This window comes from Macaca mulatta, chromosome 4 (genome assembly GCF_049350105.2).
Source record: "Macaca mulatta isolate MMU2019108-1 chromosome 4, T2T-MMU8v2.0, whole genome shotgun sequence".
NCBI lineage: Eukaryota > Metazoa > Chordata > Mammalia > Primates > Cercopithecidae > Macaca > Macaca mulatta.
The window spans coordinates 16,111,062-16,330,435 of NC_133409.1; the positions used below are offsets into that span (position 1 = coordinate 16,111,062).

General features: G+C 41.2%; 1 protein-coding gene, 1 long non-coding RNA gene and 2 pseudogenes across 2 annotated transcripts; 2 read left to right on the forward strand and 2 right to left on the reverse strand.

Annotated features, from left to right (window-relative positions):
• Nucleotides 1-17,283: 17,283 nt before the first annotated feature.
• Nucleotides 17,284-18,006, reverse strand: LOC696256 (glutathione S-transferase Mu 2 pseudogene; annotated as a pseudogene).
• Nucleotides 18,007-60,331: 42,325 nt separating this feature from the next.
• On the forward strand, nucleotides 60,332-199,008 carry SLC16A10 (solute carrier family 16 member 10). Its single transcript, NM_001260620.1, is given in 6 exon segments — nucleotides 60,332-60,761; nucleotides 147,359-147,503; nucleotides 151,958-152,411; nucleotides 181,879-182,022; nucleotides 194,301-194,529; nucleotides 197,600-199,008. Coding segments are annotated over 6 exon segments (1,548 nt in total). The 5' UTR covers nucleotides 60,332-60,418; the 3' UTR covers nucleotides 197,833-199,008.
• LOC114677799 (U6 spliceosomal RNA) lies at nucleotides 63,853-63,965 on the reverse strand (annotated as a pseudogene).
• On the forward strand, nucleotides 96,397-98,459 carry LOC144340266 (uncharacterized). The gene is made up of 3 exons (XR_013416170.1): nucleotides 96,397-96,505; nucleotides 97,042-97,115; nucleotides 98,327-98,459. It is a non-coding gene; the product is annotated as an uncharacterized LOC144340266 (long non-coding RNA).
• Nucleotides 199,009-219,374: the final 20,366 nt, after the last annotated feature.

Consider the following 219,374-nt stretch of genomic DNA (forward strand, 5'->3'; position numbering starts at 1 on the left):
GGAATTGGAGTCCTGACCTCAAGTGATCCACCCACCTCGGTCTCCCAAAATGCTGGGATTACAGGTGTGTGCCACCGCACCCAGCTCAGAAAGTTTTTAAATATAGCATAAATACATTTTGTTTATTAGAAATCAGGTGTCACTGTTGCATAGGCTGGGGTGCAGTGGTGCAGTCATAGCTCACTCCAGCATCAGACTCTGGGTTCAAGCCATCCTCTCGCTTTAGCCTCCCAAGTACTTGGGACCACAGGCAGATGCCACCACAGCTGGGCTAGTTTGTTTGTTTTTTTTTGTAGAGACGATGTTTCACTATGTTGCCCAGGCTGGTCTTGAACTCCTGACCTCATGGAATCCTCCCACTGCAGCTTTCCAGAGAATTGAGATCACAGGCGTGAGCCACAGTGCCCAGCCCATAAATGCATTTTATTTCTGTTCTTGTTTTTCCATTAAACTTCTGTCCTTCCTTCCCCAACCCATCTCATCCCCACCCCCATTCCTCTCACCCATGCTCAAGGAATCAGAAAGTGGGTTCCAAACACGGAGAAAACTCTGGCTCTGGTTTCATACAAGCTGGAGCTTGTATGAAAGAAGGCAGATAAGGGAGAAATGGCAAAGTATGTAGAACTCAGCAGTTAGGGCATTTGCCAAGCAAAGATCAAAGCCCCTGAGCTGTAAGTGCTTTCCTGGATTGAGATTGATTCCTCAAACTGAAAACCAGCCTTCTGAGGGCTCAGACAGACGCAGAGTGGCAGATGTTGGCTCTGTGAGGCATGCCCTCCGACCCAGCTGGAACTCAGGACTGCACAGGCACCATCTGTGGACACTAGATCATCGAGTAGGAGGAGGAACCTGCAACCAGAGTTAGAGCCAAGCTAAAGTCGAGCTTGTGTTCTGGTAACTCCCTCTGTCCCTCTCACTCACTGGTTGAGTTCTGAAGGAGGTTCCTGAAAGGCAAAGCACAGCCTATTTAATTTCTGCATTTGAAATAGATTTTGAAGATTCACATCAGCTTGAGCAAACAGTTTATTTTCCCACTCTCCGACCTGATTTCCCCAGAGTCACTTATCTGACAAAGCAAATAGTATAGTGACTTGACTGATTAGAGACATCAGTTTAGATGACACCACCTGCATTAGCCCCTCCAGCTCAGCCTTTCAGAGGCCGCTCTGGGTTTATGGCACTGGGAGAGCATGAGAATTCTTTACTGTCCCCATGAGGCCCCATTTCATCCATCTGGCTCCTCACTCAAAGCTAGTCAATGCCACAAATATGTTTTGAATTTTACTCCCAGCACCTTCCTCCGTGAAGGGACACCTTGGGGAAGGATTAGACAGAATCTTGAAAAATCAAAGCTCAAGTGGCATGAGAGCTCCTCAAAAGCAGCATCACCATACGGGCAGCAGAGTATGTGGGAGTGGCAGACAGGGCAGTGTTGTGGGAAACTGTGTGGCGTTAAATGAAACCAACCCAACCCTCGCCTGCTACTCTTGAGAGCTCAGCTGAGATTTAAACGGACAATGAAAAGTTACAGTGCATAAAACCATGGGCAGCATCAATTAGTAATACGGTTTTCTAAGAAGAGTGAAAATGTTTGCAGACTAAAGAAATGCAAAGGACAATCAATGTGGCTTTGTTTTGTGGTAGTAGTAGTAGCAGTATGACAAAGAATTTTAAAAGGGGACTTGATAAGGCAACTGGCATAATACCGGCTAATGAAATTCCCATGTTATCTCCATTCTTAGAAAATGAGAGGAGTGGCCATCTTGATTGAGAAGTGGGGCTCCAGAAAGTACTTCTATCCTAACCTCAAGGTGGGTGAAGTATGGCATGGAAAGCACCAGGCTGCTTGAAATAACTTTGAGTCTGCATTCCAAACGTGCACATCCAGTTAATCTTGAAGGAACTATGGGGATGTAGAATGAGGCAGAGAACTGGTGACACATATCTTCTGGTTTTGACTCTGGCAAAATTATAAGAAAAATCATTAGGTATGTGCCTCATGAGCTCTTACTTAGAATTGGAAATAGTCATTGTAGGAGCCAGCCTGGGTTCCCTGAGAGCTAAGAGTGTTAACCTATTTCGTTTTTTAAAACAGGTACTTTCCTGGTAGATAGAGCATTGAAGTCAAAATTGTAGAGACTAATCTCTAAATTTGTTTTACTTGGGAGAAAGAATTGTAACCATAATAAATTTGTTGCCTGAGGCACACAGCAAGTCAATACGCTGGGACACCAGGTTGCAACAGAGAAAGAAGAATCGTAGAAATTTGAACCAGGAAGTCGGGCATGATGGCTTACACCTGTAATCACAGCACTTTGGGAGGCCAAGGCGGACAGATCACTTAAGCTCAGGAATTCAAGAACAGCCTGGCCAGCATGGCGAAATCCCATCTCTACTAAAAATACGAAAACTGGGCATGGTAGTACAAGCTTTTTTTTTTTTTTTTTTTTTTTGAGACGGAGTCTCGCTCTGCCGCCCAGGCTGGAGTGCAGTGGCCGGATCTCAGCTCACTGCAGGCTCCGCCTCCCGGGTTCACGCAATTCTCCTGCCTCAGCCTCCCCAGTAGCTGGGACTACAGGCGCCCGCCACCTCGCCCGGCTAGTTTTTTGTATTTTTTAACAAGCTTTTTATTGCAGCTACTCAGGAGGCTGAGGCAGGAGAATCGCTCGAACTCAGGAGGCGGAGGTTACAGTGAGCTGAGATCATGCCACTGCACTCCAGCCTGGGCGACAGAGTGAGACACTGTCTCAAGAAAAAAAAAAAGAAAAAGAAAAGCAAAATTTGAACAAAGAGATGGGAAGAAACCTCAGATACAACTCTGAGGAATTTGAGGTTAGGATTTTTTAGGGTTTTAGAGATTGTTAATTGATCAAAGAGTGCAGAGTGAAGTCGTAGGACAGGGAGATGAAGAAACTATCCTCACGCTGATCCCCTTCCTCTGGTGGGATCTTCAAACTCGTTGGCATCAGCTGTTTTGTTGGAATTCGGAGTCTGAAAAACATCTGTTTGTTTTTGTTTTTTGAGATATGGACTTGCTCTGTCATCCAGTGTGATTATAGCTCACTGCAACCTTGAACTCTTTGGGTTCAAGCAGTCCTCCAAACTCAGCCTCCCAAATAGCTAGAACTACAGGTGCGCACCACCAGGGCCAGCTAATTTTTAAATATTTTTGTAGGTAGATATGGGGTCTCGCTATGTTCCTCAAGCAGGTTGAACTCTGCCTCAAGCAGTCCTCCCATCTCGGCCTCCCAAAGTGCTGGGATTTCAGGTTTTGCCACCACACCTAGCCCTGAAAAACATTTTAAGTGATCCTTAAACAAAAGTGTTATGACCTAATGTTCAGAGACCCTGTAGGAACAATAGGAATGCAAGTCAATTCTTAGTCTTACGATCCTGATGTCAGAAATCCTGCCCATCATACAGTGGGGATGCAGATGGTCAGTATCTAGTGCTATGTGACTTAGCAACAAGGAAGTGGGCCAAAGGGCAGCCTGATTCATGCTAAATTATAACTACATTTCTGGCCAGAACCTGACATGCAACTCTTGTCAACCCTGTGGGGGCGGTTTCAGAATATTAAGTTCGGGCACACATGCAGACTGGGTGGTCTTCGGAATGTCTGAAGAACAAAGAAAAGGCCAGAGGTTTTATTAAAAAGCAGAAATGTTATGTATTGCTCTTTGAGAAAGTTCATTTGCCCTAGTATGGGTTTGGGGAGCTGGGAGCTCTGATTGGTGAGCAACAGCAGAGGGCAAAATTAGTCCTAGAATTGTAGCAAGTTACCTCAGAAGCTATAGATAAAACTGGTTTCAGCTTACAACAAGCAGTTTCAGCAGCCAGGCTTGCAAAAACTCTATTCTTGGAGCAATGCTTTGTACCCTGAGTGCTTTTTCCTCCTGGCTTCTCGACTCTGTTTTAGTTGGATCTGAAGAGAATGACCCAATTCTTATGGACCAACTTTCACAGGGCAATAACCATTCACTCCACATTTATCAAGCATTATGTTTCAGGCATTGGGAATAACACCTGACACTGTATATGTTTACAATTTCTTTTCTTTTTCTTTCTTCTCTTTCTTCTCTTTCTCTCTTTCTTTCTTTCTCTTTCTTTCTTTCTCTCTCTCTTTTTTTTTTTTTTTTGATGGAGTCCCGCTCTGTCACCCCAGGGTGGAGTGCAGTGGCGCGGTTTTGGCTCACTGCAAGCTCCGCCTCCCAGGTTCACGCCATTCTCCTGCCTCAGCCTCCTGAGTAGCTGGGACTACAGGCACCCACCACCACACCTGGCTAATTTTTGTATTTTTAGTAGAGACGAGGTTTTGCCATGTTGGCCAGGCTGGTCTGGAACTCCTGACCTCAGGTGATCCGCCTGCCTTGGTCTCACAAAGTGCTGGGATTACAGGGGTGAGCCACCACGCCAGGCCAAGCATTTTCTTTCAAATACAAGGAATATTTTTTCTAATTTAAAACAAACAAACACTTTTTTCTGATCATCAAAGGGAAAGTTGCAAAGATGAAAATAAAAGTCACTTGTAATCTCACCAGCCAGAGATACCATCATTAACATTTTGCTGTATTTCTTACCACTTAAAAAAATACATAGTTTTAAGCTGGGTGTGGTGCTGCGCATGTGGTCCCAGTGTAACTGCCCAACGGGTTCACTTTGCCGGCTGCCTAGACAGAGCCAACTTACCAAGACAGGGGAATTGCAATGGAGAAAGAGTAATTCATGCAGAGCTGGCTGTGTGGGAGAAGAGAGTTTTATTATTACCCAAATCAGCCTCCCTGATAATATGGTGGGTAGGGGCTTGGGAAGTGGGGAGTGCTGACTGGTCAGGTTGGAGATGGACTCATAGGGGACAGAAGTGAATTTTTCTTGCTCTCTCTGTTCCTGGGTGGGATGGCAGAACTAGCTGACCCAGATTACTGTCTGGGTGGTGTCAGCTGATCCATCGAGTTCAGGGTCTGCAAAATAGCTCTGATCTTTAGTTTTACAATGGTGATGTTATCCCCAGGAGCAATTTGGGGAGGTTCAGACTCTTGGAGCCAAAGGCTGCATCACCCCTAAACTGTGATTTCTAATCTTCTAGCTAATTTGTTAGTCCTACAAAGGTAGACTGGTTCCCAGGCAAGAAGGGGGTCTTTTTGGAAAAGAGCTATTACCAATTTTGTTTTAGAGTCAAACCATAAACTGAATTCCTTCCCAAAGTTAGTTCGGCCTATGCCCAGGGATGAACAAGGACAGCTTAAAGGTTAGACGCAAGATGGAGCCATTTAGGTCTGATTTCTTTCACTGTCATAATTTCCTCAGTTATAATTTTTGCAAAGGGGGTTTCGCCAGATACTCAGGAGACTGAAGCAGGAGAGTCCCTTAAGTCCAGGTGGCCTTAGTATGCTATAATCATGCCTGTGAATAGCCACTGTACTCCAGCCTGAGTAACATAGCAAGACCCTGTCTCTAAAAAATTAAAAATAGGACCAGGCATGGAGGCTCACACATGTAATTTGAGGAGTATTGCTTGCGGCCAGAAGCTCAAGACTAGCCTGGGCAACATATCAAGATCCTGTCTCTACAAAAAATTTAAAAACTTAGCCAGGCATAGTGATGCATGCCTATAGTCTTAGCTACTCTGGGGACTGAGGCAGGAGGATCATTTGAGCCCAGGAGTCTGAGGCTGCAGTGAGCTATGGTTTGCCACTGCACTCCAGCCTAGGTGATAGAGCAAGACACTGTCTCTAAAAAATATTTAAAATATATATCTTTTAAAAACCCCAAATTTAAAAATAAAACTATGGTGTCGGGCACGGTGGCTCACTCCTGTAATCCCAGTGCTTTGCGAGGCCGAGGTGGGCAAATCACTTGAGGCCAGGAGTTTAAGACCAGCCTGGCCAACATGGCAAAACCCCATCTCTACTAAAAATACAAAAATTAGCCAGGAATGGTGACACGCGCCTGTAGTCCCAGCTACTCAGGAGGCTGAGCCAGGAGAATAGCTTGAACCCTGGAGGCAAAAGTTGCAGTGAGTCTAGATCATGCCACTGTACTCCAGCCTGGGCAACAGAGAGTGAGACTCTGTCACAAAAATAAATAAATAAATAAATAAATAAATAAAATACATAAAATAAAACTGTGGTCTTATTCTGAGTTCTGCTTTTTTATTTTTAAATACATATATAGCTAAAACCTACATGTATGGAAGTGTTCATATGAGCAAAACATGACAAATTTTTACCAAGTGAACACACTTGCTTAATCATTATCCAGATCAAGAAATAGAAGTATCCTAAGTGAATTAATGTCAAGGAACAGAAAACCAAATATCACACATTCTCACTTGTAAGTAGGAGCTAGACAATGGGTACTCATGGACATAAAGATGGCAACAGTAGATAGTGGGGACCGACTACTAGTGGGGAGGGAGCAAGGAGGCCAAGGGTTCAGAAACTGTTGGGTCCTGTGCTCAATACCTAAGTGATGGGATCAGTCATACCCCAAACCTCAGCATCATGCAGTATACCCAGGTAACAAACCTGCACATGTACCCCCTTTATCTAAGTTGGAAAAGAAAAAGAAATAGAAATGTTGTAAAGACCCACAGAAGTCCCCTTGTACCTGCTCCCATCATTAGCCCTTGTCCAAGGGTTCACAACTAGGTGCCCTGCTCTTTATTTTTTTTTAAGACAGATTCTCACTCTCGCCCAGGCTGGAGTACAGTGGCAAGATCACTGCACACTGCAGCCTCAACCTCCCAGGCTTAGGTGATCCTCCCACCTCAGCATTCCTAGTAGCTGGGACTACAGGCACATGCCACTGCCCGGCTAATTTTTTACAACAGAAGTCTTGCCAGGTTGCCCAGGCTGATCTTGAACTCCTGGGCTCAAGCAATCTTCCCGCCTCAGCCTCCCAAAGTGCTGGGATTACAGGTGTGAGCCATTGCGCCTGGCCTGCCCTGCTCTTTAAAATAAATGTTATATGTAAGCAGTTTCTTGTGTCACTAGTTATTTTTTAAACACTATTTTTGATGGCTCTGTAATATTTGATTATGTGGATATGTTATTTATTTTAGTCATTCTAGTGTTGGACATTAATGGCATTTCCTATTGACATTATTATAAATAATATAATAAGCACAATTTTTTTTTCTTTCTTTTTTTTTTTTTTGAGATGGAGTCTTACTGTGTCACCCAGGCTAGAGTGCAGTGGCACCCAGGCTAGAGTGCAGTGATCTCAGCTCACTGCAACCTCCGTCTCCCGGGTTCAAGCAATTCTCCTGTCTCAGCCTCCCAAGTAGCTGGGATTACAGGTGCCTGCCACCATGCCCGGGTAATTTGTGTATTTTTAGTAGAGGCGGGGTTTCACCATGTTGGCCAGGCTGGTCTCGAACTCTTGACCTCATGATCCGCTCACCTTGGCCTCCCAAAGTGCTGGGATTATAGGTGTGAGCCACCGTGCCTGGCTGATAAGCACAATCTTTTTTTGAAAGTATTTTCACATGATATTTTCAGTTGATATTTAAAATATTCCATAAACTGAATAGTGCAGGTGGTATTTGTATAAAATTTCCAGTCGAGAAAGCAGAGGCTTGGATTAAGTAATCTTGTCCAATGTTACACAACTTAAAGAGGTAAATCTGGACCTAGAACTCAAGCCTTCTAATTCCTAATCTAGTGGATTCTCAGCAAGATGTCTTAAGTGTCACACAGTATTCTTGTCAATCACATGGAGAAATGATGTAACTAGTCAGCACCCAGGCCAATTCATAGCAATTTAAACAACTACACCCAAAGAGTATTGATGAACGATGACTACATCTATAGCATCCAGAAAGCAGATCTTTATTGACCAGCCTCAGGGCTGCTATTGACCTTTGTCTCTTTAAACGGTGTTATCTTCCACTTTCATGAAGACAAAAAAAGACACAAAGAAAAGTTCAGAACCTGGGGGAAAAATATACAGGTAGTTAGGATAAAGGAGACTGTTCTACAGTTGGGAAATGCCCCTGGAGAAACCCAATGTCAGACATCAGTGTAGGCCTGCTTCCGAAATGTCCCCCTAAATTTAAGCTGCACTGACAGAAGTTGATCCTTCAGGCTGATTAAAATCATTTATATGAGATTTTTTGAAGTCTAAACACAAGAAATCCTGATTCAAATGTACAGTAATAAAAAAGTAGATGTAACTGGAACCCAACATCCTCTAACCTGTTCATATCCATAATATTGGCTCCATTTCTGGGCACCACCCTTGGAGAAATTGAGCTACCCGGTAATGGCGAATGTAACAAAAAATCTCCAAATCCTGTCAGATTAGGCACGGATGATTTGCCTGAAGAAAAAAAGTATTTACTGAACAAAATTTGATTCCATCAACTTAACTGGAGTATAATTTACATAAAATTAATAAAATTATTTATTTTTAAAATAGAGACACGGTCTTACTATGTTGCCCATGCTGGTCTCGAACTGCTGGGCTCAAGTAATCCTCCTACATCAGCCTCCCAAAGTGCTGAGATTACAGGTGTGAGCCACTGTGCCTGGCCTAATTTATGTACAATTAAATGCACCTGTTTAAAGTGTACGATTTGGTGAGTTTTGTCATTTGTGAATACCTATGAAAACACTGCCACAATCAAGAGGCAAAATATTTTCCTCCCATCCAAAAAATTCATATTTGTTTTTTTCCCTCCATTCCATATGCTGGGCAACCGCTGATCTGATTTTTGTCTCTAGAAATTAATTTATGTTTAATGGAATTTTGTATAAATGGAATGAAAGAGAAGAACTCTTGTGACTCGCTTCTTTCACTCAGCATGAATATTGTGAAGTTCATACATGTTGCTACATGTATCTGTAGTTGGTTGCTGTAGGTAGTAGTCCATAATATGGATTTCTTACAGATTTTTAATAGATTCATCTGTTTATGGACACTTGGGTTGCTTTTACTTTTTGGCTGTTACGAAAAAAGATGCCATGAATATTCGTGCTACAGGTCTTTGTATGGTCAAGTGATTTCATTGCTTTGGGGTAGTACCTAGGAATAGAATGCCTGGATCACATAAGGAATTGAATGAACAAGAGACATGTTCCCAGTCCCCAGAAGGCTCACTTTCTAGTGGAAGAAAAGAGGTGGTAAAACATATAAACAAATAGAATACATTCAGAAAGTGATAAGTGACATAAGAACAATATAAGAGGCCAGGCACAGTGGCTCATGCCTGTAATCCCAACACGTTGGGAGGCCGAGGTGGGCGGATCACCTGAGGTCAGGAGTTCGAGACCAGCCTGGCCAACATGGAGAAACCCCGTCTCTACTAAAAGTACAAAAATTAGCCGGGCATGGTGGCAGGCGTCTGTAATCCCAGCTTCTCAGGAGGCTGAGGCAGGAAGATCACTTGAACCTGGGAGGCAGAGGTTGCAGTGAGCTGAGCCCGTGCCACTGTACTCCAACCTGGGCGACAAGAGCAACACTCCATCTCAAAAATAAAATAAAATAAAATAAAAATAGACAGAGAGTGACTCAAGAGGGCCTACTTTAACAAGAATGACAAGGGAAGAGCTCTCAGTAAAGGCAACACACGGACTGAACTGAGTCCTGAATGTCAAGTTATTAGTATGTGAAAATTTGGGAGAGCACATTTCAGAACTGTCAATGTCAAGTCCTTGAGGAAGCAAAGTATTTGACTTAAGGATGTAATAGTTTTCACCACACATTTGATGGAAAACCAAGTGGAAAAGGAATTACACTTATTTTAAGAACTTTAGAGGCATATTTATGACTCATGAGTGAAAGTGAGATGGAGAAAGTTTTCAGTTCAGTCTCACCTTTTTGTGGGTAGAGCTACTCATGACTGAAATGAGTTGCCTGGGGAGGCAGTGAGGCTTCCGTGATCGGACATAGATAAGAGAGGCACTAGAGACAGGATGATGGCTGAAGGCAGGCGACGAGGCCAGGTGCACTCCCCAGCTGAGATTCTGTGATTTGGGGACATCTGGGGATAGGAAAATGACCTGGTTTTAAGTATTTTTTGTTGTTGAGGCTTCATTTTCTTTTTTCCTTTTTTTTTAAAAAAGATGTTTTCTACTAATATAAATAAGAACTACAACTAAATGGACCTGGAACCAAACCTACGATTTTGAGCTCTCAAAATGAATTATTGAGCAAATATAAATCTAGCCTAGAAACCAACTGTTGTAATTTTGAATGAATTTATAAGGCAACTGATTAAAAAACAAAATACATTTTTTTTCTACTATCTATTTTTAACAATAAGCACTTGGAACACATTCAAGTTTTTTGGCCAGGCACAGTGGCTCATGCCTGTAATCCCAGCAATTTGGGAGGCTAAGGCGGGCCGATCATCTACGTCGGGAGTTCAAGACAGCCTGACCAACATGGTGAAAGCCTGTCTCTACTAAAAATGCAAAAATTAACTGGGTATGGTGGGACACACCTGTAATCCCAGCTACTCGGAAGGCTGCGGCAAGAGAACCGCTTGAACCCAGGAGGCAGAGATTGCAGTGAGCCAAGATCGCACCACTGCACTCCAGCCTGGGCGACAGAGTGAGAGTCCATCTCGAGGGGGAGAAAAAGAAAAAAACAAAACAAAACATTCAAGTGTTTCTTAAAAGGTTGAGAAAAGAAGAATGTGAGACCAGACGCAGTGGCTCACGCCTGTAATCCCAGCACTTTGGGAGGCTGAGGCGGGCAGATCACAAGGTTAGGAGTTCAAGACCAGTCTGGCCAACATGGTGTGAAACCTCGTCTCTACTAAAAACAAAAAAAATTAGCTGGTCGTGGTGGCACATGCCTGTAATCCCAGCTACTCAGGAGGCTAAGGTAGGAGAATTGCTTGAACCTGGGAGGCAGGGGTTACAGTGACCCGAGATTACGCCACTGCACCACTGCAGCCTGGGCAATACAGTGAGATTCCATCTTAAAAAAGAAGAAAAAGAAAAGAAGAATGTACTATCTCTTTCAGTCAAATAACACTGTCTATAGTTAGTGTATAAGAAAGTGTGAGAAAATGTTTTTTTGTTTGTTATTTTGAGATGGGCGTCTTACTCTGTTGTCCAGGCTGGAGTGCAGTGGCTTGATTACCGCAGACTTGACCTCCTGGGCTCAGTCAATCCTCCCATCTCAGTCTCTCAAATAGCTGGGACTACAGGCACGTGCCACCACACCCAGCTATGTTGCTCAGGCTGGTCTCAAATTTGTGGGTTCGAGTGCTCTGCCCACCTCGACATTGTAAAGTGCTAGGATTACAGGCATGAGGCACCATGCCTGGCTGGGGAAATGTTAATAATAAAAATAGGGGAAGCTGAGCACAGTGGTGCGAGCCTGGTAGTCTCATCTACTTGAGAAACTGAGACAGGAGGATCACTTGAACCCAGGAGTTTGAGTCCAGCCTGGGCAACAGAGCAAGACCCCCATCTCTAAAAAGAAGAAGGGGTGATAATCCTTCATCATGTACATAAATCTGCCCATTTACCAATAATAACACCAGCCTGGACAACACAGTGAGACCCTATCTCTACCAATAAATAAGTAAATAAATAAGAAAGAGAGAAAATGAAAAAAGAAGAAGGAAGGAAGGGAATGAAGGGAAGGAAGGGAGGAATGAAGGAAGAAAGGCAGGCAGACAAGCCGGGCATGGTGGCTCACGCCTATAATCCCAGCTACTTGAGAGGTGGGAGGATTGCATGAGCCCAGCAGTTCGAGACTAGCCTGGGTGACCTAGCGAGACCTCTTCTCTAATAAATAAATAAAGTAATTAAAATAACAATTACATTTTCTTAATAAAATTAAATGATATGTACCAAGGTATTAATCTAGATAAAAGATGTGACAACACCATTGGAATATGTATTAGAAGACTAAATATACCTGATTTTATAAATGCTTACTTATCCTAATTATTGTGCAAACTTAAGAACAATAATGGAAGAAAAGAAAGGGGAAAAGGCCGGGCATGGTGGCTCATGCCTGTAATCCCAGCACTCTGGGAGGCCAAGGCAGGCAGATCACCGTAGGTCAGGAGTTTGAGACTGGCCTGGCCAACATGGTGAAACCCCGTCTCTACTAAAAATACAAAAATTAGTCAGGCATGGTGGCAGGCGCCTGAAAGGCGAATCGTGGTAGGCTGAGGAAAGAGAATCGTTTGAACTCGGGAGGCAGAGGTTGCAGTGAGCCGAGATCATGCCATTGCACTCCAGCCTGGGGTACAAGAGTGAGACTTATCTCAGAAAAAAAAAAAAAAAAAAAAAAAGGAAGGGGAAGAAGAGGAGGAAAAGAAAGAAAAGAAGAGTTGCAAAAGACAAAATTACAACAAATAACAAATTTAACTTAAAAACGTAATTGGCTTTTATTTGTAATTCTAGAACTGAGCAACACCTCATACTATAAAATACAATGAGGCTGGGTGTGGTGGCTCATGCCTGTAATCCCAGCACTTTGGGAGGCCAAGGCGGGCGGATCACCTGAGGTCAGAAGTTCGAGACCAGCCTGGCCAACATGGCAAAACCCCATCTCTACTAAAAATACAAAAGTTAGCTGGGGGTGGTGGCATGTGGTTGTAATCCCAGCTACTCGGGAGGCTGAGGCACAAGAGTCATTTGAGCCCAGGGGGCGGAGGTTGCAGTGAGCTGAGATCGCACCACTGCACTACAGCCTGGGTGATAGAGCAAGGCTCGGTCTCAAAAAAAAAAACAAAAAAAAAAGTACAATGAATGTTCTAATCAGAGGAGGTTGGCTTTATAGACAGAAAAAGGTTGAGAAACGCCAAAACAGAAAACAAAAACTTGATAGATTGTTTCAAAGTTGCTTTCCTTGTAAAGGCTAGAAAGGGGACTTCTTTATCATACTGGCTGAAATTGCTTGTTTAGGGATTTAGCTATTGTCTCTCACCTGATTTCTCAGAAGGTCAGATAAACAACTTAGTTTCAGTTTGGCGATGTGGAACTTTAGCGTGACTGACTCCATTTTGGTTTGATCTGTTGGACCTAGAGCAGGAGTTCAGTCCAAACCAGTGGCCTCCTATAATTTTTTTTTTTTTTAAACGATTTCACCCTTTGGGTCAGGCTGTCACGTAGATGAGAGTGCAACCAAAACTTAGGCCATTCACACTGCTCTCAGTTACCATCATTCTGCGTTTCTGGTCTTGATGTGCCATTCTTAGGTTGTGGTGTCCTCATGATCACATACTTCTTTGAGTTTTTGTTATTCTAGCTGAAGAGAGGTCATCCAATGTTCAATGGATGGCTACGTGTAGGTATTTAAAACCTTTGAGAGAATATAGCACACCAGGAAGACCACTATTATGACTATCAGGAGGATAATACCAGCAGTTTGGTGTAAGCTCCTTAGCCAGGATCCCATGAACCAAACCAACTAAAATTGAATAAATCAAAGAAGGAGTCAGATGAGGAGTCCACTTGTTTTACCCAAGCGACTGTTCATTTTTTGTAACCGAGTCTCTGCAATACCCAATGCTTCTACCCATGGACAACAAGTGTTATCAACTGCACAGACTCCTCCTATACAGCTATAGGAAATCTGGCATCCTATGACTGGGTTATACTAAAGCAGGGAGTGAGAACAAGTGGATCTAGAAGTGTAACTTTATAAAAGGGACCGCTAGTACAATTTGAACAACAGTTATGTACATTAGAGATGTTGCTAAACTTACCCACTAGATGGACTAAAGAAGCTCTTAGGTTCTGTAAAGATTTGGGTTTCACATGACAGTTCATCAGATTGCCTGCAGGAGCCGCTGACTGTGCCAAGCGAAAAAGATGGGCAAAAAAGAAAAAAAAAACAAGTTCAGAGGAGCAAGAGTCTTATGATAGGCAGTCTTGTGCTGACACCTTGGGGAAAGCTGTTTACAGCATGAAGTTGTCAACTTCTTTCCCTGGTTTGCGGTTTGAATGTCTCTGGTTATGGTATCAGGCGTTTTGGTGAACTCTGTGTGGCCCGCACATCAGGAATGACACTTGTCCCTTGAAATTTACATCGAGTTGTCCGGTTTCAGCTTAGAGGGCTTTGGGAACAGAGCCGTTCTTCTTAGTTGGAGAGTTGTAGCCAGATATTGGAGGAAAAGAGAATTCTAGAATCTAGTCCAGTCTACAGGAAGATAAGAAAAACTTGAAAACGATGAGCAGAGCTACAACCCAATAGCAGGTGTACCATAGCTTTTCTTCAGAAACAGTTTTTCTCTCTACAGTTACTCCTCCCATTTCTACCAAAAATAATCAGAATAAGACAAATGGGTTTACAAAATAAGGGTAGTCTCATCAAAGTTGGCCGGGTTATTTACATAAGAGCAGCAAGAATAGTGATTGACCACATAGACTGTTTTTAAGTTTGCTTTGCTGGAACTGTTTTTTGTTTGTTTGTTTGTTTGTTTTGAGACAGAGTTTCACTTTTGTTGCCCAGGCTGGATTGCAATGGTGCAATCTCAGTTCACTGCAACCTCCGCCTCCCAGGTTCAAGTGATTCTCCTGCCTCAGTCTCCTGAGTAGCTAGGATTACAGGCATGCACCACCACACCCGGCTAATTTTGTATTTTTAGTAGAGATGGGGTTTGTCCATGTTGGTCAGGCTGGTATTGAACCCTCAACCTCAGGTGATCCTCCTGCCTCGGTCTCCCAAAGTGCTGGGATTACAGGAGTGAGCCACTGTACCCAGCCTGTGGGAACTTTTTTCTCTTTTTCTATAGCATTTACTGCTGCAAAGCTTTGCTGGAACTTTTGGTAAGAACTCTCAGAATGGACATTTAAAACTTCTTTAGGTTAGGAAGCCAAATCAAGGCATACTTTAGACTTAGCCTCCAGTACCTATAGATTCATTCTATATATCTTCTCATATATGATATCCCAGTCACAGCTTCAGTGATACAACTAGAATCTGCCTAAAGATGGATCCTCCAAAATAACTCAATTGTCATCAATCCTCTCACTAGGGAGTTGCAACCAGGGGAATTTTATTTAACAAGAGGGAGAAGGAAAAATGGAAGGAGAAAATCATATTCACTGCCATGAGAAACCTACTGCTTTCATCCTTCCATGATCTCCCTCAGTTCTGGAGAAGCCGGGTAAGAGTACAGGCGTATTTTTAGTACTATATAACTTTGTGGCATACTAACTCAACAAAGCACTTCTTTAATTGCCAAATTCTTTTCTTTATTTTATTTTATTTTTTGAGATGGAGTCTTGCTCTGTTGTCCAGGCTGGAGTACAGTGGCATGATCTTGGCTCACTGTTCTGGGTTCTAGCGATTCTCAGGCCTCGGCCTCCCAAAGTGCTGGGATTATAGGCATGAGCCACCACGCCCGGCCGAGGGTTGCAGTTTCTCCACATCATCACCAGTGCTTGCTATTTTCCATTTTTTCCCCATATAACACAAGTCCACTTATGTATATTTCCCATTTTTATTATAGTTATCTTAATGGATGTAAAGTGGTATCTCATATGGTTTTGGTTTGCATTTATCAGATGATTAATGTTGTTGAGCATTGGAATATTTTCACTTTCTTGATGATGTACTTTGAAGGACTAAAGTTTTAGTTTTAATAAAGTCTAATTTACACATTTTTTCTTTTGTTTTACTTGTGCTTTTGGTGTCATATCTAAGAAACTATTGCCTAGTCCAAGGTCATAAAGACTCACTCCTGACTTTTCTTTGAAGAGTTTTAGAGTTTTAACTCTTAGATTTAAGTCTTTGATCCATTTTGAATTCATTTTTGTATCTGGTGTGAGTCACAGGGTCCATCTTCATCCTTTGCATATGGATATCCAGTGTCTTGGCACCACTTTTTGAAAAGACTGTTCTTTCCTCATTCAATGGTTGTGTGCTCTTGTCAAAAATTGATTGACAGTAAATGTGAGGCTTTATTTCTGGACTTTCAATTCTGTTCTGTTGATCAATATGTCTGTCCTTATGCCAGTACCACTCTGTCTTGATTGCTATAGGTTTGTAGTGAGTTTTAGAATTGGGAAATGTAAATTCTACAGCTTTGTTCTTTTTAAAAACCTGTTTTGACCATTCTGAGTTTCTTAAATTTCCATATGAGCTTTAGGATTAGCGTGCCAATTTTTGCAAAGAAATCAGCCAAGGTTTTTGTTAGGGACAGTATTGAATTTTAGTTCAATTTGAAGAGTTTTTCCATCTTAACAATGTTAAGTGTTCTGTCCTATGAACATAGATTATCTTTTCATTTATTAAAATCTTCAATTTCTTTCAATGATGTTTTGTAGGTTTCAGTGTACAAGTTCTGTACTTCTTTTGTTAAAGTTATTTCTGTGTAGTTTTTCTTTTTGATGCTATTATAAACAGAATTTTCTTTATTTCATTGTCTGTTTGCTTATTGCAACTATAAAGAAATACAATTTCTGTTTGTATATTAATCTTGTATTCTGCAACCATGCTGAACTTGTTTGTTAGTTCAAACAGTTTTTTAGTGGATTCATTAGAATTTTCTATATGCGAAATCACATCATCAACTAATAGGATACTTCTATTTCTTCCTTTCCAAGCTGGGTGCCTTTTATTTCTTATTCTTGCCTAATTGCCTTGGCTAGAACCTCCTTCACAATGTTGAATAGAAGCCGGGAGAGCAGACGTCTTTGTCCTGTTCTTCATTTTGTCTTGATGCTTCATCTGAAAAAGAATCAGTTCTTTTACCATTAAATATGCTCTTACCTGTGGGTTTTTTGTAGAAGCCCTATATTAAGTTGAAGAAATTCTCATCTATTCCTATTTTGTTGAGTGTTTTTTTCATCATGAAAGGGTGTTAAATTTTGTCAAGTGCTTTTTCTGCATCTATTGAAATGATCCTGTGGATTTTGACATTTATTCTGTGTGTGTGTGTGTGTGTGTGTGTCTGTGTGTGTGTGTGTGTGTGTGTGTGTCTGTGTGTTTTAGGTTTTACTTGGATCAGGTAGGCTTAAGGCAGGGGCCATGCTGCAGGAGAAGGGCCTGTAAACCAGTCAATGCTGCTCTTTCATGCAGCCCTAGGACCTCAGGGCTGAGCTAGCTCCACAGGCGAGGGGCCAGTGAGGCCCCTCAAAGCAGACACAACCACTAACAGGAGGGAAGGTCAGGCTGGCTTTAGTGCAGGGAAGGGTAGTGTTGGGAGGGAGACGTTCATAAAGGAAAATGGGTAGCTGAGGCTTTAAAGGGCTTGGATGGGACAGGGGTTTAGGGGAAGTGAAGAGGGCCAATAAAGTCTTGGGGGTAAAGAAGGGAATAAACAGGAGAAAAGAACAAGAAGGCAGGGGCTGGGGTGTGGAGTCCAGCTGCTCTACACAGTCTGGGCAGCAGGTTGAGTATGGGCAGCTCACTGCCACCTCCTGGCCTTCAAGGCACTACTTGTTGCCCCAGACAGCCATCTTTGTGAACACAGGTCTTGGGAGGAAGCGGCTGGATTTCGTGTAGGCAGAGATCTCCAAGCCCTCAAATCGGGAGATGAAGTCCTTCAGGTTTGGGAAAGCATCCAAGCACTTGGGCTCAAATACTTGGTTTCTCTCAAGGACATCATAAGCAATGAAATCCACAAGGGCGATCTTGTCCCCAAGAAACCATGGCTGCTTCCCCAGAAACTGTGAGTAGAATTTCAGCATTGCAGGGAGTGCCTCCAGGTATTCTGGCTTCAGTTTCTCAGAACCTGCGTTGTAGCAGAGTCTGGCCAGCTGCATTTGGTTGTCCATAAGCTGGTTCTCCAAACTGTCTTCCCAAATCTTCTCCCTTTCTGTCTCCCCACACAGGTTGTGCTTGTAGGCAATGCAGCCCAGGATGGCCTTGCTCTGGGTTATCTTGTGAGCCCCATCAGTCAAGTAGGGCACATTGGGAAAGTCCAGGCCTAGCTCAACTTTTTCATTCAACCACTGGCTTCTGTCAGAGTCAGGAGCACCCCCCCATCGTGTGCTTCTTTTCCTCATAGCTTGAGTCTGTGTATTGCTGGAGCAGGCAGATGGTGTGGGTCAGCCCTCAGATGTCCCAGTACCCCTGTGTCATGGGCCTGGTGCTGGTCGGTGCAGACAGGCCCATTTACTCTATTGATGTGGTATGTTACATCAATTGACTTTTGGATGTTAAAACAATCTTGCATTCCTGGGATAAATTCCACTTGATCGTGGTGTATAATCCATTTTACATATTGCCAAATTCTACTTGCTAATTGTTTTGAGGATTTTGCATCTTATTGGTAAGATATATTAGTCCATAGCTTTCTTGTGGTGTCTTTGGTTTGGGTATCAGGGCAATACCAGTTTCATAGAATGAGTTGGGAAATGTTCCCTTCTCTTCTATATTTTGGAAGAGTTTGTGAAGAATTTATATCATTTATTTATCTTTTAAAAATTGTGGTAAAATACACTAATATGAAAATTTCTATCTTAACCATTTTTAAGTTTACAATTTAGTAGTGATAAGTATATTCACATTGTTGTTGCAACCAGCTTCTAGAACTTTTTTTTTTTTTGAGGCGGAGTCTAACTCTTGTCACCCAGGCTGGAGTGCAATGGCGTGATCTCGGCTCACCGCAGTCTCCGCCTCCCGGGTCCCAGCAATTCTTCTGCCTCAGCCTCCCGAGCAGCTGGGATTACAGGCATGCTCCACCACACCTGGCTAATTTTGTATTTTTAGTAGAGATGGGGTTTCACCATGTTGGTCACGCTGGTCTTGAACTCCTGACCTCAGGTGATTCACCTGCCTTGGCCTCCCAAAGTGCTGGGATTACAAGTGTGAGCCACTGCACCTGGCCCAGAACTTTTTTATCTTGCAAAATGGAAACTCCATACCTATTAAACAACCTCCCATTTCCCCTTCTCCCAGCTCCCAGTAACCACTGTTCTATTTTCTGTTTCTATAGTTTAAAAAAAATTTTTGAGACAGCATCTCACTATGTTGCCCAATCAAGAGTGCAGTGGTTATTCTCAGGCACAATCATAGTGCACTACAGCTTCAAACTCATGGGCTCAAGCAGTCCTTCTGTCTTAGCCTCCCAAGTACCTGAGACTTTAGATGCATACCTGGCTTTGTTCCTATGATTCTGACTGCTCTTATGTACCTCGTATAAGTGGAATTATAGAGTATTTTTCTTTGTGTGATTGGTTTATTTCACATTAGCATAATGCCCTCAAGGATCATTCATGTTATACCATGCATCAGAATTTTCCTCCTTTTTAAGGCGGAGTAATATTCCATTGTAGGTATACACCACATTTTGTATATCCATTCATCTTTCAATGAACACTTTGGCTGCTTCCATCTTTTGACTATTCTGAATATTGTTGCTATGAACAAGAAATATAATATATCTTTGAGACCATGCTTTCCATTCTTTTGGATATATATCCAGAAGTAGATATTCCAGATTATATGGTAATTCTATTTTTAATTTTGAGGAATTGCATGCTATAATACTATCACAGAATAACACCATAGTGGTATTATTTCTTTTTTAAATGCTTGGTATACTTCACCAGTGAAGCTGAGACTTTTCTTTTATTATTAATTCAGCCTGGTTAGTTGTTATAAGTATACTCAGATTTTCCATTCTTTCTTGAATCAGGTTTGATAGTTTGTGTCTTTCCAGAAATGTGTTCATTTCATCTAAATTATACTGTGTAATGTGTTGGCATGCAGTTTTTCATAGTGTTCCCTTATAATTTATTATTATTATTATTATTATTATTATTGAGACAGAGTCTCTCTCTGTTGCCCAGGCTGGAGTGCAGTGGTGCAATCTTGGCTAACTGCAACCTCTGCCTCCCGGGTTCAAGTGATTCTCCTGCCAACGGGCTCCTGAGCAGCTGGGATTACAGGTGTGCACCACCACGCCCGGCTGATTTTATACTTTTAGTAGAGACAGGGTTTCACCATGTTGGTCAGGCTGGTCTTGAACTATTGACCTCAGGTGATCTGCCCACCTCGGCCTCCCAAAGTGCTGGGATTACAGGTGTGAGCCACTGCGCCTGGCTGCCTTACAATTTTTATTTCTGTGAGATTAGTAGTAATAAGCCCTCTTTCAATTCTGGATTTGGTAATTGAGTCTTTTTTTCTTGGTCAGTCTTGCTAAGGTTTTGTCCATTTTGTTGGTATTTTTAAAGAATCAACTTTTGCTTTCGTTGATTTTTCTCTGTCGTTTTTCTATTCTCTGTTCATTAATATCTGCACTAAGCCTTATTATTTCCTTCCTTCTGCTTGCTTTGGGTTTAGATTGTTCTTCTTTGCCTCTTTGTCCTTTTGGCAGTGGGTCTTCTTTTCTTTACTCTTGTTAGAGTGGACTAGAGAGATGGCAGAGATAAATGCATGTAAAACAGAAGTCCTCTCGAGAATCCATTCACTAACGAACTGTTCCTTTGAATCAAAACATTGTTGCCTCTGGGTGACCTTTAAAAAAATGATATGGAGCTGGGCACGGTGGCTCACGCCTGTAATCCCAACACTTTGGGAGGCCAAGGCAGGTGATTCACCTGAGGTCAGGAGTTCAAGACCAGCCTGGCCAACACGGTGAAACCCTATCTCTACTAAAAATACAAAAATTAGCCAGGCATGGTGGCATGCACCTGTAATCCCAGCTACTTGGGAGGCTGAAGCAGGAGAATTGCTTGAACCTGGGAGGCGGAGGCTGCAGGGAGCCAAAACCACGCCATTGCACTCCAACCTGGGCAACAAGAGTGAAACTCTGTCTCAAAGAAGAAAAAAAAAAAAAAAAAAAAGACATGGAAAATTGCCACCAGTGTTTTCTACATTAGTGTGAGTTAATTCCTCAGATACTTTGTTAAATCCCAGTGTGATAGGTAAAAGCTGCCTAGTAGAAATAGAAAGTTTAAAAACAGGGCAAAGGGAAGAGTAACTTTTCCTGTTTTCTGACTGCTGAATGGTCAGGAAAAGTTGCCAAACAGGAGACTGACTTGTTTAAAATTTGGGAACTTGCTGAAGTAGGGGATTGGGAGAGGGAAGGAAAACATAAGAGGGAAGATGAGGAAGCTAAAAAAGGAAAAGAACAGTTTTTCTCGCATTTACTCCTTAATCAGCACAAAGTTAAGACATTTCCACCCACTGATTTGATTCCTTTCTGTGTTTTATATCACGCCATTTGTATTTTGTCAGCTATTTACTATTTTAAGAGTGAAAAACTTTCAGAATCTATGAGACATATAAATCTGAGACTTTAGAATCTGAATTTTCAAACATAGAAAAACTAGAAAGTGAATATTTACATTACAAACATATTTCTTCCTATTGCAAACAAAATTCAGTATAAGGATCTCTAAAATAGTTGATATCTTTAGATATTACATGATTCACTTTCCAAAAATAGTTTGCAGACAGCCTTCGAGGAACACAACGGACTTTTAAAATAAGGCACACATTTCCCTAGCAAGCAGATGCAGAAAAAAAGAAATAAAGAAAATAAGGCCCATTTATGATAATAAAGTGAGAAAAACAGGAAAACTAATATTTGGATTTATTTTAGAGGCAAAAGTCCTGATCTAATTCTTGAGACAGTTAGTCAATTCCATCCATGTTTTATTCACTTATTTGAAACATGCAAACATAGTATTTTTGTTCCCCTTAAATATGTTCAAAGGCCTAGAAACTTTCAGGGAAGAAACCACAAAAAACTTTTAAAGTAGATTTTAGGCCAGGCGCAGTGGCTTACGCCTGTAATCCCAGCGCTTTGGGAGGCCGAGGTGGGTGGATTGCTTGAGGTCAGGAGTTTGAGACCAGCCTGGCCAACATGGAGACAGGTCTCTACTAAAAATACAAAAATTAGTTGGACATGGTGGCACATGCCTGCAGCCCAAGCTACTCGGGAGGCTGAGGCAAGAGAATCGCTTGAACCCAGGAGATGGAAGTTGCAGTGAGCCAAGATCTTGCCATTGTACTTGTGCCTGGATGACAAAGCAAGACTCTGTCTCAAAAATAAATAAATAAAATAGATTTTATTAATAGAAGTTAATACCCTTGTTATATCCTTATTTTGGATTAGTCTGTTGTCTTTTGCATAAACTTAGACGTTTTGAAATAACATTTCATTGTTCCAACAGTCTGGCAGGCATGGACTTTTTAAAAAAATTTTAATTAAAAAAATTCTTTTTGAGACAAGAGTTTCACTCTCTCACCCAGGCTGGAGTACAGTAGCATGATCTCGGCTCACTGAAACCTCTGCCTCCTGGGTTCAAATGTTTCTCCTGCCTCAGTCTCCTGAGTAGCTGGGATTACATGGCTGCACCATCATGCCCAGCTAATTTTTGTAATTTTAGTAGAGATGGGGTTTCACCATGTTGGCCAGGCTGGTCTCGAACTCCTGGCCTCAAGTGATCCACTCACCTTGGCCTCCCAAAGTGCTGGGATTGCAGGCATGAGCCACCATGCCCAGCTTGGACATGGACTTTTAATCAAGAAGGTATTTATGGCCAGGCAAGCCAGGGCAATCGCTGCTCTGAGTCCTCAGGTTTCATCTTAGATGTGGAGACAATGACAGACTCTTTTCTCTCCTGGCTTGATATTAGAAACGTGGAGCAGATTTCAATTTCCATTTGGTAATCCTCTGTTGAACAATTCAACATTTGTGATACATGGTGGTTGGAATTACCTTCCTCTCCACAAAACTTTGCAAACAGCTCGGTTTATCACGTTTTAGATTTTGCTGTTGAATTATGACAAAGGGAACAGGTAAGGGTTTGAATGCCTTTGGATGTCTTCATGTAATGAGCTAGTGGAGTTTGGAGTGGATGTACTGTAGCCGAGTGAAGGTGATAGAATTCTGACGTATTATGTATGAGTAACAAATTATTTTCAACCTTCTCCCTCACCAGGCCATAACTGGAACCACTAATAAGCAAAGTTCTTGGCAGATCATCAAGGTGTTAAATGGTTTAGAGGAAGCAGAGGTGTGGTACCCCTGGCCCCATGGACATATATGTGGGTGATGATTGCGCCCAATTACTACCCATCCCCCATCTAGAAAAGCCAGGCTTGCTCTTTCTCCTTTCATTCAACACATAGTTAAAAATAAATTTAAGGCCCAGAACGGTGGCTCACACTTGTAATCCCAGCACTTTGGGAGGCCAAGGAGGGTGGATCACGAGGTCAGGAGTTCGAGACTAGCCTGACCAACATGGAGAACCCCTGTCTCTACTAAAAAAAAAAAAAAAAAAAAAAAAAAATTAGCTGGGCATGGTGGCGCATGCCTGTAATCCCAGCTACTCAGGAGGCTGGGGCAGGAGAATCACTTGAACCTGGGAGGCGGAGATTGCAGTGAGCCGAGATAGTGCCACTGCACTGCAGACTGGGCAACAAGAGCGAAACTCCGTCTCAAAAAATAAAATAAAATAAAATAAAATAAAATAAATAAATTTAAATGGCCATGTCTGGGCACGGTGGCCCATGCCTGTAATCCCAGCACTTTGGGAGGCCAAGGCAGGCAGATCACTTGAGGTCAGGAGTTCAAGACCAGCCTGGCCAACATGGTGAAACCCCGTCTCTACTAAAAATACAAAAATTAGCTAGGTGTGATGGCATGTGGCTGTAATCCCAGCTACTCAGCAGGCTGAGGCAGGAGAATCGCTTGAACCCAAGAGGCAGAGGCTGCAGTGAGCCAAGATTGTGCCACTGCACTCCAGCCTGGGTGACAGAGCGAGACTCGGTCTCAAAAAAAAAAAAAAGAAAATTAGCCAGGCATGGTGTTGTGCACCTATAGTCCCATCTACTCAGGGGGCTGAGATGGGAGGATCACTTGAGCCCAGGTGGTCGAGGCTGCAGTGACCCATGAGTGCACAACCACACTCAGCCTGGGCAACAGTGAGACCCTGTCTAAATACATAAATAAATAATAAATTTAAGCAACAGAAAATACCGGATGACACACATTGCATTCCCTCAGAAATTATTTTTGAAGGTCTAGAATGTGCTAGGCCACTGGGACAGAGCAGCGAATAAGGCAGGCATGTTTCTGCCCTCATGGGAGTTTAAGGTCTACTATTGGAAAGACAAACAAAAGACTTGACAAAAGTAAACAAAATTATTACAAATCACGATAAAAGTCTATAAAGAAACAAACCATGGCCAGAGATAGAATATCAGGTAGAGGGAGACACTTCTGTTCCACAGGGTGGTCAGGAAGGTACTGAAGAAATGATATGTCAGCTGAAACCTGTGGGATAAGAAGGAGCCAGTCACTTAAAAAGCAGGGGGCACACAGCTCTAGTTAGAAGGAACAGTGCACTCAAAGCTCCAGAGCCTGGAACGGGGCTGATCTTCTAGAAACTAGAGAAGACCAGTGTGGGTGGAGGGCCATGAGCAAAGGAGAATGGCAAAAGAGTGAACCCTAGGTTAGCGGGGATCCAGATCACACCCAGCTCTCTTAAGCAACTGTGTTAGTCGGCTGGGGCTACCATAACAAAATACCACAGGCTGGGTGGCTTAAACAATAGAAATTTATTTTATTTATTTTCTCACAGCTGGAGGCTGGAGGTCCAAGATCAAGGTATTGGCAGGTTTGGTTTCTTCTAAGGTCTCTCTCCTTGGCTTACAGATGGCCACCTTCTCTCAGTGTCTCCATGTTACTGTTGGAGGGTATCCAGATTCTTGGCATTTTGAACAGAGAATTGGACAAAATGGACAAACAAAGCAAGGAAAGAATGAAGCAATAAAAACTGAGATTTACTGCAAACAAAAGTACACTCCACAGGGTAGGAGCAGGCCAAGCACAGGGACTCAAGAGCCCAGCTACAGAATTTTCTGGGGTTTAAATATCCTCTAGAAGTTTTCCATTGGCCACTTGGTGTACACCCCATGCAAATGAAGTAGTGGCCCACAATCAGTAAAGTGAAGTTACAAAGGTTACACCCTTTGCAAACCTCTGACTGGTTGTGGAAAGCAGCCACTCAGAGACTAAAATGAAGTTACAAAGTTACACTTCTATGCAAAGGAAGACATGGCCTGCAATCAGTCTGAATGGTTGTGGTAAGCAACCAATCAGAAGCTGAAGTGAAGTTACAAGTCACACTCCTATGCAAACATCTGATCAGTTGCAGAAAGCAACCAATCAGAGGTACTTTCAATATTCCATCTGCCACGCATTGGATGGGCAGTTTGCAAAGTGAGTAGTCTCCAGTTCTTTTATTACTTAGGTGTGGAAAGTGGAGGTCTTCCTTTTGATTTAGTTATAAGAAGTCGGCATGAATTGGCCTTGGGTTCCCTGCCTCCAGACCCTATTCTCCTGCCTTATCCACATGGTCTTTTCCCTGTACCTGCACATCCCTGGTATTTCTCTGTATGTCCTAATCTCCTCTTTTTATAGGGATCCAGTCGATTGGATTAGGGCCCACCCTAAAGACTCTCATTTAGCTTAATTACTTCCTTGAAGGCCCCATATGCAATAATAGTCACATTCTAAGGGACGGAGAGTTAAGGTTTCAACATATGAATTTTTTTTTGTGGGGTTGGGGGACACAATTCAGTCCACAGAGCAAATTTAAGGATTTCATTTTTATTTATTATTATTATTATTATAAAGACAAGGTCTCACTAAGTCGCCCAGGCTGGTCTCGAACTCCTGGCCTCAAATGATCCTCCCATCTCAGCCTCCCAAAGTGCTGGGATTACAGGCATGTGCCACTACACCTGGCCAATTTTTTTTTTTTAATTTTTAAATTTTTATTTTTACTTAAAAAATGTTTTTCTGAGTTATTTCACTTAGGATAACTTTAAGGATTTCAAATTTACTCTTAAAAGCAGTGGAAAACCATTTAAGGGTTTGAAGCAGAGACTATATTGAAGGGGATGTGGCAGACACTTCCAGCTATCAATTCTTTTTTAAAATTTTATTTTAATTTTTAATTTTTTGAGACTGAGTCTCGCTCCTTCACCCAGGCTGGAGTTGGTGGTACAATCTCAGCTCACTGCAACCTCCACCTCCTGAATTCAAGTGATTCTCCTGCCTCAGCTTCCTGAATAGCTGGGACTACAGGCCCACGCCACCACATGTGGCTAATTTTTGTATTTTTAGCAGAGATAGAGTTTCAGCTGTTGGCCAGGCTGGTCTTGAACTCCTGACCTCAGGTGATCCATCCGTCTTGGACTCCCAAAGTGCTGGGATTACAGGTGTGAGCCATCATACCCTGCCTAGATATCAATTCTTTACTAACGAAACTCTGATTTTGTTGAAGGCAGCAATGTATTCAGCCAAAAATGCAAATTGACTTATTTCCTTGCCACAGGGATGGCCAATGATAGTATAAGTGGTTAATGAGATATAATTGGAAGTCTACTGAGAGGACTTTAGTAGTCTCAGTGATGGCTATTGTTTTACTGATAAAAGGTATGTGCCTTTGTCCTATACCCTTTCTCATTTTTCCTGCCTGGGAAAAGGATACAATGCCTAGAGGTGCAGCAGCCATCTTGCAACCATGAGGGTGAAAGTTTCATGCCTATATACACATATATCTGTATATATATACACATATATCTATGTGTGTGTGTCTGTGTATATATATATGTACACAGCAGGCAGATATAGGAGCTTGGTCTTCAGATGACACTCTTGAGCAGCCATATAAGTTCTAGTCTGTCCACATCCAGACTTTTTGTTACATAAGAAAAATAAATCTACTTGTTTCAACCACTGAGGTAGGGATTCCTGTTACAGCTGAGCAGACTCCTGGCTGATATGGAGGGCTGGAGTGGAAGAGGGACTAACAGTTTGGAGGCCTTTTCATTGGTCCATAGCAGAGATGAGAAAGACCTAGACAAATGCTGGCAGTTAACTCAGAGCAAAGTAGAGGAATTCCCGATATAAAATGCATTGCCTGAGCAGCCTCGACATGGATACCAAGAATTTCCCCTCACTTATTCAGGGCCATTGAGTCCACCTTGCTTTAATAAGCCTTATCTTAAAGTCCTGTAGCATGTGCAGCCTCAATAAACTTTTTTTTTTTTTTTTTAAACAATCTTGCTCTGTCACCTAGGCTGGAGTGCAGTGGTATGATCTTGGCTCACTGCAACATCACCTCCCAGGTTCAAGCGATTCTCATGCTCAGCCTCCCAAGTAGCTGGGATTACAGGTGTGCACCACCACGCCCAGCTAATTTCCGTATTTTTAGTAGGGACAGGGTTTCGCCACCTTGGCCAGACTAATTTCAAACTCCTGACCTCAAGTGATTTGCCTGCCTCTGCCTCCTGATTTCAAACTCCTGACCTCAAGTGATTTGCCTGCCTCTGCCTCCCAAAGTACTGCTATTATAGGCGAGCCACCGTGCCCAGCCTCAATAAACATTTTTGGAGCACCTCCTCTGTGCTACATCCTGTACTTTTGAGGGATTTATTTCCAGGTTTCTCAAATTTACATTGGTGACTCCTTACTGTGATATCAGTTGTTTTCAAACTTTGTGTCTGTAAACCACAATAAAAAATGAATTTCAGGCCGGGTGCGGTGGCTCAAGCCTGTAATTCCAGCACTTTGGGAGGCCGAGATGGGCGGATCATGAGGTCAGGAGATCGAGACCATCCTGGCTAACTCAGTGAAACCCCGTCTCTACCAAAAAAATACAAAAAACTAGCCGGGCGAGGTGGCGGGCACCTGTAGTCCCAGCTACTCGGGAGGCTGAGGCAGGAGAATGGCGTAAACCCGGGAGGCGGAGCTTGCAGTGAGCTGAGATCCAGCCACTGCACTCCAGCCTGGGTGACAGAGCGAGACTCCGTCTCAAAAAAAAAAAAAAAAAAATTTCGTATCATGACTGGAACACATGTAACTTGATAAAAAACTGAAAAACAAAGGTTTCACAAAACAATATCCAAATTATGTACTGTCTATGTTAATATTTTCCGTTCTATTCTACTCCATTAAAAAAACTTCTGGTCACATCCCCTGTCCACCAAACTGGCTTTTATTATCCACTGATGAGTCAAGACCCATAGTTCAAAAGTCAATATGTGTTATTCTTTTGGCAATCTTTCTTTATCACCCAGTGACAGCTCTTGTATAGTTGACTTAAAAACATTTTTTGTGGGTACATAGTAGGTGTGTATATTTATGGGGTACATGAGACGTTTTGATACAGGCATGCAATGGGGAATAATCACATCATGGAGAATGGGCTATCTATCCCCTCAAGCAGTTATCTTTGTATCACAAACAATCCAATTACACTTTTAGTTATTTTAAAATGTACAATTGGCTGGGTGCGGTGGCTCACACCTGTAATCCCAGCACTTTGGGAGGCCAAGGCAGGTGGATCACCTGAGGTCAGGAGTTCGAGACTAGCCTGGCCACCATGGCAAAACCCCGTCTCTACTAAAAAATACAAAAATTAACTGGGCGTGATGGTGGATGCCTATAATCTCAGCTACTTGGGAGACTGAGGCAGGAGAATCGGAGAATCGCTTGAACCTGGGAGGTAGAGGTTGCAGTGAGCTGAGATTGCACAACTACACTCCAGCCTGAGTGACAAAGTGAGACTCCATCTCAAAAAGAAGGAAAAAAAATCTATAAGTTATTATTGACTGTAGTCCTCTGTTGTGCTATCAAATAGTAGGTCTTATTCATTCTATTTTTTTTTTTTTGTACTCATTAACCCTCCCTGTCTAGTTGATTTTTCGTGCCAATGTCTCATCTTACCTCCTGGATCATGAGCCCCTGCCTTGCTCATCTCTGTATCCATAGTGCCTGGCCCTGTGCGTGGCATATAGGAGATTGTATGTTCCTTGAAACGCAGAGCCATACAATGTGGCTCTTAGGGTCTCCTCAACACGGTAAACATGAGAAACGCACCCTTTCCATTTGTCTGGGGTCAAGCAGGGAGTGGAGATGGTTCTTAGTAGTTTAGGCAAATAGGAAAAGTTTGTCCCCAACAAATACTTCAGGCTGCCATCCACATTTCTCTTCAACAAATCCTCCTCTTTATAGGACTCTTAGTATTAACATTATTATGTCAAATCTTAGATTTTTAGTGCCTTTCTGAGTATTCAACACATGGGCTAGTTGATCCGATTTAAGGTAACACACACCTTAAAACGCTAGAGGATTGAGCTAGGGCAGAAGACTGTTTCGCTAACTAGGAAATTTCTAGAAGCCCAGGAGGAAAAGGCCATGGCAAGGTGATGGTAGGGCGATGGGGGAGGGGGATGTTTACTGGCTCTGGTCACAACATCCTTGGATCAGCCCGTCTACATTTGAGGCACTGGAGAGATAGAAGGCTGGGGAGATGGGGGGGCAGTTTTCTAGAGCAACTGGACTTGCACAAGCCAGCATGCAGGAGACAGAAAGCAAAAGCAACATATTTCTGGAGCGAAGTTCATTCTTCAGTCTTGTTTTCTCTGGACATGCTGCCTCCATTTATTAACAAGATCTATTTCTGCCTCTCGAGCATCCCCACACTGTGGGCAAGAGACAGGAATCTCAGGTAGGTGGGTCACTTGCTTCCTGTCATTTTGGCTCAAGGGAGGATCTGGATGCCTCTGGGAGAGCCACTATTTGTTGTTGCAAAGAAATTGCTATTCTAATAAAAGCTTTCCAAATTGCCTGCTTTAATTAGGCAATCTGGAACAGGCTCCAGGGTACACTGTTAGGTGAAAAAAATAAGGTGCAGAGAGTGTGCATAGTCTGCTGCCACTAGGGGGAGAAGGAGGAAGAATACGTATTTGTAAATTCATTTTGCACATATACAAAATATCTCTGGAAGTACACACGACAGACCAGAACTGTTTGATGAGAGGATTGAGCAAGTCCTCTCGCTGGCTTGTGCAAGTCCAGTTGCTCTAGAAAACTGCCCCCCATCTCCCCAGCCTTCCATCTCTCCAATGCCTCAAATGCAGATGGGCTGATCCAAGGATGTTGTGACCACAGCCAATAAGCATTCCCCACCCCCACCGCCCTACCATCACCTTGCCATGGCCTTTTCCTCCTGGGCTTCCAGAAATTTCCTAGTTAGCGAAACAGTCTTCTGCCCTAGCTCAATCCTCTGTTTGATGAGAGCTGGGTGGTTGGAAGACAGGGATGGGAACGTGGGGAGACATCTTTCTTGTGAACAGCCGGCCCTCCGTATCTGCCGAGTGTACTACACCATTTTATATCAGGGACTTGAGCATCTACAGGTTTTTGGTATCCTCAGGGGATCCTGGAACCAATCCCCTGTGAATGGGGAGGGACAGCTCTGCATTTGGAACTTTTTTACCATATATATTATAATCTAGTCAAATAAATTATTTCATAACAAATATAACAGAATACATTATTTCATAACAAATGTAACAAAAATAATTAATGTAGTTCCTAAAAGTAATATTTGTGAGACATATATAATAACATAGCTTATAGTATCTTTTTTGTTTTTTGAGACAGAGTTTCTTGTTGCGCAGGTTGGAATGCAATGGCGCGCTCTTGGCTCACCGCAACCTCTGCCTCCCGGATTCAAGCAATTCTCCTGCCTCAGCCTCCCTAGTAGCTGGGATTACAGACATGTGCCACCATGCCTGGCTAATTTTGTATTTTTAGTAGAGATGGGGTTTCTCCATGTTGGTTAGGCTGGTCTCGAACTCCCGACCTCAGGTGATCCCCCCACCTCAGCCTTCCAAAGTGCTGGGATACAGGGGTGAGCCACTGCGCCCAGCCTTCTGTCAGTCTTAAGATCTCTATTTTAATGTTAATGGTGATCAGTTGTGTGTAAACTTTGAAAGGAAGAGTGTATAATGAGGCATGCTCAGCAACCCCTTCCCATCATGGCCTGGACTAGCTATTTGGGTTTCTTTGGAAGACCCTTGGCTGAGAGGGAAGGTCCATTCAGTCTGTTGGGAGACTTGGAATTTTAATTTTAGTTTACAGTATCCTCGTTGTTAAGTGACACATGACTGTATTTTTTTCTTCCCAGGTTGCAGCAACTGAGCTGCCCAGAGGCAGACTAACCTACTCACATGGTCTTTACTCTCCTTGTCAGGGAAAGGGCTAGATTTGGACTAGAAGCCAGGTATGGTGGAGCAGTCCCACCTACAATCCCAGCTATTCAGGAGGGTGAGGCAGGAGGACTGTTTGAGCCTAGGACTTCCAGATCAGCCTTGGCAGCACAGCCAGACCCCATCTCTAAAGAAATAAGATAAAAAAGATCTGGACTAGAGATGAAGCTGCAAGGCAGTGGGCAGAGTCAAACAAAGGAGGAAGGATTTCAGTTGCCTCCATCTGGGGCCTTTTCTCCACCTTCCCCACAGCTGTCTGTGTGCTGTGGAAGAGTCAGGTGAGCCTGTCTGCATACACCTCCTCCTCGAAGCTTTCTCATCTACTGTGCTCTCACGGCTTGGATCACCTCCCATTCTAAGTTCTCTCTAGTTGGTAGCTCATAAGTTCACACCTAGCTCCTTGTCCTTTTTTTTTTTTTTTTTTTTGAGAATGAGTCTCATTCTATTGCCCAGGCTGTAGTGCAGTGGTGCCATCTTGGCTCACTGCAACCTCCGCCTCCCGGGTTCAAGCGATTCTCCTGTCTCAGCCTCCTGAGTAGCTGGGATTACAGGTGCCCGCCACCACATCTGGCTAATTTTTGTATTTTTAGTGGAGATGGGGTTTTGCCGTGTTGGTCAGGCTGGTCTCGAACTCCTGCCCTCAGGTGATCCACCTGCCTTGGCCTCCCAAAGTGCTGGGATTACAGGCATGAGCCACCTCACCCGGCTGGTAGGGTCCATTTCGATTCTCCATCTGTAGGTGTGTCCCCATCTGTGCTAAATGTCCCTAGCCTCTACCTCTTGTTTTAAAGTCCCCTACCTCCTGGGTGTCTTCTGGAGAACAACCAGTACATTAAACAGGTTTGAAGTAAGCATGTGTTTCCCCTGCCAAGCCTGCTGCCTACCCTGTACTCCCCATCTCTGTTAATAGCACTACCACCCACCCAGTCCCCCGGCAGGATCTTGGCGTTCACCTTGACTCTCTCCTCTCCCTCGACCCCTCTCTCCCTCCCACTGTTCTGCCAGTTCTCACCTTCTCTCCATACCCTCCGCCTATCATTCTTTACCTTTCAGTCTCCCAGCCTTTAGTAGAATCTGTCGTTTACAAATAAAAATCTGATCCAGCAGCTCTCCTACTTAAGGACTCTCAGCTCTCCTCCTTAACAATTCCATTCATGTGAAAAAATCCAAATTTCTTTTGCGGTAGAAGAGAGTGTTTATAATATATTCCCAGCTTGTCTCTCTGGCTGCATTCTCTAACACAGCCTAAATTAGACCAGCCTTCCGCTTCTTAATGTCCTCCAAACAAAATCTGTTCTTTACCACTGGGTACTTTGTACAACTCTGTACTTTTGAACAGTGCTGTTTTTCATACTTAGTGATCTCCTACTCACCTTTTCAAGGTTACCTCAATGGTTTGAGAGGCAGTCTCTTTCCCCTTGTCTCTCAATCAGCAGATCTGGGCTGTGTGGATGATGGTATGCATGATAAAACAGCTAAACCTTTGATTTGATTCTGTTCTTAATTTTCATCCCACTCAACTCTACTCTTTGTAAAGGTTTAATAAATAAGCATGAATTCTTTCCTGGCATTAGGCTGCAATTGGAGCCAGAGGATTATATTACAGCTAAGAAGTGTCTGAACAAACAGGGGATGGGGGTCAAAATTGTGCTGGAAGGAAAAATGCCTTTCGGGCTCTTGGAGATTTGCTGCCCCTGATCCTCTGGCTTTGATCTCCAGGACTCCATTACAACAAGGTATTAGCTTTAACCAGCCTGTTGTTTCTGTGCCAGGAATGTAGGCCAAGGGGTTGTACTTAGAAAAAAAGTGAGACCTTGTCTCTACAAAAAAATATTAAAAATTAGCCAAGGATCGTGGTGCGTGACTGTAGTCCTAGCTACTCAGGAGGCTGAGGTGAGAGGATCGCTTAAGCCCAGGAGTTGGAGGCTGCAGTGAGCTGTGATGGCGCTTCTGCACTCCATCCTGGGGGAAAGAGGAAGGCCCTGTTTCCTAAAAAACAGCAACAAAAAACAAGCAACAATGAATTGCGGTCAGACTCAGACACAACACAACACTAGAAGACAGGTCCTTCTCCAGTAAGGACAAGAAGTAGAAGCATCAGGGGATGGATGTCCAATTTTCCATGTTGTGATTATTACGCATTGCATGCCTGTACCAAAATATCTCATGTACCCCATAAATATATATACCTACTGTGTACCCACAAAAATTAAAATTAAAAAAATTAAGAAAGAAGTAGGAGGAGCCATGGCTGTGATCTAGAAGCAGGAGAGGAGGTACCCTCGACCTTGACTGTGGTTAATCAACTTCTCTGGAGCTGCAGACCCTGCTGATTAGAGGAGACCCAGGCCCAGGACTTCCTGTGGGCAACTGCTATCGTCACACCTCCACAGGATGATCATCATGTGGGCTGAGTAGGGACAGGTGAAGGATGGGAGCTATCACCTGAGAAATTGACAACACAAGTGTGGCAAAGGGCATTGTTGGGATGAGATGCCCAGTTTCTAAGCACTCCCTGCCCCCTCCCCTCCCCACATGCACATGCATGCACACACATGCACGTTCACACACACAAAGACATGGTCACAGACATGCACCCCTTCCTTTTAGCCTTCTTCCAATCCTGTTTCATTGTCTGTTTCAGATTCAGGTAGATGATTATAATATCCAAGTTTATGATGCAGAGACATGGTTCAATGTGCTATATCAGAGATGGGAGCAGAAAAAAAAAGAGTAGTATTTACCTTTTTGAGGACAAGATAGCCCTCCAGCAGCGAAAATACAGTGACATTCAAAGAACATGCCTCCTTCTGACCTAGCGAAAATTAACCTCCTCTTTTTCAGTCCTAAATTTGCAAAGTTACTGGATTAGTCCGTTTTCATGCTGCTGATAAAGACATACCCAAGACTGGGAAGAAAAAGAGTTTTAATTGGACTTACAGTTCCACATGGCTGAGGAGGCCTCAGAATCATGGTGGGAGGCAAAAAGCATTTCTTACACGGTGGTGGCAAGAGAAAATGAGGAAGAAGCAAAAACGTAAACCCCTGATAAACCCGTCAGATCTCGGGAGACTTACTCACTATCACGAGAATAACACGAGAAAGACTGCCCCCTGTGATTCAGTTACCTCCTCGTGGGCCCCTCCCACAAGACGTGGGCATTCTGGGAGATGCAATTCAAGTTGATATTTGGATGGGGACATAGCCAAACCATATCAATCATCATCTCTTACCACCTCCATTTCCTCACCACAAACTCACTCATCACTCCACAGGATGGCTCCCTCCTCCAGTCCTTCTCCAGGAAGACAACAAGACTCCTGAATCTTCTCAGACCACATCATCTCCCTTGGGGGAATGGCACTGCCATTCCCAGAACCAGGAAATCAGGAGGAATGTGGTCTCTCAGGCAGCAGCTGTGAATGGAGTCATCTTTGCCTCTTTTATACACGTCCCCTCCCCCACCAGCTCAGCATCTGATGAGTTGCCAAGTCCCACCAAGTCCACCCCGTAGGATCTCTCTAGCATCTGCTGACATCTTCACCCTCACAGCAATCACAAAGCATCAGCCAGACTGAGCAGACTGCCCGCCATCAACCCCAACTCTCCAACAACCATCTTCTTCATATCTGTGTGAGCTTCCCAAGGTTGCTATAACAAAATACCACAGGGTAGCCTTAAACTGCAGAAATTGGCCGGGTACCATGACTCAACTGTAATCCCAGCACTTTGGGAGGCCAAGGCCGGTAGATTGCCTGAGGTCAGGAGTTCGAGACCAGCATGGTCAACATGGTGAAACCCAATCTCTACTTTAAAAAGTACAAAAGTAGCTGGGCATGGTGGCCGCACCTGTAATCTCAGCTACTCGGGAGGCTGAGGCTTGAACCCAGGAGGTAGAGGTTGCAGTGAGCTGAGATCACGCCATTGCACTCCAGCCTGGGCAACAAGAGTGAAATCTGTCTCAAAACAACAATAACAAAAATTAACCGGGCATGGTGACATGCACCTGTAGTCCCTGCTACTTGTCAGGCTGAGGTGGGAGGATGGCTGGTGTCCAGGAGGTGGAGGTTGCAGTGAGCTGAGATTGTGCCACTGCACTCTAGCCTGGACAGCAGAGCCAAACCACGTCTCAATAAATAAATAAATATTTTTTAAAATGCAGAAATTTATTCTCTCCCAGTTCTGGAGTCTAGGAGTTCTTTTTTTTATTTTTTATTTTTTACTATGATACTTTAAGTTCTGGGGTACATGTGCACAATGTGCAGGTTTGTTACATAGGTATATATGTGCCATGTTGGTTTGCTGCACCCCTCAACTCATCATTTACATTAGGTATTTCTCCTAATGTTATCCCTCCCCCAGCCTCCCATCTGCTGAAAGTCCCTGGTGTGTGATGTTCCCCTGCCTGTGTCCATATGTTCTCATTGTTCAGCTCCCACATATGAGTGAGAATGTACGGTGTTTGGTTTTCTCTTCTTGAGTTACTTTGCTGAGAATGATGATTTCCAGTTTCATCCATGTCCCTGCAAAGGACATGAACTTATCCTCTTTTATGGCTGCATAGTATTCCATGGTGTAGATGTGACACATTTTCTTTATCCAGTCTATCATTGATAGACATTTGGGTTGGTTCCAAGACTTTGCTATTGTGAATAGTGCTGCAATAAACATACGTGTGCATGTGTCTTTATAGTAGAATGATTTATAATCCTTTGGGTATATACCCAGTAATGGGATTGCTGGGTCAAATGATATTTCTAGTTCTGGATCCTCGAGGAATTGCCGCACTGTCTTCCACAGTGGTTAAACTAATTTACACTCCCACCAACAGTGTAAAAGTGTTCCTATTTCTCCACATCCTCTCCAGCACCTGTTGTTTCCTGACTTTTTAATGATTGACATTCTAACTGGCATGAGATGGTATCTCGTGGTTTTGATCTTCATTTCTCTGATGACCAGTGATAATGAATATTTTTTCATAAGTTTGTTGGCTGCATAAATGTCTTCTTTTGAGAAGTGCCTGTTCGTATCCTTTGCCCATATTTTGATTTTTTTTTTTTTTTGTAAATGTATTTAAGTTCTTTGTAGATTCTGGAGATTGGTCCTTTGTCAGATGGATAGATTGCAAAAATTTTCTCCCATTCTGTAGGTTGCCTGTTCACTCTGATGATAGTTTCTTTTGCTGTGCAGAAGCTCTTTAGTTTAATTAGATCCCATTTGTCTATTTTGGCTTCTGTTGCCATTGCTTTTGGTGTTTTGGTCTTGAAGTCTTTGCCCATGCCTGTGTCCTGAATGGTATTGCCTAGGTTTTCTTCTAGGGTTTTCATGGTGTTAGGTCTTACGTTTAAGTCTTTAATCCATCTTGAGTTAATTTTTGTATAAGGTGTAAGGAAGGGATCCAGTTTCAGCTTTCTGCATATGGCTAGCCAGTTTTCCCAGCACCATTTATTAAATAGGAAATCCTTTCCCCATTACTTGTTGTCAGGTTTGTCAAAGATCAGATGGTTGTAGATATGTGGTGTTATTTCTGAGGCCTCTGTTCTGTTTCATTGGTCTATATCTCTGTTTTGGTAAAAGTACCGTGCTGTTTTGGTTACTGTAGCATTGTAGTATAGTTTGAAGTCAGGTAGCATGATGCCTCCAGCTTTGTTCTTTTGGCTTAGGATTGTTTTGGCAATGCAGGCTCTTTTTTGGTTCCATGTGAAACGTAAAGTAGTTTTTTCTAATTCTGTGAAGAAAGTCTTTGGTAGCTTGATGGGGATAGCACTGAATCTATAAACTACCTTGAACAGTATGGCCATTTTCATATTGATTTTTCCTATCCATGAGCATGTAATGTTCTTCCATTTGTTTGTATCCTCTTTTATTTCGTTGAGCAGTGGTTTGTAGTTCTCCTTGAAGAGATCCTTCACATCCCTTGTAAGTTGGATTCCTAGGTATTTTATTCTCTTTGAAGCAATTGTGAATGGGAGTTCACTCATGATTTGTCTCTCTGTTTGTTATTGGTGTATAGGAATGTTTGTGGTTTTCACACATTGATTTTGTATCCTGAGACTTTGCTGAAGCTGCTTATCAGCTTAAGGAGATTTTAGGCTGAGACTATGGGGTTTTCTAAATGTACAATCGTGTCATCTGCAAACAGGTACAATTTAACTTCCTCTTTTCCTAACTGAATACCCTTTATTTCTTTCTCTTGCCTGATTGCCCTGGCCAGAACTTCCAACACTATGTTGAATATGAGTGGTGAGAGAGAGCATCCTTGTCTTGTGTCGGTTTTCTTTTTTTTTTTTTTTTTTTTTTTTTTTTGAGACGGAGTCTTGCTCTGTAGCCCGGGCTGGAGTGCAGTGGCCGGATCTCAGCTCACTGCAAGCTCCGCCTCCCGGGTTTAGGCCATTCTCCTGCCTCAGCCTCCGGAGTAGCTGGGACTACAGGCGCCCGCCACCTCGCCCGGCTAGTTTTTTGTATTTTTAGTAGAGACGGGGTTTCACGGTGTTAGCCAGGATGGTCTCGATCTCCTGACCTCGTGATCCGCCCGTCTCGGCCTCCCAAAGTGCTGGGATTACAGGCTTGAGCCACCGCGCCCGGCCCTGTGTCGGTTTTCAAAGGGAATGCTTCCAGCTTTTTCCCATTCAGTATGATATTGGCTGTGGGTTTGTCAAAAATAGCTCTTTTTATTTTGAGATATGTTCCATCAATACCTAGTTTATTGAGAGTTTTTAGCATGAAGGGCTGTTGAGTTTCATTGAAGGTCTTTTCTGCATCTATTGAGATAATCATGTGGTTTTTGTCATTGGTTCTGTTTATGTGATGGATTACATTTATTGATTTGTGTGTGTTGAACCAGCCTTGCATCCCAGGGGTGAAGCCGACTTGATCGTGGTGGATAAGCTTTTTGGAGTCTAGGAATTCTAAATGAAGCTGTTGGCAGGGATGGTTCCTTCCGGAGGCCCTGAGGAAGAACCTGTTCCCTGCCTCTCTCCCAGCTGCTGGTGGTTCCTGGCAACACTTGGTATTCCTTGGTTCGCAGATGCATCACCCTCAACTCTGGCTCCATCTTTCCATGGCACCCTCCTGTGTGTGTGCATATCTCTGTGTTTCTGATTTCTTCTAAGGATACCAGTCATTGGATTTAGAGCCCATCCCAGACTAGAGTGACCTCATCTTACCTAATTACATCTTCAAAGACCCTATTTTCAAATAAGGTCACATTCTGAGGTTCCGGGTGAACATGAGCTTTTGGGGACACTCTTCAATCTAATACAGTGTCTTTCCAGCTATCACCTTCTCACTCCTCTCACATGTTCTCCTTCCCTCTTGGGGACCTGAAGTCTGACTGCCTCCTTACTTTGTTGGTCCTCTGATGACTTTAGACATTCTCTTTTTTTTCTTTTCTTGAGATAGGGTCTCATCCTGTCACCCAGGTTAGAGTGTAGTGGCATGATCTTGGCTCACTGCAACCTCCACCTCCCGGGCTCACAAATCCTTCCATCCCAGCCTCCCAAGGACCTGAGACCACAGGTGTGCACCTACTGATCCTGGCTAATGTTTTTGTATTTTTTTTTGTAGAGACAGGGTTTTGCCATGTTGCCCAGGCTGGTCTTGAACTCCTGGACTCAAGCAAAGCCCCCTCCCTTGGCCTCCCAGAATGCTGGGATTACAGGCGTGAGCCACCGCACCTGGCCGGACACTCCTATCTAGCCTTGATTTCACACAGCTGATGACCTGAACCTTATCATCTCTTCCTCCGACTTCTTATCCTCTGTCTGCAACCTGTCTCCCTCCATGAGGATGCATAGGCTTCTGTCTGAAAGAAACCACACTGCTGTGTGGACTAGGATCACAACAAAACCTCTGTTCTCTCCAGTCGCACCTGAGCTCCCCATGCCCATCAGTGGTCTTCAGTGAGGCTTGGAAAGTTTCCCTGCTCTCCCCAAGCCCCACCCGACGGAACCTCGTGACTCTCAGGAATCGATTCCTTACTTCATGGAAAAAATTGAGCTGCAGAGTTTCAAGGATCTGAACAACCTGCTCCTCCTTCCTTTTCACGTCCACTTAGAACTAAACACACTCCTCTTTCCCACATTGCAGGACAAGCTGTCCCTCTGCACAGGCCAGCTCAGCACCATAGCCCCTTGGGGAGCTGCCCCCTGGGCCTTCAGCCCTCTCTTCTTTCTAGCTAATGCCATCTTGCTCTCTCTTTCTTTTCAAGCTAAGCTGCTTGGAAAATAGTCGCTGATTTTTATGCCCTCCCTTCCCATTTACTCGGAAGCCACCTGCTTCCTGTAGCCTCCCCAGCCCCCTCAATGGGGTGCAGTCAGTCTTCCCTCTCTCCCCCACCTAAGTCCCAGTGCTCTGTTTGTCCTCCCCAGGTACCTGTACTGTTTGGTGTCATCGTATCTAATGTGCCAGATCCATAGCAGGGCAAGGGCAGGGCCTCTGTCCTTGCACATTGTCACAGACATTCTATAAATATAGTTTAAAGACTCCAAAGTCGGCTGCTCCTGGGCCACACTCTGTTCCAGCAGGCCCAGCTTCAGTGTCTTGTTTTCACCCATGGAGCTGAATGAATGAAGTGGGCCATAAGGGCTGAGAGGGACAGCACCTTCATAGAACAAGTCAACAGACCCCAGGCTCCCAGATCTCCTCCCAGTGGATGCTGTGGGCGCTGTCAGTAAGTTGCCGCTGGTGACAATTTGGGCAGGGAAAGGGGGAAGGGGTCTGAGAGAACAGCTCTCCCAGTGGTGCCAAGTCTCCTTACTTCCCCTCTGACCTGAGGCTTGCATATGTACAAGACAGTGCGTGAGTCTGTGAACTTTGCTTCATGTGTGGCTTTATGGAACCAATCTTTGCCAGACCATATGTATCTTCTCCTGTACCTCCAAGGCACAGTGGTGTGTAGGCTCCTCTCCTCCACGTCCAAGTCTCCTTTGTTATTCTCTGGGGCACACTTGCAATCTGGCAGGCTCTAAGCTAGTTGCTTTGCATACCACTTCATCCAGTCCTTATAACCGCCCAATCACTTAGGTACTATTTCTCCCCTGACCCTTTTTTTTGGAGACAGAGTCTCACTCTGTTGGCCAGGCTTGAGTGCAGTGGTGCAATCTTGGCTCAAGTCTCTGTCTCTTGGGCTCAAACATTCTCCCGCCTCAGCCTCCTGAGTAACTGAGATTACAGGCACATACCACCACGCCCAGCTAATTTTTTGTTTTTTTAGTAGAAACGGGGTTTCACCATGTTGGCCAGGCTGGTCTTGAACTCCTGACCTCAGGAGATCCGCCCACCTTGGCCTCCCAAAGTGCTGGGATTACAGGTGTGAGACACCATGCCCGGCCAAGCCTGTCTTTCTTTCTTTCTTTCTTTCTTTTTTCTTTCTTTCTTCTTCTTCTTCTTATTTTTTGAGACGGAGTCTTGCTCTGTCACTAGGCTGGAGTGTAGTGGCGGGATCTTGGCTCACTGCAACCTCTGCCCCCTGGGTTCAAGCGATTCTCCTGCCTCAGCCTCCCGAGTAGCTGGGATTACAGGTGCGTGCCACCACGCCCGGCTAATTTTTGTATTTTTAGTAGATACAAGGTTTCAACATGTTGGCCAGGATGGTCTCAATCTCTGGACCTCATGATCCACCCACCTCAGCCTCTCAAAGTGCTGGGATTACAGGCATGAGCCACCGTGCCTGGCCAAGCCTGTCTTTCGTTCTCCAGCAAGATCAACCTTGATCTTAATTTTCACCTGATCTCATGCATCGTGGTTCTGGGGCGTGTTCACCAGGTGTGTTGCGCCCATGACACAATTCTCCCTCTCCCTGTGCGGCTCACCCACTAGCTATCCCAACATATGTGAGGGTGTCAGTGGAGAAGGAGTGATTAAAAAGGTGGCACCATAAAGCAGCAACTCAAAATACTAAGAAAATTTTTAAGAGGGGATAACAGGTATGAGCTCTTACTAGATTCCATCTAACTTGACTAACGACAAGGACTGGGGCTGTGCTCCAGCTGTTTTCATATCTCTAGTGCCCATAATTATGTGCTGAGTGAAGGAGTACACTTTTATTCCTGATCAAAATCTGCAAGCTCCTTTATCTGCCTTGGCGGTGAAAGATGTTGCAGCAGCAGTGGGTGCAGATCCTCATCTTGACTCTCCTCCCACTGCCTTATCGGAATGTCATCTCAAATAGGAACAACCTGTAGGTGCGCCGGCATAGGGAAGTCTTTGAATTCTCTTGTCAGAAGACCTGAAGATGGTTTTGGCAACCTTGCTAAAGAAAGGTTTTTGTGAAGATTTAATGTGATCATGTAGGTAAAACCTGGCACAACTTTATCATAAAAGAAGTGTTTAGTAAAGTAACAGACATATTGACCTAGCTAATCCTCTAAAGTGGCATCCAAATAAACGAGGCTAAGGGGGCGGCCAATAACTTTTGTGCCACTTAGGAGGCCATTGGACCTTGATGTTGCTCATGTCACTGTATGTGGCACAGAGAAAAACACATCAGAACCTGAAAATCTATTTTTCCTGTGGCTCTCCTCGTGCTCAGAATCATACTCAGCTGCCTCCTCTGACCTTAGGATCTCTACCATCTGGCTCCTGCCTTCATTTCGGATCTCCTCTCAAACCCCCTCCCTCTGTAGTCTCTTGGGTGGGGGAACAGCCCAGCCCCTTTCACCTCAGGCTCTTTGCATGTGCTGTTCCTGCTCATCCTTCAGTCTCAGCTGAAGTGTTGTCTCCTTCCCTGAGCACCTAGCAGAATCCCTATCTGTCATTTATAAACAAAACAAAACAAAACAAAACAAAACAACCCACTGCATCCCCAAGAGTGCCCAACAAGCAAGCTCAATAGATAGCTGTTGGATGAGTGCACCAAGAAACTGGACCACTGCCTGCGTAGGCAGGAAAGGAGGGCCTTGTTTTTTTTTTGAAGTCTTATCTGTGCTTGGGGTTGTTTTAAAAATTTGTGGTGATTTGGAAGGTACTGTTTATTTATTTATTTTTTTTTTTGAGGCAGAGTCTCGCTCTGTCGCCCAGGCTGGAGTGCAGTGGTGTGATCTCTGCTCACTGCAAGCTCCGCCTCCCGGGTTCACGCCATTCTCGTGCCTCAGCCTCCCGAGTAGCTGGGACTATAGGCGCCCACCACCACGCCCGGCTAATTTTTTGTATTTTTAGTAGAGATGGAGTTTCACCGTGTGAGCCAGGATGGTTTCGATCTCCTGACCTCATGATCTGCCCACCTCGGCCTCCCAAAGTGCTGGGATTACAAGCATGAGCCACCGCACCCAGCCGGTACTGTTTATTTATTTATTTAAGACAGAGCCTCACTCTTTTGTTCAGGCTGGAGTGCAATGGCTCAGTCTCTGCTCACCTCAACCTCTGCCACCGGGGTTCATAACAATTCTCATGCCTCAGCCACCTGAGTAGCTGAGATTACAGGCATGAGCCACAACACCCAACTAATTTTTGTATTTTTAGCACAGATGAGGTTTCGCCATTTTGCCCAGGCTAGTCTTGAACTCCTGGCCTCAAGTGATCTACCCCCCCCTTGACCTCCTAAAGTGCTGGGATTACAGGCTTGAGCCACTGTGCCTGGCCTGATTATCTTTTTAATAAAAGGGAAAAGAGGAAAAGAGCATTCTGTTTGCAAAGTTAGTAGAGTATTGCTTGAAATATTTTTAGCAATCTCTGGATGCCATCCATTCTCTGATTCTGCCTGTTGATCTCATCCTGAGTACTAAATGCGCATCAGCTTGGCTTATGGTTTCCACCACTGTTTTCTAGATTTCTTGGCTTGTTGCTTTCTTGATTTCTAAGTTAACAAGGGAAGTCTTGTTACACAGCTTTTAAAAATCCCAATTAAAATTATTCTGCAACAGTAGTAATAGGAGTGATACAGTTTGTATCATGGTCCATAAAGTGTTGGTTGGTTTCAAAAAGAGGCCAGAATGGGAATGGGGCTGAGACAGTGTGACCCCTCACCCAGAGATCATTAGCCTCCGGAACAGCCTCAGCAAAGAAGCAGAGGCAGCAGCAAGTCTAGGGACTTGCGCGGAGCTGGGGTGCTGCCTCTGGGCATCATTAGGAGGTGTTGCTCTACAGGGGAGAAAGAAATGAGTAGGAAGCACAAAGTGTTTCCAGGGTAAAAAAGAGTTGCAGAGAAAAGTAATTGTTTGATCATCCTATGAAAACTAATAGCATAGACTAGGGATATGAGGCTTTTTGTATTCACTCATTCATTCATTCTATTCTCCATTTATTCATTCATTCAACAAATGAGCATTAAGCAGGCACCAAACTAAGTCCCAGATGATGCAAGGATGAATGGGGTCTCGGTTCTTGACTTTGAATAGCTCACATTACATTGCCAAACGATATGGTGTTTGTAAAAGTGGCTTGTAAACGGCACAACACTACAATGTGTTGGTTATTCTTCCAACATGTTAATATGTTGGCTGGCATGGAACAGGTGCTCAAATATGACTGTGGAATGAATAAGGAGCAGGAAGTGATAGGCACTGAGACAACACAGGCACTAAACAAGTTACAGTATGTGAGAACTGGAGACAGTCTGGGTTTAAAACTAAAAAGGGATCTGTGTGATTCAGTACAGCACTAAACAGGGCTCCTTGATTATTTCAGGGACTGGTAACTTCATGTTCTAAACCTTACTTTTTTCATAACCATGTGACTGTGGTGACTGAATCTTTCTATGGTTGAGCAAAGGACTACAACCATATCATCAGACCCCCTCCTTTGATATACGTTGTGAATTGAGCTCCATCCTAAAGTTTAAGAAAGGAGCTGGAGTTAGAAAAATGCACAATTGCCTCTCAACGGTAAATCTCTTCAAATCCACAGTAAGAAATGAGACAGATTAAACTGTTGAACAAATGTTTCCTTTTCTGTGTAGGAATGTGGTCATCACAAAAGAGAACTACTGGTTAAATTATAACCTTACGCTGGTGCTTACGTGAGCTTCTGTCTTTCTCCTGTTGACCTTCAGGAAGCTACAATGATGATTAGTATCTAATCTAGAAATTAATTACCTTGTCTAGTTTTGAGACTTACTAGTTTCAAGAGACTGACAATCATTGTGCCAAATTTGCTCCCTCAAATTCTTATATCATAAAAAGTGGCCATTATTGGATATATATATATCTCTATAATAAATAGAAAGTTTTCAAAGATTGACTATAAAAGCCCATATCACTCTTAATTTGTGCCAGGTCAGGGAAGAAAGCCCAGACTTAAATGTGGCCAGAAACCACAGTGCAGAAAGATTTAACAGTCCTCCCCACATTTCAGAATGAGTTAGTTGGAAAGGAGTCAAAATTTAATCTTAAAATCTCACAAATGCTTTATGACTACAATTACTGCTCAAAGCTATCAGGTGGTGTAGACATGTATTACTATTGTAGAAACTGAGTAGTACATCTAGGTTTTCCAACAGAAAGATTCCTTTGAGACTAAACTCATCATAAATGGTAAGGGCCTTTCTTTCTCTTTCTCTCTCTCTCTCTCCTTCCTTCCTTCCTTCCTTTTTTTTTTTTTTTTTTTGTCTTGCTCTATTGCCCAGGCTGGAATGCAGTGGCATGATCTTGGCTTACTATGACCTCTGTCTCCAGGTTCCAGCAATTTTCCTGCCTCAGCCTCCTGAGTAGCTGAGATTACAGGTGCACACCACCATGCCCAGCTAATTTTTGTATTTTTAGTAGAGACAGAGTTTCGCCATGTTGACCAGGCTGGTCTCGAACTCCTGGCCTCCAATGATCCATACACCGTGGCCTCCCAAAGTTCTAGGATTACAGGCGTGAGCCACTGTGCCAGCCAGGATCTATTTTTTTATTAAAATAATTAAATACATTTCATTATATGATAAATAGAAATTGGAAAAGACAACAGATTCTCCCTTGGAGCCTCCAAAAGGAACCAGCCCTGCTAACATCTTAATTTTAGCCCAATAAGACTGACTTCAGACTGCTGACCTTCAAATCTGTAAGAGAATCAATGTGTGCTATTTTAAGCCAGTACATTGTGGGCATTTGTTACAGCAGTAACAGGAAACCAATACAATCTTCATTTCAAAATAGTTCCCAATATGGCCGCTGCAGTGGCTCACATCTGTAATCCCAGCACTTTGGGAGACCAGGGCAGGAGGATTGCTTGAGCAAAGGAGTTCAAGCAGCCAGCCTGGGCAACATAATGAGACCTCGTCTGTTAAAAAAAAAAAAAAAAAAAAAAAAAAAAAAACCACTTAAAATAAATTTTTAATATATTATTTTTTATTAGACTATTGGACGTCTGGAAGGTGTGTGGGCAGTAGAAGATGAAATCCTTTTGTCTCCGTGGGTGGCGGTGTTCAAATATTTTCCACTTTGGTATTTTAAAAGCTTTGTAATGTGTTGTGTTTATTTTATTCATCTGTTTTTGTCTCCCTTTATCAAGCTCTCTGGCTACATAGCCCATCATATTTTTTCTACTCCTATTTAAGAAACTGTCTCATGAAGAGCTGTCTGAGTCAGGGAAGAGTCAAAATCGAAGCTTCTATTTGTGCCTTTTGTCACAAACCTCCCACACTTGTTCCATTCTTCCTTCACACTCCAAGTCTTTTAGTCTTTCTTTTTTCTCAAGTTGTCTCCTTCCTCTTGTACCTCCTTTTCTGTCCCTCTGGTTCACTTAATTCCACTTAATTGATGACTGTTTTCTTCTCCTCTTTTGCTCTGGAGCTCTCTCTCGCCTGTCATATTCTTGAGTTTGCACCTGATCTTGTTCAAGAGTCCAGACCCTTTGCCTACTTCACCCTCCAGAATTTCTCAGCCAGTGGTTGAATCTCAATCAGAGGCATCAGAAGTTCTCAGAGTTTGAAAGGGTTTCAAAGATTAGTCTACCCACTCACATTTGAAGTTTCCCCTCCTGCCTGACATATTTGATAAATAAATAAATTCCTTCTTTCCACAAGTTGTTTTTTTATTTATTTTTATTTTATTTTTTTGAGATAGGGTTTTGGTCCGTTGCCCAGGCTGGAGTGAAGTGGCACAATCATAGCTCTCTGCAGCCTCGAACTCCTGGGCTCAAGTGATCCTCCTGCCCCAGCCTCCCAAAGCATTGGGATTACAGGTGTGAACCATCGCACCCTGTCTGTGTCTGTTTTGTCCTACCTGTTTGTCAGGCCTACGCTCAGCCTTTGCCTGAGATCCCCAGGATGGCAGGTCACTCCTTTATGAGGCAGTCTACCCTGACTTTGGACAGCTCTGATGGAGAAGGAGTTCTTCCTTCTGCTGAGATAGCAATCTTTTTCCTTCTAACTCTGATCCATGGGTTTAATTCTATCCCTTACGTCGCTTGTAACAATACCATTTCCTTATCCCCCTGCCAGTCCTCCAATATTTGAAGATAATCTTCACATCCCCTACTGAGTTTTCCTCTACTCCAGGCTTAATATCTCTAGTCTTTTGAACTATTTCACAAATGATGTGTTTTAGCTTTGTAGTTACCCTCTTCTGATTTTTTTTTTTTTTTTGGTCCCTGCTTCACTTAGAGTGATGTGCAGGGCTGACTGAATACACCAGAGCAGAGGGTCACCATTACTGCTCATTACGCCAGTGCTGTCTAATAGAACTTTTGGTGATGAGGAAAATGTTCTGTATCTGTGCTGTCCAATCATAACCACCAGCTGCCTGTGGTTATTGGGCATTTGAAATATGGCTAATGAGAATGAAGACCTGAACGTCTAATTTTACTTTAATTATTTTAAATTTAAATAGCTGCATATGGCCAGTGGTGATCACATTGGGAAGCACAATTCTAGATGTTATATTTGTAATAATGTAGTTTAATTTTGCATGGTTTTGGAGTAGCTGTAGATTCATCTTGAGTTTACTTCTCTGAAAACTCTTGTTTACTGATGCTAAGCCAATTTGTTGTCACTTGTCATATAGGTACAATTGTCATATAATTGGAGAAACCCATTTTGTGTTTCTCCCTGGCTAGCATGTTAAAATGGCATGTTTTCCACCATTCTTGATTCTGACTTGTGACCATCTATGTATTCTGAGTCTAGCTCAGTACTCTCTTCTCATTGTACTTCTTGGTTTCCTGATTCTGACCCTGAAGTCTGGAATCCAGATTCTGAGCTGATATCCTTCAGGTCTTCCGCTTGTTCTTACATTATATATGCCACTTATTTATTCTATATGTTTATATGGAGCACCTTTCAAGTTCCAGGCAGGAACTGTGCTGGAGTCAGAGCCAAGAGAGGTAAGACACAGTATCTCCACCAGTACTAGCTGATCTCCCGTTCTAATCTGCCAGTGTAGGGGTTTTGGCTCCTGTCCTAGACTTTGTATCTCAACTTCAATATCTTGATCTTAAGTCTTATTGTTTGAGGGTAGGTGGGGAAGAAGTAGGAAGACAGGTGGGAAGGAGAAAGGGGAATTGAGAGAAATGTTGTGGAATTCTAAGGAAAAACAGATCGAACTCCCTAGAACAACAGTATATATTTTTCTTACTGAGAGAGAGAAAAAAAAAAAAAAAAACCCTCCCAATCATACATTTTTCATGGCTAGCAGTCAACTTGCCTGTCTACTCTAACCATTTTCTTTTCTTTTATGTATCCACAGCCTTCTACCTCATGTTCAAAAATATGGCCTGTGGAAACACAGCCAACAAAAAGATATTCTTGATTTTGTTTTTGTATTTGTTTTCCTGATTCCTTTAAATAACCAGGACCAGGCAATGACGGTTTCTGTATATTCTGTATGTAACATACTGCCAATCTCAAAAGGAGTTTATCATTTGAAAAATACACACCCTTTACCCCTCATCTAAGCCAGGAGGAAGGGAGCGAGGAAGGAGTAGGATGGTCTTAGGATGAGAAGGTTGAGGAAGCCATTTGCCTGAGGGCAAATAGGTGACGCTTTGCTTCTCTGAAATCCATCACACTAGTTCCGGGATCGGGGTTGTCACACTTCCAGATAGCTACCCAGTTGGCCCAAATGGCGCTTGACCAACCAGGGTTAGTCATGGACCAGTTATCTGCAGGATTCTCCCCACATCCCATTTCTCCCCATGGAAAGGAACTATCTTTTATCTTAATTTTCAGAGGCCAAGCTTCAGGTGATCTTTCTCACGGGTTGGCTAACTAATTGGAAGAAAAAAATCCCCATCAACATAAGATCTGAGGAGAAGAAGACCCCTACATTCCCCATAGGGTGCTCTTTTCTGCGGTCACTAGTATGTGAAGCCATAGCAATGGGGGCAGGTCAGGGCAGGTGAGAAGAAGGGAAGGCTCATCTAACCTCCTCTCTTTTAAAATAGAAATAGGAAATATTAGTTCTCTACACGTGGACAGGAGAAGGTATAGGGGCCACTGAAGCAAGGCCATGCTGAGGCTCTGGAAGCCTGGGGTCTTGTTGCTGTCATGCTGTAGACATCCGTGTATTCAGGGAATAGTCAAATGTCCGTCATTTCATTTTTCCCAGCCTCAGTTTCTTCATTTGTAAAATGGGAGCATTAGACTGAATCAATGTTCTTCAAACCTCAAAGCACAATCTATTAGTAGGTGGTGGAATCAATTTAGAGTTTTTATCAACAGTTTTTTAAAAACGAAACAAAACAGATCAGAATATGCTGTCTTGTACTTAGTAATGTAAACATTGTTTACTTAGACTGTTGTTCCAATTGTGTGTGTTTGTGTGTGTGTACTGGGTAATGACATCCGACGTGTTTCTAACTATGAGTTACAGTAAAAACCCAGGAATCCGTGATTCTTGAGGTTCCTTCCACATGGTGTTTTAGGTTTCCCTGTCACTGCAGAAGGCTCTCTTTGGAGATTCACCTCCACTGTGATTTGGAAGAACAAGTTTCCATGACGCCATCCCACACTCTCCTCCCAAGTAGACAGTCTTTGTATGGAGCTGTGCCATGCAGAGCCCCTCAGAAGGTGAGCAGAGGAGGCGATGAGGTGTAACTGCGAGCCATGTTGTTAATGCGGACCCCCTGACATTTACATACACTGATATAGTTTCTTGGCACGGCGTAGGCCCTTCAGTTTTACTATGATGCTTTAGAAGAGTTTCTTGTCTTAAGCAGGAGGTCAGACAAAATACTAAAATCCCTCCTCTGGAGGTAATATTGTATGAGTCCATGAATACATTTCAAGAGCTATTTATAACTAAGGACATCATTTTCAGTAATTGCAACAACAGCAGCACGTTCACAGTGAGGCATGTGTCACAGACAACTTCTGGTCATTTTTCTGCTTCATTTCCTCAATAGTCCTGAGGCCTGAGGTCAGAAGCTTGTGAGGGGTTGAGTCACAACTTGCTCAAATCTTCTTCCTCCAAAATCCTTTTAACTTCTGCTATACACAAGGAAACCGATTATTTTCACCAAATGTAAATTATTAAACATGATTTTTTGGCCAGGCACAGTGCTCACCCCTGTAATCCCAGCAATGTAGGAGGCCAAGGCAGGAAGTCTCCTTGAGGCCAGGAGTTTGAGACCAGCCTGAGCAACATAGCAAGACCCTGTCTCTACAGAAAAAGTTTTAAACGTAGCTAGTGCATGCCTGTAGTCACAGCTACTTGGGAGACTGAGCTGGGAGGATCGCTTGAGCCCAGGAGTGCGAGGTTACAGTGAGCTATGATTGCACCACTGCACTCCAGCTTGGGTGATGGAGTGAGACACTGTCTCTATTTAAAGAATTTTTTAAACATGCTTTTTCTTCTTCTGACAGTAAATTTAATTCTATTCAGTACGTTTCAACAAACATTAGGAGGAAGGGTCTGCGCTGAAGGCAGATCTCTGTTGAGCAGCTGTGTTTTGCGGACACAGCATGGGGAGCCACAGGCCACAAATAGGACATATTCCCAAAGCTTGAGACCTGGTTAGGCAATGTTGCTGTATGCAAAGGAAGCTGTTTAAATATCTAAACCACAGTTGTCATTCCAGAATATTTTCAAAGACAATGTGGCTCACGCCTGTAATCCCAGCACTTTGAGAGGCTGAGGCGAAACCCCATCTCTACTAAAAATACAAAAGTTAGCCAGGCGTAGTGACAGGCGCCAGTAGTCCCAGCTATTTGGGAGGCTGAGGCAGGAAAACTGCTTGAACCCAGGAGGCGGAGGTTGCAGTGAGCCGAGATCATGCCATTGCACTCCAGCCTGGGTAACAGAGTGAGACTCCTTCTCAAAAAAAAAAAAAAAAAGGGTTTCTTCCAACCTCACTAATGGTACTAAAGCATATCTAAGATAAACTACAGCATGACTGAGGTGATGCTATCATAATAGAATGATGGCATATGGGGTGGAGCAATTGGGGTTAGATGCCCAGGAATTGTTGTAGGTCCCTAAGCACAAGAGACCTAGCCTCTTGAGTCCAAGCTAGCGACTGGACCACAGTCACACAGATGTGAAGTGACAGAAGCTCATTTGATTCCAAATGCTGGCTGGGCATGGTGGTTCACCCTGTAATCCCAACACTTTGGGAAGTCAAGGCAGGTGGATTGCTTGAGGCCAGGAATTCAAGACCAGCCTGGCCAACATGGCGAAACTTTGTCTCTACCAAAAATTACAAAAATTAGCCAGGTGTGATGGTGGGCACCTGTAATCCCAGCTACTCAGGAGGCTGAGGTGGAAGAATCACTTGAACCCTGGAGGCAGAGGTTGCAGTTGCAGTGAGCTGAGATTGTGCCATTGCACTCTAGCCTGGGCAACGAAGTGAGACTCTGTCTCAAAAAAAAAAAAAAAAAAAAAATGCCAGGCACAGTGGTTCATGCCTGTAATCCTAGCATTTTGGGAGGCTGAGGCAAGTAGATCACCTGAGGTCAGGAGTTCAACACCAGTCTCACCAATATGGTGAAACCCTGTCTCTACTAAAAACAAAACAAAACAAAACATTAGCCAGATGTGGTGGTGTGCACCTATAGTTCCAGCTACTCAGGAGACTGAGGCAGGAAAATCGCTTGAACTCAACCAGGAGGCGGAGGTTGCAGTGAGCTGAGATTGCGCCATTGCCCTCCAGCCTGGGAAAAAGAGTGAGAGTCTGTCTCAAAACACTGACCCTCCACCAAAAAATAAAGAAAAACCCAAGTGCTTTTGCCATTATATATGTTTTCTATAGTGGACTTGGGGAGACATCAGGGTAGCATAGCTTGATGGCATTTTCTCTAAATATTATTAAATCTTTTTAACGTGGTTCTGAATCCCCTAAGAGCCTTTTTATAGTAACAGGTTTTGTCACACAGAGTTTTCCCCCTTGGAAAATAAGGCACTATGCAACCCGTAAGAATTCTCAAGTTGGCCTGACAGCACATGAAATTACATTTAAAAAAGATATTGCACGTTCTCAATCCATTTTAGTGTAAATTTGCTTTCACTAAATCGTTCTCTAGAGGCTAAATGGTTCTGGTGAGGGGAGATAATTGGATTCTGGAACACAAAGAGCTGAAGACCAGACTCTGGGCCCATATGACACCCACAAGGGTGAAGTGTCCTGGGGGGCCTGAGGGGTGTCCTGGGAGCCTTGGGCTGCTCTCTGCTCTGTCCTATAGACATACCCCAGCACAAGGCTGGAGAAATCTGATAGAACAATTAACAGCATAAAAACCGATGCACATTGTTTTGCTTTTGAACACACTTGAGATAAAAACCAAAATGTTTGAGGACAGAAGTTGTCACATTAAAAAAATGAAATGGTGCTGGGCATGGTGGCTCACGCCTGTAATCCCAGCACTTTGGGAGGCTGAGGTGAGTGGATCACCTGAGGTCAGGAGTTCAAGACCAGCCTGACCAACGTGGAGAAACTCTGTCTCTACTAAAAATACAAAGTTAGCCAGGCATGGTGGCACATGCCTGTAATCCCAACTACTCGGAAGGCTGAGGCAGGAGAATCGCTTGAACCCAGGAGGTGGAGGTTGCAGTGAGCTGAGATCGTGCCATTGCACTTCAGCCTGGGCAGCAAGAGTGAAACTCCATCTCAAAAAATAAAAATAAAAATAAAGTAAAGAAATGGTGAAGTTATTTTCCATCAGAAGTATAAAATAGGTTGGGTATTTGTTACTGCATAAAAATAAAAATTAAAAAAGTATATTCATTTAAGATGTAGGATTTAGATGTAACATAAACTGTAAAATGAGAAAAAAATAAATTAAAAAAAAATTTCAATAGGTTTTGGAGAACTTGTGGTTTTTGGTTACATGGATAAGTTCTTTAGTTTGATTTCTGAGATTTTGGTGCAGTGTATCCAAGCAGTGTACACTGTACCCGGTGGGTAGTCTTTTATCCCTCACCCTCCTCCCACCCTTCCCCGGAGTCCCACAAGTCCATTATATCATTCTTATGCCTTTGAGACCTCATAGCTTAGCTCCCAGAGAAAAACTTTTTAAGGCTGTGTTATTTTAACCTAGGAGAACTGGCTTTACTGTCAAATGCCAGATGAAAAGAAAAATTATCATTTAATGATAATTGAAGCTCTATATTTAAATTTACCCAGATTTCTCAAAAATATAATACACTACAGTGGTAGGATCAGATAACTATATAAAAACTTAATTGCTTTTTACTGCATTAGCAGTAACCAATTAGAAGTTCTTACAGAAAAACATTCATTCCCCAAAGCAGTGACAGCAGCATCGGCAGCATGCAAATGAAATGCCTGACATAATCCTAACAAGAAATGCATGGGATCTACATGGAGAAATATTAATAAATATCACTCAGTAAAAGCCAATTTCTCTGTTAGAAAATGTGAAGAACGACCACCAAGAAACAATTTATAAAAAAGAAAATACAGATGGTCAATAAATATGATCTTTCGCACTGATACCCAAAGATTTGAAAAAGAAACTAACAATGAAATTTCATCTTTCTTCTAAATTGGCAAAGATTTAAAAATAATTATATTATTCAAGATTTCCTGCTGGGTTCAGTGACTCATGTCTGTAATCCCAGCACTTTGGGAGGCCGAGGTGGGCAGATTGCTTGAGTTGAGGAGTTCAAGACCAGCCTGGGCAACATGGTGAGACCTCATCTCTACTAAAAATAAATTAAAAAAAAAAAAAAGAAGAAGAAGAAGCCAGGCATGGTGGTGTGCACCTGTGGTCCCAGCTACTTGGGAGGCTGAGGTGGGAGAATAGCTTGAGCCCAGGGGGAAGAGGTTACGGTGAGTTGAGATTGCGCCACTACACTCCAGACTGAACAACACAGTGAGACCCCGTCTCAAAAAAAAAAAAAAAATTCCTGGAGTACACTAACATGAGCATTTTGATACAGTACTTGTGGTAGTATGAATTAATAAAGTTCTTTAAAATTTAGCAGTGTATTAGGTGCCTTAAAATATTGCTTTTCACTAGTAATCTCCCATCTAGAACTTTATTCTAGGAACTTATTTGAGATACAAAGATTTGTGTGTAAAGATGTTTATTGCAGTATTATTTATTATAGTGGAAAACCTGAAATAATATATATGTACAATGATAGGGATGTGACTAAATAAATTATGGTCCATCTCCACAGTAGAATGCTTTATAGCCATTTGTACCCTGCTTTTGAAGAATATTTGATAACACGGGGAAATTATTTATGATGTGATAAGTGAAAAAAATGCAGGATACAAAACTGTGCTTTATTATGTGTACTGTGTTAGTTTTTGTTTTTAAGAGACAGAGTCTCACTCTGTCACCCATGCTGGAGTGCAGCGGTATGATCATGGCTCACTGCAGCTTTGACCTCCTAGGCTCAAGTGATTCTCTTGCCTCAGGCTTCCAAGTAGCTGGGTGTACAGGCATGCACCACCATGTCCAGCTAATTTTTGTTTATGTTGCATTCGTTTCATTGGGCTGCCAAAATGAAATACCACAGACCTAGGGGCTCAAACAAGAGAAGTTGTTTGGTTTTTTAGAGATAGGGGGTCTCAAAATGTTGCCCAGACGGGAGTGTGGTGTCTATTCACAGGTGTGGTCATAGCACACTGCAGCCTCAAACTCCTGGGCTCAAATGATCATCTTGCCTCAGCCTCCTGAGTAGCTGGGACTACAGGCACGTGGCCCTACGCCAGGCTCAAACAACAGAAATGTATTTTCTCACACTTCTGGAGTCCAGAAGTCCAAGATCAAGGTATCAGCAGCAGGTGTGATTTCTCCCGAGGCCATTCTCCTTGGCTTGCAGATGGCTGTCCTCTTCCTTCCCGTGTCCTCACATGGCCTTTCCCTGCTCACTCTCTAGGTTCCAATCTCCCCTTCTGATGTGGACTCCAGTCATGTTGGATTTGGGTCCACCCTAATGACCCATTTTAATTTAATTAGCTCTTTGAAGGTGCTACCTCCAAGTATAGTCACATTCTGAGGTACTGGGGATTAGGGCTTCAACGTATGAATTTTGGGGGGGATACAATTAAGTCCGTAAAACTATGATTCTCATTTTGTTTTAAAATGCATAGAAACAAAGACTATAAGGAAATACAGTAGACCTGTGGCTTTTGAGCAATTCTGAAGGTTCATAATATATAATAATTGGTGGGTATGTTTGCTGATGTATAGATTTGAGACATAAGAACCTCTCAAGAAGGCCTGTGGCTAAACCCCTATATATAAGTGACTCTAGTTGTCCTCTGGGCATCCTAATCTTATCAGGCTTCTTCATGTGTCACTCATCATCTTGAATGCAGCAGTTTGAACTAAGGATCAAAAGAGTTGCTTAATTTTTTTGGTGATACTACACCATTTTTACAGGAAAAATACAAAACAAATATGGTATCTCTCATACATGCATAATTAATAACAAATATTAAGGTTAAAATGGGTTATTTGAGTGGTTCTACTATATATATATATATATATTTATTTATTTATTTTATTTTTATTTTTATTTTTTTTTTGAGACAGAGTCTCGCTCTGTTGCCCAGGCTGGAGTGCAGTGGCACCATCTTGGCTCACTGCAACCTCTGCCTCCTGGGTTCAAGTGATTCTCATGCCTCAGCCTCCCAAGTAGCTGGGATTATAGCTGTGCGCCACCACACCCAGATAATTTTTGTATTTTTTGTAGAGATAGTGTTTCAACATGTTGGCCAGGCTGGTCTTAAACTTCTGGTCTCAAGTTATCCACCTGCTTTGGTCTCCCAAAGTCCTGGGATTACAGGGGTGAGCCACCATGCCTGGGCTATAGTAAATGATTTAAACTTTATTGTTTTTATGACATTTGCTATAACAAGCATATAGTACTTTTTTTTTTTTTTTTTTTTTTTTTTTTTTTTTATCTGTAGAGGTAGGGTCTCACCATGTTGCCTAGGTTGGTCTAGAACTCCTGGGCTCAAGTAATCCTCCCACCTTGGCCTCCCAAAAGTGCTAGGATTACAGGTGTGAAACACTATGCCTGGCCTGTATTCCGTTTTGTTTTTTTTTTTTTCTTTTGAGATAGAGTTTTGTTCTTGTTGCCCAGGCTGGAATACAATGGCACGATCTCGGCTCTCTGAAACCTCCACTTCCCAGATTTAGGTGATTCTCCTGCCACAGCTTCCTGAGTAGCTGGGACTACAGGCATGCACCACAACCCCTGGCTAATTTTTGCATTTTTAGTAGAGACAGGGTTTCTCCATGTTGGCCAGGCTGATCTTGAACTCCTGACCTCAGGTGATCCACCCACCCGGCCTGTCAAAGTATTGGGATTACACCCATGAGCCACTGCAGCCGGCTTTTTTATTTATTTATTTATTTTAGACTGAGTTTCGCGCTTGTTGCCCAGGCTGGAGTGCAAAGGCACAGTCTTGGCTCACTGTGACCTCTGCCTCCTGGGTTCAAGGATTCCCCTGACTCAGCCTCCCAAGTAGCTGGGATTACAAGCATGAGCCACCATGCCTGGCTAATTTTTTTGTATTTTTAGTAGAGATGGGGTTTCACCATGTTGGCCAGGCTGGTCTCAAACTCCTGACCTCAAATAATCTGCCTACCTCAGCCTCCCAAAGTGCTGGGATTACAGACGTGAGCCGCCTTGCCCAGCTCTTTATTACTTCTATAACTAAAAAAAGAAACACATGATTTAAACATATTTAAAAGTTTTCTTCTGAAAATATAGGATCTTCTCAATTTTGCACTTTGTGGTTCTTTATTTTTGAATTCTATTCAATTTGGTTCAACAAATATTTGTTGTGCACTTACACTACTTGGTCCTGTGGTTCAAAGATTTGTGAAAGACTATCTGACCTGTCTGAAAATTCCTACACTAGCCAAGGAGATTGAAGAGATGGGAATTGAAGAGTCTATTGACCATAAAAACTGCTATAAATAAAATATGGCAGCCTAGAGGAAGGATCAATAAAATCTTCAGAGAAGTGAATTCCATTTTAGAGTTGAGCCTTGAAGATTGAGATTTCACCACTCAGAAAAGGGGAGAGAAGGTCATTTCAGAAGCAGGGTCTGCAGGGAGGAATAGAGGTGTTTATACTTGTTCCTGAAATGAGGAGCAGGCCTTAAGCCTGCAGAACAGAGTTTGGGCAGGTAGAGGATGAATTGGTGCAGGCAGAATTTGTTGGCAGCAAAACTAATTAGTAGGTCATTATGATGGTCCTTGAGAAATGATAAGGAATCGTTAAGGAACCAGCAGCAAAAATGGAGAGTAGGGAACCAGTCAAAAGACCTTCTGGAGCTAGAGTTGACAGGATTGTATTTGAGGGAATCAGGGGAGAGGTATATCAGGAAGGGGACCCAGGTTTTAGCTTGGATTTGGGAGGATTAGGGGTAACACCAAAGGAGAATCAGGTTGAGGGGATTTCTGAAAGAGAGGTAAAAAAGTGGAGATGAGAGAGTTAATTCATTCTCATTTTTAAAGTGTACTTTTTGGCCCTATGTGGTGGCTCAAGCCTGTAATCTCAGCACTGTGGGCTCCATTCAATGCAGTGAGCCAAGATTGGGCCACTGCACTTCAGCCTAGGTGACAGAGCGAGACTCCGTCTCAAAAATAAAATAAAATAAGACAAAATAAAAATAAATAAATAAGACTGTCCTAAATAGGAGAGGTTGGTCTTTTGAAATAGAATAAGGAATCAAGTGGATTATTTGATTTAATAAATAAGTTTAACATAAACTAGAGATGAAAAGGCCTACATAAAGTATTGTTGGCATTTAGATTTAATGAGCAATTATACCTTTTTAAATTTTATAAATCTTTTTGTCTGATCTCAAAGCACTTAATAAATAGGAACTCATTAAAAACATACCATCACTGAGCTGAGTGTGGTGGCTCATGCCTGTAATCCCAGCACTTTGGGAGGCCGAGGTGGGTGGATCATGAGGTCAAGAGATACAGACCATCCTGGCCAACATGGTGAAACCCCGTCTCTACTAAAAATACAAAAATTAGATGGGCATGGTGGTATACACCTGTAGTCCCAGCTACTCGGGAGCCTGAGGCAGGAGAATTGCTTGAACCTGGGAGGTGGAAGTTGCACTGAGCTGAGATTGGGCCACTGTACTCTAGCCTGGTGACTCTAGCCGTCTCAGGAAAAAAAAAAATACCATCGCTATGATGTAGTTATAAGTAAACAGGTTCATATTTTCAGATGGAGAAGATGAGGTCAATCCAATAATACAATGTGAGTTATTGATTAGTGTGGACATAGAAACAGAAGGTAGTTTTCCTGGACACCTAAAACTCTGCTCCATTCAATAGCCTATTGGTTAGAAGTAAACACTCTTTTTTTTAAAGAGATGGAATCTTGTGTTACTTGAAGCCAGGAATTTGAGACCAGCTTGGTTGCTGGTCTCAGCAGTGTTGCTCAGGCTGGTCTCTAACTCCTGGCCTTAAGTAATCCTCCCACCTGAGCCTCCCAAAGTGCTGGAATTATAGGCTTGAGCCACCACACCTTGCCTCATTTGTTACAATTAATGACCCAATGTTGATACATTATTCTTAACTAAAGCCCACACTTTGTCCATATTTCCTTAGTTTTAATCTAATGTCCTTTTTCTGTTCCAGCATCCATCCAGGATATCACAATACATTTAGTTATCATGTCTGTTAGGCTTTTTTTTTTTTTTTTTTTTTTTTTTGGAGTTGGAGTCTCACTGTCACCCAGGCTGGGGTACAGTGGCACGATCTCAGCTCACTGCAACCTCTGCCTTCTGGGTTCAAGTGATTCTCCTGCCTCAGCCACCTGAGTAGTTGGAATTACAGGCCCACGCAACTATGCCTGGCTAATTTTTGTATTTTTGGTAGAGATGTGGTTTTGCCATATTGGCCAGGCTAGTTTCAAACTCCTGACCTCAAGTGATCTGCCCGCCTCGGCCTCCCAAAGTGCTGGGATTACCGGCATGAGCCACGGCGCCCAGCCCTCTTACACTCTTTTTGACTGTGACAGTTTCTCAGACTTTCCTTGTTTTTGATGACCTTTACAATAATGAAAAGTACTTAATGGGTATTTTGTAGACTGCCCTTGATTGGGATTTGTCTAATGTTTTTCTGATGGTTAGCCAGGGATTATGGGTTTTGGCAGGAAGACCACAGAGGTAAAGTACCATTTTCATCACATCATATCGGGGATACATTAGCATCTGGTTGAGGTACTGTATGCCATTTTTTGCACCCTAAAGTTACTTCTTCCCCCCACCCCCTCTTTCCATCCTATACTCTTTGGAAGAAAGTTACTATGCATACCCACACTTAAAGAGTAAACCATTGTATTTCACCTCCATGAGGGAGGAGTATGTTCATAAAGTATTTATATTTCCTGCAGGAGAGATTTGTCTATTCTCTCCTCATTATTTATTTAATCATTTACTTACATCAGTATTGACTCATGGATAATTCTTACATATGTGTGTGTTTGTGTGCATGCAAATATATAATCAATGTGCTTTCTTTGCCCAATAATATGTTGTGGACAACTTTCAAACTCAATAAATACAGATGACCTTCAGAACTTTTAGAAGTTATAAAGTAAGTATTTAATCAGTCCTCTACTGATTAAATAAAGGTACATCATACTTCCGAATTTTCCTTATTTCCAACAATACTGGGGTAACATCTTCATACATTCATTTTTGTGCACTTATGTGCCTATTCCTGAGTTTACTATTTTGCCCCCATTTCTAAGGCAGATTACACTTGACCTGTGTTCCCCATTCCACAACCAAGCACGCCTTGCTTTCCTTAGTTTATGCTATCTTCTCTACCTGGAATGCTCTTTTTCCTTGACCTACTGAAGTCGTATGTATGAATCAGGGCTTCGGCCAAAGGCTGCTTGCTGTAGAGGCTCTTCTACAGTGTTCTGGAGAGAATTTTAAGGGACTATCTCACCTCTCTCTTTTGTACATGTATTATAACACATCATCTGAGCCTCCTAGTCTCTCCCAGGACTCTCTTTCCTACCAGTTTATGAACCGATAGAGGCAGAATGTGATCGATCGCACTCATCCGTGTACTCTACCACAGAGGTGGGCACATCAAGTAACTAGCATATTCTGACTTTGATTGAAGCGAAGAATCCGAATAACAGAAATTAAGAAGCATCCTCAATATTGCATAGCAGGTTACTCTTCCTTCCTTTTACGTAGGATGGCACTCCATGCTTCAGGGAGACAGAGGAGTTGAATACAGGTTTTAGTTTTTGTTTAAAGTGAAAACGACTGTGATGTACTTGAAAAGTAATGCTTTCTAGCTGTCTGTTAAAAATATTAGTTGGTTGAAGATTTTGGAATTGCAGTGCAATGAAGACTGAAAATAAGCATCTTCGGTGTGCCAAATATTCATAAGGAAATTGTATACGAATGCAAGAGAATGGAACTGAAGTAATAAAATAAGGCCTCTGATCCTTCAGACGACTTCTTTAAGAAGCCAGGTGGCATAAAGAATCTTACATACTATAATTAGTACTGAGAGGTGAATGCCAAAACATAACACAAACACAATCGAGACAATGTTACTGTGACTGCGACGCTGTGTCGGTGAGTTGAGGCTAGAGTATTGCTCTCCTGAAGGCCCACCGAGCCCGCACCTAAGAGACGCGCCCCTTCTGCCCATGCTTTGAGGCGGGGTGACCCACACATCTGTGCCCCTCTCTGAGCGGGAGGAGGCCCCGTCGCAGACGCGCGCGCAGACGGCGTCTGCAGCAGGCACCTGGGGCCGCGCGCCGCGGGGCGCCCCGCCTCCGCTCTCCGAGGCCCAATCATCGGGAGGCTGTGGGGGCACGTCCCGCTCCCGGCCACGCCCCCAACCGGCGGGGTGGGGGGTGCTTTTAAGAACCGGCGACTGGCCGTGGGCTCAGTCGGGGGTGCGGGGCTGTGACCCGGAGGCTTCGGTGGCGATCCTCGAGGCGTTCGCGCGCGCCAGCTGTCCTCGCGGCCGCCTGCGCGCTGCCCGCCCGCCCGCCAGGGGCTCCGCCGCCCTCGCCTCGGCCTCGTTAGCCCGCCAGGAGTCCCGCAGCTCCTCCGGGAGCCCGCTGGTAACTCGCGTCCCTAGCGCTCCTCCGGCGCCTGAGGGGGCCGCCTCGGGCCATGGTGCTCTCCCAGGAGGAGCCGGACTCCGCGCGGGGCACAAGCGAGGCGCAGCCGCTCGGCCCCGCGCCCACGGGGGTCGCTCCGCCGCCCGGCCCGGGACCCTCGGACAGCCCCGAGGCTGCTGTCGAGAAGGTGGAGGTGGAGCTGGCGGGGCCGGCGGACGCGGAGCCCCATGAGCCTCCTGAGCCCCCCGAGGGCGGCTGGGGCTGGCTGGTGATGCTGGCGGCCATGTGGTGCAACGGGTCGGTGTTCGGCATCCAGAACGCTTGCGGGGTGCTCTTCGTGTCCATGCTGAAAACCTTCGGCTCCAAAGACGATGACAAGATGGTCTTTAAGACAGGTGAGGCGCGGCGCCCGCCAAGACCAGCCTGGGGGACCCGCATGGGGCCCCCGAGCGCATCCCGCGTGTGGGCTGTGTCTGCCTCCGAGTGTGCATGTCGGTGGGTCCTCGTGCCAGAGGGTGCGAGCGTGGGGGGGGGTCTGTCGAGTTGCAGACAGAGCCTGCCGCTTCTGGGGCCTCGGGGTGCCTGTCTTTATGTGGAATCCAGCTGCAGAGCTGTGTGTTTGCAAGCAGGTTGCAGAACTTACTTGCCGAGATCGTCCTCCTTTCCCCTCGGCAGAGTAGACACTAACAGTCCACAGGAATCCTTCCTTTTAATGTTTGAAAACAAACAGAACCCCAGAACCTTCAACCCCACACATCGCCCTGTCATTTTTGTGGTCTCTTTCGTGACTATGCCAGTTGTGTAGTTCTTCATCTGCCTTCCTGGGCCGCAGAGGGGTGTGCGTATGTTGGCGGGGCGGGGGGTGGAGTTTGGAGGAATGAAAGAGATTTGTACGAAGGTCACTGGAGTTCCGAAGGGGGCCCTGCAAGAGTCAGGGTTCCGTGCCTTCCCGCCCCCCCCCACCCTTTTTTTGCCCTCTGGGCTAAATGTAGAAAACACGGGACAGCCGGATTAGGGACTGGGATGAGGAAGGTGAGGGGTTGCTTCTTCCCTCCTCCTGTTGTGTTTTTTGACATTTTTTTAACCATATAGTAAATTAGATACAAATGGTGCAGATTCAGCATTTTCTCCCTGTAGAGCATTATTATGACTTTTTGGCTGATTAGGCAAAAAACAAGTCTAAGACCTTCTGCATGACACTTTAACATAAATTATTTCACTTTATCCTGCAAGGTGAGCATGGTCAATCCCATTTAGATGAGAAAACTGTAGCTCAGTGAAAGTGTCTTGGTGGGTAGTAGAATGGCAATAAAACACATATCAACTGACTTCAAGGGCTAAGTGATTTCCATTACTGAATCAACCTCCCTCCCCATCATTTGGGGCAACTTTATATGATTAATAGTCTTTTTTTTTTTTTAACCTTGATTTTCTATTATTTTTAGAGCGAATATTCCTTAGGTCTTTAAGTATGCATATAAGAAATGGGCAAGACTGTAATAAATTCTAAGACAAAAGTAATGCTGGGTTATGTTGAGAGTTTTAAAACCATATATAAATACTATTATACTATTTGCATCATTCTGCAACTTACTTTTCTTCCATTCCGCATCATGTTTGTGACTTATCTACATAATACCTCAGTGTGAACTGATAACTCAAATTCTTTCCATTTTAACTTACATGGTTTGCATTGTTTGACTGTATTATACTCTATGCATTCTCCCTTTGATAGGCATTTAGATTGTTTCCAAACTCATTCTAAACAATGCTGCAATGAATATGCCTGTATACTGTCTCTTTATGCATGTGAATACGGTCCATATTTAACCTGGAATTTCTGTTCTTTAAATAGCTATTGAAACTGCTGTGGTATGCAGGTCAATGGGCTAGGTACAAAAAGTGTTAAAAATGTAGTAACATGTACTTAACCATTTAAGGAAGGTAATCATGGTAAAGTTTAGCAGGGGAGATATGCATATATAATAGTAAACAAAAGTAGTTTGGTGTCTTTTCTATGTGAGTATTGGGTGTCAGAGAGAAAAGCCCCAAAAAAGGCAGAATTGACAGAGTTAACATTTAAAGACTAGTTCCAACATTTACCATATTCCTGCCTGGGATTACAGATTTTTAATGCCGTCAAGACAACAGCAGTCGTTTGTTTATCATCATTTTTGCAAGTTCAGTTAAGTAGATCCTTTGGTGTCTGTGGGTGTTTTTTGTTTTTTTGTTTTTTTTTGAGAGAGGGTGAGCAATTGCCAGAGAGAGACCATAGCTTTGCCAGGGATCAGAATTTTGCAGTGTCAAAGTCTCTACCTACTACTTGTCCCCAAAGTTCCAATTGGCTACAATATCCCAATACTGGGTAGCTGAAAGTGAGGGAAGGAACCTAGTTTTTCTTTTGCACTCTGTGAAACTTTGTGTTTACCATTTTGATGAATATCTTCTTTTTATTCAGTTCAGTCTTTGACAATTCTTATAGTCTTGTTTGTGTATGCGTGGTTATATATCATACAATCAGTTGTACAGGTGTGCTAGTTAAATGTGTGAAGATCTTTGTGCTTCTCTGCCTGACTGCTGTATATCTACATCTGGTTGTGCCATTGCACAAGGGTGCCAAACTAAGTGGGGACTGAAAACCAGCCTGGGCTCTGGGTGCCCTTTGTCTGATTCCTACAGAAGGGCCCTCTGCACTTGTAATGGTCCTGTATAACACAGCATCTAGATTGAACAATGGCCATTACTTGGGTGCTAGGTAATACATATATGACTGATAGATGTTAAGGGCTGAGGAAGAAAACATTTAAACTTAGTGCTGAAAAAATGATTACAAGATAGTCTTTAAGCCAGTTATTGTTGAGATCTCTCTCTCTTCCCCTGTCCCCTACCCCTTTCTCTTTCCCTCAGTGCACAGACACACACAAAGGTGTTTCATAAAGTCCCTCATCTACCACAGGCACTATTTGAGAATATCTGCTTTGAAGTTTGATTGTTCACGCTTTTTCACTTTGATATTCGAATGCTGAGTCATCTGTGATCAAGCATATGCAAGCTTCAAATACATGCCAAGAAATATCTGGAATTTGTTTAAGCCTTTTATTTTTCAAAGTTTTGGTCTATTTCCTATTACCGTACTCATGATTGATAATGCTGGTGTTAGAGTACAGCTAGTTCTGTCTCCTTGTTTCCATTACCTTCTTTACAGCAAGTGATTAGCCTAAGGATATACAGGGAGGTGGTGGTGGAATGGAATCTAGGTCTCCAAATGATGGTGCACATTTCTTCAGTACTTTCCTGTGGCTAAGCACTTTAAATGCGTTCCTATTTAAACCTTACTACAATTCTCTGATAGACTTTGTTAATATCTTCCTTTTCAGATTTGAGAACTCAGGCTTACAGAGTTTAAGTAAGAAGTGGAGCCAGAATTCAACCCCAGGCTTATCTGACTCTAAGAGCTAGGATTTTTATTTTATTTATTTATTTATTTAAAATACGGAATACTCCATGAATTTGCATGTCATCCTTGTGCAGGGGTCACGCTAATCTTCTCTGTGTCATTCCAATTTTAGTAAATTGTTGTTCAAAGTGCTGCTGAAGCAAGCACCAGGAGTTGGGTTTTAATCATTCAACATATTGCATTGACTAGATAACATTCTGCAAATACGATGTTCTTTATGTTGTTGATTAATTTAAGTGTTAGTGATTGGTTGAGTGCTCTATCACACATTCTGGGATTAGAAAGAAGGGTCCTTGTTTCTTGGTCTTACTTTGTGGTGAATAAACAATTGCAAATTATTAATATCTTGAACTATGTTTCTGAAGTGTAGAGAGACTTCCATAGAGGAACAAGACACTTCCATGTGCTGTTCAAGCAAAAGTCTGGGGTTTCCTTTGGAGAACCATTCTCTTTTAGATTGATCCACAGCAGGACAATGTTTCTAGGCAGAACTGAGGAGGAGCCTTTCTTAGGCTCACTTCTCTTCAGGGGTCTGTTAACTCTTCCCACGCAATGGATAATGTACCCGAAATTTCTCAGGAAAGGGCCTGAAGAAGTTCATTCACACTAAGTATAAGTGAGTTTACACATCTTACTGTTAATTCTCTTTCTACAGATGTTTACCAAGTTATCTAACACGCTCTGTTTTGGGCTCTGTCCTGGGCACTGGAGATAATGACTGAGAGAGGAAATGTCAGCTGTTTCCAAGTAGCTTAGGATCTGTTGTGGGATACAAATTAATAACAGACCAGAAGTAATAGAATATTTCCCTGAAGGATTTTCAATATAACAGGACTCAATTTTATTATAAAATGCTGAAATTCTAAGGTCATTTCAACAGGTGGTGGGGGTGGGGAAGGCATTTGATGCCTCTTTCTCTATGGTTATAAATCTCACTTGGTGAAATTAAGACTTTGGAAAGGGGAAGTAAGCTGACTCCAAGTTGGGCAGTACAACTATTGAAAAATGCTGACGGCATCACAGTCCCATTATGGTGCCCAGCAAGCTGCCGATGACATGGCACTCAGAGGAGTGTCTCACATCCTGCTGTGTCTGAGGGAGCAAGCTGAACTTGAGTTGTCTCTTTTTTTTTTTTTTTTTTTTTGAGACAGACTCTCGCTCTGTTGCCCAGGCTGGGGTACGGTGGCGCCATCTCGGCTCACTGCAACCACAGCCTCCCGGATTCAAGCAATTCTTCTGCCTCAGCCTTCTGAGTAGCTGGGACTACAGGTGCGTGTCACCACACCTGGCTAATTTTTGTACTTTTAGTAGAGACGGGGTTTCACCACATCGGTCAGGCTGGTCTCAAACTCCTGACATCGTAATCTGCCTGCCTCGGCCTCCCAAAGTGCTGGGATTACAGGCATGAGTTGTCTCTTTTTACTTGAATTTTTACCTGTTCACATGTGCATGCTTCTTGCTTAGGTAAGAGGAATCAAATGCTTTGGGGAAGAATAAAAGGAAATACAATTAAGTGGAACATTGTTTTTCCTTAGAAAGTGTAATTTTGGGCTGGGCGCAGTGGCTCACGTCTGTAATCCCAGCACTTTGGGAGGCCGAGGCAGATGGATCACCTGAGGTCAGGAGTTCGAGACCAGCCTGGTCAACATGGTGAAACCCCGTTTCTACTAAAAATACAAAAAATTGGCTGGGCATGGTGGCGGATGCCTGTAATCCCAGCTACTCAGGAGGCTGAGGCAGGAGAATCGCTTGAACCTGGGAGGCAGAGGTTGTAGTGAGCTGAGATGGCGCCACTGTACTCCAGCCTGGGCAATAAGAGCGAAACTCCATCTCAAAAAAAAGAAAAGGAAAAAAGAAAATGCAACTTTGTTTTAACTCTGCTAGATACTGGAAAACCCATGGAACTAATGAAGAGCCTAGGGTTTTTTGTTTGTTTTGTTTTGAGATTGTGCCATTTCACTCCTGCCTGGGTATCAGGAGAGAAACTCTGTCTCCAAATAATAAATAAATAAAAAAGTGTAAATCAAAACATCAGCAATTCAGTAGTTTGAAAGTAGATTATCAAAAAGGTCCTGAAAGGGAGGCTTTTTGGCTGTAATCTTTAATGCAACTCTACACTCCCTGTATGGAGACGGAGTCTCCTATTTCTTTTTAGGTAGTTACAATCGCAAAGTAGGATTTTCAGTAGCATTTAGGGATGAATGAATCTTGCGGCATCTCTCCCTGTATCTTGCTAACCCCTCTGAAGCTTCAAGTCAGTTAGTGCTTCCTCAGAAGTTGTTCCCTCCCCACCATGTTTTCACATTTGCAGTTATACTGATATCCACATCGTACAGTTGTATATGACACCTAGATTATAGGAAATTTTGGCTATCGTTCAGAAGTTAACTGCTATGTTTTGCCTTTATGTTAAAGAGATATTGTTTTGTTTGGTAGGAAAAGTGGCCTGCATAGCTAGCCATTTCTGTATCTTAGAAAAGTTTTTAGTAACAGTGTTTTGTTGAGCTAGTTACAGTGAACAAATAATCTGGTTCATGGTCTTACACATCTTTCAATACAAGAAAAATACCTGATTGTTATTTACACTGGAAGAGAGGTAGAAAAGCTAAGAGAACTCACTTATGGCAATAAACCAATCTAAACTACCTGCTAAAATAAGTGAGAAGTTTATAAAAATGGTTCTAGAATTTTGGAATAATAGTGAGTATGATGTGGGCATTTCATACTTCATTTCCAGAATGTTTCTGGATTCAGTGCAAGACTGAATAGCGTATATAGTGAATTCTAATTAAATACAACAATATGAGGTTCCTGTGGTGTTTTTTCATGGAATTTTATCAATAAAATTAACTGCTGAAGGAACCCAATTAGCCAAAATGAAAAGCATAACAAATTTTTTCAGGAGTGATTTTGAGGTGTCTTTTAGAATAAATTGTACTCTGCTCTTGATGTGATTTGCTACATCTTTTTGTCACAGTTCCTTGAGGCTCAGTCCCTGGCTATGTACTTGCTTCACTTTCCTACCTTCTTCCATCCACTGTCTTGGGGCTGTTATTTTCAAATCTCATCTCTGTGTTCAAGACCCTTATTTACTATTTCTGGACAGTTCCATTTGAGTGCACAGGTATATCATACTAAACTAACGTGAACTTATTTTTCAGCCACTCCATACAACCTTTCCTTACTACCAAAAATGACAGCCCATTTGTCAGCATTCTTCTGAATCCATATTCCTCCTTCTCAATTCTCAGTACATGATACCTCTGGTTGTTTAACTCAGAAATCTGGAATGTATCTTAACTTCTTATTTCTCTTCCTTCCTTACCTGTTTTGTTAATCAGAGTTTTTTTGTGTTTACCTTCTTAATGCCTCATAAATCAGTTCCCCTTTTCTTTCACTGCTGTGTCTTAATTCATGCCTTCAATTACTTTTTATTTTATTTTTTGAGATAGGGTCTCACTGTGTTCCCCAGGCTGGAGTGCAGTGGTGTGATCATAGCTCACTGCAGCCTCACTTTTAGGCTCAAGCAGTCCTCCTATCTCAGCTTCTTGAGTAGCTGCAACACCAGGCACGTGCCACCATGCCCGGCTAATTAAAAACATTTTTTTTGTGTGGAGATGGCATCTTGCTATTTTGCTCAGGCTTGTCTTAAACTCCTGGCCTCAAGTGACCCTCTTGCCTCAGCCTCCCAAAGTATTGGGACTAACAGGCGTGAACTACTGTGCCTGGCCACCTTCATTACTATTGGCTACAATTAGTCATAACCCCTTAACAGGATTGCTTGTCCTCAGTTGTACATCTGGGTGATTTTTCTAAAAGGCTGGACCATATGATTTTTCTGTTTAAATGCCCAGTGACACTCATTACTTTTAGGAAAACGTCAAACTCCCTACTCTGAAGGCGTGCAAGTTCTGGTCCTTGCCTGGCACTCTAGCCTTGCCCCTGCCTCTCTCCCTTATTGGTTTTTGTGTTCTAGCCAACCTGTAGGTGTTATACTGGCCCAAATTTGTCTTGCTGCTTTTTGCCTCTGTGCCTTTGTGTGTGCCACTCCTGTTTTCAGTGCGATGGTTGGTCCTTGTGAGATTCTGATGAAAGGGTTGGCCATTTTATTCTTTTGTCACAATCCTGGGACACAAATAGTTATTTTATGCAATTGTTACGTATTTGATGCTCTTGGAATATTGGGGGTAGCTACATTTTGGAGTTTTGAGAATGAATTCAAATAAGTTACAAATTATGTTTAAAGTGGTAGACAGAGAACCTGATTTCAACCTATTCTAATAAAGCAGTCCGTGAAAGCCATTTTAAAGATGATCTGTATTTGTTAAAGTGGCAATTTTTATATTCCCTGATATGGTTTGGCTGTATTCCCACCTAAATCTCATCTTGAATTGTAGCTCCCATAATCCACACGTCATGGGAGGGAGGTAATTACCCAGTGGGAGGTAATTGAATCATGGGGGCAGGTTTTCCTGTGCTGTTCTTGTGATGGTTAATAAGTCTCATGAGATCTGATGGTTTATAAAGGGCAGTTCCTCTGCACACTTTCTGTTGCCTGTTGCCATGTAAGACATACCTTTGCTCCTCTTTCACCTTCCACCATGATTGTGAGGCCTCCCTAGCCATGTGGAACTGAGTCCATTAAACCTCTTTTTCTTTATAAATTACCCAGCCTCAGATATTTCTTCATAACAGTATGAAAATGGAGTAATACATTCCGTTACCATAAAGAAAAGGCTTTCATGTACATTATTTTTTAGAGTAGCCTTGTGGTATGTCATTACCTCCATGCATAGATAAGAAAGTTGCAACTTGCACAGTATTAGGATTGATATCAGTATTTACTTTCATTAAGTTGAACTTAAGAGCAGCTTTTTGGCTGGAAAAAGATTGTACTTGTGTCAAAGTTGTCCTGAAAGTAAAATCCTACCCCTGTCCCCAACCAGAAACTATTTACTACATATTTACTTGCATGTTCTTTAGAATATTCTCTCAATAGTGTCTCCTACTTAAGTCATTAGAAATGCTGTGATGTCATTTTTGGAAAAGAATTCCAGAGTTATCACCACCTAGCTAGAAACTGGTCTTACATTCAAATTAAACAAGCAAACCTTAACAAAAACAAGCTAAACCCTAAACATAACTTGAACAGTCCGCTCACCACAGTTCTGAGCACCTGCCTTGCCTGGTGCCACCCACGCAGGGACTGTGGATGTTTTTATTGGCAGAGATTCAGAACAGGAAACTCCAGCACACCTGGGAACTGCGCAGACCCACCACATGAGAGAGATAGCCTATCAATGGCTGGAGGAATGGAGGAAAGCAGTGCTTTCAAACGTACATGCCAAATGTGTGTGATCATACCTCTTTGTTAATGTGCCTTCTTTAACAGCAAGAGTAACTCCTCACCTTGCATATAGGAACTAAAAAAAAGTCGACGAAGAAATGGCTTGCCTTATTCTCAAGGAAGAAGTCTTTTTTCATTTCACTAATTTTTAATCATGGGCATAAGTATGAAATACATATTAGAAATACTGTATATGGACCAAAGCAATGTTTCCTTTGTGGACCAAAGCAGTGTTTCTTTTTTCTTTCTTTTCTTTTCTTTTTTTTTTTTTTAAGAGACAAGGTCTTGTTCTGTTGCTCAGTGATGTGCTGAGGCATTTGAAAACAGCTTGGGCAATATAGGGAAACCCCACCTCTACAAAAAAATTTTTAAAAATTAGCCAGGTATGGTGGTATGTGCTTGTAATCCTAGTTATTCAGGAGGCTGGGGCAGGAGTACAATTTTTTTTCTAGCCAAAAATCTGCTCTTAAGTTCAACTTAATGAAAGTAAATACTGATATCAATCCTAATACTGTGCAAGTTACAACTTTCTTATCTATACATGGAGGTAATGACATACCACAAGGCTACTCTAAAAAATAATGTACATGAAAGCCTTTTCTTTCTGGAGTGCAGTCAGTGATGTGATCATGGCTCACCATAACCTCAACCTCTTAGGCTCAAGGAATCCTCCTGCCCCAGCCTCCTGAATAGCTGGGATTACAGGCATATACCACCACACCTGGCTAATTTTTAAAAATTTTTTTGTAGAGGCGGGCTCTCCCTATATTGCCCAAGCTGGTTTTGAATGCCTGAGCTCAAGTGATCCTCCAACCTCAGGCTCCCAAAGTGTTGGGAATACAGGCTTGAGCCATTGTGCCTGGCCCCAAAACAGTGTTTGTAACTCCCTTTGTCCCCTCTTGATAAACTAAAAATCTCACGGTACTTCAGAATTTTGTTGCACACATCCAACTGTAGTTTGCCTTTCCTTGTGAGTGGCAGAAGACAGTGTCATACTCTATATCCATCAGCCAAAATTTTGTCAAGCTTTACTTTTATTTTTAAAATTTTTATTTGTTTTGTTTTTTTTTTTTTTTTGAGATGGAGTCTTGCTCTGTCTCCCAGGCTGTAGTGCAGTGGCGTGATCTCGACTCACTGTAAGCTCCGCTGCCTGGGTTCAAGCGATTTTTGTGCCCCAGCCTCTAGAGTAGCTGGGACTACAGGCGCGTGCCACCACACCTGGCTAATTTTTTTGTATTTTTAGTAGAGATGGGCTTTCACCATGTTGGTCAGGCTGATCTCAAACTCCTAACCTCAGGTGATCCACCTGCCTCGGCCTCCCAAAGTGCTGGGATTACAGGCATGAGCCACCATGCCCGGTCAAGCTTTACTTTTAGTTATGTTATGGATATAATTAGAATTATTTTCTTGTTCTTTAAATACAGAATTATAATATTGAATGTGTGCTTTTAAAAAATTAGTAAATGTACCCCTCCAGAACTTCTGATCTATGCCTCTTAGTGAGTGAGGGGAGCTGTGCTGCTTTTCTCCTCCAGTGCCCCCACTTAAGAATTACTCACTAAGGAGTTTTAAATTCAATTAAAGGTATGCTTTAGATAGTGAAGTCTAATGAAAGGTCAATGATTACATTAATGGATGAAAGTCCGTTGTACCTAGGGAAAGGTACATTGGTCTGCAGTTTAGCCAGTACCTAGTTTTTGCTAAAGAGTAAATTGCAGCTGGGCGGGGTGGCTCTTGCCTGTAATCCCAGCACTTTGAATACCCTAGATGGAGGCCGGGTGCCGTGGCTCATGCCTGTAATCTTAGCACTTTGGGAAGCCGAGGTGGGTGGATCACTTGAGGTCCGGAGTTAGAGACCAGCCTGACCAACATGGAGAAACCCTGTCTCTACTAAAAATACAAAATTAGCTGGGCGTGGTGGCGCATGCCTGTAATCTCAGCTACCTGGGAAGCTGAGGCAGGAGAACTGCTTGAATCTGGGAGGTGGAGGTTGTGGTGAGCCAAGATCGTGCCGTTGCACTTCAACCTGGGCAACAAGAGTGAAATTCCATCTCACAATAAAACACAAAACCCTAGGTGGAGGGATCGCTTGAGTCCAGGAGTTCAAGAACAGCCTGGGCAACATGGTGAGACCCCGTCTCTACTTTTAATTAAAATAAAATTAACATTAAAAAGTGTAGTAAAACTTTTAAAAAGAGTAAATTGTATCAGCAATGTTCTGCCTGTGCTCAGAAAGTCAAAATTTATATTCGTGTTGCATTTAGATTGGATGCAAGACCAATTTTGAGATGTGTTTTAATATTATAAAAATAGAAAACTGCCTATTCGTTAAATGGTGATATTTATTGACTTTTCTGTGTAGATAAGTATTAATGTCAAGTCAAGTAGGTTAGTCTGGAGACTGTTTTTATTAATAAAAACCTTTTCATCTTACTAATTACCCTTTTTATTAGTTTTGCCTTTATGTTGCAACTTCAAATGGCAGTATCTCAAAGGATTTACATTTGTCAATGGTTGTTTAAACAATGACATTCCACAAAGTTAATTGATGTTGTAGTGTGAATGGGGTAAGAAGTTGTCATTGTTGTCCTGTAGTAATGTAGCACTCAAACTTTGACAGGAGGACCCCTAACCATGTAGTTATTGACCTAAGTACTCGTCCCCTAAAAGTAAGTTTTTTTTTTAATGATAAATATATGGAGTTTTAGTTGTAGGTGTTATGTTTTGTCTCCTTCTAGTCAGAGAAAAATGTTACTTGTGGAATAGGCTCAAACTGAAAAAAGGACCTGATTTTTAATAAGATCAGATCCTTTGGCCGTATTTTGATGTTGGTTCAAAACAAAGATTTAATATCGGATGCACAATTGTTAAGAGCTCTGTAATGTAGTAGTAACACCTGAGCCTCAGCCAGTGACTACACATTTTTTGTTCATTTTTTACAGGGGCAGGGCAGGGGAGCTGGTGAGGCATAAAGAAGGGTCAGAGGAGATAATAGACTTATATTTGTATTTTTATGCATAATTATATAGGAAACATTAAATCTAGAGTTGATAAATAATTTGTATGAATGTATTTATTTATTTTTGAGACAGGGTCCTGCTCTGCTGTCCAGGCTGAAGCGTAGGGGTGTGAATACAGCTCACTGCAGCCTCGACCTGGGCTCAAGCTATTTTCTTGCCTCAGCCTCCTGAGTAGCTGGGACCACAGGCGTGTGCCACTATACCTGGCTAATTTTTGAAGTTTTTTTGTAGAGATGGGGCCTCACCATGTTGCCCAGGCTGGTCTTGAACTCCTGGGCTCAAGCAATCCTCCTGCCTTGGCCTCCCAGAGTGTTGGGATTATAGGTGTGAGCCACTATGTTCGGCTGATAAATAGTTTCTAATCTAAAAATCCTATTTTGTATGGAGAGGGGAGGACAAATACGCTATTTTTGCCACATTTTGTTGCTGGCCAGAATCTCAGAGGGTTTTTACCTGCATTAAAAATGATTAAGGCAGCCAGGTGTGGTGGCTCAAGCCTGTAATCCCAGCACTTTGGGAGGCCGAGACGGGCGGATCACGAGGTCAGGAGATCGAGACCATCATGGTGAACACGGTGAAACCCCGTCTCTACTAAAAAATACAAAAAAAAAAAAAAGATTAAGGCTGGGCGGAGTGGCTCATGCCTGTAATCCCATCACTTTGGGAGGCCGAGGTGGATGAATTGCTTGAGCCCAGAAGTTCTAGAGCAGCCTAGGCAACATGGTGAAACCCCATCTCTATGAAAAATACAAAAATTAGCTGGACATGGTGGCAGGCACCTGTGGTCCCAGCTACTCAAAAGGCTGAGGTGGGAGGATCACCTGAACCCTGGAGGTCAAGGCTGCATTGAGCCAAGATAGCTCCACTGCCTGCCAGCCTGGGCAACAGAGCAAGACCCCATCTCAAAAAAAAAAAATTATTTTTTTTTCAGCATAGACAAAGCAGGGGAAAGAAAAGATTATGTTTCAAATGTCTATTTAAACTACTACATTTAAAGTAATACTTTCTAATGATTTAAACTCTAGATTAGTCTATTTACAGGTCACCTGGAAGATTCTTTATAAAACATGAGAGTTTATCACTTCTTTCAATACATGTGTGTCTGTAAATGATGCTCAATAGATCTGAAGCCTGAACTTTCTGCAGAAATGTTGTGCAATTATCTATAGATGTTTACTTGAATCTAAATAAAAATAAATTATAATACATTTGGTTTTATTGGTTTTGAATCTGTAATTATTTGGGGATTTGGATTTGGTTTATCTACAGTTGTCTTTTTTTTTTTTTTTTTTTGAGATGGAGTCTCACTTTGTCGCCAGGCTGGAGTGCAGTGGTGTGATCTGGGCTCACTGCAACCTCTGCCTCCTGGGTTCAAGCGATTCTCCTGCTTCAGCTTCCCAAGTAGCTAGGATTACAGGCATGCGCCACCACGCCCAGTTAATTTTGTCTTTTTAGTAGAGATGGGGTTTCACCATGTTTTCCAGGATAGTCTGAATCTCTTGACCTCATGATCCACCTCAGCCTCCCAAAGTGCTGGGATTATAGGTGTGAGCCACCGTGCCTGGCCTACAGTTGCCTTTTTTTACTCACCCCCACAGATGAGGCATTATAAGGAGCTTAGCTTTCCTTAAAGAATATACTCTCCTTAAGCAGTTTTATCAACAAAGCCAGGGAATGTCAAACTTTAACACTTGTACTTAAATTTATAACTGATGCATGTATGCATATATACATACATACATACATGTATATGTTGTTATATATGTATAGATATCATCAGTATAGATAGTCTATCAGTATAGTAATCGTTTATCTGCAACTCTTGGGGTTCTCTCTTGCTCTCTCTCTCTCTCTCTCTCTCTATATATATATATATATATATATATATATATATAATTTTTTTTTTTGAGACAAGATCTCATTCTGTCACCCAGGCTGGAGTGCAGTGCTGGGATCATGGCTTACTGCAGCCTTGACCTCCTGGGCTCAGGTGATCCTCCCACCTCAGCCTCCCAAGTAGCTACGACTACAGGGGCATGCCACTACACATAGCTAAGTTTTGTATTTTTTGTAGAGGCAGGGTTTTGCCTTGTTGCCCAGGCTGGTCTTGAAATTCTGGGCTCAAGCAATCTGTCCACCTTGACCTCCTAAAGTGCTGGCATTATGGGCCTGAGCCACTGCGCCCAGCCTAGATTTTTTTGAATTGTAAAAAAGTAACCTGCTCCCTACTGAAGTAAATAGAGTTAAAAAAAAGTAACCTGATACAGACACCTGTATTTTCTGACACCCCTGGAAGAGTCTCAGATACCCTATAATCAAATACATTTACATTTCTGCAGCAAAATACATGGATAAGTGAGTTAAATAGAGACCATTCACGTCAGTTCAGATAAAGTTTTGCTTCTAATTAAATGTTCATATTCTCTTACAAAAACTTTGGGTTTGGGTTTTCAGATTTGCAAATAAATAATTATGAATTATTATTTTTTTGAGACAGAGTCTTGCTGTGTTGCTCAGGCTGGAGTGCCATGGCACGATCACGGCTCACTGCAACCTCAACCTCGGGCTCAAGCCATCCTCCCACTTCAGTCTCCCAAGTAGCTGGGACTACAGGAATGTGCCACCATGTCCAGCTAATTTTTGTATTCTTAGTAGAGACGGAGTTTTGCCGTGTTGGCCAGGCTGGTCTGAAACTCCTGGCCTCAAACGATCCACCTACCTTGGCCTTCCAAAGTGTTGAGATTATAGGCATTAGCCACTGGGCCTGGCAGAATTATACATTTATATGTAAATATTTGCTTTTGCTTTCTGTTTTTCAGTAAACATTTTTTAAGGTACATTTTTCTGTATCACTTAAGGCACCTGCTTAATTGTTTCAGTAAGTGTGATGTTCTACTATATTGGTCTACCTAGGTTACTCAACCAGGCCTCCTTTGTTTCTTGAGTAGCAGGCAGTGTTATGCAACATATGTAGCGTATCTGTATATGTCGTTGAACAAATTGTTTTTTTCCCCTCTCTTGGATTGCTTCCTTGGGTGTACGTCCAAAAGTGAGATTACTGGTTCAAAGGGTATGAACAACTTTATAACACCTGTTACACATTGCCAGATTATTCTTTAGAAAACTTGAATCAGTTTATTGTGCCACCAGTGATGTGCGGGCTTCCTGAAAACGCTACCAATGTTTGGTTTTATTTTTATTAGTATTTGCTAATTTGATAAGTACCAATGATATTTTTTAAAGTAATTTAAAAATCATATTTCAGTGCTTATAAGTCTGTGTATCCAGTTTTTGAGCCCTTCAGAAGCAGCAAATGACCTGGCAACTATATATAATATTTGCAAATACAAGAGGACATATACCAGTGAATATATTAGAGTAAAACTTCATTCCCATAGGTAATGAAGGAAAGCTTGAGATTATCTTAGGCTTTAGATTCTCACCTGACACATCTTGGCAGGTAGGTCATGTCCTTGTTTCCTCTGCTGTCTTAGCTCAGGTGTTGATCAAGGTCTGTCTTAGGGTGGGGGAAAGGAATGGAAATAAACCATGTAGAGACTTGGGCATGAGGACTCTGTGATTCTTCTAGGTGGCATCTCATCCTTCAGAGGATCAAGTCTGCAAGAGTAGTCATATCTTAATCTCTTTCAGTGCTATCACCTTGCATCAAGGTCTCAAGCTAATTCCATTGAAAATTTTTTATTAATTAATTTTGGGGTATGATTAAAAGTTTTTTTGCATTTATTTGTTTATTTTTATGAGACAGGGTCTCGCTCTGTCACCCATGCTGGAGTACATGCAGTTGCACGCTCATGGCTCACTGCAGCCTTGATTTCCCAGGCTCAAGTGATCCTCCCACCTCAGCCTCCCGAGTAGCTGGGACTACACGTGCACGTCACCACATCTGGCTAATTTTCATATTTTTTGTAGAGACGGGGTTTCACCACATTGCCCAGGCTGGTCTCAAACTCCTGGACTCAAGGGATCTGCCTGCCTCAGCCTCCCAAAGTGCTGAGATTATAGGTGTGAACCACCATGCCCGGCTCCCCATTTAATTTTTTCGTTGTTGTTTTTTAGATGGAGCTTTGCTGTTGTTGCCCAAGCTGGAATGCAATGGCACGATCTCAGCTCACTGCAACTTCCACCTCCTGGGTTCAAGCGATTTTCCTGTCTCAGCAGGAATTGCCAGTATCTGGGATTACAGACACACGCCACCATGCCCAGCTAATTTTTGTATTTTTAGTAGAAACGGGGTTTCACCATGTTGGTCAGGTGGGTCTCAAACTCCTGACCTCCGGTGATTCACGTGCCTCAGCCTCCCAAAGTGCTGGGATTATAGATGTGAGCCACCATGCCCAGCCACCCATTTAATTTTTTGAGCACAAAATATGTACTAAGAGCCACACAAGAAACTAATTTGACTTATTCCATGCTCTTGAGAGGTCATGAGGGGAAAAAGAATGAGATATACTTAAGTAACTCTGAGAGACTATGCTGTACCTGCTAAATGCTGTGTAAGCAAGATTTAGGATTTTGGAGGAAGGGAGAATGACTTCTGACTGAGCTGACTAGAGAAGGCTTCAGTTTTTGAGTTAGGTGTTACGAGATTGGGAGACTTTCCTCAGCACATCTAACAGAAGGTTATCCGAGGTGAGAGTGTAAGGCCTGGGCAAGGGCCAGGAGGCAGTTCTAATACTAAATGTTCTGACCGTGGTTGACTATGTATTTTAGGTTATTTTGTTTAATCTATCCAGTAATCCTTTCATGTAACAATTATGATGTGTGTGTTTTAGGTGGAGCTACTAAGGCTAGTAAGTAGTGAGGCTGGATTTAAACTTAAGTCTCTAGCTTCATGGCCCAAGTTCTTTATACTTGACCCCACAACTGGGCTTATTAAGTGAATGACAAGGAGTTTGGTTTGTCTAGGGCCCAGGATATGCAGTGAAAGGTCATAGACTATAAGCCTGGAAAAGAATGGTGGAGCTGGGAGATGGAAGATCTAAATGCTAAGGTAAGCTTGGACATTATTTAATAGAGGCAATGGGGAGATACTGAGGATTTCTGAAGAGGGTTTCTAAGTAGTGCTTTAAAAAGATGTCTGGGTTGCAGAGGCAAGAAATAGGAAGAACACCAATTACAAAGCCCCGACCGAAAGCCAAGTGAGATTTGAGGGGCAGCCAAGGAAATGGGAATGAAGGGACAGATGTGAGGCATTTCAAAGGATAGACTGCAGGAATTCTGGGAAAGAATGAGTGTGGACAGTGATGAAGAACACAGAAACAGCATTGATGCCTACATCTGGAGCCTGTGTCTTAATAATTTTTGATCAGGGAGTCCTACAATACATTTTGTATTGTGCCCCACAAAATCATGTCGATAGCCCTAGATGGTGCCATGGACAGGTATGGGGCATGAGGAGAAGGAGTTGCCAGGGAAAGGCTGGCTCACATTTTAGACATGTTGAGCATTAAGGGTCAGCAAGACATCAAGGGTGATGTCAGGCAGGTAACTGGAAATGCAAACTGGTAGTCTCAGAGTGACGCTGAGTCCAGTGGTGGTACTTTGGAAAAAACATATATCTCTAAGAGGAACATGATGTAATAGAAACCCAGAAATCCTGCCTTGAGTGGACTCAGGGGCTGCTTCTAGGTAGTTTAGTTCATTTCTGCTGAAATCATTATATTTAAAGGTATGACCGCACTGAGATGGCCACTGTAGCTGCTGCCACATCTTAGCGTTGGTCTTAAAAAAAAAAAAAAGTAATAAAACTTCCTTAAAATGTCTTTCTAGCCTTTAGATTTCTCTAATTCAGGTTTGTGTCTTCCCAAGGGTCAAAATTTTATTTTTACTATCCGTATCTTAGGTATTTCCAAAACTTTGTCTTAAGACTTAGTCATCTTTTCCCTTCAATTTGACATGACCGCTAAAGACTTTTGGCATGTACCCTCCTCCTGTCACTTGTGATGTAATTAAGTTGGTCTGTAAGTCTTATTTTTAAGATGTTCTAGACCAAGAGACAGTGAGAATAGCTTAGAGCCATTTCAATTAATTTATGTATTTTAAATTTAAAGTATTGACAGTGGTGAAAACCTGTTCAACAAGCAGATGATGTTATATATTCAGAGTTTAGTAACTGAGCCAACTACTTCATTCACAATTCAAAATGAAAACAGCTAATTCTTTTAAGTAAGTGTAGATTCTACTCTTTAAAAGAGTTATCTAGGAGAGCTACTATAATACTATTATAGAATAAGTGAAATTAAATTACCTGAATAGGACTGGTGTACAATATTGCACAGTTTATTGAGAAATATGGACTGTTTTTGCATATTCATAATGGACATTTGAGGTTTGCTAGGGGAGGAGGTGTCATCTTTACGGCACTTTCTGGCCGGGAAGGGAGTCAGTCCTAATTGAGATAATAACTAGCCACCTGGCCACACGCAAGTGTATTTTGCCTTAGTTACCTGTCACACAGTGAGCAGTGAGACCCAAGTAAGAGAGTGTCAAAGTACTTTTCAATGCATAAAGCACTACAGATCCGTCCAACACCGTTGTGACTGAGCAGGCTGGCACGGTGCCTGTGTGCGGGCGTGTGTGCTGACTCACGTGCTGTCCTGTGATCTCTCAGGGCTCAGGTCCTGAATTGCTCTCTTGTGATTGAAGCCCAGCTGAAGGTGCTGGAAGTGCAGTGACCCTGGAGGAAGAACCAGTAACAGCAGGGGGTGGATGAAAGGGAATTGATAGTTGTGCAAGAAGAGATATCTGCCCTTTTTTGTAAGCCAAGACACCTTTACCCTTGCAGTAATTGTTTCATCTTTTAATATCATTTGGCTTCATTTACAAAATCTGTATTAAAGCAAAAGTCAGTGTGTAAAGTGGTATTTTGACCACATTTGTCTGCTATTATGCCTTTTGGGTGAACTGAAGTATTGGCTTGCTGATCAGTGAATATGTTTTCTAACAATTACAGGGAAGGGAAGAAAAGGAAAGTCCAACTAAAGCATTTTTCTCCTCCAAGTTTGAAAAATAGAAGTCATACAATCTTTTAAATTCCATGCTAACACATCAGACAAGAAGAGACTTGATAGTAGTAAAGGTTGGGAATCAAAAGAGCAATGTCAGTTTTTGATATTGACTTCAAAATATGGTGTTCTATAACTTAGTGTTCATTTGTTATGTGTATGGTATTATAATTAGTTTTGTGTATGTGGTAGTTTTTTTTATACTTTGATTAGGAAACAGATATTGAGCCACTTCAAGAGGCAGACTATTTTTGAAAAAAAAAATCTGATAAAAGTCATGCTTAATCTAGTTAATCTGTCTTCATCCTCTAATTCATCAAGATGACTTTGGGTGTCTGGTGGCAACTGCGAATGGGTTATGGAAGAATGTCAAGGCAATGTAATCCCCATTATTTATGGTTACTTAAGAGGATAAATTAATCAGTGGGCACTAATCTTTGGATAATCACTCTATTGAGCTGGAACTATCCTTATTTTTTTGGAAAGCAAGTCAGTGAGTTAGAACTGTCAAAACTGATCAGCTTTTCTAAGCTTAATGATAAGTGAATAGAAACTAGTTGCCTTCAACCCTTTCCTCCCTGCACTGTAGCATGATCATTCTGTAACTCTGGAAATGGTTTATGGAACAACAGGGAAAATATGTTGATACACTGTCTTGTGGTAGATTTTCAGATAGGCGTTAGACAAAGATCAGAGCCTTTCCTCTAGCTGGGGATTAACAAAACTGCCTTCATAGGTAAAGGTTTGCACCCTGTGTGTGCATTTTCAGTTACTAGAATTAGGCAAGTTAGTGTTATAAAATTGGTTTGAATATGGATTGTTCAGGAAGTGAGTCTTTTGGTGGCAGCAATTCTGTTATGCATTAAATAAATACATATTTTGAACTAGTCAACATTGTTTAAGTACTGTATTTATTAGATGGTGGGGGTGGGGGTGGGAATAAAGAAACGTGTGGGGGTCTTGGAAAAGTTCATGGAAAAAATGTACACTATGAAAAAAAACTGTGCATGGATTTCAAAATATTTTTGAACCAACATCAACTTGTACTAACTTGTTACAACATGTCTGAACAGTTCGAGACATTAAGAAATGATATGGCACCAGTTTTTAAAAAGCCCCTATCAGGGCAACATGGATTCTGCTAAAATTGAAACAAGAACAAAATCAAATTTATGGTGGTGCTTGGGTAGAAGGATGGTGAAATCATTGATGCTTTACAAAAAGTTTATGGGGACAATGCTCTAAAGAAACCAGCAGTTTACAAATGGCTAACATCCTTTGAGAAGGGACGAGATGATGTTGAAGATGAAGCCCACAGCAGTAGACCATCCACGTCAATTTTCAAGGAAAAAATTAATCTCGTTCATGCCCTAATTGAAGAGGGAACTTTCAATAAAAATTTCAAACAAGTGGGATTAAGATCCTGTGGCGTATGTCCGAAGGATTGTAATAGGAGAGGAAACATGGCTTTACCAGTATGATGCTGAAGACAAAGCACAACCAAAGCAATGGCTACCAAGAGGTGGAAGTGGTCTAGTTAAAGCAAAAGCAGACTGGTCAAGAGCAAAGGTCATGACAAGAGACTTTTGGGATGTTCAAGGCATTTTGCTTGTTGACTTTCTGGCAAAGAATGATAATATTTGCTTATTGTGAGTGTTTTGAGAAAATTAGCCAACATTTCAGCAAAACCAACAAACAAAAAAAACACCCAGGGAAACTATACCAGAGAGTCCTTCTCTACTAGGACAGTGTTCCTGCTCATCCTCTCATCAAAAAAGGACAATTTTGCAAGAGTTTTGATGGGAAATTATTAGGCATTCACTTATAGTCTTTTTTTTTTTTTTTTTTTTTTTTTTTTTGAGTTGGAGTCTCACTTTGTCGCACAGGCTGGAGTGCAGTGGCACGATCTTGGCTCACTGTAACCGCTGCCTGCCAGGTTCAAACAATTCTCCTGCCTCAGCCTCTCGAGTATCTGGGATTACAGGCATGATCCACCACCTCCCGAGTATCTGGGATTACAGGCATGATCCACCACATAAAATAAAAATATTTTTTGTATTTTTAGTAGAGATGGGGTTTCACCATGTTGACCAGACTGATCTTGAACTCCTGACCTCAGGTCCTCAGGTGATTCGCCTGTCTCAGCCTTCCAAAGTGCTGGGATTACAGGTGTGAGCCACTGTGCCTGGCCTGACTTACAGTCTGGATTTGGCTCTATCTGACTTCTTTTTCTTTCCTAATCTTAAAAAATCTTTAAAGGGCACCCATTTTTCTTCAGTTAATAATGTAAAAAGAACTGCATTGACGTGGTTAAATTCCTGGAACCCTCAATTCTTTAGTGATGGACTAATGGCTGGTATCATTACTCACGAAAGTATCTTGAACTTGATGGAGCTTATGTTGAGAAATGAAGTTTATATTTTCATTATCTTTTAATTTCTTTTTTAAATGAGTTTTTTGAAGTCCCCTTGTATACATTTTAATCCTCAGGGAATAAAGAAAGGAGGAAGTCCTAGCCCTGTGCTTTCTGCCTAGGTACAGTGTCTGAAAGACAGACCAGTATTCACCCTTTGAAATTTGAGGTTTCCATTCAGGAGGTTCTCAAAGAGAATAAATGAGATTGCTATGCAGGTAGAATCAAAGAGCACACGGCTTCTTTATCATAATCAAAATAATGCCATTTTCACAACAAAATTCACCTGCTTATGTACATTGTAAATCATTGCCTTGATAGGCTTCCCAGAGATAAAGTAATTCAGCTAAGTATTATTTCCAATTATAATTTTGTGTCATTATGAGCAACACGATACTATATATGGGATTGATTCACCGCAGAACTGAAATATAAATTAGGTCTTCAGAAAATAAACGTAGATTTAAAAATCTTATTTTAGAAGCCTCAATTAATTAAATGTAATTAATTTTTAAAAATCAGCTTTATTGAGGGATGACTTAGATATTATATAATTCACAAATTTTAAGTGTACAGTTTGATAGTTCTGACAAATATATACAATCATGTAACCACCATCACAATCATAATATAGTAGTGTGTCCATCACCCTAGGATGTACCCTCATGATGCTTTTTACAGTTAGTCTTTTTCTCCTATATTCTGGCTCCTGAAAACTTGATCTGCTTTCTGTCACTATAGCTGTGCCTTTTCTAAAATTTTATATGAATGGAATCATACAGTGTGTTTTCTTTTGCATCTGTTTTTCACTTAGCATGATGCTTTTGAGATTTCTCCTTGTTGTGGTATGTATTAGTAGTTCATTCTTTTTTATTACTAAGTAGTATTCCATTGTATGCCTATGCCACTTTTTTTTTTTTTTTTTGAGACAGGATTTTGCTCTGTCACCCAGGCTGGAGTGCAGTGGTGTGATCATGGCTCACTGCAGCCTCGACCTCCCAGACGCAGGTGATCCACCTGCCTCAGCCTCCTGAGTAACTGGGACCACAGGTGTGTGCCACCATGTCTGTCTAATTTTTAAATTATTTGTAGAGATGGGTGTCTCTGTATGTTGCCCAGGCTGGTCTCAAACTCCTGGCCTCAAGCAATCCTTCTGCCTTGGCCCCCAGAAGTGTTGGAATTACAAGCGTGAACCTCACACCTGGCCTTCCACAATTTTTTATCCATTCACATATTGATGGATATTTGGGTTGTTTTCAGTTGTTGCCTATTATGAATACAGCTGCTATGAACATTTGTGTGCAAATCTTTGTTGGGATGTATGTTTTTATTTCTCTTTTGTACATTAAATTTAAATTTTAATTTTGTTCTGTATTTGTCTGTATTTTTAAATTTCTCAAGTGGGTAATACTGTGTACTTTTTTTTTGAAATTAAAAAAATTGTGGCTGAACAAGGAAATAAAAAAGTGGGAGTGAGAGGACTCTGGAAAGAGTTACAGGGCTTTGGTTTAGAGGATTGAATGAATAGTGGTGCTGCCAATAAAGAAATTTAAATATGGCTGATATTTCCTATATTTAAGAAAGACCAAAGAGAGTCCATTGAAATGAGTCAGTGGGAAATCCCTCATGACTTCAGCCAGCACTCTTTCATCGGCCTGGGTATATGGGAAGTGAAGTCTGATTATAGTCTGTGGAGCAGTGAATGGGAGGAAGAGATAGGGGTACAGGCTAAGAAGGGAGGAAGTCAAGTCAAAGGGAGAAGTAGGGTGGTAGCTAGAGGAAGATTAGAGTCAAGGGAGGGTAACAATTTTTTTTTTTTTTTTGAAGATAGGAGTAGCTTGAGAAGTAGCTTAAAGAAGGGGCCTGTAGAGAGGGAGGAGGTGAAGTTACTAAAGGGCTAATTGATGGGATAGGGTTCATGAGCAGATCAGATCTTTACAAGGAAGGTTCTTGCTAGAGGGGCCACCTATTCAGAACTGGGAGAGAAGAAAGAAAGAAAGAATGGGAGCAAATGCAGGTAGGTTTGGTGAGGATCAGGAAATGGAGGGGAAGAGGTCATTAAATGTGGTCCTGGGGTTGAGCAGCAGATTGAAAGAGAATGGCAAAAGTTTGGGAGCTGATTAGTGATAAGGAAAAGGTTTGAGAATCCAATGAAGATTAGAAACCATGCATTTGTAGTGAAATCTGTTTCTAAGATTGTGCCCTTACCCACCTCCAGCTGTGCTCTGATAGGTGAACTATACAATTGATGTAAGGCTGGCAGATAATCAAAGCCAAGAAATTTCACGTTTTTTATCTGCTTTCACTTCTGTGCCATATAGCTTCTCTCAATATAGTACTCATATGTTTTAAATTTTTGGTGAAGTTGATTAAACATTTAACAACAATTTTTTTTACATTTTTTATCGTAACAAAACATATATAGCATAAAATTACCATTCTGGTAAACTTACCAAAACCCATTTATAGCATAAAATTTGCCATTTTGGTCAACTTACTGTAAATTACTGCCAATTCTGTACAGCCATTTGTTTAATGCAGTCTGCTCTAATACCCTCCAAGGCAAAATTGCAAATAAAAACTCTTTTTGATTTCTACTTAATTTTGGTAAATCTACCAAAAGGGCAAATTTTATGCTATAAATTTTTTTTTTGTTTTGACGTTTAAAATATGTTTTGTTTAAAAAATTGACAGATAAGGCTGGGCGCGGTGGCTCAAGCCTGTAATCCCAGCACTTTGGGAGGCCGAGACGGGCGGATCACGAGGTCAGGAGATCGAGACCATCCTGGCTAACACGGTGAAACCCCGTCTCTACTAAAAAATACAAAAAACTAGCCGGGCGAGGTGGCGGGCGCCTGTAGTCCCAGCTACTCAGGAGGCTGAGGGAGGAGAATGGCGTGAACCTGGGAGGCGGAGCTTGCAGTGAGCCGAGATCGCGCCACTGCACTCCAGCCCGGGCGACAGAGCGGGACTCCGTCTCAAAAAAAAAAAAAAAAAAAATTGACAGATAAAATTGTATGTATTTAACATGCGTAATGTGACGTTTTGTATTATGCATAACATGATGTATATATCATGCATAACATATATACATTGTGGAATAGTTAAGCCTAGGTAATTAACAAATGCATTACCTCACACAGTTATCATTTTTATGGTGAGAATATTTTAACATCCACTGTCTTTGCATTTTTCAAAAATAAAATGTTATCATCTGGTCATGGTGGCTCATGCCTGTAATCGCAACACTTTGGGAGGGCAAGGCGGGAGGACTGATTGAGGTTAGGAGTTCTAGATCAGCCTAGACAACATAGTGAGACCCCATCTCTACAAAAAATAATTTGAAAAAACGCAATATTGTCTGAATTTCTTGAATTTATTTTTCCTACCTACTCGTAATTATATATCCTTTAACCAGTGTCTGCCCATTTCCGTCTCCTCTCTAACCAGTCCAGACTGTGAGACCATTGTACTTTCTACTTCTGTGAGATCAGCTTTTTAAGATTCTACATGTGAGTGAGGTCGTGTAGGTATTTGTCTTTCTGTACCTGGCTTGTTTTACCATTTTCACCATTTTTAAAGTGTACAATTTAGTGGCATTAAGTACATACAGAATGCTGTTCACCCATTGTTACTATCCTACAATTTTAATTTGAGGCGTGACTTTGTCATCTCTCTTCTGTCCTTTGTACCACTCTTGATCTATAAACTCAACAAAGTCCTTAACTGAGTAGAGTATTTGTGTATGCGTGTATATATATATATATATGTGTGTGTGTGTGTGTGTGTGTGTGTGTATAAAATTTTTTTTGTGTGTGACAGAGTCTTGCTCTGTTGCCCAGGCTGGAGTGCAGTGGCATGATCATGGCTCACTATAGCCTCTACCACACAGGCTCAAGCAATCCTCTCACCCCAGCTTCCCAAGTTGCTAGGACTACATGCATGCACCACCATGCCTGGCTAATTAAAAAAATTTTTTTTTTTGTAGAGATGGGGTCTCTCTGTGTTGCCTAGGCTGGCCTCAAACCTCTAGGCTCAAGCAGTCCTCCTGCCTTGGCCTCCCAAGGTGCTGGGATTATAGGAATGAGCCACTGTGCCTGGCCAGTATTTGTATTTTTGATATTGAGCTTAATTTTGGCAAGTGCTGTGCAAGGCACAAACTGTGGTGTTAGCTTTCTAACTATTTGGTTGTAATTATTTGTTAATGTCTGTCTTCCTTCCTAGTCATGGAAAGTCCATGAGTGCAGGGGCTGTGTCTGTCTTGTTTACAACTATATTTGCACTGGCCACCACAGTGCTTGACACATAGTAGGCATTCAGTGATGTTTCTGAACAAATGAAAGTCCTTCACTGCAAAAAGAATTTATTTTATTTTAATAAGTTCTTTCTGAATGCTTCATATGAAGTAGGCAAAATTTGTATTCACATATTAATACAGATTATAGGCATGGCACATTCCAATGTCTATTTAATTAGTAGAAATCAAAAAGAGTTTTTATTTGCAGTTTTGCCTTGGAGGGTATTAGAGCAGACTGCGCACTAAACAAATGGCTGTACAGAATTGGAAGCAATGATCCCAAAGTTTGAAGGCTGTAGGTTAATTAGGATAACTTGACAGAAAGTGAGTTCATCAAATTTGATAGTTTAATCTTCCAATACTTTATGTCCAGACACACTTCAAGTACGTCAGCGGTAACAGGAACTTTAGCTGCCGAATGCCCCAAAACACCAGAACTCCAGTGGATTTTCTGGCTTCCAGGAATGTTTTGGAGGAAGAAAAACCAATAAAATGATCTGGGGGTCATTTTGTTCCATTATTCTATATTAAATAAAATATACTAGAATTTAAAATATTAAATTTTAAAAGATAAAAAGATGCAGTTTACCTATTAACAAATTAAATAATTTAGGAATTCTACTTTTCTTTGATGGTTACATTTATTAATGAGTTCTGTAACACTTTATTTAATATAAGTAAATATGGGCATTTCTGTGTTAGCTAGAATTAGAGTATTGCCATTTTTTTCAACTGGCTTATGGTTAAATGGAGGTAAAGGGGCAAACTACACATATAAGAATTAGTAGTATAATATTTAATACACCCCTGTAAGAGTTATCACAGTATGTCTCTGTGAAAAGTAAGGGCTCCGTGTGTGTTTGTGAAAAAGGCCACTGGAGGCCCTTTTCAAAAATAAAATCTGCCTCCAGCAAGATGTTTTTCGATCACGTGGAAAGGGGAAGAAAAAGCTATCAGGAGCTCTAGAATTTTTGTTTGTTAGTTTGTTTTGCCTCTTTTAACTCTCAAGCTAAAACTGGGGTTTCATTTTAGGAACTAGTAATAGAAAATTTCTTATGTACCTTCAGCAAAATCTAGTATTTACTTTGGCTTTTCATTGTGGGGATTGTGTGTGTGTGAGTACATGCACGCGCTTTTGTGTTTAAGCGTGTAAGGCGGACACAGTGGGTACAGGTCTTTGAAATGGACTTCTTGGCTAAAGTAGTAGTGAAAAAGAGGAATACAAATGAGGGAGGAGGGACAGGGAAGAGCAGAGTCACAGGAAACAGTGAATGAGGCTGCAGTCTCAGTCGCCCTTTCTTTGTCCCTCCGCTGTTGTCGCCTGTCTTATGATGATGCTGGTTTTCAGCCAACCTTGAGTGAGTAAAAGCAGGGTCTGAGGTCTCAGTTCCTGTGTGACTGATATGAGCAGCTTGCATTTCTGACTGGGCCCTGGAGTAGCAACAGCACAGATTTCCAGGAAACAGTTCCTCTTGTCATTTTGACTCCTGAGTCATCAAGTTTTGTTAATCAGATGTCTGCTGTTCCCAGCTACGTACAAATCAAACAAGCAGGGAATTTTTTTCTTTTTCTTCTCTCCCTCTTTTTTTCTTATTTCCATCTTGTTTGGTATACCTTTTCTTTGTTTAAGTCAAGCATTGGAACATCACTAGTTACCATTTCCATTAGCAAGCATAGGACTTCTGTCTTACTTAAATGTCTTCTAATGCTGTGGTGTGTCACGGTTAGTTGAGACGTTAAAGATGTTGCATACATGTGACAACATTGGTAAATCTCAAAAACATCATATCGAATGAAAAGACAAAGTTGTGAAATGTCTAATGTGATGCCATTTCCTTAAAAAGTCATGTAAAGCAATCCTACCACATCTCATAGAATCTAAAAGGCTATGCTGATGCTAAGATGCACTATTATTTTATGTACACTGAGAAAGGGGGAAAATTGCCAATTAAATTGTGATGTAATGTCTCATTATGGATTGTAAGATACATCCACATTTTAGAAATGGTATAATGTTAAAAATATGCATTTTAAAATTGAAGGTAAGTTTAATTAAATTATTTCAAAGGAAATAAGGTAAATGTATTTTATTAAAGCATAGTTATGTAATAAAAATAGAAAAGCATGCATAGGAATGATATTCAGCCAATACAGGATGTGGTAATCTCTATAAAGGGAGGGAGGGAAATGGAGGGGGGAGGCCAGACAAGGAGCCTCATCTCTGTAATTTATTTTTTTAAATTATAAAGCAAATATTTTTTATCAGAGTTAAGATTTGACAAAATTGATTGGTAAGCACCTATAATTTTCTGAATGCTTTCAGTATTTCATAATGAAAAGTATGTATTTTAAAGGTATGTTATTTATTTATTTATTTTTATTTTATTTTTTGAGACAGTCTCATTCCATTGCCCAGGCTGGAGTGCAGTGGTGCAATCTTGGCTCACTGCAACCTCCTTAAAGGTACGTTATTTAAAAGGCACATACAAAGCAAGTTGCAGAAGCCTGTATGTAGTGGATTCTGTTTTTTTCTAATAGTATTTAATTGTATGTGCTTCCACACGTTTTCTTATGTCCATCGTACCATAGCTGTGCCTTTTTTGGTGGAAGTGGGGACAGATTCCTTTCCACATCTCCATTTTTGTGTCTGAATTAAAAGATGTACAAGTATCATGTATTAGTAGTGATCAAACAAAGAAAAAGGTTTTTTTGTTTGTTTTTTTGAGATGAAGTCTCTGCCCAGGCTGGAGCGCAGTGGCACGGTCTTGGCTCGCTGCAACCTCTGCCTCCTGTGTTCAAGCAGTTCTCTGTCTCAGCCTCCTGAGTAGCTGGGATTACAGGCGCCCGCCAGCATGCCGGCTAATTTTTGTAATTTGAGTAGAGACAAGGTTTTGCCAAGTTGGCCAGGCTGGTCTTGAACTCCTGGCCTCAGATGATCACCTGCCTTGGCCTCCCGAAGTGTTGGGCTTACAGGAGTGAGCCACTGTTCCTGGCCTGGAAAAAGTTTTTAATGGTAAGGATGTCATGGAATGAATAGGATTGGCTGGCATTATTTCTTGCTGTTAATAAGCAGTGAGAAATGTTTCCATTATATGTTTCTTTGAAGCCCACTTTCTGGTTGCTCCCTTATTATTTCTTTCTCAGGCTTATGGTATCTAGAGAGGGTCAGGTCATGGAGTACCTTCATAAAAATTATTGTACAAGTGGAACAAAACTCAGTAGTATCATGCCTAGAAATCTGATAAAGAAGCACTTTTAAAATAGAGCCTTGAAGCTAACAAACTTTTTTTTTTTACCCCTTTACTGAAACCTAAAAAGAGGTCTGCAGTTTTTCCCTCCTGTCACCAGATCAAAGGGCTGTAGTAGTGTTTGCTTTTTTCTCAAGCAGTGAGGAATCAAAGGACTGAAGGGGCATTTGTTTTATCATACTACTTATAGGGACCCCTTACCTCCTATACCCATGAAAAAGGAATATTTCTTATATCCTATAATGTTCTTTTAGTATCACACCTAGGTTTTAATGTCTTTACTGTTAGAGTAAAATAATTTGGGCAAGGCCAATTTTTAAAAATGGCAAATACAATCACATCACTTGATTCAGAATCTCACTCCCTAGCATCTCGCGTAATGACTCGTAAGAAAGAAAAAGCTAAATGCATGAAGAGGTTCACTATACCATTACTATAAAAAATTTCTTTTTTTTTTTGAGATGGAGTCTCTCTCGGTCGCCTAGGCTGGAGTGCAATAGTGCAATCTCAGCGCACTGAAACCTCTGCCACCTGGGTTCAAGCGATTCTCCTGCCTCAGCCTCCCAAGTAGCTGCCACCATGCCTGGCTAATTTTTGTATTATTAGTAGAGACGGGGGTTTCACCATGTTGGCCAGGCTGGTCTCAAACTCCTGACCTCAGGTGATCCACCCGCCTTGGCCCCCCAAAGTGCTGGGATTACAGGCATGAGATACTGTGCTTGGGCAAAAAAAAGTAAAAATTTGAAGTCAACTTAAGTGCCCCCAAATACAGAAGTGGTTAAAATGCTGATGACCTATTTTATGTCCTGTGATGCAAATGCAAATCATAATGGTTACTGTGCAGCAACATGGAAGAGCTTGGTGAAAGCAGGATGTACCACATGACTGTAACTCCAAAATGTGCTTGCATGTGAAGAGAGATCAAGGGAATATGGAAAAATGAAGACATAGTTGTATTAGGATGGTAGAATTTTGAGTGGATTTTTCCCCCAACTATTGGTAAAAATTTTTGTACTTAATTCATTGTGGGCAGCCAGATCTTTTAAAGATAAATTTGCATTTCTCTTTAAGAAAATAGCAGATGGTAGGAAGGGGATACTAGAAAACTAAAAGTAGTGCCCCTTTTGAAGACAAAACTAAAGCAAAGAAAAATACAATAGACATGAAAGAATACACAACATAATTAAAACCTGGAATTGCTTTAGCAGTACATGTATTGATTATTTAATTTTGTCCTTTAGAAGAAAGTTGGCCCAACACAATTACGTGGAAGTTGGGATATTGAAGAGGATTGGTAAAAGAAGTGGGAGGGTCAGGCCAGGCGTGGTGGCTCACGCCTGTAATCCCAGCACTTTGGAAGGCCGAGGCGGGTGGATCATGAGGTCAGGAGATTGAGACCATCCTGGCTGACATGGTGAAACCCTGTCTCTACTAAAAATACAAAAAAAAGCCGGGTGTGGTGGTGGGCGCCTGTAGTCCCAGCTACTTGGGAGGCCAAGGCAGGAGAATGGCGTGAACCTGGAAGGCAGAGGTTGTAGTGAGCCGAGATTGCACCACTGCACTCCAGCCTGGGCAACAGAGCGAGACTCCATCTCAAAAAAAAAAAAAAAAGAGAAAAAGAAGTAGGAGGGTCAAAGCCAATGTGTAGGTTTATTCTTTTGTACCACCAAATAAACTGAATTTTTGGACCAACTTTGCTTCAGTCAATATTTGGTTATTTGCCTTGAAGATATTTGTTTGCAATAATGCAATTAACATCCTCAACAGAGCCAAAGTCTGACCCTGAAATGGTAGCTTCTTAACTAATTTTATCATTTTTATAGAAATTGAACCCTTTGAGGACATGAAGTACTATTTCTTTTCTCTATACTTCTTGCTTTTGGTTTTTTCTTCACCACCAATTTATGATTACCAAAACCCCACAGATCCTTTAATTAACTCACAGCTGCCATCTTGCCACCATAGATAGAATTCGGGAGCTGGTGATGAATGGGGAGAGAATAGAAAAACTAATAGACTACAAGAATTTTAGACCTCTGTGGCCTTGCTGAACAATTAATCCAGCCCCTTCACTTTACAGGTAAGTAAACAAGTCCCAGGAATCCAGCAGTGAACCTGTGTCTTAGGACTTCAAGTCTAGTGCCCTTTCTATTGTACTTCAAGGAGAGAACTGGAGGGAGAGTGAAGCCAAAATATTGACATTTTAGAGGCTGCTTTTTAAGAAAGGATAGGACATTGGACTTGGTGTCATTATCATGTTAAGTTATAGAATTTTTAAAAACACTGTCACCTCAAAACAAAAATAGGTAAAAGATATGACCAGGCAGTTCACCAAAGAAAAATACAATAGACATGAAAGAATACACAACATAATTTAAGAAATGTAAATAACAAATGTCTATTGCTATCTCAAGAGAAAACATTTACTATGAGCTTTATTATTCAAACCATTGGCCTCATAGGGCTTCTTGTTGACATTCTACGCTAATTTTAGGAAATGTAATTATAACAGGAAAAAAATGAATGCAAATGATAAAAGATGAAGTATAACCTGTTCAATAAATTTTCTGAAAGTTATGGTAGTTTTAAACCTCTTTTTATTCATTCCCTCCAGTTCTGTCTAGCACCTATAAAGATGAATTATTGGCTGGATGTGGTAGCTCACGCCTGTAATCCCAGAACTTTGAGAGGCCAAGGCGGGCGGATCATGAGGTCAAGAGATCAAGACCATCCTGGCCAACATGGTGAAACCCTGTCTCTACTAAAAATACAAAAAATTAGCTGGGCGTGCTCCTGCACGCCTATAGTCCCAGCTACTCGGGAGACTGAGGCAGAAGAATCGTTCGAATCCAGGAGGTGGAGGTTGCAGTGAGCTGAGATCGCACCACTGCACTCCAGCCGGGCGACAGAGTGAGCCTCTGTCTCAAAAAATAAAAATAAAAAAAAAGATAAATTATCTCAGGTTGTATATGGCGTTTATGGACCACTATGAAGGAAGCTGTGAAGGGCTCAAATCCGTTGAGAATAGGTATCACCACCTAATTTTACTTGCCTTTCCTGCAATACACAACCAGAAAAGCTGGTTCATCTCGGACTGAGGAAATACTTTCATGCTTATTCAGAAGATTCTGCAGGATCCTCAGGAAGACAAAGCCAAAGAATAAGAACAGTCAAAGTAGGAACAGGACCAAAAGTCTGCACAGTTACTGGAAGGTGTCATGCTGAAGAAGGCAGAGATAGGACTTTGAAATGAGGCAAAATGCATTTCAGTAAAGCCAAGATTAAGGGGACTGAGTGGGTTATCTGTTGTTGGCAAGCAATGTGCCACATCTTTGAAGGGCTAAGCTAGCCCAGGAGTTCTGATAAGAGCTTTGAACTTAATATTGCTGACACAAAAATAGGTTTCCTCAGATCCTATTTGGAAGTAAACTGGGTGAAAGTGATAAATAGTACTGCTTTTTAAAGTTGATTATATATTTTAGAGGGGGGTCAGTGAGATCATATAGAGATGCTTCATTTTAATCCTGTGTAGCAAGAATTGACAAAAATATTCTCTGTAAAGAGCCATTTAGTAACTATTTTAGAGTAGGCTGCATAGTCTCTTTTGCAGCTACTCAGCTTCATACAACATGTAAACAAATGGATGTGACTGTATTTTTTTAAAACTTTGTTAGACACTAACGTTGGAATCTTACACAGTTTTCATATGTTTTGACATATTCTTTTGATTTTTTCCAACCATTTAAAAATGTAACATAAAGCATTTTTAGCTTGTGAGGTGTACAAAAGTGAGCAGTGGGCCATGTTTTGCCTGCAGGCCACATTTTGCCGATCTTTGCTCTATAGCATCACTGCCAGTAGAAATATAATGCTAGCAATATGTTATGGACTGAATGTTTGTGACCCCCAAAATCCATATTTTAAAGCTCAATGGCGTGTCAACATTTGGAGATGGGACCTTGATGGATGTACTTAAGGTTAAATGAGGTCACAAGGGTGGGGTCCTGATCGATAGGATTAGTGTCCTTATAAGAAGAAACACCAGATACACTCATTGAGGAAATGCAGAACATTGTAACCTTACTGGTTTAGAAACCATAATACTGGCAGGCTTGCTGGTCTTCATTTTTTATTGTTTTGAATGTCTTCTTTCTTCTTTATGTATCCAGACCCAATTTTTATGATGAGGGAATTTCTTTCAAACTATTAGGTGAAGTCTTTAATTATGAAGTTGGCTTAAACCATTAAGTAGTATTAATGGGAACATCCATCTTAAAAATTAACTGGACGGCCAGGTGCGGTGGGTCATGCCTGTAATCCCAGCACTTTGGGAGGCTGAAGTGGGCGGATTGCCTGAGGTCAGGAGTTTGAGACCAGCCTGACCAACATGGAGAAACCCCATCTCTACTAAAAATACAAAATTAGCTGGCGTGGTGGTGCATGCCTGCAATCCCAGCTACTCCGGAGGCTGAAGCAGGAGAATTGCTTGAACCTGGGAGGCTGAAGCAGGAGAATCGCTTGAACCCGGGAGGCGGAGGTTGCAGTGAACCGAGATTGTGCCACTGTACTCCAGCCTGGGTAACAAGAGCCAAACTCTGACTCAAAAAAAAAAAAAAAAAAATTAACTGGAAATGTAGAGTAGAAATTTTAAAAAATGTGGTCATGACTAATGCCTATACCCATTTCCCAAAAAAGGGATTTGCACATGTCCTCACATTGCAGAACCACACTGACACTTAGGGAAACACGCTGATATCATTCTTTCAACATCCTTAGTTTGGATTTTATGAAACATTTTTTTCCATTTCTCCTTTTTCTGTGTGTAATCCTTTCTTGGATTCTTGGAAAAATAATCAAGACTTTTTCTTGGGGGTATATTTGCAATCATAGGCATATATCTAGTGTGAAAAGTGATCATCAACATTGTTTTACTTAAAAAAAAAAACTTGCATCAACATTGTTCAAAAGTATATGTAAGTATGTAAAAAAGTGCTCTTAAATCAGAAGCACTTATTAGAGTTGATAAATGGCAGTTCTTCGTGTCACTGTTTTAGAAATTTAACTTAGGTTATGGACTAGTTCAGGCTTAGATAACTCTGGAAGCCTTTGCACTTTCAAATATGCTTTTTAATAGTTGAGTTTCTACACAACATAACATTTTATAACTTAAATGGAAGTAAAGTGAAATGCCAAAATGCCAGTTGATTCTGTTACTGTGTGCATCCCTCCATTCCAGAATTCCAAAAATATCAGACATAATGACTTTTATTTGTATTTTGTATTATTAGATTTATCAGATATAAAATTGCTCTTTTAAACTGCTATTTCTAAACACTCTCTCATTTCTTTAGTTATCTTGTGAACTGATAATAGTTTGCAGACTGGTGCCTGCCCATAAACTACTTTAAGCATTGGTCTAGATGGCTTTCACTTATACCATGAGCCAGCAGATACTGTAGATTATTTGGCTGTTTTTAAACAGAGAATGAACATCATATCATAGTGTTGGTTATTAATGTTTGAGCAAGATATTAGGGTTGTCTCAATGTCTCAATCATTGCAGAGTGCTTAGTGTGTGTGTGTGTGTGTGTTTTAAACAATTGATTTGGAAACATTTATCTTAAGGTGTTAGGGTTATTTTTATTCTTTAGTACTTACAGTATAAACTGAACTCCACTGAAATAGAGCTTATTTTGATATATAATTTTTAAAGTTATTTTTTATAAGTCTGTGGGTAGACAGCAGTCAAGTGGGAACTTTATTTCCCTAATAAAAAAAAATGAAGTATTTTTGTCAAGTACTTCTGTTTTATTCATTCATGGAATGTTTGTTTCCAGGAAATTTTGGAATATACAATACAACCAGCTTCTTGTAACTCCACTTTAAGTGAGCCATAGGTCAAATGATGACCAGCAAAATGTAATGACACATGTGCCTCTTACTCCCTGTTAGAGGAATTGAGGCACTCTGGTAACTCTACAGGCCTGGATTAGTCCAGTTCATTGGCACCAGCATTATCAAGAATTTATTGTGGCTGGCCACGGTGGCGCACGCCTGTATTCCCAGCACTTTGGGAGGCTGAGTTGGGCCAATTACTTGAGCCCAGGATTTCAAGACCAGCTTGGGCAACATAGGAAACCCTGTCTCTACAAAATATATAAAAATTAGCTGGACGTGGTGGCGTGTGCCTGTAGTCCCAGCTACTTGGGAGGCTGAGGCAGGAGGATCACCTGAGCCCAGGAAGTCGAGGCTGTGGTGAGCTGTGATTGTGCCACTGCACCCCGGCTTGGGTGATACAGTGAGACCCTGTCTCAAACAAGCAAAAAAGACTTGTATTGTGTTTTGAGAAACATAGTATTTATAGAAATTCTGTGTTATTCTTCTATTTCCTATAGCTTGGTTTAAAGAAACTTTATGGAAAGCTGCAGACTAACCTCCTTTGTTTTTTTCCCCCATGTTATAGCAGAGAACCAGCCAGGGCCAAATTCCTGGGCTTGTGACCTCTACAGTTGCAGAGGGCTCTGCTCAGAAGGGTCCCATACTTGGCTTAATGCTCTGCTGTCAGCATCTTGAAAATTCTTAATAATTTTATATTTAATCTTGTTTTGTGAGTTAAGCCCAGTGGGCCAATGGAGGCTATTCTAGGGGTCTGGGTTTGGCTCATGTGAGGTACATCTCCCCACCTCCCCAGGATGGGCTCTCAGTAGCTGGCTTCCTGTACCCTTGCACCCCAGGCCCTTCTTGGCCCCCACCCCATGTTCCCTGTTGCCCTCACCTTGGGTGATTACTGGGTCACACGGGGGAGGAGGAAACCTGTGTTCTGCTATCACCCTCCACCTCTTGCTGGGTCCTGGGTACAAGCTCAGGGAGGGTTGGGATCAGGCGTCTGTGACTCACAGTGTTGTGGGGCGTGGTGGTGGTCATTTTATCCCAGGCTGGCGGCGTGCTGGCATATTGATGAGCAGCTGCTGGAACGATGTTTTGTCCTGACCCTGGACTGGACTCCGTATCTTGGCTTTAGTCTAGTGCACTTCTCAGCATTCCTTGGAAGCCCACCTAAACTGCAGAGACAAAGAAGAATATGCTTTGGGATTTTAAAGATGGAACCCAATATGCTATCAATTGGAAAGCAGTTCAGATTCTGGCTGGGCTGAGTCACTGATTTTCCAGGCAAGTGGAACTTTAATGGACCCACTAGTGCCCTTTGTTCACTGTGGACTGGCTGGGGAGGAACCCTTGCCTTTAAAGAACCCTGTGCTCTTTAAAGCTTCCAGGGCACAATTGAGATCCTTGAGGTACAGTTCATCCATGCAGACCTAGCACCTGCTTTAGGTAAGGGCTCTTGTTACTTCTTGTTCTTATCAGGTTCTTATCATGTTCAGCTTGCTTCCTGCTTCCTCAGAGAGAAGTGGTGGGTTCTGTTTTAGGCTTTTCTTTTTTGGTGGTGGTGGGAGGTGTCAAACCACATTATTGAAGGGAATGGGGGTGGTAAAGCAGTGGTGAGGATGATGAGATACGACCGCCTCAGCCAGGCCAGGAGCTCACCTCCCAGGCCTTGCCCTGCAGGCACTGAAAACTGTTCTAGGCTTTTCTGCATGGTTGGAATTTACTCTTAGTCACTGTCACTCATCCCCTGGAGAGGGGTACTGAGCATAATCAATGTTGGTATTTTATTTACTACCAGTTCTTCATCATTACCGAGACTCATTCCATTTGGAAAATAAACATTGCCTCATCTGTTCATGGTATATTTTTACACTTGCCTTTCACTCACATGTTGCATATTAACTTGCCTTCTGAAAAGATCAGCATGATCTTGGAGCCTGATGTGATCTGGATCTTATTACCATGTATGTTTTTATCATCAGGTGCTGCTTTGGACTCTGGCCCATTCCTCCCACCTGTCATCATCCTATCCGGTTGATCTCTGCCTGGTTCCATAGTAATTTGGCTTTTGGAGTTTTATTTCTTCTCTAACCCACTCTTCCCTTCCCTGTCGAATATAATTCTCTCATGAGCAACTGTGTCTGATATTCCCAATGTATAGGCCATAGCTCAGGTTGTTTAAATGCTTGCAAGGAAGTCTCTTCAGATTACTACAGGGTAAAAGGATCCATTCCCTTTCAACCTCTCATTACTTACTGAATCAATTATTTATTTACTTGTGTAATTCACATCCATGCTCAGGTATGTGTTTAGTTTACCTCTGAGACTGTGACTCCCTCTAGACAAGGGTCTTTTTCTGGTGTTAGTCCACTTCCTCAGTGTCTAATTTCGTGAGGACAGAATCAGGGCAAGACCTACTGGCTGAGACTTGCTGCTGCCTCAGTTATTTGGTTTAAGCCCTTGAGCCAGGAGGTGACAGTATCTTTGCCTGATTCTTTTGTGCTCCAATAGTTGGATAACCAGTAACAGTTCCTAAATATTCTGATGTCGGTCTAAGGGGCAATAGGAGCCTGAATCTGAGCCCCTTGGCAGGGATGGTTTCCCTGGCTTACTGGATTTGAGTCTTTGTCCTCCTTAATACTAGCTTCTGTGACCCTTGGCTCAAGGAGTCCTTTCTAACCTAAATGCCCTCCTGAAGAAAGTGCTGATGTTCATCAGAAAAAAGAATAGGGTTTGTGTTATGTTACCATCTGGGACACACTGGCTTTAATCCTCTCCCCTCTTCTTTTCCTTTTAACATTTTCAAGAATCCCCAGAATTGAGGGTCAGTCCTGGATCAGAAGGGGCAGAAAAGTCAGCCAGTCAGAGGTCAGAAAGGGGCCTCGTGTTCCAGTGCTCTACTTCAGAGGGCTTGAGAGCCTCATTAAGAGCAAACCAAATACTCTGAGGTCCTTGAGATGGAGGAGTTCTTGATTAGTAATGGACTTTTGATTGGCAGGAAGTAGGTAAACTGTAGGTAATAGGATTGGCTATAGAAATATAGGGAAATATAGGAAATACAGGCCATAGAAATATAGGGAACTCTATGCTTTCAACTCTTGTGAAGTTAGGACTGAACCAAATTATTTGGGGTTCATTGGTGGCTAAGAAATTAACTTTTATACTTATAGTTAGAAAAAAAAACTTAAAGAACTTTTATTAATTCTTCCCCAATAGAGTGATTTTTTTTTTCTTTTTTTTTTCTTTTTTTTTCTTTTTTTTTTTTAGAGACGGAGTCTGTCCCTGTTGTTCAGGCTGGAGTGCAGTGGTGCAATCATGGTCACAGCTCACAGCAGCCTTGACCTCCCAGGCTCAAGTGACCCTCCCACCTCAGCCTCCTGAAGTAGCTAGGACTACGGGCATGCACCACCATACCCAGCTAATTTTTGTATTTTTTGTAGAGATGAGATTTTGTCATGTTGCCCAGGCTAGTCTCCAACTCCTTGGCTCAGGCCATCTGCCCGCCTTGGCCTCCCAAAGTGCTGGGATTACAGGCATGAGCCACCATGCCCAGCCGGAATGATTTTCCTTTGTTGAATTCTCAAAATTTTATTCTGGCTTAGGTAATTGAGTAGGAATGGCAGAGAGTAATAATTTTCAATGTAATCTTTAGCATTACGTAAATCTCTACAAACATGAAGTAAAAATTTCTTTGGAGACTTTCTATAGGAAAAATAAATGTTTATAGATCTGCTTATCAACCGTCTGTTCTTCCTACCTCTGCGATTTCATTCATTGATAACTGTCAGAGTTCAAGTTCAGTTCATTGTACAGTTTCTGGGAATTTTCCTCACTGTTAATTAGTAAGTCTTTGAATCATTAAGTGCTGATGACTACATGGCACAATTCATTAAAGACAGTCATGCTTTAACCTTAGTACAGCTATAATGGGAAGGTGAAATACAACTAGGAAAGTATCTTATTAAAGTATTTTACATTTTACTAATAAAATTTACTTAAACCCTGAATTAGTGTTTATTTTTGTTTCCAAATTCTCAGTAACATCTCAGTAGATCCGTGAATCCTGCCAAAAGACATATTTTAATCCAAAGATCTTTCTGCATCTGTAACTTACCACGCTAAAGCTCACATTATCATTAAAAGCAGCATTGTCATTAAATTATAGACATTTATTAGTTTGTCTCCAGGGCTAATGGGAGTGGTTTGGAGTAAACCTTTGTAGAAACAATAATATGTTTTGATAAATGCATTTGGGCGTGGACTGGTTATCACCTACCTCCTCATGAAATTTCTGGAAAGATGTGATCTGGAAAACCAGGACACATTTATGGTAAGATGTTATGATTAGGGCTTATTGAAAAACTCTGACTTAATGAGTTCACCAAAAAACTGTTCTATCCACATCTCATCAAACTGCCCCTGAAATTCCTTTGCCTCTGTTAGATTTTGCTAGACAGTCTAAATAGGGGCATGTAATTTTTTTTTGGATTTTTCTGTGGTTAAATAAATTTCCTTTACAACTCTCTTTATTCTTGAATATCAGTAAGAGTTTATATTTATACTGTATATTTCTATTAGGATTCCTTTCAATTGCTATATAAAAAATGTAAAGTCTGTTTACTGCCTTAAACCTTCTGCTGTATTTTTATATAAAGTAACACCTTAATTCTAACTTGGCCAACAGGTAGGATGGTATTATTATTATCTTCATTTTACAGATAAGGAAACTGAGGCTCAGATTGACTAGATCAAACAGGAGTTGTCTGGAAAACTTAGGATGCAAGCCTAAATCTTTGGACTTAAATACTGGTCTACACTGAATTACAGTTATATACTGATTTCTATTATAAATTCTTAGAGAAGACAGACATAGAAATTAGTAACTTGACTCAGTAGTGACTTAGTTCAAACACAGGCACATGCATATTTTATGGTATATGTTTATATCTGTGTAATATTCATCATAAATGTCAGATTTATAATTGATAGTGCCTCATTTCTAGATTTATAGTTGAAACCTCTACTTCTAGTAGGAATTATCTTAAAGTCCTAGAATAATAAATATTAAGATTTTGAACACTGCTGAAAACCATGTTCCAGGCTGGGTATTACCTTAGTTTTTTCCATGTAATGAGTGAGGAGCCAGTGGGGCTGGTGTTTGGTTGTAAAGAGCAGGTTGACCAGGAGGTGTTTCTTGGTATTTATGGATCCTCTTTTTCACACTCATCCTTTGATTAGCTTCTTCTTATACTTCATGCTTATACAGTTGCAGCTGAATGGTAAGTAGGTAGAAATATGCATTGACTAATGTTGAACTATATCTAGGAGCGTCATATTCATGCTACTACTGAGCCCTGTGCCCTAGATGAAGTGTGAGATTAAAGAACTTTATTGCTTACCACGTTTCTTTTTGATCTAGTTAGAGTCATGTGATACAGTCCATGACTGTTTTAGGATGTTATAACATATCCACGTAGTACTTTATACTTTTCAATTTGTTTTTATATATTTTTCCTCACTATAAGCCTGTCAAGTCTAGTGCGATGACATGGTTATTAATATATTGCAAATGAAGAAATCTGACTTGGAGGTAGTATAGCACTGTGGTTAAGAATAGAAGTTCTTATATTTTTATATGAATTATATATTATGAATCAGACCAGAATACTAGCTCTACCAGTTACTAGCTGGGTGATGGTGCAGCATCTTAATCTCTCGAAGCCCTGGTTTTCTCATTGTAAAATGGAGGACCTTGTAGGATTTTTGGGTAGCTTAAATGAGATAATAAGTAGAATTAAAAGTAACAGCAAAAACTGCAATTACTTTTGCACCAACCTGATAGAACAGTGGAGGCATATAGTAGGCATTGAATAAATATTGGTAGTATTGTTTTCAGAGGTTATTACTCATTTAACTCAACAAAAATTGAGAGCCCCTTTCTATACGCTAGTCACTGTGCTAGGCATCAGGAACACGGCAAACTTGATAGGGTGCTTGCTCTGATGGAATTTACATTTTAGTGGTAGAAATGGTAAATGAGTCAACAAGAATTTTATGGAGTGACAAGGACTTTGAGGAAAGTAAAATGGGACAGTGCTTGAGAAGAGTGCTAGTTGGGAAGTCCTATCACACGAAGTGGTATTTGATCTGAGACCTGAGTGACCATAGCCACATGAATACCTGGGGAATCACTTCCCGGGAGGAAACAGAAGCACAGAAGCTGAAAGGCAGGATCATAGGTGGCACATTTTATTGGTACAGTGTGGAGGTAGAGGGACTGGATTGTGTAGGGTATGTAGGCTAGGGTAAAAGAGCTTGGATTTCTTCTAAGTGTGGGATTTTGAGCAGGGGAGTGATGTGTCTTATTTTGGGTGGGCGCTAGGCCAGGTACTGTGAAGGAAATAAAGGTATGGAAGAAATATGTCTTTCTTGCTAGAATCTTATGTGTCATACAACTAGTGGTGGCTGATCAGCAATTAGAACTGCGGTGTTCTTGCTGGTGTACTCCTAATCTGATCATTGGATGATATTTATCACGTATTCTCTCAGCAGTCATCTCTAAAGTGGCATTATGGTTCTTGTTATCTATCAATGAATCTGTTTGCTCTAACAGTCTGAAGGGGCATTAAGGGTGGAAATAGAGTAGAGGGAAAGGGGTGAAGAGACTATTTCTAAACACTAGACACAAAATAGGGATTAGGAAGTAGTGAGGGTTAGGGGAAAAAGCAAAATCCTGTTGTGCATGGAGAGGGACATTGTTGAAACTGTGGCTTCTTGAGATTACATGAGTGAACCTGCGTGTACTGGGTCATGTCTTCCCTATTCACCAAGCTGAATCCAGGCCGAACCCAAGATTACTGCTGCCTTTGCTCTGAGGCTTCAGACTGTCAGTAGCTTTTCTCATCTCCACTGAGGCCAAAAGGGGCAGTGATATCCTTGAGTTTTCTTCTTAAAACAGGGTTTCATTTCCTTGGAAGTTTGTTTCTTTGAATCATTCTGTCAGTTTAACTATTATCATCAATTGGTTAGCATTCTAATAATAATTATAATTACAGCAAACATTTATTGAGTGTTTAGGAAGAGCCAGTTCCAAGCTTTTTTATCTCCATTATTATGCTATTTTCCTTCCCATTTTACCAATGAGGAAAATGAGGCACAGAGTGGTTAATTAATCTGTTTGAGGTCCCGCAGCAGATCAGTGATGCCAGAGTTCAAACCCACACTTAACTCTACACTAGATACTGTTTTCTTAATTATTTCTTCACAATAATATGTTTAATAATTACTTATTGGTTATTTAGTGGTCTGATAAGAAGAGGGAGCAGTGCTCTTCTATTGGAGAAGAAAGGTTGGCTGATCAAGACACACTGGTAGGTTTGAAGAAAAAAATATAGATGTTAATTCCATAACACCACACTCTAAATCTTTCTACTGTGACAAGTTCCACCTGTGTACCACTCGAAGTCGGATGCAGTAAGGAAAGCTATTTATTGAGGAGAGAACGAATACCTCTGTGTTCAAGAGAGAGTGTTTTGTTCCTTATAGAAGATAGAAGGGGGCTTGCCAGTGACAGATTATGATGATTACCTCCTTAGTGGTTTTTTATTGCACAGACTATAACAATAATTATAAAAATTTGTAAATCAATAAAAATTTTTACCCTAACAAATTGTTTTTATTTTTTCATATTCACTTCCAGTTCTTATGTGTGTATAAGCTGTACAAAGTTATAGAGTGTCTACTTATTTTTCATTTAACATTATGCTATAACAGGTTTTAAAGTTAGGCAGTAAGTCTTTCCAGTGAAAAGGAAAAGACTGAAATATGAAAAGGCTACAAGGCATTACTAATTGATTGGAATGATGCCTACCAGGCAGCCCACGTCAGTTTTGGAGCTGGCCTTGGAAGGAACAGCTGTGTGTTTGGACCTTGGAGCAGTCTGTCAGGCTTCCAAGAAAGTGGGCAAAGAAGGGAGGGGGGGTTGGGGGCACAAGTGGAAAAATACAGTGGTTTGGAACTGATGTAAAACTATCAAGCTGGTTGAGTTCAGTGTTAGAAAATAGGAAAAACAAAACAATCTCTACCTGATATGGTACTTTAATTAAGGTTAGTGCTTTAGTGAATAGGCAATACATTATAATTTATCAGAATTATCAGTATTTTGTTCTTGTCAGTGGCTTATATTTGATAGGTAAATGTTATAAAGCCAGTTTTATCAGTGAAAGAACAAAGTTCTTGACAAACGCTATTTTAGTGATAAAGCTGTTATTCTGTATTTAAATTCAGTTTAACTCAAAGTGGTTTTTAAGTTTTACATTTGTATAACTATAGACTAGCCATATGGCATTCAAAGGCCTCCAAGATATAACTCCAGACACCCTTAGGATGGAATTCCATATTCAGAATCTTTACTGACAGCTCACCATATCCAAATTGCCGTTTCTGTCTTGGACCTCTGGATGTGACAAGGGATAACTTGAGTGAAAGGCCACAGGACAAAGTAGAGATGCTGTTAAATCTCAGTGCAAAGGCCTGAGACAATTGATAGAGACAATTGTTTCTCTTTTCTCCCTCATAAAATAAGTAAAATTCAAAATGTTTATTTTTTATTTTTTTATTTTTTGCTTTGACGCATTGTATTCAGTCTGATTGAGGTCCTCTTACACAGCAAAATCCAAAATCCTGAGAAAATAATTTATACAACTAGAATTCAAAAATTAGGGTTTGCATTAAGTTCAAGCTATCATTTCTTTAAGAAAACCTACACTGGAGTTACAAACTGGAGTATTTGGTTATGAGACACAGTCATCATATCAGAATATGTAGTTTGCTTCTAACACTTATGCTTTTAAGACCTGCTCCCTGCCACACTTTATCATAACAAAAAACAGGAGACATATGTTAGTAGTGTAGCATATATAGTCATGGGGAATGTGTTCTAAATGAAATGCCATCACAGTGGAGTCAACACAGTATTTCTAGGGGAGAAGGTCTTCCTGTTAAACTCATGTGAAGGCATTCTTCTCTACTATGGGAACTTGTTTATGTGCCCTCTAGAAGACAGCTGAGATAGTCTTCAGTGAATCTGTTCACTGACATGTTGCTAGTTCCTTTGTGTTTACATGTAAACAGTGCTTAGAAGCGTCTTTCCCCAAGCTGTTCTTTTTTTGATGGGCTCCACTTTTTTGGGGGAGTATCAGTTGAATGAGCACTGTTGTACTCTCAGCACTAGACACTCTGTTATGTGTGTGTGGAGCTCCCTTGTGGCTTGGTAGCATTACTTCTGTATTACATGTTGCAGCCTCACCAGGCAGAAAGGCCATTCACTTCTGCTGCTACTTACCAGCACCTCTGTTTCCTCGAGTGTGTTACCCTCCCACCACCTGGGCCTTGGACCTGGGTCCGTTGAGCTATTACCCATGCTCCCACCTGCCCATCTCTGCTGTGATAGAATCTACTAGGATAATAAAGTAGCTTTTCCCCACTAGGATGTTTTTTAAATAGACGTACAGCAATGTATAATGGTTAAGAGCATGATCCAAACTGTGTCTGATTTTGAATCCTGGCTGAGTTACTAGCTATGTAATCTTGAAAAAACTACTCAATCTTTCTGTGCCTTAATTTTCTTAGGTATAAAGCAGATACTAATCATGCCCTCATAGGGTAGGTATGAGGATTAAATGAGTATTTGTAAAGCACTTAAAACAGTGACTGACTTGGGCTACCCCCTTTGGGTCTCCTCCCTTTGTATGGGAGCTCTGTTTTCACTCTATTAAATCTTGCAACTGCACACTCTTCTGGTCCATGTTTGTTATGGCTCGAGCTGAGCTTTCAGTTGCCGTCCACCACTGCTGTTTGCCACCATTGCAGACCTGCCGCTGACTCCCACCCCTCCAGGTCTGGCAGGGTGTCCACTGCACTTGTGATCCAGCGAGGCAGCATCCATCACTTCTCCCAATTGGGCTAGAGGCTTGCCATTGTTCCCGTGCGGACTGAGTGCCTGGAGTTTGTTCTAATTGAGCTGAATAGAGCTATAACACTCACCGTATGGCCCAAGATTCCATTCCTTGGAGTCCGTGAGGCCAAGAACCCCAGGTCAGAGAACAAGAGGCTTGCCACCATCTTGGAAGCGGCCTGTCACCATCTTGGGAGCTCTGAGAACAAGGACCCACCGGTGACATTTTGGCCACCATGAAGGGACTTCCAAAGTGGTAATATTGGACCACTTTCATGGTAATATTGGATCACTTTCACTTGCTATTCTGTCCTACCCTTCCTTAGAATTAGAGGGAAATACCGGGCACCTGTTGGCCGGTTAAAAACAATTAGTGTGGCCGCCGGACTTAAGACTCAGATGTGAGGCTATCTGGGGAAGGACTTTCTAATAACCCCCAACCCTTCTGCGTTGGGAGCATTGGTCTGCCTGGAACCAGCTTCCACTTTCAATTTTCCTGGGGAAGCCGAGGGCCGACTAGAGGCAGAAAGCTGTCGTCCCGAACTCCTGGCATTAGCCGGTTGAGATCATGGCGCAGCCAGAAGTCTCAACAGTTGCCCATGCGTGCACCGCTGCCTTTCCTTCTGACCCATACCTCCTGGGTCCCAAACATGACTTTCTTGAAAGTGTAGCCCCAAAATTCTCCTTACCTCTGAATCTACTTCCTCGGATCCCTGCCTTCTAGGTACTAATGGTTCAGATTTTCATTTCCTCTAGCAAGTTGTATCTCCAAAGGGATCTAAGGAAGCTCTACGCTGTGTCCTTAGGCCCCTAGGCTATGAACCCAGAGAGTCTTGTCCCTGGTGTCCCTCCCAATTTAGGCATACAGCTCTCGACATGGGCAGTTATGTAGGACCCGTTCCCCACCACCCTTGCCAGGGTCCCAAGTTTGTAAAGGGCTAGGAGAAGAGAGAGAGAGAGAGAGAGACAGAGACAGAGACAGAGACAGAGGGGAGAGAAAGGGAGAGAGACAAAGAGGGAGTCAAAGAGAGAAAGAAAAAGATAGAAGTAGTAAAGAAAAAACAATGTGCCCTATTCCTTTAAAAGTCAGGGTAAATTTAAAACCTATAATTGATAATTGAAGGTCTTCTCCATGACCCTATAACCCTGGAATACCACTTTGTTGTCAGTGTAAACAAGGACGTAGCCCGAAAACACTGAGACCACTGACAACTTGTAGCCTTCCTATCAAAAATCCTTAACCCAGTAACCAGCGGATGGGCCAAATCCTTTCAGTCGGTAGTGGCAACTGCTTTGCTAAAAGTAGAAATATAACTTTAGAGGAAACCTCATTGTGAGCACACCTCACCAGTTCAGAACTATCCTAAGTCAAAAAAGCAAAAAGGTAATTTACTAACTCAGAAATCTTAAAGTGTGGGGCTATTCTGTTAGAAAAAGGTGATTTAACATTAACCACTGAAAATTCCCTTAACCCAGCAGATTTCCTAACGGGGATTTAAATCTTAATTATTACAAAGGTCCAACAGACCTGGGAGGAACTCCCTTCAGGACAGGACAATAGATGGTTCCTCCTGGGTGATTGAGGGAAAAAAAACCGTAATGGGTATTCAGTAATTGATAGGGAAACTCTTATAGAAGCAGAATTAGGAAAATTGCCTAATAATTGGTCTGCTCAAACGTGCGAGCTGTTTGCGCTCAGTCAAGCCTTGAAGTACTTACAGAATCAAAAAACTCTATCTCAATCCTGACTCAAAAGGTTACCTACACCCTCTCTGAAATGAATTTGCATAAGAACTGTTGTTTATGGGAATGCATCTTGATGGGGCAACTGGATTGCTATGAAATACTCAGGGACCCAGCCCAGGTCTAGGACTCCCCCCTGAGCACAAAGGCAATGTTAGGAATGCTGGTAAAGGACCACTAGAATCCAGCAGCCCAGACCCCTTTCTTTGTGGTCAAGAAGGGCAGGAAAAGGGGTGAGAGGTGCTACATCGGTAAGCGTAAATAATCCGATAAGCAGGGGTCCTTGGGTGGTTACGCACCCTAGAAAGGAATAAGCATTAGGACCATAGAGGACGCTCTAGGATTAATACTCATTGGAAAATGACTAGGGGTGCTGGCATCCCTATGTTCCTTCTTCAGATTGGAAACGTTCCCCCAAGGTAAAAACACCCCTAACATGTATTCTAGAGGATTGGGACCAATTTGACCCTCAGACGCTAAGAAAGAAACGACTTATATTCTTCTGCAGTACCGCCTGGCCACAATATCCTCTTCAAGGGGGAGAAACCTGGCCCCCTGAGGGAAGTATAAATTGTAACACCATCTTACAGCTAAACCTCTTTTGTAGAAAAGAAGTCAGATGGAGTGAAGTGCCATATGTACAAACTTTCTTTTCATTAAGAGACAATTTGCGATTATGTAAAAAGTGTGATTTATGCCCTACAGGAAGCCCTCAGAGTCTACCTCCCTACCCCAGTGTCCCCCGGACTCCTTCCCCAACTAATAAGGACCCCTTTCAACCGAAACGGTCCAAAAGGAGATAGACAAAGGGGTAAACAATGAACCAAAGAGTGCCAATATCCCCTGATTGTGCCCCCTCCTAATGGTGGGAGGAGGAGAATTTGGCCCAGTCAGAGTACATGTACCTTTTTCTCTCTCAGACTTAAAGCAAATTAAAATAGACCTAGGTAAACTCTCAGATAACCCTGATGGCTATATTGATGTTTTACAAGGGTTAGGACAATCCTTTGATCTGACATGGAGAAATATAATGTTACTGCTAAATCAGACACTAACCCCAAATGAGAGAAGTGCCGCCATAACTGCGGCCTGAGTTTGGCGATCTCTGGTATCTCAGTCAGGTCAATGATAGGATGACAACAGAGGAAAGAGAACGATTCCCCACAGGTCAGCAGGCAGTTCCCAGTGTAGACCCTCACTGGGACACAGAATCAGAAGATGGAGATTGGTGCCGCAGACATTTGCTAACTTGCATGCTAGAAGGACTAAGGAAAACTAGGAGGAAGTCTATGAATTATTCAGTGATGTCCACTATCACACTATAACACAGGGAAAGAAAGAATATCCTACTGGAGAGAGAATCCTTTCTGGAGAGACTAAGGGAGGCATTGAGGAAGCATATGTCTCTATCGCCTGACTATTGAAGGGCTACTAATCTTTAAGGAAAAGTTTATCACTCAGTCAGCTGCAGACATTAGAAAAAAACTTCAAAAGTCCGCCTTAGGCCCGGAGTAAAAGTTAGAAACCCTATTGAACTTGGCAACCTCGGTTTTTTATAATAGAGATCAGGAGGAGCAGGCGGAATGGGACAAACAGGATAAAGAAAAGGCCACCGCGCGACAGAGCGAGACTCCGTCTCAAAAAAAAAAATAAAAAAATAAAAAAAAATTAGAAGCCACCGCTTTACTCATGGCCCTCAGCAAGCGGACTTTGGAGGCTCTGGAAAAGGGAAAAGCTGGGCAAATAGAATGCCTAATAGGGCTTGCTTCCAGTGCGGTCTACAAGAACACGAAAAAAGATTGTCCAAATAGAAATAAGCCACCCCTTCGTCCATGCCTCTTTTATCAAGGGAATCACTGGAAGGCCCACTGCCCCAGGGGACATAGGTCCTCTGAGTCAGAAGCCACTAACCAGATGATCCAGCAGCAGGACTGAGGGTGCCTGGGGCAAGTGCCAGCCCATGCCATCACCTTCACAAAGCCCCAGATCTGCTTGATCATTGAGGGCCAGGAGGCTACCTGTCTCCTGGACACTGGCGTGGCCCTCTCAGTCTTACTGTCCTGTCCTGGACAACTGTCCTCCAGATCTGTCACTATCCTAGTGGTCCTAGGACAGCCAGTCACTAGATACTTCTCCCAGCCACTAAGTTGTGACTGGGGAACTTTACTCTTTTCACATGCTTTTCTGATTATGCCTGAAAGCCTCACTCCCTTGTTAGGGAGAGACATTCTAGGAAAAGCAGGGGCCATTATACACCTGAACATAGGAGAAGGAACACCTGTTTGTTGTCCCCTGCTTGAGGAAGGAATTAATCCTGAAGTCTGGGCAACAGAAAGACAATATGGATGAGCAAAAAATGCCTGTCCTGTTCAAGTTAAGCTAAAGGGTTCCGCCTCCTTTCCCTACCAAAGGCAGTACTGACCCGAGGCCCACCAAGGACTCCAAAAGATTATTAAGGACCTAAAAGCCCAAGTAAAACCATGCAGTAGCCCCTGTAATACTCCAATTTTAGGAGTACAGAAACCCAACGGACAGTGGAGAGTTCGTGCAAGATCTCAGGATTATCAGTGAGGCCGTTGTCCCTCTATACCCAGCTGTACCTAACCCTTATACTCTGCTTTCCCAAATACTAGAGGAAGCAGAGTAGTTTACAGTCCTGAACCTTAAATGTCTTTTTCTGCATCTGTGTACATCCTCTCAATTCTTGTTTGCCTTTGAAGATCCTTTGAACCCAACGTCTCAACTCACCTGGACTGTTTTACCCCAAGGGTTCAGGGATAGCCCCCATCCGTTTGGCCAGGCATTAGCCCAAGACTTGAGCCAGTTCTCATACCTGGACACTCTTGTCTTTTGGTACATGGATGATTTACTTTTAGCTGCCCATTCAGAAACCTTGTGCCATCAAGCCACCCACGCGTTCTTAAATTTCCTCGCTACCTGTGGCTACAAGGTTTCCAAACCAAAGTCTCAGCTCTGCTCACAGCAGGTGAAATACTTAGGGCTAAAATTATCCAAAGGCACCAGGGTCCTCAGTGAGGCTCGTATCCAGCCTATAGTGGCTTATCCATATCCCCAAACCCTAAAGCAACTAAGAGGGTTCCTTGGCATAACAGGCTTCTGCCTAATCTGGATTCCCAGGTACGGCGAAATAGCCAGTCCATTATATACGCTAATTAAGGAAACTCAGAAAGCCAATGCCCATTTAGTAAGATGGACACCTGAAGCAGAAGTGGCTTTCCAGGCCCTAAAGAAGGCCCTAACCCAAGCCCCAGTGTTAAACTTGCCAACGGGGCAAGACTTTTCTTTATATGTCACAGAAAAAACAGGAATAGCTCTAGGAGTCCTTACACAGGTCTGAGGGACCAGCTTGCAACTCGTGGCATACCCGAGTAAGGAAATTGACGTAGTGGCAAAGGGTTGGCCTCATTGTTTACGGGTGGTGCTGGCAGTGGCAGTCTTAGTATCTGAAGCAGTTAAAGTAATACATGGAAGAGATCTTACTGTGTGGACATCTCATGATGTGAATGGCATACTCACTGCTAAAGGAGACTTGTGGCTGTCAGACAACCGTTTACTTAAATATCAGGCTCTATTACTTGAAGGGCTAGTGCCGCGACTGCGCACTTGTGCAGTTCTTAACCCGGCCACATTTCTTCCAGACAATGAAGAAATGATAGAACATAACTGTCAACAAGTCATTGCTCAAACCTACGCCACTCGAGGGGACCTTCTAGAGGTTCCCTTGACTGTTCTCGACCTCAACTTGTATACTGATGGAAGTTCGTTTGTAGAAAAAGGACTTTGAAAAGCAGGGTATGCAGTGGTCAGTGATAATGGAATACTTGAAAGTAATCCCCTCACTCCAGGAACTAGTGCTCAGCTGGCAGAACTAATAGCTCTCACTTGGGCACTAGAATTAGGATAAAGAAAAAGGGTAAATACATATACAGACTCTAAGTATGCTTACCTAGTCCTCCATGCCCATGCAGCAATATGGAGAGAAAGGGAATTCCTAACTTACGAGGGAACACCTAGCAAACATCAGGAAGCCTTTAGGAGATTATTATTGACTGTACAGAAACCTAAAGAGGTGGCAGTCTTACACTGCCAGGGCCATCGGAAAGGATAGGGAAATAGAAGGGAATTGCTGAGCGGATATTGAAGCCAAAAGAGCCACAAGGCAGGACCCTCCATTAGAAATGCTTATAGAAGGACTCCTAGTATAGGGTAATCCCCTCTGGGAAACCAGGCCCCAGTACTTAGCAGAAGAAATAGAATGGGGAACCTCACAAGGACATAGTTTCCCTCCCCTCAGGATGGCTGGCCACCAAAGAAGGAAAAATACTTTTGCTTGCAGCTAACCAATGGAAATTACTCAAAACCCTTCACCAGACCTTTCACTTAGGCATTGATAGCACCCATCAGATGGCCAAATCATTATTTACTGGACCAGGCCTTTTCAAAACTATGAAGCAGATAGTCAGGGCTTGTGAAGTGTGCCAAAAAAAAAAAAAAAAAAAAAAATCACCTGTACTGCAGGTCATACATTTCAATCCCTGAATCTTTAACCTCCTTGTTAAGTTTGTCTCTTCCAGAATCGAAGCTGTACATCTACAAATGGTTCTTCAAATGTAGCCCCAGATGCAGTCCATGACTAAGATCTACCATGGACAGCTAGACCAGCCTGCTAGCCCATGCTCCAATGTTAATGACATTGAAGGCACCCCTCTAGAGAAAATCTCAACTGCACAACCCCTACTACGCCCCAATTCAGCAGGAAGCAGAGTGGTCGTTGGCCAACCTCCCCAACAGCACTTGAGTTTTCATCTTGAGAGAGGGCAGTGAGAGACACGACTAGCTGGTTTTCCTAGGCCAACTAAGAACCCCTAAGCCTAGCTGGGAAGGTGACCGCATCCACCTTTAAACATGAGGCTTGCAACTTAGCTCACACCCGACCAATCAGGTAGTAAAGAGAGCTCACTGAAATGCTAATTAGGCAAAAACAGGAGGTAAAGAAATAGCCAATCATCTATTGCCTGAGAGCACAGGGGGAGGGACAATGATCAGGATATAAACCCAGGCATTCGAGGTGGCAATGGCTACCCACTTTGGGTCCCCTCCCTTTGTATGGGAGCTCTGTTTTCACTCTATTAAACCTTGCAACTGCACAAAACAAAAACAAAAAAGAAGCAAGCAAACAAACAAAAAACCAGGGACTGACTTATGATAAACATTATATAATCATAAAGTAAACCAAATACTTTTTTTCTAATATAAAAGTCCTACACTAACATTGCAGAAAACTTGGGGAATTCAGAAAAGTTATTACTTAGTAAGAGTTGGAATGAATAAATAAGTGGGTAGTGAGGATGGCGGGCATGTGTTTCAGGCAGAGATATACAAGATAAAGAAGTAAAACTAGCATCTGGTCTTTGAACCCCTGGCCCGATTGTCTTATTCATCATGATGATTTGCTTATTTTTCCAATTTCTAAATCATTCCTCTGCTGTTGACAAAGAAATAAATTGTTATATTTGATAAGTGAATCTTCAGAGAAGCAACTAACCAGCTCTGTGGTCCTTTGGAGAATTACTTAATATTTGTGAACCTCGGCTTTCCTACCAGTGAAATGAAGTTAGTCCTCCCTGTCTTGCAGGGTTGCTGCAAGGATTTAACAACATATATATGTGCAAACCACTTAGTCCTGTGCCTGGCCCATTTGGTGCTTTGTTTTGTTTTGTTTTGTTTTTAAGACAGGGTGTTGCTTGCATCTTGCCTAGGCTGGATTCAAACTCCTGGGCTCAAGTGATCCTCCTGCCTCAGCCTTCCAAGTAGCTGGGACTACAGGCATGCACCACTGTGCCTGGCTCTAATGCTCATTGAATGTTCTTTTTCCTTAGTTCCTTCCTAGCTCTTCTGACAGTTTTGGGGTTTATGTATATAAGAAGGACTTGGTTGCCTCAGAGAGAGAGAATCCAGCAGAGTTACATAGCTCACCTCAAATCCTCTAAAAGCTGAATTCATAAGTAAACAAAGTGAGCAAATTGGTTCCATAAGTAAACAAAGTGAGCATATTGGTTCCATTTCACTCATACTCTACACAAAGTCTGGAAGATTTATGGTGTCCATCGGGCTCACATACTGTGACTTTCTGAGATACTTTTCCCACTCCATTCCCTTTCCTTCTCCCTGCTGGCTTTTTTTGTTTTTACTGTGAAAAACAACCTATATACAGAATAGCACAAAAACATACCTGTATAGTTTGAAGAATAATTATTAACAGTCTTATTAAGAAACAGAATGCTCCATCCTTTTACTGGACATGTTACTGAACAAGAAAAGACATGATCTTGTTCTTTTTTTAAAATATTTTTTTCTTTTTCTTTCTTTATTTTGGCCCTTTTTCAGATCTAGACTTGCAGAGATCTTTATTTTATTTTATTTTATTTTATTTTTTTTTGAGACAGAGTCTTGCTCTGTCCCCAGGCTGGAGTTCAGTGGCACGATCTCGGCTCATTGGAACCTCCGCCTCCTGGGTTCAAGTGATTCTCTTGCCTCAGCCTCCTGAGTAGCTGGGACTACAGGCATGTGCCACCACGTCCAGCTAATTTTTGTATTTTTAGTAGAGACGGGGTTTCACCGTGTTGGCCAGGATGGTCTCAATCTCTTGATCTCGTGATCTGCCCACCTTGGCCCCAAGAAGTGCTGGAATTACAGGCATGAGCCACTGTGCCTGGCCAATCTTGTTCCTTTTTATGGCTGCATAGTATTCCATGATGCGTATGTCCCACATTTTCTTTATGCATTGTATCTTTGATGGACATTTAGGTTGATTCCATGAACAGTGCTGCAGTGAACATTCGCATGCATGTGTCTTTGTGGTAGAATGCTTTATATTCCTCTGGATATATACTCAGTAATGGGATTGCTAGATTGAATGGTAGTTCTGCTTTTAGCTCTTTGAGGACTTTCCATACTGCTTTCCACAATGGTTGAACTAACTTACACTCATACAGTATATAAGCATTCCTTTTTCTCTAGAACCTCGCCAGCATCTGTTATTTTTTGACTTGTAAGTGGGAGCTAAATGATAAGAACTTACGAATGCAAAGAAGGAAACAGACACTGGGATCTACTTGAGTGGGACGAGTGGGAAGAGGTAGGGGAGAAAAAAAGAGAACTCTTGGTTACTGATCTTAATACTTGGGCAGTGTAATAATATGTACAACAAGCCCCCGTGACACATGTTTATCTATGTAACAAACCTTCACATGTACCCCTAAACCTTTTTTTTTTTAAGAAACAGAATGCCAGCCAGGCATGGAGGCTAATTGCCTCTAATCCCAGCACTTTGGGAGGGTGAGGTGGGCAGATTACTTGAGCCCAGGAGTTTAAGGCCAGCCCAGGCAACATAGCAGAACCCCATCTCTTCAAAAAGTACAAAAATTAGCTGGGCGTGGTGGCATGTACCTGTAGTCCCAGCCCCTTGGGAGACTGAGCTGGGAGGATGGCTTGAGCCCAGGAGGTTGAGGCTGCAGTGAGCTGTGATCACGCCACTGCACTCCATCCTGGGCGACACAGCAAGACCCTGTCTCCAAAAAAAAAAAAAAGAAAGAAAGAAAAGAAACAGAATGTTGCCAGCCCAACCGCAGTTCTTCACTTCCCCACCACTCTAATGAAGTCATCACCAACCCACTTCTAAAGTACTCACATACCCTATGTCTATGGTGGTATGTCAGTGGAGGCTAAGGTATGCCAGTGAAGGCTTACGTACCTTATGTCTAAATATTTAAAGTTATTAAATTAAAAAACCATTAAAATATGCTTTCTACCTTGACAAATAAACCTTTATAACAAAATTAGAAAATGTTTAATGTTATGGCGTTAAATAATCGAAAGTGAAATATCAAAGATGGAAGAATTTAATTATTTAATTAGTTTATTTTATTTGAGACAGGGTCTTGCTGTGTCACCCAGGCTGGAGTGCAGTCATGCAATCATGGCTCACTGCAGCCTCAACTTCCCAGGCTCCAGCGATCCTGCCACCTCAACCTCCCAAGTGGTTGGGACTACAGACATGTGCCGCCAAATCCAGCTAATTTTTAAACTGTTTTTAATAGAGATAAGTGTCTCACTATGTTGCCTAGGCTGGTCTCGAACTCCAGGGGCTCAAGGGATCCTTTTGCCTTGTCCTCCCAAAGTGCTAGGATTTAAGGTGGGAGCCACTGTACCCACCCAACATAATTCAATTATTTAATATTTCACATGTTTTAGTATTCCTTTGATAGGGTTGTGATATTTGGGTGAGTAATAAAGTAAATCAAAGACGTATTTAAAAATTATGTAATTATTCTATAAAATTAATTATTTACGTTTATTTTAGCAAAATCAGTGTGTTAGCATAATCAAGATATTTTGGTGTTCTCTAGTCACAGGAATGATGTAAAGATTAAAAAATAAAATATAATTGGAACCAGTATAAACAAGTGGAATTTGAAATTTAAAATGCAATACCAGCTGGGTGTAATGCCTTATGCCTGTAATCCCAGGACTTTGGGAGGCCAAGGTGGGCAGATCACCTGGGGTCAGGAGTTTGAGACCAGCCTGACCAACATGGAGAAACCCCATCTCTACTAAAAATACAAAATAAACTGGGTGTGGTGGTGCATGCCTGTAATCCCAGCTACTCGGGAGGCCGAGGCAGGAGAATTGCTCGAACCAGGGAGGCGGAGATTGTGGTGAGCCGAGATCGTGCCATTGCACTTCAGCTTGGCCAGAAGAGCAAAACTCTGTCTCAAAAACAAAAACAAAAAACACAATGCCATTTATATTAGCACCCCTCAAAATAAAATACTTAGGTATAAATCCAACAAAATAGGTATAAGAGATATATAAGTAAAATTATAAAATTCTGATGAAAGAAATAAAAGAACCAAATAAATGGACAGATATTCCATGTTCATGGATAGGAAGACTCAATATTGTCAAGATGTCAGTTCTTTTCATCTTTATATATAGATTCAGCACACTCCCAATCAAAATCCCAGCTAGTTATTTTGTGGGTATTGACAAACTGATTCTAAAGTTTATGTGGACAGGCAAAAGACCCAAAATAGGTGACATGATATTGAAGCAGAATAAAGTTAAAGTCTCTACTTCTTTCTTCTTCAATAGCAAATCAACTCATTTTCTTCAATATTAAGTCAACTGTAGACTGACACTGTCCTACTTCAAAACTTACTGTAAAGCTACAGTAATCAGAACAGTGTGGTATTGGTGAAAGAATAGACAAGTAGATGGATGGAACAGAATAGCGAGCCCAGAAATAGACCCAGACAAATACAGTTAATCTTTGACAAGGAGCAAAGGCGATAGAATGAAGCAAAAATACCCTTTTCAACAAATGGTGTTGGAATAGCTGGACATCCACATGCAAAAAAATGAATCTAGACACAGACCTTACACCCTTCACAAAAATGAACACAAAATGGATCATCAACCTAAATATGAAACACAAAACTATACAAATTTCTGCTCTGTGAAAGACAATGTCAAGAGAATGAGAAGACTTGGAAAATATTTGCAAAAGACACATCTGATAAAGGATTCTTATCTGAAATGTACAAGAACTCTTAAAACCGAACAATAAAAAAAGAAACCTGATTTTAAAATGTGCAAGAAAATGAACATTCAGCACTATTTGGAAATGAAACCTCATTATGCAAGAATTCATTATATTCTTGCCCTCTTGGGGAGCATTTGATAAATTAATATTTCATAACCTAAGAGCTTCTGCTGCTCAAATCCTCTACATACACTAATGCTGTGTCAGTCTCTGAGTTTGGCAGTGACACAACCACAACTTTATGGCAGTTAGATGAAATCCCTTTTTGTTTTGTGGACATAGAACAACAGATGCAGAGATGTACTTCTCTGGGGCCAGCACAAATGCCACCGTTTAGGTCTGTGAATCTCATTCTGTCAGTGCTGAGTGTCCATGTGTTCTTTGATTTGAGAGTGTGCGTTTGTGATTGGCAGGGGTTTCTCTTATGTGACTCTAAAGGAGTGTTGCTGATCACATCACACCCATCCTTAGGCCTACCTTCCCATTGCTATACTTTAAATAGATGCCTATTATTTAAATTTGATTTTGAGATTAAACAGAATGGCAGAGGCAATTTTGAGACAAATCTTTCTTTCATGCTGTGGTAGGAAGATCAAGATTTCTAGGACACAGTAGAACAGAGTAAAAGATGAATGCTCTTGGTGTCCTATCTTTCTCCTAAGCTATTTTTTCTCTCTGTTATTCATCGATCTATCTCAATTTTTCCTAATGAACTCTTCTATATAAAAGAGGAGGCAGGTCCCACATCCTCTGTCAAGGAGGAATGTAAGATTGACTTGCAGCTCAGCCTGTGTATGCAGTTTATGGTTTATCTTGGCAGTTTTTATGTTCTTATCTCTTAACTTCTTGCTATTCAGTAGTAACTTACTCCCTAGCATAATTACTTGTGGCTAGAGAATGTTGTTATCAGAGCATCTTTGTTTAATTGGTACTTAGAACAGAAGGTGTCACCTATTTGACAGGCCAACAATTATGAGCAAGGAGGCATTTGATTCATCAAGATAGAAATCTGCCTGTTAGGTGGAAACTTGTCTGTGTGGGTTGATATGTTTTTAGAATATTAAGGCTTGTTTGTGCATGACAGTTTTAGGAAGGGGTACTCCGAATGTCTCCAAAGGTTTGCTGTAGTTCTTTGTAGAAGTTGGGCTGCTCCTGGTGGACGGTGTGTAACAATGAACTATGTTTGCCCTAGACTGGGTTCCCTTGCTTCGTCCTGTGTCTGTGTGGCCTTGGGCAAGTTGTTTATCCAACCACTTTTTGCCTCAGTTTCTTTATCTTAAAAAGTAGAATAAGAATACTTCAATCAGGCCAGGGATGGTGACTCATGCCTATAATCCCAGTCTTTGGGAGACCAAGGCGGGTGGATCATCTGAGGTCAGGAGTTCCAGATCAGCCTGGTCAACATGGTGAAACCTCATCTCTACAAACCCCTGTGACACGTGTTTATCTAAAAATACAAAAATTAGCCAGCCGTAGTGTTGGGCACCTGTAGTCCCAGCTACTCAGGAGGCTAAGGCAGGAGAATTGCTTGAACCCAGGTGGCAGAGGTTGCAGTGAGCCGAGATTGCACCACTGCACTCCAGCCTGGGCAACAGAGCAAGACTCCATCTCAAAACACACACACACACAACAAACAAACAAAAGCAATACTTTAATCAGGATTGTTGTGAGGATTAAATGATATGAAATAGGAGTAATGCATATAAAGCACTTAAACAGTGCCTGGCACATAGTAAGAACTTAATAAAGCTTAGCACAAAATGAAGGAAAATGTATACAGATGTTCTATGTTGGGCTACAGAGGGGATGACAGTTTGAGATGAACTGGAAATTTTACCTTGGAGTTTGTCCTAGACTTATCTAAATTACTTACTCAGATAAACCTCTTTAAATGGGAATAAACAGTTCTTTCCTCCCTCTTGAACAGGAGGAGTATATAGTAGCTGTCTAGAATGATTTCTTTTACTCTTTATTACTCTGAGCTCTGAAAGATATATTTCTTTTGGCTTATTAAAACAACACATGCTGTTATTAAGTGTTAAATAGCAAGATTAAGCATTATCACTTCAAATCACTTTTAAATTCTTCAAAATCTAGGAAAGGGTTTTTTTCCGGAAATAATTGTCTTTCTTTGCTTGTGCTGGACTGATATTGATCGTCCCTGGTAGAATTGATACCACTTGACAAAGCAGCCTATTACAGTCAGAACCCTTCTTCTCTAGTTTCCTCTGTAGCTATTGCCTTAGCCTTCCATTTCACTCTTCACACTGCAGATACTGTCACTGATAAAGGAATGATGTCTTTATGCTTTCAAGCACTCTGGCAAGTTAGTAATTCAACTATGATTCTAGGTCAGACAAAGCCAGTTATGAACATAAGACTGTTTTTTATCTCCTCCCTGGTCCCCCAACCACCCACCCCAATCAGGAGAAACTACGTTCTGCGTTGGTTTAAGGAACCTGCTTCTTTCTTTGATGCCTGACCTACAGATCCAATGTATTCCCAGGAATTTTGATAAGAATCCTCAAAACCTCAGCAAGGCTGTGCCACTGTCATGACTCTTCTATTCCCAGTGGTGTCGTTCTCAGTGTAGGCTATTTGATAGATAGTTTGGGAAGTCTTATTCATCATAATGGATCATATGATTTTTAAAAGCAGTACCTTGGTCTTATACCTAGATTAATTTCAACAAAGTTGGTATGTTTTCTTCCTAAAATTAATTTTTTATGATTATCAAAGTTTTATATGCATACAGTATAAAATATCAGATTTCTATAAGGCTTATAATAAAGAGTAGCAGTCCTCTGCCCTGTTCCCCTCTCATACTGGGCACTTTACTCCAAATCAACTGCTTTCAACTCTTTTAGCCATTTCTTATGGTTATCTTCATATTTCAAAACAGCATGCTTATATGGTTGTATTTTGAATTTTCAAAGTTAGATTTTTATCTACAGACTTCCTTATGGAAGATGAATATTTAACTCTTTTTGTGCTACTCCTTTTCTTATCTCTTAATGTAGGCTCTGTTAAAATTTTTGGTTAAATCAATTAAAAGCCTGTTATATGAAGCATCTAGACTGTCTGGCACATTGTACATTTTAAATCCCAGATATCGATATCATCAATATCATCATCATCATCTGTGGCCATATAATACCTCCCTGTGCATTTAAAGGATGAGGACTGGCATAGCAGTTATTAACACAAGTGAGCTAGTTGGCTACAAACCTCTCCTATAGGCTTTGCTGTAAACTTATATCATGGATAATCAAAGAATTTGGACCTCCTAATGACAGGCCACTGACAAGAAAAGCCCAGAGGGAGCTGACTGAGCATGCTCAGTTCTTTCTACCAAAGGCATCAATCAGACAGATTCTCTTTCCCAGGAGCAGACACTGAGGGGGTGGAAACAGGCTCTGAGTTGACTCCACTGGGAAGTCCCTGAATGGATACCAGCCAGGGAATTAAGGAGTTTCCTTGTGTCAAGTCTCTACTTGTACAATATTAGGACAGCTGTTTTTTAAATTTGTTCTGTGGGTGCATATTTTTGATCTCTACAACATAACTACTTACTCACTTTGTTGCTTTTTGAAATTTATAATATCTAAATTTGCAAATGTGAGGTATGCTCTCAGGAAAATTAGATTCTTTGCTCCTTTTAGGACACTTCCATTCATCAGGTGACCTCTAGTAGCATACATACTCAGCAACAATTAAAGGTAGTTTCTGGCTTGTTTTTCCCAAACAATAATTTGTTCAAAATACAGAAATTTGGAAAGTACCCCATGATGAGAAAATTTTTACCGAGAATTTAATGTAAAGTAACTGTTTTTTTCCTCTGAGGAATAGTTTTGGGAAAATAAATTGCCTTATATTCAGGCATATTGAGTAAGTTGCTTTCATTTTGAAACAAATTCATCACCTCTCTTTTCCCCGTTCTCCAAACTTGTTCGTTTTCTTCATTCTTAAACTCTGCATCTGTCTTCCCCTCACTTTACCACGTAGCTAAATCTCTTAAGAGCCAACCTATTGCCACTCCCTTCATCTTTTTTAATCTAATGGATCATAAGTCCTATTGATTCCATCACTCACATCTCTCATATCTGTCTCCTTGGATATCTTGCTACTTCTGATTTCAGACAATTGTCATTTGTCACTTGCAGCAGCCTTCCAGCTGCCTTCCTCCCAATCTCCCCTATGAGCATCCTGTTCTTCAAACTGTTGCCAAAGAGGAGTTTCTAAAATACTGTTTGGTCATGTAATTCCCAGATTTTAAAAACCTCATGTTGACTCTCTGACATTTAAAGAATAAAGTCCGTATTTCTTGGGATGACTGGCATGGCTTTGCTGTGATTCTGGCTGCATTCTTAGAGAATCACTTGCAGATACTAATTTTGCATGTGCTATTCCCTTTACATGGAATGGTCCTGCCTCCACTTTCCCCCATTCCTTGCCTGATGAAAGCCTATTCATCCTTCATGTCACTTTGGGTGTTACCCTGAGGAAAGAGTGGTTGTTTTTTCACTGCCCATCTAGGCTGGATACCCCTCCTAAGTTGTCCCACAACACACAGTACACACCTTGGTCAGTTATCACACTGTTCGTTGTTCTGCCCTTGCTGTTTGTATCTCTCGAATATGAGTTTTTGAGATTAGGGACTTGAGATCCCCAGTGCGCAGCAGAGCAGGGCGTTTCCACCCCCTCAGTAACTACTCCTGGAGAAGAGAACCCACAGATAAATGTGTATTGCATGAATAAAGCTATATATCCCCTTCCTGTTCATACTTATCCATTTAATTTTTGAACTCTAAATGCTGTATTTTTCTCCATTAAATTTGGTTTTATTGGTTTCAGTTTCCTCTTTATATGGATTTTGAGTCCTAATTTTGTCAACCAGCATATCAACAGTTCTTTCTAGCTTTTTGTCCCCCAGTAGAATGGCAGCTCCATGAAGACAGGGATTAGTGTCTGTTTTGTTCACCGCTGTCTTCTCAGCATCTAGAATAGTGCTGGCACATATATTATAGATATTCAAAAAGTATTTATTGAATGAATGAAGGCGTCACATACAAATTTGATAAATAAAACTTGGGTTTTCTTTCAAATATTAATCCTTAGCTCCATTCCGTTCAATATTTTTATTAGAGATAACCTTAAAAAATCTTCCTTGTCACATAAAAGTTAGTTCCATGAATCTTACAGAACAAGGCTATATTGAGAAATTCAAGGAACACCTTAATGAATCAGGGTTCTTTCATTGTGAGAGAGTATAGAAATGGTTGATGGTATGCTGTAAGTAGTTTTATTTTACGTGTAAGTACTTTTCTCTGGCTTCCCAGAACATGCTGTTGGAGTAAGAGAGGAATGCCTTATTGTGGACCGAGGGGATAGATTTGGATACAACCTTCTTTGAGAAAAGCAGAGAGGTCAACTATTACATATCCAGCAGTAATTTCCCTTTTGAAGACTGAGTGTTCTCATTCAATCATGTGATACTTTTTGTGCATCTACTGCAATGTGAAGAATAGAAGAGGGAAATGCATGTATAAGGCATGGTGGCGACATTTAAGAAACCTAGATTTGGGGATACAAGGTGTGTATGTGCACATGCATGTGTGTGTGTTTAAATACAATGCACAGGGTAAAGAACCTTGGGTCAGTGACCATGAGTAGCACTGGTGGTAAGTGCTGGAGATGTGCAAGGGAGGGAGAGTGCTGAGAGCCAGTAGGGTGGAACGTTTTTGGAAGAGCTGGGTTCTGATGTATTCCTCCACAGAAGGGCATTTTAAATAGCTTTTTTGTGTCCTTATTCTGTTAAGCATTATTAAATTGTTCTCCCATCTTTAAAAGGTTCCCTAGCTTAGGTGCACTGACAAGAAATTATAAAAGCAGCATGGCCAGGCATGGTGGCTCCTGCCTGTGATCCCAGCACTTTGGGAGGCCGAGGCAGGAGGATTGCTTGAGCTCAGGAGTTTGAGACCAGCCTGGGCAACATGGTGAAACCCTGCCTCTACAAAAACACAAAAATTAGCTGGGAGCAGTGGCATGTGCCTCTAGCCCCAGCTAGTCAGGAGGCTAAAGTGGGAGGTTGGCTTGAGCCTGGGAGGCAGAGGTTGCAGTAAGCTGAGATTGTGCCACTACACTGCAGCCTGGGCAACAGAGTGAGACCCTGTCTCAAAAAAAAATTAAATAAAAACAATAAAAGCAGCGTGGTTGCTTATAAGGAGTGATGGAATGGACAGAGGAGGTTTTTGGGCTAGATGGTCAGGTAAGGCTGGGGTATAAATCTAGAAGTTTCCATTTAAATAGCAGGGAGCCCTTAGGCAAATCACTTAACCTCTGAGCTCTTTCAACCTCTGAACCTATTTCACCTGAGGTTGCTTTAAAGATTGAATGAAATGGTATATATAAAGTGCTCCTAAACATCATCTGCCATGTGGCAGGTCCTCAAGAAATGTTAGTTTCCCTTTCTCCTTACAAAGATAAGATGCTTGCTTTGAGTATATTTTTAGGCTTCCTGATCATTATTGGTTATGATTTTAAATCTTGGTCCAGCCACTACCCATATGGTTCCTGCAGTTAACAAAAGAGGCAAAGGTTCACTACTGGGGGAAAGGACAGAAATGGGTGTAGAGAAAGTAGATGTTTGAAGGGGATCTAATTAGGAAAGTATTTTTCCTGGTGGTCCAGAATTTAAAATTATATCAGAGTCTTATGAGAAAATGATAATGTTCAGGTTAAGAACAGTTTATTATTTCCCCTCTATTTTTGAGAATATTTTTCAATATCTTATATAAGAACCTTGTAAAAAGTTTTCTTCTTAACTAGTTTCCCACTATAGGCCATTAATCCTGTTATTATTTCAAAGATTAAACAACTATAGTAATAATAGGATTATATGTGCATTAATTTATATTACTTCATTCCGCAAAGGATTTGAGGTAGTTTTTAGAAGCATAAAACACTACACAAATAAAATGGTAGGATAGGAGTAGAAAATAAAATTTCAGCAACCATGAAAAATATGACCTAGTACGTGTTGTTAAGACTGGGGGAATATAAACACATCACCAGTCAGGGCCTATATAGTTGTTACAATCCCATAGCAAATTTGGCTCTAAGCTTCTGGCAAACAACATGAAAAGGGAAGCATGATGGATGTGGTTAAATAAGACACAATTTACTTGTTACTTTACTCAAGGAAGCAAGTATTTTTTGCCCCTTTGTTTCTCATAGGAGATGCTAAGTAATGAAGTAACGTTGGCATTGGCCTTATAGTGGAGGTAATAATGGATTTTATCAGGCAGTTTCTTTAAGTATCTCTTGATGAAAGATGAGGCTATGACATCAAGAGACAATTCTGAGGCCGGGCTTGGTGGCTCCCAAAGTAATCCCAGCACTTTGAGAAGCCAAGGCGGGCAGATCACTTGAGATCAGGAGTTTGAGACCAGCCTGACCAACACGGAAACCCCGTCTCTACTGAAAATACAAAAATCAGAAGCCCTGTCTTTACTAAAAATACAAAAATTAGCCGGGCATGGTGGCAGTGCCTGTAATCTTGGCTACTTGGGAGGCTGAGACAGGAGAATTGCTTGAACTCAGTAGGTGGAGGTTGCAGTGAACCGAAATTACACCACTGCACTCCAGCTTGGGTGACAGAACAAGACTCCGTCTCAAAAAAAAAAAAAAAAAAAAAAAGACAATTCTGAAAGTGGTAAGATGTTCTACCAGGGGCCAGGATGATCTCATCTGGGTTACGGATTCTAGGTTTGGCCTCATCTAAGGGTGACACACAGAGGGTATGCTGCACAATCTTCCTATCATCTTTAAATATCACTGCTTTCAACGGGGCTTTTTTTTTTTTTTGAAACAGGGTCTTGCCCTGCCCTGTCACCCAGGTTGGAGGGCAGTGGCATGATCATGGCTCACTGCAGCGTTGACCTCCCAGCTCAGCCTTCCGAGTAGCTGGGACAACAGGTGCATGCCACCATGCCTGGCTAATTAAAAAAAAGGGTTTTTTTGTTTTGTTTTGTTTTTGTTTTTTTCTGTAGAGACAGAGTCTCCCTAGATTGTCCAGGCTGGTCTCAAACTCCTGACCTCAAGCAGTTCTCCAGTCTTGGGCTCCCAAAGTATTGAGATTACAGATGTGAGTCACCATGCCTGGCCCCAAAAAACATAATAATGTGGTTATTTGAAGAAGTGATTTCCTCTCAAAACATAAATTCATTTCTTCTTTTACTTTTGTAACTTTCTGAGGTGAAAAGTAGGAAATTCCCAGATTTTTCATTGTTGTAATGAAAGATTACAGACAAGCAAGGAAGGAGGTAGAATAACCCATGTGATAATGAATTAGAGTTGGAGGTGTATATAAGTATGCTCAGCATGAATTTTTGTTTAGCTTAATATAGATACAGATGGTTACACATGGAAAATATTTATAGATATGCACAGATAGGTTGGTATATGCACATGTCTTTTCTACCTCCATTGGTTAGAGGGTGCAGAAGCCATGACATCCCTGTAGCAACAAGCACACCTAGCACCCATTTATCTTGGTTTGTAATACTATCATCCAGTAAAAGCAACCAGGGCTCCTTGCAGAAAGGGCTGATGATAATATATAAGATTAGCCTGGAGCATCTTATATATCAGAAAGCAAGGGAGTACTCAAAAACTAAAAACACCAAATTGCTCCCCAATAATGGGAGTATGTCAAAGGGTCACAGGAGCCATGTGAAAGAGTTCGCAATAGCCAACAAAATGAAGAAGTATTTGAATTTAAATCAAAGTATAAAATAAATATCTACGAGTCAATAATGATATAAACAAGTGATTGAATAAATAAATAAATATGGGAGACTAGACAAATCCCCCATGCAGAAGCATTCCAAGTAATTTATGCAGGTAAATATGGAACATAATTAACTCCCCACTCCTATAAGTGTGGGCTGTTCCAGGAGTGCAGTACAAACAGGGAAAAGAAGACAACTTCACAGTGGAGGAATCTGGCAAACTCTGTCCCACCCAGATGATCAAGGTTTACATCGAAAGCACTAAGCCACGTTGATATTGCACTGTGTTCCCTTGATATAATGGGATGAAATGGCACTTTGTGTAGTCGTGCTTCCAAAAAACCCCATAGCCCTAGACTAATCATGGGAAGAACACCAGACAAATCCTAATTGAGGGACATGCTACATAATTCCTGAAAAGCACTCATCAGTGCTGTCAAGGTCATCTGAAACAAGAAAAGTCTGGCAAACTGTCACAATCAAGAGGAGACTAAGGAGACATGATGACTAAATATAATGTGGTGTCCTGGATGGGATGTTGGAATAGAAAAAGGATATTAGTTAAAACTGAGGAAATCTGAATAAAGTATAGATGTTCATTAGTAACAATGTATCAATGTTAGTTCATTAATTGTGACAAATGTAACATACTATCATAAGATGTTAATAATAGAGGAAACTGGATGTGAGGTATATGGGCACTCTCTGCACTGTCTTCACAATTGTTATATAAATCTGAAACTATTCTAAAATGAAAGTTTATTTTATTTTATTTTTTTTTGAGACGGAGTCTTGCTCTGTCGCCCAGTCTGGAGTATAATGGTGCAATCTCGGCTCACTGCAACCTCCATCTCCCAGGCTCAAGTGATTCTCCTGCCTCAGCCTCCCAAGTAGCTGGGATTACAGGCATGTGCCACCGCATCCAGCTAGTTTTTATATTTTTAGTAGAGATGGAGTTTCACCATGTTGCCCAAGCTGGTCTTGAACTCCTGACCTCAGGTGATCCATCTGCCTCGGCCTCCCAAAGTGCTGGGATCACAAGCATGAGTCACTGCGCCCAGCCGAAGTTATTTTTTAAAAGGTAGGAAAGTTTCACATTTTGATTGTACTATTGAGATAAAACTTGGTAGTGGTGGTGGTGGTGGTGGTTGTTGTTTTTGAGATGGAGTCTTGTACTGTTATCTGGGCTGGAGTGCAATGGCATGATCTCGGCTCACTGCAACCTCTGCTTCCCGGGTTCAAGTGATTCTCCTGCCTCAGGCTCCCGAATAGCTGGGACTACAGGTGCCTGCCACCATGCCCAGCTAGTTTTTTGTATTTTCAGTAGAGATGGGTTTCATTATGTTGGCCAGGCTGGTCTGGAACTCCTGACCTCGTGATCCACCTACCTTGGCCTCCCAAAGTGCTGGGATTACAGGCATGAGCCACTGCGCCCAGCCAAACTTGCCATTTTTATCTGAGAATGAGGTTTCCAAGAATTGAAGATACAAGTTAGCTAAGTAGTCAATATCAGTGAAATCATAGAATATAACTTCAGACTACTTGTGGTTTTAAGGCAGATCTATGCCGCAGAGAAGTATTTGAATTTAAATCAAAATATAAAATAAATATCTATGAGTCCATAATGATATAAACAAGTGATTGAATAAATAAGTAAATGTGGGAGACTAGACAAATCTCCCATGCAGAAAAATTCCAAATAATTTATGTAGGTAAATACTTCAGAGAGTATCAGTACTATGATCCTTCCTACAATGCTATATCTGACTAAAAAAAAAAAGAAGAAAAGAAAAAGAAAAAGCACTGTGAGCCTAGTTGGTAATGTTGGCTTATAGTCAAAAAAGATGACTGTCTTATTTGAAAGCATCATGAAATGCTATCAGTATGCAGAAATGAGAGGGGATAACAGAGAGCTATTCTGCTGTATTTTTATTTGATGTTTTAAAAGAACTATTAATAATATAATGTGAAGAGAAGTTTTAATTTCAGAAGAATGGGATGTTTGGATTTTAAGATTATTTTTGCAAAATACAGTCTGTCATTTTAAAGTGAACTTTATAATGAAAAGAGTTTGAGATTATTTCCCTATTATTAATATTTATTTATTTTTAAAATTTACTTTTCTGACATGACAATTACAGTGCACATTTTCCCTATTTTTAGCTTTTTTCTGGTAAAGTGATTTTACCTCTTCTAGATCGGCAGTCCCAAACTTTTTGGCACTAGGGACTGGTTTCATGGAGGACAATTTTTTGACGAATGGGGTGGGAGATGGTTTCAGGATAAAACTGTTCTATCTCAGACCATCAGGCATTAATTAGATTCTCATAAGGAGTGTGTAACCTAGATCCCCTGCACGCGCAGTTCACAGTAGGGTTTGTGCTCCTATGAGAATCGAATGCTGCGCTAATCTGACAGGAGGTGGAGCTCAGCTGGTAATGCTGGCTCACCTGCTACTCATCTCCTGCTGTGTTCCTAACAGGCTCGGGGGCTGGGAACCCCTGCTCTAAATAACCTTTTGAAGATATGCAAATTAACTTCAGTATTTTTTTTGTATTTATTCAATATTTTAAACAAACAAAAATCTAGAGAGTAACATAACAAATGTATTTTCTACATATCCACTACTCTTTACTCAGTTCCTAACATGCTCAGTTTTGAAAAGATGTAGGCCAGTCATGGTGGCTCATGCCTATGATGTCAACACTTCGGGAGGCCAAGGAGGGCAGATCACTTGAATCCAGGAGTTAGAGACCAGCCTGGGCTATAAGGCAAAACCCCATCTCTACAAAAATTAGCCAGTGGTGGCATGCACCTGTAGTTCCAGTTACTCGGGAGCCTGAGGTGGGAGGATCAATTGACCAGAGGCTATAGTGAGCTGTGATCCTGCCACTGCACACTGCACTCCAGTCTGGGTGACAAAGCAAGACCCTGACTCAAAAAAAAAAAAAAAAAAAAAAAAGATGTAAACATTACAGGCCCAGCTGTGGTCCCCTGTGTACACTTCTCCATTCCTAATCCCCTTCATGCACACTTTCTCACAGGTAGTACTATTCCAAATTTACTTTAATTATTCACATCATGTTTTATGCTATGACTACAAATGTGTGAATCTATATTCCATTGTACGTTACTACCAACATTGTTTCATTCATTTTACTGCTGATGGGCAATTTAGGTTATTTCCAGATTTTTACTATTACAGATGCTTCTGTGAACATCCTTACTCATTTCTCCTTGTGCACATGTGGAGTACATACATGGGAGTAGAATTACTGGAATGTGGTGCATGTACATGTTGTTGTATTTATCAATAATTCACTCTTATTTATTGCTGTGTATACCATTACATAGATATACCATAATTTATTTATCTAATCACTTATTTATAGATATTTGGGTTCTTCCTGTTTTTTTTTTTTTTTTTTTGCTATTAGAAATAAAGCAGCTATAAACATTTGTATGTAAGTTTTTGTATAGGCATATGCTTTGGTTTCTCTTAGGCTCAAGGGCTGGGAGCCCACTAGGAATGGAGGAATAGCTGGGTCATATGGTAGGTTTATGTTAAACTTGTTAAGACATTCCTGAACTGCTTTCTGAAGTGTTTGTACTATTTTCCTGAAGTGTTTGTACTATTTTATATTCCCAGTAGCAGTATGTGAAAGTTCTTGTTGCTGTACATCCTCACCAATGCTTGGTATGATTAGTCATTTTTAGATATCCTATGTGTGTGGTTTTTCATTGTTTTAGTTGACAGTTCCCTGATGACTAATGATATTGGGTGTCATAGGCATATTTTCCATTTATATATCTTTTCTGTAAAGTCCAAATTTTTTGCCCATTTTTAAAATTGAGTCGCTTGATTTTTATTGAGTTCTGAGAATTCTGTATGTACTTTATATACAAGTTCTTTACTAGATATGTAATTTGCAAATCTCTCTCAGTTTGTGGCTTGTCTTTTTATTTTCTTAGCAGTGTCTTTCAAAGAGAAGTTCTTAATTTTGATGAAGTTTAGTTTATCAACATTTTCTTGAATGGGTTTCTTGTATGGGCATTTAGGTTTTTGATGTTATATCTAAGAAATCTTTGCCTAAACTAAGATCACAAAGATTTTCTCCAATGTTTTCTTCTTCTTTTATTTGAGACAGAGTCTCACTCTGTCGCCCAGGCTGGAGTGCAGTGGTTCTCTCTTGGCTCACTGCAACCTCCACCTCCTGGGTTCAAGTGATTCTTGTGTTTCAGCCTCCTGAGTAACTGGGATTACAGGTGTGTGCCGCCATGCTCAGCTAATTTTTGTATTTTTTTTAGTAGAGACAGGGTTTGACCATGTTGGGAAGGCTGGTCTTCAACTCCTAACCTCAGGTGATCTGCCCAACTCAGCCTCCCAAAGTGCTGGTAAGACAGGATTTTTCTCAGCTACTTTGCCAACCAGCGACTCACTCGGTCATGGGCTGAGGCACCCCACTCACTTGGTCCACCTGTGGTATAGCTTGTAACCACGTTCAGCAGTTCCCGAGCTCTTGTCACACATCTAAAAAGAAGGAGGATATGCTGGCAATTTGAAGTGTGAGGATGGGTGGAGAAGAATTTTACTGAGTGATGGAACAGCTCTCAGCAGAAAGGGGACTCAGGGGGTGGTCCCTCACCCCCACAGTCAGGTGGTTTCTCTGTGTGTGTGTGTGTCTGGGTCTGGGGCTTTTTATGGACTCAGAATGGGGAGTACGTACAGATTGGTTTATGAGTATGCAATAAAGGTTAAAGTGAAGACAACACTCAAAGGTGGGCACGATAGTGTAGAAAACCAATTAGGAAAGGGTAGGTATGTAGCCTGGCATGGTGGCTCATGCCTGTAATCCCAGCACTTTGGGAGGCCAAGGTAGGTGGATCACCTGAGGTCAGGAGTTTGAAACAAGCCTGACCAACATGGTGAAACCCCGTCTCTACTAAAAATACAAAAATTAGCAGGGTGTGGTGGCGGGCACCTGTAGTCCCAACTACTTGGGAGGCTGAGGCAGGAGAATTGCTTGAACTTGGGAGGCAGAGGTTGCAGTGAGCCAAGATCGCACCATGGCACTTCTGCCTGGCTGACATAGCAAGACTCTGTCTCAGAAAAAAAAAAAAAAAAAAAAAAAAAAAGAAAGCAAAGAAAATTAAAGAAAAGAAAGGATAGGTATGTGTAAAATAGGTGAAGGGTGGGAATCAATCAGAGGAAAGCATGCCAAATGGGAAGATAGGTTCTCAATCCAGTCCATGGATTTACCTGGGACTTGTAGCTAGGCTTTAAACTGTCTTCAACTTGAAGGTCAGGTTTCACCAGGGACCCGTTCTTACACTCCTATCTGCCTAGGCTTTTGTCTACCTCCTGCTGCTATCAATTCTCCCCTCTGAAGAGGTACATCTAACTGCCATTAGAATAGGGATGATGACTGATACTAGCTGCTTCCTGCTGACAGGGGTGCTGTTTTGGGAAAATGGCAGTCAGATCTCCCTCAGAGGCCTATCTTAGGGTCCCCAGTAAAAGAGAGCCATTGACTGAGGCTCCAGTTGCATGACTGGAGTTTGACGACCTGAAAATGAGAAAAGACAAACCAGATTATTAGAAGACATGTATCAAAACAAAGTAAGGGGGTAAGGACAGCTCAGAAATCCCATGGCTGCCAACATGCCCAGATAACAGGTGGCTATAGTTATGCCTGTTAAGATTTGGGTGTATGAGTCTTGGCTTTGGTCAGCTTCTTTGGTCTTATCTTCCCAAACAAAGAAACCTCCAGGTTATGGGCACCCTATTTACTCCTATCACCTGGCAAGCTTCGCAGGATAATTGCCCAGAACTAGAATATTGATCCAGATTTTTACATCACCCATCCCTTTTGTTTCTTCTGAGCTGCAGCTGATGATCACTGGTTGGTTCATAGAAATAAGCAGGGTTAGTCTAAAATGCAGACAAAAACTTAAAAACAACTAATGAGACTAGAATTCAATGACAAGTGTATGATAATTTTGAAACATAATTTTTCTCTCTCCAGTCCTCATTTTTGTTAAAAACAAATCATGATAGGACTGAGTTGTTTGCAGAATAAACTTTAGTCTCGTATTTGGCCTGGTTATTTGCATAAAGTACAGCAAGAATAATAATTTTTCACACAGGCTTTTAAAATTGGCTTTGATGGAACTCTGTTCCACAAGGAATTTCAGATAAGACCTTTAAAAGCTGAGCCCAGCCATGGGTTTGTATCCTCAAATACCTGTGAGTTGGGTAAATTCCTCTCTTCTTGAGGTCCCAAGATAAGATGGGTTTCCTGGGCCTATTAGAAAGTGACATTCTTTACTCACCACAGGTTAGGAACCCTGTACAGGGACTGTGTAGAAGACAAAGTATGAGGCCAGTTTTCCCAAGGGGCTTTTATTGGTTCTGCAAGTCAAACTTGATTTCTTAAAGGTAAGCACGCCCTACTAGTCAAAGCCTTGGTAAAACAACCGGTTTCTCCAACTGTGTCCTGTTGCAAAAGAAAATGGATTCTTATTGCACTGATGCAAATAACTGTATTGCTGCAAATTAAGAATACTCACAAATAGTTTCCAACTTCTGGGGAAACCAGACAGAAGGAAATAAATGTGCTCCAAATTTTGTTCACTGGAGTATAGCTTACTCAATTGTTAAAAGCTATAGAGAGCTCAACATAAAAGTTTCCTTGACTCTGAAAAACAATAAGGATCAGCAATGTTTTAAGCAAAAAAGATTACTTCAGCTTTCTATTAGTTCAGTACATTCTGTTAATTCTTGTTCTGCTTGATATTCACAAACATTTCAGCTCTTCATGAGTCCTGTACATTTTCCCTCTATTCCAATATCACAATCTCCAAAGTTATCAGAAACTTGCATTTGAGACCACCTGTCAAAGTCCTATAGCTGATTATAAACCATCTTTTGAAAAGGATCAAAATAGGACAATTGTCTGTGAATGACAAAATGTCTTTGGGTAATCATAGTCGAAACCATGATTGACAAAGAAATTTGGTTATTTCTGTGGTTTACAATAACAACATAATAATCTTAATTATGATTGATAGCATATACTCAGACATTAGAATTTTAGAAACCACATACAATTTTGGAACATATATTAGTATTTTTCACTAAAATATAACCTGAAGAAGATTAAACATTATTTTTATTTTGGCAATCCCACATAACTAAACATGTCAGTTAATCCCGTTTACCTCTCTTTTTGGATAATCCAGGAGCCCTCTGTAGTATTCAAAAGTAAGATGTCAGAAAAGACAACCTTGAAACTGAAGTTTGATTTTGGGAAGCCTGTTAAATACATTAGAGGTTTAAAACACCTTATATTATGAAATACAACTGCATATTACCATAAGTCATTTATTTAGCCAAAATGATGACTCAAAAATTTTAAAAAACGTAAAAACCTTTACTCATTAAGAGTGAAGACAGTTTTCCAAACACTCCATCTCTGGTCTCTCCCACACCCTTTATTTTTTGATGAAATCTTTAGATAATTCTGTCTAATCTTAACCAGTTTGACCATGAGGTAAGATTCTTATAAACCTTTACAAATTTTTGTTAAAGAGTAGGTCAGTGCCTTAAGAAAACCTTGTTGTGCTTTTATTCTAATGTTCAATTTACAGAAAAACCATGTAATACCCTTTTGAATTTAGTCAGTATGTTCACACACAGAATTTCTTTTGCAAGATTAATGTTTACAGACCTTCCACAACTTGTTTAAACCTTCGACTTTATCTTATCCAACTTAAAACAATTATTTAATCCTCTAAACTAGACAAAAATTTACATTCCCATGCCTTCTTATAATCCTTTACTAAAAACATATTTTACTTTCCTTATACACCTTGATATAAATCTGTTTTCAGTAGTCTCAATTACATGGTATAATGGTAAACCTTAGCAATTTTTAATTTTAATGTAAAGCCTGGTAAGTTATTTTAATTATGTGCTACCAATTGTAGCTTAAGCTGTAGCCACTCTGGTGTGCTATTGGTAATATGGCATTATGAAACTGTAAAGCAAGCAAGGTGAACAATTTTTAAAAGCAAAAGAAGCAGGCTGGGTGCAGTGCCTCACACCTGTAATCCCAGCACTTTGGGAGGCCAAGGCAGGTGGATCACCTGAGGTCAGGAGTTCAAGACCAACCTGGCAAACATGGTGAAAACCCGTCTCTGCTAAAATATATATATATATATATATATATTTTTTTTTTTGGCAATCCCACATAACTAAACATGTCAGTTAATCCCGTTTACCTCTCTTTTTGGATAATCCAGGAGCCCTCTGTAATATTCAAAAGTAAGATGTCAGAAAAGACAACCTTGAAATATATATATATATATATATATAATTTTTATATATATATATATATATATATAAATTAGAGGTCATTGTGGTGCATGCCTGTAGTCCCAGCTACTCAGGAGGGTGAGGCAGGAGAATCACTTGAACCTGGGAGGCAGAGGCAACCAAGTCACGCCACTGCACTCCATCCTGGGCAACAGAGTGATACTGTTGAGAAAACAAAAAAAGAGGAAAAAAAAGCCAAAGAAGCAGTTTATAACTTTAAAGCATTTAGCAAACCTAGTATCTGACCTGCATAATTTAGACCACATGTTTACATTTTGAAGACATTTGTATTTTACCGATAGTCTCTAAAACTTTTTATTTTTCAAATATTAAAATCATGTGAACTAAAAGGTATTACAGCTTTTATTTTTCCTTCAAAAAATATTTTATCTAAGTGCTTATTTTTCTCTAAGCCAATTAATTAGAGTTCTTTTTTATACAAACATCGCACACATTACACATATATAACTACACAGACAGAGGATCCAGTAGTTGTAAGATTTTTCATTGGCCAATCTCCTAATTAGATTACTGACCTCAGGATGGAGCCCTTCAAGAGCAGGACTAGGAAAGCATGCAGTTTCTAGAGCCTAATCAACAGTTATAGCTGGAAGACAAAAACAGATTTTGAGAGGGATTTATCTGCTTTTAATTATTGGGGTTTTATGAGGACAACAGAGTTTTTTTTCTAAAACGGGGTCAGTGGTGCCTCTTCCATTTTTTCCAGGGAGTCCCAGGCTATCAGAAGTTATCTTAGGGCCTCTCATGCATGCATTAAGAGTGGCAAGACAAAAATGGAAAAAAGTAATTCAGTTGACTGAGAAAGAAAACCTTTTCCAACAAAACAAAATGCAAGAAGAGAAAAACATAAAGGCCTTTTAAATATGCCTATAGCTTGGATATCCACTTTTAATTAAACTGACTTTTGACCATAGTGCTCTTATTTTAAAAAATCCGCCTGTAATCCCAGCACTTTGGGAGGCCAAGGCAGGTGGATCATGAGGTCAGGAGATTGAGACCATCCTGGCTAACACGGTGAAACCCCGTCTCTACTAAAAATACAAAAAAATTAGCTGGGCGCCGTGATGGGCGCCTGTAGTCCCAGCTACTCGGAAGGCTGAGGCAGGAGAATGGCGTGAACCCGGGAGGCGGAGCTTGCAGTGAGCCCAGATCGTGCCACTGCACTCTAGCCTGGGCGACAGAGTGAGACTCCGTCTCAAAAGAAAAAAAAAAATCATTTTAAATCCCTTGTTACCCAACTTTAGCCTCACCAAGTGGCCAATATTTCTGGCTTTTGAACTTTTTCAAAAGTAACCTCACAGGTGAAACCAACAAGACTTAAGTAAGGTTGTGATTTAACCGCCTGTATACAAGGTATTTTCAAAGAGGTGGTGAGCAGTTTTTACAAAATCTAGAATCTTTTAAGATAACTCAGAGAAAGGAAGATTTCAGAAAGGAAGCTAGAAGTTGTTCATGGAGGGAAAGAGAATCAACAAATATAAAAGTCACACAGATATTAGCCAGAAAGTACTCATTCTGTAAGCCAGGACTGAACCTGGGCTGCCATTGTAAAATGGCAGAGACCAAAAGAAAGTACTGCCACGTGGTTACAAGGTCAAGCTCCCAAGGACATAAAACAAGATGGAGACCTTATTCAGTTTTTTTCCTTCAGAGACCTGTAGCAAAGTTTGTAACTGACCAGTTTGCAGGGCTAGCTTGAACAGTGGGCGTATGGGGTCCTAGGTCTGTGTTCTATCCTGTCTTACTCCTTATGACAGAACTATACAGAAAGACACACAAAGCATACCAGATTGGCCACAGCTTAAGATTAGCCTCACAAATCCTTTTTTCCATTAATTAAAACTTTACAGAAGAGTAAACAGTGATTTTTATCCTTCCTTTTATTGGTTTGCACAGGGAGAAAGAGGCCAGAAATCTGAATGGTAAGAACTTTTACCCTTTTGCTGGCGTGTCGAGCTTCTGGGTTCCCTTCCCAGTTCAATTTTAAGCCAAGTAGTTTAAGGTTTGGGGAAATTAAACTTTTCACAGTTTGGGGGATGCATCCAAGGGCAGTATCCTGTGGTACAAGGACCCAATTATCCATCCATGAAGAGAAGACAGAAGATGAAAAAGAAGACATTTATTTCAAAGGAGTCCCAGTGATTCAGGATGCATTCAAAAGAAGTACAGACTGAAGATGGCTGGTTACCCATCTGGAAAGAGGGGGAAAAGGCATGGTTTAGTTCCTTTCTCCTCCCAGCATATACCTAGGGTACATGAGGAGGAGAAAGAAAAGGTGTCCCCTTTCTTTCTTCCATCTTTGTATCTCTGAGTCCCGGTGACCTTGGCAGGTGCTGCCCATGGGTGCCAACACGGCTTTCACCCATGTGGAACAGGGAGGCCTAGAAGGTAGGAATGATCTGTCCTCACCTACGCACTGCCTATCCTCCCTGCTGTCAGTAATCTTTGAGTTTCCTAGACCTCATCTATGCCATAGATAAAAGCATGACCTCCTTCCATGAAGCAGGGGTTTAATTGGCAGGAATTAATCCTACTCACAGTGCTGTATCCCTTGACTTTCATTGCCATCTGCTTCTCGATCCCTCAGATCCAGTTTTTCTTTCTAGGCCTTCAACCTGAAGCTTGAAATTGAGTTTGGGACAAAAGGGTGCCTCAGGAGGGTGCATGGACTCATTAAGTTAGGGAGTCCCATGAATTTGGGTCCTGGCCTAGTAAGATACCTTCCAAAAGGACAAAAGAAAACCCTTGCATAGAAAAGCTCCCTGTATTCACAGGGCTGTGTTTAACTCCTGATGTTGTGGAGAAACACAAAAGAACAGCTTAAGTACAAGAAGGGGGAAGTGCCTGGGGGAAAAACCTCTTGCTCTATGCAAATGGGTTCCTTCAACAGGGGGGAAAAAAAGACACTTCTAATCCCTGTATCCTCCTTGCCTCTAAGAACAGATGGAAACTGCATTGTTCTGAATAGCGTATCTGACGGCTGGGCCAAATGCTCATTCTACCCAGTAATATCTCTGTAGTTTGCAGCAACACTCTTAACATTGTAAAAGAAGAGATAGGTGCCATGACAGGCCCCCCAAAAAGAAGGAAAATGTGGTAGAAAAAACTGGATTAGAACAAGGTTGACACTCCTAACCCTTGAGAGCAGTGGGGTGAAGGGTGGGTGTTGGGGTCCTCTCCAGCATCCTGTCCTCTGTATCTGCACCAGTCGCTCTTAATTGGCTCACCAGAGGTTCGGTGCTTCATCCGCCTTCAGCACAAAGTCTGAGGACAAGAAGCCTTGGAAATGGAAGTGAAAGAGTTTAGGTCTGCATTTACTCACCCATCAGGGATCCCAGGTGAGCCCTGAGACTGGGATTACAGTTGTGAGCCATCATGCCTGGATTCCAATATTTTCTTGTAGAAGTTTTATAGTTTTCAATTTTACATTTAAGTTCTATGATCCATTTTGAAGTGATGTTTTATATGGTATAAGGTAGGGATCAAATTTCATTGCTTCCTATATTTTTAAAGCTCTGTTATTAAGTATATATACATTTATAATTGTTATAGTTTCCTGATGCCTTGACACTTTTACCATTGTGAAGTATTCCTCTTCATTTCTAGTAATATTTCTTGTCTCAAAGTCTGTCTTGTCTAATATTAGTATAGCCACCTTAGGCTTTTAGGCCTACTGTTCACATGTGATATCTTTTTCCATCTTTTTATTTTTAACTTATTTGTTTTTGAATTTAAAATATATCTCTAAACAGAATATAATTAGTTATTGTGTCTTTATCCAGTTAGACAATCTTTGCCATTTGATTAGAGTCTTTAGTCTATTTTTATTTAATGTAAAAATTGAGGCCAGGCATAGTGGCTCATGCCTGTAGTCCCAGCACTTTGGGAAGCCGAGGTGGGCGGATCACTTGAGGTCAGGAGTTCGAGACCAGCCTGGCCAACATGGTGAAATCCCATCTCTATTAAAAATACAAAAATTAGCTGGGTGCAGTGGCGCGTGCCTGTAATCCCAGCTACTCGAGAGGCCGAGGCAGGAGAATCACTTGAACCCGGGAGGTGGAGGTTGCAGTGAGCTGAGATCATGCCACTGCACTCCAGCTTGGGCAACAGAGCAAGACTCCATCTCAAAAAAAAAAAAAAAAAAAAAAAGATATGGCCATATCAATTTAGATCTTTTTAAATTTAATGACATTTAGGTCAATTTGTATTTAATGTAATAATTGTTATGGCCATATCATTTAGGTCTGCCATTTTGCTATTTGTTTTCTATTTGTCTCATCTACCTTTTGTTCTTCTGTTCCTTCTTTTCTGCCGGCCTTTGCATTAATCAAATAATTTTTAGTAATCAATTTTAATTCATTGATTGGCTTTCTAGCTGTATCTCTGTGCATAATTTTTTAGTGCTTTCTTTGAGTATAACGATATGCGTCTTTAAGTCATCCCAATCTATTTTAAGTTAATACAGAATTCAGGTAAAATATAGGAGCCTTATTACAGTATTTACCTGTTTACATCCATCTTTAATGCTGTTATTTTCACTTATTTATTTATTATAACATCTACATATAGTGTTATAGTTTGTGTTTAAACAGTAATTTAAAGTTATCCTTGTAAAGAAATTATGAGGAAAAGTGTGTGTGTGTGTTAGTCCTTCCTTTGGACCCAAGTTGCCAGTGGTGTCATTTCCCTTCAGCCTGAAGAACTTTATTTAACATTCTTGTAGTGTAAATTTCCTAGCGACAAATTCTCTCCATTTAAAAAATCTTTATTTTGCCTTCAGTTTTGAAGGCTAGTTCAAAAGGCTGGATATAGAATTCTTGGTTATTTCCCCCCACTTTCAGCACTATCAATATGAAAGTTCCAATGTCTTCTGTCCCTTATTATTTACAAGAGGCCACCTGTTAATGATATAATTGTTCTCTCTAGATATATTATTTTTCTCTGCTTTCAGAATTTTCTTTTTGGCATTCAGCAGTTTGACTGTGATGAGCTTAGGAATCATTTTCTTAGTGTTTATCCTGCTGGGGGTGGTCTTTGAACTTCTTGGATCTACAAGTTAAAGTTTTTCACACAATTTGCAATTTTTATTTTGGGCTGTTATTTCTTTTTATTTGTTTGCTTTTTACAGTGTCTTCCTCTGTCATCCAGGCTGGAGTGCAGTGGCACCATCGTAGCTCACTGAAGCCTCAACCTCTCCGGCTCAAGTGATCCTCCCCTTGGCTTCCAGAGTAGTTGGGAACACAGGTGGTGCATGCTATCACACCTAGCTTTTTTTTTTTTTTTTTTTTCCTGTAAAGATGAGGTCTCACTATTTTGCTCAGGCTGGTCTTGAATATCTGGGCTCAAGTGATCCTCCTGCCGTGGCCTCCCAAAATATATAAGTATGAGCCACTGTGCCCAGCCCCATTATTTCTTGAGAATGACTCACATTTTTTCCTAGAGATCCATAGGTCTCTAAGACTTAGTTAATTTTGTTTAATATTATTCTCTTACAGTGAGACAGGATTTGCAATGTGAGAAAAGGCCAGCTGTCTTTAGATTGGGTATTTTCTATCTCCAATACTTCATCCGTCAAAAGTATGACTGAAAAATGCATTCAGTAGTTATCTGTAGTAGGGTTTGCGTGACCACTTTATTCCAATGCCATAAACATAGGTTGATTAACAAATATTTTAAAAGCCACTCTCAAGTAAAATATAACTACCGAATAACCTTTAGGATGGCAATAAAATGGTCAAGGCAAGAGTACAGTCTATCCACTGCTGAATTTTTGTATAGTTTCTAGACAGCTTCGTGCCCCAGGAATTATTGGGACTTTGGTAAATAATATTTTGCATTTTAATATCAGTTTTGCATATTATTATTTTATATAATTTAGGCTATTAGACCAATATTGAGTTATTACAGAGGAAAGATACCAATATACTTCAAAAGTATGACTGGAAAATACATTCAATAGGTTCCCTTAGCAGATTGCAGATGAAAGATAAGAAAGGTCTGGGAACTTTGAAAATAGAAATTACCCAATCTTTAGATACATACTTTTCATCTCTAGAATTTTCTCTCGTTTTTGTAGTTTACATTTTGTTGTTGAGATTCCCTATCTCTTCACTAAGTAAGATCACTTCTTATCTTAAATTCTTTGAAAAATATTATTTTCTAATTCATCTAACATATTTATAATAGAAACTTTGAAATCTTTGTTTACTAAATACAACAGCTGAGCCTATTCACAGTCTATTTTTTTGATTGCCTGTTTGTTTGCATGCCTCATAATTTTGGTTGAAACTTGAACATGTAGATAATATTTTGAAATAACTCTGAATCTACTGTGTTAATCCAAGGATTATTGAGTTTTTGTTCCTAGCAGATAGCTTGCTCACATTGCAAATCCTGTCTCACTGTGGTGTGCGGCAGCTGATATCTCTGCTTAGTTCTTATAACTTTCAGGTGCTGCCTTTCTTTATTCTGGCTTCTGTTCAGTCTACCGAGCATGTGCACATTTTGTTGGCCCTTTAGAAAGCCCACAACTTTGTAATTCTTCTTGCAACTGTAGCTTTTCAAACTCTCCCCCAATTTCTATCAGTTTTTAAGATATTTTCCAGTATGTTTAGTTTTGTTTAGCTCAGATTTAATAATAGTTATCTGTAGTAGGGTTTGCAGGACCACTTTATTCCAATGCCATAAACAGAAGTTGATTAGCAACTTCTTTTTTTTTTTTTTTTTTTTTTTTAAGATGGAGTCTCACTCTGTCACCTAGGCTGGAGTGCAGTGGTGCGATCTGGGCTCACTGCAAGCTCTGCCTTCCGGGTTCACGCCATTTTCTTGCCTCAGCCTCCCGATTAGCTGGGACTACAGGTGCCCGCCACCACACCCAGCTAATATGTATATATATATAGATTTGTATTTTTAGTAGAGACGGGGTTTAGTAGAGATGAGGTTTCACTGTGTTAGTGAGGATGATCTCGATCTTCTGACCTTGTGATCTGCCCACCTCGGCCTCCCAAAGTGCTGGGATTACAGGTGTGAGCCACTGTGCCCAGCCGATTAGCAAATATTTTTAAAGCCACTCCTAAGTGCAATATAACTGCCAAATAACCTTCAGGATGGCAATAAAATGGTCAAAGCAAGAGTACAGCAGTACAGCTTACCCATTCCTGAATTTGTGTGTAGCTGCCAGACAGTTTCATGCTCCAGGAGGTACTGGGACTCTGCTCAATAATATTAACATATTGCATTTTAATCTCAGTTTTGCATACGATTATTTTATATAATTTAAGGTTATTAGACCAATATTGATTATTACAGAGCATAGATATCTTGAAAGAGGCCAAGATGGAGTGGAAATGCAGGTTGGAACTACCAAAGGGCAAAAAACTATTTATCAACCTTTAACTACAGTAAATCTTCCCTTGGGGTATTTTCATTTGTAAACACTTTGCCCTTGCAATCATTTACATCTGCATAATTACAACACCTTTGCTTTATTTGGCATGCAGGAGAATCTTCTTAAATATCAAACCTAACCACTTTGAGTGATTTGCATCCTGCTTTTGTCATACATTTAGAGCCCTGGGATTTTTTCTCAGAATGGAGTAGGAAACAAATAGGATCTAGATAGGGAAACTGAAAAGCTTCCTGGTATTTTTCTGTAAAAAGATTTCTTAACGTGTCTTCTTAGATGTGTCTCTCTGATGTCAAACATACACACATATTCAAATAAGAGTTATACAAGCACATCTTATACATTTTTGGCATCTATGTCTCTTAAGACACAGGACATTCTATCTGGTGTTCTGATCAGACCACTTTTGCATATGTTACTAGACTGAAAATTTTTGGAAGGTAGAGAAATCTCTTATTTGTTTTTATATTCCCAACAGCCTAGGATAGAACCTAGAACATTAAAGAACACTAAAATTTTAATAGTGTAACTGAAAAGCAGGTTAGTTGGTCACTGCATGTAGAGTCCAATTAACAAGAGCAAGTTCTGATACAAAGAAGTGTATTTATTTCAAAACTAGCTTAGAGGCAGAGGGACAAAGCCTCCTGCCTAACTGTGCCACTTCACCTTTGGAGCAAAAAGTGGGCATTTTTATAAGGTAGGGGAGGAAATGAGCAAAGGCAAGGGTCCCTCTGCTACTGGGCAGGTATCTGAGCTGGCACCTTCTTGGGCGGAAGTAAGTTGTAGAAGTGGCCAAGTGGGCGTGCTTTCAACATGCCCTCCTAGTGGGCATGAGTTATGAGATGACCCAGTGGATAGTTCTGTGGGGGCATGCTTTGGTCTGCAAATCGACTGTCAACTTTCGAGGAGAGATCCTTGGGGGGAAAATTCGGAAGTCCTCTGTGGGTGTTTTGTAGAAGAACATAGAGGGACGAGGGCTCGATTGCTATTTATTTATTTATTTATTGAGAGAGAAGGTCTTGCTCTGTTGCCCAGGCTGGAGTGCAGTGGCACCATCATACCTTACTGCAGCCTCAAACTCCTGGGCTCCAGAGAGCCTCCTGCCTCCCTGCCTCCCAGGAGTCCCAGCCTCCCAAGTAGCTGGGACTACTGTTGTTTGCTACCATGCCCAGCTAGTTTTTAAAGTATTTTTTTTTTGTAGAGATGGGTTCTTGCTTTGTTGCCCACGCTGGGCTTGAACTCCTGGCTTCAAGTAATCCTCCTACCTCAGCCTCCCAAAGTGCTGGGATTATACATATGAGCCACTGTTCCTGGTCTAGTTTGATGCTTTTTTTTTTTTTTTTTTCCTGAGACAGAGTCTTACTCTGTTGCCCAGGCTGGAGTGTAGTGGCGCAATCTTAGCTCACTGCAACCTTTGCCTCCCGGGTTCAAGCGATTCTTGTTACTCAGCCTCCGGAATAGCTGGGATTACAGGCACCTGCCACCACACCCGCTAATTTTTGTACTTTTAGTAGAGATGGGATTTCACCCTGTTGGCCAGGCTGGTTTGAACTCCTGACCTCAGGTGATCCACCGGACTTGGGCTCCCAAAGTGCTGGGATTACAGGCATGAACCACCACACCCGGCTATTTACATTTTTAAGATAAAAATTTTACCATGCTGGATATATTACAGTAACTATGTACTTCAGTTTCCCAATTGTTAAACGAACTTAATAGAAGTACTACCTTATAGAATTCTGGAGATTAAATGAAATAATCTTCTGAGTGCAACAAATATATTATCAGTACAACAGCTAGCTCTGCTGAGTCTTTATTATTATAATAGTGGTAATAGTCAGACTTGGAAGGGGTGAAAGAGAACAACAGTCTATTTTATTTTTGTGGCATATATATCATAGGTCATAAGACCTTGGATTATTTAGATGCCATGTTAAAACTTGACAAAAACTAGAAATGTTGTGAGTGTGCAATAGCAGGTAATAACTAATCTGATAATTAATTTATTCTTGAATTTGATCAGAAGACAGATCTAACTTCATCTATTGCCAATTATTATTGTAGCAAAATCTATTAGAATTTCAGTGTAGGCACTACAGTACAATAGTGTGAATTTCAAAAGTGAGATATTTTATGTGGCTTTTTAAAGTAGGTTTTCAAATCAGTTAAAGGCTCTAAAACCCATTAAGAAGGATACTATGGGTCAGGAATAGCATTTTATGAGGACTCCTGAGAAAACGGTGCTGTGTCCCCTCCACCATTGTGTAAGTGGAGGTTACTCTCACTTGTTCTCTCACTTGGTATCTCTCCTTGTTCTCTCACTTGGTATCAAGTGAGAGGGGCTTGAGAGGGACGACTTAAGAGATTTAAAGGATTCCCCCCAGTTGCGGGGAAAAGAGGACCAGGGTCCGCTCTCCGAGATACCCAACAAGGAGAGAACTGTGGCTGGCTTACTGTTTCCACAGAAAGAACTATACTATAATGGTGGCTGTGTTGAATTTGCCTACACTCCAGCCTTTGTCAGGGCAAAGGAAATGTATTTCCTGCAGATTAGAGGTGGGCCTAGTGGAGGAGAGGGATAGCTTGGAGTTGGACTCCTGTCCAAATAGATGCCTGAAAGGGCAGTGAGGTTCCAATGGTGAGTCTTTTGAATGACAGCCAAAAAGCCAGGAGAAGAATGAATTATCCAAGTCAGTGGAGCTATGACCAGAGGTGAGACTCTGAATAACCCATGAAAGTGCATCTGAGAAAAAAGAGTTAGCTTCAAACATCAGCAGACAGGTGTTTTGGCAGGAAGGCCCATGTTGGCATCTCTTTGCCTTCCTTCCCCAGCCTCCCTGTCTTCCATGCCTATCTTGGAAAGATCCCACAGCTAGTGATGGCGAAAGTTGTGGAAGAGAAGAGAAGCAGCTGATTCAATCCCTTCCCAGGTTCCCTGGGGCTGGGGAAAACATTTGATTACCTAGTGAAGATTGGTTTGTTACCTAAAGTGACCATAAGCCTTCCTTTATTTAACATTGACCAAAAGAATCAAATGGGCCTGCTGAAGTGATCATCTAGTGGCAAGGGAAAAATTTTTCCCCACTAAATAAATTTTAAGAAGACAGTCAAGACAAGAAACTATATTTGATTATATCCTTTAGTGCTTATTCAGTAAACACATAAGTCTGTAATTTTTAATATTCGGTATAACAGTAGATTGAAATCCACAGTAATTCACAAAAACTTATGCAAGGTTTTTTTTTTTTGAGACAGAATCTCACTCTGTCCCCCAGGTTGGAGTACAGTAGGATGACCTTGATTCACTGTAGCCTCCACCTCCCAGGTTCAAGCAATTCTTGTGCCTCAGCCTCCTGAATAGTTGGGATTACAAGCATGAGCCAGCAAGGCTAGCTAATTTTTGTATTTTTAGTAGAGACGAGGTTTCTGCATGTTGGCCAGGCTGGTCTTGATCCTGATCTCAGGTGATCTGCCTGCCTTGATCTCCCAAAGTGCTGGGATTACGGGCTTGAGCCACCGTGCTCGGCCAAGGTATTTTTTCTTGAAAAATCTTCCCTCATATGAGCAGTATATGCAGTATAATGATATGCTCTTGGGTTTCTTGACGTGGTCTAATATTTAGTGTTGGCCCCTTAATTATAAAAGTGCTTTTATCTAAAAGTAGATGTTAGTTGTCAGGCAATGTTTGCTATAAAAAAAATTAAATAAAAAATAAAAGTAGATGTTAGGATGTTTTCTTCTGGCCTGCCTAGTATTTATATTAGATTCTTTCTTTTCTTTCTTCCTTTCTTTCCTCCTTTCTTTCTCTTTCTTTCTTTCTTTCTTTCTTTCTTTCTTTCTTTCTTTCTTTCTTTCTTTCTTTCTTTCTTTCTTTCTTTCTTTCTTTTCTTTCTCTCTCTCCCTTTCTTTTCTTTCTTTCTCTTTCTTTCTTTCTTTTCTTTCCTTCTTTCTCTTTCTCTCTTTATCTCTTTCCCTCCCTCCCTCCCTCTGTCCGTTCCTCCCTCCCTCCCTCCCTCCCTCCCTCCTTACCTCCTTCCCCCCTTCCCCCCTTTCCCCCTTCCGTCCTTCCGTCCTTCCGTCCGTCCGTCCGTCCTTCCTTCCTTCCTTCCTTCCTTCCTTCCTTCCTTCCTTCCGTCCTTCCGTCCTTCCTTCCTTCCTCTCTCAGCTGCCCAGGCTGCAGTGTACAGTCACACGATCTCGGCTCACTGCAACCACCATCTCCCGGGTTCAGGTGATTCTCCCATCTCAGCCTCCTGAGTAGCTGGGACTACAGGCACCTGCCCCCACGCCTGGCTAATTTTTGTATTTTAGTATAGACGGGGTTTCACCATGTTGGCCAGGCTCGTCTGGAACTCCTGACCTCAGGTGATCAGCCTACCTCGGCCTCCCAAAGTGCTAGGATTACAGATGTGAGCCACCATACCCAGCCTAGATTGTTTCTTAAACACCACAGATGTCTGAACTTTTTTGAATGAAATTAAATTATTAGAGATTAGTAAAATTTTGTATAAGATAGTAGACTAAAAAATTCTTACTAGGCTGGGTATGGTGGCTCATGCCTGTAATGCCAGCAATTTGGGAGGCCAGGGTGGGCCAATTGCTTAAGCCCAGGAGTTTGAGACCAGCCTGGGCAACATGGTGAAACCTTGTCTCTACAAAAGATACAAAAATTAATTGGTGTGGTAGCACACACCTGTAGTCCCAGCTACTGAGGAGGCTTAGGTGGGAGGATGGCTTGAGCCCAGAAGGCAGAGGTTGCAGTGAGCCAAGATTGCAGCACCACACTCCAGCCTGGGTGACACAGCGAGACCCTGTCTCATTAAAAAAAGAAAATTTAACCTGTCTCAAGCTCCCCATACTGTAAGGCTCTAAACGTCTTGGTTGGATTGTGCTAATATATTTGGCCAATCAGCTCCTTCCTACCGTCTACTTTTGAACCCCTATCACCACCATTTAAGTCAAGATGACAGTGTTTACACAATCTCTTCACTGTATTTTAAGATTAGTCTTCTTTCTGGTGAGGGAAGACAGATAATAGAAATATGGCTGACTGACTGGGCCATGGCTCACGCCTGCAACCCAGCACTTTAGAGGCCGAGGTGGGAGGATTGCTGGAAGCCAGGAGTTCAAGACCAGCTTGAGTAACAAAGTGAGACCCTGTCTCTACAAAAGAAACACACAAAAAAGAAATACAACTGACTAAAATATATATATAATTTAAAAACGTAAGAAGGCAAAAAATTTCTGGGCTCAAGGTGGGTGATCGCTTAAGCCCAGGAGTTCAAGACCAGCCTGGGCAACCTGGCAAAACCTCGTTTCTACAAAAAAATACAAAAATTAGCCAGGCATGGTGCTGCACACCTGTGGTTCCAGCTACTTGGAAGGTTGAGGTGGGAAATTTGCTTGAGCCTGGGCTGTCAAGATCACAGTGAGCTGAGATCGCACCACTGTACTCCAGCCTGGGCAATGGAGTGAGATCATTTCTCAAAAAAAAAAAAAAAAAAAAAAAAGGCAAAATATTAAATTATTAGTATGATAAAGTTTCATTTGGACTTAATATGAAATTCATTACTAGAAATGATGATCATTTGCATAGGGCTTAACTACCTTTGCTAAGAAAATAGAGTAATATACTGGGAGACTCCCAGAGCTTCACAGAGCTTCAGGGTCATCTACCAAGACAGACAATTTGTTGTCATCATCATTGTTAAAACTCTAAATTATTAAGTGCTTGTGTGCCAGATACTGAGGTTTATGTGCACTTTCTCTAATCTTTAATAATTCTAGAAAGGTATTTATTTGATCCATTTTCAAGATAAGAAAACTCATTCAGAGGGGAAGTAACTTGACCAAGGATATGTTGTAGTTGTAGAGCTGGGAATATGACTCATGTGTGTTTTTTCCACAGCTCATTTTCACTTAGGTTCCATTAGTTTATTTTACTTTTTTAGGAGGACTTACAGACTTGATTTCCTTGGCGAAGTCAGATCACTCATTTCTTTGACACATAATTATGATTATTTGTATTTAATATTTCTTTTTTTCTTGTTGGTTTTCATTTTTTGGGTTTTTATGGAATCTGACTTCTGATTCTCAATTTTTTTATTGTGAAATATAACATACCTTCAGAAAAGAAGATTAAACATATGTATGGTTTTATAAATAATTATAAAATAAATACCCAGTAACTATTATCCAGGTCAGCAAATATTCTACTAGTGTATGAGTCAATTTCCATGGCAAAAGAACTAAGCTTAGGCGCTATACTAAAAAAAAAAAGCTAAAAATAAAATTTTTCTAAATGTGTATTATATCAATGGAATAAGTACAAATATAACTTACCATGTCATAATTCCTCCCACCCTTTCCCCTCTTTTACAGCATGGGTAGGTTCTCTCTCCATGGGGATGATTTTCTTTTGCTGCCCAATAGTCAGCATCTTCACAGACCTATTTGGTTGTCGGAAAACAGCTGTCATGGGTGCTGCTGTTGGATTTGTTGGGCTCATGTCCAGTTCTTTTGTAAGGTAAGGACTTGGTTTTTTCATGTTGCTTTTGAAAAACTGTTAAATGCCTTAAAGTTTTAATTTAAGAAACTTTGTTTCTTAAATTCAAAATTCAAAAATTCTTTGTTTAATTTACAAACAAAGCTCCTCCTTTTCATTTCTTAAAACTTTAAGCAGTATGACTTAGAAAACAAACTGTTATCCATAGCAGCAAATCAGAGCTTGAGAATTCGAATGCTTTTTTTTCTTTTAATGCCTAAGACTTAGACATCAATCAGGATATATGTGTTTCCTGGTGCATGGAAAAATGTTTCTCCTTATCTTTTTCTTCTATTCACATAAAAATCCCAATGGCACTCAAGTTATAACAATAAGTTATCTAAAATAGCGGCCTTAGTTTAAGGTCCTTTCAGTCTGAGGCCCACGGGTTACAATACGTGCTGTTTTAAAGTAGCTGTTCATAGGCTTGATATGAAATATTTTTATTAATGAGACCAAAACCTTGCCATTTATTCCAACCCAGATAGAGAATTCCTGTCTGTTCTTTAAAAAAAGAACATGCTAAAATTTTAAAATATCATGGCAAAATGAAGTGGTCCAATGTACCTTAAAATAAAACTTAATGTCAGTGTACTTCTCCTGTATCTATTAGAAAAGGGATCCGCAGCCCCTGTGCCACAGACTGGCACGGGTCCATGGCCTGTTAGGAACTGGGCTGCACAGCAGGAGGTGAGCTGTGGGTGAGCAAGCAAAGCTTCCTCTGTATTTATAGCTGCTTCCTATTACTTGCATTACCACCTGAGCTCCACCTCCTGTCAGATCAGCGGCAGCATTAAATTCTCCTAGGAGTGCAAACCCTATCGTGAACTGTACATATGAGGGATCTAGGTTGCACTCCCCTTATGAGAATCTAAATGCCTGATGATCTGTCACTTTCTTCCGTAACACCCAGATGTTACCGTCTAGTTTCAGGAAAACAAGCCCAGGGCTCCCACTGATTCTACATTATGATGAGTTGTATCATTATTTCATTATATATTACAATGTAATAATATTAGAAATAAAGTGCACAATAAATGTAATGCACTTGAATCATCCCTAACCACCCTCCCCCGACCCCATCCATGGAAAAATTCTTCCTGAAACTGGTCTCTGGTGCCAAAAAGATTGGGGACTCCTGTATTAGAAGAAAAGATGCAGTGCACTGAAGAGGGACTAACCATAAGGAGCAGATGGGCACATAACTGCATGGAGCACCTCTCCCTGCAGCTCTGGTTCTCCTTGTAAGTCCCTTGCGTTGGTAGAATAATCCTCAGTTAGAGAAACACTGATTTAATATGTAGCTCTGGCTAACAGGAGGTGCTTAAGAAGAAAACCTCTTAAGATCATTTCTATCCTTTGTCTCTACTTTAGTGGTTTATCTTCATTTCCTGCCTCTTTCCTGTCCCTAGCTGTCTTCATGCTGCTTTAGTTGAAAAGCATTAATGTGGTCATTAAGGAAAAATAAGTCAAATTTACATTTGACTTTTTATTTTTAAATATTTAATCAACAGGATCCTTGGTTTTACTCATTGCCACTCCCCACACCCCAACACACATCCCTTCCTCAACTCTAAAGTGAGCCTCATTCTTTCGTATTTTCTTCCATCTAATTTAGACTCCAGCCTGGGTGGCAGAGCGAGACTCCGTCTCAAAAAAAAAAAAAAAGAAATTCTAGTTGGATTTTTAAAAATTATATTTATTTCTTTGTAGAAAATAGATATTTTCATATTTAAAGTACCTTGATGGGTTTTTTCTTCTAAAATTGTTTTTTTTTTTTAAAAAAAAGTTTTGATTGGAATAAGATTCTGTGTAGGTAATTCTGTGAGATGATTTATTTTAGCAGCAATATAATATTTACATTATTATTAATGTAATTAATGTTATTAATACCTCATCAGATAGCTTCTTTGATCTGGAAGCTTACAGGTACCTATTGTCAGTACCTGTGGCTCTGCCACTTGCCAAATGTATTACAACTCCAGCTGTGGTCGAGAGGGGACTGAGAGGTAGACAGCTTATGTAATTTACTACCTAGTTTGTTAACCAAACACACATACAAAGCAATGTTTTTCAAATTTTTCTGACCACTGAGCAATAAAAATTATGACATATATTTTGATGTGACCCAGTTCTCTCTCTCTTTTCTGTACCCTCTAAGTGAAACAAAATTTATTGAAACCAAAATTCCCTTACTATGTGTAATATTCTCATATTTTCTATTAAATGTCATTATTTAGCCTGCTGGTCAAAGGCTACTGAAACTTGAGAGCAAGATACAGGAGCAAGGGGAAATGTGGTATAGATTCTGAGTGTCGGGTGGCAGGTCCATTTTTCCTCTAGTTCCTGTTCTGCCTTCTGAGGAAAACCTTCTCCAGCAACTTAGGTCAATCACACCCATGTCCCTTCTCTGAATCCTTTTTACATGTATGATTGGTATCCGACAGCCTTACTCATTTACATTGCACTTATTCGGCTGCCAAACATCACAGACTGGAACCATCTGTTCCTGAAGGGAAAACCTGGAAGTGAAAAGGGTTCAGCAGCAGTGAAAATGCCATCGCAAAGCTCATTACTTCACTCTGTAGAAGGGAGAGCCTCTGTGGTTTTCCAGCTGAGAGCATTACAGTACAGTGGTACAACTGTATAGGAACTGATGTTCCTGATGATTCTGCTGTGAATAGTATTTTTAATATACACTTTGAAGAAGGCAGAGAGGAATGTACAATAGACTTAAAATTTTTTTCTTTAAAATTGTTAAATAAAAACAAATAAGCACTTTACGTAAGTTACAATTATCTGGAAAACTACTTAGGTGGAAAAACTGATACAGAATGAATGAAGCATTAATTTCTGTTTTGTTCTGTGTTGTATTATTATTATTTGGGATAGGTATCTTGTTTCACTAAGCAGACTATGAATATCTTGAAGGCAGAACCACATTTTTTTTTTTTTTTTTTGAGACAGGGTCTCACTATTACCCAGGCCAGAATGCAGTGGTGTGATCATAGCTCACTGCAGCCTGGATTCCTGGGTTCAAGCCATCCTCCTGCCCCAGCTTCCTGAGTAGCTAGGACTACAGGCACATGCCATCACACCCAGCTAATTTCAGCTTTTTTTTTTTTTTTTTTTAAGTAGAGATGGGGTTTTGCTATGTTGCCAGACTGGGTTCAAGCCATCCTCCTGCTTTGGCCACCCAAAGTGTTGGGATTACAATTGTGAGCCACCATGTCTGGCCAAGGACCAAATTTTTAATATTCTTTTCCACAACATATCTGGTACATAGTAGTTGCTTAATATGTTGGCTAAACAAAGAGTGGAGATTCAGTAAAGGGTGATCAGAGTGAGGTGAGATTAATTTGGGAAACCCTAGAAGTGCCTCTTGAGTCTGATCTGAAGGTGGTGCTAGCTGTGGATTAATAGAGGGAGAAGGGCATCTCAGAGAGAGGATTGCCAACATGCCTTAATTTTATCAGATTCTAGAGTTCCTTATGATTACCTCAGCATGTTGCTAGACTAGCATTATTGTCCAAAATTTAATTATTAACCAACTTTATCTATCTTACTTTCTAATAAATTGTTTGCTTTTACTACTGATAGCCTTTTCAAAAAACTTTAACTAGTTTTGTTCTTTACCGTAATTGTTTCAAAGAACATAATGATACGATCCTTTATCTTCCTAAGAAATGTGCAATTATTTGGTTAAACTAGAAGATTATTTAATCCATTATTCTTTTGACACACGCATGGCCTTACAGCTTACAAACTGAGATCACTAAAAGGAATACACGTAATTTAGTCTTTCTGCAGTCAGAATATGATTTCTTGTTATCTTGCACAATATTGGGAACAGTGCAACACAGGGCGAAGGTTGGTCTACAGCCCTTAGGCCAGCAAAAACAGGCACAACTGCGCCTCTGTGCAAATGTTCCTGACATAACCTTGGGGAAAAAATATAAAATGCAGCCTTTTCTTTTACTACCTTGTTTGGTAAGTACCTGGAAAAACTCCATGAAATAATTAGTTTTCATAGTTAATTCTAACTTTTTAAAAAAGTGTTTCATTGAGACTAGGTTTTTGGTTTGTTAATTGAATCACTGTTGATTTTACTCTTCCTGGCACCAACCTTTATTTCTGAGCTGTGGAGAGCACAGTTCTTACTCAGTGCTGTGTGCGTCACCTGAAATCCACAGAAAGAGGAGGCAGAACAAAATCACTGATGACGTTAATGGTTATTTTTCACACATTCAGATTAAATTAAAATATGTTTAGTGCTACATTCTTGACTTACTGAGTTTTTCCCTCATTTTGGTTAACTTTTACTTGTAGAAAATATGTTGATGAACAAAAACCCACTTTTACTATAAGGTTTTATTCTACCAAGCACACAGTAACAATATTGAAAGCTGCTTTCCATCTTTTTCATCTTTATACAGTTCCATCGAGCCTCTGTACCTTACCTATGGAATCATATTTGCCTGCGGCTGCTCCTTTGCATACCAGCCTTCATTGGTCATTCTGGGACACTATTTCAAGAAGCGCCTTGGACTGGTGAATGGCATTGTCACTGCTGGCAGCAGTGTCTTCACAATCCTGCTGCCTTTGCTCTTAAGGGTTCTGATTGACAGCGTGGGCCTCTTTCACACACTGAGGGTGCTCTGCATCTTCATGTTTGTTCTCTTTCTGGCTGGCTTTACTTACCGTCCTCTTGCTACCAGTACCAAAGATAAAGAGAGTGGAGGTAGCGGATCCTCCCTCTTTTCCAGGAGAAAGTTCAGTCCTCCAAAAAAAATTTTCAATTTTGCCATCTTCAAGGTGACAGCTTATGCAGTGTGGGCAGTTGGAATACCACTTGCACTTTTTGGATACTTTGTGCCTTATGTTCACTTGGTGAGTATGCTCCTTCACTGATCATGAATATTACTATTTCATAAAGAAAAACTTCTTTGAAGAGAAAGATAGGTCAAGTTAAAGTTGGCCTCAAACATTATCCTGGTTGTAATTTGGGTATTTTTGAAATGAAAGGTCTCTCAAGACAATGTCAATACACCATCAGACCACTAAACAGAGAGAGTATGTTTCATAGTGTGCTTTGGTATTTTAAAAACCCCGCAAACCCAGCCAGACACCATGGTGCCTTTCTGTGGTCCCAGCTACTAAGCTGAGGCAGGAGGATCGCTTGAGCCCAGGAGTTCAAATCCAGCCTAGACAACATAGAGAGACTCTGCCTCTAAAAATAAAATAAAAGTCCCCAAACAAATGCATTTTTTTTTTAAAAGGAAGGCTAAAATATTGGAACAAATTGCATTCAATATAAAACATTTGATAAGTCTCTTTTTCTTCATATGGCTTTTATCAGGGACAAAGTTAGCGCTGTGATTTTGCTACCGTAAGTAAATTGTGTTGCAACCAGTGTAGAAATTAGGTAATTAGCAAAAAAGCCATGACTTTGATACAAAGAAGCATTACATCTACTTGTGGTACACTTCTGGGAAAATGGGAATTCTATTCAGAGGAATATCTGAGAAAAGTTACTCAAGTTCTAAATGAGGAAAGAGAGCTACAGTTTTATAGGAAATGAGTATTTCAAGTGCTCAAGCAGTTTATATTGTTTATTTCTATTTCAAAGGCAAAATTCAGCTTCGTTATACTGAAATAAGAATAATTAGTGTCTAGGTAGGGGTTGGTGGCTCATGCCTGTAATCCCACCACTTTGGGGAGCTGATGCAGGAGTTCAAGACCAGCGTGGGCAACATAGGGAGACTTCATCCCTACCTGGGGAAGAAAAAAAAAATAGAAGGAAGAAGCAGTATCTAAAGTATCTGCCCCGGCAACATTTGTTCAAAAGTGTTCATTATGTTTCTTCCTTTTTTCTTACTTTTGTGGCTGAAAATGTGTTCACAGTTCACCATAAATGATAAACAAAACTGACATTGGCGCACATATTTGTATGTTTGTGAACTTGGATTTTTTTCTGGCTTACAGTCTACTTTTGGAGATTTGTGCAGTTTTTCTTTAGTTAAGAAATAAGTATAAATATAACTTATTTATGGATCATCAGGCTACATCCTGATCTGATAGTCCATTTTCATACTGTTAGGAAGGTATAGCTGAACCACCTTAAGCTAAGTTTCCTGAAATATAGATCTGTTGTGACAGGATTAACTTTACCAGCCAACCTCTTTCATAGCTTCTGTAGTCAAGATAACATTTATTGGAGAACATTTATTGTGTCCTTTCTCAAAAAGATGAGTAGAAATGCTTTTTCTTTTTTTCTTTTTTCTAGACAGGGTCTTGTTAAGTTGCTCGGGCTGACTTCAAGCAATCTGCTTGCCTCAGCTGGGATTACAGGTGCAAGCCACCACACCCAGCTTTAAAAAAAAATTATCTTTGGTACTACCACGTGAACACACCCACAGAAATCAGTAACTCAGCTTTGCTAATACTGGACATTTACCCAAGGAAAAGTGGTAGATGACTGCCTAATTATTTTTGGTTATATGTTTATAATTTGTAAATTAATTTCACATATATTACTTCATGTGACTTTCACAATAAACCAGTAAAGCAGATAAAATAAATATTAGCTCCAATTTTACAGACTGAAAAACAGATCTATCGTTAATAGAGACGTTAGTGATTTTCCAAGAATTACATGTCAGTAAACAGCAGAGCAGGAGTTAGTTCTCTTCCACTGTGCTTATCTGGTAGCAAATTCAGTCTACAGTCTTAATAGCATATTGGGCCACTTCCCTGGATATATTACCAAATGTGTCCGTCTTACTGGGGGAAAAATGAGTATGCCTAAGGAAATTTAATAAACATGTTATTTCTTCAGGTAAGTCAAATTTCATAGTAGAAGGTGGTTAGACAATGTTACAGATACTTTTGTGGTCAGGAGATGGCAAATCAGATGGTGCACAGAACGGTAACGTCTCTGTTAATTCTGTTAATAAACCATGCCTTTTTTCTGCTCTGCCTTCTTCCAGGCATGTTTTCTTACAAAATATGTTGATATTTTTCATTTGAGATTTTCTCTTTCTCAACCCATTATGGCACCAAATGCAGCATGGTAGAGGAAAGATCAGATAGCTAAATGCCATACAGGTGTTTAAAGCTCCTCTTTGGTGATGTACTGAGTTTGTCACTTTGTTGTAATTTAAGGTTTGAATTATGGATACTTAACCAGGAATGGGACACTAGTTTCCTCCTTATACAGGGAAAAGGTGTCTCATATCCTTCAAAAGACTAGTAAAGTAGATAATGTTCAATTCCTATTAAACCCTTTATTGACTGTTGAGGGGACACATATATGAGGCATAAAAATTTGCTCTGAAGGAGCATAAACCTAGTACATGTAATTAAAAATGGCTACAGTTTACAAAGCACTTTTACATACATTCTCTCATTTAATATTCACAACAATGCAATACCTGTGGCGTATCCTCTTTATTTCGTGGATGGGAAGACTAATGCCCGGAAAGATTACATAACTTGCTCAGCCAGGCACAGTGGCTCACGCCTATAATCTCACCACTTTGGGAGAATGAGGTGGAAGGATCACTTGAGCCCAGCAGTTCAAGAGCAACTTGAGCAACATAGTGAGATTCCGTCTCTACAAAAAGTAATTTAAAAAAATTACCCGGTCATGGTGGTGCATGCCTGTAGTCCCAGCTACTTTGGAGGCTAAGGTAGAAGGATCGCGTGAGCTCAGGAGGTCAAGGCTGCAGCGAGCCGTGATGGTGCGACTGCACTCCAGCCTGGGTGACTGAGTGAGACCCTATCTCTAAAAAAAATTAAAAAGTATTCTAAAGGAAGAACAGATTGAACAACTTTTAATTTATTTGTCTCCTCCTAGTGGCAGGCTTTTAAATATGGAAGGTGAAGAAATAAAGAGCCAGGTGTGGTGGTACACACCTGTAGTCCTAACTACTCAGGAGGCTGAGGCAGGAGGATCACTGGAGCCCAGGAGTTCAAGGCTGCGGTGTGCTATGATTGTGCCACTGCATGCCAGCCTGGGTAACACAGCAAGACTCTGTCCCTAAAAAACAAATAATAAATAAAGAAGTAACTTGCTCAAGGTCACAGAGATAGTGACTGATAATTATTAGTGTAGTACTTTTATGTAAGTGGCGGTATTGTATAGTGGTTTAATAGTGAAGGTTCTGGGCCTGGTGCAGTGGCTCACCCCTGTAATCCCAGCACTTTGGGAGGCCAAGGCAGGTGGATCACCAGAGGTCAGGAGTTCGTGACCAGCCTGGCCAACATGGTGAAATCCCATCTCTACTAAAACTACAAAAATTAGCTGGGCGTGATGGCTTGCACCTGTAATCTCAGCTACTCAGGAGACTGAAACAGGAGAATCACTTGAACTCAGGAGGCGGAGGTTGCAGTGAGCTGAGATCGCGCCATTGCACTCCAGCCTGGGTGACAAGAGCGAAACTCCATCTCAAAAAAAAAAAAAAAAAAAAAAGTGAAGGTTCTGAAGTAAGACAGATCTGGGTTTAAATCCTGGTTTTGTTTCTTACTAGTTGCATAACCTTGGACATCCTCTGTAAGCATCAGTTTCCTCATCTATGGAGATAAACCCAGTTTTGCAGAATTGTGAGGATTAGATAAAATATGTGTGAAACATCTAACTGAGTTCTGGCAAAAAATGGGAGTTATTTTAATGTAAGACAATGTGATTGCCAACTGAGTGGTTTTAAGGAATGAGATAGAAGATTTTAAAAGGAGAAAGATAATATCCATTTGGAAAAGTGGTTTTAAAAAGTTTCATAGTGGGCCAGGCGCCATGGCTCACGTCTGTAATCCCAGCACTTTGGGAGGCCGAGGCGGGCGGATCATGAGGTCAGGAGATCGAGGCCATCCTGGCTAACATGGTGGAACTCCGTCTCTACTAAAAATACAAAAAAATTAGCCGGGCATGGTGGCGGGTGCCAGCTACTCGGGAGGCTGAGGCAGGAGAATGGCATGAACCCAGGAGGTGGAGCTTGCAGTGAGCCAAGATCGGGCCACTGCACTCAAAAAAAAAAAAAAAAAAAAGTTTCATAGCATTGGAGTTGGGCCTTGAGCATGAGATTCTGTGTACAAATCAGATCTTTGATCAACTAGGAAACTAACTTACCAGTTTAGGTCTTTGAAGATTCAGAAGTACAAGGGAGTGCTGTCACTGCTATGTTAAAAATTCTAAGATCTCATTAGATTGTACATGATGATTTGAGAGTATGCTTGCTTTCAAAGTGAGGTTGGAGGTTTGATCTTGTTGTAGTTGACTTTTCACAATGAAGAATTAGATTGCCTCCTGGAAGCTAATTCACCTCTCTTTTAGGCCTACCCACTTAAAATCTTTTTTAGAAGAGTACAAATCTTATAGATCGATTTAGATGAGGCCTAACTTTCTAAAAACGATTCCTAGTAGCGGCTGTGTCAGTTTTTATGACTTGCCCCTTTTGCCTGAGAGTTGTTTTGTTTTGTTTTCTGGAATCTTTTTTTTGTTTTGTTTTGTTTTTGGTTTTTTTTGAGACAGAGTCTTTCTCTGTCTCCCAGGCTGTAGTGCAGTGGTGCAATCTCGGCTCACTGCAATCTCCACTTCCCAGATTCAAGTGATTCTCCTGCTTCAGCCTCCCAGTAGCTGAGATTACAGGCGCCTGCTGCCATGCCCGACTTAATTTTTTGTATTTTTAGTAGAGACAGGGTTTTGCCATGTTGGCCAGGCTGGTCCCGAACTCCTGACCTCAGGTGATCCACACGCCTCGGCCTCCCAAAGTGCTGGTATTACAGGTGTGAGCCACCGCGCCTGGCCTCTGGGTTTCTTTTCTTTTCTTTTCTTTTTTTTTAATGACTCCTCTGACTCTGGTTTTTCTCCATTTAGCTTTCAGGAGCATAAACTATCTTGGTTTTCTGCCTGCCTCCACATCACTCCTCCTTAGTTTCTTTGCTCACTTCTTTTTCCCACTGACCCCTGAATGTCAGCATGTCCTAGGGCTTGTCCCTGATCTTTTTCTCCATGTATTCTACTGGTGGTTTCATCCAGTCTGCTAAGTTCATACATCATGTTTATGTCAATGACTTCACATTTATAATTCTAGTCCAGACCTTTTCCCTGAATCCTCCACCAGAGCTGTATATCCAGCTGCTTACTTAGTATCTCCACTTGGGTAACTGCTAGCTTGTTTCAGACATATCCTAACCCTGAGGTCTTGATCTTACCCCCTAAAACTTACTCTGCCCCCAGCCATCCTCATCTCAGGAGTTGGCAATTCCACCCTTTCAGTTGATCAGACTCAAAACTTTGGAGTCACCCTTGGCTCTTCTTTCTTGCACACCATAGTCCTGATCCAGTCAAGAAATCCTGGTGGCTTTTCTTTCAAAATATATCCAGGATCTGACCACCTCTTACCATCCTCACTACTCATACCTTAGCCCAGGCTACCACGTACCCCTAGCCTGGATCACTGCCAGAGCCTCCTAACTGGTCTCCCTGTTCCTTCTCTGGCCCGTGTAGTTTGTTCTCTATAAGAAGCCACAGGCATTCTTTCTAAATGTAAGGCACCCTGCTCAGAATCCTTCAATGGCTTCCCATTTCTCTAAGAGTAAAAACCAATATCCTTACAGTGGCCTTCAAGGTCCTCCACAATCTGGCCCTCACTACCTCTCCGAGCTTCCATCCCTGTCCCCTTGCCCACTTTGCTTCTGCCATTCACCTTTTCATGGGGCTCACCCTGACTACCTGCTTGAAACTTCCTCTGTCCCTTTTCCCCTGAGTATTCCCAAACCCCTCCTATTACTCCTTTTCTTTTTTTGTAGCACTTAATACTTTCTAACATATTATCTATTTTACTGCTTTATTGTGGTCATTGCTTACTATCTGTATATTTACATGTCTGCTAGAATGTAAACCCCACAAGGGTAAGGATCTATTTCATTCAATGATAGATCCCAAGCATCTAGCGCAATGCCTAGCACACACTGGGTGCTCAAATATTTGTTGAATGACTAAATATATTCTGGATCAGTCTAAAGTGACACTGTATAAGTAATGTTCACTTTTTCACCATTTGGATCTTTAAAATTCTCTACTTTGATCCTATACTGATTTTTCACATTCTGTACTTGCAGGACATGGTGTTATTCATATTTATTCAATACCTATTCAACAAATAAGCTCAAACTAAGCAAACCTCAGAATAATTGAGTAACCAGTAATGCTGTCCGTTGATGGAGGAGAGAGTTGGTGTGTTTTGCTCTGATTCACTTATGCCTTTGCTGAAATTTTAAGATAAATAGAAGAAATTTCTGGTCCCTCAAGCAACTGTGTCTTCAGTAGCCACTGAAAAAATCTCAAAGAGTCTGGAGTGGTGTGTGTAAGAATAGGTTGCAGGATGCAGAACAATAGCCAGGCCTCAGGTCTACATAGCTTTGGTTGAGCATTGAACATAGGGCCTCATGAGGTAACTGATAAATGCCAAACATGACAATGATAAATGCCAAATATGACAATGATAAATGCCGAAGAATGACAGTGACAAAAATAATGAAGTTACCAAAAATGGTGATAACTTTTCTCATTGGCATGAAATGCTTCATCCCCAATATGAAGCTGATTATTTAGTTTCAGTTACTCTCTTCTCTCTACCCTCCTACTCAACTTGAAGATCAACTACTTAGTACCTGTGTTCTTTGACTCTAGACCATATCATTGGGTCAAATTTCAGTTTTTAAATTTTAGGTCCACATGGTTCTCTGTTAAGAAGATGACTGACTCATATATTGAAATCTGTAAAATATGTATTCATTAGCCTTTTTTAAAAACTCCCTTATAAGTGGGTTGACTTTGTGGCAGATAGTAATTGACTGTTCTCAAAAGAAATTTTGACCTGGTAGGAAGATTCCATTTACCTGATGCTATGATTAAAGACAGACAGATCATTTGCTTGCTAGCAGGGCAATTAGGTGGACTTCAAGTCCACTAATAATTGGAAATGAATTTTTTTGTTTTTTGAGACTGAGTCTCATTCTGTCACCTAGGCTGGAGGGCAGTGGCGTGATCTTGGCTCACTGCAACCTCCGCCTCCTGGGTTCAAGCAATTCTCCCGCCTCAGCCTCCCAAGTAGCTGGGATTACAGGCACCTGCCACCACGCCTAGCTAATTTTTGAATTTTTAGTAGAGATGAGGTTTTACCATATTGGCCAGGTTGGTCTCAAACTCCTGACCTCAGGTGATCTGCCTGCCTTGGCCTCCCAAAATGCTGGATTACAGGCATTAGCCACCGCCCTGGCCACGAATTGTATTTTTAAACCAGAAATGAAAATTTGAGGCTAATAAGTCAGTACAAGGAGCATGTGAACCTCAAAAGGTATTTTTTAGCTTTCAGTAGTGCCAGATGCTGCCAAGGATCAGTCAACACTGGAATGTAGCTATTGGACCTTGCTAGGCAGAGCACCTCCATTTACACTGTGGTCAGAGCAGCAGTACTGCTCCAAGCCAGAGCTAAGGGCACTGAGCCATGCAAATAGGAACAGCATACAAGCCTTCATCTCTCTGTGGCTTCCTCAGAGGGAGATTCATGTAACATTTGCCAAGAATTGATTATGTGTCAAGCACTTCCCCAAAATCTCACAGAACCACCACAAGGATGAGTGTAATAAATAACACATACTTAGAGCCAAGGAAATAATTCTGCAAAGCTGTGCTTGTTCAAAGTCATTCGCTTTATGCTTCAAGTGGGATTTGAATACAGGTTTCAGACAAATATGTCTGAAATATACTCTTTTTATGAAGGAGTCTGCGTTCCTTCATGACTAATCCAGAGATGGGAGTGCTGCTATTTTCAGCCATACTGGGCCTACACCAAAGATTGCTTTGCATGTTTCCCTTCTATTCTCTCAAAACTAAGAACAGAGTCCATGTTGAGCTGTTCCAGCACTCAGAGCATGCTTCACAGCCAGGGAGAAAACTCTGGAGGAAACCAGCTTTTGTTTTGATATAATTAATGGGAATGAGAAAATATCTATACCCTTCTTTTCAGCCCCAACTTCTCTTTTGAAATCTAGTACGTTGTGAATATGAGAAAACTGAGGCCATGCAAAGTTACTTTTCACAACCTGTGACAAACAGAACATGGACCATACATAGCTTCGTGTTCAATTTTGCTTTCTACAGTAAACATTAAGTATAGCAGAAGAACAAAAATGGACATATACAAATTTATAGCAAGATCTATCCTTTATTTGATTAACATAAATACTATTGTAGGAAAATGGAAAAAGGTAAACTGCTTGAAATTTAGTCACATATAAACGCTCCGAGGCCACTGGTGGATCATTAGTCTCCTGAGAGAGCTCTAAAGAATTAGTATGTTGGAAAACTATTCCCTCTTGCTAATGTGTAAATTTCACCAGTGGGATTTTTTTTTTTAAGACAGGGCCTCGCTCTCTTGTCCAGGCTGGAATGCAGAGGTGCAATCATACCTCACTGTAGCCTCGACCTCCTGGGCTCAAGCAATACTCCCACCTCAGCCTCCCAAGTAGCTAGGACCAGAGGTGCACACCACCACACATGGCTAATTTTTAAATTTTTTGTGGAGATGGGGTTCTCACCACATTGCCCAGGCTGGTCTCAAACTTCTGGGCTCAAACAATCCTCCTGCCTTTGGCTCCCCACCAAAGCACTGGGATGACAGGTGCAAGCCACTGCACCTGGCCTTCACTAGGTTTTTCATTTTGTTTTGCATGTGTCTCAGGTTTTATTTGATAAAATGCAGTATACTTTGAATCATCTCAAATTTCATTTCTAATATGGACATTGGCATGTCTCAAATCTTTGGATTAATAATCAAATTAAAGTTTGTTAAAGTTTGAGGAACCTAAATTTAGCCAATTAGATAAGGGTCCTTTCATGTTTTTATGTCAACTAGAAAATAAATTGTTATGATATGGGATGAATAGAAATAGAAATCTTAATTTGAAGAATCTTCCCCTTGTGAGGCTATACTAAGTGGCTTTTGCCTGACATTGACAAGGTGGTTTTGGGTTGTGGAGAGAGTTGTCTGATCCATTGAGAGTACATTTCTTACCTTCAATGTCTAGGGCATCCTTTGGGAGAAGCCCTTGCAGTCACTAACTCTAAGGATCATAGAGCATAAGCGTAAGCAGGCCTTCTTATGTATTCATGCAGTCAGGAAGGGTCTTCAGCACCCAGAGTTCTAGCGGCTGCACATTGCTGATGTGTTAGCCCTCAGCTGCCCATGTTGCATCTATTTCCCCCGTGCTTCCCCCCTTTCTATCCCTATCGTTAGCTCTCTGGCTCTTTTGCCCCTCTCCCCTTGGGCAGCTTACTTGTAATTACAAAGTTTATGTTCCCTCATAACAGATTGTAAAAGTGCTCATTTAAAGGGCAACGCGCACCAATTTGGAGGTGTATAACTGCAAACACGGAATCCCTCTGTCTCTGTTATGCAATCCCGGTATCTCTGTATCCATGTTAAATTGAATTGATGCTTTTTTGAAGTAAAATGGTAAGAACAATGGCAACATCTAGGCTTCAGAGCATAGTTTAAGATTTTTGCCCAATCCGCCAACCCATGCAATGGTGTGCTTTGTCTAAAAGAAAACCACAGGTTTCTTGTAGACAAATATAACATTTATTTCCTGCATTTCTTTTTGATTTAACATTTTTTAACATTTTAGTTAACGTTTTTATTAACATTTTAGTCTACAAGATGCTTCCACATTATCTGTCACTGGAGTCTCGGACCACCATGTGAAATGGGCAATATCAGGGCTTCTGTCTAGCAAGAAAAGAACCAGAGTTGGGGTGGCGGAACAACTGCTCAGGGTTGCAAGAATGGTACATGGTGCAACCAGGGCTTGAGCTTGGGTCTTCTTACAAGTGTGGCTTTTAAATAACATACTTAAGTGCCTGCCAAAAAAGTGTAACAGTAACTTAGGACCTGAAAGGCATTGTACAGGTCATGTATTTGCACTCCTCCCCCTGCCCTACAAAAAAAGAAAGGTAAAGGAACTAAGGCACGGAATGGTTAAGTTGCTGGCCAAAAGCCAGTTATAAAAGTAGCAGAACTGGGTGTAACACCCAAGAACATCCATGGAAAATAAATGGAAGCTTATTACAGCCCAGCCTGTGAATATGTACATAGAAACAGAATGTGTATGTAGAAACAAAATGATTACAGGAGTGAAATTAGTTTCTGTCCGAACCCTGGTCAACTCATAGGGTTCACTTCCCAATCAGGAGGTTGCTTTGCCATTTTGACATGATGCATTTTCTCAGAGTTGCCAACAGCAGTTGCACTGTCTTTGTTATCTTTCTTTCATGGATCTATTTGGAGCTCAGGGACAAGGTTGTTGTGCAGCAGATTGTCCCTGACAATGCAAGGCTCACAATTGTATCCTTGTAAACCAAAGGTCACTGTACACTAGGCCAGGAATGGACTGCTGAAGGTGACCTCTCCTTCATGTTGGTTGGTTTACCTCTGTTGGTTGTGTTTATCTCTGTTCACTATAAGGTTCTGACAGAAGCAAAGTCTTGGGCCCCATTACATGTCCCCAGCTTGGTGGATGATGGTTGTAGAGTGCTGGAAACGTTTTTATTGATTTAAAATGGAGTTATGTAACTGAAGAGTTGCCCTATCTCTGTCTTCGTAGCACTGCAACCAATTAAAATAGAAAGGCTTAGAATGTTAATTCTGTTTTTGGCCTAGAGGCTTAAATACTAGGGTTTAAAAGTTTCATTTACTTTCTCTCTCCCTCTTTCCCTCCCTCCCTTCTTTCTTCCCTCCCTCCCTTCTTCCCTTTTTCTTTTTTCTTAGCTATACAGAATACTTTGCTACTTTGCAAAACGAAGAGTAATTACATTGCTTTTTCATCAAGATTTTCAAATTTAAGTAATTTTGTTTTTCTATTTTTCATTCAAAAATAGGCTTACAACATTTCCTTGACACCAGGATATATATATATATATTTAGAGACTGAGTCTTGCTATGTTGTTCAGGCTGGCCTTGAACTCCTGGTGTCAAGTGATCCTCCTGTCTCAACCTCCCCAAGTGCTAGGATCACAGGCATGAGCCACTGTACTCAGCCTTTGTTAATCTAAATATGATAATTTACCCACTGAGATTCATGTGTGCTGATTAAATTTACTCTCAATCCCTATATGTATTTCTTGTATTTTTGTTGTTGTTATGTGGCCTGAAAATGTTTCCTTTATTTATTCATTCCCTTTGCAATTAACTTCCAAAAAGGCTATGAAGATATTTACGCACATATATGTTTTCTGATTCAACTCTCATGGTAACCTTTTATAAGGAAAGCAGCGCTAATAGTGGTTCTCCTACTAATAGATATGAACACCGAGGCTCAGAGAGGTTTAAAAGGCTTGCCTAAGGTTGCACAGTTAAGTAACAGGGTTGCCATTAGAATAAATTATATTTAAATTAATTTATTGTTGTTTGACTTGCTATAATTATAAATCAGTTAAACAGATTCAAGTATTCATTTGAGTGTCTATTGTGTGCCACAGACATTCTAGATGTGGGGATACAATGCTAAGAACAGATACTTTCTCACACATAGCTCAATAAACAAGTAAGTTCATAAAGAAACAAAGCAATTTTCAAATAGTGATATTTTCTTCAAAGAAAACAAAATGAGATGGAAGGTGATGGTAAGAAATGGTAAGAGACAACTTTAGCCAGTCAGGGACAACTTCATTGAAAAGCTGATAGTAAGTACATCTTTTGGGTGAAGGGTAGTATTAGGTACTTTGAAGATACAAAAATAAGACAGCTTTCTGTTGCCCTTGGGAGGCCTGTAACAGAATTTCTCAAGTCTCTAAGGCCAATCAAGAGTTGGATTTTTTAATCCAACTTATTTTTATTTGATGTATTATTAAAAATCTGCATGTCAAAAATGAAAATATCTTGCATACTTTGCTGTAGGACCCAATCATTGTTTCTTCTTCATATACTGTATTAGTCTGTTTTCACACTGCTAATAAAGACTTACCCAAGACTGGGCAATTTATAAAGAAAAAGAGTTTAATGGACTCACAGTTCCACATGGCTGGGGAGGATTCACAGTCATGGTGGAAGATGGAGGAGGAGCAAAGGCATGTCTTACATGGTGGCAGGCAAGGGAGTATGTGCAGGGGAACTGCCCTTTATAAAACCATCAGATCTCATGAGACTTATTCACTATCATGAGAATAGCACAAGAAAAACCCGCCCCCAAGATTTAATTACCTCCTACCAGCTTGCTCCCATGACATGTGGGGATTATGGGAGCTATAATTCAAGATGAAATTTGGGTAGGAAACACAGCCAAACCATGTCATTCTGCCCCTGGCTCCTCCCACATCTCATGTCCTCATATTTCAAAACGAATTATGCCTTCCCAATAGTCCCTCAAAGTCTTAACTCATTTCAGCATTAACTCAAAAGTCCACAGTCCAAAGTCTCATCTGAGACAAGGCAATCCCTTCTGCCTGTGAATCTGTGAAATCAAAAGCAAGTTAGTTACTTCCTAGATAAAATAGGGATGCAAGCATTGGGTAAATACACCCATTCCAAGTGGGAGAAATTGGCCAAAACAAAGGGGCTACAGGCCCCATGCAAGTCTGAAATCCAGTAGGGCAGTTATTAAACCTTAAAGTTCCAAAATGATCTTCTTTGATTCCATGTCTCACATTCAGGGCACATTAATGTAAGAGGTGTGCTCCCACGGCCTTGGGAAGCTCTGCCCCTGTGGCTTTGCAGGGTACAGGCTCCCTTCCAGCTGCTTTCATGGGCTGACATTGAGGGTCTGCAGCTTTTCCAGATGCAGTGTAGGCTGTTGGTGGATCTACTATTCTGGGGTCTGGAGGACGGTATCCCTCTTCTCATAGCTCCACTAGGCAGTACCCCACTGGGGACTCTGTGTAGGGGCTCCGATCCCACATTTCCCTTCCACACTGCCCTAGCAGAGGTTCTTCATGAGGGCCCTGCCCCTGCAGCAAACTTCTGTCTGTACATCCAGGCATTTCCATACATCCTCTGAAATCTAGGCAGAGGTTCCCAAACCTCAATTCTTGACTTCTGTGCACCCACAGACTCAGCACCATGTGGAAGGTGCCAAGGCTTGGGGCTTGCACCCTCTGAAGCCATGACCTGAGCTGTATCTTAGCCCCTCTTAGCCATGGCTGGAGCAGCTAGGATACAGTACACTAAGTCCCTAAGCTTCACACAGCATAGAGGGGCTCTGGGCCTGGCCTATGAAACCATTTTTTCCTCCTAGGCCTTCAGGTCTGTAATGGGAGGGGCTACCTTGAAGGTCTGTGGCATACCCTGGGGACATTTTCACCATTGTCTTGGCAATTAACATTGGGCTTCTTCTCACTTATGGAAATTCTGCAAATTTCTGCAGCTGGCTTGAATTCCTCCCCAGAAAATGGGTTTTTCTTTTTCTTCTTATTATTTTATTATATTTTAAGTTCTGGAATACATGTGCATAATGTGCAGGTTTATTACATAGGTATACATGTGCCAGCCATGGTGGTTTGCTGTACCCATCAACCTGTCAGCTACATTAGGTATTTCTCCTAATGCTATCCTTCCTGTAGCCCCCCATTCCCCTGACCAGCCCTGGTGTGTGATGTTCCCCTCCCTGTGTCCTTGTGTTCTGATTGTTCAGCTCCCACTTATGAGTGAGAGCATGCGGTGTTTGGTTTTCTGTTCCTGTCTTAGTTTCCTGAGAATGATGGTTTCCAGCTTCATCCATGTCCCTGCAAAGGACAGGAACTCATCCTTTTTATGGCTGCATAGTATTACATGGTGTACATGTGCCACTTTTTCTTTATCTAGTCTGTCATTGATGGGCATTTGGGTTGGTTTCAAGTCTTTGCTATTGTGAATAGTGCTGCAATAAACATACATGTGCATGTGTCTTTATAGTAGAATGATTTATAATCCTTTACCAGTAATAGGATTGCTGGGTCAAATGGTATTTCTGGTTCTAGTTCCTTGAGGAATTGCCACACTGTCTTCCACAATGGTTGAACTAATTTACACTCCCACCAACAGTGTAAAAGCATTCTTATTTCTCCACATCCTCTCCAGCATCTCGTTTCCTGACATTTTAATGATTGCCATTCTAACTGGCGTGAGATGGTATCTCATTGTGGTTTTGATTTGCATTTCTCTAATGACCAGTGATGATCTTTTTTTATATATGTTTGTTGGCTGCATAAATATCTTCTTTTGAAAAGTGTCTGTTCATATCCTTCACCTACTTTTTGATGGGGTTGTTTTCTTCTTGTAAATTTGTTTAAGTTCCTTGTAGATTGTGGATATTAGCCCTTTGTCAGATGGATAGATTGCAAAAATTTTCTCCCATTCTGTAGGTTGCCTGTTCACTCTGATGGTAGTTCCTTTTGCTGTGCAGAAGCTCTTTAGTTTAGTTAGATCCCATTTGTCAATTTTGGCTTTTGTTGCCATCGCTTTTGGTGTTTTAGTCATGAAGTCTTTGCCCATGCCTATGTCCTGAATGGTATTGCCTAGGTTTTCTTCTAGGGTTTTTATGGTTCCATTGCATCAACAGGCTGCAAATTTTCCAAACTTTTATACTCTGCTTCCTCTAGAACACTTTGCTGCTTAGAAATTTCTTCCAACACATACCCCAAATCATCCTCTCAAGTTCAAAGTTCCACAGATCTCTAGGGCAGGGACAAAATGCCACCAGTCTCTCTGTATAGCAAGTGTGACCTTTACTCCAGTTCCCGACAAATTCCTCATCTCCATCTGAGACCACCTCAGAAGCCATTCAACAGGTCTCTAGGAAGTTCCAAACTTTCCCACATCTGCCTGTCTTCTTCTGAGCCCTCCAAACTGTTCCAGCCTCTGCCTGTTACCCAGTTCCAAAGTTGCTTCCACATGTTTGGGTATCTTTACAGCAGCACCTCACTACCCAGTACCAATTTACTGTATTAGTCTGTTCTCATGCTGCTAATAAAGACATACCCGAGACTGGGTAATTTATAAAGAAAAAGAGGTTTAATGGACTCACAGTTCCATATGGCTGGGGAGGCCGCACAATCATGGCAGAAGGCAGAGGAGGAGCACAACCAAGTCTTACGTGGCAGGAGGCAAGAGTGTGCATGCAGAGGAACTGCCCTTTATGAAACTATCATGAGAACAGCACAGGAAAAACCCACTCCCATGATTTAATTACCTCCCACCAGGTTCCTCCTAGGACACATGGGGATTATGGGAGTTACAATTCAAGATGAGATCTGGATGGGAACACAGCCAAGCCATATTATATACTTTATTAACTACTTATCTCTTCTAATAATATACTAGTGTTACTTGGTTCTCATGTGGTTATTCTTCTTACTACCTTTTTTGGAGATGAAGTCTCACTATGTTGCCCAAGCTAGTCTCAAACTCCTGGGCGTGAGCCATCCTCCCATGGTTGCCTCCCAAAGTGCTGGGATTACAGATGTGAGCCATCACACCTGGCCTCATGTGGTTATTACAGTGAATGATTAAGATACCTTCTCTCCTTTACTTTGTCTCTACTTTTTCTCAGATTTTTTTCAGTGATGTCTATGCTTTTCTTGTTTTCTAGCTTTTCTAACATTGCATTTATTTTCCTTCAGATCTCAACATCTGCTGCAATTTGACTATTCAGGTTAGTGACAATTTGCCCATTTATCAGTTTTGTGCCTTAGGCGGTATTCACCAGCATTCTCCTACTTGAGATGAATAAGGATCTTTATTTCTCTGACCACTTGTTTGCTCATTCATGTGAAGTTTAATATTTACAGAACACTTTCATCAAAACAAGCTAGTTTTTTCTTTTCAAAATATAATATACTAGCATAGGAACTTGAGATAATACAGAAGAAATCTAGAGAACTGATCATGTAGAAATAATTAAACTAAAACAAAGCTGCTGCTTATAGTAAGGTAGACCAAGTTTGTCCTGTGTTCCAAATTACACTTAGCCAAACATAAATATTCATAGATAATTGAATAGTAGTTTTTAGAAATGATTCATGGATTTCTCAGGGGTGGAAATTATCCCTATAATGTAGGCCCCAAACTTCTAAAATATTTTAAATTTGTGAGGGAGAAATAAACTCACCAACATATGAAAATATCTAATTTTAGCTTAAGTTGAAAAACAGCAGTAGTGTATTTTTTGTTAGGCCCTTATATTGGGTAATATAGTCTATGTAAGTATGGGAAAGGCTGGTGAAAACTGTGGATTTATCTACAAAATACATTAGTACATTGGGGAGTTTTGTGTGGGAAGTGTCCTAACACCTCAGGAAATGCTAAGGAAGAAATGGGTAAGGCAGACTGAACACTCCACAAGGGTAGGGAGAGCGTCTTCTCTTCATTGCTCTAGCCCCAGCACCTAGCATGTGCCTGGCACTCCATCTTTTCTTTTCTTTTCTTTTTTTTTTTTTTTTAACTGATTTCAGGTTGAGTTTATAGGCTGGCTAAGTTTATAGGCTGGTAGAGTGCAAGGTCTACTAATTTCTCTGCTCATGACTACTTTACATTCTAATAGCACTTTATGTTCTTCAAGTGCTTTTTTTCTTTGTTCTTCAATGTATAATAAGGTAAGAACAGTTTTATCTCCATCTTGCAGGGAGAAGAGTTAGTTAAAAGACTTTCTCAGGTCACACACATGTAGTTAATGACAGGGTGAGGTTTAAACCTTCATAGAAATAAAAGTGATTTTATAATTATCTTGACTAGTTTCAATGTGAAATAACTTAAAGGTATGGAAAAGGATGCCAAGAGGTATAGTCAGTCTTGCTGGAGTAAAATAATGCCCTGTGCTTTGTGCCTTCTCCCAGCTGCTGCTTCCAGAAGAATGGGGTGTCTGAGTGTGAACATCACCCAACAAGTAGGTTAACAGATGCCCACGCCCCTCTTGACCCACACACATATCAGTGGGATTTAGAATGCTGCCACATATTGATGATTGAATTTATGAAGCATTATAATATCCTCAGTAATAAACCAAGTGTCCCTGTCCCAACTTGTTATCTCTGCTTCTGTGAACACATGTTTTCTTTTATGTGCTCCTTACTCCTCAGGAGCTCTCTCAGGGACTTTTCAGTTCCTGACCCTGCCCTTTTCAGCATTTTCTCAGAGGACAATTCTTAGCTCCCTGTTGATCCCTCAAGCATTAATTGCTTTTTCTGCCAGGTATTTCTTTGCTAGACTCTTGAGCCCTCAGAGCTGTTCTGAATTATGGAGTCAGAATTGCCCAGGATTAGGAATCACCTCATGTCCCCACCATCCCCGCTTCCTCGTGTGGCACTTTCTCAACTCTGCATCCCTTTCACCTTCACAGCAACCCTGTAATGTACCCAAAGCAGTGTCATACTCAGTGCCTCCTTTTCTCTCCCGAAATAAAATTCCTAGATAAGAAGACCTCTATATTCCAGGCCTTGTCTTTGATTTTAGAAAAAAGAAAGAAGACCTACCTATATACATAATGTTTTTAAACCTCAGTAATGTCTCACTTGTTACAGTAAGGAGAAATAAAAGAAGTAAGATAATGCTTGGGATACGTGCTACAACATGGATGAACCATGAGGACACTACACCAAGTGAAATACTCCAGGCACAAAAGCACAAATACTGTATGGTTCCGCTTAGATGCGGTACCCAGGGAAGTCACATTCATAAATACTGAAAGTTGTGTGGTGGCCTCCAAGGGGAGGGGGAAATGAAGAGTTATTTAATGGGTGAAGAGTTTCAGCTTGAGAAAATGAAAAAGTTCTGGAGCAGAACGGTGGTGACAGTTGTACAACAATGTAAATGTACTTAATAGAGTACACTTAAACTGGTTAAAATGGCAAATTTTATGAGATAGGAATTTATCACAATAAAAAATTAAAAAGTAAGAAAAGTTACTGCTTGGGCGAAAGTATATCAGAAAGATAAAAATAGTCCCCACAAATTTCCAAAACAACCCTAATGAGGTGTTGCTGCCTAAATTGTGAACTAAATTGTGAACCAAATTGTGAACCAATGTGTAGTGTTTGAGACTGGGAAACTGATGCCCAAGATTTTAGCCTCAATAAGGAGTAGAGTTCATAATTTGACTCCAAAGACATTTCTTTCACTGCCGTGCCAAGGCCATCTGATTCCCTGTCCAAAGAAGTTTTCTCTCTGCTCTGTAGGCTGCCTTAATCCAGAGTACACAGGCTTTCCACTTTCTTATCTGTCCTCCTACCAAGGTGTGGTCCTTTTCTTCCTGAACACTGTATAATTACCAGACAAAACTCAACATATTTAAAATATAAGCAGTCCTCTATATCCAAGATTCCACATCCTTGGATTCAACCAACCATGGATTGAAAATATTTGGGTGGAAGAAAACAATAAAAATAACACTGGCCTGGGCAGCATAGTGAGATGCCATCTCTACAAAAACATAAAAAATTAGCTGAGCATTCCAGCACTTTGGGAGGCCGAGGCAGGCAGATCACCTGAGGTCAGGAGTTCGAGACCAGACTGGCCAACATGGCAAAACCCTGTCTGTACTAAAAATACAGAAGTTAGCCAGGCATGATGGCAGCTGCCTGTAGTCCCAGCTACTCAGGAGGCTGAGGCAGGGAAAATTTCTTGAACCGGGGAAGCAGAGGTTGCAGTTAGCCAAGATCCCGCCACTGCACTGCAGCCTGGGTGGCAGAGCGAGACTCCTTCTCAAAAAAATAAAAATAAAAATAAATAAATAAAAAATTAGCTGAGCATAGTGGCATGTGCCCATGGTCCCAGTTACTTGGGAGGTTGAGGTGGCAGTGAGCCGTGATCATACCACTGCACTCCAGCCTAGGCAACAGCGAGACCCCATCTCAAAACAAAAACAATAAAAAAGAACACAGATTAAAAACAAAATACAGGCTGGGCTCAGTGGCTTATGCCTGTATCCCAGAACTTTGAGAGGCCAAGGTGGGAGGATTGCTTGTGCTCAGGAGTTTGAGATCAGCCTGGGTAACACGGCAAGACCACATCTCTACAAACAACAACGACAACAGGAGACTGGACTTTCAGGGACCATTTCTGGGGATCATAGTCTGTTACTAGAGAAGTTTCTCTGTGTAGAGCGTTGAAATATAAAAATGCAGAATAACTATTTACATAGCATTTACATGGTATCGGTTATTATAAGTAATCTAGAGATTAATTAAAGTATACAGGAGGATATGCATAGGTTACATGCAAATACTACAACATTTTATATCAGGGACTTGAGCATCCATAGATATGGGTATCCGAGGAGGTGTGGGTTCAGTTCCCCACGGATACCAAGAGACTAATGTTGATTTCATTTCCCCAATCCCCACGACAGAACTCTGAAATAAGGATAAGAAAAGGAACAGTTGGGATAGACAATATCAGTAGTATGTGGAAATGATAACAGTGGAAGGAAAGCTGATCTAGGTCTACTCAACAAATTTTAATCTTCATTCTGGTAAAAACAAATTAGATTTATGGATGCAAATTTGAGCCAGCAATTAGATGGCTCTTAGGATTAATAAAAAAGACTGAACACCATGCCTTCCAAAGACCGAGGGAAAGAGAAAGATAGATAGGAGACTTTGCAAAGTAGCACTTTAGCCAACATCATTAGCCTAAATCTTAGTGAAGAGAGGTTAGAAGGTAGAATTTTCATGGAAGGATCCATTTTTCTTCACTTCAGAATTAAGGGAAAAATTAGGAAGCTGAATAAGAACTAATGGCCTAATTTATTTGTTTCTTTCAAAAGTCAAATCTTAAACTAAGTTAAAATGTCAATAACCAACAGAATAAGGTAGAACCAATTTTGTGAATTTACAAAATACTTGCTTATTGACACTACTGCCGAGGTCATTAAATAAGTTATCAAGTTACCCCAGATCCCAGTGATTTAAATAATGCTTTCTGAATGTATCCTTTTCTGTTTTAAAAAGAAGCTGTATTCGGTTCTTGTGTTCCTATAAAGAAATACGCGAGGCTGGATGATTTATAAAGAAAAGAGGTTTAATTGGCTCACGATTCTGCAGGCTGTATAGGAAGCATGGCCCCAGCATCTGCTCAGTTTCTGGTGAGGTCTCAGGGAGCTTTTACTCATGGCAGAAGCAGAGTGGGAGCAGCAGGTCACTTGATGAGCTTGGGAGCAAGAGTGTCAGTGGGGAGCAAGAGTGTCGGTGGGGAGCAAGAGTGTCGGTGGGGAGCAAGAGTGTCGGTGGGGAGCTGCCACACTCTTAACCCAATCTCTGGTGAACTCAAGCAATAACTGACTTATCATCAAGGGAATGGTGCTAAGCCACTCGTGATAGATCCACCTCCAAAATCCAGTCACCTCCCGCCAGGTCCCACCTCTAACATTGGGAATCACATTTCAACATGAGATATGGAAGGGACAAACATTCAAACCGTATCAGAAGCCAATCTTAAGCCAAGCATGGTGGCTCACACCTGTAATTGCAGCACTTTGAGAGACCGAGGCAGGCAGATCACTTGAGGTCAGGAGTTTGAGACCAGCATGGGCAACATGGTGAAACCCCATCTCTACTAAAAATACAAAAACTAGCTGGGCATGGTGGCTCACGCCTGTAATCCCAGTTACTTGGGAGGCTGAGACAGGAAGCACTCTTGAACCCACAGGTGGAGGTTGCAGTGAACTAAGATTCTGCCCCTGCACTCGTCTGGGCAACAGAGCGAGGCTCCATCTAAAAAAGATAAAGAAGGCTATATTAAACTTCTAAAATTCAATACCATTTCAACTAGCCTTTTGTTGGGTGCATTTGTTCACTTTGGACTATTTTTCCAAATTCATGTACAGTCATGCATCTCGTAACAATGAGGATATGTTCTGAGAAATGTATCCTTAGGCAATTTCATTGTTGTGCAAACATCAGAGAGTGTACTTAGACAAACCTACATGGTGTAGTCACTACATACCTAGGCTATATGGCATACGTATAGCCTATTGCTCCTGGGCTACGAACCTGTACAGCATGTTACTGTGCTGAATGCTGTAGGCAGTTGTAACACATGGTATTTGTGTATCTAAACATAGAAAAGGTACCGTGAAAGTACAGGATTATAATCTTATGGAATTGCTGTTGTATATGTGGTTCATCTTTGACCAGAAATGTTATTAAGTAGCACATGACTGTAATTCCACTCTTGATTAGAGACTCCATAACCCACACCTACCTGTTCATTTGCATGCACATTTAGCCGATAGGTGACTTTATCACCAGATCAACCAAAGAATAAGTTTAAAGAGCATGTCCCCTTTTCTTGTTTTTAAATAAATGTAAAACATGGAAGTACATGATACCTCAAAGGAGCACGAATCACAAACAGGAGTCCACATCTACAGAGCCTTTGCAACCACTTTTCTATCTTCAAAGTGCTCTACCAAAGTATCAGAGTCAGTCAGTCGTGCAGGTAGGCTGCCAACCATGGCTGAGCCCTCAGGAGCCATCTTGATGACCAGCATAGACACAGTCTGTTGTGTTCATTCAAACTTGCCAGGAACCAAGGATCTGAGAGAGTGGTAAGTCTGGTGTGCCAAGAATGAAACTCCAAAAAAGAAACTTCCGAATCAAATTTGAATTTAGGCTGGGTGTGGTGGCTCATACCAGTAGTCCCAGCACTTTGGGAGGCTGAGGTGGGCAGATCACCTGAGTTCAGGAGTTCGAGACCAGCCTGGGCAACATGGTGAAATCCTGTTTCTACTAAAAATACAAAATTAGCTGGGTATGGTGGCGGACACCTGTAATCCCAGTTAAATGGGAGACTGACATAGGAGAATCGCTTGAATCTGGGAGGTGGAGGTTGCAGTGAGCTGAGATCACACCATTGCACTCCAGCCTGGGCAACAAGGCAGAAAAGCAATCTCAAAAAAAAAAAAAAAAAAAAAAAAAATCGAATGTAGGTGGAATTAATAAAAATTTAAATAAACTAACAGACTAAATCTTTCATTGTTCAGGAAAGAACAAAACAATTTTTGATAACTTGTGAAATATCTGGCACAGAAATTATTTAGAGCCACTAAATAATTTCAAGTTACCTAAAAATCCTAGTGATTTATTTTCTATTTTAAGATGAAGTCTACTTTAAACTTCTAAAATGCAGGGTTATTTAAACTGGCATCTAAATCCAACTTGGTTTTGGTTGGTAATTCCTCTAGGACATTTTACTAAATCTTGATCTTATCTAAATGATGCTACGTCATAGGTGGACTGTTTTGTTTGTAATCCAGGGAAAATTGTTTTTTTTTTTTTTTTGAGACAGAGTCTCGCTGTGTCTCCCAGGCTGGAGTGCAGTGGCGTGATCTCGGCTCACTGCAAGCTCTGCCTCCCGGGTTCACGCCATTCTCCCGCCTCAGCCTCCCAAGTAGCTGAGACTACAGGCGCCCGCCACCACACCCGGCTAGTTTTTTGTATTTTTAGTAGAGACGGGGTTTCACCATGTTAGCCAGGATAGTCTCGATCTCCTGACCTTGTGATCCACCCGCCTCGGTCTCCCAAAGTGCTGGGATTACAGGCTTGAGCCACCGCGCCCGGCCGGGAAAATTGTTTAAAGAAAAAAAAAAGTAGAAATAACAAAGGCTTTTAAAGAATTTTTAGAGTTAGAAATGTTTTCAAAATCAGGTTCTTTAAACCATTAGCCATCTCTTCCTTCTGAACTTTTTTTTTTCTTCTGCCCTTTGGTAGCTATTAAATAATCTGCACTACAGAAACTTCTTTTTTCCCAGTACTTTTTCATGTCTTAACAGTAGATATGCGTGATTATCTACACCATGGAAACCCATCTTAATGAAATGGAAAGATCAGCTGTTTAAAAAAACAAACAGAACCAACCACGCATGCCTCCTACAGTCCTGTTAGGCCAAAGGTCTGCTCTCCACCTGGTCAGCTGCTGAGGAGGGAGCAGGTACCTGCACCACAGTTTAGTCACAACAGAAATATCATTAAAAAATAGACACTGTGCTGCCAAAAGATGTCAGTCCTTAAACATGTTGGCAAGCAAAGAAATTTTTCCTTTCAAGCACATCTTAGAGATACCTTAGTCTCAAGGCACAGTTGATCAGATTAAAGAAGCTAAGAGGACATTTTGGGGCTAGTCTAATCAATGAATATCTATCAGTGGCCATAAAGTTTTATTTTAGTGTGTTCTGGTGTACAGGGATTAATTTTATGTACTCAGATCTATGGAGTTAGTTTTCTTCCACCTTTAATCACCTCGCTCGGCTTGCTTGTGTGCAGTGCTCATGCAGAACTTCCTAAGGGAGTGCCCCACTTGTTTTAATTTACTTCCTCTAGCAAAAGCACAGCCAGAGGAAACACAGTCGTTTAAAAAAGAAAGAAAAAAACAAAATAAACTGTCTCATTTCATTCAGAAGATTTCTGTTAATCCTACTTTTAAGTCAAAGGGTAGTGTTAAGTTTTGATTTGTAACAAACTCAGATTATCCATTAACCCACTCTTGCAGGCTTTCTATTCCCTTTCGAATGTACATCTATTTTTTAAAGGGCCAGGCTTTTTGAGTTTACCTTTCAAAAAAGTGTATTTAGGCAGAATGGTCTTCTAGAGTTATGGAATAGCTTTTCAAATGTTAGATGGATATTTTCTTAGAATTACTCCAAAATGCAGTAAATGAGAGGCAACAGGCTGAAGCTGCCAATCTCTGGTGTGAACAGCAGTGAGTAAAAGTGCTTGGAACTTAGTGTCCGTATTGGAAAGTAGGGAGTTAAAAGAATCAGTTTGAATTCCATAATTGCTGTAAATATTATGTAGGATTTATTATCCCATTTTTTGATGTACCATGTAAATGTAAAACATACAGATTCCCTCCCTCCCCCAAAGAGTTTATTCTCCTAGACATAAAATGAATGTACATGCCTATTGTCCACCTCTTTTCAGTTTGATGATGTGTATCTGATGAGGAAGGACAGAGATGAATCAAAATAATTATAAACGAATACAGATGATGACTGGGTGACTGAAATCTTATCTCCCAGAGAGCATAGTTAACTGCAACAGCAGTGGATGATAACTATTGGGTGGGGGCGGAGGGGTTGTTTTGTTCAGTTCTGCCTAGAAGACAGTTGTGATTATTTTAGTCCTACAGTCTCCACTCCTCCCCTGAGCCTGTTTTTGCCCTGCTTTCCTGGCCTCTGTATACGGCCTTTGTTAGCACTTTGTAGTTGTCAGTCAGCTGTTACTCCAAGTCCTCTGTCAGAAATAAAGTTACTTTTGTTTGAAGAGTCTCCAGTAATCCCCCTTCTTTTTAAACTATGACTCCCCAAAGATATATAGTCTAACTTTTGTGCACCAGTATTTTATCATATTTATTTAATAAATTCCATAAACCTTACATGAAAGACATTAAACAAAAAGTACTCACCCCCTTAAAAGGAGGAAGATAATGACCATCAAGGCATGGCCAAATTACACAATCTTAGAAAACAGTACAGTAGGTAATTATTGGACCTTTTTGATCAGTGGCATCCTTGCTTTGCAGATGTGTACCAGCACTGCACCTCACAGGTTTCTGTAAATATAGTGATTTGGGGATCCCTTCTGTTGGGCATTCTTCTATCAGGAAACCATTTGGTGATGAGAAGCTTGAGTTTCTAATGCATGTTCATCGGCTTTATTGGAGCTGCTTTTGTACTGTGGCCACCCATTTAACTTTCTCTGTGGTTGATATGTGAGAGCTAGAGGACTCTGCCTTAGCTTCTTCACCAGAACACCATCTGATGTCTCCAAATGTCTTATACTGTGGCTCCCCTGTAAGAGAGGTGGAGAAGAGAGAGGCCAGGGCTGAGGCCATTCCAGTGAGATGATCACTTTCTTGGGCTACTGCCTGAGACCTCTCAAAAAACAGAATCTGTCTGTGGGCTCTAGTGAGGGGAGAGGAACCTGCCTTCAGTTGGCTGGTCAGAAACAGTTACCCAGGGCCGGGTGTGGTGGCTCATGCCTGTAATTCCAGCACTTTGGGAGGGCAAGGGTGGAGGATTGCTTAAGCCCAGCAGTTTGAGACCAGCCTGGACAACATAACAGGACCATGTCTCTACAAAAATGATTTAAAAATTAGCTGGGTGTGGTGGCATGTACCTGTGGTCCCAGCTACTCGGGAGGCTAAGGATTGCTTAAGCCCAGGAGGTCGAGGCTGCAGTGAGCTGTGATTGTGCCAGTGTACTCCAGCCTGGGCAACAGAGTGAAACTCTGTCTCAAAAAGAAAAAAATGTTTCAGACACAGTCAGTGTCGAAGATGTCAATTAGCAAGGTTTTGTTAATCCCCTGGAAGTGTGCAACCCAGAATTAAACAGATGTTTAAGAACATAAATAAAAGATGAATCCCTGGCCAGGTGCAGTGGCTCATGTCTGTAATCCCAGCACTTTGGGAGGCCGAGGCAGGTGTTTCACGAGGTCAGGAGTTTGAGACCAGCCTGACCAACATGGTGAAACCTCGTCTCTACTTAAAATACAAAAATAAGCCAGGCTTGGTGGTGGGCACCTGTAATCCCAGCTACTCAGGAGGCTGAGGCAGGAGAATCGCTTGAACCCAGAAGGCAGAGGTTGCAGTGAGCCGAGATCGCACCACTGCACTCTAGCCTGGGCGAAAGAGTGAGACTCCATCAAAAAAAAACACAAAGATGAATTCCTGACACTTAATACATTTAGATAAAGTCTAACTTATCTTTAAAGTTAACTTTAAACAACTGCTCTACAACATAATATTATCCCCTGTGTAGACAGTGGCCTCTAGTATAAGCTTTGAATTGGTTTAAAAAATAAGTTAGATTAAGTATGAGAACATGTCTCCAGCATTTCCATATCTCCACAACTCTCTGTTAGAAATATCCATTGTGTCCTGTGTTCACTTTCTGCTGAACTAAAGGGCAGGCCAGTCTCCAGAGGATGACAGATGGGCAGAAATTTATAAAACAGCAGCAGTCATGGATGGCCCAGAATACAAGTAGAACATACCAGACCTCTTGGGTATCTACTGCCTCAGTGAGAAAGGATCCAGAGATCCAGCATCCCCAGATTCCCTCACATACTGACCAAAGAAACTTTTTTAGTTTGCAGATTTTGGTGGGAATAGGGAGGGAGTATTAGAAGCTGAAGTTCTTGCTTTATTTAAATAATCATGACAGTAACAAAATTCAGTTAAATAATGCCCCTTCCAGGCTGGGCGTGGTGGCTCATGCCTGTAATCCCAGCACTTTAGGAGGCCAAAGCAGGCAGATCACTTGAGGTCAGGAGTTTGAGACCAGCCTGGCCAACATAGTGAAACTTCATCTCTACTAAAAATACAAAAATTAGCCGGGCGTGGTGGTGGACACCTGTAATCCCAGCTACTCTGGAGGCTGAGGCAGGAGAATCGCTTGAACCAGGGAGGTGGAGGTTGCAGTGAGCTGAGATTGCGCCACTGCACTCCAGCCTGGGCGACAGAGCGAAACTCCATCTCAAATAAATAAATAAATAATGCCCCTTCTAGTTGAAGACCTAAGTTCCCACCTAAGCATAATTTGAATTTACCCAATTTATCTTCTTTCAAAATACCTCAAACATTTCACCTTATTCCTTTTAAGGATTACAAAGTAGGGCGGGGGAAAAAGAAACCATTAATAAGGAATAATAGCTATTTGACAGACAGGTGTTCTTAGTTTCATCAAAAAAGATGCCTGGTAGATTCAGTCTTTTATGAATACTAAAGAATGTGTCTTATTTTTGTTTGTTTGAGACAGGTTCATTTTGAACCTAACCTGGTGTTCTCAGGGAACATAGGTTAGAGGGGAGAGAATTAGTAGTGAAGGTTCAAGCAAAAAGCATGTTAGAAGGCTGCTGTAGTGGTCCCGGTGAGGAGTGGTAAGAACAGAACTAAAATACCATGAGGAACGTGGGCCAAAGGAAGCAAGTCTGAGAGATTTAGAAAGTAAATCATCAGGATTCAGTGGTGACTCTTGGATTTGAAGAGGGAAAGGGAATAATCTAGGGTAGCTGTCAGTTTCTGCCATGGGTAGTTGGGCTAATAGTAGTGTATTAACTGAAATGGGGGGCAGGCAATTTGTGAGGGTGAGTTGAGTTCAGCATGGGACCTGTTGACTTTGAGGTGCCTTTGAAACAGGAGTGGATACGTCTAATTTTACATGAAGTGTCTGCTTAAGAGAATGTGTAGAGACACTAACAGGGCTGGGTAGGAACACGGAATACCTCAGGTACCAAATGAAAACTTTTGGCAATAACAAGAAGTTAAGAAGTTGAAGAGGGTAGAAGAGGCAGCAGAAATGTAGATGGGTAAGAACATCTTGGCATGTTTAAGTGACATTGTGAATAAACCTGTCCTACTGGGCCAGATGCGATTAGGGCTGAGATCAAAGCAGGCCTAATGCAGTTTGCAGACGTGTTTTGTGTGACTTTTGTAGAGCTGGATCACACAGTGTCCTAAATTTAAATTAGGTGCCAACATTTCCACACAAAATCTGAATTTCTGACTTTTCTTTTAAATTAAAGGGATCCTAGAGGTAGATTTGGCAACATTGGTAGACTTATATGATAATAATCGACTGAAATATATGTCCTTTCTCTCCAATGAACCTGTTTTACTTTTTTGTGTTATTTCACCGGGCCCTTAGACATTTAATTTTCTACTGTTTTGTTTTGTTTTGTTTAACCCAGGCTTATAAGTCAGATGAATTTTCTACTTCTGAGTCAAAGATCAGTAGGTAATAAAGGTACAAAGATGGATTAGCAACAGATTACGGAAGGCTTTGAATACCAAACTAAGGAGTGTAAATGTAGGCAGTGGGCCGCCTTTGAATAAGGAATTGATGAGATTAAAGCCATATTTAGGAGGATTATTCTGGACCAGTATGAAAACACAGAAGTTAGGGAAAACAGTTAATAGTTTTGAAAGAGAAGAGAAAAAAGAGATGGTGTTGGTATACATAAATGGGCTTTTAAAATGCAAAATGAGAAGTGTTTTAAAGAGATATCATCCAGGAAGGCTATTCACTGCCACATGGGCACTATACGGGTAGTTGTATTTGGTGGGAAATTTGCTTGCAGATTTCCAAGACTGAGACCCATGTGTGGTGTGGGGGATGGTGATTGTCGGGCATTATGGAAACGTCAAACAGAATATGCTCACTGGCTATCTATGGTCCACAGGTCACTGTAGTCTCTGTTATATGTACACTGTACGTGGAGGAGAAAGGTCCTTTGAAAAAAGAAGGCTAAAATTAATATCTGATTGTTATTAACTGTGTGCCAAACACTGTTTTAAGCTCTTTACACAGACATTTAATCCTCACAACCAATTTCTGAAGCAGGTACTACTCCAATTTCCATTTTACAGACAAAGAAACTGAAACCCTAGAGGTTAAGAACTTACTCAAAGCCACAAGGCTGGTAAGAACAGAACCAGGACTTGAACGCAAGCAGTCTGCCTCTCCAGTGGTTTATCTTTTCACTGCTCTGTTAAGCTGCCCCTGCATTTTTATCTGTTCTAATGCTACACAAATAGGCAACTTTACAGGTAGAGAACCTTATGCTTTCATTCTGGAAGCTCTGTTATAACTCATTTCAGGGGTGTCGATTTGGTTCAGGTCCTCCTAGAAGAAATAAAACTTCAGAATTGACCCTTGAACTGTCTCTTAGGGAGCAGATAATATAACGGGTCGTTGGGTGACCTTGAGAGAATAGGTATGTTCAGATGTCTGTTCTCTTCCTTTAGCTAATGGCTCAATATAGCTTATAATTGCATGCTTCTAACCCTTTGTTGAAAAATAAAAACTCTTATAAAAATGCTTTTTTTTTTTTTTGGAGACGGAGTCTTGCTCTCTCGCCCAGGCTGGAGTCCAGTTGTGCAGTCAGCTCACGGCAACCTCCGCCTCCTGGGTTCAAGCGATTCTCCTGTCTCAGCCTCCCAAGTAGCTGGGATTATAGGCGTGTGCCACCACGCCTGGCTAATTTTTGAATTTTTTTGTAGAGATGAGGTTTCACCATGTTTGGCCAGGCTGGTCTCGAACTCCTGACCTCAGATGATCCACCCACCTCGGCCTCCCAAAGTGCTGGGATTATAGGCATGAGCCACCGTGCCCAGCCATAAAAATGCTTTTTAAAATGAAAACTAAAACATGTTAAATTTTTTTCATATGTTTTCATGAAAAATTATCACAGGACAAATTTCATAAATATCGAATTTGGAGAAAGTTGAGAGCCCATAACATTGCAGAGAAGCAAATGCATTTGATGCAAAGCCTCAAACTTGCCAAGTTTTTCTACCATATTTAGTGTGGTTTCTTTCTCTTTGGCCTACAGATGAAACATGTAAATGAAAGATTTCAAGATGAAAAAAATAAAGAGGTTGTTCTCATGTGCATTGGCATCACTTCAGGAGTTGGACGACTGCTCTTTGGCCGGATTGCAGATTATGTGCCTGGTGTGAAGAAGGTTTATCTACAGGTACTTTTTTATACTTTTCCCCTATCAGAAATTACTTTCATCACCCGATGGCTCATTAAATGTACTTACATGCTTAAATTATTTTTTATCTTCTTCTTTTTCTCTTTGAGATGGAGTTTCGCTCTTGTTGCCCAGGCTGGAGTACAATGGCGCAATCTCAGCTCTCCGCAACCTCCATCTCCCAGGTTTAAGGGATTCTCCTGCCTCAGCCTCCCAAGTAGCTGGGATTACAGGCATGTGCCACCACACCAGGCTAAGTTTTGTATTTTTTAGTAGAGATGGGATTTCTCCATGTCGGTCAGGCTGGTCTCAAACTCCCGACCTCAGGTGATCTGCCCGCCTCGGCCTCCCAAAGTGGCTTAAATTCTTCTATAAAAATGAGAAATATTTTCTACAACATAACTTCTTTAGGCAGTTTTTCAAGGACAAAGTCAGTTATTAGTTTGGGTTTTAAACATGAAAAATTGGCAATGAAACAATTTCTTTGTTTTGTCATGGAACTCCACCAAACCAGAATGGTTTTCGTCCATTGCTTTTTCTATGAAGAATGTTTTTTGGTGTAGTCCTCATAGTCATGTGCAGATCCTGTGCCCTTTGCATGTCTTAGGAAATTTGGTTGTGTGTGTGACTTTTGAGCTTCTTTGCTGCAAATTGCCTCCTGTTTTTTGGGGGTGAGCATAAACAAATGCTAATTCCAAGATCATTACTGACAATCAACAGAACAAGTATTGAAGTGACTCCTTCATGTCACACACTTAGCTAAATGCTGAAGACTTAAGTGAGATGTGGTCTGTGCCCTCAGCTAGTATCTAATGGTCTCATGGGAGAAGATAAAGCGGTGTTGCAGCTTTAAAAATGGGTTTGCTAGATGGGTGCCATGGCAACATAGGCACCATGCATCTGAGTCAGAGTCACTAGGTCTGAGTAGAGTTAAGAGGAGAGGACCAAGTATGTAGATAAGGAAGACAGAGAAGCATGCTCCGAGCAAAGACAAACACATGGGAAAGCTGTGGAGGTGTGACATGGGATGTTATATCTGGGAAACGAATGTTTGAATGGAATAAAGGGAGAATAGTGGTTGGATTGGTTGGGGGGATGGACAGGAAGCAGCTTGGGAAGGGCCATTATGTACATGAGCTCTATCCTGCAACCTACCAGGAGCTATTAAAGGATTTTAAGCCAGAGGGTGACATAAGTTGGGGGGGCGGGGGTTGGTGTTTTTTTGTTTTTTGAGGCAAGGTGTCACTCCGTTTCCCAGGCTGGAGTACAGTGGTGCCATCACGGCTCACTGCAACCTCGACCTCCCAGGCTCAAGCAATCCTCCCACCTCAAACTCCTGAGTAGCTGGGACTACAGGTGCATGCCACCATGCCTGGCTAATTTTTGTATTTTTTTTTTTTTTTTGTAGTAACAGGGTTTCGCTGTGTTGTCCAAGCTGGTCTCAAACTCCTGGACTCCAACGATCCACCCACTTCAGCCTCCCAAAGTGCTGGGGTTACAGGTGTGAGCCATGCCCAGCCTGAGTTGTGTTTTATAAAGATCAATCTCGGCTCTCTGTGATGGCTCATGCCTGCAATCCCAGCACTTTGGGAGGCTGCAGCAGGCAGATCACCTGAGGCCAGGAGTTTGAGATTAGACATGGTAAAACCCCATCTCTACTAAAAGTACAAAAATTATCCAGGCATGGTGGCACATTCCTATAATCCCAGCTACTCAGCAGGCTGAAGCAGGAGAATCACTTGAACCTGAGAGGCAGAGGTTACAGTGAGCTGAGATTGTGCCACTGCACTCCAGACTGGGTGACAGAGCAAGACTCCATCTCAGAAAAAAAAAATCAATCTGGTAACTGTGAAGAGTGGAATGGAGTGGAGGAGGGGACAAGAGTTGAGATAGTCACAAAAGGCCACATACTGAATGATTCCATTTATATGCAGTGTCCAGAATAGGAATCTCTGTCTCTTTCCATAGAGAAAGAAGGTAGATTTGTGGTTGTAGGCGCTAGGGAAAGGAGGGAATGGCGAGTAACTGCTACTGGGTTTCTTTGTAGGGTAATGAGAATGTTGTAAAATTAGATAGTGATGAAACTCACTGAAGTGTACACTTTAAGTGGGTGAATTTCATAGAATATGAATTATATCTCAATAAAGCTATTTTTAAAAAAGGCCAGGCATGGCAGCTCATGACCGTAATGTCAACACTTTAGGAGGCTGAAGCAGGAGGATCACTTGAGGCCAGTTTGAGACAATCCTGGAATCATAGTGAGATCTCATCTCTATAAGAAAAAAAAATTTTTTTTAAGTTAGCCAGGTATGGTGGCACATGCCTATAGTCTTAGCTATGCAGGAGGCTGAGATGGGAGGACTTTGAGCCTAGGACTTTGAGGTTACAGGGGAGTATGGTCATGCCACTGTACTCTAGCCTAGGCCACAGAGTGACACCATGTCTCTAAAATTTAGAAAAAAAGAGTGGAGGTCCAGGAACTAGTTGGAAACTATTTTAAAGTAGTCTAGGCATCTAGGCAGGAAGAACCAAGGCAGAGATACTGAGATCAAATGGAATAAGCTAGGGACATAGAGAATGAAAATTTGATGAAGCCACTTAGGCTGGATCTGAGATTTGTGGCTCAGGTAATGGAGTAGATGATTTTTCCATCTTATCAAGATCAATATGCAGTAGATCTAAGTATGATGATGAATTAGGTTTTTTAAATTAAAAAAATTTTTTTTCACCCAGCCTACCTGCCCTTGCCCCAGTGATGAGTTTGTTTTTGCCATGTGAAGTTTGTGATGCCTGTAGGAAAGCCAAGTTGAGTTTAGAGCTCATGGAAGAGTCTGGATAAGAGGCCTGTGGGTTAAGAGGCCTGTGGGTTTGGCATTCATGGGCTGCATGAAGTAAGTGGAGGACTAGGGAGACAGAAAGGGAGTGGCCAGATAGGCAGGGGGTAAAACAGGGACGAGAGTGTTTCTAGGGGCAGGACTGGTCAGCAGTGTCAGTAGCTAGTGACAAAAAGGCTGAAAGGTTTTCATTGAATTTAGAACAGGGAGGCTATGAATGACCTTACAGAGAATGGTTTCAATGAATGGCAGGTGCAGAAAATTGATCATGATCATTTGAACAAATGGAAATATAGACAACTTTGTCCAAACACTTGGCTGTGGAAGCAAGGTAAAGGCGAGCCACAAGGGGGGCCTTAGGATTTGGGGATTAAGCCTGTCTAATTATATTATACATGAGAGGCAGTGTTTGAGCAGGGCCTTGAAAAAGAGGTGAAATTTGGACACAGGAAAATGATTGGAAAAGGCATTACAGATAAAGTTAACTTCCATTAATTGACTTGAAGTAATAACAGTCAACCATTTATTGAGGACCTTCATGTGCCAGACAATGAACTAAGGGCTCTACATGCATTATCTCATTGATCCTTGTCCCAGCCCTTTAAGAGAGGAGGTACCATTGTTATTTCCACTTAGAGATGTGAACACTGAGGAACAGAGAGGCTACCTCATCATGGGTGTGTCTGTGTATAGAGATCCAGGCAGTTGCGGGACAGTCTGGTCACACAGCGGGAAGGAAGTGACGAGAGTTGGTAATGTGCTGCTTTTAAAAATGTATTTATGGTATCATGATCACTTTGTCAATACCTCACTGTGGACATCCTCATCTAACATTTAGTTTTGTTCTCTAGTGTCAAGGGAGCCCTCTAATGGACATTTGTTGCACTACAGACTTTCAGCTTTTATTCATTCAGAAAGTTGAGTGCCTCCTGTGCCCCAAGCACCAGCTCAGATGCCGTTAGGGTGATGCAAACAAGACAGACATGGTCCCTGAGTTCCTAAAGCAAGACTGAGGCAGGAAGAAGCCGAATGTGTTTGGAAACCCAGGAAGACAGGAAAGTGGCATAGGAAGAGACTGGAAAGTTAGAGTGGGTCAGATTAGACAGAGCCTTGAAAGCAAAGATGAAGAGACTTTGCTTTAAGAGTGGTGGATTTTGGCCAGGCGTGATGGTTCACGCCTGTCATCCCAGCACTTTGGGAGGCCAAGGCTGGTGGATCATGAGATCAGGAGATCGAAACACAGTGAAACCTCGTTTCTACTATAATTACAAAAAATTAGCCGGGCTTGGTGGCACGCACCTGTAGTCCCAGCTACTGGGGAGGCTGAGGGAGCAGAATCGCTTGAATCTAGGAGGCAGAGGTTGCAGTGAGCCAAGATCGCACCACTGCACTCCAGCCTGGGTGACAGAGTGAGACCGAAAAAAAAAAAAGAGTAGTGGACCTTTGTTGGAGGACATAGGTCTGATTTTATGTTTTTAAAGTCACTGTGGTTGTTCTGTGTGTGGAGGATGAATTACAGGGAGGGAAATGAGAGTGCAAGAGGGGAGGAAGACCTAGTAGGAGATCAATTCAGGGTCCAGGTGAGAGATGATGGACTATGGTGCTGTAATAGATAAACTCATGATATATTTTATATATCAGCATTTTATTCCAAAACAATTTTCGAATGTCCTCCTACCCTAGATAGGGCAGACAGATTATCTGTAACATTTTTGGAGCACATTTTAATACCTGAGTGTTTCCAGTAATTTACAAAAGAAAATATAGCCTTTCCTAACTTGTCCCATGTTGGTCTGCATTTACACAGCAGTAAGTTAAAGGTTAGTATTGGGGGTCAAATATTTCACTTTAGATGAAAGTTTAGCCACAATCTGGCTTCTGTTAGGCCGTATCTAATTTTTTTCATCCAAATGTAGAGCATCGTTTGTGGCAGCCAGTGGTACCTGCTGAGACACAGGTGTGACAGCTGCATTTCAAACAAGCCTGGGAAGGAGAAAGAAAGCCCTTCAGTGTGTCCTGTGGCTGAGAGGAGCCACCCATAGACTCCACCTTGTAAACACAGTGGCACAGGACACAGCACAGGCCTAACCCATGCAGGATGCTGGACTCGTTCCCTTATTCACTACCTCCTCTCTCTCCTTTTTCCTGGCTTCCCTGCCCCAACTTCCTAAACACACAGTGTGGTTTTTGAGTCTTGACTTTTCTCGGCTGCAGTTGACTCCAGCTCTGCCTGTTTGTTTATTCCTTTTTCTCTGTCCCTGGCTGTCTGCCTTTTGGCCCATCCTTTAAGGCTTGGAATGTCTTGGGCTTACCTTCTTTCCGTTCACTGGTGATGTGTTTTCTCAGACGTACCCGCTCCCTGCTTTCATCTTTCAACTTCATGGGGCTGTGACAACTCTTCCCTCCTTGTCCCCTGGAAGCCAGTTTTGAGTAGCAGCCAGGCCTAGAACACTGGTGACACAGACACACTTCACAGCCCTTCCACATGGTCTAGTTTCAGATCATGGTAATCCCCAGTCTAGGAGGCTGCTGAGCCAAAGAGCACAGGCTCTGGAGTGAGACACCAGTTCACCCCAGTTCTACCACCAACTTGAGAACCAACAGAGGGGTGTGGTGAGGATTCTTGGTGGCAGGTTATATAAAGTGCCTAGCCCAGACTGGATGATTAATAAATCCTTGCATTTGTTATGTTTTAATATTCTATTAAATACTGAAAGCAGATCCTGATTTGGAATAGGTCTCAAGAAAGGAGACCCTAGTTAATCCTGAATTAGAGTCTTTGCTTATAGGTAACAAAGATTTTAGGAATTTATCTCACAGTTTTGCTTAAGAGTTCTGAATTTCAACTTCCATCAAGGTCCTGGGTCCCAGGTATTTTCAACCTAGTAATTCTAAATATTGAGTGATTGGTTGCAGTAGCTTATGCCTATAATCCCAGCACTTTGGGAGGCCAAGGTAGAAGGATCTCTTGACCCCAGGAATGCAAGACCAGCCTGGGCAACATAGTGAGACCTTATCTTTACAAAAACTTAAAAAATTAGCTGACATGGTAGCCTTAAAAAATTAGCTGACATAGTCCCAGCTATTGGGAGATTGAGATGGGAAGATTGCTTGAGCCGGGGAGGTTGAGACTGGAGTGAGCTGTGATCCTGCCACTGCACACCAATCTGAATGGCAGAGTAAGACTTTGTCTCCAAAAAATAAAAATAAAAAATAAATGCTGAGTCAAGTCTACTGCTCCTGCCAGAAGACATGATTGAAATGCATTACATAGAATAATAATGGTTAAAGAAAAGCTTGGCAAAAGTTCCCAGAGTATATACTTTATTGGGACAGGAGAGGCTGCGTGTATCGTGGTATCTTTTTACTATTTTCTTAACCTTATAGGCCTGTGTTTCTAGTTACCATTAAATTACTACAGATTTGTGTCTTTAATGTAATATATAAGTGTTTTGGAAGGGTGAGAATATTTCAAAGGTTTGAAAGTTAAAACTTTGTATGAAAGAATTGAAAACTTGGAATTTAGATCACTTTTCCATTGTGTCATATTTCTCTGCGACATGGACGTATTGAAGCATGGACATCATGTCCATGCACATAAAGCAGACAACCCAGATGACACACACACGTGCACAGGAACGCTCTGAAGGATGCAAACCCAACTGTGAAGTGTTGATTCCTGAGGACATGAATGCGCATGGGTTGAGGGTGAGAAGAGGTTGTAGGAAGACTTTCATATATTACTGTGTACATTTCTCTAAGGTTTGAATTTTAAAAAATACATTCATGAGTTACTTTTGTAATGTAGAAATATTAATGACTTTCCTATCCATCAGCCTGCGTAAGCTTCCTCTTCCAGTTCAGGTAGAATGAACTGGATCAGTGTTGCTCCATTTTCCTTTTTAGCGTTTTACATTCACCTAAAGATACCTTGGGATGAGGTTATATACTTTACCAAATGTAAGCTATTTCCAAAGTAATATCCAAATACTTAACAATTTCCCAGCCTAAGTAAATGATCAGAGGCTCCGTACTCACTCTCATCTAGACTGTGGCACGGGGTGTGAATGTATCAAATGCACGTTTCTCCATCAGGCAGAAATGACAGTAACCATGTGCCATGGAGAAGGTTGATCGACTCCCTGTGAAGCACTTTGAAGTGACACCAGCCTCTGTGTGCTTCAGAAGAATCCAGCCATCTGCTGTATGGCCTGACATTTTCCTTTAGTTCGTGGTGGGCCAACAGAACTCTGTTGCCAACTGTTTTCTGTCCTGGGTGCCCAGCCAGAGGCTCTGAAAGTCTGGAGACTTTATATTGACTAAACTTTAGGAACGTCAATTATATGTCCACCTCCAAGATGCCTTCTCTTAGTCAGGTGCAGCTCATTGTTTCCGAGCTACACTTAATATTCTTAAGCAAAACCTAAACTGACATTTCTCCAGCAATGCTCTCCTTGATAGAAATGGGAAAGGTAAGAGCAAAAGGAATCTTTTGTTCTCATGTACATACACTAACTCATAGAAGGTTAATTCTTCTATAGCCTGTGCTATTATAACAAGTATTTATATATTTGTGATATAGTTCCTTAAAGAAAACAAAAGCAATATAGACATCTAAACTGTCACTGGCTTATTAAGTGTCAGTGCCAGAGCCTAGGAGAAATAAGGAGCCTGTGAATCCCTTATTCGAATCTAACCAGAGCTGCTGTGTTTGAGAGCAAGTTTTAAAAGACTGTATGTAATACTAAGTTTATTCATCTTTCACACTGAGTCCCAGCATCACCAGATCAGTATTTGATGCCTGGATCAGTCTTTATTCTGGGGAGTGATGAAGCACTGAACCTGCTATGTGTGTAGTCTGCCAAACGTCGGCATGTGCTCCTTGCAGCCCAGGCATCCTGCATGTAAGGAATACGTGTGTTCTCACCAGCCTCATCTACTTACCTCCACATTTAGCCAGATTCTGCGTATTAACATCTGCTGGGAAAGAGCATCACTACAGTAGCTGCAAATAAGGTGAAGGAAGCAAAGTATTTTTCTGACAAGTACTTAAAGAATAGATGTGTAAATTTCTATAAACAAAAGTCTTAAAGGAAAATGAAAAATTTTTACATTTAAATAACTACATAAATCATTGTCTAATTTTAATAAGAATATAACTTAATATAACTTGAATGGAGAAAAGGATGACTTGCAGTCAGGGAAAGTATTAAGAAATAATATGCTCAGGCCGGGTGCGGTGGTTCAATGCCTGTAATCCCAGCACTTTGGGAGGCCGAGGCGGGTGGATCACGAGGTCAGGAGATCGAGACCATCCTGGCTAACACAGTGAAACCCCGTCTCTACTAAAAATACAAAAAATTAGCCAGGAGTGATGGCGGGCGCCTGTAGTCCCAGCTACTCGGGAGGCTGAAGCAGGAGAATGGCATGAACCAGGAAGCAGATCTTGCAGTGAGCCGAGATCGCACCACTGCACTCCAGCCTGGGCCACAGAGCGAGACTCCGTCTCAAAAAAGAAAAAAGAAAGAAAGAAATAGTATGCTCAAAATATATAGCAATAAGTTGGAAACTTTTACTTGAATAATTTTTTATAAAACTGGCCAGAGAACAAAAATGTGAAGAGGCCAAGTTCCAGGAATCATGTTACATATTGTTCTAAAACAACATAAGCACTTAACAAAGTTGAAAAGTTAACAAAGCCAAGTACTGTACTAGGCTTCTAACATTCACTAAGTATAAAATTCTACAGAGCTGGTTTTCTTATCTTTAAAGAAAGTTGTTGGCAAGTGGTACTGGTGTTAAAGAAAAAAAAAGGGGCCGGGCACGGTGGCTCAAGCCTGTAATCCCAGCACTTTGGGAGGCTGAAACAGGCGGATCACGAGGTCAGGAGATTGAGACCATCCTGGCTAACACGGTGAAACCCTGTCTGTACTAAAAATACAAAAAACTAGCCGGGCGAGGTGGCAGGCACCTGTAGTCCCAGCTACTCGGGAGGCTGAAGCAGGAGAATGGCATAAACCTGGGAGGCAGAGCTTGCAGTGAGCTGAGATCCGGCCACTGCACTCCAGCCTGGGTGACAGAGTGAGACTCCGTCTCAAAAAAAAAAAAAAAAAAGGAAATATGTACTGACCAAAATAGAAAAAAAAATATGAAGCACATTAAAAGAAAAAATATATATTCCTGAAAACCTTGTATAATTACAGTGGCATGGTTGGGAATGTTTGGTCTATAGTTTTAACAATTAAATCCATGGAATCTGGCCCCGTACCATCCTAAAGTTTTATTCTAGATTCTCTGGAGTTTGTGATTATAGATATGTTTCTAAGATTTAAATAACTTTCCATGTTTATCTCCTTTTATGTTTGTACATAGAATAAAAATGTTTCTATTGTTAAGAATATTAGGGTTGTATGCAGTGGTTCACGCCTGTAATCCCAGCACTTTGGGAGACCAAAGCAAGTAGTTTGTTTGAGCCCAGGAGTTCAAGAATGGCCTGGGCAACATAGTAAGACCCCATCTCTACAAAAAATAAAAAATTAGCTGGGCATAATGGCATGTCCCACCTACTTGGGAGACTGAAGTGGGAGGATCACTTGGACCCCAGGAGGTTGAGGCTACAGTGAGCTGTGATCGCACCACTGCATTCCAGTCTGGGTAACAAAGTGAGACCTGTTTCAAAAATAAAAAATAAAAAATTGGGGTTTATCTACTTAGATTTTCAATACAAACGACTACTTAAATCTTTACCTACTTGTTAATTTCAAACCCTTTTCTACATTTTGATTTATCTTTAGATCTCTTTTTGTCTCAATAAATGGGAAGTATCAGGAAGTCTTTTTACTTGCTCAAGGTCAGAGAGAGCTTAGAACCTGATAGTGTCCCTCTGAGCCCCAGTTCTTTCCAACCTGCCAGGCTGTGGGCCCAGCAATTACTCACCGCTAAGAAGTTATGCTTGTGCAGTCATGGAAGTCGCATTGGAGAAAAGGATATTTAACTGGCAAATAAAAATCAGGAGAATGGGAGATTTTGTTCTTTAGAAATGCTAGTGTGAAGTGGTAGGCTTATTTTTCAAATGGTCAACTGGTATTCTTTTTTCTTTCTTTTTTTTTTTTTTTTGAGACGGAGTCTTGCTCTGTCGCCCAGGCTGGAGTGCAGTGGCACGATCTCAGTTTACTGCAAGCTCCGCCTCCCGGGTTCACACCATTCTCCTGCCTCAGCCTCCTGAGTAGCTGGGACTACAGGCGCCCGCCACCACGCCTGGCTAACTTTTTTTTTTTTTTTTGTATTTTTAGTAGAAACGGGGTTTCACCGTGTTAGCCAGGATGGTCTTGATCTCCTGACCTCCTGATCCACCCGCCTCGGCGTCCCAAAGTGCTGGGAATTACAGGCCTGAGCCACCGCGTCCAGCCGGCCAACTCATATTCTTAAACTAATCATAATTTTACCATAAGACCATATTTTAGTGATTGAAGAAAAAAATGTACAAAACTGTATGATATGATGGTGTTAAAAAGAACTCACCCAATATGAAACATTTTTCAAGAGCATGTTTCCTATTTTGATGTCAGTGGACCACTTGTGGTAAAGTTGTGAAAACCAACACTCCTGAATTCCACCCAGAACTCACACGTTGCACCTTCAGAGACCCTCAGATTGTGAGTGGCTGCCCTGAGGCGTACTACCAACCTCCGGCTTTTGTAGGTCTATGGAAAAACAGAACCGATGAAGACAGAGATGCATACAGCTGTTTTATCTGGTCTCTCCTTCCTCCCCAGCCTCACTGTTATTGGAGGGCACTTTCCAGGCACAGTTCTGTTCACGGCCTGCTGCTGCCCACGTGGACCATGGGTTCCGGGATGGCTCCATCTTCTTTTTTTTTTTTTTTTTTTTTTTTTTTTTTTTTTTTTTTTTTTTTTGAGACGGAGTCTCGCTCTGTCACCCAGGCTGGAGTGCAGTGGCGCGATCTCGGCTCACTGCAAGCTCCGCCTCCCGGGTTCCCGCCATTCTCCTGCCTCAGCCTCCTGAGTAGCTGGGACTACAGGCGCCCGCCACCGCGCCCGGCTAATTTTTTGTATTTTTAGTAGAGACGGGGTTTCACTGTGGTCTCGATCTCCTGACCTTGTGATCCGCCCGCCTCGGCCTCCCAAAGTGCTGGGATTTGGGCACATTACTTAACCTCTCCCGGCATGGCTATCTTCATCAGAGATAACATTAGTAACCACCTCATAAAGTCGTTATGAGGATCACCAGTGAGATAATCAATGTAAAGCTTACAACAGTGCTTGGCACTTAGTAAACACTAAATAAATGATAGTTGCTATTATATGGATACTTTTAAAAAACCTGATACTTTTAAAAACATTTTTTCTGCTGACTAGTGAATTGTTCAGTTTTACAATGTTCTGTGCCTTTAAAAAGTTATTAAATTAACTGTTTCCTCCTTTTTTGTACCCACCATACTTTGAATATATAACTACGGCAGCATATAAACACTTCATTTGCACTTACGTATTTAAATGTCCATCTTTCCATAACCCAAGGATAGGAACGAAGTCTTACTCATTGTTGAAATCTCTAGTACATAGCACAGTGCCTACCAAATAGTAGGCAAAATCAGGTGTTCGATTCTATTAACTACTCTAACACTGAAATGAAAGTGTTCAATGGCTCAAAATAAGTATAATAAGCCTTAACTCTGGGTGCTTAAATTTATCTATAATGTCTGCCAGTGAAGTATATATAGTTTTAAAGGTTAAAAAAAATCAAGTGTTTAATGAATTCGAGCTGATTGAGCACTGACCAGATACAGGATCCTTAAACTTCATAATATCTAGTCCAAAGATGATTTTTTTTTTTTTTTTTGGTACAGATTCTGACTTCAAGGGGTTTGCAGGCTGGGAGGGCAAGTAATATATAAAAAGTCATTTTTGGCTGGGCGGTGTGGCTCATGCCTGTAATCCTAGCACTTTGGGAGGCTGAGGCAGGCAGATCACTTGAGGTCAGGAGTTCAAGACCAGCCTGGCCAACATAGTGAAGCCCCGTCTCTACTAAAAATACAAAAATTAGCCAGACGCGGTGGTGCTTGCCTGTAGTCCCAGCTACTCAGGAGGCTAAGGCAGAAGAATTGCTTGAACCTGGAAAGTGGAGGTTGTAATGAGCCGAGATCACACCACTGCACTCCAGCGTGGGCAACAGAGAGAGACTCCGGCTCAAAACACAAAGTTATTTTCTTCTTGTCCCTTAGTGGAAATATTAAGAAAGTGCTAGGGGAACTCGAAGGAGATGATTATAGGAGTTGATTATGTATGTAAAATCAAAGTAAATGGGGCAGTGGCAGGGGGGAAAAAGGGGAACCAGTAGTGACTTAGAAGTCCTAAGCATGTTGCATGGTAATTGTGACATTCACTTCCTGCGAGTGAGCTGACATTGTGGTGTCCGTCCTAGGTACTCTCCTTTTTCTTCATTGGTCTGATGTCCATGATGATTCCTCTGTGTAGCATCTTTGGGGCCCTCATTGCTGTGTGTCTCATCATGGGTCTCTTCGATGGATGCTTCATTTCCATTATGGCTCCCATAGCCTTTGAGTTGGTTGGTGCCCAGGATGTCTCCCAAGCAATTGGATTTCTGCTCGGATTTATGTCTATACCCATGACTGTTGGCCCACCCATTGCAGGTAAATATAATGATTCTCCAGTAATTATATTAAGTCATAGTATTTTCTACTTCAGGTCTTAATTTAAGTCTCACTTATATTTAAAACGTATTACAGGTTATTGATTACTGGTCTTTTGCTTTCATGTGTGCCTTACTGGTAACATTTTTAATAAGACTAGCTATAAACGGTATGTTGAAAAGGTTTGCTGAAAAGTCCCTCTTATCCTTACTGGCAGCTAAAACACTGAATAAAATATGTAACAGTAGGCCAGGCTCAGTGACTCACACCTGCAATAGCAGCACTCTGGGAGGCTGAGGCGGGAAAATCACCTGAGCTCAGGAGCTTGAGACCAGCCTGGGCAACATAGTGAGATACTATCTGTACAAAAAATAAAAAATAAAAACATTAGCCAAGCATAGTGGCATGCATCTGCAGTCCCAGATGCATAGGAGGCTGAGGTGGGAGGATTGCTTGAACCCAGAGGTCAAGGCTGCAGTGAGCTGTGATGATACCACTGTACCCCAGCCTGGGCAAAACCCTATTTAAAAAAAAAAAAAAAAAAAGACATGAAGATTCTGGAAGATTTCTAAATATGTCAGCTTTTGGTAAGAGATCGTACATCCCCCTGAGGAGTAGCTGATGAAAAATAACATAATAGAAAAAACCCAAATGCCCATAAATAGCTAATTGGGTAAGCAAAATGTGGAATATCTATAGTGCAATATTATTCAGCCATAAAAAGGAGTAAGGTACAGAACTGATGCTACCAGGTGAATGGACCTCAAGAACATTATACTAAGTGAAAGAAGCCAGACATAGAAGGTGACATGGCTGGGCATGGTGGCTCACACCTGTAATCCCAGCACTTTGAGAGGCCAAGGCAGGAGGATCATTTGAGCTCAGGAGTTCCAGACTAGCTTGGGCAACATAGCAAGACCTTGTCTCTACGAAAAATAAAAAAAATTAGCCTGGCGTGGTGGCACATACTAATAGTAGTGTAATCTCACCTACTCCAGAGGTGGAGATGAGAGAATCTCTTGCGCCTGGGAGATCAAGTCTGCAGAGCCGTGAGAGCACCACTGCACTCCAGCCTGGGTGACAGAGTGAGACCCTGTCTCACTCTAAAAGGCTGTATATCGTATGATTTATTTCATGTGAAATGTCCAAAATAGGTAAATAAATACAGATAGAAAACAGATTGGTGATTGCCAGGGGCTGGAGAGAAAGAGGATTGGGAAGTAACTACTTAATTGGGATGAAGTGTCCTTTTGGCACGATGAAAATATTTTAGAATAGAAGCGGTGGGTGTACAACATTGTGTATGTGCTAAATGCCGCTGAATTGTTCACTTTCAAATGGTTAATTCTATCTCATGTGAATTCCACCTCTAGAAATTCTCTGAATGATACTATAAAGGTGTCTCATGTTCAGTATTACTTGGGTGCCTGTGTCAATTAGTATTAGAAGATTCAATATAAATATGATAAAATGTAAATGTATGTACTGTCATCTGTGTTTGGCACATGAGACGCTCAGTGAAGGTTTAGCTCAATGCATTCTTATATCCTGAGCTGCATTCCTAGTCATGAATCAAGCAAGCAGAGTTACTACTGAGCAGACCACATACAGTTTAAGTTCAAAAAGTCATGGTCTCCCTATAGGAGAACCCTCCGTTCCTTCTTCTCTCCCGCAGGTAATATACTGTTTACTCTTCTTTTTATAACCTACAAGCTTAGTTTTACAGTTTCTAAGTCCACAACAGATTTTATATAAGCAGCACTCTAGTAGTAAATAGTTTTGCTACCAGAAGTGACAGTTAACAGAGCAAGAATAAGGGAGGTAACAGGAAACTTCGGAAGCAGGCAGAGCACCACTACACAGCAACTGGCAGCAGAAAGCTGCTGGCTCACCAGGAGGCTCTGAGGGCATCATAGTGTCACAGCAGAGCATAATCATGAGTGTTCATAAGGAGGAAGAGTTCAGTTATGTATGAAATGGTCTGATTCCAAAGATAGAAAACTTGTGCATTTACAGATATTGTCTATTTTATTTATGCAGAATGGATATACACATTTTTATGTGTTGGTACTTAGACAAATGGTCAGCTATTTATTTAGCAAAGTCAGATAGATATTTAGTACAGTATGTTTCCTGGACATTTTAGATAACTTAGGTTGTATAAGTTATAAAAGTTTTAAAACACTAAGATAACTTTTAAAACCATGAGTCCTGGAATTTGTTAGAGAAATTGGAAATGTTGAGTACCCTAAATAATAGTTTTCAGAAGCAGAACCCAAATATAGAATGCCATTAATAATTCTTATATATTTATATTTTCTTCCAGGTACTGATAAACCTTAGTCTCTTTCCAAAATGTATTTAACAACCTAACTTTCATCCACATTATTAAATTTACAATTTTTCTCAATTTTGAATTATAATGTTAAATAGTTTCATGTTATTTCATAAAAACCAAATAGACCAAAGAGTAGTTTGAAAGCTGGGCATGGTGGTTCATGCTTGTAATCCCAGCATTTTGGGTGGCTGAGGTGGGAGGATTGCTTTAGCCCAGGAGCTTGAGACCAGCCTGGGCAATGTGACAAAACCCCATCTCTACAAAAAATATAAAAATTAGCCAGGCATGGTAGCATGCACCTGTAGTCCCAGCTACTCAAGAGGCTGAGCTGGGAGGATCAGTTGAGCTTGGGAAGTCAAGGCCTGCAGTGAGCCATGATTATGCCACCATACTCCAGCCTGGGTGACACAGTGAGACCCTGTCTCAAAAAAAAAAAAAAAAAAAAAAAAAAATCTGCCTTTCCAGCTTTTCAAGTAATGTCTTGGTATGAAAATCCAGAGGCCTGTACTTTATGACAACGTTACATATATGAGATCTTTTTTTTCTATCAATAAAGGTTTATATTTCAGATCTGTTTCCTTAAAAAAAAAAAAAAAAGTCCGATATCTGAGCTGTTTGAACCAGTCCTGTGGAGGTGAAATTAGGCTGGGACTAGGCCATCCCTGTGACTAATCTAGACCCCCTACAGAGCCACACTTGTTCTCCGTTGGTGACAGCTTTTTCCCTTCTCAGGGTTACTTCGTGACAAGCTGGGCTCCTATGACGTGGCATTCTACCTCGCTGGAGTCCCTCCCCTTATTGGAGGTGCTGTGCTTTGTTTTATCCCATGGATCCATAGTAAGAAGCAAAGAGAGATCAGTAAAACCACTGGAAAAGAAAAGATGGAGAAAATGTTGGAAAACCAGAACTCTCTGCTGTCAAGTTCATCTGGAGTGTTCAAGAAAGAATCTGACTCTATTATTTAATATCTTACATACCTCCACCAGACTGGACTTGCTTTTTGAATTTTAAGCAAGTTTCCTTTCCTTTTATACGAATTGCAAATTTCATATTTTTTTAATCACATCCTAGGAATAGCACAATAATTGGGAAATAGAACCCTTATCACTATAAGAACCATTTTCTGCCACTGAATATCTCTGATGTTTCCGTGAGTCTGAGGGCAGAGACCCCAGTATATGAAAACATGTCTGAAAGTCACATATTGTGAAAATTTGAAGCTATCTCAGTAAAAAGCAACTTTGGAAACTGTGAATGATCTTTAGCTTGTACAAACATTTAAAAATACCTCAAGCTATACTGAAAGGGTTGCAGTTTGGTTAGGAGTGGAAATATTTTGTTTGTTAATGATGTCTTCAGTTCTGGTACCTCTGTTTTACTTTCTTATGCTCTGTGGAAACTTTTTGCAAAATTTAAGCCTGGGTTCTAGGTAATACCAGATGTACCGAAACCTCCAGTCTGTGTTAAAGTTGCTCTCCTGCTGTTCAATAAGCTATGATATTAAGATATTCTGACTTGCTCCGGTGTCAAGGGACCTTCGGGGAGCAGGTGCTAACAATGTGTTCAGAATCAATACGTGAAATGAAAAGGATCCTCTCCAGGAGGATCCTGAGCTGTTCAGAAATCATTTAAGTTTACAGCATTGTTCCCTTTGCGTTTGCAGTGTGTTTTACTCAAGTAGCCAGAAACACCCCACGTTTCTGAATTGTTTAAATTGTAACAATAAAGTAAAATAGAATGCATGAAAGATATTCTGGCAATTGTAACTTAGAAATCTTCTGACTTCCAGATTTGTTAGCACTAGAACCTGATATTTAAACAAAGTCTTACTTAGCAGTTATCAAGTGGCAGTTACAGGCAGAAATTGGTGGAGGCCGGAGGATGGGGAGGGGGGCAGAACCCTTTATATTTGTGAAGAAAATATCTGTAGCTGATAGAAATAATTGCTTAAATTGGTTTATGAAATTAATGAGTCTGAAAAGGTTAAAAGTACTTATAAAAAGAACCAAGTCCTACATTTCCAGAACTTTCTGGCAAAAATTTTCACTCATATTATTTATCCTAGTGTGTTCCCTAAGAACATTCCCATTATATTTTTGCTATTTATATACAGATTATCATAAGAAAGCTTTCAGTTTGAGGACCGAAAATTAAAACCAAAGTCATGTCGTGACCCATACTTATTTACAAAAACAAGAACACTTTCCTATATCCCTAAAATTATACTTTAATGCTTGAGACCTTTAAAAGGTAGTGCTTTTCATTGTGAAGACATTCAGCAACTTACTTTGTGATACACGCAGTTGTACCTTACCACTTCTAATAGTTTCATATTTCATATTCAGGGGACTTAGATAATTTGCCTGTGGATGGTTCTTTTGCAGGAAAAAAAAAAAAATCTACATTTTGACCATACTACCTTTTCATGTTCTTATTATAAGTTTTTAGAAAATGATTTCGGCCGGGCGCGGTGGCTCAAGCCTGTAATCCCAGCACTTTGGGAGGCCGAGACGGGCGGATCACGAGGTCAGGAGATCGAGACCATCCTGGTTAACACGGTGAAACCCCGTCTCTACTAAAAAATACAAAAAACTAGCCGGCCGAGGTGGCGGACGCCTGTAGTCCCAGCTACTCGGGAGGTGGAGGCAGGAGAATGGCGTGAACCCGGGAGGCGGAGCTTGCAGTGAGCTGAGATCCGGCCACTGCACTCCAGCCTGGGTGACAGCGCAAGACTCCGTCTCAAAAAAAAAAAAAAAAAGAAAATGATTTCATTCACTCATGTCCAGTTATATAAAACGTTACTTTCTCATTTTTGAGAAGTTCAACAAAACATACAACTAAGACCAATCATCAAACCCACTATTATAAATGTTAATTTTGGCTGGGTAAGGTGGCTTGTGCCTATAATCCCAGCACTTTGGGAGGCTGAGGAGGGAAGATCGCTTGAGCCCAGGAGTTTGAGACCGGCTTGGGCAATATAGCAAGATCCTGTCTCTACTAAAAATAAAAAAAAATTAGGCCAAGCGTGGCGGCTCATGCCTGTAATCCTAGCACTTTGACAGTCCAAGGCAGGGGGATCACTTGAGCCCAGAAGTTCAAGACCAGCTTGGGTAACATGAGACCGTGTCTCTACAAAATATTTAAAAATTAGCCAGGCATGATGGTGCGCACCTGTAGCCCCAGCTACTCAGAAGCTGAGGTAGTGGAAGGATTGCTTGAGCCTGAGAGATGGAGGCTGCAGTGAGCTATGCTGCTGTACTCTAGCCTGTTCAACTGAGCAGGACCCTGTCTGTAAAAGAAAATCAAAAACAAAAACTGTTAGTTTTTTAAAAAGTTTTAGGTCGGGCGCAGTGGCTCACGCCTGTAATCCCAGTACTTTGGGAGGCAGAGGCAGGTGGATCATGAGGTCAGGAGTTTGAGACCAGCCTAGCCGATGTGGTGAAACCCCGTCTCTACTAAAAATTAAAAAATTAGCTGGGTATGGTGACGTGTGCCTGTAGTCCCAGCTACTTGGGAGGCTGAGGCAGGAGAATGGCGTGAACCCGGGAGGTGGTGCTTGCAGTGAGCAGAGATCACGCCACTGCACTCCAGCCTGGGCGATAGAGTGAGACTCCATGTCAAAAAAAAAAAAAAGTTTTAGCACAGACACCCCTTAAAACACCTTCTCCCCAATTTCATAGAAAGTAATTCAAAAATGAAAACTTACCTCTGTAAAGACCTCTACAATGTTTTTTTTTCCTTCAAAATTTGGCTGATTTTAGGGAAAAAGATAATCTGAAACTAAAAGAAATTGCTTGGTTAGTTTCCATATTAAAATAGCAGTGACTTAAGTATATATAATATAACTTAGATCTCAGCATATGTATTTGTATATTAAACTTCACATATGTAGTTTTCGGTTTAATGGAATGAATCAGACTGGATCTATAACACTGAAAAAGCTCTATTGTCAAAGACTCATATGAATACTCTGCTATAATAATATAAAATTAAGAAGAAAAAGTATAAAGGTAAGATGCTAAACTCCATAAATACATATTTAATACTATTTGTGGGAAAAGATTTAAAGTTTAAAATACACAAAGAAAATGAAAAATACTAATATAAAAATTTGTGGTTTAATCTAGTCAAGCTAAGTCCTAATTTCTGAATGAAGTGTTACTGCTGCAAAAATGTGACCTGATAAGCCTAAATTTTTTGTGTTCAATCCAGACACGTTTCTGAGAGTCTGAAAAGAATACAGAGTCAAAACTCTGCTTTTGTCTCCTCATCCTGTTTTTGATAAGACTCAGAAAATTCTCAAATTCAAAATGTTCTGGCATTTGAGGCCAAGAAAAGTGTGAAAGGGAGTAACATTCCTTGTTATAGAAACTCTAGATTGGATAATAATGTAACAGATGGCCAAGAAACTTCCAGAAACATTTTGGTTAAATTTGATTGCCATGAATATTGCTGGGATCCATCCATTTAAGCAGTAATATACCACCCAGATTATTGATACTTTATGCAAGATGTGTTCATCCCTTTGATCATATTTACAATGCTTATTCCATAGCCCTGCTATACGACTTGTAATTTCCACTGAAAATTGCATAAATCGTGTATTAAGATTCAAATTCTAGCCGGGCACGGTGGCTCACACCTGTAATCCCAGCACTTTGGGAGGCCGAGGCGGGCGGATTGCCTGAGTTCAGGAGTTCACAACCAGCGTGGGAAACACGGTGAAACCCCGTCTCTACTAAAATACAAAAAATTAGCCAGGCATGGTGGTGGGCGCCTGTAGTCCCAGCTATTCGGGAGGCTGAGGCAGGAGAAGAATCTGGGAAGCGGAGGTTGCAGTGAGCTGAGATTGTGCCACTGTACTCCAGCCTGGGCGACAGAGCGAGACTCTGTCTCAGAAAAAAAAAAAAGTAAAAGTACACATCGTTTAAAAGCAATTTACTTCGGATGATTCTAATCCTTTTAGCTGCATTTAAGAATATTTTAATTTATACCAATGTTACTCTAAATTGGCCTATGTCCAGATGACTTTTGACATTAAATCAATGGAAAACTGAATAGAAAATATGACATGAGATTGTGGGGGGAAGGCCACCTATAGCATGGGTGGCTCTGAGGAGTTCCTGGTGGTGCACTTTCATGCCCTTTCTTATGTACCTTTTGTCTTACTCTTCTTACATTATTCTTATCCTCATCATTTTTTCATTTCCCTTTACTTCCTCCTATCCTTCAAAAACCTCCTGAAGAGTTCATTAACATCCATGCTTAGCTCCACTGGTTGCGTGGCTGTACTTCCTACTGATCCCTGCAGTTTCACTGAATGGATCCCCACCCAATTTCGTGTATCCTGGAGAATGGCTTTCTCTCAGTCTTCAACTTAGTTCTAATAGTCTACATTGAATTTTAATTTTAAATTACATGACTAAAATATTTAAGGGAAGAAATAAATTTCATAAAAATTAGTATCTTTTATGCTAACATTTGAAACTTTATTTAAAATTTTAAGGTAAATGCTTCGAGGAAAAAAAAAAAACATTGCCAAGTCCTTAGCATATTTTCAGAGAGCATAATTTTTTACTTTGACTTCCAGTTTCGCTAAGATTTCATTAAATCTTAGTCCTGAGAGCCCAGCATGAAGGGTGACTGGGAATGTAGTGTACCTCTCTGATGCAGTTCCTAATGATTGTTCTTCAGGAACCTTCCTTAGGTTGGGTTACATTTTCTGGTGAATGGTGTTAGAATAAATTCCCAGAGTTTAGAGATACAAGTAGAAATGCATAAGCTAATTAGCTCCAATTTTATAATATGTAAACAATTTAAACTAGTATTTAAAACTTTTTAGGAAGTCTCTAACACTGAAAAAAGGTATTGTTGCTGGTATAAACATTAAGGAGCAACTTTTACGTTAGGTCAAAGATTGTTGCTTTTCTAGTGTGTTGTCTTAAAAAGAGAAGGAAATGAAACTATTACCTTCTTTTTACATCTATGTTTTTATAATTTAAAAGGCAAGTAGTATCTTGGCGAATGAGAAATGCATCATCCCTAACAATTTAATTAAGTCTTAAAAAGACAAGCTTTTTGTCTTGTTATGAAAACAAAAGGCAATTTGTCATTCATAATGGTAATGTGGAATAAGAATACATCATAGAAGGAAGACTTGCTACTTTACTGACTTAATCATTAGTTCTAAGGCTACGTGTGGGGGCCCACGCCTGTAATCCCAGCACTTTGGGAGTCCAAGGCGGTAGGATCACCAGACCCCAGGGTTTAAGACTCAGCCGGGGCAACATAGTGAGATTTTGTTTCTACAAAAAGAAATTTAGCCAGCGTGGTGGCACACGCCTGTAGTCCCAGCTACTCAGGAGGCTGAGACAGGAGGATCGCTTGAGCATAGCAGGTCAAGGCTGCAGTGAGCCGTGGTTGCACCACTGCACTCCAGCCTGGGTGACAAAATGAGACCTTGTCTAAAAAAAGAAAAAAAAAATTAGTTCTACTCTACTATACATGCTGATTTTTGTTGATAGCTTGGTCTAAAAAGACTGTCTAGAGCTGAATTTCCAGGGGCAAATAATAACAAGGTAGATAAACAGGCCCTGGGCTCACTATACTTTCATAGCCATGACATGTTTATTATTAGTGGGCAGAGATTAATGCTGTGTGTTATAAATATACTATAGAGCAATAGGTCACGATTCTTAAGAACAAAGGGCTGAATGCTCACAGTGAAGTGTGAAGCTTACATAAATGTCAGAACCACAATTATGGACCTATCATCAATGTGCATTTTATCAGAAGATGACTCCTGAGACAGTAAAGACCCATGGAAAATTCATTACATCTTTGAATCACTCAGAAAAACCTTGAAACTTAGGACGTAGTTTACTTAGCTCGCCTTTTTTAAAATTATCAAATTTTAAATCATAAACTTCATCTTCACTTCCACACGTTCAAGGGCACCTCTTTTAAAGTTCAATGTACCATACTAAAGGGGTGCAATCTTGCTTTCTGGGGAAATAAAATTCCCCATGGTACTATATTCCTGACAGATATAAAATAACATGAGGCTACCTCATTTTTGAAATGGATTTCAATATTTTTATTAGTAAGTTGGAAAGACAGTAAGAACAAAATAAAACCTAAGTACCTGATGACACCCACTTGATCATGACAATTCATCTACCTCCGCTTTCCGTGTCCAGCTGAAAGCCCAGCTAAAAGCACAGCTGAATCAACTCCTGCTTCATCAAAAGGGAGCTAATGGTGATGCTAGGATTGAAAAGCAAGAGGTTGTAAAATGTTAGTGGGGTCAAAGTATCAGTAAAATTTCTTGAGTGCTTTGTTCTGATAAACGGTTGTAAAAGTAACAAAAAAGGAATAACAACTAATATGGCCTGTGGATCTGACAAAGAAAAACCTGAAGAAATTCAGAATCTAGATACACTTAGATCCTAAATTAGACCCACTCAGATTCTAATGAACACTTAGAATGCTTCGCCAGTGGCTTTTCAAGTTACATTGGAAGCTTGATTATGAAAAAGTTCTGTTTTCATTGGCAACAGGGTAGATAATCAGTGATGTACAGATTGTACAGCTGTGCCTGAACCTTACAACTTACACATTAAACTCCTGTAAGAGACACTCCTTCCTAGTAGAACAAGGACTGGGACTATGAATTTTTGACTCGCTGGAGTTTTTTAAAATGCTGTTCTTGAGTGTGGCAATAGTGTAGGAGTTAACCCAGTCTACCTAAAGAAGTTGCTTTGCCTTTCAATATGAGTGCTTTAAGAAGAGTATTTTGGAGTTGAATGTCCCTAAACATGTATGCGATAGGAACTACTAATATAAAATAACACTTAGGACTCAAATTAGATCTGTAATACTATTGTGGAGCCTGATGTATGACTTTTATTCTTTACTAGATATTTTTCAGTATCTGTCATTAGAAGAATCAGTTTGTTAAATATTTTAAATGTGTAAACACATAAAACCTTTCTACTGTGATCTCCCCTAATGAGTCAAAGTATCTTTCATAATTCAGTCTATATTGAAATGTTATTTCAGGAATGGAGGGCTTGTTATTAATAGTGCTGGGCCGGGCACGGTGACTCATGCCTGTAATCCCAGCACTTTACGAGGCCGAGGCGGGTGAATCACCTGAGGTCGGGAGTTGGAGACCAGCCTGACCAACACGGAGAAACCCCGTCTCTGCCAAAAATACAAAACTAGCCAGCCGTGGTGGCTCCATGCTGTAATCCTAGCTACTCGGGAGGCTGAGGCAGGAGAATGGCGTGAACCCGGAGGCGGAGCTTGCAGTGAGCCGAGATCGCGCCACTGCACTCTAGCCGGGGCGACAGAGCAAAACGCTGTCTCAAAAAAAAAAAAAAAAAGTGCTGTATTTTGACCCTGGACTATGAACAGACTGTATAGTTGGTGCCTCTTTTTTTTTCTACCAAAGATTATTAAATCAAGATTGGTGCTATACTTCATGTTCCTTTCAAAATTATTTTTCTTTTAAAAATATTAATATGCAGCCGGGCGCGAGGGCTCACACCTGTGATCCCAGCACTTTGGGAGGCCGAGGCGGGCGGATCACGAGGTCAGGAGATTGAAACCATCCTGGCTAACACAGTGAAACCCCGTCTCTACTAAAAATACAAAAAACTAGCCGGGCGAGGTGGTGGGCGCCTGTAGTCCCAGCTACTCCGGAGGCTGAGGCAGGAGAATGGCGTGAACCCGGGAGGCGGAGCTTGCAGTGAGCTGAGATCCGGCCACTGCACTCCAGCCTGGGCGACAGAGCGAGATTCCGTCTCAAAGAAAAAAAAAATTAATATACAACACAATCGAAAATGTATACATACATGACTGAGGAAAAAAGCTCACCTATACAGTGATTATTGAGTTCCAGTATATACTTAGAAGTATGCAATTTTTGTTAACATGTAAGGCTTGAAAAGCAAGGGGGTGAAATTATGAAACTCACAAGAAAATGATCACCAAATGAAAACGTTCTAATGAACACAACCTCCCAAGGTAATAACTTTAAAGAGAAAGTCCCTTGTCAATGTTTCTAACACAAAGTGAGCGATTCAAATATATTCTGTAACTTTGAGGCAATGTGAAAAAAATTATATATAATTGCTTCCTATTGAGCTTGCTTATGCAGACATTTGGACATTTGAAGATGTTTCGCAATTTTCAGGCTAAAATCAGAGTTTTGAGAGTCATCAATCTTAAAACATGGATAATGAGTTACTTGCACAGTTATATTTTTATAATTATTTGAAACTTCTCACTGAAAGTATCATTGTTCGTCTTTCAGATTTAACATAAACAATAAGTACTACGGCTGGGTCAGTGTCAGCAAATCTCAGATCTGTGATTTATCAAGCACCATCGTTGGTCTGATTGTGTAACACGTAAAATTACATATGGGTCTCCTTGGCCAGGCGCTGTGGCTCACACCTGTAATCCCAACACTTTGGGAGGCCGAGGCAGGTGGATTGCTCAAGGCCTGGAGTTTGAGACATAAGGGTCTCCTTAATGTTCTGTAGGTAGGATTCAGATGAATTGAGAATGACAGGTCTTTCTTTTCTTTTTCTTTTCCTTTTTCTCTTTCTTTTCTTTTCTCTTTTTACTTTTCCTTTCTCTCTTCTCTTCTCTTCTCTTTTCTTTCTTGGAGTCTCGCTCCAATGCCAGGCTCCAGTGCAGTGGCACGATCTCAGCTCACTGCAACCTCTGCCTCCCGGGCTCAAGCGATTCTCGTGCCTCAGTCTTCTGAGCAGCTGGGACTACAGGTGCCCACTACCACACCGGCTAATTTTGTATTTTTAGTGGAGATGGGGTTTCACCATGTTGGCCAGACTGGCCTTAAGTGATCCACCTCTCTCGGCCTCCCAAAGTGCTGGAATTACAGGCGTGAGCCACCATGCCCAGCTAGAGAATGACAGGTTTCAGTTGAATTCTTCTCTCTTTTAAAGACCCTGACTTAAAATCCAGTATACTGGATTTGCTCTGGTAACTAATGATAACACTTTTCTACATTAACATGAGTTATATTTGGAAGAGAGAATGGAAGCTTGCTAATCATTACATTAGAGTGAGATTAAGCATCACTCTAATAGTAACTTCTGATGTAACTTAATGTGGTTTGAGATGTGTAAGATTGTAAAGGCATTGCACAATGCTTGATAAAAGTTGCATTTTGCTTTTCTTCTTCCACCAGTTTATTTTGGCCTTAAAGTTATAGCTACAACAAACTGAACCTTGTAGTACTACTAAGAGAGAGTGTGGATATTTTAAGTATCTCCTAGTATAATATGACATTGCTCATGTGGACTTATTTTAATGTTTATTTGAAAATTACTTTTTTAATTATTTTGTATATTTGAAAGTTAGAAAAACACACTTTATCTTAGACATCAAAGCCAAATTATTCCAAGTGTATGCTATACACCACAGTGCAGCTCTGCTTCTCTCCCTACCTACACCGGGGCCATTTTTGGCACAATAGTTCAAATGTAGATCACTATGCTGAATGATTGTGCTGGATTTGACCAGTATGCAGTATTTTAGTACTTTTTAAAAAATGTATGTTTCTTTTTGAAGGCTACAATTTACAATTTTTTTTTATAATGTGCAATTTAATATAGATAACCAAAACCTTTTTAATGAAAAGATCTTTACAATGGCTTGGAGGATAATGTGATACTCTCAGTAAATGCAATAAAAACATTTTAGCAAATTCCTATAAGGCTTCATGATTATGTTTATGGAATTCTCTGGAGGGTGGGGGAAGGGAAATTACTGAAATGAAGGAAATAGTTTGTGTTGAATAAAAGAAATAAGCTGTGTGCTTTTTACATTGCATATCTGTATTCTACATGCGTTTGGGTATTGTTATTTCCCTGGAGCAGGGAACAGGGATAGAAATGATCCAAAAGCTTTAGACGGTCTAAAAACAATTTCTATTTGATGCTTCCTTCTTTTTGTAGCTGACTTACATTACCATTTTCTTACATTGATTAAACTTATCAAATTCAGATGATACTCAGTGAGCTTCTACTGAGCGACAATTTTAGGGGCTAGTCAAGAACCAGGCTGGAAATTAAAAAGCAGTCCCATTACTGTGGATTGCTTGCTTGGATAAAAACTGACTCTGGCGTCAGAAGATGTTTATGATTTGATGAGCCTTAACTACAAAGCAAATCGTTATTTATGTTTAATAGTACTAATGAGATTTAATACATTAAACTCAAGAACTTGGCATTTGTGATATGTCATTTAATCCAAAAAGTATTTACATGTCAGAATGTGCAGGCCATTAGAAGACCTTTGAGGGAACTGAGGAGAGAACAGATACGACCAATTGTTACTGATGTTAAGCAGGATAACATTCATTCTCCTGAGGACTTTTTTTTTTTTTTTTTTTTTTTTTTTTTTTTTGAGATGGAGTGTCTCTCTTGTCACCCAGGCTGGAGTGCAATGGTGTGATCTTGGCTCACTGCAACCTCTGCCTCCTGGATTCAAGTGATACTCCTGCCTCAGCCTCCCAAGAAGCTGGGATTATAGATGCCCACCACCATGCCCGGCTAATTTCTACATTTTTAGCAGAGAGGGGGTTTCACCATGTTGGCCAGGCTGGTCTCGAACTCCTGACCTCAGGTGATCCATCAACCTTGGCCTCCCAAAGTGTGAGATTACAGGCATGAGCCACCACGCCCGGCCAGAAAATAATTTTTATAGAAAAAAAACAGAAGAATCCTAATTTATACAGAAAACCCAATTTAAGAGACATACCAATTATCATAGTATCAGCCTTTTAGGACTGGAAGTTCTCTTCTCAGAGTCTCCTATAGATGAACCTAATACTTTTTAAATTCAGGAGTTCTTTTTATAAATCTTTAAATCAGAGTCACCAGTGTTTTATTCCAGAGATAGGAAGCTCACCACCCTACATGGTGGTCCCCTCCACAGCTGGGCCCTCTGCTTATCTTTCTTACCCCATTCAGCTCTACCACCTTCTAGTGTCTGTGTCACAGTTATCTGTGGACCCCCTTGGTCATTCTCATATTATCTATCTGTTACTCCAGCAAATGGCTTTTGGTTCAAGGCTCAGTATTCATGGGGAGCAACTTTATTTCCACTAATTTAACAGAGACACTTGGAGCCTTGTCATCTCTGGAAATGGCTTCATCTTTGAAATCTCAAATACCAACGCTCCTGCCTCTTACCAAAACTTCCCACGTCTTTCCAGTTTTTACTTTGTTTCCTCCTTAATCCTAACCCTACGATCTATAAAACCGCAACCTCGCCCCCACCGCCCCACAGGACTCTGCTTACTATTGCCCCATACCTTTCCTTTTCCAAATCAAATACTTCCAGCTTCTCCAACCATTCCTTCTCTTCATATTATCAATTTCTCCCTCTCTATTGGATCATTTCCACCAGCATTCCCATATATACATGCTATTATTTCTCTCATCTTGAAAAAAAAAGACTTTTTAATTTTGTTGTCTTTTTTTTTTTTTTGAGATGGAGTCTCACTCTATCACCCAGACTGGAATACAATGGCGTGGTCTCGGCTCACTGCAACCTCCGCCTCCCAGGTTCAAGCTATTCTCCTGCCTCAGCCTCTCAAGTAGCTGGGACTACAGGCACCTGCCATCATGCGGCCAGCTAATTTTTGTATTTTTAGTAGAGACGGTGTTTCACTATGTTGGACAGGCTGGTCTCAAACTCCTGACCTCGTGATCCACCTGCCTCGGCCTCCCAGAGTGCTGAGATTACAGGTGTGAGCCACCGCACCCGGCCTTGTTATCATTTTTTATAGAGACAGGGTCTCGCCATGTTGCTTAGGCTGGTCTTGAACTCCTGGACTCAAGCAATCCTCCCATCTCAGCCTCCCAAAGTGCTGGGGTTACAGGCATGAGCCTCCGTGCCCAGCCTTGCATCACTTTTTTCTATCCATTCACAAAAGACTAAATAACCAAATTCTTTTTCCTGAAAAAATGTATATTTACTATCTCCCATTTTATCTCGTATTCTCTTTTGATTCCACTCTATCAGGATTTTGCCCCTACCACTCCACTGAAACTGCCCTTCTCATCACTAGGTTACCACTGACCTCCACAATCACTAAATCCAATAGTCATTTTTCAGTCCTCATTTTATTTGAATTATCTAAAGTATTTGGTACAATATATCAATTCCTGATCTCTGAATCAGGCTTCCAGGACACCTTACTTAACTGGTTTTTCTCCTTTCTTTCTTTCTTTCTTTTTTCTTTTTTTTTTTTTTTGAGACGGAGTCTCGCTCTGTCACCCAGGCTGGAGTGAAATGGCCGGATCTCAGCTCACTGCAAGCTCCGCCTCCCGGGTTCACGCCATTCTCCTGCCTCAGTCTCCCGAGTAGCTGGGACTACAGGCGCCCGCCGCCTCGCCTGGCTAGATTATTTTTGGATTTTTTAGTAGAGATGGGGTTTCACCATGTTAGCCAGGATGGTCTCGATCTCCTGACCTCGTGATCCGCCCGCCTCGGCCTCCCAAAGTGCTGGGATTACAGGCTTGAGCCACCGCGCCCGGCCTCTCCTATCTTTCTAGCCACTCTTTTACTGGGTCTTACTCATCTTCAAACCTCTAAATATTGGGAGGCCATCAGGGCCTAGTTCTTGAACCCCTTCTCTTTTTTATCCCTATTCACTGCCTACATGATCTCGTCCTATCTCATGCCTTGAATTACTACCTAGATGCTGATGAAGCCCAAACTTCCCCTTTGAACTCCAGAGCCTTCTATCTGCGACTAAACATCTCTTGTTCTGCAAGCAAATCCTACAGGCTCTGCTTCCAAAATATACCCAGAATTTCTCCACTTCTCACTATCACCACTGACACCACTTTGATCCAAGCCATCATGTTCTCTTTTGTTCTTCGTTCTTCTACTTCCCCTCAGTGTTTTCTCTACACAGCAGCCAGCATGATCCTGTCAAAACAAGTCAGATGAAATCAGCCCCTTTGCTTCCTGTGGCTCCCTTTATCCCTCACAGAAAACCAAAATCCTTACCATGACCAGCACAGCTCCACATGTTCTGGTCCCTGCTACGTCTCTGACCTTATCTCCTGCTCTCTCCTGTTTCACTCTGGCCTCTCTCCACTTCCATCCTTGTATCACCGCCCCTGCCTGGGGTGCTCTTCCCCCAGTTATCCTCTTCGATTGCTCCCTTACCTCCTTCAGGTCTACTCAAAAGTCCCCTCTGTGAGGTGAAAGACCTTTACAAGGAAAACTACAAAACACTGCTGAAAGAAATATAGACAACACAAGCAAATGAAAACACATCCCATGCTCATGGATGGGTAGAATCAATATTGTGAAAATGACCATTCTGCCAAAAGCAATCTACAAATTAAATGCAATTCCTATCAAAATACCACCATCATTCTTCACAGAATTAAAAAACAGTCCTAAAATTCATATGGAACCAAAAAAGAGCCTGCATAGCCAAAGGAAGACTAAGAAAAAAAAAAAAAATCTGGAGGCATTACAGGCATTACATTACCTGACTTCAAACTATACTAAAAGGCCAGAGTCACCAAAACAGCATGGTACTTGTATAAAAACAGGCATATAGACCAATGGAACAGAATACAGAACCCAGAAATAAAGCCAAATACTTATAGTCAACTGATCTTCAACAAAGCAAAAACGTAAAGTGAGGAAAGGACACCTTATTCAACGAATGGTGCTGGGATACTGGGCAAGCCACATGTAGAAGAATGAAACTGGATTCTGATCCCTCACCTTATACAAAAATCAACTCCAAATGGAAAATGGATCAAAGACTTAAATCTAAGACCTGAAGCCATACAAATTCTAGAAGATAACATTGGAAAACATTCTAGACATTGGCTTAGGCAAAGACTTCATGACCAAGAACCGAAAAACAAACCCAATAAAAACAAAGATAAATAGATGGGACTTAAACTAAGAAGCTTCTGCACAGCAAAAGAAACAAACAGCAAAGTAAACAGACAACTTACAGAGTAGGAGAAAATCTTCGCAATCTATGCATCTGACAAAGGACTAACAGCCAGAATCTACAAGGAACTTAAACAAATCAGCAAGAAAAAAACAAATAATCCCATCAAAAAGTGGGCTAAGGACATGAATAGACAATATCAAAAGAAGATATACAAATGGCCAACAAACATACGAAAAAATGCTCAACATCACTAATGATAGGGTAATGCAAATCAAAACCATGATGTGATACCACCTTACTCCTGCAAGAATGGCCATAACAACAACAACAACAACAAAATAATGGAGTTGGCATGGATGTGGTGAAAAGGGAACACTTTTACACTGTTGGTGGAAATGTAAACTAGTACAACCTCTGTGGAAAACAGTGCAGAGATTCCTTAAAGAACTAAAAGAAGATTTACCATTTGATCCAGTAATCCCTCACCTGGGTATCTACCCAGAGGAAAAGAAGTCATTACACAAAAAAGATACTTGCACACGCATGTTTATAGCAGCACAATGTACAACTACAAAAATATGGAATCAGCCTAAATGGCCATCAAGCAACAAGTAGATAAAGAAAATGTGGTCTATATATACCATGAATACTACTCAGCCATAAAAAGGAACAAAATAATGGCATCTGCAGCAACCTGGATGGAATTGGAGACCATTATTCTAAGTGAAGTAACTCAGGAATGGAAAACCAAATATCACATGTTCTTAGTCATAAGTGGGAGCTAAGCAATGACGACACAAAGGCATAAGAATGATACAATGGACTTTGGGGACTCAGGGCAAAGGGTAAGAGTGGGGTAAGGGATAAAGGACTACACATTTGGTACAGTGTATACTGCTTGGGTAACGGGTGCACCAAAATCTCAGAAATCACACTAAAGAGCTTACTCATGTAACCAAACACCACTTCTTCCCCAAAACTCCATTGAATCTTTTGTTTCTTTTTTTTTTTTGAGACGGAGTGTCACTCCGTTGCCAAGCTGGAGTGCAGTGGCACGATCTCAACTCACTGAAAACTCCGCCTTCTGGGTTCAAGCGATTCTCCTGCCTCAGCCTCTCGAGTAGCTGGGAATACAGGTGTGCACCACCACACCCAGCTAATTTTTGTATTTTTAGTATAGATTGGAGTTTCACCATATTGGTCAGGCTGGTCTCAAACTCCCAACCTCAGGTGATCCACCCACCTTGGCCTCCCAAAGTGCTGGATTACAAGCGTGAGCCACTGCACCCAGCCACATTTTTTTTTTAAGTCTCCTCTATTAAGCCTCCCCTGATCATCTAAAATTTAATCCCCTTCAGCAGGCAATTCATATCCCCCTTCCCAACTTAATTTTTTTCTTCTTAGTAGTTATCACTAGCATACCATTTATTTTCTTTCTTTCTTTCTTTTTTTTTTTTTTTTGAGACAGGGTCTCACTCTGTTACCTAGGCTGGAGGGCAGTGGTGCAATCGTGGCTCACTGCAGCTTCCATCTTCTGGGCTCCAGTGATTCTCCCACCTCAGCCTCCTGAAACGCAGGGACTACAGGTATGTGCCATGCTGGCTAATTTTTTTAATTTTTAATTTTTGGTAGAGATGAGGTCTCATTATGTTGCCCAGGCTAGTCTTGACCTCCCGGCCTCAAGTGATCCTCCCACCTTGACTTCCCAAAGTACTGGGATTACAGGCATGAGCCACTATGGCTGGTCTTATTTATTTATTTTTTGTTTGTTTTTGGGTTTTCCTTGAGACAGGGTCACACTCAGTCACCCAGACAAAAGTGCAGTGGCTTGATCACAGCTCACTGCAGCCTCAAACCCCTGGCTTCAAGGGATCCTCCCACCTCAGCCTCCTGAGTAGCTGGGACCACAGGCATGTACCACAAAGCCTGGCTAATTTTTTGACTTTTTGTAGAGACAGAGTTTCACTGTATTGCCCAGGCTGAACTTGACCTCCTGGGCTCAAGTGATCCTCCCACCTGGGCCTCCCAAAGTGCTGGGATCCCAGGTATGAACCACCATGCACAGTTTATTTATCTTTATTGTCTCCCCAGCTAGACTGTGAGTTCCACAAAGGTAGAGCTTTTTGTCTGTTTTAGCATTTCATCTCCAACATTTAGAAAAGTGCCTGGCACAGAGTAAGTGCTCAATGAGGATTTTTTGAATAAATGAATGGTTTCCAAACTTGTCAGTATGAACATGTTGACTTTATTTTAGTGCTTTTAGGGATTTCCCTAGAAAACTTAGCCAGTGCAACTCAGCCAGTGCAGCTGGAGTGAGTCCACAGTATCAGTGTTGAATCAGGGAGAGCTTGGCTGGCATGGCTGCTCCAGGGCCAAGGAGAAGGCCACATAATTGGGAGGTTAAGTCTATTTACAGGGGCTTGAACAAATAAGTAAATATACTGAGGAAAATGGGAGCCAGGTTTCTCACTATTGGAGTAGGGAGGTACATATGTGGAAGGTGTAAAGTGAATAAACACTATGGTGATGGATTGGAATTAAATGTGGAGTGTGTGTGTGTGTAGTCATGCATATGTTTCCTAACTCTGTCCACAGACAGTGTCTAGAAGCAATGACACTACAGTGACAACGCTGCGTATACCTCCATATTCAACAGCAGAGACTCAGAGGACGGATACTTCACTAAAGAGAACTCCTGTAAAAATTTTCAACCTAAAATAGAATGCTAGCATAATGGAACTGAAGGGACACTCATGGAAAGCCTACAGTGCCTTCTAATCTTACAGAAATGAAAAGTTCATCTTGAGACATTAAACAAGAAGAAAAAAATGCTCATACTTTATCATTACAGACTATATCCCTTTAGACTACATTTATGGGTATTTATGGAAATGATTTGTAGAAGTGCTACACATACTATTCTGCAACATGCTTTTTTCACTTCAGACTTACAACATCTTTCTATGTCATATCCTTTATGACTTTTTTTTTTTTTTTTTTTTTTTGGTTAGTGATAAAAACGAAAATCAAATCAAACTGGTTTAAGAAAAAGAGTGAAAAGTCCAGGTGCTTTCTTTTTGGTAGGCATTGTTCAAGGGACCTCTTTCCCACAACTCCAGGCTATCCTTTGTATCAACTCTAGCAGATGAGAAAGAACTTCCCTTTTCCAGTCTTTTGGATAAAAAGTCCTGGGATCAAAATGCTCTGGTCTAACACAGGTCAGGTGCCCATCTCAGAACCCATCACTGAGCCAGGAGTCAGGAGATGCTGACTCAACAGACACAAATCATGCCGCCCTGAGGCGGGGTAATGACTAACTCACTTCATGAAATGAGAAGAGGAAGGGTGGTGGTCCCTTCAAAGAAAACTAGGGTCCTGTTGCCTGGAAAAGTGAATGGATTCTGTGCAGAAAAATAGCAGAAGTTTACTACATGTGTCATTCAGTATAATTCTACATCATTATTTTGATGGTTTCCACAGTTATCCCATGAAATGGATGAATCTTTAATTTGTAGTAACTCTATCGTTGAACATGTAGATTTGTTTCCTGTTTCACAGTGATAAACACCACTGCTATGAACACTCTAATAGATAAATCTTTATGCTCATCTTTATTTCCTTTAGGCAAAATTCCTAGTGGTAGAATTTCTGAGTAGAAAGGTTAGTATTTTTGCCTTTACTGTGTTTTGCCAAGTTGCATTACTATATGCTTTCTCTGAATCTTCATAATATTATATAGTTATTTTTTAATTATAGAGACTGAACGGTTTATATACTTTAAAAAGCCTTCATTTAAAAATTGCACTGGGTTTTTTTTTTTTTTTTTGAATTGCAGTAAATATACATAAGATTTACCATTTTATATAACTTTTTTTTTTTTTTTTGAGATGGGTTCTCACTATGTTGCCCAGGCTGGTCTTGAACTCCTGGGCTCAAGCAACCCATTTGCCTTGGCCTCCCATCAAGTGCTGAGATTATAGGCGTAAGCCACCATGCCCAGCTAAACTGGGTAATTTATTGTTTTATTATTATGATTTTGAGACAGAGTCTTGCTCTGTCACCCAGGTTGTAGTGCACTGGCACAATCTTGGCTCACTGCAGCTTCTGCCTCCCGGGCTCAAGCGATCCTCCTGCCTCAGCCTCCTGGTGGCTGGGATTATAGGTGCCCGCCACCGTGCCCGGCTAATTTTTTTTTTTTTTAATTTTAGTAGAGATGGGGCTTCAGCATATTGGCCAGGCTGGTCTCGAACTCCTGACCTCAGGTGATTCACCTGTCTTGGCCTTCCAAAGTGCTGGGATTACAGGCATGAGCCACCGCGCCTGGCCTAGACTGGGTAATTTATAAACAATAGAAATGTATTGCACACAGTTCTGGGGGCTGAGCAGCCCAAGGTCAAGTCACCAACAGATTGAGCATCTGGTAAGAGCTTGCCTTCCCTGCTTCAAAGATGACACCTTGTTGAGTTCTCACATAGTGGAAGGGCAAGCTAGCTCCTTTCAGTCTGTTTTATAAGGGTGCTGATCTCCTTCCTGAACACTCTACCCTCATAACTTAATCATCTCCTTAAGGTCCCGCCTCCTTTTTTTTTTTTTTTTTTTTTTTTTTTGAGACAGAGTCTTGCTCTGTCACCCAGGCTGGAGTGCAGTGGTATGATCTCAGCTCACTGCAACCTCAACCTCCTGGGTTCAAGTGATTCTTTTGCCTCAGCCTCCTGAGTAACTGGGATTATAGGCGTGTGCCACCACGTCCAGCTAATTTTTGTATATTTTAGTAGAGACAGGGTTTCACCATGTAGGCCAGGCTGGTCTCAAACTACTGACCTGAGGTGATCTGCCTGCCTTGGCCTCCCAAATTGCTGGGATTACAGGTGTGAGCCACCACACCTGGCCACCACCTCTTGATACTATCACACTGGTGATTAAGTATCAACATATGAATTTGGTGGGGGACACATTCAGACTATAGCACTGTCATTGCTGACGTGTTTAGATAGGCCTTCCCCACTCTTCTATATAAATACGTTCTTAAAACTCCTTCTGATATCTTTATGGCTTCATTTTTATAAATCCCTAAGTTATTATTTATTTTGACATATGGTATAAAGTAGAATTCTAACCATTTTTTGAAAAGCACAATTGGGCGGCCAGGCGCGGTGGCTCACGCCTGTGATCCCAGCACTTTGGGAGGCCGAGGCGGGCGGATCACGAGGTCAGGAGATCAAGACCACCCTGGCTAACACCGTGAAACCCCATCTCTACCAAAAATACAAAAAATTAGCCAGGTGTGGTGGCGGGCGCCTGTAGTCCCAGCTACTCAGGAGCATGAGGCAGGAGAATGGCTTGAACCCGGGAGGCGGAGCTTGCAGTGAGCCGAGATCGCGCCACTGCACTCCAGCCTGGCAACAGAGCAAGACTCCATCTCAAAAAAAAAAAAAAAAAAAAAAAAAAAAAAAGTACAATTGGGCTGGGTGTGGTGGCTCACACCTATAATCCCAGCACTTTGGGAGACTGTGGCGGGCAGATAGCTTGGGCCCAGGAGTTCAAGACCAGCCTGGGCAACACAGTGAAATCTTGTCTCTACATAAGATAAAAAAAATTAGCTAGGTGTGGTGGTGTGCACCTGTTGTCCCAGCTACTAGGGAGGCTAAGGTGGGAGGATTGCTTGAGCCTGGGAGGCAGAGGCTGCAGTGAGCCAAGGTCATGCAACTGTACTCCAGCCTGGGTGGCAGAGCAAAAACCTGTCTTAAAAAATAATGGCCATTGAACAATGCAGATGTTGGGGTCCCTACACTCCATGCAGTCAAAAATCCATGCATAATGTTTGACTCCCCCAAAACTTTAACTCCTAATAGCCTGTTATTGAGCAGAGCCTTACTGATAACATAAACAGTCAACTAACACATATTTTGTATACGTATCATATACTGTATTCTTAAAATAAGATAGAAAAAAGAAAATGTCATTAAGAAAACCTTTTTATGTTTTTGTTTTTAAGACAGGGTCTCGCTCTGTCACCCAAGCTGGAGTGCAGTGGCTCAATCATGGCTCCCTGCAGCCTTGACGTCCTGGGCTCAAGCAATCCTCCGTCCTCAGCCTCTTTTTTTTTTTGGTGGAGATGGGAGGTCTCACTATGTTGCCGAGGCTGGTCTCGAACTCCTGGGCTCAAGCAATCCTCTTGCCTCGACCTTCCAAAGTGCTGGGATTACAGATGTGAGCCACTGTGCCCAGCTACAAAAATCTTAAGAGAAAATGCATGTACAGTACTTCACTGTATTCATCAAAACCAAGTTCACATTGTCTGTTTACAAGATGAATCGTCTGTCTGAAATGATCAGCACCTGCGGCTCCAGACCTCAATCGAAGGTTCCTATCAAGGAATTCAGCTTTTTCTTGTGATACCATGACTTTTACCTGCTTCTTGGGTGCACTTCAGGCATCACTAATGGCACTTTGTATGGGTCCCATGGTGTTATTCAAAGTTTACAGGATTGCACTTGTCAACTGAAGAACGATGGAGGTTCATACATTTGGAAAGGAGAGCTTTCTTATAAAGGGTTGCAGCTTGTAGGGTGGCCATTCTGACAGGCTGGGAAGCACAGCCTCCAGCCAGAAGCCATAAACAGACACTTTGACAGGGAGAAGAGTAAGACAGAGATTTGCTGAACCAGGTGGCCAAATATACGTACTTAATAAGCTATAGGAAGAGTTATGAATATTTATGAAAGGAGAAACACACACATGCACAACAGAGCTTCACGTCTCTCCAAGGGACCCATGTTCAAAAAGTGGCAGTGTTAGCATGATCCAAGCGTAGAGTTTTTGGCCCTCTGATGTCAAGTGGTGAAGCAGACAACACGAAACCCTCTCTGCTCATCCTTGGTAGACTGGCCAGAACCACTCCGTGGACCCTGGTCTCTTATAAAGGAAGGAAAGCTTTGTCCAAACTGCCAAACGGAGGGGCAGCGACAGGTGGTTGGTGGCTATCAGTAGTGGAGTGAGTCTCTCAGAAGGGCTGGCTTCTCTGTAACCCTTACGGAAGAAAACCTACGGGCAGTTACAGCAGGAGCAGGTGTAATGAGGCCCCCATCTCGTCACAGCTGGAACTGAGTTTTGGCCGAGAGAGTCTGTTCAGTTGGTTGAGGGGCTTAGGATTTCATTTTTCTCACACTAAACACACACACAAAAATGCAAGAACTGAGAGAAATTACTTTTTACTTCAATGGAGTTTACTGGAGAGATGAACTGTGCAAGTGGAGATGACCGAGGAGCGTCACACAACATTTTGGGTGGATACTCACAACACTTGAGCCCACCATGACAGCAACGGGAGGCGGCTGCATAATTATTCCAGCAGTACAGTGTGTACTACAGTGAGTTGTACGCAGTTATGATTTAATACTGCATCTTCACATTTGTTTCCATTTCTCTGGACTGCCAATGGTGCCATGCGTAGTCTATGTTTGTGTGTGGAAATTTTGATACATTTTAACATTTTAATAATAGATTCGTGTATATTTTATGGTAGTAAATGAT